Source organism: Argopecten irradians, chromosome 6, assembly GCF_041381155.1.
Source record: "Argopecten irradians isolate NY chromosome 6, Ai_NY, whole genome shotgun sequence".
NCBI classification, from domain to species: Eukaryota; Metazoa; Mollusca; class Bivalvia; order Pectinida; family Pectinidae; genus Argopecten; species Argopecten irradians.
In genome coordinates, this window is record NC_091139.1 from 2,269,146 (window position 1) to 2,505,559 (window position 236,414).

Here is a 236,414-nt window from a genome sequence, read left to right on the forward strand (position 1 = left end):
GAGGTAAATCCTTTAAATCGCTACTAGTCATAGAGTTCTGAATGGAATGTAACCAAATTTGGCCACAACCATCCTTAGGGGAAGGGGAACAGAACTTGTATAAATTTTGGCTCTGACCCTCCGGGGGCAGGAGGAGGGGGGCCCAATAGGGGAAATGGAGGCAAATTCTATATATCGCTACTTGTCCTAGAGTTCTGCATGGATTGTAACCAAATTTGGCCACAACCATCCTTGGGGGAAGGGGAACAGAACTTGTATAAATTTTGGCTCTGACACCCCAGGGGCAGGAGAGGTGGGGCCCAATAGAGGAAATAGAGGTAAATCCTTTAAATCGCTACTAGTCATAGAGTTCTGCATGGAATGTAACCAAATTTGGCCACAAACATCCTTTTTGGAAGGGGAACAGAATTTGTATAAATTTTGGCTCTGGCCCCCCAGGGGCAGGACAGATGGGGCCCAATAGAGGATTTAGAGGTTAATATTAAAATTCCTTCAGAAAAGAAACAATGAACCTGTATTCAGAACATCACTTGGCATTACAAACCAGGTGAGCGATACAGGCCCTCTGGGCCTCTTGTTTTTTATTTTTCATCATTTTTCTAAACTGAACTTCACAAACCAAATATTTACAGGCAAAATCTGCTAAAAATGTTATCTCTTTTCTAATATTTAATTAATTAGGACTTTAACAATGAAAATGTGAATTTTCACCCTTTGACCTCTGAAATTACCATGAGAGCAGAACAAATCGGATATTCTGAATAGCATACAATATGCAGCTGACCCTAATGTATCTTCATGCTAAATATTTTGCTTATCATTGAGTGGCTGTAAAACAGCCCAAAGTGATACCCCTCCTTTCTGTTGGAAAAAATTATACTTCCAATTTTCTACCTGGACAGTACATACTGTGATACTGTATCCCACCTTGCTCAGGTTCCTTGAACGCACAATTCTACTACTTCTTCCTTTTTCGCTTCTTAGTATTTCCTTCTGAAGCATTATAAGCTTTTTCGCCACATCGGGTTTTTGACAAGGAGTGTCTTTACATGTAAATGTCCATATATGTCCTGTCTCTCTACTTCGGATAAAGTATCCCAACCATGTTTTCGTGTCAAAACCTATTATCAGCTTCATCAATTGTCTTGTATTATCCAACGCATGCTAACCGCACCTTGTCATCCTTTGCCTCTTTCAAAGTCATGATGAGCCTTATCCATTTTGAATTCTTCAATTCGTAATGAGAGAGGAAGTTTGGATGTCCTAGCTGCTATAATATAATATGCCTGCTGTAATGAAGCTTGGGGAACCCCAGCCTTCCTCTGAGTTGATGCGCTTTATTTTCTTTGTAGTGAAAATTGTGATCTCGTAGAGTATCAGGAGCCAGACTAGTTAGTAGCTAGCAACCGTGCAGGTCCATCCAAGCATTGGATTTCCTTTTTGTCTGTTTCTGATTCCTTCTTTGAACCACTGTTTTACTCTCACACTAGCTGCAATATTTCAGTTCAGATTACGTCCAGACAGATAATGGTGTCGTCTTACCGGTTGGAAAGCCTAGTAGGCCGGGTATGCATGTTCGTTATATTGGATATGTTATGTAGAATCAAGACAGGAGCAAATAACTACCGCAATACTTTTCAACAAGAGATCCCAGAGGGATCTTGGCGCCCACCAAAGAATGATCTATGTCTGACAATAGAAAGACGGATCTTTTCTCTGCTTTTCAACTTTTTACTACATATGAAATTTGAGAAAGATCCTTTCAGTACTTTCTGAGATATATAACACTGACAAACTTCAATAATCAAAATCAAAGATGTTGTTGACCGATCAGTCCCAATATGCAATATGCAGGTCCTAGGAGTACCTACATATAAAATTTGAGACAGATCACTTCAGTACTTTCTGAGAAATAGGGGTAACAAACTTCAATTATCAAAATTCAAAATGGTGGCCTGTCGGCCATCTTGTTGACCGTTCGGACCCAAAATGTAATAAGGGACCTAAGGGAACCTACATATAAAATTTGAGACAGATCACTTCAGTACTTTCTGAGAAATAGCGGTAACAAACTTAAACTATCAAAATCCAAGATGGCGGCCTGGCGGCCATCTTGTTGACCGATCGGTCCCAAAATGAAATATGCACAACAAGGGCCCTAGGGGAACCTACATGTGAAATTTAGGAGAGATCCCTTCAGTACTTTCTGAGAAATAGCTGTAACAAACTTTAACTATCAAAATCCAAGATGGCAGCTCAAAGGCCATTTTGTCAACCGATCAGTTCAAAAATGAAATATGCACAACTAGGGCCCTAGGGGAACCTTCATGTGAAATTTGAGAGAGATCCCTTCAGTACTTTCTGAGAAATAGCGGTAACAAACTTTAACTATCAAAATCCAAGATGGCAGCCATCTTGTTAACCGATCGGTCCTAAAATGTAATATGCACAACTAGGGCCCTAGGGGAACCTACATGTGAAATTTAAGAGAGATCCCTTCAGTAATTTCTGAGAAATAGTGGTAACAAACTTTAACAATCAAAATCCAAGATGGTGGCCTGGCGGCCATTTTGTTAACCGATCGGTCCTAAAATGCAATATGCACAACTAGGGCCCTAGGGGAACCTACATGTGAAATTTGAGAGAGATCCCTTCAGTACTTTCTGAGAAATAGCAGTAACAAACTTTAACTATCAAAATCCAAGATGGCGGCCTGGCGGCCATCTTGTTAACCGATCTGTCCTAAAATGCAATATGCACAACTAGGGCCCTAGGGGAACCTACATATGAAATTTGAGAAAGATCCCTTCAGCCCTTTCCGAGAAATAGCGGTAACAAGAAATGTTAACGGACGGAAGGACGGACGGACGGACGGACGGAAGGACGGATGGACGGACGGGCGGACGACGGACCACGGACAAAAAGTGATTTGTGGCTAAAAAAACGTTAACATCTGGTTGTAAATAAGGGTCAAAGTTAAAAATGCATTTTTTCGAAAAGATCATTAAAAATCTTCTCAAGTTCTAGAAGACCCAGAGACCTAATATTAAGTCTGTAGCATGCCGACATAAATGACTACTACATTTGTGTATATGAAAGACCTTGACCTTCAATCAACTTCAAATGAGCTTAAAATCCTAAAATCTTCAAATGACTTCTGAAATTCTAGAAGGTCTAGAGACCTAGTATTAGGCATGAAGTATGCTGACATAAAAGGCTACCAAATTTGTTAATACCATTGACCTTGACCTACATGTATATTCAAGGTCACAGGAGCAAAAATTCTAAATTCTTGAAACTACTTCTTGTCAAGTTCTGAAAGGCCTAGACACCTGAATTGGACATGTTGAGAGAAAAAAAACTAAGAAATCCACTCAACAAGCATTATTCAATAAAAAGCTTTATTCTTTTATTATGATACAAAAGCCTTCTGGATTAAAAATGACAGCATTATATGATCCATCAAAGTGATTTCTCCACTACAGATGTATTAAACAAATCTCTTTGTTAAATCTCTCGCACATTATAACTCTCACATGCTAAAACAAGAGGCCCAGAGGGCCTGTATCGCTCACCTGGTTTGTAATGCCAAGTAATGTTCTGAATACATTTTCATTGTTTCTTTTCTGAAGGAATTTTAATATTAACCTCTAAATCCCCTATTGGGCCCCACCCCTCCCGCCCCCAGGGGGTCAGAGCCAAAATTTATACAAGTTCTGTTCCCCTTCTTCCAAGGATGTTTATGGCCAAATTTGGTCACAATCCAAACAAAACTCTAGGACAAGAAGTGATTTATAGGATTTACCTCTATTTCCCCTATTGGGCCCCACCCGTCCTGCCCTCGGGGGCCAGAGTCAAAATTTATACAAGTTCTGTTCCCCTTCCCCCAAGGATGTTTGTGGCCAAATTTGGTTACAATCCATGCAGAACTCTATGACTAGTAGCGATTTAAAGGATTTACCTCTATTTCCCCTATTGGGCCCCGCCCCTCCTGCCCCCGGGGGGTCAGAGCCAAAATTTATACAAGTTCTGTTCCCCTTCCCCAAAGGATGTTTGTGGCCAAATTTGGTTAAATTCCATTCAGAACTCTATGACAAGTAGTGATTTAAAGGATTTACCTCTATTTCCCCTATTGGGCCCGCCCCTCCAGCCCCTGGGGGATCAGAGCCAAAATTTATACAAGTTCTGTTCCCCTTCCCCCAAGGATGTTTGTGGCCAAATTTGGTTACAATTCATGTAGAGCTCTAGGACAAGTAGAGATTTAAAGGATTTACCTCTATTTCCCCTATTGGGCTCCGCCCCTCCTGCCCCGGGGGGTCAGAGCCAAAATTTATACAAGTTCTGTTCCCCTTCCCCCAAGGATGTTTGTGGCCAAATTTTAGTTACATTCCATTCAGAACTCTATGACTAGTAGCGATTTAAAGGATTTACCTCTATTTCCCCTATTGGGCCCCGCCCCTCCTGCCCCCAAGGGACCAGAGTCAAAATTTATACAAGTTCTGTTCCCCTTCCCCAAGGATGTTTGTGGCCGAATTTGGTTACAATTCATGTAGAACTCTATGACTAGAAGCGATTTAAATGATTTACCTCTATTTCCCCTATTGGGCCCCGCCCCTCCTGCCCCCTGGGGACCAGAGCCAAAATTTATACAAGTTCTGTTCCCCTTCCCCAAAGGATGTTTGTGGCCAAATTTGGTTACATTCCATTCAGAGCTCTATGACAAGTAGCGATTTAAAGGATTTACCTCTATTACCCCTATTGGGCCCCGCCCCTCCTGCCCCTGGGGGTCAGAGTCAAAATTTATACATGTTCTGTTCCCCTTCCCCCAGGGATGTTTGTGGCAAAATTTGGTTACATTCCATTCAGAACTCTATGACTTGTAGCGATTTAAAGGATTTACCTCTATTTCCCCTATTGGGCTCCGCCCCTCCTACCCCCGGGGGATCAGAGCCAAAATTTATACAAGGTCTGTTCCCCTTCCCCCAAGGATGTTTGTGGCTAATTTTGGTTACAATCCATGCAGAACTCTAGGACAAGTAGCGATTTAAAGGATTTACCTCTATTACCCCTATTGGGCCCCGCCCCTCCTGCCCCTGGGGGACCAGAGCCAAAATTTATACAAGTTCTGTTCCCCCTCCCCCAAGGATGTTTGTGGCCAAATTTGGTTACAATCCATGCAGAACTCTATGACTAGTAGCGATTTAAAGGAAATGTTGACGGACGGACGGACGGACGGACGACGACGGACGGACGGACGGAACACGGACGGACGACGGACGCCGCGCCATGACATAAGCTCACCGCCCTTCGGGCCAGGTGAGCTAAAAAACAACCAGATTAGAATTGTTTTATATTGATGAAAAATGTTGAACAATACAATCACTATTATCAAAAATGACCAAAAAAAAAAAACCCCAAAGTAATAAATAATCTTATAAAATTCATACTTGCATATAACTCAGGTGCAGAAAAACCTTATTCCCCCTTTTTGTGTTGTGCTTCAGTGCTAATTGTGAAAATAATCTTTATACATCAGGCATTCTGCTACAAATAAATCCCACAAGTTTCTGCTTTAAAGTTTTGTGGACTTTTTATAGTAGTATTCAAACTTCTTGTTCATATTTTTTTTCTATTTGTCAACAAAAACTTAAAATATGTTTTAAAACTGAAATATTTTTGTTGTCCTTAATCACCTTGCCATATTAGGCAGTTGAAAGAATCTCTTGACAGATTTTCTATAGTTTGTGGGTTGTAAAAACACAGTCGCCTGTCATGGGATGAATCTAATGTCCCCGAACTCCCATAAAAAAAACAAAACAAAAAAAATTAACGACATGCTTTTGCGCAAAGAGAAAAGAGAAAATACTGTAAAAATAGTATGATGTTTGATTTTTAGTATCTATTCACTTAACTGATAACTCAAGAGGGTCATTTAGTAAAGAGTATAATGTCTCTGTAGAACTGCATTGAGTTTAATATATCGATAATGTCAGATTCTTTTCATAAAGACAACCTGTGAAAAAACCCACCTCAAAACACTTAAACTGTCAATTCAACATGAACATGCACCTGGTAGGTACATATCTGAACATACACCTGGTAGGTACATATCTGAACATGCACCTGGTAGGTACGTATCTGAACATGCACCTGGTAGGTACGTATCTGAACATGCACCTGGTAGGTACGTATCTGAACATGCACCTGGTAGGTACGTATCTGAACATGCACCTGGTAGGTACGTATCTGAACATGCACCTGGTAGGTACGTATCTGAACATGCACCTGGTAGGTACGTATCTGAACATGCACCTGGTAGGTACGTATCTGAACATGCACCTGGTAGGTACGTATCTGAACATGCACCTGGTAGGTACGTATCTGAACATGCACCTGGTAGGTACGTATCTGAACATGCACCTGGTAGGTACGTATCTGAACATGCACCTGGTAGGTACGTATCTGAACATGCACCTGGTAGGTACATATCTGAACATGCACCTGGTAGGTACATATCTAAGTTGATTCAGGGATGTTTATCTCAATACCATTTACTGTTATTATTAATGTTATAAATATATGACATTTCATCATAATGCAAAGCTTGCTCCCTCTTTTTTTTGGTATTTTTTTAATTAGAAAAAAAAAAAAAAAAAATTAACCAATTTATCTATAAGGTTATGAAGTTCATCAAATTCTTAGTACAGTATTACATGGACAAAATTTTTACAAATTGCAAATGAATGCTGGATCACTCCATGGAGTTTGGAAAATTAAAGTCAACCTGTTTAAAGAGCTAATTAAAAGTGTTAATGAGTGAGAAAGAAAATCGGGGAAATAAAATCTCTCACCAAACATGATCCTTCCCTCAAAAGATTAACGAGTTACTTAATATTCCTAAAAGTAATCATTTCCAGAATAGATCTAAAGAAGTGATAAGTATTATGGCCTTATTTTAGCATCTTAAGTAAATTAAAACTACCCTTACTAAAGTTCAACAGTTCATATATGATTCATTCATTTCCAACATTTTTCACCCCAATCCCCTTTCCCTTTCCCTAGCACAAGGAGTTGACAAACTATAAACATTTCTGGATTTAAAAGAAAATCATCCTTTCACAATCATAAAACAAAGTGGCTAGAATTCATGCAAGAGCTTCTAAATCATCAAAATTAATCCGCACCATAATTATGACTATATATATATTTACATAAAACAGAAAATCATTATTAAAATAGACTAGATCTACCAAATCAGACACTGAATTGGTCAAATAAAGCTGTAGTTAAATTAGGTTTCTTCTGAAGAAATTTTTGATTTGAAAACTACCATCTAGATATAAAAGTAATGTAAATATTAAATACAAAATAATATGCATGTAAAGAAACTATTCAATGTACAGGTATGATAAGACCCTATATCAGTCTCAATTTTTGTGAATTTCTCTGACAATCAGCACAGCAAAAATTACAAAGTTATGAGACATTCGGTTATTGGTCTTTTACTTAGTTATTTTTTTTTATGAAATCATTAGGCCGTTATCTCAGACGATCCAAAACTTTTCTTTAATGGGTGATAAAGTGAATTTTTATGGCAACGAAAATGCTCATTATAAGCAAAATTGAATTATATCCCTATGGTGATTATTTTTATCCCTGTGGTGATTATTTATATCCCTGTGGTGATTATTTATATCCCTATGGTGATTATTTATATACCTGTGTTGATTATCTACATCCCAATGGTGATTATTTATATCCTTATGCTGATTATTGATATCCCTGTTGTGATTATTTATATCCCAATGGTGATTATTTATATCCATATAGTGATTATTTATATCCCTGTGGTGATTATTTATATCTATATGGTGATTATTTATATCCCAATGGTGATTATCTATATCCATATAGTGATTATTTATATCCCTGTGGTGATTATTTATATCTATATGGTGATTATTTATATCCATGTGGTGATTATTTATATCCCTGTGTTGATTTTTTATATCCCAATGGTGATTATTTATATTCATATGGTGATTATTTATATCCATGTGGTGATTATTTATATCCCTGTGTCGATTTTTTATATCCCAATGGTGATTATTTATATTCATATGGTGATTATTTAATTCCCTGTGGTGATTATTTATATCCCTGTGATGATTATTTATATCCCAATGGTGATTATTAGCTCACCTGGTCCGAAGGACCGAGGTGAGCTTATGGGATACCGCAGCGTCCGGCGTCCGTCTTCATTGTCCGTTGTCCGGCGTCCGTCAACAATCGACTTCTTCTCCATAACCGCTGGTCGGATTTCAACAAAATTTGACTGGTAGCATCCTTATGGGCTACTAACTGAAAATTGTACAAATGATGGGGCTGATCCCCCGGGGGCCTGAGGGGTGGGGCCAAAACGGGTCAATTTGGCTATTTCCATATAAACGACTTCTTCTCTGAAACCAAGCATAGGATAGCACCCATAATGCAATGGTAGCATCCTTATAGGGTGGGGATTCAAAATTGTACAAATGATGGGGCTGAACCCCTGGGGGCTTGAGGGGCGGGGTCAAATGGGGTCAATTTGGCTATTTCCATAAAAACGACTTCTTCTCTGAAACTAAGCAAGAGATAGCACTCATAATGCAATGGTAGTATCGTTATAGGGTGGGGATTCAAAATTGTACAAATGATGGGGCTGACCCCCGGGGGGCCTGAGGGGCGGGGTCAAAAGGGGTCAATTTGGCTATTTCCATATAAACGACTTCTTCTCTGAAACCAAGCATGGGATAGCACCCACAATGCAATGGTAGCATCCTTATAGGGTGGGAATTCAAAATTGTACAAATGATGGGGCTGACCTCCCGGGGGCCTGAGGGGCGGGGTCAAAAGGGGCCAATTTGGCTATTTCCATATAAACGACTTCTTCTCTGAAACTAAGCATGGTATAGCACCCACAATGCAATGGTAGCATCCTTATAGGGTGTGGGATTCAAAATTGTGCAAATGATAGGGCTGACCCCCCGGGGGCTTGAGGGGCGGGGTCAAAAGGGGTCAATTTGGCTTTTTCCATATAAATGACTTCTTCTCTGCAATTAAGCGTGGTATAGCACCCATAATACAATGGTAGCATCCTTATAGTGTGGGGATTCCAAATTGTGCAAATGATAGGGCTGACCCCCCGGGGGCCTGAGGGGCGGGGTCAAAAGGGGTCAATTTGGCTATTTCCATATAAATGACTTCTTCTCTGCAACTAAGCATGGTATAGCACCCATAATGCAATGGTAGCATCCTTATAGGGTGGGGATTCCAAATTGTGCAAATGATAGGGCTGACCCCCGGGGGCCTGAGGGGCGGGGTCAAAAGTGGTCAATTTCCATATAAATGACTTTTTCTCTGCAAATTAACATGGGATTACGCTCATAATGCAATGGTTACATCCTTATAGGGTTTGGATTCAAAATTTTGCAAATGATGGGGCTGACCCCCCGGGGGCCTGAAGGGTGGGGTCAAAAGGGGTTGATTTAGCTATTTCCATATAAACGACTTCTTCTCTGCAACCAAGAATGGAAGAGCACTTATAATGCAATGGTAACATATTTATAGGGTTGGGATTTGAAATGATAGGGCTGACCCCCAGGGCCTTAGACGGCAATAGATGCGAGGTCAAAAAGGTCAATTAGGCTACTACTTTCATATAAATTACTTTGTCTCTGAACCTATGTATTGGATAGCATATTTGTATAGTATCAATAGCATCATTGTATGGTTGTGATTCAAAATTAAACTTTGGGAGTCAATTTTGCTTATTTTTCTAATTGTCAGAGTCTTGTGATAATTACTAACAAAAAACCAGGTGAGCGATACATGCCCTCTGGGCCTCTTGTTTATATCCCTATGGTGATTATCTATATCCCTATGGTGATTATTTATATCCCTGTGGTGATTATTTATATCCCTATGGTGATTATTCATATCCTTGGTGAAATCCCTATGGTGATTATTTATACCCCTGTGGTGATTATTTATATCCCTATGGTGATTGTTTATATCCCTATGGTGATTATTTATATCCCTATGGTGATTATTTATATCCCTATGGTGATTATCTATATCCCTATGGTGATTATTTATATCCCTGTGGTGATTATCTATATCCCTATGGTGATTATTCATATCCCTATGGTGAAATCCCTATGGTGATTATTTATACCCCTGTGGTGATTATTTATATCCCTATGGTGATTGTTTATATCCTATGGTGATTATTTATATCCCTATGGTGATTTTTTATATCCCTATGGTGATTATTTATATCCCTATAGTGAAATCCCTATGGTGATTATTTATACCCCTGTGGTGATTATTTATATCCCTATGGTGATTGTTTATATCCCTATGGTGATTATTTATATCCCTATGGTGATTATTTATATCCCTATGGTGATTATTTATATCCCTATGGTGATTATTTATATCCCTATAGTGAAATCCCTATGGTGATTATTTATATCCCTATGGTGATTATTTATATCCCTATGGTGATTATTTATATCCCTATGGTGATTATTTATATCCCTATGGTGATGACAAGGTGATTACTGTTAGTTTTTCATACCTGTACATTTACATAAGTACGTTACTGCCTATTGGATTTTGGTAGATGGGAAACAATGTAACAAGCCCTAGAAAGAAAATTAATTTGTCAAACACAGATCTCCACTGGGCTGTTTGATGTTCTACATGTGTCTATAAATAAATCTGATTTTACATTAAGATGTATATAATGGTTTTACGACTATGAAGATAATACAAAATCTATATCTTTTCTGAATAAAATAGTAAAAAAGTATTTGTCAGACAAAAATAACGAATGATTTAACATGTGAAAATAACATTGAAACAGCTAATATGTCGCTGTATATATCAAAACTTCCTCGTTATCTCCCAGAATTCTGTTTTGTCATTTGTTTGTCTCACAGGAGGTTGTATTGTGCTTCCACTTTTTTATAAAGAAACATCTCAAATAAAACTTCTCAACAAAAATATGTCATGAATAAAACTGAGTAAAGATAAATAAAATCAAATTTTCTCACAGACATAAACATCTAAAGCAATCATAAAAAAATATCTACATGTAATTGTAAAAGTTTTAAAAAGACAACAACCTATCAGAATCCAAGCTGTTGAAAATCAAAATAATTTTCCTTAATCAAATTAGTTAATCAACCTTAATCAACATCATCATTACAATACTATTTACAAACAAAAATAAAACTTGTTGTATCCGTTATTATCTCCCTTTAATCATAGTTATAACCTTCCCTAAGTAGCAATGACAACCTTATCATAGCTATAGTGATAACCTCCCTTAAGTGAAAAAGATAATCTCCCCATATGAACAGTATTAGCACTCCCTTATTAGTAAACTCCTCTAAGTAATAGTAATAATCACTCCTTATAAAAAGTGATAAACTCGCCTTAGTAAAATAGTTATCTCCCCTTAGTTACAGTGATAGCCTCCCTTTAGTATAGAAATTATCTCCCCTTAGTTACAGTGATAATCTCCCCTTAGTAAAGTAATTTTCTCCCCTTAGTTAGTGATAACCTCCCCTTAGTAAAATAATTATCTCCTCTTAGTTACAGTAATAGCCTCCCCTTAGTAATAGTTATTATCTCCCCCTAGTTACAGTGATAACCTACTCTTAGTAATAGTGATTATCTCCCCTTAGTTACAGTGATAACTTTCCCTTAGTAACAGTGATAACCTCCCCCTTATAACAGAAATAATCTCCTCTTAGTAATTGTAATTATCTCCCCTTAGTTACAGTAATAATCTCCCCTTAGTATAGTAATTATCTCCCCTTAGTTACAGTGATAATCTCCCCTTAGTATAGTAATTATCTCCCCTTAGTTACAGTGATAATCTCCCCTTAGTGTAATTACATCCCTTAGTTGAGATAAGTAGAGACATTTCAACACAAAACTTGAGGATTATTCCTATAGGTGGTGTTCAAATTCATAATGATTGTGGCCCAAAACATTTGAAGAAAATCTGATCCAGTTTAACCTGTCAAATCTGGCCCCTGTATAATCCAGAACACTGTCTATTCTGTTGTAACTGTATGACACTTTCCTTTGTAATTTATTGTAATTTAACCCTGTATAATTCAGAACATGTCTTTACCAGCCAAATAGGTTGGTCCCAGTGATCTCTGCTGTAGACAAGTTACACAAGATACAGAAATACATGTACCAATGGCATATATGTATTGAAATAATCATATGGAGTGAACTTTTACCCTTCTTTCATAAATTGGTTCAATAATTATCAATGAAATACAGCTTTATGTAAGATAATTATCAATGAAATACAGCTTTATGTAAGATGAAAAAGATAGAAAAGCAAGCACATCAAAGCATTAACAGTGCATTTGCAATGGGAAGATAAAAATTCTTCTATGCATGGAAGATGTATGATCTACATACAATGACATCAAACAATATACTGTCCAATTAAACACATATTTCTAATGCTAATTTTCAACACTTTTAAAAAATATACTATCAATAAAAGAATATCACTTGAATTTAGAAATTATAAAACAACTCATTTATGTAAATGTACATTTGAATATATATTGTTGAGAAAATTCATAGCACAACCTAAATTCTCTAGGCCTACCTTTGTAAATAGTTTCTAATCTATGGCTGATATATTACTTTCTTATTGATAAATATATAAATATGTATATATTTATAAAAGTCTGGCATAGATATAGAAAATGATCACAACATTGATGAATTAACATATCCGTATAAAAATTAAAACTTCATTGACAGATTACCTCCCTTAGATATATGTATTTTTTTTAATTTCAAACCTCAGAATCAACATTATTGCATGATTTTAGTAAGAAGGAACCAGTCTGTAGTTTCTAAAGTGGTTACTTTTACATACTTTTATTATCAATGAACTATTATATAGTATTATCCTTGAAAAAATCTTGTGAACTTTTATATATATATATATAATGATATCTTATTCTGAAATCGTCACATTAAACCACATTTTGAACAATATCTTGTCTATCTCCATAGTCTATGGTAATAAGTACTTGAAATTATGCTTGTGATGAGCATCTTGATAGAACAACTCTTCTTTGCAACTGAACATAAATATTGTGTGTCACTATTCAGATACTAGCACCACCTACCAACCCTCATCAACTAAGGGAGGTAATCAACTCAATTGAAATAACAAACCATATACAGCAGTATAATGATATATATGTAAGATTAAACAACTTGTCATCTTGAGCTGAGATTATATATTACAACGGATTTCATGTGGAATCCATACACCAATACACAAACAAATACAGGGGTTTGGTTTAGGGGTTTAGGGATAGAAAAATGACGTCCTTCGGGTATGACTAGCCCTCTGTTCCACTGGTTGTGTCGTCTTATTATGGTAGGACTGTATGACGTAACAAACATCGGTAGAGGGACTTACTGTCCTCAAATGTCATTTCGCTATCTAAAAACCATCACATCACAGACAACAGATAATATACCATATAGCCGGATATATTCGTGGGTATGATTTTTTTTCAATATCACAGGACATTGCTATGATTGAAAATTTGATCTGCCAAAAATTGAGAAATTATTGAACGATATATAACCTTCAATCTACATCACGAAAAACCGGTAAAATCTGATTTTCTTGTTTTAAGATCAAATTACGAAAAATTTTGATCCGCAAAAATAACGGGCTATACAGGATAACATGAAAACATCTTAAAGAAACATGTTTTAAAACAACTATTGGAACTTTAAAATACTCCATTGTAATCTGTATTGTATCACATTGGTCTCACTAACATCAACAGGGGAATGGATAGACAAAAACAGAAACAGAAAAACAGAAAGTAAACAATGGACGAAAAGTAAACAATGGAACAGAAAAATAACCCAATGGAACAGAAAGTAAACAATGGAATGTAAAGTAAATAAATCCTCACAAACATAAGAACTCACAAAGATACATTGTAAAATAATGAAAAGAACAAAACAAACATAATATCTATGCTTTCCTGTACATACCATAAACAAACAATAACAAAAATCAACAAAAGTACAAAAGGGCAGTTTGATTGTGAAATAAACAAATGTCCTGGAATGCTTTTAATTTTTTTGGGGAACATGCAAAACATTCCTTTTTGCAAAGGTGCAAATAAATGTATTTGTAAAATAACTTTTTATCTATTATGCTATTGATCAAATTGTCCTGATAAATAGGACAATTTTCTCTTTTTCTTTATTTTATAGTCATAGCCATGTATGTTTTTGAATATATAGAGAATACATCACCGGGGTCTTAAAACATAAGCTGTATTTTGGTGAGAGTTAAGAAAGCTACTTTTTCCTTTCTAACTGGAGTCAAAAATACTGCTAATATTTTGAAACACTGACGCTATTATTTTTTATCCTGCAGCATTCATAAAAAACAAACATATTTTAGCTGAAAGATGTCAACAATGTTGGAAATCTATTAATCTTTCAAATAATGTTTCATATCAGAAGTAGATCAGTGAAATCGGCACACATGCGGAAATTCTAAAATACATCTGTTTTTCGATCAATGGTGAATATAGCAAAAATTTATGTGGTAGGTATATTCTGACAGCATCAATGCTGGTTATAGGATAAAAAATATTCTCTAAGCTTTTCCAACACAATGACAATAGAATAATAACTTAATCAGCAACAAAGAAACAAACCAAAACAAAAGAATGATAACGGAGGACAAACTCTGTACATTTAAGTCGACTAGAGTTATCCCATCTTTTCTTGATGAGGTGTTAAATTATTGCTGAATAATTATCACATTTAGAATCGTCGCGTCCAGCAGCTACAGTATTTCAGACATGTTTCCTGCTAACACCACAGGCTTGTTAGTGTTACACCAGGGTACTAACGGACATCTGTATCTCTCCATTTCCTGTCTGTAAAACGATAAAATGGATGTAAGAAACACAGCAACAGCGTTTATGGTAACGCACTCCAGCTTTTCTAGAAAAAGTCGCAATTTATATTACAGAAAATACGATATTTCTCCAGTTCTGAAGTATTTCTTTATGACAATGTTCAATAAAAGTATGATATTTCTTTGTAATAACATATAACTTATGTGCATAAACATTAAAATAAATGAAATTTGAAATACTGAGCACTCCAGCTATTCGCAATATTCGTTTTTTTGCGTAAAATTCTGTGGTCCTGATTTTTTACTTCTTTATCTTTGTATATCAACTTAGTGTATTTCAATCAATTTTTACATGACTTCCAGTTATTTGAATAAAAAATCTTTGATTCTATAATAAAACTATATTTTAATGTATTTTTGTCGAAAATTGCTGATATGCGTTTCAATGTACTTCATTTTTCCTAAAAATCAACATGATGACACTTTAAAGTTATCGTGTATCCCATAACAAAAAGATAGAACAAGATAGAGTAAGATATTGCAGCAAAAAAAACCCATTAATTTGAAAATTAAACTTACCCATCTGCGTGACAGAGATGCTGACAGTTTGCGGACCATGGGTGTAAAAGGAGGTCTTTTGTCTGGGACCGAGTTCCAACACTGTTCAATACACTGAGACCTGTCAAAATACATAACATATCATAGAGATGACAAATGGTATTTTTTCTCTATTTAACAAAAAGAAAAGAAGAATTAGTAGTTTTCTTCAGGTATAAATATACTTACTTTACACCATTACCACCAAGGAAAGTATCTAATTTTACTTCAAATTAAGAATATTAAAAACAATTAACAGTATCCCAAAACAACAGATCCCAGAAGAGAAATCTTGGTGCCCACCAAAGATTGATCTATGTCTGACAAATGAAAGAGGAATCTTTTCTCTTCTTTTCAATTAAACTTCTTTTTTCTGCTTTTCAAACTAAAACTATCAAAATCCAAGGCGATTTTCATAGCCCACCGTCAGATGATGGTGGGCTAAAAATTTCGTGGCACTTTATCCAATACGGAATGAAGTACTAATTGCACTTGAACCAAAAGTAAAATAAATGATTTTATATCATATTTTGTTTTAATTTGACATGCACAATTAAACACCAATTATAGTTCAAATGATGAGTATCGGTTATGCTCTGTCGGCAGTGGAGCATCTTTAACACATGGAAAATAAGTGGAATTAAAAACTGATCACAACAAGCTAAAGTCCTGTACCGTAAATACCTGTGTCATGAGATTAGTTTCTCTTTCTCAGTGGATATTTATACCATATATGTATGATCCTTAATGGCTGACTTACTGGATCATACTGGTGAAGGAAAGCTAAAGTTTATAGAGAAAACCCACCAATTTACAACTAGTGCTGTCGCTAGAGTGGCAGACTAATACCACCCGCTTGTGCTAATTAGGCCTTTTAATTAGTAATAACTCCATTAATAGGGGACATTGGAGAACTCTATGTAGTTTACTCAAATCCTCTTGATGTTCTGTGTACCAAATTTCATCAAAGTCTGTCAAGTAGTTTAGGAGGAGTTCACTGGACATAAATTGTGTCTACAGACAGACGGACAGAAGGACAACCTGATTCAGTATACCCCCTTAACTTTGTTGCGGGGGGTATAATGTCAAGTAATCACAGACTTTGAATCACAATCAGAGATGTACAAATATAATTCTGATCAATTCAATATTTGGGGCCACCATAGATACATTCTAACAATTATATAAAAGTTTTATCAAAGTCCTGTACAATTTATAAACACCAAGTTGATATATCCAGTACAATGAAAGTTTTGAGAAACTCACAGGAACCTGTCACAGTTGAGTGGAATAGTGAGGTAGGCGTGCGCGGCCAACCTGGTCTGTGTAGTAGAGATTCTGTGAGCTTCAGCAGTGCTTGGTCCAGGGCTTCTGTCATAATGAGGACTTGTTCCTGAGGGTGCTGGACGATCTTGAAGACTTGAATTCTCTTTATTAGGACTTTCTCTGGTATCTTGATGACTTGCCCCATGGGTTTTATTGGGACTTGCTCCCTTGGTTCTGTGATGCTGAGGATTTGATCCAGATGCTGAGTGATCTTGTGGAATTGCTCCAGGGGCTGGATGTGCCTGTGGACTTGCCCCAGGGGCTGGTTGCCCATGTGGACTTGCCCCTTTGGTTTTATGATTATTAGGACCTGTCCCTGGGGTTGAGAGGTAACTAGGATTATGTGCCTGACTGACTCGTTGCTCTGTTGTATCATGTAGATTTGTGCTGCTGCCCAGAGTAACAATTTCCCATAGCAACACACCAATACCCCACCTATAAGATAAAGGTTCAACACATCAAGCTTGGTATTATGTGCACAACAAGAGGCCAATGGGCCTTTACGGTCATCTAACTATTGGCACAATATAACATAGTCATTTAAAGAATTTAGCCTATTTGACCCCTGTGACCTTGATTGAACAGACTTGTTAGCCTTTCATCCCAGCATGCTACAGGCCAAATATCAGTGCCCTGGGCCTTTCGGTTATTGAGAAGAAGTTGTTTGTATGAATAGTTTACGCATATAGTAGATGGCAGACGGCGGACAGCGGGCAATGACGGACGGTGCATGATGACAATAGGTCATCCTGACACTTTGGGTCAGATGACCTAAAATAGGCATTTAATATTTAATCTATTTTAAACTTTTACAATTATATTAATATAAGCATAAAACATTAACAAGCCTAGGAATTTGTTTAGCATGAAACAGCTTACAAATCATTCAGTTCATGTCAGTCAGAAGTCAAGTGTAATGTACATACATATCAGTGTTATTGGAGTAGACATCATCTGCTCGAGCTTCTGGTGGCATCCACGCTAGAAATCTTTGTGGTAACTGAAACAAAGCAATAACATACATACTAGAAATCTTTGTGGTAACTGAAACAAAGCAATAACATACATACTACAAATCTTTGTGGTAACTGAAACACAAAAATTATATCCATGAAACAGGAATTTGTTGTTACTGAAACATAGCAATAATATCCATGTACAATTATTAGTAGCCCAGGGTTCTCACTAAGTTTTTTAATAGATGGTTGAAAATTAATAATATGTGGCTGGGGGCAGCAGGCCCTTATGCAATGGGGACAACCTACGTCATCGGAAGTGATATCGGGCACACAAAAACAATGAAAAAACGTCCGCTTCAAGATGAAAATCGGCTGAAATTATGACATAAAAGCAATGCATCTTCTAAACCTATCGTGCGTCAAAGACAGTGTATTGTTAGAGACTCTGTGAAACTAAAAGATATCGCCAAACTAGCTCAGATAATGCAAACACCTCGACACAATATCTTTCGACAGCAGGGACATCGGTCACATTTTATTCAATAAAACGTAACAAGTTGTAAAAAATAAATTTTGCTGCCACTAAACCATCCCGTTTACTAATATGTAATATATGACGATTGAAAGAAAATATTTCATTCATTATATCTTCTAGTGGAGAAACATAGACGGTGCTTAATTAGAAATTATGAAAGTGATATCGGTCACACTTAGAACTTTAGGGGTAACGGTCACATCCAAAGTTACGAAAACTGAATATTACAGCATTGTACATGTAGTCGTTATTTACGCATTCATGCAACTCCAGTGGAAAAGCGCCAATACACTTTTATTGAATTTATCTGATCTTGAAAGATGACTTTTTAACCGATTATCAGCAAATGGTTGGCGAGCTACAAAAATGTATAAAAAACCTTTCCCCCATGTCATCCATCCGTCTTTTGTTTCTGTTATTTCTCTGAAAGTCCTGGAGGGGTTTCATATGTAGATCCAGTTATGTATAAAATATTTCGGGATCAATCAGAAATCGAGATGGGAAACAAGAAAACATCATTTGGTTCGATACAAATACATGTATTTGTCAGAGAGTATTAAGGATCTATTTAAATTTCATGTTTAGAAAGTCATCTTTCTTGATTCTAATAGTTGAACTTGCTGCTATGGTTCAAATTCCACATGTGAGCATAGTTATGCATATTTCATTTTGGGACCGATCCATGGACACAATGACCAACTTGTAGTCATCTTTGGTTTTCATATAGGAGTTATTACCCATATTTATGTACTTAATGGACCTTTCTGGAATTTTTTAAGTACTACCTCTCTCTTTACCATTGTTGTGCATAATGCACCAATTAAAGCGTGGTAGTCGACAACTTGAAGTTTGTTGCCATGTAGACATACAATTATCAAATATCATGTTTGATATAGATATTTTGATATTCATTTATGTCATAGGGTTGTATTTATTAATGCTCATTTTTGGGACAGATAATATTACAAAATAATGAATATTTGGCTATCTTGGATATTTTTGACTACCACGGTGCTTAATAGCATCCATATACATGTAGATATATTTACTTTTTCACAGCAACCCCACTATTTATACTTACCAAGTGCATTTGACATTCAGGGGTGAATGATCTGCTATCCGCCTATTTTCATGTAACGTCATAATTTGTGTGCCATCGATCACATAAACTATAGTTGTTTCATCCTTGACGATATTGCTTTTTTCCTTAGATATGCAAATATCTTTAAATGTTATCATACAATAGTTATCAAATGAAAATGCGTCCAGTTGAAAATTAGGGGAGCATGAATGCCAACTGGACATCGGCTAATTCAACATGAAGCGCTGAAGATATTGGACCCACATATCAAATTGACTTATTTGCAAATCCAATGGTAGACGTCACGATATTTCCTGGGCCTCTTGTTATCGACTGATTTGCTTTTATAATTTGTTTGCGTATGATCATTTGTGATATTGTTGTTAAGATATATTCTATTTACCTTTTCAATCATTATTGTGTGTTTATTTGTATAAAGCAAATTATTGAGTTGAAAATCTTTGGAGAAACTATCAGTGAACTGTCATGAAGAACTGTACAAACCCTATCAGCTAAAAACCCTCAGTGATTCTGGCTATCATGTATTCACGTATCTCTGTTGCTTATAGATCAGTGTGGTTTTCCTTTTGTTTACATCGGATGCCTTTACATCTTTAAGTTTTATGTAGTTTCTTATATATTGTCACTGCGAAGTTTTTAAATTATAATTACTTTAACACAGAAACGTACTTCAAAATAGTACAATGGTACTACATGGAGATGTAATTTGTCTTGGTAAGGGTTGCCCCAGTTCTACTTTGCTTCAGCAAGCATTCCACGCAAAAGCAATGCAAGAACAAATGGGTATGTACAAATACATGTATAGACAAAAACAAAACAATATACAGTGTACGAATAACCAAAGTATTCAGCAAAAAAACAGTTACGATAATAGTTAATGATGTTTCATGTATCTCGGTAGTATTTCCTCTTGAATGATTAGATAAGGAAAACAAAGCTGCAATATTTCAGCAATCTTTACGAAGCGACAAACCCTTTCAAAAACTTTGGATTTGACCGTTACCATGTGAACAACATTCTTTTCAAAAACAACAAAACGCCAATTATACAGGTACGTCACTTTTGAAGCGGATAAAATGAACTATAGTTACTACTTGAAATATAAGGTAATTTATATCAGTAAATAACAATAAAGTTACGAAATTTACACTTGACATATTTTCAGTGAATAAATTGTGACCGATAGCCACGCTGTCGAAACAAAAAACGGACAGATGACGAGCAATGGACGAAAGGCGATTTCAATAGCTCGCCAACCATTTGCTGATAGTGGGTTAAAAGTCGTCTTTCAAGATCAGATAAATTCAATAAAGGTATTTTTGCGGCGTATCCATTGGAGTAGCATGCTGCTTAAATAACGACTACATGTACAATGCTGTTATATTCAGTTTTAGTTACTTTGGATGTGACCGTTACCCCTAAAGGTCTAAGTGTGACCAATATCCCTTTTATAATTTCTAATAAAGCACCGTCTATGTTTCTCCACTAGAAGATATAACGAATGAAATATTTTCTTTCAACATTCATATATTACACTTTAGTAAACGGGACAGTTTTGTGACAGCAAAACTTGTTTATTTACAACTTATAACGTGTTTGTGAAAAAATGTGACCGATATCCCTGCTGTCGAAAAATATTGTGTCGAGGTGTTTGCATTATTTGAGCTAGTTTGACGATTTCTAATAGTTTCACAGAGTCTCTAACAACACACTGTCTTTGACGCACGATAGATTTAGAAGATGCATTGCTTTTATGTGATAATTTCAGCCGCTTTTCATCTTGAAGCGGGTGTTTTTTCATTGTTTTTGTGTGCCCGATATCACTTCCGATGACGTAGGTTGTCCCCATTGTTATGGTGGCTAATACTTATTTCTGACAAAAATAGCCGGTTGTAAACAAAGAAATAGACGGCTGTTTTTGCCGGCAACCGGCTTTTAACCAGAACCCTGTAGCCTGTAATATTTTTACTCAGGAGACCATAAAAATGACTGATCCCCACCAAGCAGTATGTAGCCTTGCCTTGTACTCGCACGTGTACCAATTCAATGTCATAGCATAGGATGCACGATACAAAGTGCAAAATGATGTGTGGTACCTTGACTATTTGATTGACAGTTGGTGCTAGCTCTCACATCAACAATAATCTGTGGGGAAAGAATCAAAGATTATAAATACTGTAGTTACCTTTCTGGCACGTACTGCTCCATTTACTTTATCAGCATCTCTGTACTTGACGGCGAAGTGGAAGTTGGCCAGTTTGGCTGTGTAGTCGTTGTCAAGGTATACACTCTGAGAACCAACCAGTCGGTGTATAATCTAAAATAAAAAAATCAACAATAACACTTTGCTATAACAAATTACATTTGACCATGAGAAACATTTCGCTATCGAGTTTCGAATTCTGAAAGTATAAGTTAAAAGTCATTGACTGATTTCATCCTCTACTCTAGGTAGAGTAAGTCATAAGCATAAAATCAAAAGACATTCACATGTTACCATAGAGATGCATACTTTAGTTTCTTCTGATACTTTATAAAGCAATCTGTAATTTTGACCTGATTTTTAAACAGGAAATGTGTTATATTGAATCATTAAGGAAAAGCCAGGTTTAGATGGTGGTGGAAATCCGGAGTACCCGGTGAAAAAACATTGACCAGTGGTAAGTACCTTGTAACTGCCGCACATGCGTTTCCATCATTTATCAAGATAACCAATGATTCTACTCTGGAGTCAGGTGGAGCAGATGAAGGCTCTGTCTTTTGTTTTCAAGTGTCATAATATTATTTATCATCCTCATATACTGTTAAAAATGCAAAATAGGATACTTTCCTTTACTTCTGAAAAAAATATTCCTTGAAAGATTTTTTTAAGTTTCCAGTAAAATTAAAATTTACCTTATTGTTGTGTAGAAATATCAGGGCATTGAGAATGTCTACCACAAATCTGATGAGTTCTATGTAACAAAGCTGGACAGTATTGGTGGCTGGGTCACTAGACGACAACTTCAGATTAGTCAGGTACTTCTTTAGATCACCGTAGACACAAGCTTCAAATACACTATGTATAAACCCTGAAACAGCCAAATTTTCTCCTTAATATAGTACAGATCTCTGATAACGATGCAAAAAAAGAAAGAAAATTACACAGCATTAATAATTTTCCATTTTTTATTTCATCATTCTTATTATTTCAAGGGTTACTATCACTGTTGATATGTCCACCCCTGGACTATGTTATAGCAGAACTGAAGGTTCTGTGTGTGACAACTTGTGTATACGATGTGGCAGGGTATTTTGGTCATTTGATGCACATCATAAGTTATCAGTTGATACAATAATGGTACACTAGTTGGCCAATGTTTTGATGTAATCTTCAAATTCTCCTAACATGCTGTGACATAGTACAGGGGTGGATATAACTACAGTGATAGTAACCACTGGAGTATAAAGGATGGTAGTTTCCTAACATGATATCTTAATGGTACATCTAGTTAAATAAATGATTTTATTATGTAATAAGTAAAAGATCAATTTATAACCATGACATATCATCAACTGATATGTACTTACTTTCATTTTCACAAAGCCCTATATAGGAGAGGATGTTCCTGTGGAGATTTAGGTTACGTGTAACCTCAACATCCTGGAGAAAGTCTGCCTGAACTCTCCTTTGTGTAGCTGTAACAGATGAAAACATGAAGTAGAGGTCAAGTCTTTGAATTTCAATACAATGTTAAAGTCACAGAATCAAGCTTGTCGCAAGAGGGATTGAAATAAGAAGTTCTAAGGTGGATAAACTTGATCAATACCTTACTAAATTGTAAACTTGATTGGTATTTAGGAAGTGTGATATTTGATTAAAAACCTTGCAAAATGTAGAAGAAAATTTTAATAAAATTTTCACTATTACTATTTTTTTACTTTACTACTTTTACTATTTTACAATTGACCTTGACCTCTACTTGACCTAAACTGACCTTTACAGAGCAGTTTCACCATTACTGTCGACCTTGACTGTGTGTGTTGCAGACTACCAATTTTGACCATATAAAACAATCCTTTCATCTCGGTCGTCTCAAGCTGGAGGTCAGCAGGGTCAATGGTCAGACTGCCCGCTCTGGCCAAAGGTGGACTGGATATCATGGCTATGGGCTGGTCACTTCCATCTCCGGACGTCTTTCTTACTGAGTTCTGTACACCACAAGACTTGTATTAAATGATTCACAAACAGCTGTTGTGTGTAAGCAATTACATGACCAGAATACGACTATAATTATATGACTTATGTAGACAGTAAATCAGTTACTGAAAACCTCACACTATGGTTAAAGATGCTCCACTGCTGACAAATGGTGGTTTTTCTCTATCAAAAACCGGAACAGATGAATTCATATTTTTTTCACTAACAAAAATTACTTTCTTACCACCATTACCATTACTGAAAAGTTTGGGACCTCTTATTTTACTTCAAGAAAAAAATATTAAAAACGATTAATTGCATCCTGAAAAAAATCTATGGCACTATGGACTATATAGGATGAAGTAGTGATTGGGCATGTACCAAAAGCAAAATATATTATTTCATATGCATTTTTTTGTTAATAAGACATATATACACGATTAAACATCAATTATTGTAATAAGTATCATGGTTGAAAGTAAGTTTTTGAACACTGATGATAGATAATTTAAGGTCATTTGGCAGAATCAATATTGTCTATACTACAATGTATTACCATATAGCCATTTATTTTCGTGGGGATAATATTTTCGCAATTACACAGCACATTGCTATAATCTTGAAAATTCGATCTGCGTAATAATGAGAAATGGGGTCAGAGCCAAAATTTACACAAACTCTGTTTCCCTTCCCCCAAGGATGTTTCTGGCAAAATTTGGTAATATTCCATGCAGAACTCAAGTAGCAATTTAAAGGATTTACCTCTAATTCCCCTATTGGGCCCCACTCTTTCTGCTGCAGGGGGTCAGAGCCAAAATTTATACAAATTCTATTTCCCTTCCCTCAAGGATGTTTCTGGTCAAATGTGGTTACAATCCATAGCAGCCTGTTACTCTTCCCTCAAGGATGTTTCTGACTAAATGTTGTTACAATCCATAGCAGCTTGTTACCCTTCCCTCAAGGATGTTTCTGACTAAATGTGGTTACAATCCATAGCAGCCTGTTACCCTTCCCTCAAGGATGTTTCTGACTAAATGTGGTTACAATCCACAGCAGCCTTTTACCCTTCCTTCAAGGATATGTTTCTGGCTCTTTATACCACTATATATGTAACCCTGGTCAATACTAGCCGCAATATATCGCTCGGGTAGAGAGAACTTCTCTTTAGCTCGATCGGTTGAGCGTCAGACTAGTAATCCAGAGGTCCCGAGTTCGATCCCCGGCAGAGGCAGGTATTAAAATTATTGTAAATTTTGCACCCTGTTACATTGGCGCCCATGTAGGGACCTCTGGATCGAACTCGGGACCTAGGGAGAACTTCTCTTTAGCTCAATCCGTTGAGCGTCAGACTAGTAATCCAGAGGTCCCGAGTTCGATCCCTGGCAGAGGCAGGTATTAAATTTATTGTAAACCCTGCACCCTGTTACATTGGCGCCCATGTAGGGACTCGGGAATGATACTTCATGATACCTGCGAAGGAATTGTTGTGACCCCTGGAAACTCGAGGACGAGTTGATTCCTGGAGGGGGAATATGTAACCCTGGTCAATACTAGCCGCAATATATCACTCGGCTAGAGAGAACTTCTCTTTAGCTCGATCGGTTGAGCGTCAGACTAGTAATCCAGAGGTCCCGAGTTTGATCCCCGGCAGAGGCAATTAAAATTATTGTAAATCCTGCACCCTGTTACATATACTAATTTTCATTGAAATTAGAAACCTAAATATGAAAATAGGAAGTTGGTTAAGCGGCCATCTTTGAATACCAAAATATTTGAATGTTGTTTGCCATCCCTTAAAACCTCTATAGACCAATTTTCATTGAGATCGGAGAGCGAACCTGAAAACAGGAAGTGGGCCAGTGGCCATCTTTGAATCCAATAATCTTTAAGAAAATGTTTGCACGTTGTTCGCCATCCCTTAAAACCCTTATATACCAATTTTCATTGAGACCGGAGACCGAAACCTGAAAACAGGAAGTGGGCTCAGCAGCCATCTTGGAATACCAAAATCTTTACGAAAATGTTTGCACTTTGTTGCCATCCCTTAAAACCCCTATAGACCAATTTTCATTGAGATCAGTGACTGAAACCTGAAAACAGGAAGTGGGCCAGCGACCATCTTGGAATACAAAAAATCTTTACCAAAATGTTTTCATGTTGTTCGCCATCCCTTAAAACCCCTATAGACCAATTTTCATTGAGGTCGGAGACCGAAACCTGAAATCAGGATATGGGCCCTGGCAGCCATTTTGGACTTCCGGTAGTGAAAAAAACCCTTTATACACCACCCCATACCCTATGGAGTATGTCTACTAAGTTTTATGATAATCAGCCCAGCAGTTTCTGAGAAAAGTGTCGGAAACCATACCGGCAGAAGAAAGTGGAAGAAAAACCTGAGCAAAAAAAATATGTCCCCCTACTTCGTTCCAATCCATGCAGAACTCTATGACTAGTAGCGATTTACTGTTGTGTCAGTCTAACCGTTGACAAAATAAATGATGTAATACCTCGATATGTTTAGCCACAGTATTATCAACTGGTCGAGTGGTTCTGTCAATTGTCTGGAGGGGTGGAGTTTAGATAGCCTACCCGACGTCAGGCGATAGAACGAGTGGGCGGAGTTTTTTTGACAATGTTCTAGAGTTTGAAAGGCAATATGGCTGCGCCTGATAAGAAAAATGTGTGTGGAAGATCTTATGCTAACGGGATACTGACGGACGGTAAACTTCTTAAATACTTTATCTTCATTATAAACGAAAGGATTATCTTTTTTCATAAGATTAGTAAAATAACTGATGTTACGAGAGAGGTTGTCACAAGATTATATAGAATGTGACTGCATGGGGGATATTTGACCCAGTCGTCTGTTCATTGGAACACAAGCAAAATTTCCAACAAAGTCTTAAGTTTATAGAATAAACAGTCATAAAATAATGACCAGTTTATCGGAGAGGAATGTCCGTACGCCGCAAATGGTTCCATCGGCGATTTTAGAGTTTAGAGGAAATTTGTTGCATTTCCACGTAGAAGTCCTAACGATAACAACGTTAGATCGACGAGCGTACGATGTTTGTCCTTGAATGTTTGAAAAAACGACACATTCTGTAAGAAATCCATTAACAGCCGATAAATCTAGAGTGAATTAAAAGTACTTTAGACGGTATTAATATTTAAGAAGTTGATTGATAAAGAAACAAACAGAGGTAAACTTACTGCGAGGCGGGCCTCACAGCAGCCATTACGTTGTTCTCGAAGTAACGTTTGTGACGCACATTTCCTACCGTGAATTACGCTAGCGATGATGCGAAAAGTTATCCAGTCTATCCCGGCTGAAAAACGGACAGCAGCTCATGAAAACCACATTATCGCATGTAATGCCAGAGCTTTCTTTAAAGAAACGTCTGTTGTAAAAACTGCGGGTAATAGAAAGTATGGACACATCCTGCAGTTCTTATGAATACGGTAATACCCGATGAGTTCAGGATAGATCTATCACACGTGGGTCACACATATCACACGATGTAAGCCACGCCCACCAACCAATCAACTCGCAATTAGCATTATATTATAACCCAGTATGCAATAGGTATTGCGCAAGTTGCGCGGCGAGTACATCACAGTCATCATCAACGGTTAGACCGACACGACAGTAAAGGAAATGCTGACGAACAGACAGACAGACAACGCACCATGATATAAGCTCAACGGCCCTTTAGGTCAGGTGAGCTAATAAGCAGGAACGTCTTAGTTTAGTCTTCAGGACGACCAGCTGTCAATGAAGGATATGCAAATTAATGTGATTTCCTTTTTAGCTGCATTTCCAGATATATGACGTCAGTCCAGTCACACTTATTTGAAGGTAACTTTCAATATTGTAAAACACTAGTTAATTACAAAGGAGCCTGGAAATTTTAACAAGATTTTTCATAATTTTGTGTAGATTTTACCAGGTAATACCTGAAAGTTCGGAGGGCCATTAGGAAGGCCGTTTTCACTCTTCTTTTTTAGGGCACAGGCTCCGGGACATTTACCACGTCTGTGACACACAGCTCCAACCACGATGACTATGACGGTGAGAACTACGCCCACAGTCGCACTAGTAGATATAGCGATAGTACTTCTCTCACTGTCTGGTTCCTGTGTGTAGTGTACAATCCTTAATGACTCTGCAATATTGGCATAAATTGTTAACACAAAAGAATATTTAATGTAAAGGAAATACAATGAAATACACCAGGGAAATTCTAGGTATACATGCAGATTCTTTATAACAATTATGGTAAATCAATTATATTTCATATGCGATTAACACTAAGGATATTAGAAAACTTTATTGTAAATTGCAAAAGCCAAAATATGTAAAACTGTTGAAATGCATTCTATTGTATTTCTAAAATAAGAACATTGTTGAACACATATCAAGCCAGTTGTCTATAATAAATTTCTGTAGCCAGACAAACTTACATATACAGCGATCTATTTATCATTAATATTGCAATATATCAATAATATTATTGCGCCTGCCAGTATTTATACACACTGAACTGTCCTGTTATTAATACATACTGCGCTGACAGTTGTAATTGGTCCAGCCATCCAAACAGCCCAGTAGACAGGTTCCATTGATAACATCGCATTGTGTGTTGTCTTTACAGTTACTACAAGACTTCTTACAGTCAGGGCCGAACCATCCAGGAGGACAATCTACAACATCAACATTTAATGTAAAGGGATATAAGTATCTTACAGTCAGGTCCAAACTGTCCAGGAGGACAATCTACAACACCAACATCTAATATAAAGGGATATAAGTATCTTACAGTCAGGGCCAAACTGTCCAGGAGGATAATCTACAACACCAACATTTAATATAAAGGGATATAAGTATCTTACAGTCAGGTCCAAACTGTCCTGGAGGACAATCTACAACATCAACATCTAATATAAAGGGATATAAGTATCTTACAGTCAGGTCCAAACTGTCCAGGAGGACAATCTACACCACCAACATTTAATATAAAGGGATAAAAGTATCTTACAGTCAGGTCCAAACTGTCCAGGAGGACAATCTACAACACCAACATTTAATGTAAAGGGATATAAGTATCTTACAGTCAGGTCCAAACTGTCCTGGAGGACAATCTACAACACCAACATTTAATATAAAGGGATATAAGTATCTTACAGTCAGGTCCAAACTGTCCAGGAGGACAATCTACAACACTAACATTTAATGTAAAGGGATATAAGTATCTTACAGTCAGGGCCAAACTGTCCTGGAGGACAATCTACAACATCAACATCTAATATAAAGGGATATAAGTATCTTACAGCCAGGTCCAAACTGTCCAGGAGGACAATATACAACACTAACATTTAATATAAAGGGATATAAGTATCTTACAGTCAGGGCCAAACTGTCCTGGAGGACAATCTACAACACCAACATCTAATATAAAGGGATATAAGTATCTTACAGTCAGGTCCAAACTGTCCAGGAGGACAATCTACAACACTAACATTTAATATAAAGGGATATAAGTATCTTACAGTCAGGGCCAAACTGTCCTGGAGGATAATCTACAACACCAACATTTAATGTAAAGGGATATAAGTATCTTACAGTCAGGTCCAAACTGTCCTGGAGGACAATCTACAACACCAACATTTAATATAAAGGGATATAAGTATCTTACAGTCAGGTCCAAACTGTCCAGGAGGACAATCTACAACACCAACATTTAATATAAAGGGATATAAGTATCTTACAGTCAGGTCCAAACTGTCCAGGAGGACAATCTACAACACCAACATTTAATGTAAAGGGATATAAGTATCTTACAGTCAGGTCCAAACTGTCCAGGAGGATAATCTACAACACCAACATTTAATATAAAGGGATATAAGTATCTTACAGTCAGGTCCAAACTGTCCAGGAGGACAATCTACAACACCAACATTTAATATAAAGGGATATAAGTATCTTACAGTCAGGTCCAAACTGTCCTGGAGGACAATCTACAACACCAACATTTAATATAAAGGGATATAAGTATCTTACAGTCAGGTCCAAACTGTCCTGGAGGACAATCTACAACACCAACATTTAATGTAAAGGGATATAAGTATCTTACAGTCAGGTCCAAACTGTCCAGGAGGATAATCTACAACACCAACATTTAATGTAAAGGGATATAAGTATCTTACAGTCAGGTCCAAACTGTCCTGGAGGACAATCTACAACACCAACATTTAATATAAAGGGATATAAGTATCTTACAGTCAGGTCCAAACTGTCCAGGAGGACAATCTACAACACCAACATTTAATATAAAGGGATATAAGTATCTTACAGTCAGGTCCAAACTGTCCTGGAGGACAATCTACAACACCAACATTTAATATAAAGGGATATAAGTATCTTACAGTCAGGTCCAAACTGTCCTGGAGGACAATCTACAACACCAACATTTAATATAAAGGGATATAAGTATCTTACAGTCAGGTCCAAACTGTCCAGGAGGACAATCTACAACACCAACATTTAATATAAAGGGATATAAGTATCTTACAGTCAGGTCCAAACTGTCCTGGAGGACAATCTACAACACAACATTTAATATAAAGGGATATAAGTATCTTACAGTCAGGTCCAAACTGTCCAGGAGGACAATCTACAACACCAACATTTAATATAAAGGGATATAAGTATCTTACAGTCAGGGCCAAACTGTCCTGGAGGACAATCTACAACACCAACATTTAATGTAAAGGGATATAAGTATCTTACAGTCAGGTCCAAACTGTCCAGGAGGACAATCTACAACACACAACATTTAATGTAAAGGGATATAAGTATCTTACAGTCAGGTCCAAACTGTCCCGGAGGACAATCTACAACACCAACATTTAATGTAAAGGGATATAAGTATCTTACAGTCAGGGCCAAACTGTCCAGGAGGACAATCTACAACACCAACATTTAATATAAAGGGATATAAGTATCTTACAGTCAGGTCCAAACTGTCCAGGAGGACAATCTACAACACCAACATTTAATATAAAGGGATATAAGTATCTTACAGTCAGGTCCAAACTGTCCTGGAGGACAATCTACAACACCAACATTTAATGTAAAGGGATATAAGTATCTTACAGTCAGGTCCAAACTGTCCAGGAGGACAATCTACAACACCAACATTTAATATAAAGGGATATAAGTATCTTACAGTCAGGTCCAAACTGTCCAGGAGGACAATCTACAACACCAACATTTAATATAAAGGGATATAAGTATCTTACAGTCAGGTCCAAACTGTCCAGGAGGACAATCTACAACACCAACATTTAATGTAAAGGGATATAAGTATCTTACAGTCAGGTCCAAACTGTCCAGGAGGACAATCTACAACACCAACATTTAATATAAAGGGATATAAGTATCTTACAGTCAGGTCCAAACTGTCCAGGAGGACAATCTACAACACCAACATTTAATATAAAGGGATATAAGTATCTTACAGTCAGGTCCAAACTGTCCAGGAGGACAATCTACAACACCAACATTTAATATAAAGGGATATAAGTATCTTACAGTCAGGTCCAAACTGTCCAGGAGGACAATCTACAACACCAACATTTAATGTAAAGGGATATAAGTATCTTACAGTCAGGTCCAAACTGTCCAGGAGGACAATCTACAACACCAACATTTAATATAAAGGGATATAAGTATCTTACAGTCAGGTCCAAACTGTCCAGGAGGACAATCTACAACACCAACATTTAATATAAAGGGATATAAGTATCTTACAGTCAGGTCCAAACTGTCCAGGAGGATAATCTACAACACCAACATTTAATATAAAGGGATATAAGTATCTTACAGTCAGGTCCAAACTGTCCAGGAGGATAATCAACAACATCAACATTTAATATAAAGGGATATAAGTATCTTACAGTCAGGTCCAAACTGTCCAGGAGGACAATCTACAACACCAACATTTAATATAAAGGGATATAAGTATCTTACAGTCAGGTCCAAACTGTCCAGGAGGATAATCTACAACACCAACATTTAATATAAAGGGATATAAGTATCTTACAGTCAGGTCCAAACTGTCCAGGAGGACAATCTACAACACCAACATTTAATATAAAGGGATATAAGTATCTTACAGTCAGGTCCAAACTGTCCAGGAGGACAATCTACAACACCAACATTTAATATAAAGGGATATAAGTATCTTACAGTCAGGTCCAAACTGTCCAGGAGGACAATCTACAACACAACATTTAATATAAAGGGATATAAGTATCTTACAGTCAGGTCCAAACTGTCCAGGAGGACAATCTACAACACCAACATTTAATATAAAGGGATATAAGTATCTTACAGTCAGGTCCAAACTGTCCAGGAGGACAATCTACAACACCAACATTTAATATAAAGGGATATAAGTATCTTACAGTCAGGTCCAAACTGTCAACGGAGGACAATCTACAACACCAACATTTAATATAAAGGGATATAAGTATCTTACAGTCAGGTCCAAACTGTCCAGGAGGACAATCTACAACACCAACATTTAATATAAAGGGATATAAGTATCTTACAGTCAGGTCCAAACTGTCCAGGAGGACAATCAACAACAACACCAACATTTAATATAAAGGGATATAAGTATCTTACAGTCAGGTCCAAACTGTCCCTGGAGGACAATCTACAACACCAACATTTAATATAAAGGGATATAAGTATCTTACAGTCAGGTCCAAACTGTCCAGGAGGACAATCTACAACACCAACATTTAATATAAAGGGATATAAGTATCTTACAGTCAGGTCCAAACTGTCCAGGAGGACAATCTACAACACCAACATTTAATATAAAGGGATATAAGTATCTTACAGTCAGGTCCAAACTGTCCAGGAGGACAATCTACAACACCAACATTTAATATAAAGGGATATAAGTATCTTACAGTCAGGTCCAAACTGTCCAGGAGGACAATCTACAACACCAACATTTAATATAAAGGGATATAAGTATCTTACAGTCAGGTCCAAACTGTCGAGGAGGACAATCTACAACACCAACATTTAATATAAAGGGATATAAGTATCTTACAGTCAGGTCCAAACTGTCCAGGAGGACAATCTACAACACCAACATTTAATATAAAGGGATATAAGTATCTTACAGTCAGGTCCAAACTGTCCAGGAGGACAATCTACAACACCAACATTTAATATAAAGGGATATAAGTATCTTACAGTCAGGTCCAAACTGTCCAGGAGGACAATCTACAACACCAACATTTAATGTAAAGGGATATAAGTATCTTACAGTCAGGTCCAAACTGTCCAGGAGGACAATCTACAACACCAACATTTAATGTAAAGGGATATAAGTATCTTACAGTCAGGTCCAAACTGTCCAGGAGGACAATCTACAACACCAACATTTAATGTAAAGGGATATAAGTATCTTACAGTCAGGTCCAAACTGTCCAGGAGGACAATCTACAACACCAACATTTAATATAAAGGGATATAAGTATCTTACAGTCAGGTCCAAACTGTCCAGGAGGACAATCTACAACACAACATTTAATATAAAGGGATATAAGTATCTTACAGTCAGGTCCAAACTGTCCAGGAGGACAATCTACAACACCAACATTTAATATAAAGGGATATAAGTATCTTACAGTCAGGTCCAAACTGTCCAGGAGGACAATCTACAACACCAACATTTAATATAAAGGGATATAAGTATCTTACAGTCAGGTCCAAACTGTCCAGGAGGACAATCTACAACACCAACATTTAATATAAAGGGATATAAGTATCTTACAGTCAGGGCCAAACTGTCCAGGAGGACAATCTACAACACCAACATTTAATGTAAAGGGATATAAGTATCTTACAGTCAGGTCCAAACTGTCCAGGAGGACAATCTACAACACCAACATTTAATGTAAAGGGATATAAGTATCTTACAGTCAGGTCCAAACTGTCCAGGAGGACAATCTACAACACCAACATTTAATATAAAGGGATATAAGTATCTTACAGTCAGGTCCAAACTGTCCAGGAGGACAATCTACAACACCAACATTTAATATAAAGGGATATAAGTATCTTACAGTCAGGTCCAAACTGTCCGGAGGACAATCTACAACACCAACATTTAATTAAAGGGATATAAGTATCTTACAGTCAGGTCCAAACTGTCCAGGAGGACAATCTACAACACAACATTTAATATAAAGGGATATAAGTATCTTACAGTCAGGTCCAAACTGTCCAGGAGGACAATCTACAACACCAACATTTAATGTAAAGGGATATAAGTATCTTACAGTCAGGTCCAAACTGTCCTGGAGGACAATCTACAATATCAACATTTAATATAAAGGGATATAAGTATCTTACAGTCAGGTCCAAACTGTCCAGGAGGACAATCTACAACACCAACATTTAATATAAAGGGATATAAGTATCTTACAGTCAGGTCCAAACTGTCCAGGAGGACAATCTACAACACCAACATTTAATATAAAGGGATATAAGTATCTTACAGTCAGGTCCAAACTGTCCAGGAGGACAATCTACAACACCAACATTTAATATAAAGGGATATAAGTATCTTACAGTCAGGTCCAAACTGTCCAGGAGGACAATCTACAACACTAACATTTAATGTAAAGGGATATAAGTATCTTACAGTCAGGTCCAAACTGTCCTGGAGGACAATCTACAACACCAACATTTAATATAAAGGGATATAAGTATCTTACAGTCAGGTCCAAACTGTCCAGGAGGACAATCTACAACACCAACATTTAATGTAAAGGGATATAAGTATCTTACAGTCAGGTCCAAACTGTCCTGGAGGACAATCTACAACACCAACATCTAATATAAAGGGATATAAGTATCTTACAGTCAGGTCCAAACTGTCCTGGAGGACAATCTACAACACCAACATTTAATATAAAGGGATATAAGTATCTTACAGTCAGGTCCAAACTGTCCAGGAGGACAATCTACAACACCAACATTTAATGTAAAGGGATATAAGTATCTTACAGTCAGGTCCAAACTGTCCAGGAGGACAATCTACAACACCAACATCTAATATAAAGGGATATAAGTATCTTACAGTCAGGTCCAAACTGTCCAGGAGGACAATCTACAACACCAACATTTAATATAAAGGGATATAAGTATCTTACAGTCAGGTCCAAACTGTCCTGGAGGACAATCTACAACATCAACATCTAATATAAAGGGATATAAGTATCTTACAGTCAGGTCCAAACTGTCCAGGAGGACAATCTACAACACCAACATTTAATGTAAAGGGATATAAGTATCTTACAGTCAGGTCCAAACTGTCCAGGAGGACAATCTACAACACCAACATTTAATATAAAGGGATATAAGTATCTTACAGTCAGGTCCAAACTGTCCAGGAGGACAATCTACAACACCAACATTTAATATAAAGGGATATAAGTATCTTACAGTCAGGTCCAAACTGTCCAGGAGGACAATCTACAACACCAACATTTAATATAAAGGGATATAAGTATCTTACAGTCAGGTCCAAACTGTCCAGGAGGACAATCTACAACACCAACATTTAATATAAAGGGATATAAGTATCTTACAGTCAGGTCCAAACTGTCCAGGAGGACAATCTACAACACCAACATTTAATATAAAGGGATATAAGTATCTTACAGTCAGGTCCAAACTGTCCAGGAGGACAATCTACAACACCAACATTTAATATAAAGGGATATAAGTATCTTACAGTCAGGTCCAAACTGTCCTGGAGGACAATCTACAACAACACCAACATTTAATATAAAGGGATATAAGTATCTTACAGTCAGGTCCAAACTGTCCAGGAGGACAATCTACAACACCAACAATTTAATATAAAGGGATATAAGTATCTTACAGTCAGGTCCAAACTGTCCAGGAGGACAATCTACAACACTAACATTTAATGTAAAGGGATATAAGTATCTTACAGTCAGGTCCAAACTGTCCAGGAGGACAATCTACAACACCAACATTTAATGTAAAGGGATATAAGTATCTTACAGTCAGGTCCAAACTGTCCAGGAGGACAATCTACAACACCAACATTTAATGTAAAGGGATATAAGTATCTTACAGTCAGGTCCAAACTGTCCAGGAGGACAATCTACAACACCAACATTTAATATAAAGGGATATAAGTATCTTACAGTCAGGTCCAAACTGTCCAGGAGGACAATCTACAACACCAACATTTAATATAAAGGGATATAAGTATCTTACAGTCAGGTCCAAACTGTCCAGGAGGACAATCTACAACAACACCAACATTTAATATAAAGGGATATAAGTATCTTACAGTCAGGTCCAAACTGTCCTGGAGGACAATCTACAACACCAACATTTAATATAAAGGGATATAAGTATCTTACAGTCAGGTCCAAACTGTCCTGGAGGACAATCTACAACACCAACATTTAATGTAAAGGGATATAAGTATCTTACAGTCAGGTCCAAACTGTCCAGGAGGACAATCTACAACACCAACATTTAATATAAAGGGATATAAGTATCTTACAGTCAGGTCCAAACTGTCATGGAGGACAATCTACAACACCAACAACATTTAAATATAAAGGGATATAAGTATCTTACAGTCAGGTCCAAACTGTCCAGGAGGACAATCTACAACACCAACATTTAATATAAAGGGATATAAGTATCTTACAGTCAGGTCCAAACTGTCCAGGAGGACAATCTACAACACCAACATTTAATATAAAGGGATATAAGTATCTTACAGTCAGGTCCAAACTGTCCTGGAGGACAATCTACAACACCAACATTTAATATAAAGGGATATAAGTATCTTACAGTCAGGTCCAAACTGTCCAGGAGGACAATCTACAACACCAACATTTAATATAAAGGGATATAAGTATCTTACAGTCAGGTCCAAACTGTCCTGGAGGACAATCTACAACACCAACATTTAATATAAAGGGATATAAGTATCTTACAGTCAGGTCCAAACTGTCCAGGAGGACAATCTACAACACCAACATTTAATATAAAGGGATATAAGTATCTTACAGTCAGGTCCAAACTGTCCAGGAGGACAATCTACAACACCAACATTTAATATAAAGGGATATAAGTATCTTACAGTCAGGTCCAAACTGTCCAGGAGGACAATCTACAACACCAACATTTAATATAAAGGGATATAAGTATCTTACAGTCAGGTCCAAACTGTCCAGGAGGACAATCTACAACACCAACATTTAATATAAAGGGATATAAGTATCTTACAGTCAGGTCCAAACTGTCCAGGAGGACAATCTACAACACCAACATTTAATATAAAGGGATATAAGTATCTTACAGTCAGGTCCAAACTGTCCAGGAGGACAATCTACAACACCAACATTTAATATAAAGGGATATAAGTATCTTACAGTCAGGTCCAAACTGTCCAGGAGGACAATCTACAACACCAACATTTAATATAAAGGGATATAAGTATCTTACAGTCAGGTCCAAACTGTCCTGGAGGACAATCTACAACACCAACATTTAATATAAAGGGATATAAGTATCTTACAGTCAGGTCCAAACTGTCCAGGAGGACAATCTACTACAACACCAACATTTAATATAAAGGGATATAAGTATCTTACAGTCAGGTCCAAACTGTCCTGGAGGACAATCTACAACACCAACATTTAATATAAAGGGATATAAGTATCTTACAGTCAGGTCCAAACTGTCCTGGAGGACAATCTACAACACCAACATTTAATGTAAAGGGATATAAGTATCTTACAGTCAGGTCCAAACTGTCCAGGAGGACAATCTACAACACCAACATTTAATGTAAAGGGATATAAGTATCTTACAGTCAGGTCCAAACTGTCCAGGAGGACAATCTACAACACCAACATTTAATGTAAAGGGATATAAGTATCTTACAGTCAGGTCCAAACTGTCCAGGAGGACAATCAACAACATCAACATTAATGTAAAGGGATATAAGTATCTTACAGTCAGGTCCAAACTGTCCAGGAGGATAATCTACAACACTGACATTTAATATAAAGGGATATAAGTATCTTACAGTCAGGTCCAAACTGTCCAGGAGGACAATCTACAACACCAACATTTAATATAAAGGAATATAAGTATCTTACAGTCAGGTCCAAACTGTCCAGGAGGACAATTTACAACACCAACATTTAATGTAAAGGGATATAAGTATCTTACAGTCAGGTCCAAACTGTCCTGGAGGACAATCTACAACACCAACATTTAATATAAAGGGATATAAGTATCTTACAGTCAGGTCCAAACTGTCCTGGAGGACAATCTACAACACCAACATTTAATGTAAAGGGATATAAGTATCTTACAGTCAGGGCCAAACTGTCCTGGAGGATAATCTACAACACCAACATTTAATGTAAAGGGATATAAGTATCTTACAGTCAGGTCCAAACTGTCCTGGAGGATAATCTACAACACCAACATTTAATGTAAAGGGATATAAGTATCTTACAGCCAGGTCCAAACTGTCCTGGAGGATAATCTACAACACCAACATTTAATGTAAAGGGATATAAGTATCTTACAGTCAGGGCCAAACTGTCCTGGAGGACAATCTACAACACTAACATCTAATATAAAGGGATATAAGTATCTTACAGTCAGGTCCAAACTGTCCTGGAGGATAATCTACAACACCAACATTTAATATAAAGGGATATAAGTATCTTACAGTCAGGTCCAAACTGTCCTGGAGGACAATCTACAACACCAACATTTAATATAAAGGGATATAAGTATCTTACAGTCAGGGCCAAACTGTCCAGGAGGATAATCTACAACACTAACATTTAATATAAAGGGATATAAGTATCTTACAGTCAGGTCCAAACTGTCATGGAGGACAATCTACAACACCAACATTTAATATAAAGGGATATAAGTATCTTACAGTCAGGTCCAAACTGTCCAGGAGGACAATCTACAACACCAACATCTAATATAAAGGGATATAAGTATCTTACAGTCAGGTCCAAACTGTCCTGGAGGATAATCTACAACACCAACATCTAATATAAAGGGATATAAGTATCTTACAGTCAGGTCCAAACTGTCCAGGAGGACAATCTACAACACCAACATTTAATATAAAGGGATATAAGTATCTTACAGTCAGGTCCAAACTGTCCTGGAGGATAATCTACAACACCAACATTTAATATAAAGGGATATAAGTATCTTACAGTCAGGTCCAAACTGTCCAGGAGGACAATCTACAACACCAACATTTAATATAAAGGGATATAAGTATCTTACAGTCAGGTCCAAACTTTTTAAGGATTTGTGCAGCCCCAATTTTTTTTTTTTTTTTTGTAATACGTCAGGATATTGCTTTGGATGAATGAAAAATTAAGTCCCACCCAACGAATCGCCTATCTTTTAGCGCTATCCGTTGGTTTTGGTCGTGATTCACGGGTAGTGTCTACTACGGTTCAGAGACAATTGTAATGAGCTAGGTGGTCACGTGGTCTTGTGATGTCAGAGTAGTCCGCGGCTACACAAGGTAAGCCTAGTACTATACATGTATACAGCATATATCACTTAAAAAATTCAGACAAGCATATATCTAACTTTAGATTAGATAATCAGTCCAGTTTGATAGCGATATCAAAATGATGTTCGGATCAGTCTGGACTGAGACAAAATTTAGCATGAATATATCTAGAATCCGTGTTTTTATTTCAAACTTCTTCTATAACGATGCAAACACGGCACAGTTTTTGAGTAAAAATAAAATGTGGACGGTTATCAGTTATGTGATATTGGAGTAACAGTACCGAACTTATACCGAAAATAATATGTATATCTATATTGTTGCCTTTGAAACTTTATCCATAACGCTTACTAAAAAGCAGAAATATATCAATGGTATTTCTGATATATGTTCCTAAATCACAGTTTAAGTGTAGATTTAAATTCATTATTTCAAAATTAAACTAAATCCTTAAAATAGTATATTCATTGTCGACCGTTTTGTATATCATACCATGATTTAATAGTATGGTATATGAACATTTATTGTATAATCCAAAAAGTAACCACATAAAGTGTTCAAATGAAAATTGAAATTACTTGTATACAGGCATTATAAATAGATATAATATCTTGTACCTTTTTAAAAATATACTAAGTGATATTTAAATAAGCATATTTAGTGTGATAATGTTGTAACCTTTCTTGTATGACTATACATGTACATTTAGATTCGAAACGGTGAAAAAACATGCTTAGAATTTTTACTAATACCTTAGAAATTACGGAAGATTGCTTTATACCACGATTCCGTAATTACAGTTCTAGACTGGAATGATTTTTAAGGTTAAACCTTTAGTTGAAATAGTTCTTAGAACCATTTTTGTTTCTGAATAAGTCACCTTCTATTTTTGTTTTACCTGTGTACGACATATATATATGTGTATGTAATATATACGCCTAGGTATGATCTGGTATATTTTACTTCCATTTGCTTTTACATCTTCATTTTAAAAATGGAGGTGACAATAAAAAACCTAGAGCATATAGATGTACGGGGTTTCCATAATTGAAATCACAATCCAATTAACTGATGTCCTAACCAGATTGACAGTAAGACAATAGCAAATACCCGATATAGTCCACTGAATAGCAAATTGCCAGATAATTACAGGTAAGTTCGATGAATGGCGTTGTGTACAGGTAAACAACATCCTGGTCAAGGTATTACATAACCATCAAACCAAAGGCATGGCTAATTATATATCTATAATATCGGTGATTCTACTCGTATATCGATTAAAAATTGAAAGCGACCGCACGGTCTGAAAAAATAGTTTGTTTTGCTTAATATCTCGATTATTTGATTTTTTATAATATCAAAAGTATATCAATACAATGTTTGTAATGATCAATCATCGGTGTGTACGTATGTCAAGCATCATATCATTGATGCTTTAATCAAGGATTTCTTATATTGTTACGTAAAATTTCATTTTACTGTCACAAACTTTGCAATTCACAATGTATCAAAGATACAGACTACAGGAAAATATTATCTAAATAAAGCCTATTCGTTGCTGAACTCCTCGACAAAAAAATCTGAAACTTTTATTTCTGTGTGGATTTTCTTTCATAATTACACGAAGATACTTGCTATTAGAGCATAAATTAGAGTATTTGAAACATCGAATTTCACTTATTTAGTTACAAAAATTCGAGCCAAAGTTATTGTACGATTAACTTCACTCAAAAGTAATCATTAAAAAATCTTTGATCGGCTTTTCCTGTGACCGTCGATGTAAGTTATAGCACATCAGTTGTAGTACAGCTATAAGCCACGGACTATTGTGACGTCACACGGTTTAGAGCTAGAAAATATGCATAATCGGGTGGTCAGAAAATTTGACCTCGATATCGGCGGTTTACAGGTTATTCCGGTCGCGCGCGGCACGGAGAGGTTTCTACATGGTCTATTAAAGCCATTTCCAGCATAAACTGAAATTATCATTTTTGACTGCACAAATCCTTTAATGTAAAGAGTCATGGGTTATGCTACATTGATCATGACTGATAAGGAATATTTGGTCATCAGCTGGATATTAAATCAGTTAATTATGAGAATGTATATGTTTATTCAAATCTGCTGTGGGGTCAAGGCCATTTTGACCTATACTGACATGAAAACTTTGTGTTACCGTTACTTACTATTGGCACACATATGTCCTGTGTGTCCCGCTTCACAGCCGTATGTACACAAGCCAGTGTCCTGTTGGCAGGTGTCATTGTAACAGTACTGGCATGGATGTTCACATCTGTCACCATAGAAACCATCCTTACAGCCCAGACAGAATCCCAAGCCTCGCTTGCAGCTCTTCAGGCAATTCGGACTACACACAACATCACATTGGTTGCCATAGTAACCAGAATCACATCCACGGCTGCAGTACCCTGTCACTAGATTGCAAACCTTGTCCAAACAGTTTGTGCTGCAAACCTTCTCACATTTACTTCCATAGAAACCGTTCTCACATCCAGATGAACAAATAGCTTGGTCATTGCATACTTTGTAGAGACAGGATTTACTACACTCTTCTGTGCAGTATTCACCATAGAATCCCGCCCGGCATGGCACAGCGCATTTACCATCTTCCTGGTGGCAGTTATCACAATTCTCTGAACAACGCTTATTGCAATATGGACCATAATACTTAATTTTACATCCATAAGTACAGTTCCCGGTAAGGTCACACAGGTCAGCGTAACAGTTATCATGACAGGTTACGTTACAAAAGTCTCCTTGGTAGCTCGATATGCATCCATCAGAACACCTTCCTGACTCTTTCTCACAATAAAGGAAGTTATTGAAGGAATTTCTTTTGCAAAATTGGCTACATTTAAGTTCACATCGTGGTCCATACCATCCTGCTTCACACGCACCACATGTGTTGTTTTTGAAATCAATACAACTACGACAATGTATTGGACAGGTGGACGTACACCAGGTGCCGTACCATCCATCATCACATCCTTGTAGACAGTAACCATTGGTATCATTACATGGAACGTTCGCACAGTGGCCACAGGTATAACCACACTGTTCACCATAGTAACCAGGCTTACAAGCACCAATACAGTGTCCATTTGTAATATTGCAGCCAAAAATACAGTTAGCTGGACATGGAAGACAACTTGAACTTTTGGAATTCCAGTAAAATCCATTTTCACAGGCCTCGCAGTAAATATGATTCCAGTTCACTTCCTCACATTTCCTACAGTCTGAAATGTTGCATTGTTTGTTACATCTGTCCCCATACCATCCCAACACACACCCAGCCAAACACCTCCCAGTACGTCCGTCACACATACTACCATCCATTGTATCAGCGCATGTTTCACTACATTTCTGACAAATTCCATTCCCAGTAAAGAAACCGTCCTCACATATCTTGCATTCCATGACTTTCCTTGTTCCATGGAACACTTCCGAGCACAGGGTACAGTTATCTACCGGGCAGAATTTGTCACACAGATAACCAAACCACCTTGGCTCACAGCCCTGGTTACATACCCCATTGGACGAATTACAAGCAAGTTGTCCTCCTACACAATGGTCGCTACAATTGGAACATTTATTGACATACGGGTTCCAGTATTTCCCTGGTACACATTCAGAACAATAAGACTCATATATTGTGTAGGCACAAGACAGACAGTCAGCAAATGTACACTTCTGATTTTCACAACTTAAACCATGATGGTTATCTTTACATCCAAACACGCATCGTCCATTCTGGTCACATTTTTTGTTTTTACATGTATCACTGCACTGTTGTAAACAGTCTTTACCATAATGTCCATCTTTGCATCTTGTACAGATTTCTCTTGAATTGTTGTAGACACAGGCCTTACAATAGATAATGGAACATACTTGGCCACACGCATCCCCGAGATAGCCATCATTACAACCGTACAAACAATGAGATGTTTCTTCTCGGCAAAATTCAGGTCCATAGCGACAATTTTCACTGCACATTGAATCTGAAAACAAATCATGAGTAACAATTACAGAGCAAGTTTAAGTTTAAACTTTTGGTAACGGCTCTAAATTAGATTTCATGTAATTTTCACTGTAACAAACTGTTGTAAACCATACAATGTGTTAACAGGGATGAATATACTGTATACCAGCTTCTTTCACAGCTATTAAATTTCGCGATTTGCAAAGATAAATATTTGCGAACTTTAAGAATTTGTTCATAAATTCCTTTAATCAATGATGTAAATTTTACATTCACAGGAATAAACTTTAGCAAATTTGCTTGGATCACAAAATTCGCGAAAGTAAATCACACACATCAACATACCATTCAGATAGCTTGAACTGTACACGAGAAAAAAAAAATACAAAATGTACATGTAAATATTGAATTATTCGATAACTTTGTGAAAACAGTAGAAAATTATTTAAAACAGAGAGGCAGAGAAAAATGTGTAGAACATTTCAATCATTTTCTATCAAGAAATGGAGCAAGTCATGGACCATACAACTTTAAATACCAGTGTTACATATATACAGGTACAATTTTAAACCACAGGTATCAATATATATCCCTATCAATAGGGTTTAAACTTCAGTTCATCATTGTTCAAGTTGAATGGTCTGTTACTGTACCATTGAGCTAAAGGAAAAAATTCCATGTAGTGCAAAACTAGAAGGTGACCAATATATTGACATATATCACTATGCAGTACATATACACCAATTGGTTTTACAGTAGTGTGTACTTATGCAGTAAAGGTTTCACTACCCTGTCATGTGTGTAGCTAACAGTAAAGGTTTCACTACCCTGTCATGTGTGTAGCTAACAGTAAAGGTTTCACTACCCTGTCATGTGTGTAGCTAACAGTAAAGGTATAACTACCCTGTCATGTGTGTGTAGCTAACAGTAAAGGTTTCACTACCCTGTCATGTGTGTAGCTAACAGTAAAGGTATAACTACCCTGTCATGTGTGTGTAGCTAACAGTAAAGGTATAACTACCCTGTCATGTGTGTGTAGCTAACAGTAAAGGTTTCACTACCCTGTCATGTGTGTAGCTAACAGTAAAGGTATAACTACCCTGTCATGTGTGTGTAGCTAACAGTAAAGGTATAACTACCCTGTCATGTGTGTAGCTAACAGTAAAGGTTTCACTACCCTGTCATGTGTGTGTAGCTAACAGTAAAGGTTTAACTACCCTGTCATGTGTGTAGCTAACAGTAAAGGTTTCACTACCCTGTCATGTGTGTGTAGCTAACAGTAAAGGTTTCACTACCCTGTCATGTGTGTAGCTAACAGTAAAGGTTTCACTACCCTGTCATGTGTGTAGCTAACAGTAAAGGTTTCACTACCCGTCATGGTGTGTAGCTAACAGTAAAGGTTTCACTACCCTGTCATGTGTGTGTAGCTAACAGTAAAGGTTTCACTACCCTGTCATGTGTGTAGCTAACAGTAAAGGTTTCACTACCCTGTCATGTGTGTAGCTAACAGTAAAGGTTTCACTACCCTGTCATGTGTGTAGCTAACAGTAAAGGTTTCACTACCCTGTCATGTGTGTGTAGCTAACAGTAAAGGTTTCACTACCCTGTCATGTGTGTAGCTAACAGTAAAGGTTTCACTACCCTGTCATGTGTGTAGCTAACAGTAAAGGTTTCACTACCCTGTCATGTGTGTGTAGCTAACAGTAAAGGTTTCACTACCCTGTCATGTGTGTAGCTAACAGTAAAGGTTTCACTACCCTGTCATGTGTGTAGCTAACAGTAAAGGTTTCACTACCCTGTCATGTGTGTGTAGCTAACAGTAAAGGTTTCACTACCCTGTCATGTGTGTGTAGCTAACAGTAAAGGTTTCACTACCCTGTCATGTGTGTAGCTAACAGTAAAGGTTTCACTACCCTGTCATGTGTGTGTAGCTAACAGTAAAGGTTTCACTACCCTGTCATGTGTGTAGCTAACAGTAAAGGTTTCACTACCCTGTCATGTGTGTGTAGCTAACAGTAAAGGTTTCACTACCCTGTCATGTGTGTGTAGCTAACAGTAAAGGTTTCACTACCCTGTCATGTGTGTGTAGCTAACAGTAAAGGTTTCACTACCCTGTCATGTGTGTGTAGCTAACAGTAAAGGTTTCACTACCCTGTCATGTGTGTGTAGCTAACAGTAAAGGTTTCACTACCCTGTCATGTGTGTAGCTAACAGTAAAGGTTTCACTACCCTGTCATGTGTGTAGCTAACAGTAAAGGTTTCACTACCCTGTCATGTGTGTAGCTAACAGTAAAGGTTTCACTACCCTGTCATGTGTGTAGCTAACAGTAAAGGTTTCACTACCCTGTCATGTGTGTAGCTAACAGTAAAGGTTTCACTACCCTGTCATGTGTGTAGCTAACAGTAAAGGTTTCACTACCCTGTCATGTGTGTGTAGCTAACAGTAAAGGTTTCACTACCCTGTCATGTGTGTAGCTAACAGTAAAGGTTTCACTACCCTGTCATGTGTGTAGCTAACAGTAAAGGTTTCACTACCCTGTCATGTGTGTAGCTAACAGTAAAGGTTTCACTACCCTGTCATGTGTGTAGCTAACAGTAAAGGTTTCACTACCCTGTCATGTGTGTAGCTAACAGTAAAGGTTTCACTACCCTGTCATGTGTGTGTAGCTAACAGTAAAGGTTTCACTGCCCTGTCATGTGTGTGTAGCTAACAGTAAAGGTTTCACTACCCTGTCATGTGTGTGTAGCTAACAGTAAAGGTTTCACTACCCTGTCATGTGTGTAGCTAACAGTAAAGGTTTCACTACCCTGTCATGTGTGTAGCTAACAGTAAAGGTTTCACTACCCTGTCATGTGTGTAGCTAACAGTAAAGGTTTCACTACCCTGTCATGTGTGTAGCTAACAGTAAAGGTTTCACTAAAGTTTCACTACCCTGTCATGTGTGTAGCTAACAGTTTAAAGGTTTCACTACCCTGTCATGTGTGTGTAGCTAACAGTAAAGGTTTCACTACCCTGTCATGTGTGTAGCTAACAGTAAAGGTTTCACTACCCTGTCATGTGTGTAGCTAACAGTAAAGGTTTCACTACCCTGTCATGTGTGTAGAACGTGTGTGTGTGTAGCTAACAGTAAGGTTTCACTTCACTACCCTGTCATGTGTGTGTAGCTAACAGTAAAGGTTTCACTACCCTGTCATGTGTGTGTAGCTAACAGTAAAGGTTTCACTACCCTGTCATGTGTGTGTAGCTAACAGTAAAGGTTTCACTACCCTGTCATGTGTGTGTAGCTAACAGTAAAGGTTTCACTACCCTGTCATGTGTGTGTAGCTAACAGTAAAGGTTTCACTACCCTGTCATGTGTGTAGCTAACAGTAAAGGTTTCACTACCCTGTCATGTGTGTAGCTAACAGTAAAGGTTTCACTACCCTGTTGTGTAGCTAACAGTAAAGGTTTCACTACCCTGTCATGTGTGTGTAGCTAACAGTAAAGGTTTCACTACCCTGTCATGTGTGTGTAGCTAACAGTAAAGGTTTCACTACCCTGTCATGTGTGTGTAGCTAACAGTAAAGGTTTCACTACCCTGTCATGTGTGTGTAGCTAACAGTAAAGGTTTCACTACCCTGTCATGTGTGTGTAGCTAACAGTAAAGGTTTCACTACCCTGTCATGTGTGTGTAGCTAACAGTAAAGGTTTCACTACCCTGTCATGTGTGTGTAGCTAACAGTAAAGGTTTCACTACCCTGTCATGTGTGTAGCTAACAGTAAAGGTTTCACTACCCTGTCATGTGTGTAGCTAACAGTAAAGGTTTCACTACCCTGTCATGTGTGTGTAGCTAACAGTAAAGGTTTCACTACCCTGTCATGTGTGTAGCTAACAGTAAAAGTTCACTACCCTGTCATGTGTGTAGCTAACAGTAAAGGTTTACACTACCCTGTCATGTGTGTGTAGCTAACAGTAAAGGTTTCACTACCCTGTCATGTGTGTAGCTAACAGTAAAGGTTTCACTACCCTGTCATGTGTGTGTAGCTAACAGTAAAGGTTTCACTACCCTGTCATGTGTGTAGCTAACAGTAAAGGTTTCACTACCCTGTCATGTGTGTAGCTAGCTAACAGTAAAGGTTTCACTACCCTGTCATTGTGTGTAGCTAACAGTAAAGGTTTCACTACCCTGTCATGTGTGTAGCTAACAGTAAAGGTTTCACTACCCTGTCATGTGTGTAGCTAACAGTAAAGGTTTCACTACCCTGTCATGTGTGTAGCTAACAGTAAAGGTTTCACTACCCTGTCATGTGTGTAGCTAACAGTAAAGGTTTCACTACCCTGTCATGTGTGTAGCTAACAGTAAAGGTTTCACTACCCTGTCATGTGTGTAGCTAACAGTAAAGGTTTCACTCCCTGTCATGTGTGTAGCTAACAGTAAAGGTTTCACTACCCTGTCATGTGTGTAGCTAACAGTAAAGGTTTCACTACCCTGTCATGTGTGTAGCTAACAGTAAAGGTTTCACACTACCCTGTCATGTTGTGTAGCTAACAGTAAAGGTTTCACTACCCTGTCATGTGTGTAGCTAACAGTAAAGGTTTCACTACCCTGTCATGTGTGTAGCTAACAGTAAAGGTTTCACTACCCTGTCATGTGTGTAGCTAACAGTAAAGGTTTCACTACCCTGTCATGTGTGTAGCTAACAGTAAAGGTTTCACTACCCTGTCATGTGTGTAGCTAACAGTAAAGGTTTCACTACCCTGTCATGTGTGTAGCTAACAGTAAAGGTTTCACTACCCTGTCATGTGTGTAGCTAACAGTAAAGGTTTCACTACCCTGTCATGTGTGTAGCTAACAGTAAAGGTTTCACTACCCTGTCATACCCTGTGTGTGTGTAGCTAACAGTTCACTACCCTGTCATGTGTGTGTAGCTAACAGTAAAGGTTTCACTACCCTGTCATGTGTGTAGCTTACATTTTAATAACAAAACAAACACACATTTGTATAAGTATTTCTAGTTAGGTTTATGTGAAACTAAGGCCTACTGGGACCCAACCAGTAGTTGTGATGGAACAGTAGTCTTGATTGTGTGCATATTCTACTGAGCGTCCAGATTTCCAAATGTCTAAATCCGCTGACAAATACTTCATGATGATGTTGTTTTGTTTTTGTGGAAATAATGTATTTCATGAGATGCAAACAATATTTTTTTCGCAAATTATGATTGCTGTTCCTTCATGACTAATGTACTGCTAGGATCCCAGTACACAACCAGGTCTTCACTGTTGAAGGAATATGAAGCAGAAGTGACATGTGTATATGTTCTTTGTACATTGAAAGTCATTTCCATATCTAAAGACGACGTCTAAAACATCTTGCAGAACGCAGTATCTGTTTACAGTGCATAATAAAGCTGTAGATATCTGTTGTAAGACTACAGAACTCTACTGTACTGTATTGCAATAAATAAAGTAATAGGCAGTTGATTGACATACCCGACACACATTGATCAACTGACAGTGTCCGGGTGTAATGGTTCATACTTACCAATGCCAATTATATTCAATAAAAATATCAACAATAACAATAAAAACAGCTCTGGTGAAGCATAGGACCGTCCTTGATGAACTTTCATCATGTCAAAGGCCTTCACTGTTCCTCCCAACTGGTGTCATTTTTTCAACCGGAAGTCCACTACAGTTTTCTAATTTTGAAAGCGGAAGTTGACCGGCAATGACGGAGAGTTAGTGCTAGGTAAGCCATTGGGTTTTTATCACTCTTTTTAGTATGTTTGATTGACATTGGCAAATTTCATGTAATGTTTAATATTGTTAAATTATCTAACCTCTTCTGTTACTATACGAAATCAGTGGACGGCCGTTATTCAGATTATGTTGTACGAGTTCAGATTTTCAGATAAGCGTTACACTGAGCCTATTACCGTACTGTACTGTAGGCCTAACAGTTACTGGGCCTATTACCGTACTGTAACCGTTACTGGGCCTATTACCGTACTGTAACCGTTACTGGGCCTATTACCGTAACCGTTACTGGGCCTATTACCGTACTGTAACCGTTACTCTGGGCCTATTACCGTACTGTAACCGTTACTGGGCCTATTACCGTACTGTAACCGTTACTGGGCCTATTACCGTACTGTAACCGTTACTTGGCCTATTACCGTACTGTAACCGTTACTGGGCCTATTACCATACTGTAACCGTTACTGGGCCTATTACCGTAACCGTTACTGGGCCTATTACCGTACTGTAACAGTTACTCTGGGCCTATTACCATACTGTAACCGTTACTTGGCCTATTACCGTACTGTAACCGTTACTGGGCCTATTACCATACTGTAACCGTTACTTGGCCTATTACCGTACTGTAACCGTTACTGGGCCTATTACCATACTGTAACCGTTACTTGGCCTATTACCGTACTGTAACCGTTACTGGGCCTATTACCGTACTGTAACCGTTGCTTGGCCTATTACCGTACTGTAACCGTTACTGGGCCTATTACCGTACTGTAACCGTTACTGGGCCTATTACCGTACTGTAACTGTTACTGGGCCTATTACCGTACTGTAGGCCTAACAGTTACTGGGCCTATTACCGTACTGTAACTTGGCCTATTACCATAACCGTTACTGGACGTTACAGTTGCTGTTGATAAATCCTACTAATGTTAAGTAATAAAAATTATAGGCCTAAAGATCTTGTTGTCAAAATGATATTGAGAAAGCAGTGTTCGATGTAGACATGGTATATATTTCCCACATAAATTTGTTAGTAGTTTTGTAATGTTGTTGAGATCCTGTTGTTTGTGATGTCATTGAGATCCTGTTGTTTGTACATGTGATGTCATTGAGATCCTGTTGTTTGTGTAATGTTGTTGAGATCCTGTTATTTGTGTAATGTTGTTGAGATCCTGTTGTGTGTGATGTTATTGAGATCCTGTTTGTGCAATGTTGTTGAAATCATGTTTTTTGTGATGTCATTGAGATCCTGTTGTTTGTGTAATGTCGTTGAGATCCTGTTGTTTGTGTAATGTTGTTGAGGTCCTGTTGTTTGTGTAATGTTGTTGAGATCATGTTTTTTATGATGTCATTGAGATCCTGTTGTTTGTGTAATGTTGTTGAGATCCTGTTGTTTGTGTCATGTCATTAAGATCCTGTTATTTTTATCATGTCTTTGAGATCCTGTTGTTTGTGTAATGTCTTTGAGATCCTATTGTAGCTGTTTTTATAAGCTCATCTGGCCTAAAGAAGAGTAAAAATTCTCACATGGCATAATTTCTGTATTGATTGTAATTTGACCACTAAAGCACTGGTCAACTATCCGTTGGGGAAGGGGAACAGAGATTGTATAAATATTGGCTCTAACCCTCCTTGGACAGGATGGATAGGCCTGCAAAAGGGAAAATTGGTTGAGGTAATAGCTTTAAACGTTACTTGTCAAAGTTTTGAATATATTTATTATTTTAACTGAATTTGGCTAGAAACATCATTTGGAGAAGAGCAACAGAGTGGTATAATTTGTGGCTAAGACCTGCCTGAGGAATGAGGAACATGGCCTAATAGGGAAAATTATGGGTGATTCTTTTATTCCTTGATGAAATAAACACTGAACTTATACTCATAACATTGCTGTCAAGAGAACGATACAGGCCGTAGGGGCCTTTTTCAATTTTTTTCTTCTTTCAAAATGTGAGATCCTGACATAGGAATATTGTGCATGTTTGAGTAATGTTGAGATCCTGACACAAGAACATTGTGCATGTTTGAGTAATGTTGAGATACGACATGAGAACTTTGTGCATGTTTGAGTAATGTTGAGATCCTGACGCAAGAACATTGTGCATGTTTGAGTAATGTTGAGATCCTGACGCGAGAACATTGTGCATGTTTGAGTAATGTTGAGATCCGACATGAGAACTTTGTGCATGTTTGAGTAATGTTCCTGACACGAGAACATTGTGCATGTTTGAGTAATGTTGAGATCCTGATGAGAGAACATTGTGCAAGTTTGAGTAATGTTGAGATTCGACATGAGAACATTGTGCATGTTTGAGTAATGTTCCTGATGCGAGAACATTGTGCATGTTTGAGTAATGTTGAGATCCTGATGCGAGAACATTGTGCATGTTTGAGTAATGTTGAGATTCGACATGAGAACATTGTGCATGTTTCAGTAATGTTGAGATCCGACATGAGAACATTGTGCATGTTTGAGTAATGTTGAGATTCGACATGAGAACATTGTGCATGTTTGAGTAATGTTGAGATTCGACATGAGAACATTGTGCATGTTTGAGTAATGTTGAGATTCGACATGAGAACATTGTGCATGTTTGAGTAATGTTGAGATCCTGATGCGAGAACATTGTGCATGTTTGAGTAATGTTGAGATCCTGATACAAGAACATTGTGCATGTTTGAGTAATGTTGAGATACTACATGAGAACATTTTGCATGTTTGAGTAATGTTGAGATCCTGCTGCGAGAACATTGTGCATGTTTGAGTAATGTTTAGATACGACATGAGAACATTGTGCATGTTTGAGTAATGTTGAGATCCGACATGAGAACATTTTGCATGTTTGAGTAATGTTGAGATCCTGACACAAGAACATTGTGCATGTTTGAGTAATGTTGAGATCCTGATGAGAGAACATTGTGCAAGTTTGAGTAATGTTGAGATTCGACATGAGAACATTGTGCATGTTTGAGTAATGTTCCTGATGCGAGAACATTGTGCATGTTTGAGTAATGTTGAGATACTACATGAGAACATTTTGCATGTTTGAGTAATGTTGAGATCCTGACACAAGAACATTGTGCATGTTTGAGTAATGTTGAGATCCTGATGAGAGAACATTGTGCAAGTTTGAGTAATGTTGAGATTCGACATGAGAACATTATGCATGTTTGAGTAATGTTCCTGATGCGAGAACATTGTGCATGTTTGAGTAATGTTGAGATCCTAATGCGAGAACATTGTGCATGTTTGAGTAATATTGAGATTCGACATGAGAACATTGTGCATGTTTCAGTAATGTTGTGATCCGACATGAGAACATTGTGCATGTTTGAGTAATGTTCCTGACGCGAGAACACTGTGCATGTTTGGGTAATGTTGAGATTCGACATGAGAACATTTTGCATGTTTGAGTAATGTTGAGATCCGACATGAGAACATTATGCATGTTTGAGTAATGTTGAGATCCTGATGCGAGGATATTGTGCATGTTTGAGTAATGTTGAGATCCTGATGCGAGGATATTGTGCATGTTTGAGCAATGTTTAGATCCTGATACAAGAACATTGTGCATGTTTGAGTAATGTTGAGATACTACATGAGAACATTTTGCATGTTTGAGTAATGTTGAGATCCTGCTGTGAGAACATTGTGCATGTTTGAGTAATGTTGAGATTCGACATGAGAACATTGTGCATGTTTGAGTAATGTTGAGATCCGACATGAGAACATTTTGCATGTTTGAGTAATGTTGAGATCCTGATGCGAGGATATTGTGCATATTTGAGTAATGTTGAGATTCTGATGCGAGGATATTGTGCATGTTTGATTAATGTTAAGATCCTGATACAAGAACATTTTGCATGTTTGAGTAATGTTGAGATACTACATGAGAACATTTTGCATGTTTGAGTAATGTTGAGATCCTGCTGCGAGAACATTGTGCATGTTTGAGTAATGTTGAGATCCGACATGAGAACATTGTGCATGTTTGAGTAATGTTCCTGACGCGAGAACATTGTGCATGTTTGAGTAATGTTGAGATTCGACTTGAGAACATTGTGCATGTTTGAGTAATGTTGAGATCCGACATGAGAACATTGTGCATGTTTGAGTAATGTTCCTGACGCGAGAACATTTTGCATGTTTGAGTAATGTTGAGATCCGACATGAGAACATTTTGCATGTTTGAGTAATGTTCCTGACGCGAGAACATTGTGCATGTTTGAGTAATATTGAGATCCTGATGCGAGAACATTGTGCATGTTTGAGTAATGTTGAGATTCGACATGAGAACATTGTGCATGTTTGAGTAATGTTGAGATACGACATGAGAACATTGTGCATGTTTGAGTAATGTTCCTGACGCGAGAACATTGTGCATGTTTGAGTAATGTTGAGATTCGACATGAGAACATTGTGCATGTTTGAGTAATGTTGAAATCCTGATGCGAGAACATTGTGCATGTTTGAGTAATGTTGAGATTCGACATGAGAACATTGTGCATGTTTGAGTAATATTGAGATTCGACATGAGAACATTTTGCATGTTTGAGTAATGTTGAGATCCTGATGCGAGAACATTGTGCATGTTTGAGTAATGTTGAGATTTGACATGAGAACATTGTGCATGTTTGGGTAATGTTGAGATTCGACATGGGAACATTGTGCATGTTTGAGTAATGTTGAGATCCTGATGCGAGAACATTGTGCATGTTTGAGTAATGTTGAGATTCGACATGAGAACATTGTGCATGTTTGAGTAATATTGAGATTCGACATGAGAACATTTTGCATGTTTGAGTAATGTTGAGATCCTGATGCGAGAACATTGTGCATGTTTGAGTAATGTTGAGATTTGACATGAGAACATTGTGCATGTTTGAGTAATGTTGAGATTCGACATGAGAACATTTTGCATGTTTGAGTAATGTTCCTGACGCGAGAACATTGTGCATGTTTGAGTAATATTGAGATCCTGATGCGAGGACATTGTGCATGTTTGAGTAATGTTGAGATCCGACATGAGAACATTTTGCAAGTTTGAGTAATGTTGAGATCCTGATGTGAGAACATTGTGCATGTTTGAGTAATGTTCCTGACGCGAGAACATTGTGCATGTTTGAGTAATATTGAGATCCTGACGCGAGAACATTGTGCATGTTTGAGTAATGTTGAGATTCGACATGAGAACATTGTGCATGTTTGAGTAATGTTGCGATCCTAATGCGAGGACATTGTGCATATTTGAGTAAAGTTGAGATCCTGATGCGAGAACATTGTGCATGTTTGAGTAATGTTGAGATTCGACATGAGAACATTGTGCATGTTTGAGTAATGTTGAGATCCTGATGCGAGGACATTGTGCATATTTGAGTAAAGTTGAGATCCTGATGCGAGAACATTGTGCATGTTTGAGTAATGTTGAGATTCGACATGAGAACATTGTGCATGTTTGAGTAATGTTGAGATTCGACCTGAGAACATTGTGCATGTTTGAGTAATGTTCAGATTCGACATGAGAACATTGTGAATGTTTGAGTAATGTTGAGATTCGACACGAGAACATTGTGCATGTTTGAGTAATGTTGAGATCCGACATGAGAACATTGTGCATGTTTGAGTAATGTTCCTGACGTGAGAACATTGTGCATGTTTGAGTAATATTGAGATCCTGATGCGAGGTCATTGTGCATATTTGAGTTAAGTTGAGATCCTGATGCGAGAACATTGTGCATGTTTGAGTAATGTTGAGATTCGACATGAGAACATTGTGCATGTTTGAGTAATGTTGAGATCCTGATGCGAGAACATTGTGCATGTTTGAGTAATGTTGAGATTCGACATGAGAACATTGTGCATGTTTGAGTAATGTTGAGATTCGACATGAGAACATTGTGCATGTTTGAGTAATGTTGAGATTCGACGCGAGAACATTGTGCATGTTTGAGTAATGTTGAGATTTGACATGAGAACATTGTGCATGTTTGAGTAATGTTGAGATTCGACATGAGAACATTGTGCATGTTTGAGTAATGTTGAGATCCTGATGCGAGAACATTGTGCATGTTTGAGTAATGTTGAGATTCGACATGAGAACATTGTGCATGTTTGAGTAATGTTGAGATTCGACACGAGAACATTGTGCATGTTTGAGTAATGTTGAGATACTACATGAGAACATTTTGCATGTTTGAGTAATGTTGAGATCCTGCTGCGAGAACATTGTGCATGTTTGAGTAATGTTGAGATCCGACATGAGAACATTTTGCAAGTTTGAGTAATGTTGAGATCCTGATGTGAGAACATTGTGCATGTTTGAGTAATGTTCCTGACGCGAGAACATTGTGCATGTTTGAGTAATATTGAGATCCTGACGCGAGAACATTGTGCATGTTTGAGTAATGTTGAGATCCGACATGAGAACATTTTGCAAGTTTGAGTAATGTTGAGATCCTGATGTGAGAACATTGTGCATGTTTGAGTAATGTTCCTGACGCGAGAACATTGTGCATGTTTGAGTAATATTGAGATCCTGACGCGAGAACATTGTGCATGTTTGAGTAATGTTGAGATTCGACATGAGAACATTGTGCATGTTTGAGTAATGTTGCGATCCTAATGCGAGGACATTGTGCATATTTGAGTAAAGTTGAGATCCTGATGCGAGAACATTGTGCATGTTTGAGTAATGTTGAGATTCGACATGAGAACATTGTGCATGTTTGAGTAATGTTGAGATCCTGATGCGAGAACATTGTGCATGTTTGAGTAATGTTGAGATCCTGATGCGAGAACATTGTGCATGTTTGAGTACATTCGACATGAGAACATTGTGCATGTTTGAGTAATGTTGAGATTCGACATGAGAACATTGTGCATGTTTGAGTAATGTTCAGATTCGACATGAGAACATTGTGAATGTTTGAGTAATGTTGAGATTCGACACGAGAACATTGTGCATGTTTGAGTAATGTTGAGATCCGACATGAGAACATTGTGCATGTTTGAGTAATGTTCCTGACGTGAGAACATTGTGCATGTTTGAGTAATATTGAGATCCTGATGCGAGGTCATTGTGCATATTTGAGTTAAGTTGAGATCCTGATGCGAGAACATTGTGCATGTTTGAGTAATGTTGAGATTCGACATGAGAACATTGTGCATGTTTGAGTAATGTTGAGATCCTGATGCGAGAACATTGTGCATGTTTGAGTAATGTTGAGATTCGACATGAGAACATTGTGCATGTTTGAGTAATATTGAGATTCGACATGAGAACATTTTGCATGTTTGAGTAATGTTGAGATCCTGATGCGAGAACATTGTGCATGTTTGAGTAATGTTGAGATTTGACATGAGAACATTGTGCATGTTTGAGTAATGTTGAGATTCGACATGAGAACATTGTGCATGTTTGAGTAATGTTGAGATCCTGATGCGAGAACATTGTGCATGTTTGAGTAATGTTGAGATTCGACATGAGAACATTGTGCATGTTTGAGTAATGTTGAGATTCGACATGAGAACATTGTGCATGTTTGAGTAATGTTGAGATACTACATGAGAACATTTTGCATGTTTGAGTAATGTTGAGATCCTGCTGCGAGAACATTGTGCATGTTTGAGTAATGTTGAGATCCGACATGAGAACATTGTGCATGTTTGAGTAATGTTCCTGACGCGAGAACATTGTGCATGTTTGAGTAATGTTGAGATTCGACTTGAGAACATTGTGCATGTTTGAGTAATGTTGAGATCCGACATGAGAACATTGTGCATGTTTGAGTAATGTTCCTGACGCGAGAACATTTTGCATGTTTGAGTAATGTTGAGATCCGACATGAGAACATTTTGCATGTTTGAGTAATGTTCCTGACGCGAGAACATTGTGCATGTTTGAGTAATATTGAGATCCTGATGCGAGAACATTGTGCATGTTTGAGTAATGTTGAGATTTGACATGAGAACATTGTGCATGTTTGAGTAATGTTGAGATTCGACATGAGAACATTTTGCATGTTTGAGTAATGTTCCTGACGCGAGAACATTGTGCATGTTTGAGTAATATTGAGATCCTGATGCGAGGACATTGTGCATGTTTGAGTAATGTTGAGATCCGACATGAGAACATTGTGCAAGTTTGAGTAATGTTGAGATCCTGATGTGAGAACATTGTGCATGTTTGAGTAATGTTCCTGACGCGAGAACATTGTGCATGTTTGAGTAATATTGAGATCCTGACGCGAGAACATTGTGCATGTTTGAGTAATGTTGAGATTCGACATGAGAACATTGTGCATGTTTGAGTAATGTTGCGATCCTAATGCGAGGACATTGTGCATATTTGAGTAAAGTTGAGATCCTGATGCGAGAACATTGTGCATGTTTGAGTAATGTTGAGATTCGACATGAGAACATTGTGCATGTTTGAGTAATGTTGAGATCCTGATGCGAGGACATTGTGCATATTTGAGTAAAGTTGAGATCCTGATGCGAGAACATTGTGCATGTTTGAGTAATGTTGAGATTTGACATGAGAACATTGTGCATGTTTGAGTAATGTTGAGATTCGACATGAGAACATTGTGCATGTTTGAGTAATGTTCAGATTCGACATGAGAACATTGTGAATGTTTGAGTAATGTTGAGATTCGACACGAGAACATTGTGCATGTTTGAGTAATGTTGAGATCCGACATGAGAACATTGTGCATGTTTGAGTAATGTTCCTGACATGAGAACATTGTGCATGTTTGAGTAATATTGAGATCCTGATGCGAGGTCATTGTGCATATTTGAGTTAAGTTGAGATCCTGACATGAGAACATTGTGCATGTTTGAGTAATGTTGAGATTCGACATGAGAACATTGTGCATGTTTGAGTAATGTTGAGATCCTGATGCGAGAACATTGTGCATGTTTGAGTAATGTTGAGATTCGACATGAGAACATTGTGCATGTTTGAGTAATGTTGAGATTCGACATGAGAACATTGTGCATGTTTGAGTAATGTTGAGATTCGACATGAGAACATTGTGCATGTTTGAGTAATGTTGAGATCCTGATGCGAGAACATTGTGCATGTTTGAGTAATGTTGAGATCCGACATGAGAACATTGTGCATGTTTGAGTAATGTTCCTGACGCGAGAACATTGTGCATGTTTGAGTAATATTGAGATCCTGATGCGAGAACATTGTGCATGTTTGAGTAATGTTGAGATCCGACATGAGAACATTGTGCAAGTTTGAGTAATGTTGAGATCCTGATGTGAGAACATTGTGCATGTTTGAGTAATGTTCCTGACGCGAGAACATTGTGCATGTTTGAGTAATATTGAGATCCTGACGCGAGAACATTGTGCATGTTTGAGTAATGTTGAGATTCGACATGAGAACATTGTGCATGTTTGAGTAATGTTGCGATCCTAATGCGAGGACATTGTGCATATTTGAGTAAAGTTGAGATCCTGATGCGAGAACATTGTGCATGTTTGAGTAATGTTGAGATTCGACATGAGAACATTGTGCATGTTTGAGTAATGTTGAGATCCTGATGCGAGGACATTGTGCATATTTGAGTAAAGTTGAGATCCTGATGCGAGAACATTGTGCATGTTTGAGTAATGTTGAGATCCTGATGCGAGAACATTGTGCATGTTTGAGTAATGTTGAGATTCGACATGAGAACATTGTGCATGTTTGAGTAATGTTGAGATCCTGATGCGAGAACATTGTGCATGTTTGAGTAATGTTGAGATTCGACATGAGAACATTGTGCATGTTTGAGTAATGTTGAGATTCGACATGAGAACATTGTGCATGTTTGAGTAATGTTCAGATTCGACATGAGAACATTGTGAATGTTTGAGTAATGTTGAGATTCGACATGAGAACATTGTGCATGTTTGAGTAATGTTCCTGACGTGAGAACATTGTGCATGTTTGAGTAATATTGAGATCCTGATGCGAGGTCATTGTGCATATTTGAGTTAAGTTGAGATCCTGATGCGAGAACATTGTGCATGTTTGAGTAATGTTGAGATTCGACATGAGAACATTGTGCATGTTTGAGTAATGTTGAGATTCGACATGAGAACATTGTGCATGTTTGAGTAATGTTGAGATTCGACATGAGAACATTGTGCATGTTTGAGTAATGTTGAGATTCGACATGAGAACATTGTGCATGTTTGAGTAATGTTGAGATTCGACATGAGAACATTTTGCATGTTTGAGTAATGTTCCTGACGCAAGAACATTGTGCATGAATGAGTAATGTTGAGATCCAACACGAGACATTTTGCATGTTTGAGTAATGTTGAGATTCGACATGAGAACTTTGTGCATGTTTGAGTAATGTTGAGATCCAACACGAGAACATTTTGCATGTTTGAGTAATGTTGAGATCCAACACAAGAACATTGTGCATGTTTGAGTAATGTTGAGATCCAACATGAGAACTTTGTGCATGTTTGAATAATGTTGAGATCCTAATGTGAGAATATTGTGCATGTTTGAGTAATGTTGAGATTCGACATGAGAACATTGTGCATGTTTGAGTAATGTTGAGATTCGACATGAGAACATTGTGCATGTTTGAGTAATGTTCCTGACGTGAGAACATTTTGCATGTTTGAGTAATGTTGAGATCCAACACGAGAACATTGTGCATGTTTGAGTAATGTTGAGATCCAACATGAGAACATTGTGCATGTTTGAGTAATGTTGAGATCCTAATGTGAGAAAATTGTGTATGTTTGAATAATGTTGAGATCCTAATGTGAGAATATTGTGTATGTTTGAGTAATGTTGAGATCCTAATGTGATAATATTGTGAATGTTTGAGTAATGTTGAGATCCTAATGTGAGAATATTGTGTATGTTTGAGTAATGTTGAGATCCAACATGAGAACATTGTGCATGTTTGAGTAATGTTGAGATTCGACATGAGAATATTGTGTATGTTTGAGTAATGTTGAGATCCAACACGAGAACATTTTGCATGTTTGAGTAATGTTGAGATCCTAATGTGAGAATATTGTGTATGTTTGAGTGATGTTGAGATCCTAATGTGAGAATATTGTGTATGTTTGAGTAATGTTGAGATCCTAATGTGAGAATATTGTGTATGTTTGAGTAATGTTGAGATCCTAATGTGAGAATATTGTGTATGTTTGAGTAATGTTGAGATCCTAATGTGAGAATATTGTGTATGTTTGAGGAATGTTGAGATCCTAATGTGAGAATATTGTGTATGTTTGAGTAATGTTGAGATCCTAATGTGAGAACATTTTGCATGTTTGAGTAATGTTGAGATCCTAATGTGAGAATATTGTGTATGTTTGAGTAATGTTGAGATCCTGATGTGAGAATATTGTGAATGTTTGAGTAATGTTGAGATCCTAATGTGAGAATATTGTGTATGTTTGAGTAATGTTGAGATCCTAATGTGAGAATATTGTGTATGTTTGAGTAATGTTGAGATCCTAATGTGAGAATATTGTGTATGTTTGAGTAATGTTGAGATCCTGATGTGAGAATATTGTGTATGTTTGAGTAATGTTGAGATCCTAATGTGAGAATATTGTGTATGTTTGAGTAATGTTGAGATCCTAATGTGAGAATATTGTGTATGTTTGAGTAATGTTGAGATCCTGATGTGAGAATATTGTGTATGTTTGAGTAATGTTGAGATCCTAATGTGAGAACATTGTGCATGTTTGAGTAATGTTGAGATCCAACATGAGAACATTTTGCATGTTTGAGTAATGTTGAGATCCTGATGTGAGAATATTGTGTATGTTTGAGTAATGTTGAGATCCTAATGTGAGAATATTGTGTATGTTTGAGTAATGTTGAGATCCTATTTTTCAGGGTTTAGGATGACAGGATGAAGCCGTTGGTGGCAGTGTGTTGCTGCCTGATAATACTCGTGTTGTTTGAAGTGACGACTGAGGCTGGAGGAGTGATTTATAACTATAAACGCTACACTTACAAGAAAAAGAGAGATGTAAGTCTGTGTTGTCTTTTGTCATTACCACCGGTGTATCTAGTGGTGTCGCTAGAAAATCGTTGTTTGGGGGGTCAGGGGGGGGGGGGGTTCCCCCTGGAAAAACCCCTGGAAAAAATATGATTTAAAATGACAGAGATGAGTTTTACGATGTATTTTCATGATTTTATAGCGTTTTTTTTTGTTGTTGGTTTTTTTTTTTCATTTTTTTTCTCAAAATATACACAACACAACATGTACAGATGATACATGAAAAACAAGTACAATAGAAGTTGCATTTGTAGAATTATTTCAAATTGCATATTTCAACGTGTATTACTGTTATTATCCTTTGAGCTTTTAGTTCAAATTTAATATGATTTTTAGACTGTTTAAATTGAGTTCTTTTTCTAGACATTTGCAGTTGTAAATGTATTGTTTTACTAAAAGCAGTGTCAAATTTTCATTATGAAAATTATCAAATTTTCATCATGAAAATTAGTTTTTGTACTATCTTGTTTGCTGAAAATAAAATCCTGTTTTTCAAATTTAATACTTAAATTATTAGTAATTATAGAAATTCTTAATTGTTCAATCAAATTTGATACATTTTCACAGTCCCAAAATATATGAGTGATTGTTTCTGGATGTGTTTTACAAAATGTACATAGATTGTTGTTTGATTTACCAATTCTTAATAGAAATGATTTTATAGTTAGTAGTTAGTAGGGGCTAGTAGTATCATTAGAAGGGTGTTTATAAATATTTCCTCATCCATCTTGATCAATTTCAAAATTTTGATTCAATTTATTTTGAGCAGAAGGTATAACTTCATTTTTAGCTCACCTGGTCTGAAAGTTATGAAGCTTATGTCATACCGTGGCGTCAGGCGTCTGTCGTCCGTCTGTCCGTCAACAATCTTAACGTAGTAATTTTGCGAAGAAAAAATAACGCTGAAACGGAAAGACATATTGCAGATTGAAAATTACCTATATTTAGAAATTTTAATTGTAAATGTTGACGAAAGGCGCAAACATTTTTGTGTTTTGGGGGGTCCCAAGTCGAACAGTTTTTTTTTTTTTTTTGATAATTGATTGATGTGCACACAGTTGCGTTTTTGCGTCAACGGTAGCTACGTCACTGGTATCATTGTATGTAAAAGTTATGGTAATCGGACTCGCATTTAAAGTTCACCATATTAAAGGGCCACTACCTTTCCGAAACGGTTTTTATTTTTTTTAAATAGGAATGTAAAACGAATCAATAATTTTGTAGAGTCGCAGAAGTTATTAACTATACGTATACTAGCACACTTATCATCACCTCCAGAACTGTTTAGTTAGAATAAATAAAATGTTAATTTTCATAACGCGGGTCGTTTTATGTTTCCCGCTGTCGTCCTAAATGCCGCGCGGTAGTTGACTATCACTGCGCCAGACGGCAAAACAGCGAAATGAATCTCCATTGTTATCGTACATTAGATAGGAAATCTTGCATATGTTTGGTGTTGTAACCTCATCTTAAGCCATTGATATATATTTTCTTTTGTTATTAATGTTTTTAAGAAACCTTTAAATTTTGCTTTGGAAAGGTAGTGGGCCTTTAAGGCTAACGAATATATATTATAATAATTCCATTTTGCTTGTAACAAGAATTTTCATTGGCTTAAAAGTTTACCTTATTAGCCCATAAAAGAAAAAAATGGTGTTGTTGTTTGTAACCTCACTTCAGATTGGCCAAGATTATGATTTCACAGAAAAAAAAGAGTCGCAAAAAGAATTTTGAATTTTGAAGAAATAATCTTTAGTAAATTGAATTATAATGATTAACTTGAATAGATTTTTTATGTTATGAAGATATAACACAAAAATCTGAGTGTACTCTCATCATAAACCACTTCGCGGTTTATTTAGAATACACTCAGATTTTTGTGTTATATCTCCATAACATAAAAAATTTATGCAAGTTAGTCCTTTACTACAGTACATAGTTTAAAATATTCAGTACCAGTACTATACATCACTGGCTTTTGAAAGAGTTGTGTTGATTTTCACATTTTGATTACAGGACAAGAAATACCGCAATGCTAAGACTGTGTGTGAGGTGAAATCTGAGTGTCTGAGACAACAGGGAGTGGACCAGACAGCGTGTGTGAGACAGTGTATATCTAAATTCTGTTATGAGGAACTGTATGGTAGTGATGCAGTAAGTAATTTACTTCCTGTTCTTGTTTACACAGTAAAACATACTAACTTCTTTGACATCCTGTTTCCTGTTGTCCAATATAGATCTGGTTCAGTAACTTACCTGGCTTTGTTCTAGTAAAACTAACTCCTTTGACTCCTGTGTTTCCTGGCAGTTTGGTAAATGTTACTGTACACATACTTATTTTAGTCTTTGAAGTGCTAATTACTGTAATGTACAGCGCTAAATTTTGTAAAATGGTATATCCGGTATTGATCCACCGAATGGCACTAATGAAATTACTATACTTGTGTTAAAATTTGTCTGCACTAAAAGATGTATGTTTAGAGTACATTGAACTAATAGTCATTTGAAGATATATCAGAAGATCTTAACCACTGTGACTTTGATAGAATATTGATGGTATTAAGAATAGAGAGGAACATTGAGAACCATTTGCCCATCATCCACATATTTTTAGATCACCTGAGACAAAGTCTCAAGTGACCTATTCTAATCGCCTTTTGTCCGTCGTCGTCCGTCGTATGTCCGTAAACAACTTACATTTTCGACTTCTTCTCCAAAACTGCAGAAGCAATTTCAATGAAATTTTGCACAAACCTTCTTAGGCATAAGGCCAATCAAAATTGTGAATTATATGGTCCCCACCCCCCAGGGGGCTGTGGGAGGGGCCAAAAGGGGTAAAATTGAGTAAAATTTCAAAAATCTTCTTCTCTACTCGCAGATGAGGTAGGATCAAATACTCTTCATAGATAGAAAGGTCTTAAGGTCCTTTACAAAAATTGTGAATTATATGACCCTGGGGTCTCTAGTTTCCCCCTGGGTCCCCCTGGGGAGGAGGTTAAGTTTACTATAGTTTATATTGGGAAAACACATTTTTGAGCATTATTTGGTCATTTGTAATAGGAAATGAGTCAAATGTTGTCCGAATTATCAGTATGAGATGGCCATTTAATCCTTTTAACAAATTTTCTATGACTGATCCCCAGGGGCCTTAGGGGCGGGGTCAAAAGGGGTCAAATAGGCTAAAACTTCAAAAATCTTCTTCTGAAATTCTGGAAATGGTAGAATCAAATACTTTTCATAAATAGAAAGGTCATAAGGTCCTTTACAAAAATTGTGAATTATGTGACCCTGGGGTCTCACGTTTCCCCCTGGGGAGGGGGTCAAGTTTACTATGGTTTATATAGGGAAAACACATTTATGAGCATTTTTTGCTCAATTTTCATTGGAAACGAGTCAAACTTGGTTAGAATTATTAGCCTTAAATAGCATTTTAATATCATATCCATATTGGTCAGAGGGGCCGGGCTAAAAATGGTCAAATAGGCTAAAACTTCAAAAATATTCTTCTAAAATTCTGGAAATCGTAGAATCAAATACACTTTATATATGAAAAGGTCTTAAAGTTTGTTTTATAAAAATTGTAAATTATATGACCCTGGTGTCTCATGTTTCCCCTTTGGGAGGGGGTCAAGTTTACTATAGTTTATATAGGTAAACACATTAATGAGCATTTTTTGCTCAATTTTCATAGGAAATGAGTCAAACTTGGTTAGAATTATTAGCCTGAGATAGCATTTTAGTATCATGTCCACATTGGTCCTGGCCGACCCCCTGGGGGCAGAGGGGCGGGGCTAAAAAAGGGTCAAATAGGCTAAAACTTCAAAAATCTTCTAAAATTCTGGAAATAGTAGAATCAAATAATTATAGATAGAAAGGTCTAAAGGTGTTTTATAAAAATTGTGAATTATATGACCTTGGGGTCTCACGTTACCCCCTGGGGAGGGGTCAAGTTTACTTTAGTTTATATAGGAAAAACATATTTGTGAACATTATTTACCCAATTTTCAAGGAAATTAGTCAAACTTGATTAGAATTATTAGCCGAAGATATAGCATTTTAACATCCATATCCGTCCTCTATGACCACCTGGGGGACCAGAGGGGAAGGACCAAACAGGGTCAAAATGATTAAAATTTCAAAAAATACCTCTAAGTTCACAGGTTTGATGGAAGCAAATACTCATCATAGTCTAAAAAGTCAAATTTATAAATCACTGACCAACTTCAAGGCCCAGCATATAGTGTTTATATGTCTTTAATTTGTTTCATTATTTGTTTTATTATATATTCTAACTCAGGTGACCGTTAAGGCCCATGGGCCTCTTGTTAATCCTCTACCATGAACTAGTGTTATATTCCCTTCATAATACATAACAGTTTAGGGTTAAATTAGATTAATGTCCTATTAACAGCCAGGGTCATGGAAGGACATGCCAGGTTTGTGGGTGAAGGAAAGCCGGAGTACCTGGAAAAAACCCACCAACCAGCAGTCAGTATCTGACAACTGCCACACATGTGGTTCGAACGCATGACTCACGGGTGGAGGTCTTGTAGTAATATGTCGAGACATCTTAACTACTTTGGCCCCAAATGCATAAGGGGACAGTGACATTGATATTGTTTAATGGACATTTCTAGTTTTTTTTCTGCCAGCAATTTTATTCTGATAATTTACCTAAAACTTGTAATTTTGATCTTTGCAGCTTGAAGAAGGAGAGATAGATGTGCGCCTGAATTCATTTAAAGGATGTCTTGCCCAGGAGAAGCGAACGTCTATTTATGAAGAATCTCTGAATAATCAGCTCAACTGAATCAAACCAGCAAAATTTCAATTTCTCTTTGTTCCTGCAATTTAGTTATGATTTATTTGTGTAATATCGGACTTTCCCTGATTACTGGTGCTTAGTGGCAGCCAAGAAAGTGATAGGAAGATATACAGTATATGAAATGGGTGAGTGTATGCACCCACCATATTTTTATTAAGTATTTGAGCAAAGGTAATCTTATCACATGTTGACTTTTTGTGGGACTATAAACCCACTAAGCAGTTATTCTCATAGCCTAGGCACAACTTGACAATGAGTTAAAAGTGAAAAAGTAAGTGTAGATGAGGTGAAAAGCAGTGAAAAAGATTTTTGTCAATGAATCAGTTAAGAGTGTCATTGTGATGAAATTTTGTAGTTTTTTAGAAATAAAGAGTTAAAATTGGATTGAAGTGAGTGGGGTTTCTTTTGTCATAGGTTCACTTTATTTCAAAGAAAACAGGTTTTATTGGTGGAGAAAAGTTAGAGTACCTTGAGAAAAAAACCACCAGCCAGCAGTCAGTGGAGAATACAACAATGCCCAATGTACTGCAATTATTCATCTTCTACCAAGACAGTTAGGATCGTATAGGAGACACCACATACATGACCACTGTAATGCTGAATGGAATTTAAAGTCATAAATCTAAACTCATGTTTCCAGTATGTTGTATGGTTCGGAAACAATATTACAGGAACTGTAAACCAACTTTCTCTAACATGCAGTTTACTTTTTCAAATTTCGCCATCAGAGTAGATTTGGGAAGGTTAATTGTCACTTAAAACCCAGCTAGTAAAGTTTCCTTTGTTGTATATGACCATTATATTACATAATGGACACCTAGGAGTCCATTATGTAACTCACTGTCCATTATTATAGGGCCCCTGTCCATTATTCCCCAAAATAATGGACAGTCTATTTTGAACAAAGGAAAAAAAACCGCTGCTGTATGGAAAACTAAACATGTTTATTTGACTATCCAAAATTTTACATTTAAGTTCACTCCTCCATCGAAATTATTACTTCCCCTTCCTAGCTGTTACTGTTCTGAAAATAAAAAAAACATAATTAGATTCTTGCATTATTATTTGTTACATCTTTTTAAAACTTGTAACTGACGAGGAATAGGAACTCTAGATTCTTGACTGAGGTGGGATAATATGCAGTCTTTTAGATCAGATATCTCACAACCCTTATAACATATAATCTGATGATTATGGTTAAACATAATATACTTAAGAGCGAAACCTGTCTAATCTGACACCTGCTTTCCCTACATCCTATCTGTAACTGTTCCGTATTCAACAATAGCAACAATAGTATACAACAGTATCTGACTTTCCTACACCCTGAATAATCTGACCAAACACCCACGTGGTGTCGGATTAGACAGGTTTCATTGTATTCCAGTGCAATGCTATCATAGCAATCAGATATGTTTTTTTATCATATCTATAACATGCGTATGGTCGATTTTTTTAGGAAAAACAGTTATGTTTAAATTGTAGCGAAAACTCACCTTGCTTGTATGTATTTGATGTAAAGTTAGACAATACACCTGTCCTTGTGCGAATAAATAGGTCACTTCAAACAGGCAAACAATCTGAATCACAGCTGCGTACATCCCTACATGTAAATGATGGCCAAGTAAGGAAAATATCACTATCCGACATGTTCAAAAACACTGTTGTACCTCCAAAGGTGTAAAACTAAATGACTGTGCATGCATCTCAACATTGTTAGTCCATTATTTGTCACAGGTGAGTGAACACCTGTGCAATTCCTGAAATGGGATGTCCCATTTCTCAAACAGGGTACGCAAGGTAGTGAGTAGTGGTATGATGGGTTTTAAGTAGGATAAATTCCTCAAACTGTCCATTATTAGAGAGAATGGATTGATCAGAGTAGATTTGGGAAGGTTAATCGTGAATAAATACATACAACAAAGCATACAACATCCCACAGAATCTGAAATGCAAATCCAACGATGTCATCTACCTCCTCTTGTGTAGGAAATTCTCAATTCAATACGCTTGGGAAACTGGCGGTCCACTCAACTTCAGAATTAACAATCATCCCTTGTCTATCAAACAGAACAAACCTAACTATCCGGCTGCCAGACATTTCAACATATTGTTGTTGTTCTGAAGAACATCATAGCTACATTTTGGTAGATCTTGCCCCGATTTCTCGAAACAAAAGTGCAGACTTAAGTCAAAACTTTAGTTTTTCTCCTTATGTAACTTATGAAAATTTATGACTTAAGTCAGTTTTTAACTTAAGTTTGTTTCGAGAAATTGGAGCCTGGCCTTCGGCTGCCACTTGCTGAAAGGTTAATTTGTTTACTTTCATTGTCCCATATTACTGTTCGTATCATATAATGTAATTGTGTGTCTTGATATAGGGGCAGGTCGCCTCGAATATTTGACAAAAATTTTTTGTCCACACGGTTGGAATTACTTCTTTGTCCCATATTTACCATTTGAAGTAATTCGCATACTAGACTTCCGTTTGATGGGATCCTGTGTCATCTGGAAAACTTCTTTGAACCTTATTCAAAATATATACGATATATAATGAAAGAAATTTCTATCCAATTTTTACTGTAGGTCTTCTGACCAAGTTCAGGATGACCTATTGTCATCATGTTTTGTCCGTCAATGTGCGCCGTGCGTAGGACTATTAATACAAAAGCCTACCTCTCCTTCACCCTTGTGTGAATTACATCCATATTTGGTGTGAAACATCATTGGGGAAGGACAATCATATTTTATATAAATGATAGGTCCGACCCCTAGGGGCAAAGGGGCGGGGCCCCAAAATGGGAAATTTTCTTAATTTAAGATTTAAACTCGTACTCCTCCTTCAGCCTTGGATGGATTTCATCCATATTTGATTTGAATCATGGTTGGGAAAGGCCAATCATAGTTCATATAAATGAGCCTGGTCTGACACCTAGGGTCTGAGTGGTGGGGCTCCAAAAGTGGAAATTTTCTTAATTTTAGCTTTAAAATCCTACTCTTTCATCCATGGATGGTTGGCAACCAAATTTGGTTTGCAACATGGTTGGGAAAGGGCAATCATATTGTAATAGGGAGGGTTTTCCACAAGAGACCCGGAGGGGCGATCCGACTGTAGCTCCCGTTATATGTTTAAGTCCTAAATCGTGATCGTATAGTATTTTTAGTATACAACAGAGTCCACAGTCGTCACAAATCCTCTCCGGATCCCGTTTCCTCCACAGGTTACAGGCCTGTATCACAACAGGTTCAATCTCTAGGATGTAGCGGAAGCACAGATACTAATCAAATAACTCAACTAGGTAAATACAGGTACAAACAACTATTTATTATATAAAGACAAGTAATACAGAATTGATAAAGAATATATTTACAATATTATAGTGCCGGATGTAGACAACTTACAGTAAGAGAAACAAGTATACAATTATCCTATATGAAGCGAAACCCTAATTAAACAAGACCACGTGTTCCCAAACACAGTCCAACAACACCTAATGGGAGATAACCGACCTACCAAATGTTCTTAACTCTAAAAGACATAACCAACCGTGTAAATAGGTTTCCTATGGATGTCTAAGCCCTAAGCCCCTGACGATCCCCTACTACACTGTGCGAACTAGGTTTCCTATGGATGTCTAAGCCCTAAGCCCCTGACAATCCCCTAGAACGACACAAACCCTTGTTAGTCATAGCTCTAAGTATAAACCCAAATGGTAGTTCAGAGACCCCGCAAGTGTTGCACTGTTGACAGTGCACGGCGTGGTTCTGTCCCTAACCCATTCTCCCTAGTCAAGACCCAAAGCTTCCTTAGAAGCAGCCCCTTTTATAACGACATATCAACCCAGTACCCCAAAGTGACCACTGATTGGTCAAAGTCTGGAACGAGCACCATATTTAGGTTAAACCGTTGCTACAACAACCCACCTTCACACTAAATATAACTTCCACTTAAATACAGACAAGGCTCAACTGACTGATAAACACCTCCCACGTGTACCACACGTGTACTCCGGCCAGCGGTCAGCATCGGGGTGATCATGAGGACAACTAGGTTGATGAATGTGACTGCTAAACAGCAAACACACCATAGATAAGACCTGTTCTCACGGTGTTCCCCTGAATTTGGGTCATAGATGACTTAGAAGAGTGCAATAACAAATATACATACTGTACAAATAAATGTAACAATGATAGAAACCCGTTCTATCACTATTTTTATGTTATCTGATCATGACCTGAAGGGTCAAGATGACCTATTGTCATCATGTATCGTCCGTGGACATGTACCGTGCGTAAACTTTTCATTCAAACGACTTCTTATTAATAACCGAAAGGCCCAGAATACTGATATTTGGCCTGTAGCAATCTGAGATGAAGGACTACCAAGTTGGTTCAAATGAATGACCTCGATCTTCATTCAAGGTCACAGGGGTCAAAAAGGCTAAAATCTTTAAACAACTTCTTGTGAATAACTAAGAGACCTGTCATTAGGTCTGTGGCATGCTAGAATGAATGGCTAAAAGTGTGTTCAAATGAATGACCTTGATCTTCATTCAAGGTCAAAGGAAACAAATTGGCTAAAATCTTTTAACGACTTCTAATAATTAATAACTAAGAGGCCTTGAGACTAGAGGACATTGGATTTGTAACATGGTAGGAATCAAGGGATCTTCATTCATGGTCTAATTCATCAAATATATAAGAACCTAAACTTCTTCTAATAAGAGTTCTTTTGTATTGCCTTAATTGTTTGCCACTACTATATTCTTTGATGTGTATATTGTACCAATAGTCAGATGACCGTTAAGGTCCAAGGGCCTCTTGTTAAATCTGTGAACTTGTTTTGAAATTTAGTAGCTGCACAGTTGGTTTACAGTATAGCGAAAGACATGTTTGAAACATCATTTGACTCCTGTCGCCTTCAGTAGAGGTCAAGGTCATTTATTTTAGCAAATTAGATAGCATAGCGGATTCTCACAAAATTTCTTCCATACCACGATAATATTGTTATACTATAATTACTTTCCAGACTCTTTGATAAAATAAAAAACATTTAAATGTAACAAGAGATCCCAGAGGGATCTTGGCGCCCACCAAAGTATGTTCTATGTCTGACAATGGAAAGAGGGATCTTTTCCCTGCTTTTCAAACTTTTCCAAACATACAACATATGAAATTTAAGACAGATAGCTTCATTACTTTCTGAGAAACATGCACAACTAAGTAACAAGGGGAACCTACCCATGGAATATGAGAAACATCACTTTAATAGTAATTTCTGACAAATAGCGATAATTATCAAAATTCAAGATAGCAGCCGGTTGGCCATCTTGTTGACCAGCTGGTCCCAAAATGCAATAAGCACAACTAGAGCCCTAGCGGTAACAAACTTTATTTATCAAAATCCAAGATGGCTGCCTGGCGGCCATTTAGTTCACCTATCGGTCTCAAAATCCAATATGCATAACTAAGGGCCTAGGGGTACCTACATATAAAATTTCAGAAAGATCCTTTCAGTTCTTTCTGAGAAATAGTGGTAACAAACTTAAACTATCAAAATCCAAAATGGTCGCCTGGCGGCCATCTTGTTCACCAATCTGTCCCAAAATGCAATATGCACAACAAGGGCACTAGGGAAAGCTACATATAAAATTTGAGAAAGATCCCTTCAGTACTTTCTGAGAAATAGCGGTAACAAACTTTAACTATTAAAATCCAAAATGGTCGCCTGACCGCGATCTTGTTGACTGATCGGTCCAAAAATGCAATATACACATCTAGGGTCCTAGGGGAATTTACATATGATTTTTGAAAAAGATCTCTTCAGTACTTTCTGAGAAATAGCGGTAACAATCATTAACTATCAAAATCAAGATGGCCGCCGGTCGGCCATCTTGTTGACCGATCTGTCCCAAAATCCAACATGCATAACTAGGGTCCTATGGGTACCGACATATAAAATTTCAGAAAGATCCCTTCAGTTCTTTCTGAAAAATAGCGGTAACAAGAATTGTTAACGGACGGATGGACGGACGGAAGGAAGGACGACGGACCACAGACGAAAGGCGATTTGAATAGCCCACCATCTGATGGTGGTGGGATAAAAATCCATTATTTTCCAAGGGATTATTTTTCGAAATCATTACGCAATGTCTCTATTGTAATGTCATGATAATATCATGTTTTCGTGCCATTCTCAATTTTTTTCTTCATAGTGGTAAATAAGAAAAGAATAGGCCAATTAGAAAGCCAGATTTAGTATGAAAAGAATTAATTATTTAAAATTTAAAAAAGAACAATAACTAATACAGATTTGTTTTATGATTTATTGCATCAATGTGTATTTTATGTATGCCATTATTATGTTTATAAGTAAATTGAGAAACATTCAAAAGTTATCCCCTGGTAAGAAATGAATTGATGGTACATGCAAGTACAATGTATTTTTAAATAAAAGACTTGATATAAAATCATCATAATCTCATTGTTCTAGTTTATGAAAGATTTTCATGGTCCAGTTTCAGGAACATTCCTTAAATGTAAGGAATCCCTTCACTTAAAATCTCAATAGGAAAGCATCACAGATCTTAAGGAAGGCTCCTTGACTACATTTTTTTCCCTAAACTTCTGTAATGCATTTCTATGGAGAAATTTAAGTTAGGGAATATCTTAAGATTAATAAATTTTGATGAAACTGGGTCCAGAAAGATTCTAGAAAGGTTCAGTTTTCACATTAAAGGGTTTGTGACACAAAAAGTGATAAGTTGGCTATAGATTGGGCCCCCTTAAAGTTCACAGAAACAGCCCACTCCATGGGGATGGCATATACACACACCGAGATACCAGGATAGACATAGGACCATCTGGGCAGCTGACCAATACGCAAAAATTTCTTGCAATTACAATGCTGTCGGCCAGCATGCCGTCACTGGTTCACCGACTGGCTGCCGGGATGTTTACATGATTTAACTTTTATTTCCTGTGGACTTTTCCAGTATACATTAGCAACTACATTTTACCACAAAACACAGGATGGGTTTGTCACATAAATACCATATTCGACCTAATAAGCGCCCCTTACCCTTTTTGAGGCCTCGATTTCAATTGCTCAGGCATGAATTAACTAAACAAAAATGTATAGATTTGCAATACAATTTCGTTTTATTAGCACCTTTTAATTCTTTTCAATTTGTATACGCCCTGGGCGCTTGTTGGGTCGAATACGGTACCCCCTGAAATGTATACTCATGCATATCTGTGTCAAAGCTGTCAAAAATCTCTCAGACTTGTTATAAATTTGAGGTCACCACATAGGCTAGTGATTAGTATAGGTTTGACATAGTTTAAGATGTTCCAAGAAACCTTAACTTTATCACTTGAGTCTTGTTACATAAGCAACCCCCAAGAGAGCCAAAATATATGTGGGGTAATTATTTAAATGTTGTAATTTGTAGTTTAGTTTATTTAAGTGAAGGGTGTGAGGTATGGGTTTAAGTAGTGTTTGAGGTATGAAAGTGGTGTGAAAAGTGCAGGGACATATATATTATGTGTTATAATTAGTTAGAGTAGTTTAATCTAAATACAGTTTTTGTTGTGTATAAACAGCACAGTAAATTGACACTAAGCCGACACCCACAAGATAACTACGTAGTTACTACCAGTAATAAACTTATAGTACTTACACTATATCATATAATTGAAAATAAATGTACTACAATTCATCCTCGATAGTAACCCCTGGAGTATCAAGGATGACTACCATTATGATTAATTCCATGATACCCGATACCTTTTGTGGAGGACTATTGTATCTATTGGTGATTGAATGGCGTCAAAAGATGATATCCTGCGCTAACGTCATTTCAGCGGGAGAATTACAAAGAGTACTGTTTCATCACCACTGGAGATACTAGCCTAACACAAACGTTATCGGGTATCACGTGGTAAATGAATTAATTCTATTCAACAAGAACATTTCTAAATGTTCATTAATTTGTGATGTGTCGATAATCCTATTAGAATTATAAGTAAATTACCCAATGAACTCTAAAACAAACACGTATTATATAATTAGTACACCACAACAAAAAGGTTTAAGAGTAACATCCAATAAACAGTACATGTACCTATGTATGACAGGTAACTATAATGAGTCGTTGTATTCTCTGTGTCAATTTTTATACAACAGGAAAAATGAAGTAAAAGAAGAAAGTGAAAGAAAAGAAAAATAAGAAAATGATATAATGAATGAAACAGTACTTTATGAATTGATATAGATGTTGAATTTTGATGACAACTGTATATAAAAATTTGTGCGAAATGATATTAAAATGGTCATTGTTGTGTTGTACCGGTTCTACCATGATCTATCATAATCTTACATAATATTCAATAATAATCATTTTCAAATACCAAATAGCCAGTTATTTTCGCAATTTGATCAAAAACCAGAAAATCCTAATTTAGCAGTTTTTAATTTTCGCTATATGAATTTAAGTGTACATATCATTCAACCATTTCTCAATATTTTGCTGACCGAATTTTAGCAATCATAGAAATTTGAAAATATCATACCTGCAAAAATATCTGGCTATATAAGGTAAAATGATTTTTATGGCATTTCATTCCAGTAAACATAGGTGAATTGTCTAAGGGCCATATGAAATAAAATAAATATTCAGTGATATAACAAAATGTTTTTTACAGCTTTCTATCTGGTGTTAATATAAACAATACATCCACATGATGATAGTGGTGGCTAAGAATTTGAGTTGTGATCCCTCAATTTACACTGTATGACTAGTCATGTTGCTCAGTTCGTGATTTCTCCAAGTCGCGCTCGTTTGGAAGCCTGCTGTTTTTTCTTGTTAGCCATTTTTTCGTTTTCCTTGTTGGAGATAACAGAACTTGAAGAGGAACCAGATCGAGAGTGCTGTACATATCGTGTTACCGTGGAAACTCCATCTACAAACCTTGTCTTGTATAACACATTGGCATTGTTGAACATTCCGTCCTTCAAAGATACCACTATGAACTGGAAAAAACACAAAACAAAACGAAAATAGTAAAAAGACAAATTACCAAACATATTCCATCATACCAAACTCCTAAATCAGGAGGTTTGCTGACAAACTTTTTAAGATTCAGAAATGCCGGGATAGAGATCAACTTTTAACTTTGTGCTGCTTGCTGCTGGCCATTATCTTTTTGTGCTGCTTGCTGCTGGCCATTATCTTTTAAAAAGAATTATGATTTCTTTTTTTTCTCTTCTTGTCTTCAACTAAAGTATAATGAAAACCTACACTAGGTGGACTTTGCTTTATCGTGTTCCACACACATGTACTCTTATATCGATCAAAAATCTAGCAAAAAGTCACATATATGTTGATAAAATACCGTAATTTTTTGCTTTCTATACCTCACAAAAATAATTTAACTGTTATGACAAAACACTATGAAAGTTGTGTTTGTATTGTTTTTTACACAATGAAAATAGTGTGTTATTAATTAACAAGAGGCCCAGAGGGCCTGTATTGCAAACCTGTTTTTCCTTTTTACTAATTATTCAAAAAACTCTTATAATCAGAAATAGCAAAACTGACCCGACAATTAGTTTAATTTTGAATCCCAACCACAAAATGATGCTATCAATATCATATGACTATATCATATGTGTGTTAGTCAATGCTAAGTTTCAAAGAAGAAGTTTTATATATAACAGTCCCCATATTGATCCATTTTGGCCCTGCCCTCAGGCCCTAGGGGGTTAACCCTATCATTTGTACAATTATGAACCCCCATATTATAAGGATGCTACCATTGTATTATGAGTGCTATCCCATGCTTAGTTTCAGAGAAGGTGATTATATGAAAATAGCATATTTGACACTTTTGGCCCTGCCCCTCAGGCCTATTGGGGTCAGCCCAACCATTTGTACAATTTTCAGTAAGAATGCTACCAGTCAAATTTTGTTAAATTCCGGCCAGCAGTTATGAAGAAGAAGTTGATTGTTGATGGACGGACACACAGATGCCGGACGCTGCGGTATCGCATAAGCTCACCTTGGTCCTTCAGACCAGGTGAGCTAGTGAGCTAAAGATGAATTACATTGTTTTTCTGTCCTGTTACAGCTTTTGTATCAATGACAGATTATAAGCATTTAGTATTATGGAATTATTGTGGGTCATATGTAAAATTAGGACCTGTTATTGTTTAAAGCAGACATGTGTTATTGGATATATTTTTTCTTTGCATAAGTGAGAGTAATGTAGTATTTTTGTGTGTGTTGGAGACTATTTATATGCAGCAATTTTATTCATCTGAGAAGTAGGCAATAGTGTTTTGAGTTAAGTTGATATGAGGTGTATTGTTCCGTATTTTAAAGATCTAAAGTATGTCATGGCTTGTATCCGTAAGAGTTCACTGTACCTGTAAATGTTTGACTCCGTATTTTCGAGATCTATAGTGTGCCATGGTTTGTATCCGTAAGAGTTCACTGTACCTGTGAATGTTTGAAGTGAGAGCGGATCATCTGACCAATGTTCTGTGTATGTGAGATCTATAGTGTGCCATGGTTTGTATCCGTAAGAGTTCACTGTACCTGTGAATGTTTGAAGTGAGAGCGGATCATCTGACCAATGTTCTGTGTATGTGAGATCTATAGTGTGCCATGGTTTGTATCCGTAAGAGTTCACTGTACCTGTGAATGTTTGAAGTGAGGGATCATCTGACCAATGTTCTGTGTATGTGAGATCTTAGTGTGCCATGGTTTGTATCGTAAGAGTTCACTGACCTGTGAATGTTTGAAGTGAGAGCGATCATCTGACCATGTTGTGTATGTGAGATCTATAGTGTGCCATGGTTTTATCCGTAAGAGTTCAGCTGTGAATGTTTGAAGTGAGAGCGGATCATCTGACCAATGTTCTGTGTATGTGAGATGTCCAATGCAGCGTCCACTTCATCCAGGATATAAATAGGTGCTGGTTTGAACAGCAACATGGCAAGGATCAGGGAAAGGGCAATCAGTGACCTAAAATAATAATAATGTATAATCTATGAAATAGGAAAGGAAAAGCATTCTGAGACATATATACATTTGGGGATACTGTTTGTGTCTTATCATGCAGAAGGGATGAAAAATAGATATTATCAAAAGTCTTTACTAGTATATTGAATATCAACATTTGATCTAAAATCAAAGGCAAAGGATTGACATATTCGGAAATAGAAGATCTAACATTAGTGGCTATGTGATATGAAATTTATCAAACAAGTTCAATAATTTGATAAATTTCATATTACATAGTCATGAGTGTAAGATTCTATTATCACACAACTTTTATTAATAGAAATATGAGTGAAACTTTAAATTTTGTTTCTTTATATAAAACAGTAGAAATTCGGCTCAAAACTCGGCCAATACTACTTGTGACATGTTATTAGACGTGTCTGACAATATTTATGACCTGGCCATATGACATGGCTGGAAGGGCCAGTTATGTGATAAACTGAGTTTTTAGACGGACAAATAACAAGGAAATGGCACTATAAATCTACTGTAGGTGACATGTTGAGATGAGAGACCATTACCTTTGTCCACCACTGAGTTCGCCAAGAGATTCCTTCCAAACATCTCCAAATCCCACCTTGACTTCTAGTCCATCCAAGACGGTTTGACCTTCTGGTGGCATCAGTTTAGCACAGGCACCAGGTAACAGGGTGGAGAAAATAGAACCAAAGTCCTACAACAATATTTAAATTGTTTTACATTTATCACATAATACTGCAATATTTTGCTTATTTAATAGCATTTATTTGATTAGTTTAGTGTCCTATTAACAGCCAGGGTCAATAAGGACATGCCAGCTAATAAAATAGTGGTGAAAAACCAGAATAAACAGAGAAAAATCAGACTAGCAGCCAGTACCTGGCAATTGCCCTCAAGATGATGTGATTAGAAATTCAATGTGAAGCTAAAAACGTCTGCATGACAAGCTCTGTCTCTATATACCGGGAAATATCAAAGTGGGACAGGAGAGGCGTGACACTGTCTGTGACACAGCGTACTATAGTTGTCTTTGTTAAATCATGTTACAAAAAAAAGTACAGTAATATGTATGTTGTATCTAATAAAAAACTATTAAAAAAATGAAATTGACTATTCTAAGTTTGATTGGACAGAGAAGACGGCAAAATGTTTATGCCAGTAGGAGATTTAATAATGTACATTAATTTTATGTGTTCAACCACATGTGAGAAGAGACTAAATGTGCAATTGAATGAAAATAAAGTTAATAATTACCGTATTCACCGTGACTAGCATTCAGGGCACTTAAATAATTCTGACAAAGAGGGCGCTTATTAATGAACCAAAATGTAAGTTGTGGACAAAAATAGTAAGTTATATCTTAAATCATTCTCTACTCCTGGTATATTAATCTGTCACAGTAAACATGCATTTGCCTTTTAGCCTTTGAGACACATTATCATGTCATGATTCACATGTAAAAGTCTCACAAGTTCATGGTATATGGGATTCAATGCTGATGTTAGAAGTATCACATGTTGTAAAACATTGTTAAATTTTTGGGATTGGGTGTTTATACAACTTCAACTCTTCTCCAGAAAAAGGGAAGGGGTGCTTTTATGAGGAAGGGTGCTAATTACAGGGAATACAGTATTACCCGGTTTATCCTTCTTACCTTGTTGACCTGTTCCCACGCCTTTTCCAGTGCCTCATTCTTCTTCTGATCTAGCTCCGCTATGACAGCAGCAATCATAGCTTTATCGTTCAGTACAATCTTTCGTTTCTTCACCAGATCAGCATACTGAAACGCAATGATACCCAGGTATATGTCAGATTGTTTATCTCAATGCTATGTTCAATTCCTTTATTAATTCAATTCATCTCTTTCTTAAAGTACACTCTATGTTTATTTAAAATAAATATTGAAAATCATGTCATTAAAACTGATGAAAAATTTCTTTGACTTAATTATGGTATATTCCTTTTTTATTCTAAGTAACCCTCACATAAGAAAAGAAATTAACATAATCAAAATTTGGATGAAGTTTAATTTTTCAGAGTTATAAATCAGTGGAAACATGATCTAGATCTATGAGCTTTCATATAAAAATGTTCAATATTTTGTACACAATGAATATAATATTTAGATACCCCAGTACATATATAGAAACAGGAGCAGAAGAGTTCATATTTTTCTTCAGTTATAAAAATTACTTACTTTATATCATTACCATCATTGAAGTATTTCAGCTTCTAATTTTATTTCAAGATCAAAATATTTCAAAAATTAATTACATCCCGGAAAATTTCAAGGCATTATGCTCTATATGGAATGAAATAGTACAAACCTATCAAGTAACACCTTCCTTTATGAAAGCTAAGTTATTACAAGAAGATTTTCACATAAACACTGCATGTATATGTATGGAAACAATTTATATTACAAATTCCTACAGTGTTATTGAACTTCCCCTTTGATAACATAATAACAGGAAATCCAAGACAGTTTTATCTTGAATTATCACACTGAAACAAAACATCTATATTTAGTAAAAGTGACCTTTGACATTTGAAAGGAAAACTTGTATGAACAAATAACTTAATCTCATCAACAGAACAATAGCAAATGTTCTGTTTTTAGTACAGTTCAACTTCCCTAAACAGACTATTTGGCCAGGTTAGAGAGTTTCTGAAAGTGATTATTTTTGACAGGTTGTGGTTCAGTACGATATGAGGATAAATGATTGGATGGTGCATTTGTTGGTATCGGCCGTGACCTATCAACTGATGTCGTGGCTCAGTTGCTAACGTGATAGATGAGCGAGCAGATACAGCAATTAGACAATTGAAGTATGTAATCTCAGCTATGATTGGCTGGGATAGCTCCTTGGGCATGGCTACAATACAGAGAACAATCTTTCACCAGAGATTTAATTTAGAAAATAGCAACAACATACAACACTGCCACATTTTTTTAATTGGTATTATATATATAATTATCAAACATATCTATATAAGTCTCAGTCACAACAGTCTTTTTCACAGTAAATAAATTCACACATATCTAAGTAACCCTCACATAAGAAAAGAAATTAACATAATCAAAATTTGGATGAAGTTTAATTTTTCAGAGTAATAAATCAGTGGAAACATGATCTAGATCTATGAGCTTTCATATAAAAATGTTCAATATTTTGTACACAATGAATATAATATTTAGATACCCCAGTACATATATAGAAACAGGAGCAGAAGAGTTCATATTTTTCTTCAGTTATAAAAATTACTTACTTTATATCATTACCATCATTGAAGCATTTCAGCTTCTAATTTTATTTCAAGATCAAAATATTTCAAAAATTAATTACATCCCGGAAAATTTCAAGGCAATTATGCTCTATATGGAATGAAATAGTACAAACCTATCAAGTAACACCTTCCTTTATGAAAGCTAAGTTATTACAAGAAGATTTTCACATAAACACTGCATGTATATGTATGGAAACAATTTATATTACAAATTCCTACAGTGTTATTGAACTTCCCCTTTGATAACATAATAACAGGAAATCCAAGACAGTTTTATCTTGAATTATCACACTGAAACAAAACATCTATATTTAGTAAAAGTGACCTTTGACATTTGAAAGGAAAACTTGTATGAACAAAGAACTTAATCTCATCAACAGAACAATAGCAAATGTTCTGTTTTTAGTACAGTTCAACTTCCCTAAACAGACTATTTGGCCAGGTTAGAGAGTTTCTGAAAGTGATTATTTTTGACAGGTTGTGGTTCAGTACGATATGAGGATAAATGATTGGATGGTGCATTTGTTGGTATCGGCCGTGACCTATCAACTGATGTCGTGGCTCAGTTGCTAACGTGATAGATGAGCGAGCAGATACAGCAATTAGACAATTGAAGTATGTAATCTCAGCTATGATTGGCTGGGATAGCTCCTTGGGCATGGCTACAATACAGAGAACAATCTTTCACCAGAGATTTAATTTAGAAAATAGCAACAACATACAACACTGCCACATTTTTTTAATTGGTATTATATATATAATTATCAAACATATCTATATAAGTCTCAGTCACAACAGTCTTTTTCACAGTAAATAAATTCACACATATCCACATTTCTCCCAACAGATTAAGAAGAAATGAAAAGAAGTTGTAACTGCATTATTCAGTCAAGTCTTATGTTAGCCTTGAGTGTTTCTGTAGATCGTGTCTCAAGAGTCGAAATATATATTCCGCTACATTAAATCTGGAGACTGATATTTATATAACACCTGGCTGCAACAACATAGCTCTGAAGGATGAATGGAGGATTTCTGAAAGATGGTCACTGTCAGAGCTATGATTCTGTCCCATTGACCTTAGTGTTGCAAAACATCCAGCGGTGAAAATTATACAATTCACGTGTGTGTTATATAAGTTTGCAATTAAATGCAACAATATCAAATATTTCTAAAACAAGAGGCCCATGGGCCTTAACGGTCATCTGACTCATGGCACAAAACAACAAAGTCACAGTATAAAGTAGTGGTTAATAATTAATCAATATAAGCAATACAAGGAACTCCTTTGTTGAATATGTAAGTTTCTGAAATAGGTAAAGGTCATTTGTTGAACAAGCTTGGTAGCCCTTCATCCATTTATAGTTGTAACCCATTCAAGGATTAAGGCGGAGTAAGATTTTAAAGCCAAATTTCAGCAAAGCTCCCATTTTGGACCCCCCATGTTTGCATGCTGTTTGCCATCCCTTGAAACCCCTATAGATCAATTTTCGTTGAGATCAGAGACCGAAACCTGAAAACATGAAGTGGGCCAGTGGCCAACTTGGATAACCAAAATCTTTATATAAAATATGATTGTCCTTCCCTAATGATGTTTTACACCAAATATGAAAAAAAGCCACTCAAGAGTTAAGGAGGAGTAGGATTTGAAAGATAAATTTCATTGAAGTTCCCCCTTCTGAGCCCCACCCCTCTGTCCCCAGGGGTCAGACCTAACTCGTTCATATAAAATATGATTGTCCTTCCCAAATGATGTTTCACACCAAATATGGATGAAATCCATCAAGGATGAAGGAGGAGCAACATTTTAAAGCTTAAATTAAGAAAATTTGCCCTTTTGGGGCCCCGCACCTCTGCCCCTAGGGTCGTACATATCTCATTTACATAAAAAAAATGATTGTCTTTCCCCAATGATGTATCATACCAAATATGGATGAAATCCATCCAAGGATGAAGGAGGAGTAGGATTTTAAACTTAAAATAAGAAAATCTGCCCTTTGGTGCCCACCCAGCCCTAGGGGTCGACCAGGTTTAAACAAAATATGATTGTCCTTCCAATGAATCATACCAAATATGGATGAAATCCATCCAAGGATGAAGAGGAGAGGATTTTAAAGCTTAAAATAAGAAAATTTGCCCTTTTGGGGCCCCACCCCTCAGCCCCTAGGGGTCGGACCAGGCTCATTTATATAAAATATGATTGTCCTTCCCCAATGATGTTTCACACCAAATATGGATGTAATCCACTCAAGAGTTAAGGAGGAGTAGGCTTTTGTATAAATAGTCTTATGCACGACGCACGGCGGACGGCGCACGACGACGGACAAAACATGATGACAATAGGTCATCCTGACCTTCGGTCAGATGACCTAATAAAACTGATAAACTTTTTACCCACCTTCATGTCTGAGTTATGTTTGTAAGCACATTTCGACTCCCATCTCTGACAGGGTTCACTTGGCCGCCATGAGGATTCTCATTAGCCTACTTTACCATATTTGGAATAACCTTATTTACTTGCACACAGTTTTTTTAATACGAAAGATTATTTCACAGATTTTTTAACTCGAGTTTGAAAAATCATTTTGAGTAAAATCCAAATGATACTGGTGTTTCACAATGTTAATTCTGAGTTTGTTCACCTTTTTTAACTTCCAAACTTTTTACCTGTTGATTGATTGTTTCATTTCGTCATGGTTTCCGGTAAATCAAACATGGGGGTGTATTTGAAAAAAATTGTGTATTGTCCTTTGATTTTGCCTCTTATAGTTGACGAAAATATTATAATCAGCAGATCTTTTATTTGAAAATTGATCATAGTTGTATAGGGTTGACTATTGCTGCAATACTATTGCTATCGAGAGAAACACTATTGTGATAGTTTAACTATTGCAGATTACAATTGCAATAGTATTGTGATAGTATTGCACTCTGAATTGGTTTACAATCCGGTCAATGAATTGGCCGCCATGACGTACATCTAGTGCAGTATTGGTTTAGAGTTACTTCCCTTTACCTGCTAGTGTCAGTATCAACTCAAACACATGGAAAAGTGACATTTTATCGCAACTGTTAGTCTGTTACTGTATGAATCCTCTGTAAGTATATGATTTTAGTCCAAGTTACAGAAAAATATCTGACTATTGAAACTATCGATAGTTTGGCGTACTATCGGCGATTGCTATCAACTTTTTGAAATTGCCATCGACTGATCAAGTTAAGAGGCTAAAATCGCAATATATCGATAGTCCGATGTATTGTTACACCCCTATAGTTGTAAGCCAACGAGAGGCCCTGTTACTTATGGTGCTGGGTACCTCACAGCATCATCCACCTGTATGCTGTGTGACCTACTGTCCCAGCGAGCAAGCTATGACATCAGCGACACCCCTAACACATAATTGATTAAACTGTTTTATTTTGTCATAATGATATCATTTTTACTAATTAATGCTAATTGGCACCGATAAAGCCTTGTGCTAAATGAAATGGTGCTGGGTTTTGAAAAAGGGCAAAGAAAACAACCATCAAAGGGGCAATGCATATCCACTAATACCAATACAAGGGAAAATCCTTTAAAACTGTTCCTGTTTTGTTTATGTAATTTTCAGGTTTCAAACATAATTACCAAATACATTGCGAGAGTAAACTTATCTTAAGTAAGCTGAAGTAATATTCAGGAACCATTCTATTTAATCATAACTGAAGTTGAACAAAATGATTTTGAAATAGTTATAACTGCTGATCAAAAAAGATCATGGACTAGAATTGATTACAGCAAGGAAAGATCTAAATATCATTATATATAACATTAAAAGGGTATTTGGAAAAAAGCAAAATGTCTATACCTTTATTTCAATCCAAATTACCGTTAATTTTTAATATTCATCACATTATTGAGATATAAAAAATACATGTATTGAATTGCATAAGATACTCAAACACTTATCAAATATAATGGATAACCAAGCATTAAATTAAGAAAATACAGATAATTAGATAAGTATTTCCAAATATTTTAATTTAATCTGATAGAGAAAAAAAATTCTTTTTAATTTGATTTATTTTAATTACTTTTGCTATTAAAAATTTTATTATTATTAATATCTTTTCTCTAAAAATAAATTCACATCGAAATTCTAAAAAAAAAAATTATACCGTTTTCATTTTTAAAAACGTGTACATATTAGTAAAAATCCTGAAATTCAATACCTCCGGATCTACTTTTACAATACACCCAAAATGGCGGCCATTACGATTGCAAATTTTGTGACATCCATCAGATATAGATAGGCCTATTTAACATTAAAAAAACGTGAGTAAATAATTTACAGTTGTAAAGCAGTATTTGTTTTTGAAGTAATGCTCACAATCTGTAGTCCATAAAACTTATTGAAAGGGGCAGCTGATTGTTTTCTATGGCTGATCGGACTTTCAGACAATCAGCTTAGGTAATACACAGACCTGAAAGGCTAGCCCGTAATACGGGCTGTTTACTATAATTATCAACCACTGCCAGTTATATGGTAGTTTAGTAAAAGTGTAACTGGGGAACAAACGGGTCAAGGGCATGGCGTCCGGTCAAAAAGGGGCACGGCGCGGCTCCATTCGGAGGCAGTGGGACACACTATGATGCTACACTTGTATTCCAGGACACTACAATTATTTAACAGGACTAATTCATGTACCATGTAATACCCGATGTTTGTGCGGGACTAGTGGGACTGGTATCTCCAGTGGTGATGGAATGTAACTATTTGTAATCTTCCTGCAGAAATGACGTTAGCACAGGATATCATCTTTTGACGTCATTCCATCACCAATAGAAACAATAATTCCCCACAAATGTTATAAGGTATAAAGTGGCACATGAATTATTCCCATAGCAAAATAAAACATTTTTACAAACAAAAGTAAAACTTACATTTAATTTCAAATATTGACCAGTTCCTGCTGACCTAACTAAATTGTTAATTGATTAATCTACTGTTAAGCTAACATGGCCTGATCTACATTGCTATGTACCTGTTCCTCAGCCTTTCCTAACATGTTCATAGCCCGCATGTTGACACTCTTCGATAGCTTGTCCTTTGTTTCCTGTAGTTTCAATATCCTCTTCTCTGCCTCCTTAGGATCATTAGCCTTGAAGTCATAGGAACCGTTTGGCTGTCCAAAATACTTCTTCTCATCCATTATCCAGTGGTGAGATTGGAGCAATCTCTCAACCTTATAACAAAATTTATTTACCCATGAGCATAATATATTTTTTGGGCGCTGGGCGTGGGTAATTGGCTGAGGGGGTACCATTATTTGAGACAATTTTTAGATGTTTTTTTTTTCTTAAACAGACTATAGTCATCTTGGTTTTATTTTTGTATTTTTCTGAAACTTACTATAACCAACTTGCGTTTTTAAGTGAAATAAGTATTGGAATTACATAATTATGAAGAAATGTATGCACCAGAAGTATCTAATATTGATTAAGTCTGTTTCACAGCATTTTGGCACTTCATGCTAGCCTGTTTGTTTACCATGCATACACAAAATGGCTACTTCTTGTTTGGAAGATCAGAAATAAGGACAAGAGCATACAATAAAACGCTTGGAAATGATAACATTCATGTTATTTAGGAACCTTTATCATAGATATACAGTAAGTATTCATAAAACCTGTATAGACATCACTAAAATATTTAAGAGGAGGAGCTCTTAATAGGGAAAATATGGTATCTCAATTTACGGTATTCTGTCCCATCATTAATCAGGGAAAGATTTGACCTTTGATCTTGGTATTAGACCTGGTCAGCTGAATCCTTTCACCCAAAGTGACATTGATCAGCTGACATGATGACCTCAAAATATTTTTCCAAATAAAGAAAAACCCTTTAAAACACATGTTGATAAGGATGCAATGTAGTGTTTTCTCCATTGACAAGGTACAGGACCCTGATATTATTGTGTTAGAAAATCACTGATACCTGTGTGGCAGCGCTCTGTGAGTCACTCTTGAATTTGGAAACCTTGTGTTCCAGTTCCTGAATCTTGAGTTCAGCAGCATGGTGTTCCTTTGTGAGAGTGTGCTGTTCCTCTACTTTCTGGTTTATGTCTGTATTACAGGCCTTCAGTAACTCCTTCTGTTTGTTCAGCTCTGTCTGAGCCTCCTTAACCTCTGCCTACAAACATCAATGTACAGCTGTTACGTATTCTGAATTTTCACATTACAGAGTTATCTGCTCTTGTGGGTAGATATTGATTGTGACATCATGTGTGTGCAAACGCAACATCATACTTTTTGGAGAAACGATGTGAATTGAGCTCACAAAATAATGACATAACAATCAATACCTACCTGCAAGGTAATCAACTCTGTAATATGCAACAAAAGGAATACAAAATGAGGACTGCACTCACAAATATGTACAAATATATAAATTAATATGAGGCAATACTTTAGAATTTCTCTTTGTTAAATACTGAACAAGAGTGTTTCTATTTTATGATCTAAGTTGTTTAAACCCACTATCTGTTATGTGATAAAGAGATACCTTAATCTTCCTTAGGTCTTCTATCAGAATGTTTAATTCAACTTGTTGGTGTTTAAAAAATTCCAGACCTAGATAGTGGGGAAAAAAGGGAGTATCCGGAAGTTATACATCGTCCTATGATCAACTGCCCTACAGGATTCAAACTCGTGAACTAGAGGTTAGGGCCATTTATGTCAGCTCCTATGAGTCCAATACTGCCTAATCGTCTCGGCCACTTTATCTAACAGTGACACTTACAACACATACCTTGCTTTCCTTGGCCTTTTCTGTCAGTTTCTCTAACATACAACACATATCATGCTTTCCTTGGCCTTTTCTGTCAGTTTCTCTAACATATACAACACATATCTTGCTTTCCTTGGCCTTTTCTGTCAATTCCTCTAACATGTACAACACACATCTTGCTTTCCTTGGCCTTTTCTGTCAGTTTCCCTAACATATACATCACATAATTTGCTTTGCTTTGCCCTTTTCTATCAGTTTCTCTAACATATACAACACATATCTTGCTTTCCTTGGCCTTTTCTGTCAGTTTCTCTAACATATACAACACATACCTTGCTTTCCTTGGCCTTTTCTGTCAGTTTCTCTAACATATACAACACATACCTTGCTTTCCTTGGCCTTTTCTGTCAGTTTCTCTAACATATACAACACATACCTTGCTTTCCTTGGCCTTTTCTGTCAGTTTCTCTAACATATACAACACATACCTTGCTTTCCTTGGCCTTTTCTGTCAGTTTCTCTAACATATACAACACATACTTTGCTTTCCTTGGCCTTTTCTGTCAGTTTCTCTAACATATACAACACATACCTTGCTTTCCTTGGCCTTTTCTGTCAGTTTCTCTAACATATACAACACATACCTTGCTTTCCTTGGCCTTTTCTGTCAGTTTCTCTAACATATACAACACATACTTTGCTTTCCTTGGCCTTTTCTGTCAGTTTCTCTAACATATACAACACATACTTTGCTTTCCTTGGCCTTTTCTGTCAGTTTCTCTAACATATACAACACATACCTTGCTTTCCTTGGCCTTTTCTGTCAGTTTCTCTAACATATACAACACATACCTTGCTTTCCTTGGCCTTTTCTGTCAGTTTCTCTAACATATACAACACATACCTTGCTTTCCTTGGCCTTTTCTGTCAGTTTCTCTAACATATACAACACATACCTTGCTTTCCTTGGCCTTTTCTGTCAGTTTCTCTAACATATACAACACATACCTTGCTTTCCTTAGCCTTTTCCATCAGCTCCTCTAACTGTGCCTCATACTGTCCAATGGTCTCAGCCACTGTAGCTAGTTGTTCCTCATACCCCTTGATTCCTTTGTTCAGCTCCTCTATTTCCAACTTCAGACTGTCTACCTCCTAGGATTAACAGCAATGGTAAATAATATTGTTTATTTTTTGTATAGCCTCCAATTATCTTATAACCAGAGCAAGGTGATTTGGCTTTTCAAATTGAGATAAAATAATTTTCTAGTAAAATAAATTTTACAAAATTCTTAAGAACTTCATTCTTTATCTGCTTGCTGACTTCAGTGAAGATATAATCACAAATTTTGCAGTAAATGAAAAATGAGAAATTTCACTAATCATATGATTAAGCTAATCATCCTTTGAACAACCGGGTCCCGACATTCAGGATACACATCTATATTTCAGTACAAAAATTTTAATTTCTTTCTCTGTGACTATTTTATAAATGGCCCTGACGTGGTATTTTTCATCATGAATTTACTAGATTCCTTTTTCATGAACAGTGATTTAGACTATCCACAACCCTAACTGAACCAGACCTGGTATTTCTCCTTCATCAGTTTACTAGACTCCTCCATCTTTTTCTTGGCCTTTGTGACAGCTGCTTGTGCCTCCTTCAGCTCCTGCTCTCTCACAGCTTTGGCATTCTTTATCTTATTTTCCAAGTCCTTTACTTTCTTAGAGGCCTTATCCTGTGTCTCCTTCGCTTTCTTTAACAGCTCCTCTTGTTCCTCTGAACACATTGGTGTAACAAGTTGTAAAAAGCATTATTACACAGCCAGTATGATTTGGCCTGCAATGTGTGGCCATATCATTTATTTTCCTTAGCACCTCAGTCAAAGGCCAAACGGTCATCTGACTTAAAAATGTTGAGATTCCCTGACTAACTTGTTTTATTATCAATCAGTGGATGCTACTATCACATCAGTAGGTGGGTTTTTTTTTGTAAAATATTTGGTTTTTTTTTTGTAAAATATTTTATTCACATTCTATTTGGTAAAAGGTTTCTACTAAAACTATTTTTTTGTAATTCATATCAACATCTAGCTATAGGACCATTTTAGACCAAACTATTTATGCAAAATCAAAGAGATAAAGAGCAAGAGAAGACAACTCTGTGTAAGTATTGATCATTGGCCCTTTGGTATACCTACCTATGGAGACCTGTAGAGAATTGATTTCCTCCAACTGTTGGTGATGGGAACTCTGCTCCAACCTTGCTTTCACTAATTCTGCTTCATGCACTTTCAGGTCATATTTTTGTTTCAGACTTGTAAATCTGAAACAAGCAGTATTTTTCATTAACTTAAAAGTGAAATAATCTTTGTAGAGGTAAAGGTTAGAATCGTTGAAGTCATGGTAAGGTTCCAGGATCATAAAGGATTTTGGACTACAGGTTCGACTATGCCAATGATAAATGCTGAAATGTTTTGTACTGTCATCTTTGATAGGCTAAGTCTAAAATGAAGACAGTTTTGGACTTGAAGTCTGTTTTCATGGCCAGATAAGGGAAAATTGATATCAGTCCCAACATCAAAAGGTCACATTTAACTCTTTCAATACTTTGTATCCTTTCCAGATTCCATACTGGAAGTAGTTATTAGTCTCGACCCCGGATGTTTTTGAGAAAATGCCGTACAAAATCTCCAGTTGTTATGTACTAATTCATTTAAGGTTAAGGTTAGTGCAATCAATTATTATTCATGTCAACTTAGAAATAATCATATGAATTATTTAGAGCCTGCCACAAGATTATTCTGATATTGTAATCTGAAGTGCGGGGTGCAATAAACCACCATGTTTTAATGATAATTCTCTTTGATTTTTCTTGTTTCTCTGTCTGACAGTAAGACGATAACAAGAGGCCCATGAGTCTTAACGGTCATCAGTCAGGGTTCTCGTTAAAAGCCGGTTGCCAGCAAAAACAGCCATCTATTTCCTTGTTTACAACCGACTATTTTTGTCAGAAATAAATATTGGCCAACACTGGGGCCTGTAGCCCCCAACCACCCATAAGTAATTTTTAACCATCTATTAAGAAACTTAGGGAGAACCCTGCCTGTTATTTGATACAAGTTTTATGTCATTTATTATGTCATGTACTAGCCAATGGATGTCTTCTGTTTACGAATCACAAACACAGATCTAATAGGTCTACATACAGATTCATTAAGCGTGGTTTATATTTACTAAAGTTATCGCATTCACAAAGTCAAATATAATTATTAGTACAAAGGGCAATAACTCCTTAATTACTGTCGAATCAGGCTAATTTTCAAACTCGTCTGAGATATTTCCAATGTTAGTCTGCATACAAAGTTTCATTAATAAGCTCGGTTAATATTTAATCAAGTTATCACGTTCACAAGGTCCAATAATAACTATTATTGCAAAGGCCAATAATTCCATAAATTACTGTTGAATCGAGCTGATTTTCTAAGTCGTCCGAGATATTTCCAATGTTAGTCTACATACAAAGTTTCATTAAGCATGGCTTATATTTACTTAAGTTATCGCGTTTACAGGGTTCGATAATAGTTTTAAGTGCAAAGGGTAATAACTCTGTAAATTACAGTCGAATCAAGCTGATTTTCGAACGGAGGGTAAAATCCTGTCAACTATAGTCAACAACAGGGAAGAGTGAGGGAAAATTCCTGTCAACTATAGTCGATAACAGGAAAGAGTGAGGGTAAAATCCTGTCAACTTAGTCGATAACAGGTAAGAGTGAGGGTAAAATCCTGTCAACTATAGTCGATAACAGGGAAGAGTGAGGGAAAATCCTGTCAATATACCATAACAGGAAGAGTGTGAGGGTAAAAATCTGTCAACTATAGTCGATAACAGGGAAAGAGTGAGGGAAGAGTGAGGGTAAAATCCTGTCAACTATAGTCGATAACAGGGAAGAGTGAGGGTAAAATCCTGTCAACTATAGTCGATAACAGGGAAGAGTGAGGGTAAAATCCTGTCAACTATAGTCGATAACAGGGAAGAGTGAGGGTAAAATCCTGTCAACTATAGTCGATAACAGGGAAGAGTGAGGGTAAAATCCTGTCAACTATAGTCGATAACAGGGAAGAGTGAGGGTAAAATCCTGTCAACTATAGTCGATAACAGGGAAGAGTGAGGGTAAAATCCTGTCAACTATAGTCGATAACAGGGAAGAGTGAGGGTAAAATCCTGTCAACTATAGTCGATAACAGGGAAGAGTGAGGGTAAAATCCTGTCAACTATAGTCAATAACAGGGAAGAGTGAGGGTAAAATCCTGTCAACTATAGTCGATAACAGGGAAGAGTGAGGGTAAAATCCTGTCAACTATAGTCGATAACAGGGAAGAGTGAGGGTAAAATCCTGTCAACTATAGTCCATAACAGGGAAGAGTGAGGGTAAAATCCTGTCAACTATAATTGATAACAGGGAAGAGTGAGGGTAAAATCCTGTCAACTATAGTCGATAACAGGGAAGAGTGAGGGTAAAATCCTGTCAACTATAGTCGATAACAGGGAAGAGTGAGGGTAAAATCCTGTCAACTATAGTTGATAACAGGGAAGTGTGAGGGTAAAATCCTGTCAACTATAGTTGATAACAGGAAAGAGTGAGGGTAAAATCCTGTCAACTATAGTCGATAACAGGGAAGAGTGAGGGTAAAATCCTGTCAACTATAGTTGATAACAGGAAAGAGTGAGGGTAAAATCCTGTCAACTATAGTCGATAACAGGGAAGAGTGAGGGTAAAATCCTGTCAACTATAGTCGATAACAGGGAAGAGTGAGGGTAAAATCCTGTCAACTATAGTCCATAACAGGGAAGAGTGAGGGTAAAATCCTGTCAACTATAGTCGATAACAGGGAAGAGTGAGGGTAAAATCCTGTCAACTATAGTCCATAACAGGGAAGAGTGAGGGTAAAATCCTGTCAACTATAGTCGATAACAGGGAAGAGTGAGGGTAAAATCCTGTCAACTATAGTCAATAACAGGGAAGAGTGAGGGTAAAATCCTGTCAACTATAGTCGATAACAGGGAAGAGTGAGGGTAAAATCCTGTCAACTATAGTCGATAACAGGGAAGAGTGAGGGTAAAATCCTGTCAACTATAGTCGATAACAGGGAAGAGTGAGGGTAAAATCCTGTCAACTATAGTCGATAACAGGGAAGTGTGAGGGTAAAATCCTGTCAACTATAGTCGATAACAGGGAAGTGTGAGGGTAAAATCCTGTCAACTATAGTCGATAACAGGGAAAGAGTGAGGGTAAAATCCTGTCAACTATAGTCGATAACAGGGAAGAGTGAGGGTAAAATCCTGTCAACTATAGTCGATAACAGGGAAGAGTGAGGGTAAAATCCTTGTCAACTATAGTTGATAACAGGGAAGAGTGAGGGTAAAATCCTGTCAACTATAGTCGATAACAGGGAAGAGTGAGGGTAAAATCCTGTCAACTATAGTCCATAACAGGGAAGAGTGAGGGTAAAATCCTGTCAACTATAGTCGATAACAGGGAAGAGTGAGGGTAAAATCCTGTCAACTATAGTCGATAACAGGGAAGAGTGAGGGTAAAATCCTGTCAACTATAGTCGATAACAGGGAAGAGTGAGGGTAAAATCCTGTCAACTATAGTTGATAACAGGAAAGAGTGAGGGTAAAATCCTGTCAACTATAGTCGATAACAGGGAAGAGTGAGGGTAAAATCCTGTCAACTATAGTCGATAACAGGGAAGAGTGAGGGTAAAATCCTGTCAACTATAGTCGATAACAGGGAAGAGTGAGGGTAAAATCCTGTCAACTATAGTCGATAACAGGAAAGAGTGAGGGTAAAATCCTGTCAACTTAAATCGATAACAGGGAAGTGTGAGGGTAAAATCCTGTCAACTATAGTTGATAACAGGAAAGAGTGAGGGTAAAATCCTGTCAACTATAGTGATAACAGGGAAGAGTGAGGGTAAAATCCTGTCAACTATAGTCAATAACAGGGAAGAGTGAGGGTAAAATCCTGTCAACTATAGTGATAACAGGAAAGAGTGAGGGTAAAATCCTGTCAACTATAGTCGATAACAGGTAAGAGTGAGGGTAAAATCCTGTCAACTATAGTCGATAACAGGGAAGTGTGAGGGTAAAATCCTGTCAGCTATAGTCGATAACAGGGAAGAGTGAGGGTAAAATCCTGTCAACTATAGTTGATAACAGGAAAGAGTGAGGGTAAAACCCTGTCAACTATAGTCGATAACAGGAAGAGTGAGGGTAAAATCCTGTCAACTATAGTCATAACAGGGAAGGTGAGGGTAAAATCCTGTCAACTCTAGTCAATAACAGGGAAGAGTGAGGGTAAAATCCTGTCAACTTAGTCAATAACAGGGAAGAGTGAGGGTAAAATCCGTCAACTCTAGTCAATAACAGGGAAGAGTGAGGGTAAAATCCTGTCAACTCTAGTCAATAACAGGGAAGAGTGAGGGTAAAATCCTGTCAACTATAGTCAATAACAGGGAAGAGTGAGGGTTAAATCCTGTCAACTATAATTGATAACAGGGAAGAGTGAGGGTAAAACCCTGTCAACTATAGTCCATAACAGGGAAGTGTGAGGGTAAAATCCTGTCAACTATAGTCAATAACAGGGAAGAGTGAGGGTAAAATCCTGTCAACTATAGTCCATAACAGGGAAGAGTGAGGGTAAAATCCTGTCAACTATAGTCCATAACAGGGAAGTGTGAGGGTAAAATCCTGTCAACTATAGTCAATAACAGGGAAGAGTGAGGGTAAAATCCTGTCAACTATAGTCAATAACAGGGAAGAGTGAGGGTTAAATCCTGTCAACTATAGTCCATAACAGGGAAGAGTGAGGGTAAAATCCTGTCAACTATAGTCCATAACAGGGAAGTGTGAGGGTAAAATCCTGTCAACTATAGTCAATAACAGGGAAGAGTGAGGGTTAAATCCTGTCAACTATAGTCCATAACAGGGAAGAGTGAGGGTAAAAACCCTGTCAACTATAGTCAATAACAGGGAAGTGTGAGGGTAAAATCCTGTCAACTATAATTGATAACAGGGAAGAGTGAGGGTAAAACCCTGTCAACTATAGTCCATAACAGGGAAGTGTGAGGGTAAAATCCTGTCAACTATAGTCCATAACAGGGAAGAGTGAGGGTAAAACCCTGTCAACTATAGTTGATAACAGGAAAGAGTGAGGGTAAAATCCTGTCAGCTATAGTCGATAACAGGTAAGAGTGAGGGTAAAATCCTGTCAACTATAGTCGATAACAGGGAAGTGTGAGGGTAAAATCCTGTCAGCTATAGTCGATAACAGGGAAGAGTGAGGGTAAAATCCTGTCAACTATAGTTGATAACAGGAAAGAGTGAGGGTAAAACCCTGTCAACTATAGTCGATAACAGAGAAGTGTGAGGGTAAAATCCTGTCAACTCTAGTCAATAACAGGGAAGAGTGAGGGTAAAACCCTGTCAACTATAGTCAATAACAAGGAAGAGTGAGGGTTAAATCCTGTCAACTATATTGATAACAGGGAAGAGTGAGGGTAAAACCCTGTCAACTATAGTCCATAACAGGGAAGTGTGAGGGTAAAATCCTGTCAACTATATTGATAACAGGGAAGAGTGAGGGTAAAATCCTGTCAACTATAGTCAATAACAGGGAAGTGTGAGGGTAAAATCCTGTCAACTATAGTGATAACAGGAAGGTGAGGTAAATCCTGTCAACTATAGTAAACAGAAGAGGGTAAAATCCTGTCAACTATAGTCGATAACAGGGAAGAGTGAGGGTAAAATCCTGTCAACTATAGTCGATAACAGGGAAGAGTGAGGGTAAAATCCTGTCAACTATAGTTGATAACAGGAAAGAGTGAGGGTAAAATCCTGTCAACTATAGTCGATAACAGGGAAGAGTGAGGGTAAAATCCTGTCAACTATAGTCGATAACAGGGAAGAGTGAGGGTAAAATCCTGTCAACTATAGTCCATAACAGGGAAGAGTGAGGGTAAAATCCTGTCAACTATAGTGAAAAGGAAAGTGAGGTAAAATCCTGTCAACTATAGTCGATAACAGGGAAGAGTGAGGGTAAAATCCTGTCAACTATAGTTGATAACAGGAAAGAGTGAGGGTAAAACCCTGTCAACTATAGTCGATAACAGGGAAGAGTGAGGGTAAAATCCTGTCAACTATAGTCGATAACAGGGAAGTGTGAGGGTAAAATCCTGTCAACTATAGTCGATAACAGGGAAGAGTGAGGGTAAAATCCTGTCAACTATAGTCGATAACAGGGAAGAGTGAGGGTAAAATCCTGTCAACTATAGTCGATAACAAGGAAGAGTGAGGGTTAAATCCTGTCGACTATAGTCAATAGCAGGGAAGAGAGAGGATAAAATCCTGTCGATTATATTCGACACCAGTACAGAAAGAGTTGAATAAATACACTTACTTCTCAGCAGTTTTGGTCAAAGTGCTAAGTTCTCTCTCCACCTCTGACAGTCGCTTTTGTTTGGAGTGTAACTCTCCCTGAATATCCTGAAACTCTTGTAATTTCTCCAGGACTGAGCTAGTCTGAGCCCGGGCACCTACATAACATCAAGAGTAAATCTTACAAACCTTTATAATCAGTGCTTGTTGTCAAGGTTTTTATCATTGTTACTTCAAATAAAGGTACACAATATTGGAACAACGTTCTTTTTATCTCAATGAACTCTGCTGAAAATGAATTATAAAACATTTCCGATATATATACTGTAAATCAATTTTCAGGTGGGATTTTTTCCCCGCAAATTTCACGATCAAGGTAAATTTGCAAAAGTTTATTTTTGCAAATTGATATGTTCCACAATTTTTGCATAATTAAATTAAAATGTATTTCCATTCAATTTTAAATATGCAAAAAATGTTTTGAAACAGAAATTGTGAAATTTAATAGCTGCGAAAGAAACTTGGTTTTCTTAAAGATGCTCCATCGCCGACAGAGCATAAATGACACTCATCATTTTTACAATAATTAGTGTTTAACCGTATATATATATGTCTAATTAATACAAAAGTAATATAAAATGATTGAATTTGCTTTTGGTGCATGCGCAATAAGTACTTCATTCCATATAGGACATAGTGCAAAGAAATTTTTTTGAGATGCAATTAATTGATTTTAATATATTTATCTTGAAGTATAATTAGAAGCTCAAACTTTTCAATGGTGGTAATGGTGTAAAGTAAGTAACTTTTGTAACTGAAGAAAAATACTAAATTGTCTGCTCCTGGTTTTGATAAAGAAAAAATACCATTTGTCAGCGGTGGAGCATCTTTAATGTTGCATAAGGTCAAAGCTATAAAGTATGATTATCACTGTTTCAGATATATAAATCAATGTGTATTCACCTCCAGACAGTGTACCAGCAGGATCAAACGAGTCACCTCCTAACGTTACAGATTTCTTCATAACCCTCTCGTCAAACGTTACTTTCTTAGCAGTGTCCATGTCTTTACAGACAAATGCTGAGCCAAATACAAACTCCATGGCAGCTTGGAGATCCTTCTCAAACCCAATTAAAGACAGAGCTGTGTTAACGTTCTCCTTTCCCACCTAGACAATTAAAATGGTAACATCTGTATCAAACTGTTGTCCTTTCCCACCTAGACAATTAAAATTAAAATGGTAACATCTGTATCAAACTATTGTCCTTTCCCACCTAGACAATTAAAATTAAAATGGTAACATCTGTATCAAACTATTGTCCTTTCAGACCTAGACAATTAAAATGGTAACATCTGTATCAAACTATTTTCAGTGAAAATGACATCTTTGTTATCATTATATTTACCAAATATAAATGAAGAAATAGCATGGTAGTTCTTTCTCTTAGCATGGCCATACAATCAGGTTACTTTCTTCAAATTGACACAAATATCTAAATTCCATATTTGTATATTACAGAGTTAGCTCCCTTGCTGGTAGGTATCTATTGTGACGTCATTATTTTGTGTACTGGACACAATTCATGTCATTTTCTCCGTAAGTACTTCTCTGAAATATGATGTTACGCTTGCGGTACTTTTTAAAATTGGTATATATATATATATATATATATAAATAAAAAAGAACAATGTCCATGTGATGGTTTCCATATACATAAACAAGAGGCCCAGAGGGCCTGTATCGCTCACCTGGTTTTTTGTTAGTAATTATCACAAGACTCAGACAATTAGAAAAATAAGCAAAATTGACTCCCAAAGTTTAATTTTGAATCACAACCATACAATGATGCTATTGATACCATACAAATATGCTATCCAATACATAGGTTCAGAGACAAAGTAATTTATATGAAAATAGTAGCCTAATTGACCTTTTGACCTCGCATCTATTGCCGTCTAAGGCCCCGGGGGTCAGCCCTATCATTTGTACAATTTCAAATCCCAACCCTATAAGGATGCTACCATTGCATTATAAGTGCTCTTCCATTCTTAGTTGCAGAGAAGAAGTCGTTTATATGGAAATAGCTAAATTGACCCCTTTTGACCCCACCCTTCAGGCCCCCGGGGGGTCAGCCCCATCATTTGCAAAATTTTGAATACAAACCCTATAAGGATGTAACCATTGCATTATGAGCGTAATCCCATGTTAAGTTGCAGAGAAAAAGTTATTTATATGGAAATTGACCACTTTTGACCCCGCCCCTCAGGCCCCCGGGGGGTCAGCCCTATCATTTGCACAATTTTGAATTCCCACACTATAAGGATACTACCATGGTATTATGGGTGCTATATCGTGCTTAGTTTCAGAGAAGAAGTCGTTTATATGGAAATAGCCAAATTGGCCCCTTTTGACCCCGCCCCTCAGGCCCCCTGGGGGTCAGCCCCATCATTTGTACAATTTTGAATCCCCAACCTATAAAGATACTACCATTGCATTATGAGTGCTATCTCATGCTTGGTTTCAGAGAAGAAGTCGTTTATATGGAAATAGCCAAATTGACTTTTTGACCCCGCCCCTCAGGCCCCCGGGGGTCAGCCACATCATTTGTACGGATTTGAATCCCCACCCTATAAGGATGCTACCATTGCATTATGGGTGCTATCCCATGCATATTTGGTTTCAGAGAAGAAGTCGTTTATATGGTTATAAATAGCCAAATTGAACCCTTTTGACCCCGCCCCTCAGGCCCCCGGGGGGTCAGCCACATCATTTGTACAATTTTTAATCCCTACCCTATAACGATACTACCATTGCATTATGAGTGCTATCTCATGCTTAGTTTCAGAGAAGAAGTCGTTTATATGGAAATAGCCAAATTGAACCCTTTTGACCCCGCCCCTCAGGCCCCCGGGGGGTCAGCCACATCATTTGTACAATTTTTAATCCCCACCCTATAACGATACTACCATTGCATTATGAGTGCTATCTCATGCTTAGTTTCAGAGAAGAAGTCGTTTATATGGAAATAGCCAAATTGACCCCATTTGACCCCGCCCCTCAGGCCCCCGGGGGGTCAGCCCCATCATTTGTACAATTTTGAATCCCCACCCTATAAGGATGCTACCATTGCATTACGGGTGCTATCCCATGCTTGGTTTCAGAGAAGAAGTCGTTTATATGGAAATAGCCAAATGGACCCCATTTGACCCCGCCCCTCAGGCCCCCGGGGGGTCAGCCCCATCATTTGTACAATTTTGAATCCCCACCCTATAAGGATGCTACCATTGTATTATGGGTGCTATCCCATGCTTGGTTTCAGAGAAGAAGTCGTTTATATGGAAATAGCCAAATTGACCCCTTTTGGCCCCGCCCCTCAGGCCCCTGGGGGGTCAGCCCCATCATTTGTACAATTTTCAGTTAGTAGCCCATAAGGATGCTACCAGCCAAATTTTGTTGAAATCCGACCGACGGTTATGGACAAGAAGTCGATTGTTGACGGACGGACGGACGGACGGACGGACGGACGGACGACGGACGCCACGGTATGGCATAAGCTCACCTTGGTCCTTCGGACCAGGTGAGCTAAAAAACACACAACTATAAAACAGTTTTTTCTCCCTAGCGCGTATATATATATGTACTGGTATTTTTTAAAGATGAGTAATGATGCTATATTAGTATCGGGCTTCACTATCCAACCCTAGTCACAATAGATTCAATTCATTTCTCAAAAGTTTAAACCAAATGAAAAAGTTAAGTACCAGTTGTTCAGCACGTTTGACAGTCTCAGCATTGATACTGCGTGCAGAGATTTTGTTGAGGGGAATTATGGTGTATCTACGCTTCAACTCTCCTTTCTGTAGCAACTTTTTACCAGTCATCTCTGTATCTACTACGACGTTGTACAGCTGAAGATCAGACAAAAAAACATAACCATTTTGTGTTTACATTATCAGAAACTATAACCATTCTATCAAAAAGAGCAAAACTCTGAAAACTTTGTAAATGCCAGTTCCATCAAATCTTTTTCAAAAACATATAAAATATCTCTAATAGTAATACTGAAGATCTCTGAAGATAATGCATCTATCAACTTCATCATCTTTGTTCTGATTAAATGTTTGTATAAAAGTAACAGCAGGTGCAATAAAATACTAGCAAAGCTTCTCCGGGGCCGTTTCCATTATATGGTTTGACTGGTTGGACCAAGTTGTTTGTTTATGAATTAAAGATGGATCTGGTGATTTTATATTGTTTTCAGGCATTCCTTGACAATGCTCTTAGATGCCTTTAGGCCTAAAAAAAAATATGTATGTTTCAGGTACCCCTACCTACCCTAGTTTTTACTCCCGACCCTAGCTATTTTATCACACTTTTTCAAAACAAAAATGTTGTGTATGAAGTTTTCAACTTAAATTTTTACGCATGCTTTAAGTTTATCCAGATAAAGATCAATTACGAATATAGTAATGACAAATAAAAGACTTCTAGCCAGCCTAAAGCCTGAAAGACAACTTACATGTATAATCAAATTACTTTTTAATGTAGTTATAAAGCCACTTGACCCCTCCCTCACCCCTCCTAAAAAATAAAATTAAAAAATAAAATAAAAAAAAATCCCGACCAACCTACCCTATTTTTTTTCAGTCATGTAACCTGAAACATGCATATAATTGTTTTTGGCCTTATTAAAAACTGCAGGTCCGTCAGGATTTATACTTAAAATAATGACTTCAACAAATGGTCGACCAGTTGTTCCGAATAAACGAAAACAGCCTTGGTAATTTTAATACCACCAAAGTTTGTTTTGGTGATTTATTGGGGAAAATATAAGGAAAGGCATTTGTAGTTTTTTTTCTAAACATTATGTTTGAAAACTTTATGAAACGGAAATTATAATTTATCAGACAATGACTTACTTTTCCTCCTGCAGACACTTCCAATGCTGTGGCAGTTTTGACATCTTTTACTTTAATCAGCTTACATACAAGTCCATGGACTTTACTCCTGTCAAAGTTCTTCTCAGGATCTCTGTACTCAAAATGCAACTGTGGAAATCTGAAACCCGTGAAGTAATTATCTGTAAACCAACTTTCTTTCCAGGCTACTAAATTTTGTGATTTCCATTTCAAGACAAGTTTGCGAAGAAGATACCCATTCTCAGATTTAACAATTTAATGCTAATTCCTTTCAATATAGAAGATGTAGGGCATTCGCAGAGATAAACTGTCACGAAATTACTTGTATCACAAAATACATGAAAGTAAATCGCGAATCAAGTTTACAGTATATTAGGAGGTTTTTTTTTCTTCTAAAACCAATTCAATGTGTAAAATCAGTGAAAACTGTGTTCACATTTACAAAATATCCTTGGAGTCTGAATGTAGTGCACTGCATTTATATATTTGCCCTTGCAGGTAGGTATCAATTTCTATGTCACGTTTTTGTGAGTAAAACATAATATATTGTTTTATAGAGAGAACAAGGACATAGTCATTCAGATCCCCCGCCAATGGAGATATCAAAGCTGAAGTAAGTTTGATTGTGGAGACTTATGTGTATGAAAAAAAACAGGAAAAAGGAAGTTGAGCTAAAGAAAGATAGAGTATAATTCAAGTAGAGCGGGGCTGCAATTGTTGAATCAGGTATACAGCCTTGACATTTATATTAGACTATATACACAAAGATGGGTGGAGTTTTGCAAAGTAACATTTACCATTTACCATGATATTTTCAGCAATGTTTCCATGGTTACGGAAAAAGTGCAAAAAATGAACACCTAAAAATAGCAAAAGGCACTACAAGACCATAAGAACAATGTGTCTATGAATTTCATGGAAATATCTCTGCTGGTTTTAGAGTTGTGCTCCGGAAACGATTCTTACACAAAAATCTGCCATTTTCAGCAATGTTTCCATGGTTACAGAAAAAAGTACAAAAAGTGAAAACCTTAAAATAGCAAAAGGCACTACTAGACCATAAGACCAATGTGTCTATGAAGTTTCGTGGAAATATCTCTTCTAGTTTTAGAGTTACGCTCCGGAAACGAACCTGGTACAAAAATATGATATTTTCAGCAATGTTTCTTTCCATGGTTACGGAAAAAATGCAAAAAATGAAAACCTAAAAATAGCAAAAGGCACTACTAGACCATAAGACCAATGTGTGTATGAAGTTTCGTGGAAATATCTCTACTGGTTTTAGAGTTATGCTCCTGAAACCATTTGTACGGACGGACGGACAGATGGACGGAAGGAACCCATTTGTATATCCCCCGCCAACTTCGTTGGGCGGGGGATAAAAAACATCATTTGTCAGCGGTGGAGTATCTTTTTAATTGCAGACACTATCACTAAGGTACAATCTCCATCTTACCTTGCCTCCGGTGTCTCCAGCTTCTCTTGTACTCCATCTTACCTTGCCTCCAGTGTCTCCAGCTTCTCTTGTACTCCATCTTACCTCGCCTCCATTGTTTCCAGCTTCTCTTGTACTCCATCTTACCTCGCCTCCATTGTTTCCAGCTTCTCTTGTACTCCATCTTACCTTGCCTCCGGTGTCTCCAGCTTCTCTTGTACTCCATCTTACCTTGCCTCCAGTGTCTCCAGCTTCTCTTGTACTCCATCTTACCTCGCCTCCAGTGTCTCCAGCTTCTCTTGTACTCCATCTTACCTCGCCTCCAGTGTCTCCAGCTTCTCTTGTACTCCATCTTACCTCGCCTCCATTGTTTCCAGCTTCTCTTGTACTCCATCTTACCTTGCCTCCAGTGTCTCCAGCTTCTCTTGTACTCCATCTTACCTCGCCTCCAGTGTCTCCAGCTTCTCTTGTACTCCATCTTACCTCGCCTCCATTGTTTCCAGCTTCTCTTGTACTCCATCTTACCTTGCCTCCAGTGTCTCCAGCTTCTCTTGTACTCCATCTTACCTTGCCTCCAGTGTCTCCAGCTTCTCTTGTACTCCATCTTACCTCGCCTCCAGTGTCTCCAGCTTCTCTTGTACTCCATCTTACCTCGCCTCCATTGTTTCCAGCTTCTCTTGTACTCCATCTTACCTCGCCTCCATTGTTTCCAGCTTCTCTTGTACTCCATCTTACCTCGCCTCCATTGTTTCCAGCTTCTCTTGTACTCCATCTTACCTTGCCTCCAGTGTCTCCAGCTTCTCTTGTACTCCATCTTACCTTGCCTCCAGTGTCTCCAGCTTCTCTTGTACTCCATCTTACCTTGCCTCCAGTGTCTCCAGCTTCTCTTGTACTCCATCTTACCTTGCCTCCAGTGTCTCCAGCTTCTCTTGTACTCCATCTTACCTCGCCTCCAGTGTCTCCAGCTTCTCTTGTACTCCATCTTACCTCGCCTCCATTGTTTCCAGCTTCTCTTGTACTCCATCTTACCTCGCCTCCATTGTTTCCAGCTTCTCTTGTACTCCATCTTACCTCGCCTCCAGTGTCTCCAGCTTCTCTTGTACTCCATCTTACCTCGCCTCCGTGTTTCCAGCTTCTCTTGTACTCCATCTTACCTCGCCTCCATTGTTTCCAGCTTCTCTTGTACTCCATCTTACCTCGCCTCCATTGTCTCCAGCTTCTCTTGTACTCCACCATCTTACCTTGCCTCCAGTGTCTCCAGCTTCTCTTGTACTCCATCTTACCTTGCCTCCAGTGTCTCCAGCTTCTCTTGTAGTTTCTGGACTTGCTGACTGAGAGTTCTTCTCTCAGTTTCTAACTTATCATCTTTTCCTTCTTCAAAGCCTAACTTCTTCATCTCCGCCTACAAAATAAAGTTCTATTTCAATCTCAAGTTGCAACAACCTGACTTTGTCATCTTTGCCTTCAAAACAAATTTCTGTTTTGATCTATAGTTTTAACCTAAAAAACCTTTTAATCAAAGCCAGAAATACATGATATAAATTTTCTTTTATCACAAAATCCGCCTGATATCCAGTGATTTCGCCCGTATAATATTTTTGCGCATGTCACTAGTGTGTAATATGACCTGGAGCCATTTTCATTGGCTGGAAATTCATTCTGACGTCAGACAGAAACAATAAATTAAAATGACGTCAGGAAAAACGAGGTGACATCAGGATCACCAGGACTGCGGGACAAAATGGCAACTTGTGCTAGATTTTCGGAATACATTTTGATGTGAAATTCTTTGTTATGCAGGTATTTGTAGTTATGTGATAAAAAGTATCCTAAATTTGTGTTCATTTCATATTTCACCAAGGCTCGCAAAAATAAAAACTTCTTAAAACTTGTTTCATAAAATCTCACATGAAATGAACACTCATGTAAGATCCTATATGTTTCCATCTCGACATAAGGATTTTCCATCTATCTGGGTCTGTTTATTACTTCTTAAAACTTGTTTCATAAAATCTCACATGAAATGAACACTCATGTAAGATCCTATATTTTCCATCTATCTGGGTCTGTTTATTAATACGATTATGATTTATATAACCTGATGTTATGGTGGGGACATAATAAAGTCACCCTAACAAGAGGTCCATGGGCCTTAACTGTCACCTGAGTTCGAATATAGAATGAAACAAAGACATATAAACACTACATACTGGCCCTTGAAATCGGTCAATGATTTTATAGATTTGACTTTTTTATCTATGAAGAGTATTTGCTTCCATCGAACCTGAAATTTTTTAAAATTTTTGTAAAAAACCTTAAGACCTTTCCATCTAAAAACAAGGGCCCAATGGGCCCGAATCGCTCACCTGCAATCTGGTAATCATGGATGGTTCATACTTAACAAAAAGAGTAAATAAGAATTTATATCATCCCTAAGCACATTAGAGGCCTCTTTGCCTCTTGGTTATCAAAAAGAAGTCTTTTAAAGATTTTAGCCTTTTTGACCCCTGTGACCTTGAATGAAGGTCAAGGTCATTCATTTGAACAAACTTGGTAGCCCTGTATCCCAGCATGCCACATGCCCAATATCAGGTCTCTAGCTCTCTTGGTTATTAAGGAGAAGTCGTTTAAATATTTCAGCCTATTTGACCCCTGTGACCTTGAATGAAAGTCAAAGTCATTCATTTGAACAAACTTGGTAGCCTTCTATCCCAGCATGTCACAGGCCCAATATCAGGTCCCTAGGCCTCTTGGTTATTAGGTAGAAGTTGTTTAAAGATTTTAACCTCTTTGACCTCTGTGACCTTGAATGAAGGTCAAGGTCATTCATTTGAACAAACTTGGTAGCCCTTGATCCCAGCATGTCACAGGCCCAATATCAGGTCCCAAAGCCTCTTGGTTATTAAGAAGAAGTTGTTTAAAGATTTTTGCCTATATGACCCCTGTGACCTTGAATGAAGGTCAAGGTCATTCATTTGAACAAAGTTGGTAGCCCTTGATCCCAGCATGCCACAGTTTGACCCCTGTGACCTTGAATGAAGTTCAAGGTCATTCATTTGAACAAACTTGGTAGCCCTCTATCCCAGCATGCCATAGGCCCAATATCAGGTCCCTAGACTGTTTGGGTATTAAGAAGAAGTCTTTTAAAGATTTAAGCCTTTTTGACCTACGTGACCTTGAATGAAGGTCAAGGTCATGCATTTGAACAAATTTGGTAGCCCTTGATCCCAGCATGCCACTGGTTCAATATCAGGTCCCCAGGCTCTTTGGTTATTAAGAAGAAGTCGTATAAAGATTTTAGCCTATTTGACCCCTGTGACCTTGAATGAAGGTCAAGGTCATTCATTTGAACAAGCTTGGTAGTCCTTCATCCCAGCATGTTACATGCCAAGTATCGGGTCTCTAGGCCTCTTGATTATGAAGCAGAAGTCTTAACAAGATATTTCAGGCTATTTGACCCCTGTGACCTTGAATAAAGGTCAAGGTCATTCATTTGAACAAACTTGGTAGCCCTTCATTCCAGCATGTCACAGGCCCAATTTCAGGTCTCTAGGCCTCTTGGTTATTTAGAAGAAGTCTGTTAAAGATTTTCACCTATTTGGCCCCTGTGACCTTGAATGATGGTCAAGATCATTCATTTGAACAAACTTGGTAGCCCTTCATCCCAGCATGCTATTAGTCAAATTTCAGGATTCTAGGTCTCCAAGTTTTGGAGAAGAAGTTGTTTAAATGGAAAAGTTGACGCCGAACGGACGGCCGGCCGGCCGGACGACGGATGCTGCACCATAGCATAAGCTCACTTGCCCTTCGGGCAGGTGAGCTAAAAAGGATTTGATTCTACCATTTCCAGAATTTTAGAAGAAGGTGTTTTAAGTTTAGCCTATTTAACCCCTTTTTGGCCCTGCCATCTGTTCCCAGGGGATCGGCCAGGACCACTATGAATATGATTTTAAAATACTATCTCAGGTAATAATTCTAACCAAGTTTGACTCATTTCCTATGAAAATTAAGCAAATAATATTCATAAGTAACCTTGACCCCTCCCCAGACCTTTCCATCTATGAAAAGGATTTGATTCTACCATTTCCAGAATTTTAGAAGAAGTGTTTTGAAGTTTTAGCCTATTTGACCCCGCCCCTTAGGCCTCTGGGGGTCAGTCATGGAAAATTTGTTTATAGGATTCCATGGCCATCTCAAACTGATAGTTCTGACAACATTTGACTCATTTCCTATTACAAATGACCAAATGATGCTCAAAAATGTGTGTCCTATATAAACTATAGTAAACTTAACCCCTCCCAGTGTTCTCCCCAGGCCCTTTCCGCATAACGGTCCCGTTACATGGAAATTTTGAGCCGTTGCACGGGAATTTCTTCCGTAGCGCACTTTCGGCCTCCCGTTGCACATCAATAAATCAGACCCCCGTTTTCTCTAAGTAGGTCTACTGAATATAAACCTCATAATAAATCCCTCCTGCTACCTAACAAGTAGTATTCTTATAAATTTACGGTGTCTGTCATGCCACTATGCCATGCGATTGGGTTCATTTTTACGAATGTGACAGTGTTGATTACTTGTGCTAGAGAGAGGAGAAAACACTGATCAAATCCCTTTCAATCATGTGAGCTACAGCGACGTAACTGAAGTACAGCACATCGGCAGTTTAGGAAACAAACTGACACCTTTTCAACAGATGTTTTGATTATAGCTAGTGAGCATCATCCCAAAAACAAACACTGCATGCAATTGTAAATGATGTACTCACGTTTTTAATGTCATATACTGCTGAAAGATACCACAAACTTTGCAACCGAAATGGTCGCCATTAGGTAATTGTAATAATAGAGCCAGATGGGTATCAGAAATCCGGATTTGAAAAAATTTCCAAAAATTGTAATTTGTAAATTTTAAGCATAATTGGATGATAATAAACATGTCATACAAGTGTACAAAAGACTTAAATTTTAACAATAATTTTTTTATCTCTTTCAAAAGTTACATTTACAGTACCATACAGTAACTACAGTCTGTTTTAAATATTTTAGATACACAAACAGTGATGGGTGCATAATCCCATAATAATCTAGAATTGTGAAACACATTAAAATAATTTTAATTTAAAAATTTAAATAAATCTAATAATTTTTAAATGCAATTAATCTGGATTCAGTAAATGATACAGTGAGATCAAAATGTTATTATTTTTTTATTATTTTTATTTTGATTATAACACTAGGTCATTATAATTAAATTGTGGCACAAAAAAGATTATTTGCGCTGCGCCGCGTAGTTTGCAACGGGAAAAAATTACCATAGCGCAGTGAAAAAATCCTTGGGAGAACACTGCCCTCCCCAGGGGAAAACAAATTATTCACAATTTTTGGGACCTTTAGACCTTTAGACCTTTCAATCTATGAAGAGTATTTGATTCTACTACATCTGTAAGTGGAGAAGAAGATTTGTGAAATTTTAGTCATGTTTTACCCCCTTTGGCCCTTCCTACAGCCCCATGGGGGGTGGGGACCATATAATTCAAAATTTTGATTGGCCTTATACCTTAGAAGCTTTGTGCAAAATTTCATTGAATTTGCTTCAGCAGTTTTGGAGAAGTAAAAAATGTAAATTGTTTACGGACACACGACGGACGACGCATACAAAATGTGATTAGAATAGGTCATTTGAGACTTTGTCTCAGGTGACCTAATAAAACTTGAGGGAACATAAGCATATTATAAATTAAGTGTCCCGTCCAGCCAGGTCATACAGCCATGTCATAAATATCATAAGACACATGTTTAATAACATTATTAGGACGGCACATGTAGCATTGATGTCATAATCTATATATGACATCATATGATTGTCTCAGTATAAGGAAACATAACATCTGAGCCAGATTTCAAAGGAAATTGAAAGTTTTACTTGTATTTTCTATTATTAGAACTTCTGAGATAAATAGAATTCTACACCTATGTGATATGAAATTCATCAAACTCGTAAAATAATGTGATATGCTACTTGCCTAAATGCTTGTGGCATATCAAATTATTGATCTTGTTTGATACATTTCCTATTACATAGTCACTCATGTAAAATGCTCTATATATATGTGATTTAAACATGATATCAAACATAATACATTGACAAAGTAAATGTTCAGAGATGATTTGAGAAACTTACCTCCAGACCAGCCATATTTTTAGTGATAGCCTCATAAGCAGTCTGATCCTTTTTGTATCCTTGTTCTGTTTTCTTCAGATCTCCTTGTTTCTTTTTGATCTCCTGTTGGGCATGTTTTAGTCTATTCCAGACACAACAAAAATATTTCAAGTATCATCAACTCAAACCTATTAATTTCATCATTTCTTACCAGTAAGTGGTAAAGCCTGAGATACTTTTTCCAAGAAGCTTAAAACTAAATAAATTCATTGGTACTTAATTAAATAGTTTCTGTCATTCTCAAAATTAGAATCTATTGATACATTGTATTTATCTTAAGACATCAACTACAGTGGAACCCAGTTGTATTGAAGTTTTTGGGGAATGGAAAATCTCTTCAAATGAACAGGGATTATATTTCAATTCATTTCAAATCAAGCAATACTTCAATATAACCAATTTCAAATTAAGTGGGTCCCACTGTAATTTATTTATTTATAATGGCATACATTATTGATAAAAAAAAAAAATGTGAATAAATTTTTAATAGGTAAGTATGCCTATCAACAGAACTAAACATCAACTTTGAGATAGACACATCCAGGATCATATATGCGATTAAATATTTCAAGTATTCCATCTTCGCATATTACAGAGTTACCTCCCTTGCCGGTCGGTATCCCATTGTGACGTCATATTATTTTGTAAGTGAAACTCACGTCGTTCTCTTAAAAGTATGATTTTACCCTCACAAATAGCTGACGTCACAATTAATACCTACCTGCGAGGGTGGATAACTCTGTAATATCTGAAACAGAATAGCTTTCTTCTCATAAATTAGGATATGAGCAGTACACAATCTATTTGTTTATAATCTATGGCACATATAAGTTTTACCTCATTTGAGCCTGCTTTGTTTCGGTCTCTGCTGTACTGATGTCATTTTTAGCAGCTAAAAAATAACAATAAAATAACATTGAATGTTTATTATAATTCAATGCAAATGAGTATTATTGTTTAAAGATGCTCCATCACCAACAGATCTAGAGCATAGAGCATAAATGATATTCATTGTTTGAACAATAATTGGTGTTTAATCGTGTGTATATATATATATATATATATATATATGACTAATTACCACAAAAAATAATATAAGATAATTTACATTGCTTTTAGTGCATGTGCTATCAGTACTTCTTTCCATATAGGACATAGTGTCACAGAATTTTTCGGGATACAATTAATTATTTTTAATATTTTTATCTTGAAGTAGAAGCTCAAACTTTTCAATGGTGGTAATGGTGTAAATTGAGTAACTTTTGTAACAAGAAAATTCCTAATTTGTCTGCTCCTGTTTTTGATAGAGAAAAAAATACCATTTGTAAGCGGTGGAGCATCTTTAAGGTATTTCATTATATATAAAACAGTCAATGTCAACTACTGCCTGCGAAACAATAGAACATATCATTTGTAAAATAATTTGACTTTTTTTTAAAGTGTGTTAATTGCCATAGTTTGTTCGAAGATTCCCTACTTACTCATGAGCTGGTCATTCAGAGAAGCATCTTCGCCGTCAGTGTTTTTTGACAGACCAGATGTGGCAGCCTGATAATCTTTCTGGGCAGCCACATGGGCCTCCTGGTCACTCTTACTCTGCTCCTGTAATTTCTCTAGGGTACTGTCCACCTTACTGCACTCCTTCTCTTTGGACTGAAGCGTCTTTTTGTCCTGTAGCAAAATCATTGCGTAAGGAGATTTTTTATGAATCAATATCATTTTCTAGATTTAAGAAATGAAAAAGAAGTACATAGATGTTATTTATACTCAATTGTAAAATTAGAATGGCTATTTGGCATGACAGATAATAAGTTTAAGACTCTTTATTTATGATATACTGTCAACATGTAAATTTACGCGAGGGGAAATTAACACTAGTCACACACAGTTTGCTCGATTTCCCCCACGCGTAATGCTTTGTAAAATTTATATTAAATTTTAATCATGAAAGCGGATTAGTAACACCTTCTGATTTATTTCATTTTTAATCAAGCACTTAACTAATGACAGATATGAACAAATTTTAACTTGGAAAGAACTTTGTTTTATAAAGCGATTGCTTTTGTAATAAGATTTATACGATGATTTGCACAGACAAACAAACATATGTATGGAAAATGGTCAAACAGGAATCAGGGGAGGAAACTAACAGTTTTCTATAATTTACGTGAATATCATTAGATCGCGAAACTAACCCGCACGTGTATAGTTTACTGAAGGAAATCATGAAATTAACCACCCGCAAAATGTCCATGTTTACAGTATATCACAACTTTCTTATAGTTTTTCTACAAATTCACTTCATATTATAGCAAGAAACAGGATTAACATTGTAAATAGATTTCTACTTTGATTCAAATTAAACTGTATATCAAATATCCCAGTTTAAATTTAAATTAACTGGGTCTAACTCTACAAAGAATCTTTGACAAAGGTCCTATTCATTTAACCTACATCCTCTAAGTGTTTGGAGAGCTCTTTTTGCTTTTTTCGCTCTGCTTTCAGACCCTCCTTTTTGATGTCAATAGCACTCTGTGCTAAAGTCTCTGCTTTTTTCTTTTCATTTAGGCTTTCCTCTAATTTCTGCATCACACTCCCTGATTCCTCATCTCTCTTACGCTGTAAAGTTTCAATGACTCCATCCAACTCTTTCACTTTACCATCAATCTGAGGAAATTCATATATATAGCATATATAGGAGGTTGTCTCTATAAAGGGTTAAAACATGAATATTTATATCAGAATGTTTAAATCCATGAGCTTAAAATATAAGGTTAAGAGCACCATACTGTCCTTATTCAAATTCTTATACTAGGATTATGTCAGTATAACATGGAAAGTCTCTGCAACAACAAATTTTGATTGCTTCATCTTAAAAACAATTTATCCTTCAGATCAGATGTTACTACGAACCATGTGTGTTGAACACCTCGCTCAAGCATGTGCCTTAATTTCAGAAAGTGTACTGTACAACAAATCTACTTCCAGCAACCAAAACTAGGTCATCGTCTGAAGCCATTTACTGACCAGGAAACATGCTAATAATACATATATTTATCAATTTCAATCATTTTTCATGAAATACCAATCCCAAACATTGCCTATCTGCAATGTCATATACATATAGATACTCCAGCAATGAGTCAAAGGGAGATAAGACCTGGTCCTGTGTGATATAAATCTTAGCTAGTAATCACCTCCACCATTCTCTCCTTGAGCGTCTGAATGCTTTCCTGCATCTGTAGAAGATCTTCTGCTGATTTCTTTCTTCTTTCCTGAAAAATTAAACAAACATGAACAATGTTGCATCATTGTAAGATGATGAAAAACTCCATTTCAATGAATTCAGATTATATCAATTCTTTCTTGATATATATAAACTAGTTTTTATTGTTTGATTAATTAAATAAAACTGCCGTTATTTTTTCCCCAACTGGCAATCAGTAACATCTTTTTGTTTCATAAAGGAATTTTTCCAGTTTATTCAAAATCATGTCAAAATGTTCAAACACCATTTAATAAATTAAGAATTATATCATTACGTACATGGGATCACAAAAATGATTAATCTTGCTAGAAATTGATGAAGAAAACAAAATTATGAATAGATGCATTGATATGAATTTAGATAGAATGAAGAATTCCAAGTTTTAAAAAATTTCTATAGCATTTAAAAACACTTGACACATTACTATGAATGTTTTGTTTGTTTGATTAATTAACATCCTATTAAAAGCCAGGATCATGTAAGGATGGCCTCCCATGTATGTGGTGTGTTGCATGTATGAATTGCAGGTGTGTTTTGGGAGACTGTTGTGCCTTCTAGTATAGTGAAACTCTTGCCCTTTTTATTGTGCTATATCACTGAAGCAGGCCGACGAATGATTTGTTAAGATGACCACATATAATATAACCTATAGCATACATTCCATCTTTATTTATTTTGTGGAGAAAAACAGACACCACTGATGTAAAAGAGGAAAACTTGATTTACCTCTGCACAGACAAACTGGTAAGCTACGTAGAGCTTATTAAGGTGTTCCAGTTCCCGTATAATCTTCTGATATTCTAAATACGACGACCTCTCCTCCTTCAGCTTAGTAAGAGTTGGTGCAATGTCTTCCTTTAAAACCTGAATAAACATTAATTCTAAAATTTCAAACAAAATGATTCATCATGCTCATACCCAAAAATAATTTAAGGGGAGATAATTAAGACCATGGTCAGTCCTGTCCAGATGACAGCTGATTTGATAAGGGGAGATAATTACACTCTGGAAAAAGTAAGAACTTCTAATGTAGTATTCAACATTGAGTATGAACAGATCTAATTCATTATTTATAACAGATCTAATAGTAATAGTGAATTTTTTTTTTATAAATATCATGTTTTATATTTTTGCTGATTTAACTAATTGTCAGAGAGACTCAGAGTTAACATTCAAAACTATCTTTAGATTAACTTTTAAAACTAATCAAATTCCATACATAACTTTTCTATCACAATGATTACACAGGTATCTTTATTTTTCTTAACACTAGCCACTTAAGCACAAGCATGCTATTGAACAAAACTGTGTAAATTGGTATTTAATTTAATGTAAAGGTATCTATGATTTTCTAGCAATACAACAATTATCTTGAATAGAACAAGAAAAACATTAAAATGTACCGCATCAATTTCTCTGAGTTTCGCATCTTTTTTCTCAATCGTTCTCTGTGCTGCCTCTTTTTTACTTTCATACAATCTTGTTCCAGCTGCCTCCTCAATCATGGACAAAATCTGTAACAATATCAATTGGATGAATATCATAGACATAAAGGCAAAGACCCCAAACTAATTGTCAAACTGGTTATCATCCCATTCCTTCTTGATTCAAACTTATAGTGATTATACGGAAATATAGAAGGTGTGTTTTAGTTTTACATCCCATTAAAGTGATCGAAGAGTCAGCCAAAAGATGGCTAACTTCACTAAAAAATGGTGTCTAAGATATCCAGTATAATTTCCTATGAAATAGAAAAGGAAAATTTCACATCAAAATTGCTCTGCATATGAAGAATTCAATTCATATTATAGGAATCCTAAAACATCCTCCTGGCTGGTTATGTCCATGTTGAAATTTCCATGTAGCCTCTCTTTCAAAGAAATGGGCAAATTTATTTTTACAACTGTGCTAAATTTACATGGGGCTTTTCCATAATTTCAATGGTCAGAACTGGATAACGTAACTAATGCAAAACTTGGCCATCATTTAAATTTTGATATGTAAGGACTTTTGGAAGGCCAATGCCCAATGGATGCTTTTAGACTGGTTTTCTGTGCCCGACTATTCACTTCAGCTATGGTCATTTAAATAAAGAAGAACTGAATCTTTAATTCAAAAACAAAAAACTTAAACATTTTTTAATATTCTGTAGTATTTCATATATGTAATAATTTTCTCTATTTATTTTTTGCATAACAGATGGCACAATATCAATTTCTTTACCTCCGGAGGTTTCATGTTGAGGACTTTTGTAATCCGACCTTGCATGATGAGAAAGTGTGGGTTGTTCACATTTAGTTGGACGGATCTAAACAAGTCCTGGACACGTGTGTTGTTAGCATTGCTGCCATTGATGAGATATTTATTTCTGCCGCCAATTACAACCTGTTGAAAGGAAAACATATTTTAGAGATGAGAAAGTATTGCTGAAATGATTATCCTAAAATTCTTTAACATATTTTCTAAATTAAATTGTGAAATGCTTTAAATAGACTCTGACTGTTGTTTGATATGGAATATCAAGTTAAGGTGTAGAAACCTTTAGAATTATTGAATAATTGATAATGCATGTCAAATTGCTCCATATTTTCATTCAGTCATTTCATTTAAATTTTATATACGCTAGTGACTACTGTATAAGCATTAGGAATTGGCACTGTTGTTTTCTAATACGTTGCACATAAAAGCCTACCTGTCTTGTAACTGTGAACTCATTGAATTGTTCATATCCAAGAGGACTTTGATTCTTGTCCATGTTGTCAAATGTAATGCTGACAGTTGCCTTTGTGATACCAGCTTGACCATTCTTGTACACAAGTTCTTGCAAATTTGTTGCACGTACCTGAAAATCAACATATCCTCGATTATTCTAAATGTTCCTATGATTATAGCTTATATTAACTAATTCTATGATCCTTAATGGCCTCTTTGGTCCCTATACACAGGGTTCAATAAAACGAAGAAAGGATCAATGTTACTAATGAAATATATACAAGATAAGTATACTGAATACATGCTTTGATCTGTTATTTAAATAAAAAATAACCAATTTAATAACAATGTTGTACTTCGGTATGTAGATCTTGTTATTTTACAGTAATTTACTAAATATTGATTTGTTGCTGTAATTAACGTATGAATATAAGTAACACTCATGAGTTTATCAAAAGATCGATATGGTGTGTAATACCAATATAAATAAACAAAACACATCCGTCAGAAAGAATTAGACAGGAAAACTCACATGTGACAAATTTGTGATGCCAAGAAGAAAACAAATTGAATCCAAAATGTTCGACTTTCCACTTCCATTCAAACCTGTAATAGCATTGAACAGGGGATCGAAACCACTAACTTCAGTCCTTTGTGCATAGGACTTAAAGCCGTCGATCACGACCGACTTGATGTGCATGCTGATTGAAAAAGTTAATTCAAATTAAAAACACTGCATCCGATGAAGTATTGTGGTGTATTTTTAACACCAGTCCTCAAATCTGGCGCTCATTTATTTATAAACTTTTGCGCATGCGTGACATCATTTGAACCGGAGGTCATGTAGAGATTTTAAAACTAAAAATGATAAAGGGATTATCAAACATGTTGATAATTGAACAATCTTTGTGATTATCTATTTTTTAGAAATAAAAACAATAAATTGTATCTTATTCGAAAATATAAATAATAATCGACGCTTTTATTTAACATCGTAGAAATAATGATTGCATCTAGTATGTATCCGGATATTTACCGAGTATTTTTCATTGGTTTCCTGTTTAGTTATTACCAGCAGTGTTGACTGACTATGGCGGACAGTAGCAGCACTCAGGGGTTTGTTTACATAGGGATATACATTTAATTCAATTGTTTGGGGGTTTCAACACTTGTTGGGATAAATTACAACTTAAAACAAATAATAACAAAGTGATTGAACTTATATGTTCGTGTTTTGTTGGAACAGGAGAAAAAATAATTTGTGATTCGGGTGTTGCTAACCACGCGATCATATCTTGTACCTGTCAACCACATTGTCTTTTAGAATATTGGAATAGGTTTCTGGACGTTACAAGACTTGACAATCGCTCCTTCAAGAACAGGTAAATGAAATCCACACTTATTTCCTAAGAAACGCTTGCGTTGTCACAAAAAAAAAAAAACCTAGTTGTAATGAATTTATATTTATTTTCAAAATCGAAAAAAAACAGTGTTTTAAAAAATATTGAATTAGATCTAACAATTGTGAATAGTACTATTTCTAGCCTACTGATAAAATATGATTATTTTAAACTAGTCAGATCTTATTAAATGAAGTTTGTTATTTTTAAATAAACCAAGTGTATACTGTTGTGGTTTTGATGAAAGAGGCAATAAAATAAAAAGTTTAAAGAAAAAAAAATTACAGCCAGAAGGGAAAAAAAAAAGAAAAAAAAAAGAAAGAAAAAAGAGAAGCAGCAAAATTTTGATAGCTTTATTTCTTTGCTTGATACATGAAGGATTCAATTATTTTTCACACTTTGATGTATCATTGAAAATATATGGCTTAGATATATATAGGTAATGTTAATCTTTAACCTGTAGGAAGGTCGATTAATCTTATTTTAAATAGAAAGCTTTTCACTAGAGTACAGTCACATAATCCGACTATCAGATTTATACATGTTTGTTGACTTATAACACACTGTATATATGGCACCTCAGCCTATCACTTTCAAACTCTCTTCATTATATGGGTGGTCTACCTAGGATATATGGCTGTGAAGATTGATAATGATTGTGCATTTTAAAGTTAGCTATCTAGATCCTAGTAAAGGAGGTATACACTGTAATATACATACTGATAAATCCCCTTCTTGTAGCACTCGATTTGAATGGCAATGCAAACATAATACATGTATGATGACACTTAGTAAATATTTATTTCATTTTTCTGTTAGTTCAGAAGGCGAATGGTAAAATACAATATACATGAAACGCTTTTTATGCTCTGAATCCTTTAAAAGAAAAAAATCTTGATAATTTGTTAAAGATGATTATAAGTCAATAATTATTCATTAATATTCATCACAGCATCCCGTAGCAATAACATCAACACACAATTTAACTTTGGTAATGTAATCAATATCTTTATCTGATTTGATTTTATCCCATAGGTTACATTTGAAAAAAAAATGCTTTAAGTATCATGAGGTTCAGATGATAATTTCATAGTATATATCGGTGTATAATGTTTTTTTCTTTAGTCTAATGTCCTATTAACAGCCAGGGTCAATAATTAATATATTTTGTAGTGTATACATTTACATAATTAAAATTTAAGATGTTCCTCTTTTGCTAATCCAGTTCAGCAAAGTTGATGATACAGTGTTTGATAGAGAGTTTGTATTTTTCAGTAATATTTAGTCACCATGTCGTCAGCCATGGTAGGAAACGGTTATCCACCAAACTACAACACATATAACAGTCAGCCGTCTCCAAGTCATGGACAAAATCTGGTAAGATGTTGTCTTTTATTTTCATTTCCTTATGAATTTCAGAGTCGACACTGAAAAATGGTTTAGTTGTTTTATTTCTAAACATAATTCTTCTTAACCTAATTACATTGGAGCCCTGCCAGTAAATATATCATTTTACTGTAGTTATATACTTGTAAGAATGTTCTAATGCTTTATTTAGAGCTAGATGTCAGGAAAATATGTAAAAAAAAATATTATTTTTCTTTCATTGAGAGTTATAAGTGTCAAAAATCCACTATGTCTTAAATGTTTTGTATCTATAAATATCCAGGTATTCATGATTTTTTTCCCTATTGCATGCTGCTGTTTAGTAATGGTTAAAGAATACACCTTTGTATTCTTGGCAAGACTTCAAACTGCCCAAGGCTAAATTTTCCATTCCAGTCCTATACTTGTATGTGTATACACAAATAGTATGTACAAAAAAAAAAAAAATAGAATTATATTCTATCATCATGAACTCCATTTGTTTTGAAAACTCTTTAAGGCGTACACGTCTCTAAAATTTCTATGGTGGTTTAAAGATGCTCCACAACTGACAGAGCATAAACAATACTCATCATTTGAATAATAAATGGTGTTTAATCATGCATATATATATATATCTAATTAACACAAAAATTGTATAAAATAATTAATTTCATAGTTGGTGCATGCACATTCAGTGTTTCATTCCATAGTGCCACAGAATTTTTTCAAGACACAAATGACCCAATTAATTATTTCTGATATCTTTTATCTTGAAGTAAAATTAGAAGCTCAAATTTTTCAATGATGGTATTAAATATTGTAAAGTCAGTTACTTTCGTAACTGAAGAAAAATACAAATTTGTCTGCTCCTGTTTTTGGCAGAGAAAAATTACCATTTTTCAGCGATGGATCATTCTTTTATGGGTTGAAGATGTTTTTAATCATTTAAAAAAAAACAACAACACAGGAACATTCAAAGATGAAATCTATTTACACACAACATTCAATTATAATGCATGTAAAATACATGTACTCTTCTCTAAAAAAGGTATTGATTTTTTACAAAATGGATTAGAGTTTACTTTTAGATGCACTATATATATTTTGTAAATACATGTACCAGGGTAACTATTATCAACTATTAAAAGTACTTATAGGCCCTTTCTGAAACAGCTTTTGGTTTTTAAAATGGGAATGTAAAACAAGATTAATAATTTTATAGAGCCGCAAAAGTTATTAACTTAAGGTTAATACTACACTTGTTCTCAATTCCTAAACAATTGAATTAAAATAGAGGAAATGTTCATTTTCCTACCGCGGGTCATATTTTGATTCTCGCCTTCGTCCTAAATACCGCTCGTTAGCTGATTATCACTGTGCCAGACGACAAAACAGCGAAAGGACTCTTCCCTGTAAACATAGATTACGCAGGAAATCTTGCATTTGTTTGATGTTGTAACCTTATCTTAGGCCATCAATTTAAATTTTCTTTTGTTTTTGTTGTTTTTAAGAAACTTTTATTATTTGTTTTGAAAAGGTAGTAGGCTTTTAAGGTAATAATGGTTGCATGCAGCAGCCAATTGATCTACCATAAATATACAATTGTTCTGATAATTACCTTGTTTACCGGTATATTGTAGCATTAAAATAATCCTACGTAGTTATAGGACAAATAAAAACAATTCTTTTGCTTAAATTGACATTTTTAAACTTACATTTATATTAAAAAAAATGAGATATATAGTCTGCATTGTTATCATTAGTTTCCTCTTATTAGTTGTTGGTTTACTAGTTATTCAGCAGTGCTCCAGATAATTATTTGAAGGATAGGTAATTTTACCTGCCATTTGAAAGAGAGGGGTAAAACTCTGACTTCTGTCTGAACCCAAAAGATAACAGAGATATTTTGATAAAAGTTATGTGTGTATATAGTGTAATGTAATTGATGATAAGGTAGCAATTGTGAAAATATCTATCCGAATCAAGGGCACAGTTGATGCAGACTCTTAAAAATAACTGGAATTAATATGATTTTACTAAATTTCTTCTGATTTTATTACTGGATGTAAGCGCTACTACTTGGGGTTAGTAAGTATTCTAGGGGTTATTTGTAAACATTCATACAATGTTAGGAGTAACTGACAGGTATTTTACCTGTGTACGCATCTTAACTGGAACACTGTCATTCATTTACAATTATCAACATATACCTAAATATCCTATTCAACCTATGAGATCAAGTGAAAGCTGTATACAAAATTTTTTGAATACATCTTATTTATTGTGTAAATTTTTTATAAATATTTGTCAGACGTTATTTCCCACAGTCATTTTTTTTTCATAGCAATGGAATATTTTGAGTAGCTAAAGGTCTACCATTAATGTTGCCCTCAGTGTTTTTAACTTATTCACGTTTAATCATTCTACATACGAGTTTGTGGTACAAACAATTATATACTGCCAACTATCTGTTGAATCTCGGATATGTAGGCATACTCCGGTTGATGTTAAAGATAGGTTTTAAATTAAAATGCCATAGTCTTTTGGCCTGTATTGTTTTACACCGCATTTTGCTGTATATAGCGTTGAGATGAGTCGATCTTTAAAGAACTTGAGACCCAACGGAACATTAATTTATACCTATACAGTAGATAACGCTGTTCACAGCCTGTGGGTGTATAGAATTAAAAAAACAGTTAGGGTACGTAATAGATTTAATAGGGGTCTTTGTAGAACAGGTCTTGAAATATGATAGATCTTGCCGATTTACCGTCAGTAAATGATTACGGTGACAGCCAATATACGATACTACAAGGCTAAAGCGTCACATGGTCTTGTGTGTTGGCCCAGGACAACCATTAACACTGGGTTATATGTAACATTGAGATGGAGGTTTAAATCTCACACCTGCTCATAGATTTGTAAGGAGCTTGCTGGCTCGTTCATATGACCAGATTTGTTGTCATTGACAACAAGAAGAACCACGTACTTCAATGACAGAGGGGCTATCAGTACCGTCATCAATCAAGCATGCATGAAAAATCAGTCGATTTGTTGTGTATATTCATAGATAAAATGTTAAGGCATATTTGTCATTTATTCAGTTTTATATTCATCCGGTAAATGGAGGTCTGCTGAAGAATTGTTTGTACTATTAAGAAATTATGTGGTGTTGGAATTTCCTTTGTCTACAATAAATGCTTATTATTAAAAAGTGAAAAAAATTATTAGTAAAACCAAATCATAGCTCTCTATTCATAGCAGTACAGTCTAAACACAACAGCCAGACTGTATTCATGTATTTAGGGCCTTCCAGAGATTTTTTTCCTTGTTATATTACAGGTAAAACCCTAGTTGATCCAATGCTCAGTGTTTATCTATTGTTATCTTTTATTTCATCAATTATTTTGTGAACATTATAATTTAATAATGCACTTAAAAGCTGGAGAATTCGGGCATGGTAGAGCTTTAAGTGTCTGATCCCTCATTCAATTCCACCCTTTAATCTCCTGTTAATTTTGTTTCTCCAATGATCTTTCAATGCGTTCAAACACAAAGCAGATTGGAATGTACTGTCATTAGAAAGAATTAAATGCAAGTTGATTGTGAGATGTGCATGATTAATATTTATTGAAACATTCACTTTGATACAAGTTTTTTTGTGACTTTGTTTATATTATTACAAACTGGTGTGACATCATCAGTTTCTGGGTATTCATGTTGTTAAACTGGTGTGACATCATCTGTTTCTGGCAATTTACATTGTTACACATTAGTATGACATCATCAGTTTCTGGGTATTTACATTATCATAGACTTGTGTGACATCATCAGTATTGATGATGAATGTGGATTTGATTACAGATAACTACAGGTGTATTGAGCTATAGTGATGAACGCCATCAACAATTACAGGACATGCTAGGCAGTCAACGTCAGAAGGAATATAATCAGTATTTACAAAAGGTTAATCATAAAATAGCTTTAGAATCTTAGACTTTTAATGATTACCTATTCAGTTACTTTTATTTCTTAGAATTAAGTCAGAATCAATTTACATTATGGCTTTTGGCTTCAAACCTTTTTTTCACTTTCATTCTTTTTATAAATTATAATTGATAACACTTGGGCATAATTTAGGTTTTTTCTTTGCTTTTATTCCTAATTGGTGTCATGGTAAACATTATAGTTCTAAGACTAATCAGGTATAATCACTTGCATTAATAAATTGTTCCTGTTATCTCCTATTTTATAATAATATTACAGGGAATGCCATAAGTTTCATTAAAGTTCCTTAATATTTAGGAAATTTCTTACCACATGAGGAAGCATTACAACATTTAATTTCTGTAATACTTTTCCTGTATAACAACTTTAAGTTAAGAAAACTCTGTAGGCTATGGAACTTTGATGAAGCTACATGGACATAGATATCCCCAGATATGATCTCCATCTACAAAAATAATTTCCTTCATTAAAGTCCGAAGTACATATAAGTGTGATTCAATTTAAAGACTTTTTGTCCCAAGAATTCTCCTTTATCTACAGTGTATTTTGATCAGTACATTTTATCACCAATGTCTGTGTACATTCAATAATGTATGTCTGTTATTATATCTACACACATCTATGTTTGAAATAAAAATTTATTTCCTCTTTTTTTTTTTTTTTTTTACCGCCATTATCAATTTTGGATTTATAAATGTGTGCATTTCTATTATTACATTTTGTCATTGTACATGTATATCATTTTAATTGCACAATCTTTAACCCCAGCCTCATACAAAGGGAGAGATCAAAAAGGGAGGGATCAAAGGAGATATCTGTTTTAGGATAATTTCAAATTTCTCTCAGACACTACAATTAAGACTGATTAAGTTTTACTGATATTTGTGCTTTGCTTCATGTCCAGGTATAACAGCAGCAGCCATTAGTGTAATTGTGTAGATTATGTTTACTACATTAGCAGCCTTGTAGCTGTATTGTTACACAAATCACACTGGCAAGTTACAGGTTTAATCCAGAGTGGATGCATACCTTGTACAAGATATCTACTACATATGATACAGCGTTTTTGTGCATAACACAGTATTTGGTAGACCCTGTAGCAAATATGTAGCACTCCAATTAAAAAAGTGTTCCAAGATAAAATGTATGCTTCTTTTCATGAACATTATACCCTTTAAATGGTTTTGATATATATATATTTGTTATATTATTATGTCTGATTTAGATTCATTTTAAACCATGAACATTTTTATGCTGAAGGTCTGAGATGTCTTAGTTGATTAGTAACTTATTTACAAGATTGTTAGTAACCTCTAACCCCTCTTACCATGTAGTACTAGGGTGTTAGTAACCTCTAACCCCTCTTACCATGTAGTACTAGGGTGTTAGTAACCTCTAACCCCTCTTACCCTGCAGTACTAGGGTGTTAGTAACCCCTGACCCCTCTTACCCTGTAGTACTAGGGTGTTAGTAACCTCTAACCCCTCTTACCATGTAGTACTAGGGTGTTAGTAACCTCTAACCCCTCTTACCATGTAGTACTAGGGTGTTAGTAACCTCTAACCCCTCTTACCATGTAGTACTAGGGTGTTAGTAACCCCTGACCCCTCTTACCCTGCAGTACTAGGGTGTTAGTAACCCCTGACCCCTCTTACCCTGCATTACTAGGGTGTTAGTAACCTCTAACCCCTCTTACCCTGTAGTACTAGGGTGTTAGTAACCCCTGACCCCTCTTACCCTGTAGTACTAGGGTGTTAGTAACCCCTGACCCCTCTTACCCTGCAGTACTAGGGTGTTAGTAACCTCTGACCCCTCTTACCCTGTAGTACTAGGGTGTTAGTAACCCCTGACCCCTCTTACCCTGCATTACTAGGGTGTTAGTAACCCCTGACCCCTCTTACCCTGTAGTACTAGGGTGTTAGTAACCCCTGACCCCTCTTACCCTGCAGTACTAGGGTGTTAGTAACCCCTGACCCCTCTTACCCTGTAGTACTAGGGTGTTAGTAACCCCTGACCCCTCTTACCCTGCAGTACTAGGGTGTTAGTAACCCCTGACCCCTCTTACCCTGCATTACTAGGGTGTTAGTAACCCCTGACCCCTCTTACCCTGCATTACTAGGGTGTTAGTAACCCCTGACCCCTCTTACCCTGCATTACTAGGGTGTTAGTAACCCCTGACCCCTCTTACCCTGCAGTACTAGGGTGTTAGTAACCCCTGACCCCTCTTACCCTGCATTACTAGGGTGTTAGTAACCCTGACCCCTCTTACCCTGCAGTACTAGGGTGTTAGTAACCCCTGACCCCTCTTACCCTGCATACTAGGGTGTTAGTAACCTCCTGACCCCTTTACCCTGCATTACTAGGGTGTTAGTAACCCCTGACCCCTCTTACCCTGCAGTACTAGGGTGTTAGTAACCCCTGACCCCTCTTACCCTGCATTACTAGTGTGTTAGTAACCCTGACCCCTCTTACCCTGCAGTACTAGGGTGTTAGTAACCCCTGACCCCTCTTACCCTACATTACTAGGGTGTTAGTAACCCCTGACCCCTCTTACCCTGCAGTACTAGGGTGTTAGTAACCCCTGACCCCTCTTACCCTGCATTACTAGGGTGTTAGTAACCCCTGACCCCTCTTACCCTGCAGTACTAGGGTGTTAGTAACCCCTGACCCCTCTTACCCTGCAGTACTAGGGTGTTAGTAACCCCTGACCCCTCTTACCCTGCATACTAGGGTGTTAGTAACCCCTGACCCCTCTTACCCTGCAGTACTAGGGTGTTAGTAACCCCTGACCCCTCTTACCCTGCATTACTAGGGTGTTAGTAACCCCTGACCCCTCTTACCCTGCAGTACTAGGGTGTTAGTAACCCCTGACCCCTCTTACCCTGCAGTACTAGGGTGTTAGTAAACCCTGACCCCTCTTACCCTGCAGTACTAGGGTGTTAGTAACCCCTGACCCCTCTTACCCTGCATTACTAGGGTGTTAGTAACCCCTGACCCCTCTTACCCTGCAGTACTAGGGTGTTAGTAACCCCTGACCCCTCTTACCCTGCAGATACTAGGGTGTTAGTAACCCCTGACCCCTCTTACCCTGCAGTACTAGGGTGTTAGTAACCCCTGACCCCTCTTACCCTGCAGTACTAGGGTGTTAGTAACCCCTGACCCCTCTTACCCTGCAGTACTAGGGTGTTAGTAACCCCTGACCCCTCTTACCCTGCAGTACTAGGGTGTTAGTAACCCTGACCCCTCTTACCCTGAGTACTAGGGTGTTAGTAACCCTGACCCCTCTTACCCTGCAGTACTAGGGTGTTAGTAACCCTGACCCCTCTTACCCTGCAGTACTAGGGTGTTAGTAACCCTGACCCCTCTTACCCTGCAGTACTAGGGTTTAGTAACCCTGACCCCTCTTACCCTGCAGTACTAGGGTGTTAGTAACCCCTGACCCCTCTTACCCTGCAGTACTAGGGTGTTAGTAACCCCTGACCCCTCTTACCCTGCAGTACTAGGGTGTTAGTAACCCCTGACCCCTCTTACCCTGCAGTACTAGGGTGTTAGTAACCCCTGACCCCTCTTACCCTGCAGTACTAGGGTGTTAGTAACCCTGACCCCTCTTACCCTGCAGTACTAGGGTGTTAGTAACTCCTGACCCCTCTTACCCTGCAGTACTAGGGTGTTAGTAACCCTGACCCCTCTTACCCTGCAGTACTAGGGTGTTAGTAACCCCTGACCCCTCTTACCCTGCAGTACTAGGGTGTTTAGTAACTCCTGACCCTCTCTTACCCTGCAGTACTAGGGTGTTAGTAACCCTGACCCCTCTTACCCTGCAGTACTAGGGTGTTAGTAACCCTGACCCCTCTTACCCTGCAGTACTAGGGTGTTAGTAACTCCTGACCCCTCTTACCTGCAGTACTAGGGTGTTAGTAACCCCTGACCCCTCTTACCCTGCAGTACTAGGGTGTTAGTAACCCCTGACCCTCTCTTACCCTGCAGTACTAGGGTGTTAGTAACCCTGACCCCTCTTACCCTGCAGTACTAGGGTGTTAGTAACTCCTGACCCCTCTTACCCTGCAGTACTAGGGTGTTAGTAACTCCTGACCCCTCTTACCCTGCAGTACTAGGGTGTTAGTAACTCCTGACCCCTCTTACCCTGCAGTACTAGGGTGTTAGTAACCCTGACCCCTCTTACCCTGCAGTACTAGGTGTTAGTAACTCCTGACCCCTCTTACCCTGCAGTACTAGGTGTTAGTAACCCTGACCCCTCTTACCCTGCAGTACTAGGGTGTTAGTAACTCCTGACCCCTCTTACCCTGCAGTACTAGGGTGTTAGTAACTCCTGACCCTTCATATCCTGCAGTACTAGGGTGTTAGTAACCCCTGACCCCTCTTACCCTGCAGTACTAGGGTGTTAGTAACCCCTGACCCCTCTTACCCTGCAGTACTAGGGTGTTAGTAACCCCTGACCCCTCTTACCCTACAGTACTAGGGTGTTAGTAACTCCTGACCCCTCTTACCCTGCAGTACTAGGGTGTTAGTAACCCCTGACCCCTCTTACCCTGCAGTACTAGGGTGTTAGTAACCCCTGACCCCTCTTACCCTGTAGTACTAGGGTGTTAGTAACCCCTGACCCCTCTTACCCTGCAGTACTAGGGTGTTAGTAACCCCTGACCCCTCTTACCCTGCAGTACTAGGGTGTTAGTAACCCCTGACCCCTCTTACCCTGCAGTACTAGGGTGTTAGTAACTCCTGACCCCTCTTACCCTGCAGTACTAGGGTGTTAGTAACTCCTGACCCCTCTTACCCTGCAGTACTAGGGTGTTAGTAACTCCTGACCCCTCTTACCCTGCAGTACTAGGGTGTTAGTAACTCCTGACCCCTCTTACCCTGCAGTACTAGGGTGTTAGTAACCTCCTGACCCCTCTTACCCTGCAGTACTAGGGTGTTAGTAACTCCTGACCCCTCTTACCCTGCAGTACTAGGGTGTTAGTAACCCCTGACCCCTCTTACCCTGCAGTACTAGGGTGTTAGTAACCCCTGACCCCTCTTACCCTGCAGTACTAGGGTGTTAGTAACCCACGACCTCTCTTACCCTACAGTACTAGGGTGTTAGTAACTCCTGACCCCTCTTACCCTGCAGTACTAGGGTGTTAGTAACCCCTGACCCCTCTTACCCTGCAGTACTAGGGTGTTAGTAACCCCTGACCTCTCTTACCCTGCAGTACTAGGGTGTTAGTAACTCCTGACCCCTCTTACCCTGCAGTACTAGGGTGTTAGTAACCCCTGACCCCTCTTACCCTGCAGTACTAGGGTGTTAGTAACTCCTGACCCTCTACCCTGCAGTACTAGGGTGTTAGTAACCCCTGACCCCTCTTACCCTGCAGTACTAGGGTGTTAGTAACCCCTGACCCTCTCTTACCCTGCAGTACTAGGGTGTTAGTAACCCCTGACCCCTCTTACCCTGCAGTACTAGGGTGTTAGTAACCCCTGACCCCTCTTACCCTGCAGTACTAGGGTGTTAGTAACCCCTGACCCCTCTTACCCTGCATTACTAGGGTGTTAGTAACCCCTGACCCCTCTTACCCTGCAGTACTAGGGTGTTAGTAACCCCTGACCCCTCTTACCCTACAGTACTAGGGTGTTAGTAACCCCTGACCCCTCTTACCCTGCAGTACTAGGGTGTTAGTAACCCCTGACCCCTCTTACCCTGTATTACTAGGGTGTTAGTAACCCCTGACCCCTCTTACCCTGCATTACTAGGGTGTTAGTAACCCCTGACCCCTCTTACCCTGCATTACTAGGGTGTTAGTAACCCCTGACCCCTCTTACCCTGCATTACTAGGGTGTTAGTAACCCCTGACCCCTCTTACCCTGTATTACTAGGGTGTTAGTAACCCCTGACCCCTCTTACCCTGCATTACTAGGGTGTTAGTAACCCCTGACCCCTCTTACCCTACAGTACTAGGGTGTTAGTAACCCCTGACCCCTCTTACCCTGCATTACTAGGGTGTTAGTAACCTCTGACCTCCCATGTATTACTAGTGTGTTAGTAACCCACGACCTCTCTTACCTTGCATTACTAGGGTGTTAGTAACCCCTGACCCCTCTTACCCTGCAGTACTAGGGTGTTAGTAACCCCTGACCCCTCTTACCCTACAGTACTAGGGTGTTAGTAACCCCTGACCCCTCTTACCCTGCATTACTATGGTGTTAGTAACCCCTGACCCCTCTTACCCTGCATTACTATGGTGTTAGTAACCTCTGACCTCCCTTACCATGTATTACTAGTGTGTTAGTAACCCACGACCTCTCTTACCTTGCATTACTAGGGTGTTAGTAACCCCTTACACCTCTTACCTTGCATTACTAGGGTGTAAGTAACCCCTTACACCTCTTACCCTGTATTACCAGGGTGTTAGCATACTCCCTTATTAAAGTATGCAGGCAATTTATTATTTCTAAATAAGATGTATAATGTCATGTTGAATTGTTTGATAGTACCTTGACAATGCATACTGTATGATGGTATGTGTATGATCTAATTAAGGAAGTATTGTATGAGATCTTGATACATTGTATTGTCTTTCTGTGATTGAGCCAGATATACTTTAATTAAAATGTAGATAAATACAACCAGGATAGTGTTTTGAGACTTGATTTTGTATTTATTATTTTATTGTGCACTAAGTCTACCTCTACGTCTTAGTTCCACTTTGTTGTAGATTTGTTGACACAGTGTGCATAAGCCTGGTTAGAGCTACACATATTCCCCAAGAGTTTGAAATATCTATTTTATTTGTCACATTCTGACGGCCTGCAGATTAAAACTGTTTGTGGAATTCTATGCATTCGAACAGTTTTTTAAAGTTTCCTTTGCCTCAAACCTCCATTAAACATTATTGTAGATATAAACAAAATTACAGTGTATAGTCGGGCAAAGGAAGGTCAAAGGAAGGTCAAAGGAAGGTCAAAGGAAGGTCAAAGTCGGTAAAAATGGTGGTAAGATAATTAGTATAATAAAGCATTGAAGTCACTGTTTTTTAATTTCATTGGGGTATGAAAGTAATTTTGTTTGCAAACTGTGTGAATCCGCTACGCGGATTCTCACAAAAGTTTGCAACAAAATTTCATGCCAAAATTGCTCTGTATGTATAGACATTAATTTATATTATAGGAATCCGAATAAGAATAAGAAACATCATCCTGACTGACTTAGAACTGTGCGAAATTTACATGGGGCTTTTCCAATATTTCAAAATGGTCAAACCGGACAACATCGCCAGAACTTGACCTTTTGGAAGACCAATGAAAGCTTTTTGACTGGTTTTCTGTGCCAGAATTTTCACTTTAAACATGTATCTAAAAATAGTATTGGAACATGAATAAAACTTTTCGGCATGATGTCCTTATGATGGAAATTTTCAAAATGTTTTGAACATCTATAGCACAACATTACTATTAAATAAAGTAGCCCAGTTCCCCCTTTTTAAGTATGAAATTGTAGAGATCTATTTTTGGTAAGGTTTTTTGTCCAGTTGAATAGAGTATAAAATCATATGTGTATACGTCTGTCAACTCAATATTTAGTTTTCAAAACTGTTTTTCCACTAAAAAAATTTTTTATATCAAGTACATGTATTTGGCCAGCACCCTAGAAATCTTTCTGGAAAAAGTAAAAGTTTAATCTGGTTTGACTTTTTCTTTAAAGACTTTACCAAAGATCTTGGTCTTATAAACTTAGCAATGCATTAATACCATGAGATCTTATGGACCCATGTAGTGATTATATTGAGACCTAAGTGTCTGTTACACTCAAGGCATATCCCTTTTATGAGAGCCATAAAGGTTATTCCCAATAGATTCAGAAAGGTTATCTACAATAGATTTAGAAAGGTTATCACCAATAGATTTAGAAAGGTTATTACCAATAGATTCAGAAAGGTTATCACCAATGGATTCAGAAAGGTTATCAACAATAGATTCAGAAAGGTTATTCCCAATAGATTCAGAAAGGTTATCACCAATAGATTCAGAAAGGTTATGCCCAATAAATTCAGAAAGGTTATTCCCAATAGATTCAAAAAGGTTATCACCAATAGATTCAGAAAGGTTATCAACAATAGATTCAGGAAGGTTATCACCAATAGATTCAGAAAGGTTATGCCCAATAAATTCAGAAAGGTTATTCCCAATAGATTCAGAAAGGTTATCACCAATAGATTCAGAAAGGTGATCAACAATAGATTCAGAAAGGTTTTCAGCAATAGATTCAGAAAGGTTTTCAGCAATAGATTCAGGAAGGTTATGCCCAATAAATTCAGAAAGGTTATCACCAATAGATTCAGAAAGGTTATCGCCAATAGATTCAGAAAGGTGATCAACAATAGATTCAGAAAGGTTATCACCAATAGATTCAGAAAGGTTATCACCAATAGATTCAGAAAAGTGATCAACAATAGATTCAGAAAGGTTATCACCAATAGATTCAGAAAGGTGATCAACAATAGATTCAGAAAGGTTTTCAGCAATAGATTCAGAAAGGTTTTCATCAATAGATTCAGGAAGGTTATGCCCAATAAATTCAGAAAGGTTATCACCAATAGATTCAGAAAGGTTATCGCCAATAGATTCAGAAAGGTGATCAACAATAGATTCAGAAAGGTTATCACCAATAGATTCAGAAAGGTTATCACCAATAAATTCAGAAAGGTTATTCCCAATAGATTCAGAAAAGTGATCAACAATAGATTCAGAAAGGTTATCACCAATAGTTTCAGAAAGGTTATCAACAATAGATTCAGGAAGGTTATCACCAATAGATTCAGAAAGGTGATCAACAATAGATTCAGAAAGGTGATCAACAATAGATTCAGAAAGGTTATCAACAATAGATTCAGAAAGGTTATCAACAATAGATTCAGAAAGGTTATCACCAATAGATTCAGAAAGGTTATCACCAATAGATTCAGAAAGGTTATCAGCAATAGATTCAGAAAGGTGATCGCCAATAGATTCAGAAAGGTGATCCCCAATATATTCAGAAAGGTGATCAACAATAGATTCAGAAAGGTTATCACCAATAGATTCAGAAAGATTATCACCAATAGATTCAGAAAGGTTATCCTTAATAGATTTACAAAAAGTTATATTTAAGTTCAATCATCAATGAACTATCCTGACTTTGAAAGATTATTACAGCTGTACTAAAATTAAAAAAAAAAAAAAAAAAAAAAAACATTCCTTTAGCTTATGCTCTTTATGTCAGTCCATGATGTCCACAGGTCCATGTCTGTTAGTGCCTGGGACATAAAACAGCTTCAGACACAATGTCTGTTAGTGCCTGGGACATAAAACAGCTTCAGACACAATACTGTTAGTGCCTGGGACATAAAACAGCTTCAGACACAATACTGTTACAAGGATTCATGTCTTCTTTCCATGTGAATATTGATTAATTTTTGTTGTTACAAATGAAGTGAAAAACATACGGTGTTTGTCTGTAAGATGGGCAATTACCAATTTAAAGCCCTTTAAAAAATCATTTTCACTTTACATTTAAAACTTGACCACAATTTTAACAATTCTTGTGTTTTTGTTACACAAACAGCAGGAAGGCTATTATGATCCCCATCCGTCATCACGACCACCAGCCAATGAACAACAACATTACAGATCATCCCCATCACAGCCACACAGTGTTCAGGTAGAACAACCAATCAAATTCCTTGTTTCATCTTCTCTGCTTGTGTTTTTAATCTTCAGTTCTAATTTTCCTGTGCTATTTTTTTCACAGTTTTTGGAACTTATCCTTTAACAAAAATGGTTTGAATTTGAAAACTAATTGATGATCAGATAGATTAGATAAAAAATAATGGACTTGTGTCTGGTTTGGAATTAATACTAGAACATCATATAGAATTCATTTATTCTAAATTAAAAACTTCTTTAGACAAAAAATAACTAAAAAAAAGAAAAGAATGGAAGCTTTCAGTTATGACTCATGAAAGGCATTTATAAAGAGTATACTGATGTTACTGCGGAGGTTTGATGGCGTCAATTCTTACAGTCCTTTTCACATTCCATCCTTTCCATTCTGATAAACAATTTTTTGATGCTGTTTCACACCCGCCTGTCCTGATACCTACCTAAATCCTAAAATCCTATCACACCCGCCTGTCCTGATACCTACCTAAATCCTAAAATCCTATCACACCCGCCTGTCCTGATACCTACCTAAATCCTAAAATCCTATTCACACCCGCCTGTCCTGATACCTACCTAAATCCTAAAATCCTATCACACCCGCCTGTCCTGATACCTACCTATTGCACCTATACTCTGATCACATGCGACATAATGGTTGTGTTATTTTCCCTATATATTATTACTACCTTCTTTCTACTTTCCTTTTCTATTATGTTTACCTTACAATCTTTCCACAGTACATTATACCACCCTGTTGTTCTCCATAACATTCTCTGTGTCTTGTAACATAGGTTTGATTTCATCTCCTTCTGTTATATTTACATCACTCCTTACTGTATAACAGTGTCTTTTTCTTATTTCAATAAATTGTTTCAGAAATATTTTTTTAAACTGCAAATACCAAGTTTACTTAAAGTGTTGTTCTTGTATGACCATTCAGATTTAATTATATATATTTTCATCTTCAGTATTCCAGGAGATACACTTTACATATTAAATTCCAATGAAGTATCACAGGATATTTAAAATTTGCTTTTTGGTGACTTGAATTTTTATTTGAGACATATTTCCAAGAACTTCATATGGACCTCATAAGGCCCAAAAAAATATGTCTGTTTAGGGTTACCCGACCGACCTTAATTTTTTTACCCCTGACCCTAATTTATTTCCCCACTTTTCTACGAAAAAAATTAAAAGTTGGGATTTTGATCTCAAAATCCGGTTCCGGTCATTATTGTAGAGTGAAAGACACTACTTAAAAAAAAATAAAAGAAAACATCCCGACCTACCGACCCTATTATTTTTTGCCAATGTTACCCTAAACAGACATATATTTTTTTTTTGGCCTAATACAATACAAAATGGTAGTCACCTGATGATACAAACCATGCATAATGTTGTATGTACAACAATGAAACAAAAGTTCTCTGTTTTTATAGATATTATATTTGTTTTTGTGATTTAATCTTAAGGTCATTAACTTATTGATTGACATTGTATTCCTATGGGGTGATCTATTTTGTCGATTTAGTTGCAAAAATGTCACAGTTGAATGCAGAGCTGCATTAATAATTCAGTATATTGTTATAAACTCAAACAAGGTAGCTTACAATAATGACTTAGCGTTAGGATGCTAAATGTTTTGTTTATATACAACCCTCGGAGACTTGGATTCACCTAGTGACAATGTCTATATGATATTATAGTCATACGGTATTTATAGACAAACAAATGATACAGTATCTATATAGATACAGCGAGGATACAGTATCTATATAGATACAACGAGGATACAGTATTTAAATAGATACAGCGAGGATACAGTATCTATATAGATACAGCGAGGATACAGTATCTATATAGATACAGCGAGGATACAGTATCTATATAGATACAGAGAGGATACAGTATCTATATAGATACAGCGAGGATACATTATCTATATAGATAAAGCGAAAGATACATTATCTAGAAGATACAGGTGTAACAGGTATGTACCCAGTGCTATAGTTACATTATCTATGAGATGTATCAAGTGATTTGATTAGCAACACAATTTCCATTAACTACATGACTCATGACTGCTGCACTTGTCCTGCTGGGTTTAACCTTAGTTTTATGGAATATTCTTTGATCCAGGAAAATACAATTGACCAATTCTTACGATATTCAACCTAGTGAGCAAAAACGTCAATGTATTTATTACAGATGGGCTTTAAAGAATTTTGTCAAATAAAATGACTGATCAAACATTATATCTGGTCATGAATACCATAATGTATTCCAATTTATGAAACTTCAATTGTCAAAATGTGGTCCCTGTACATGGATAGCAACATTTTAAAATTGTCTTTTCCAGCTTTAATATTGAAATTTTCTTCACATGCAGATAATATAAAGTAGATAAATTTGATAAAAGAATTTTTAGAAGTTTAAAAAAAAAACACAATGAGACAAATTCAAATAGATGCACATAAAATATGGCGAACTCAAATGGACATGTGTTCCCATGATAAAATTACGGAGATGCCAATATTTTAGGATTTAAGGATTTTAGTTGTTTTTTACCCTTGACCTTTAACCTATAATTTGAGGGCCAACATATTTTTCAGGTTCATATGGAGCAGCACCTGTTCTGCATGACTAATTAATATCTACACAATCATGGAGTTCTTATTATCGTTAACATTTTGTTGACCGACGTTATCTTGTTTACTGTAGACGACACCAAGACGTGGGGTGTTCTATCGCTTGGTGAGCCCTGATGGGGGCCTGCCTTTGGGGCAGTATGAAGAACAGAGAAAATATCTAGATGAACAGAGACAAAGGGACTATTTGAAGATGATGTCCCAGGTACTGTCTATATTACTGACGAGAGCGAGCGGTGATGGTGTGTTGGTGTTGGGCTGGGGGCACATGTATGCTAGTTGGGTGTGGGTGCATAGCTTGATTTCCCTACTGTGAGTTAACTCCCTTTGCTGTCACTTTTAAAATTTTATTTTTATATCGTTGATTAACAAATTAAATAAGCCATATATATTTTTAATTTCTTACACAATCTTATTGCAACCCTTTCCAAGTCACCAAAGAATAATGGCTATGCTTTGTATGTGAACATGTCATACTTATTACAAATAATAATTTCATTTGCTCTGATATTATATTATAGTCTTATATCATATTGCAGTTCTATGGTGCTTTGATCAATGAAAATAATACTCAATCTTTATTTTTTATTTGATACGGATCTAGTCATCTATACACTAATAACATACTGCAGTCTCCCAAAACACGCACCTTGCACTTCACACATGCTACACACTGCATACATGGGAGGCCGTCCTTACATGACCCTGGCTGTTAATAGGACGTTAAAATAATCAAACAAACAAACTATACATTAATAACTCACAGATATAGTTATCAGTAAACATTTCGACATTCAAAATGGTTTAATTACAATAGAGAGGTTCTAATAAACTTTTATTTTTTACAGTATATAAACCTATATACATAACACCTTTTATCTTCAGCATATCATTCTGAAGGAAATTGCTTTGAGTTACTGCCAGGAGTTGAAAAGTCAATAGATTTTCTTCAGCCTTTTAAGTAGAAAGTTAAAGCCCAACTCTAGCCTACTTTGCTAAACACAAAATAATCAATTTCCATGAATGAATGATATTGAACTTGTTGGCTTTAGCCTGCCCAGTTCGTGTTAACTCAAGTGAAATACGTTTCTTGATTTTGTGTTCTCCCCTTCTGAAATAGTCAATAGTCAGTTAGTGCCTAATAGTAAGGTGTTTAAAATGGTCTACCGGAGTTCTTATCTTTATAAATAAATGTGATTTGGTGCATAACAACTGAATTAATCTCGACGCAATGCAATAGCATTGTTAGAAAATGTTAAACTTTTTAAAAAAATTGTAGTTTACAAGATAATATTCCAGATGAAGTCAAAATGAAGTCATGTGCTGATAGCTTTCATTGATTGCTGTTGTGAAAATAGGCCAACAGTATACAGCATTATACAGCTAGCTTGTTTGCTAATTCGGTCATGTAAAATTATGGTAATTCTACCAATATGTTGAAGAGCTCTCATAAAAGTCATTTAATCTTCATAACAAATAAATGTTTAGGTTTTACTTGTGCTATTTTGATGGTGTAATATTTCATACTGTAACCTATCATTATGAGCTTTGCTATATGGAACCACCATTCAAGGGTCCATAGTTATGATATAATGATATGTTGATGAAAACCCTTAGTAACCAAACATATGTATACAAAAATAGTCATGAACTTATTCTTCCTAAACACATACATTATGTATCTTATGTAAAATTTCAATAGATAAATAAATAGTTACTGGTGCTCAGAGATGAAATGCTGTATGAATTCATAGCTAAAGAATACATATTGATATCTTTAAAGAAATAAAGAAATTTCTTTAACATGACATGACTTATTATAATAAATAGATTTGAGATATGGACATATATTAATGAAAGTACACTTAGCTAGCTACCTTGATATTATAATCAAAGAGATATATCTTTCTAAAACAATATGAAAAGTAATATAATCTTGGAAATAAAACAATGTACCACACACGAAATAAAACAATGTACCACACACGAAATAAAACAATGTACCACACACGAAATAAAACAATGTACCACACACGAAATAAAACAATGTACCACACACGAAATAAAACAATGTACCACACACGAAATAAAACCATGTACCACACACGAAATAAAACCATGTACCACACACGAAATAAAACAATGTACCACACACGAAATAAAACCATGTACCACACACGAAATAAAACAATGTACCACACACGAAATAAAACAATGTACCACACACGAAATAAAACAATGTACCACACACGAAATAAAACAATGTACCACACACGAAATAAAACAATGTACCACACACGAAATAAAACAATGTACCACACACGAAATAAAACAATGTACCACACACGAAATAAAACAATGTACCACACACGAAATAAAACAATGTACCACACACGAAATAAAACAATGTACCACACACGAAATAAAACAATGTACCACACACGAAATAAAACAATGTACCACACACGAAATAAAACAATGTACCACACACGAAATAAAACAATGTACCACACACGAAATAAAACATGTACCACACACGAAATAAAACAATGTACCACACACGAAATAAAACTGTACCACACACGAAATAAAACAATGTACCACACACGAAATAAAACCATGTACCACACACGAAATAAAACCATGTACCACACACGAAATAAAACATGTACCACACACGAAATAAAACCATGTACCACACACGAAATAAAACAATGTACCACACACGAAATAAAACAATGTACCACACACGAAATAAAACAATGTACCACACACGAAATAAAACAATGTACCACACACGAAATAAAACAATGTACCACACACGAAATAAAACAATGTACCACACACGAAATAAAACAATGTACCACACACAATAAACATGTACCACACACGAAATAAAACAATGTACCACACACGAAATAAAACAATGTACCACACACGAAATAAAACAATGTACCAACACGAAATAAAACCATGTACCACACACGAAATAAAACCATGTACCACACACGAAATAAAACCATGTACCACACACGAAATAAAACCATGTACCACACACGAAATAAAACATGTACCACACACGAAATAAAACAATGTACCACACACGAAATAAAACAATGTAACACACACATACACACACGAAATAAAACAATGTACCACACACACGAAATAAAACCATGTACCACACACGAAATAAAACAATGTACCACACCATGTACCACACACGAAATAAAACCATGTACCACACACGAAATAAAACAATGTACCACACACGAAATAAAACAATGTACCACACACGAAATAAAACAATGTACCACACACGAAATAAAACAATGTACACCACACACGAAATAAAACAATGTACCACACACGAAATAAAACCATGTACCACACACGAAATAAAACAATGTACCACACACGAAATAAAACAATGTACCACACACGAAATAAAACAATGTACCACACACGAAATAAAACAATGTACCACACACGAAATAAAACCATGTACCACACACGAAATAAAACAATGTACCACACACGAAATAAAACAATGTACCACACACGAAATAAAACAATGTACCACACACGAAATAAAACAATGTACCACACACGAAATAAAACAATGCACCACACACGAAATAAAACAATGTACCACACACGAAATAAAACAATTTACCACACACGAAATAAAACAATGTACCACACATTTACATCGTTCTTTATAGTTTCTTTCCCTAAGTCTAGTCTAAGAGATTGTGTACTTAACGAGAACACAGGTCATTATCATAGTTTCATAAAGTATTTCAACAGGTTTATGTTTATTTCAAGTAAGACTGTGTATTATTCTCTTTGATTAAACATTTTTGATTTGACTTTATATCAACAGACAACTATATACAAAATAACCATGCATCCACCCATCCTTCAAATTTAATTAGAACAGAGCAAGCATTCACAGTTTAATGATTCTAAAATAATTTGACCAATATTTCTGTAAGATGATCTGGAAATTTCACAGTAGTTGACCTCAGTAAAGAATGACTACCTTTTGAAACCTTCCTCGTTTCAATATCATACCTGTATTGCCATTTGAGGTTCTATATCTCATATTTCTATCACCCACAACTGTATAGACTATTGACCTGGCATAACATGGCACATAGCTAAACACACCCATTGTGTTTTGCTATAAAGAATTTTAAACGTCTATTCTTAAATGAACAGTTTTTAGTAAGTTGACAAATGGCTTAGCATTGCTTATCATTTTACTGGAGAGCGTTGTTGACCCTGCTATCCTTCGCTTAGTGTCTGATTAAAAATACTTCAAATTCTTACAATATTGTTTTATTCTATTAAATAAATATATATAAGCAAATACCAATAGCTTTGATTAAAATTCAATATGGCCACCTTGACAACCATGATAAAACAAGTATGTTATGTTTGCCATGAGTTTACTGCCATACATGTTATGTTTTCTTAACCAACGGCATTTTTAAACTGTTAAATGTGTCCTGTATTTAAACTGTCACCATAATGAAAGAGGAATCTGTTCTTCAGACAAAAAGGTCAAAGGTTAAATATACAGAAATAACTGAAGATGTTTGAACAATTCTGTACATGTACATACAATACACACAGATATTTTGTAAATCCTTAAATTTGTGACCCTTCTTTAAAGATTTGATAATTACTGTTATGAAGTTTTAAAACTACATTAAGAATGGTAGATGTAAAGAACCTCCATACTTGCCAGTAGTTACATTGATTTTTACCTTCGTTCTTATCTTAGCAATAACAAAGCTAGAATTTCTTATTAATTATTAACATTTGTAAGTAGTTTTAGAAAATTTAGAATAGAAAGCATCATATATTTAAGCAGGTGTGATATAATGTAATAAATGCTCGTTAATTTGAATATTTTACCATAGTATACAAACTTTATAGCTAATTACTCCCTAGAATAATATTCCATAGCTATAGGCATTTTAATGTATAACTTAGTGAAACCATGCATAGTTAAAGTGCGCTATGACAGCTTTGCAATAGACATTAGTCAAACTATTATTATAATTAGTTGTACCTTTTTAGATTTAAATAAAATAGCAAGCTAGAAATGGTTGTGTGTGTATGGGTGGTAATTTATTCATAAACTATCAAATTATATTACTTTTAATTAAATGGAACATACAGGTCATTACATATGTATATATATGTGTATGTTTCAAATTCAAAAGCGCTTTTTAAAGGTAGAAATAAAAACAAATGTATATGACATCTTATATGTTAAAAGATAATTATCTTTTCAATAATTTATATGGTTAATTGAATTTAGACATGAGAGCACATGTGACATTTTTAAGAAGAAAACATTTGAAATTTAGTACTATAATTTTCACAGAGTTTATAATTTGATTGAAAAGAAGCAACTTATATCTGAGAAATGTTGTTTTTAATTCACGGTGTAAAGAAGGAAAAACAGGAGTACCAGAAAAGAGAGGAGGAAAAGGTACAAAAGCAAGTTCGGGATCAGAAGGCACAAATGCAAAAACAGGAACAGGAAAAAAAGTTATATAATTACAACAAAGTTCAGAAACAATTTCAGGAGGAGCGACGCAAGGACTATGAAGAGTTTGTGGTATGATTTGCCTTCCTTTCTGTAGATTAGCTAGATACCAATATATTTCTTAGGATAGTATTGGTGATTTAGTTGAAAAGGAAAACTAGCAAGTACTATTTTTACAATTCAATTATCAATTTGTTACTTTTTCACTAAAATGATTCCTTTAAGTTCAGGATAATTACTGTAATCTTTGTTGGGTTTAAATAATAGGGATTCTTATTGATTTCATTTGTTGATGCAATGATTCAAATAAACTGATTATCATTACTTTTTGTTTTTTGGGACCTCTGACTTTATTTCCTGTTTCTGACTTGACTCGGTGTTCGAGAAACACTTATTCTGATTGGTTGTCTGGTCAATGTTTGATGTGCCAGATTAATTTCAATTAGCTGAATATTGATGGAATTTCAGCTTGTCAATGTACTAAGCACTTGGTTCATATGATCAGATAAGGAATTTCATAAGAAAATGTCCAGAGGGAAACTTCATTGCACTTTTAACTCCTTTGTTCATAATCAAATGAGATACGATATGAAAAGCCATTCATGAGACATGTCATCTAGTTTACTTTCTTTTACACCTTTGGCAGTCACGTTACACCTCATTTTGAAATACAGCACGCACCTTGTAATTATAGAATGATATCACAGTCTAAGGATACACTAGATTTGTTGGTGTATTAAGAGAATCGTATTGTGTCGTCTGCTCTTATTGCTCTCATCTAATACAGATATCAGATATAATATTCCTCTAATGAGAAGTATAGATTCACACAATCCTTTCACATTTCATCTAAATGGTATTCATTGAATAGACTTTATTTGAAATTTTTTAACCTGTCATCGCATTTACTTCATTCATCATTCTTGGGATGTCCTTTTTAGTTCTTTCAATACCGAAGTGAATCAATGATTGTCATATGGGCGACGATTGTAGATGACAGTTCATCTATTCTGAAGTTGTAAGTAAGATAGAACTCCCTTAGTTATAGATTATGCCCAACCTTCAGGTGACCATGTTAATTCTGTAGTGTAATCTGAGACGGCCTTTAGAGCGGATTCATCCTAATAATCAATCTGATTCACCTGTTAATTAGTGTACAGGTAGATACTATAATTAGTTCCCTTATTAATAATAACACCTGAACTACTGGCAGTCAGTGAAAACTTAATTAAGTGATAGGACCAAAATCTGACAAATCTGTCTTCATGTTTCTCTGTGTTCTCACCTTCAAATCAATAGCATTGCTTTGTGCTGATTACCATATTACAGTTATGGCCCTTTCCTGATTTTTTTCCCCTGAAGAAAATATGCTAAGGAATGGCACACTATAGCAATAACCCATGTTATAAGGTTATTGTATAGTATTCTCTACCTTATTTCAGTCTAAATATTAATCATATAAGTATATTGTATAGTAACATATGCCTTATTCTAGTCTAAACATGAACCATAATAGGATATTGTATAGTAACATATGCCTCCTTCTAGTCTAAACATGAACCATATTAGGATATTGTATAGTAACATATGCCTCCTTCTAGTCTAAACATGAACCATATGCCTCCTTCTAGTCTAAACATGAACCATAATAGGATATTGTATAGTAACATATGCCTCCTTCTAGTCTAAACATGAACCATAATAGGATATTGTATAGTAACATATGCCTCCTTCTAGTCTAAACATGAACCATAATAGGATATTGTATAGTAACATATGCCTCCTTCTAGTCTAAACATGAACCATAATAGGATATTGTATAGTAACATATGCTTCTTTCTAGTCTAAACATGAACCATAATAGGATATTGTACAGTAACATATGTACTAGTAACATATGCCTTATTCTAGTCTAAACATGAACCATATTAGGATATTGTATAGTAACATATGCCTTATTCTAGTCTAAACATGAACCATATTAGGATATTGTATAGTATAACATATGCCTTTTCTAGTCTAAACATGAACCATATATAGGATATTGTATAGTAACATATGCCTCCTTCTAGTCTAAACATGAACCATAATAGGATATTGTATAGTAACATATGCCTTATTCTAGTCTAAACATGAACCATAATAGGATATTGTATAGTAACATATGCCTTATTCTAGTCTAAACATGAACCATATAAGGATATTGTATAGTAACATATGCCTTATTCTAGTCTAAACATGAACCATATAGGATATTGTATAGTAACATATGCCTTTCTAGTCTAAACATGAACCATAATAGGATATTGTATAGTAACATATGCCTCCTTTCTAGTCTAAACATGAACCATAATAGGATATTGTATAGTAACATATGCCTCCTTCTAGTCTAAACATGAACCATAATAGGATATTGTATAGTAACATATGCCTTATTCTAGTCTAAACATGAACCATATAAGGATATTGTATAGTAACATATGCCTCCTTCTAGTCTAAACATGAACCATAATAGGATATTGTATAGTAACATATGCCTTATTCTAGTCTAAACATGAACCATAATAGGATATTGTATAGTAACATATGCCTTATTCTAGTCTAAACATGAACCATAATAGGATATTGTATAGTAACATATGCCTCCTTCTAGTCTAAACATGAACCATAATAGGATATTGTATAGTAACATATGCTTCTTTCTAGTCTAAACATGAACCATAATAGGATATTGTATAGTAACATATGCCTCCTTCTAGTCTAAACATGAACCATAATAGGATATTGTATAGTAACATATGCCTTCTAGTCACATTCTAGTCTAAACATGACCTAGTTAAACATGAACCATATAGGATATTGTATAGTAACATATGCCTCTTCTAGTCTAAACATGAACCATAATAGGATATTGTATAGTAACATATGCCTTCCTTCTAGTCTAAACATGAACCATAATAGGATATTGTATAGTAACATATGCCTCCTTCTAGTCTAAACATGAACCATAATAGGATATTGTATAGTAACATATGCCTCCTTCTAGTCTAAACATGAACCATAATAGGATATTGTATAGTAACATATGCCTTTCTAGTCTAAACATGAACCATATAGGATATTGTATAGTAACATATGCCTCTATCTAGTCTAAACATGAACCATTAGGATATTGTATAGTAACATATGCCTTTCTAGTCTAAACATGAACCATAATAGGATATTGTATAGTAACATATGCCTATTCTAGTCTAAACATGAACCATATAGGATATTGTATAGTAACATATGCCTTTCTAGTCTAAACATGAACCATAATAGGATATTGTATAGTAACATATGCCTTTCTAGTCTAAAATGAACCATAATAGGATATTGTATAGTAACATATGCCTTCTAGTCTAAACATGAACCATAATAGGATATTGTATAGTAACATATGCCTCCTTCTAGTCTAAACATGAACCATAATAGGATATTGTATAGTAACATATGCCTCCTTCTAGTCTAAACATGAACCATTATAGGATATTGTATAGTAACATATGCCTTATTCTAGTCTAAACATGAACCATATAATAGGATATTGTATAGTAACATATGCCTCCTTCTAGTCTAAACATGAACCATAATAGGATATTGTATAGTAACATATGCCTTATTCTAGTCTAAACATGAACCATATTAGGATATTGTATAGTAACATATGCCTTATTCTAGTCTAAACATGAACCATAATAGGATATTGTATAGTAACATATGCCTCCTTCTAGTCTAAACATGAACCATAATAGGATATTGTATAGTAACATATGCCTCCTTCTAGTCTAAACATGAACCATATTAGGATATTGTATAGTAACATATGCCTCCTTCTAGTCTAAACATGAACCATAATAGGATATTGTATAGTAACATATGCCTCCTTCTAGTCTAAACATGAACCATATTAGGATATTGTATAGTAACATATGCCTCCTTCTAGTCTAAACATGAACCATAATAGGATATTGTATAGTAACATATGCCTCCTTCTAGTCTAAACATGAACCATATTAGGATATTGTATAGTAACATATGCCTCCTTCTAGTCTAAACATGAACCATATAAGGATATTGTATAGTAACATATGCCTTATTCTAGTCTAAACATGAACCATAATAGGATATTGTATAGTAACATATGCCTCCTTCTAGTCTAAACATGAACCATATTAGGATATTGTATAGTAACATATGCCTCCTTCTAGTCTAAACATGAACCATATTAGGATATTGTATAGTAACATATGCCTCCTTCTAGTCTAAACATGAACCATAATAGGATATTGTATAGTAACATATGCCTCCTTCTAGTCTAAACATGAACCATAATAGGATATTGTATAGTAACATATGCCTTATTCTAGTCTAAACATGAACCATAATAGGATATTGTATAGTAACATATGCCTCCTTCTAGTCTAAACATGAACCATAATAGGATATTGTATAGTAACATATGCCTTATTCTAGTCTAAACATGAACCATATAAGGATATTGTATAGTAACATATGCCTCCTTCTAGTCTAAACATGAACCATAATAGGATATTGTATAGTAACATATGCCTCCTTCTAGTCTAAACATGAACCATAATAGGATATTGTATAGTAACATATGCCTCCTTCTAGTCTAAACATGAACCATAATAGGATATTGTATAGTAACATATGCCTCCTTCTAGTCTAAACATGAACCATAATAGGATATTGTATAGTAACATATGCCTCCTTCTAGTCTAAACATGAACCATAATAGGATATTGTATAGTAACATATGCCTTATTCTAGTCTAAACATGAACCATAATAGGATATTGTATAGTAACATATGCCTCCTTCTAGTCTAAACATGAACCATAATAGGATATTGTATAGTAACATATGCCTTATTCTAGTCTAAACATGAACCATAATAGGATATTGTATAGTAACATATGCCTCCTTCTAGTCTAAACATGAACCATAATAGGATATTGTATAGTAACATATGCCTCCTTCTAGTCTAAACATGAACCATATTAGGATATTGTATAGTAACATATGCCTCCTTCTAGTCTAAACATGAACCATATTAGGATATTGTATAGTAACATATGCCTCCTTCTAGTCTAAACATGAACCATAATAGGATATTGTATAGTAACATATGCCTTATTCTAGTCTAAACATGAACCATAATAGGATATTGTATAGTAACATATGCCTTATTCTAGTCTAGATATGAACCATATTAGGATGTTTTATACCGTAGTATTTTATACCTTATTCTAGTTTGAACATGAACCATATATGGATGTTTTATAGAAATCTATACCTTATTCCAGCCTATGGGTGGCATACCCCGCCGAGGGAAGTATTTTCCTGCATTAGAAAGTCTGACATTGGCGGAAAAGAAATATAGAGAATACCTACGGGTAATGATGCACTGCGATGTTTGTGAACGTTTGCAATTATAGCTTTTGTATAGCTGCAGATCATTGCTCATTTACCGAGGGGGAACTCTTTTGCAATTCATCATTTATTCATTATAGAATAAATGCATTCTCGAAGACGGGGAGATAACTAGAGAATTTGTGATCTCCTTAATTTTGGTTTTAATTGGGAAGGGGAAACACATATACCAAAATGGTAATTAGGTGAACTTAATTCAGGGCTGCTTTTTTTTTTTTTTTTTAATTAGTTTCAAATTCAGTCCAGATAACATGATTCTTTACAAGTTTGTATAAAGAAGAGAGAAAAAAACCTACGGAGAACTGCTGATAATGATATGTAATTCTATGTCAATATCAGTTAATCATCATTACATGCATTGTCTATAGTTAAGCTTAAGTTAGAACGGTTTGTTTGTGTTAAACACTGTAACAATATTAAATATCTTAATATCATTAAAGTAGATAGCAGAGTCATGTAATATTGGAGTTCATTGTTTTGCCTGTAACGGGATGGGCTGCCTTTTAGCTGTAGAAGATGTGGAGTTTTTAGTTAGAACTAATTTTGATGTATTTTGGTACAATTGTGACTGTAACCAGCGGGCGTTTTGGGGATATCCATTTGGTGACGAGTATTAAATATCATTTATTCATTATAGACACTATTTCATGTTTATTAAATATCCTATGTTGAGGGTATATATGACTTCAGTCTGAAGAAATATAATTATGTATGTGTTTGTAAAATTGTTTGGGTTTTTATGTTGTGTTCTATGTTCAAAATTTTCTCTATTCAAGATTTTTTCCATATTTATTTTTACAAATAGATTATATAGATTATCTATGTTTCATCCTATAATTTTTATAACAGTTTATGTTATCAATCATTTCATCAATAGACATTTTCCCAATTAATTGCAATAAAATTTATGTCATTTCACATTTTCCTTTTTGTCCCAACACTTTCTCATTACTGTGATTGACATGACGTCACCAAATTGTTTGTTTGTTGGTTGATACAGCTTATCGTCATGGTAACAGCTAAGGTAAGGATGGCCTCCATGTCATTTAATTATGGCCTCTAGGTCATTTAAGTATGGCCTCAAGGTCATTTAAGTATGGCCTCAAGGTCATTTAAGCCTCAAGGTCATTTAAGTATGGCCTGAAGGTCATTTAAGCCTCAGGGTCATTTAAGTATGACCTCAAGGTCATTTAAGGATAGCCTCAAGGTCATTTAAGCCTTAAGGTCATTAAGTATGACCTCAAGGTTATTTAAGGATAACTTCAAGGTCATTCAAGGATGGTCTCCTTGTATGCAATGTGTTATATGTGTGCACTTGGTGTGTAATATGAATTTAGAGGCTGTGATATGTAAGTAGTGGAACAAGTGCCCTTTTTATACTGTTATCATGCAGTCAAAGACATTGAACAGCACACCCTGCCTAGTCACATTATCCTGACAACAGGCAAATCCTCCGACCTCTTTATACTGAGCAATAAACTGGAGAAAAACTACCATTTTTATAAACTATGGTGTGTCTTGGCCAAAGGACAGAACCCTGAGCCTTCCTCACAGGGACAATTCAAGGCCAAAAGTGAGGCAGTGTTAAGGGAGATGTAATGGAAGGAAAGTTGTTAGAAGAAAATATACTAATGTCCTAACTACAAGGCATAAGGAAATATGAATATTAAAAAAAGAATGTATTATTATTGAAAACATGTTCCAGCTGGATGACCTTGATAATGTGGTTATTTGAAATGTTTGCATGCGTACTTGTATGATAACACAAAGTGTTTAATACAATGGCTCTAGTCAGACTGTTTACATTTTTTGTCCCAATATACAAAAGGCCACAACACTAAAGCTAGGTTCTCCGTCTTTTCATTTCTTGGATCATTCATTGACTATAATTTATACCTTCCCTTCAGTTTCAATCGTATTTCAAATCATTTTTCATTCAGTTGATTTTTTTGTATTAATCATCATACCAGGTTGAGGTGATATTCAATACCCCTGACTTCAATCTTCACTAATGGAGTCAGTTGCTATGTAGGGTAAGCTGTGTTTATACATTTTGTATACCTCTTAAAAAAAGCTTAAAATTAAAGGATCTACATTTCTACAAATCAAGATTTTTGAGGTCATCTTTTGATTGCAATTTTAAGAATCAACAGACCGATGAAGAAAGTGATTCTAGCGCTGAATTGGATATAAACGATCATTCCAATCGTCGTAAAAGTCGACGTTCCAAGGATAGTGATTCTGAAGAGGATAAGCCTCGTACTCCGTTACCTTGGGACAGTACTCTTTTTGAGGGAAAGCATACTGATGAATTCCTGGTAGGACCAATTGTTTTCCGAAATGCATGGCATATAGATTCAATCATAAGCTTTTCTTTCCCTTCAGTCATCTTTCATCATAAAACTAGACCTTAAAGAAATAAATTTTGTAAAATTATGGAACAAAAATATTCAACCTATTATTTAATTCATTGGTATTTAAATTTTAGACTGATGTTCTTTTTTTGTTTTTGTTTTTGTAAAGTCTAGTAAAACTGCGTAGGCGATTTGTATCAAATTTTGAATGTTTCTTTATACAGTACTGTACAAATATTCCGCAAAAAAGGAAAAAAAAAAAAATCTATCACAGATGTCATTATTTAGTATTTAAGATGATAAAAACATTGTTTAAAATATGACAAAGTTAAAATAAATCATCTCGTGATGGACACTTTGAATTTTAAAAGAAGTTTTGATTTCTGTTTGTGTGTACAAACAACGCTTTAGGCACGAGGCGGAATTCCGAGACGAAGGAAACAAAAATACACTCGCAAATCAGGCAGGGCCAAGGAAAGGCAAAATGAATATATGGCTTTTCTTCAATCGGTAACCATGACAACACATTTATTTCATGTCATGTGCTTATTTTTCCTGTAATATTAGACTACCTAGATTGGCCGTGCCTTAGTTAGTCTGTGACGAGTCCACTAATATAAATGTGAGATTGAATTGGAAAGCTATGTTGTTATTTTAGAACAGAATTAATACGTTTGTTTGTAGTTAGTGATTTATAATATTTATGTGGCTTGATTTGTTTTCAAAATGAATTAAATGGTGGTTGGTTGACCTTTTGAATGTGGAGCCATTTTGGATTGGGATATAACTATTCAAATGTTCTACAGATAGTCAATCATCCGTGAGGTCCAAACGAAAATGGCATACGTTTCTCGGTTCAAGATGATGAATAAATTTGTAAAGTTATTAAGATTCTACTTTTTTAAAAAATAAATTTCTTTGTTGACCATTCATGTAATTAAAACTTTTATTTTTGCACTTAATTTATTTCTATAGCAACCAAGCATGTTTGTTTAATTTTAATCTAGACTTGCATCTCTTTTTTACAACAACCTCCCAGTTTTCTGTACAACTCTTCCATCTATCCATCTTCACACCCTATCTACCCCTGTGATACTTCGACCACCCAATACCCTACTTATAGTTTCCATTTACCAGTAATATGTACATGAGAATAAAACATTTCATCTTCTCGTGTATTTCCATGTCGTCATGGTGACTTATGAATCGGGTTACAAAACACCTGTTGATGCATTACATTTCCGTGATTGCTTTGAGACTTTATGTTGTGTAGTTGCAGATTTACCAATACAACTGCTTTGTATGTAATTTTCTATAGCTGTTATTGCTACAGCAGTATTAGTTCAAGTTTAACCGATATTTTATCTCTGGCGCACTCGGTTAATGTGTATCCGTCGCTGTGATCTCGGTGGAAAGCTGGATTTATTATTCTCAGATTATTATTCTTTGGTTCATTGCCTGTGTATACAGGGAATCAATAGGGGATTTATGCACTGTTAATCTCACCACAAATTGTTACAAGAAACAATTAGCTTTATGGTACATGTATTTGTTTTGTTCTGTCATCTTGGTTGAATTTGCCTTCGGTAGACTTAGTTTCTACATTTCATTTCCTACGTACAAACATTAACACTTACTTTCATTTGATTGAGTTTGTCTCTTTCATGTTCCCTTTGAAGATCATTGATTTTAATCATTTTATGCTTTTTAACAGCAATATTTTCACATTCCTTTTTTATACCATGTAATTTTCACCCAAGAGCACAAATTATATTTGTACTGATTTACTACGGACTTGGATATCTTTCAGTGCTTTTTGTATGTTGTTCAACTTTTACATGTAGGTACGAATATTCTCACAAAAATATGTGAATAATGAGATACCAATACAAATGATTTATTTTTACGCATAATGTTCAGGTCCTAAGAAGTACAGTTTACTGTGAAGAGCCAGGATATAAATATCATACTATGTAGAAACTTGAATTCTGTTTGTGTTATTGATATCAGTATCGTGTTAAATAATGATGAATACACAATTGATTTTCAGTTACAGTACTAGATTACTTTTAATGGAAAAACATTTTCCAAATCTTTTTGGTATGTTTTTATAAGACAAAAGGCATTACTGTAAATTGAAAATTCATTATCATGTTTCTCAATTGATGACAATATTTTTAAACTGGATGCCATCTCTTTCCTACTTTAAAGAAATTGCAGGAGATTCAAAACCAGATCAAGTTACAAATGGAAAAATCAGGAGAGGAGCGTGAAATTACAACAGAGAAGCATGAAAAGAATGAAGAAATACAGTATACACAATCTAACAGGACCAAAAAGCTTTCAAAGCGTCAGAATGAAGCACCAAGAAAGCTTCTGGTTTACCAGAGAGGGTTACAGACTCCACCATGGGCAGAACATTACGAAGTAGAGGATATCACAACTACAGAAAAAATAGGTCACGAGGATGGCAAGGGTAAAGACTTATCCAATGGGAAGGGCCTTGACGAACAACCCTGGTATCAAAATCATCAAAAAAGTCTAAAAGTTCCTCTTTTAGAAAAGGAGTCAAATAGAAATGGTAAGGAAACTTATGAACCTAGCATCCTCGGTCATTCTGATCAAGTTCCTTCAAGACACAGCAATACGGGAAATGCTGGAGCTGGTAGGGATAGACAAGACGATAACCAAACAGATGAGGCAAAATTAAATAAGTACGAGGAGAGAAACACACAGGGAAATGACTATGGATATAACCAAAAGCTTTCAAATCCAGCACAGAAAGGTCAACAGAATGGCTCATTTTCTGGAAATGAGAGGCACCATCACAGCTCTCATATAGAAGGTCAACGAATAAATACTCAAAATAGTGAAAACCATCTATGGAACAATACTAGGAAATTAGAATATGACAAAAACTTTCCCGGGAAAAAACAAAGTCAGGACCTATTATCAGAGGATTTAGAATCGTGGACCAGTCATCAAGGTCGTTACGGGGAAGGTCATCGCAGACAACAAGGTGATCAGAGTAGAGGAGGTCATGTAGACAAAGGTCAAGGGGTTGAAGGTCAGCATGCCAGAAAACTAGAGACTAGGCACAATACAGGTCAAATGGCAGAAAGCCAATATCACAGAAACAAAGAGGAAAGGAGACTTAGTAGAGGTCAAAAGGTCGAAGATCAACAGTCTATACATCAAAATGAAAGTAGGCACGGTCAAAGTCTCACCAGAAATAGTCAAAGTCCTGACGATCAGCACAATGATTTACGGGCAAATGGTATTGATCAGCAGCAAAAGAAGTATGAGAGCCCATCTGGCAGAGGTCATTGGGACAAAAGTCATTGGGATGAAGGTCAACTGAGTAAAGGTCAACAAGAAATAGGTCAGAACAATGAAAATCCAAAAGGAAACCAGAAAGAAGATACCGAAGGAAAAACATTCAATGATTTTATGGTAGGAACTGCACAAAACCGTTATTTTTCTAGACCAATTCATTTTTTCCTTATATTTAGTTTGAAAAGTTGTGAGAAGATAAAAGAAATATCTTACAATGATGCATCATTTTGCTAAGGAGTTAATCATAATTTTGAGAACAAAATGTCTTAAACTTTGTTATTGTTGTTCATGTATTACATGACTATCTAGCAAGGAGGAAATATGTCCATGATCTGCTATTCCAAAGCCAATCAGCAGAGAGACAAGTAATGGTGATAAGATCATACTTATGCAATATGACAAAAAAAATATTATTGACCAGAAACATTTGATGGATGAAGGTAATGATGATTACCGACCATTCTGATATTACCTTATACTTTCTGTGATACAGCCGTTTGGGGGTATGTTGAGGAGAAGGAAAATTGATCCAGCAGTTTTAAAAGCTGAATTCTTGAAGGAAACTCAAAAGAACCTCAACGAATGGACTCTGGTAACCTCAGCACACGGCATGATTATTGTGGTCACAGTGACCTATTTTTTAGCGTAGAGCTTTGTATGTTGTAAATCTGTGTATTTTGTTGTTATTTTTTGTTGTGTCTTTGACATTTTACACAACTGAAGTTAGATGTTTTTGCATAAATGATTACAGTACTAAGATACATTTTTAAATTGCTTTCATGCATGCAGATGTAATATTTCATTTGAAAATGTTGTGATGTATATTTTTTCAAAGCTAGCATGTCTGCATGTACAACATGTATCACACGAAGCATGTGATTATAGTCTCACAACTATTTTGTAACAGGTATATTACTGTATATGGAATTGGCTTTTTTAATACAAAGTTAACTGATGACCACAGATGTATTTGTTTAAATCCACAATTTTTCCTGTTTGGTGAAACAAGTTTGGTACAATGTAGTTTGACAACTGTGTTACAATTAGCCATATATTTAAACAGCTGATTATCTACAGAACAGGTATATAATTGTTCCTCCTGTGTATTTAGGGTAATCAAAATCCCTGTCAAATATTGACTCATTACAACTCTATTGTTATACAGACATTCAACTGATTATTACACTTTTTTTTTCAAGAATTATGAAGAATTTTTTTTGTTTCATGAAATGTATGTCTTTCTTAAGGTGTGATGAAGGCATATTATTAGTACTGAATAGATGAATTGCAGCCATTTTACTTTTTTTTTTAAATGACCTATTCTTAAAATATAAATAGTCATTTACTTGACTGAAAATTATACTCCTATTATTTTACTACCTGTGTTACAGACCTACTTGAATGTTTACCTGAGGGTAATAGTAACCATACACATTTGATAAAAATTGAAGATTCAGACAGGTATGATTAAATGTCTGACGTCTAGAATTCACATGTCAGGTTACTGTAAATGAATTATTGTTTACCTGAATATATTAAGTATACAGGTACGCGTAATGGGATTATAGGTAAACTCTCTCATTTAGAGTCAGTTAGTCTCAGTATAATATATATCATCCAAGATCTGTATGGCGTTCTCAATCAGTATTCATCATACAAACAAACTCTTAGCTTTATTTTCCCATTCTTACTGTGGTTGTGGATATAGGGCAATATATATATACTCCTAACTGTGTAGACAAAATAGATTGTCAAATCTTTAAAGTGGCCCGCCTCGAATTTCATCGGAATCTCCTTTTTATCAAGACAAACATAGATGGTCACATGATATAGAATTGAAAATAGAAAAATACAAGAAATACAAAGAAAACAAATGTTTAAAGGCATTTAGATGTTTTATGAACTGAAGCCGAAGGCAGATGAACATATATACCCAACGTTTCAGATGTAAGAAATCTTAGCAAGACTAGATCAAGGTATACGTAATGATAATTGTATGTGTGAAAGTAAATGGTGAAGTGTTATTACAAAATCACATTTAATGTTACCCAGTAACCACAAATTAAGAGAAAAGTTACCAATATTTCACACAATTTAAAACTAAATGCTTTTGAAATATGAGAAATTTTCCTTGTTACTCATGAAAAATTTGAGTAGTGGCACATAACTCATGAATTACAGGAAAGCTCTCTCAATCTTGAAAATAGAATTCTCACAAAAATGAGAGATAGTTTTCCTTTCTCAGGTCATATGACATCATGTTACCTATATAGGTCGAGATCTGTAAAATTTCAAATTCACAGATTTCATTTGTGCAGGTTATAATACATGTACCAATGTATTTGGACATTGACGGGTCTAAGTGAGGACATTAACATGGATCCTTGAATTTTCTTTCTCTGCAGATCTGATTATATTATGTAAATGGACTCTGAGATTGTTCTCATAGAACTATTATAAAACCTGATCTCAGGTGTTTCATTATTCCTTTAGTTGTATTATTACTATAACTATCATATACTGGAATCTTGTGAAAAGGAATCTGTTCCTACTGTGGTGTTTGTACATGTCACAGAATGGTGCGAGTGATTCAGACACTTCTCTGGGACTTAACACTTTCTCTGTATTTCTTAGTTGTCAGTTTTGGAGTTGAGAATCATTGCATCTTCAGAAAATGTAGCGTTAATCAACTTGTACTTTTAAGTTTATGTCTGAGTAGTCTGTTGTTGATGATATATGTGGAGATAATTGCGCATGAAAGAATGTGAAATATAAACTAATATTTTATATACAAATGTACAACAGAAAATGAAAGAAGAACAAGCAAAATATAAACAACCCCCGACTCCCCCTGGTGGTCTGAATGTTGGTCATTACGAATTGTACCGTAAACGTCTCAAGGAAGATTTGGTGAATGAATATCAAGCTTCGTTAAAACAGGTAAAAATTGCCTAATAAGCTATCTGAAAGTAGACGTTCTTTCATCCCATTCTTCCTTCCATAGATTTTGACCTTTCATCTATATCCTGATTGAAACTTGTAATAACATCAGAGCTTCCCCATAACTCTCACTAGTTTTCTCACTGGTTTCTTGTTTCTGTGGTATTTCCACCCTTTCACAAGGATTTAAACCATGACTCAAATGTTTCTAAATGTCACATACAAGGTAAGGGTCAAAGTTACTTTAAGTTCAAGGTCAATTCTAATTTTGGATCTGCATGATGCTTATGTTGGGGAAAAATTTTCTATTTTTTTTTTTTAATTTTATAATATGTAGATTTAAAATATGTTAATTTACAAAATATATACTAATGACCTTTATTACTTAACAAATGAAAATCTATATTTAGAAAAGGAACATATACATAATAAATGTACTACTGTGGTAAAAATTTCAGTTCAACTTCAGTGTGGTATAAGTGATTTAGGTCTTGTAACTTTCTCCATTTTCAATTTACCTGTCAGTTTCTCACCTGTAATTACTTTAATATCTGTTAATTGGTTATTAAGTAACTTACCGTGAATTTAGTGGAATTGGTGTATTGAGTTTTAAATCGATTTGGAAATTCTCGACTTATTTTTAGGGTGGAAATTATATCAATTGTGTGAAGATGTATTGCTGTCTTTTTGGTGTTAAATTTCATGACATGTGTAAATGAATTAATTGATAGTAGAAATTTAAAGTACCTGTTCAGAGTAGGCAGCATTCCTTTAAATATAAAAGTGCTATTAGAAAGGATCTATTTCTATTTGCTCTGAACATTTTTATTTCCTTTTTTTCTGTTTCATGATGAATTTCTTTGCTGTTTTTGGAATGTTGGTCATATTTCCATTTTAAAAAACTTTGAAGCAAGTTGAAGTGGATTTCCTATTGCAGGCTAGTCGCTGATTCTATGATTAAAACTACCATTAAGCTTCATTTTTTTTTATCTTATCAGAAAATATTGAGTATAATGCAATCTTTTGCATTGTATAATGCTGTGTTTTTCTTCTCTGAATCAGCAACAAAAAGAGAAAATACAGTTACAATTAGCTAAAGCTCAACAAGAATATTCATCCAACTTGGCCATGAAGCCTCCAGCTTCACCTCTACCTGTTAAACAAGTCGACCTCTTCGATCCTGAAAAGACAAGACAAGTATTACGAGATGATCGACACAAAGATTATAATGACTTTCTGCTGGAGGTATTCATTGACTATCATTCAAGTTTATCAATTGTACATGTGTAAACTTGAATATTAAATATTTCTTAATGTGTCGATACAATATATCTTCAATGCTTTTTTTCTCTGCCACTTTCTCTGAAGTCTAGACCTGAATTAACCACCTTAAAGATTTTCATCTGTTTCTGCGAACTCTGGGAAGCCATATATATAGTAGAGTGCTAGTGTCCTCAAGTCTTGGACAAGTTGTAAGGTTCCTGTAGCTGTAGAAAAAGCAATACAATTGCTTTGTATTGTTCATAGTCTTGGGTCTTAGACAAGTTGTGGTCTGCATTTGTAAGTTCCTTGTAGCTGTAGACTAGACCAGTAATGCTGGCCTTATATCTCACATAGTCTTCAGTCTTCGACAAGTTTTGGCCTAGAAAGTCGGACTGCCAGAAAGTTAACTTCGTTGACAACATTTATATAACATGATGTACCTTGAAGTTTTAAGTTTTAGCCTTACATTATCAGTTAACTGGGGAATATGGCAGCTATTGCTGATTCTTCATTTTGAATAAAATGTAGAATATACAATCTTCATTCACGATTCATCTGATTTCTCAGCTGAACAAAATGTTTTTATTGCATTAGATTAAGGCTATTCCGTATTTGTATCTTACAGAGTTATCTGCCCTTGCTGGTAGATGTTGATTGTGACATCATTCTGAGCGTAACGTCATACTTTTCAGAGAAAATGATGCGAGTTTGTGCTCACACAAAGATGACGCCACAATGGATCCCTACCAAAAAAGGGAGGTTACTCTGTAATATGCAAAGAAGGAATAAGTTGTTTAAGATGTTTAAGTTAACCATGCACACAGTATTTTAAGAAAACTGGATAAAAGGAATTCAAAACAAATCATAAAAATTGGGAACTTACTTAATCAACTCACTTCAAAATACCGAGAGGTTCTTGAAATATTCCATATGATTTTAATGTAGTATTTCTCTTTTAGAAGTGCATAAATTTTGTTATCTTTATTCTAGAGGTGGAAGTTCACATGTTAACACTTATCACCACATCAATCAAAAGAGATTGGCCAGCAATGTATTAGCAATGACACTTTATTCTGCTTTAGCATATTACAGTTATCTGCCTTTGAGGGTTGATATTTATTGTTAAGTCATGTTTTAATGAGCGTTTCAGGGAAAATGATGTAATTTTGGTTCATAAAATGACAAGTTACGACAACGTCACAATCGAAACCTACCTGCAAGGGCAGATAACTATGTTATATACAAAGACTGAATATGAGTTTGGTGGAGAGTTTAGTATTTAGCAGCACAGAGATAGCATTACCATATAGCATTTTTCGGTAATTCATCCTCTTTTATATTATAAAGCTGGCAGATTTTGCTATGTCTTTTTCAAGACAATTGATTTGGTATGAAATGAAAATAATAAAGATGATTACAACTGATTTCATTCTTCTGTCTTCTGTCATTATGGTATAATTAACATTTGTATGATTTTGAGGTAAGTATTTCCAATGCACACTTTTAATAAATATGTGTGTTTGTGTTTGTTGTTTCAACTAAAATCTAATAATCTAATGCTGTTTGTTAATGTTGTGTAATGACCAATTGTGATTTCTTGTTTTGGTTCAGTTCAGATTTTTGAGAGCATGGGTGGAATATTTGATAACAATATTTTTTCTTTTCTAATTTCTTTATATATTTTTGATATGTTGTTTAATGTAATTTGGAAAAAAGAATGATTTTAAACTTTGACATTGCCATAATTTTTTGGAAAGAATAATTAAAGTTGCTCCACCACTGACACAGCAGAACTGACACTCATCACTTGAACAATAATTGGTTTTTAATCGTGTATATATATGTCTAATTTACACAAAAATTAATATAAGATAATTTATTTTGCTTTCGGTGCATGCACAATCATTCCTTCATTTCATGTAGGATATAGTAGCACGGAATTTGTTAGGGATGCAATTAATTATTTTCAATATTTTTATCTTGAAGTAAAATGAGAAGCTCAAATGTTTCAATGGTGGTAAGGGTGTAAAGTAACTTTTGTAACTGAGGAAAAATACTAAATCATCTTTTCCTGTTTTTAATAGTGAAAAAATACTTTTTGTAAACATAGGAGCATCTTTAAGAAAGACTTTTTTTCAAAATTTCTCCCAACTCTCACAAACTGACAAACAAACTGAAATTATTTTGACTGTAGCATGTATTAGATAACTACACATTACTATCAGAGATCTAAATAATGTAGTTAGTGTTGCACTATATTGATCTTTACTATATTACCTAGATTAGGTTTTTCACTTAAAAATTTCCACAAGGGAGACAACTCAGTCCAAAGTTTTCAGTTCAGCTGATTTGGAAATTGGGCAATGTTTTTCAAATTTTCAGAATATTTACCAATATAATCAAGCTGAGGAAAAATTATTTAGGTGAAAATAAAATTATTTTGAGTTCCAGACTACAGCAGATTTTTATATACAATGTATTAGATATGCTTGTATTATTTTAATCTCTGAGGGAAAAATGGCTGAGCATGTAATTATAGTTTATAAATATAGTTTTAATGCATGGGATAGTGGAACTGCATGGGGTATTTAGATGTATTCAATGTTCATTGTGAAGTACTTTCCCTGATTGTCCATGTTCATCTTCTTTAAACAGTTTAACATCTCTTTGAAAAGTTTTGCAGAAAATATAAAGAAAATGCAGAACTTCAGAAAATTGCCTTAGTAATAATTGCTAAAGTGATGTTTAATTTTAACACTGACTGAAATTATTTGAAAAAAGATGTTAAAGATGCTTTTGTGAATAATTATCTTCAATTATAAATAATTGTCTTCAGGTACAAATAATTGAAATTCTTCATTACTGGTCTTCACAATTATTATTTTCAGACAATAGCATACTATTTATGAATTGTGTAATTTTATCTTTCATAGTGTTGGTATTTACCTTTGTTTTATTTATACAGAAGGAAAACAATCCGTCTCCACGGCGAGCCCCAACCCCTCCCAATGGACTAGATATCGTGACCCAGGACGAGAGGACCAGGATGGCGAGAGAGAAACAGAGGCAGTATGGACAGGAACTACAGAGGGTAAGCTAGGAATCTGTAGTTACATAGGAACTATCTATACAGTACAAAGTGAGAGGTAGACTTGCACAAGCCCTTGACTGTCTTTGAATACAATTTTTTATTGATATGGATATTTTATTACCTTACGGCTTAATGATTTTTCATAATTCAAAAGACACTAAACTGAACTTTAATTTTGTATTTTCATTTCGTTGATGCCAAGGCTAATGAAGACCAAACCTTCAGGAAAATTGTAAAAATGATCATTTTGTCTTGATCATTTTGCTATTTCAAAGGGCAGGATGTGGAGGCCAATTTACTTTTGTTCTAAATGATTTCATATCAACAGTAATATGTATTTGAAGCGGCAGAGTGAGGCTATTTGTGTAAATCTGCTGTCCAATATACTCTTGAAAGGTTCTTTGTTCTTTAGCACTTCTCTTCTGAAATAACCATGGAAACAGATTTTCTCATTTCTTTATGTTATTATTAATTATTTTATACTAAATTTTCCTCTTTCTTGTGAAAATATTATAGGACACCTATTCAATAACATTTGTGCCCAGAACTATTTAAAAAATGAAAAATGTAAATGTTAGTGTAAAAAGTAAGACATAAATATGTCAATTTTAGGGCATTCAATGTTGAAAAACATTTTCATTATGAGTACATTTTTTTAATGTAAAAATGTATCCAAAGGTTTCTGTTTCTGGACTGTTGTTCACTGAAATGTTTAATTGGCAGGTATTAAGTACTAAGATGGAGTTTTTGAAACTTGACCTCTGTATTTGAGGAAAAGTTATTCAGCTTTGGAAAGATATCTTTTCCCTTTGACTTAGATATTTGAGGTAACACATGACTGCATTCAGGATCATATCAATGTTTTAGAGTATTAGTCATGGTCTTAGAAATTTCCCTGCTTTGGATTGGCTTTCTGTATTATTTTTATTTTATTTTTTGTTTCTTTTTTTAGGCAATTTTGTTCTGTATATATATGAGCATCGTCTTATTTCAATCATTTTCAGCAAACTCAAGAACAAATGCTCCAGAAAATCCATAATAATATCCCAGTCATTGATAGAACTGGCCAACAGCCGGCTGGTCCGAACCAATACAATCACTTCCCACCACAGCAACATATGATGGCTCCTCCACCCCAATACCGAGCTTCACCCCCTCCCAGTAATGTACCATCACACCCTCCCCATCAGAGCATGTCCCCACCCCAACAACACTCACAGCAACATCAAATGCAGGGTTCCCATAGAAACCATAACCATGGTACCCCCGCCGGATCTCAATCCCCTCCCCCGAGGCATAGGAGCCATGCAACCCCTCAAAGAACAGAACATGGTGGCTACTTCCCAGAGTTTAATGGCAAACAACAGAGTCCACTAGAATCAAGAGATGGTCACCGCCCTCCTCCCCACCCCAGGAGGTACGCCACGCCCGACAGACCAGACTGGGCCCGGGGGCCCCAGAGACAGAACGGAACTCCCACAGCCAGATCTTCTCACAGGGTAATTAATATATGTATATATCCCAAATACATGTATTTCACCATGACGACTGCATGCTTGTATGGTTTGGATATCATAAAGATCAACGTGGTGTCCTTCAAATTTTGGAAGTTAGAAGAAGAAAAAAATATTGGTTTATTTTCATAATGCATGAATTTTCATTTGCTTCACTCAATATTGTTCACATCTTTTCACGCTTTCAAAAGTTACAGCAAAACATGTTTATTATCATAACAAAAAAATCGAAAGGTTTCATTCCTTGGGAATGTTTTGGGAATTGTAAATAGATATCTTTAAACTTTATTACATATTATAAGCATGTTTTATTGTAAGTTTTCACAGGCACATCCTTTTTCAATCTCCTTCTTTCTTGTTGTAAAAAAAATCTTTGCAAAGAAACGTTTGCTTCAGAAAATAAGAATGAATTTTAATCTTTTAGCATGAATCTTCTGCTTGTTGGAAATATATATGGAATGGTTTTGTTTGATTTATCAAATCTTTAGACTTAATGTCCTAATTTCAGGATGAATTTAGATGGTGATGGCTAATATACATTATATACAGATCAAATTTTGAAGGCGTATAGTTATCTTTGTGTGAAAGATGAGATTTTCTCTCAAAAAAAAGAAAGAAATTGGCTTTAATCTTCCTTGATAAATGAATACTTCGGAATGTATACATGTGTTTCATCTTACTTCCTATAACAGCTAGGTACTAGGATAAGAAAGAAATAAAATCTTGTCACAACAGATTCAAATAAACTTTTTTTACAGTAAAAAATGCTTCAAATATTAGGTTTATTTGTAACACCATATTTTAAGAGACTAAAAATATATTTGTTTGGAACTTTATTTATAAAACAGATTTGTAAGGAATACTTTTATTAGAAAGGTTTGTTTGGAATACTGTTTATTAGAAAAGTTTGTTTGGAATACTGTTTATTAGAAAGGTTTGTTTGGAATACTGTTTATTAGAAAAGTTTGTTTGGAATACTGTTTATTAGAAAAGTTTGTTTGGAATACTGTTTATTAGAAAAGTTTGTTTGGAGTACTGTTTATTAGAAAGGTTTGTTTGGAATACTGTTTATTAGAAAAGTTTGTTTGGAATACTGTTTATTAGAAAAAGTTGTTTGGAATACTGTTTATTAGAAAAGTTTGTTTGGAATACTGTTTATTAGAAAAGTTTGTTTGGAATACTGTTTATTAGAAAAAGTTTGTTTGGAATACTGTTTATTAGAAAAGTTTGTTTGGAATACTGTTTATTAGAAAAGTTTGTTTGGAATACTGTTTATTAGAAAGGTTTGTTTGGAATACTGTTTATTAGAAAGTTTGTTTGGAATACTGTTTATTAGAAAGGTTTGTTTGGAATACTGTTTATTAGAAAGGTTTGTTTGGAATACTGTTTATTAGAAAAGTTTGTTTGGAATACTGTTTATTAGAAAGGTTTGTTTGGAATACTGTTTATTAGAAAAGTTTGTTTGGAATACTGTTTATTAGAAAAAGTTGTTTGGAATACTGTTTATTAGAAAAGTTTGTTTGGAATACTGTTTATTAGAAAAGTTTGTTTGGAATACTGTTTATTAGAAAAAGTTTGTTTGGAATACTGTTTATTAAAAAGTTTGTTTGGAATACTGTTTATTAGAAAGATTTGTTTGGAATACTGTTTATTAGAAAGTTTGTTTGGAATACTGTTTATTAGAAAGGTTTGTTTGGAATACTGTTTATTAGAAAGGTTTGTTTGGAATACTGTTTATTAGAAAGTTTGTTTGGAATACTGTTTATTAGAAAAGTTTGTTTGGAATACTGTTTATTAGAAAGGTTTGTTTGGAATACTGTTTCATTAGAAAGGTTTGTTTGGAATACTGTTTATTAGAAAAGTTTGTTTGGAGTACCTGTTTTATTAGAAAGGTTTCTTGGAATACTGTTTATTATAAAAGTTGTTTGGAATACTGTTTATTAGAAAAGTTTGTTTGGAATACTGTTTATTAGAAAAGTTTGTTTGGAATACTGTTTATTAGAAAAGTTTGTTTGGAATACTGTTTATTAGAAAAGTTTGTTTGGAATACTGTTTATTAGAAAGGTTTGTTTGGAATACTGTTTATTAGAAAGGTTTGTTTGGAATACTGTTTATTAGAAAAGTTTGTTTGGAATACTGTTTATTAGAAAAGTTTGTTTGGAATACTGTTTATTAGAAAAGTTTGTTTGGAATACTGTTTATTAGAAAAAGTTTGTTTGGAATACTGTTTATTAGAAAAGTTTGTTTGGAATACTGTTTATTAGAAAAGTTTGTTTGGAATACTGTTTATTAGAAAAGTTTGTTTGGAATACTGTTTATTAGAAAGTTTGTTTGGAATACTGTTTATTAGAAAAGTTGTTTGGAATACTGTTTATTAGAAAGTTTGTTTGGAATACTGTTTATTAGAAAATTTGTTTGGAATACTGTTTATTAGAAAAGTTTGTTTGGAATACTGTTTATTAGAAAAAGTTTGTTTGGAATACTGTTTATTAGAAAAGTTTGTTTGGAATACTGTTTATTAGAAAGTTTGTTTGGAATACTGTTTATTAGAAAGTTTGTTTGGAATACTGTTTATTAGAAAAGTTTGTTTGGAATACTGTTTATTAGAAAGTTTGTTTGGAATACTGTTTATTAGAAAAGTTTGTTTGGAATACTGTTTATTAGAAAAGTTTGTTTGGAATACTGTTTATTAGAAAAGTTTGTTTGGAATACTGTTTATTAGAAAAGTTTGTTTGGAATACTGTTTATTAGAAAAGTTTGTTTGGAATACTGTTTATTAGAAAAGTTTGTTTGGAATACTGTTTATTAGAAAAGTTTGTTTGGAATACTGTTTATTAGAAAAGTTTGTTTGGAATACTGTTTATTAGAAAAGTTTGTTTGGAATACTGTTTATTAGAAAAGTTTGTTTGGAATACTGTTTATTAGAAAGGTTTGTTTGGAATACTGTTTATTAGAAAAGTTTGTTTGGAATACTGTTTATTAGAAAGTTGTTTGGATACTGTTTTGGAATACTGTTTATATTAGAAAAGTTTGTTTGGAATACTGTTTATTAGAAAAGTTTGTTTGGAATACTGTTTATTAGAAAAGTTTGTTTGGAATACTGTTTATTAGAAAAGTTTGTTTGGAATACTGTTTATTAGAAAAGTTTGTTTGGAATACTGTTTATTAGAAAAGTTTGTTTGGAATACTGTTTATTAGAAAAGTTTGTTTGGAATACTGTTTATTATGTTATTAAAAGTTTGTTTGGAATACTGTTTATTAGAAAGTTTGTTTGGAATACTGTTTATTAGAAAGGTTTGTTTGGAATACTGTTTATTAGAAAAGTTTGTTTGGAATACTGTTTATTAGAAAGGTTTGTTTGGAATACTGTTTATTAGAAAAGTTTGTTTGGAATACTGTTTATTAGAAAAGTTTGTTTGGAATACTGTTTATTAGAAAAGTTTGTTTGGAATACTGTTTATTAGAAAAGTTTGTTTGGAATACTGTTTATTAGAAAAGTTTGTTTGGAATACTGTTTATTAGAAAAGTTTGTTTGGAATACTGTTTATTAGAAAAGTTTGTTTGGAATACTGTTTATTAGAAAAGTTTGTTTGGAATACTGTTTATTAGAAAAGTTTGTTTGGAATACTGTTTATTAGAAAGGTTTGTTTGGAATACTGTTTATTAGAAAGGTTTGTTTGGAATACTGTTTATTAGAAAGGTTTGTTTGGAATACTGTTTATTAGAAAGGTTTGTTTGGAATACTGTTTATTAGAAAAGTTTGTTTGGAATACTGTTTATTAGAAAAGTTTGTTTGGAATACTGTTTATTAGAAAGGTTTGTTTGGAATACTGTTTATTAGAAAAGTTTGTTTGGAATACTGTTTATTAGAAAAGTTTGTTTGGAATACTGTTGTTTATTAGAAAAGTTTGTTTTGAATACTGTTTATGAGAAAAGTTTGTTTGGAATACTGTTTATTAGAAAGGTTTGTTTGGAACACTATTTTTGAAATAAGGTTATTGGAAACACAATAAATTATAGGCTAAGTATGTTTAGACCTCAATTTGTTGTGATATTTGCATGATCCATCCTGTGATTTTCTGATATATCTATTTTTGTTGTTGCTTTCTATCCTAAACACAACTCAGGAAAACTGATCTGTCAAAGCATACTGAAGATACAGTGTACTTCATACATATCATTGTATAAGCTGAAGCTCTAGCTAGTATATAGATGGTAGAGACGAAATCAAATATCAATATGTAGGCCATGTTGCTTAGATTTTCATTTTGTTTTCATTTCAAATTCAAATAATTTAAAAATTCAAAAACCCTTAGTGTAAATAAGCTAGCTTATAAAGATAAAACATAACTAAATTTTTATGAAAAAACTGAAACATTTTGAAAATGTGCACATTTTTTGTTTATTTTGTTTTTTATTTTGAAATGTTAAGTTTAAAAAAAGTGAATGAAGTTGTCCATTTTGTTAGCATTAAAACTTTGCATTCAACCTCTAACTTATTCACTCCACTGACACAAATCCTACCAATTCTATATATGGCTAGCGTGACGATCGACAGACGCCTAGTTACTGGAATGCCGGAGTCCCCGTCAAGTCTCCAGCGACCACACCCAGTACTCGTGCGCCCAGCACACAACAATCTAATAGGACCCTCACCCCTAAAGACTCCCAGGTACCCGTTCACTGGCTGGTCTCTATCATGTCGTTAGTTTGATGTTGGGGACATGCTGGTGCCTTACATTAGCTAGTGTTGTGCTTGCTTGATTTGTTTTCAGCTTTTGCTTTGCTTGAATGTCGGGTGCTATGAACCCGTTGTACCACTGGAAGTGGGAAGCTGTCCTTAATGTTTTGTGTTCAGCACAACTGTAAACTTCATTGCCTCGAGGAACATTTTTTTACATTTTTTTTATTTTTATTTTGTGCACATTTTCACATAATTCCTTACCTGATACTAACTTACACCTCAGGTCACATTTAGTATTTTACATCTTTGTTTGAAATGCGCCTAAAATTTGGTGACAGATGAATCTATGTCTTGATGATTTTTTTCACCATTTGTCCAAATTAAAAATTCTTTTCTAAAGTGCATATCAATGCCAGACAATGGCACATTGTTTCACCTGGTTTATACATACCGTTTTTGACCAGGTTTCAGATTGATAAACAGTCTTTGCATCCTGTATTTTTTTCACTGAAAATTTCTATAAAAAATTGCAGAAAGACGAAAACCCTTTCTTCAATTTTCTAGAATTTTTTCGAATTTTAGGAAGTATTCTTCATGATGGAATATTACTGAAACTTATGCTTAGACAAAATAGCCTTCAGGATGACCAGTAATGTGTCCTGTTTGCCAGTGTTTGAAGTGGAGACATTTTAAAGACATTACCTCAATGCATCCTGGGCAAATGATGTTTAACATGTCTCCTCCATGTTAGAGTGTAGTTAGTTATACAGTGCTATATTTGTGTTGTATTAATGTAGAATTAGAAATCTTAGATGTTAGTTTATGCTTCACTCATTAATTTTGTTTATTTGTTAATATCAGCACAATTAATTTTATGAGAAAAAAACCCAACAAAACCAATGTAAGAGATTAATTCAAGCTTTCACAAGCAGCTTCAGCAATCAAGGAAGACAATCATATTTAGCAAAATAAAATATCTAATTGTAAGTTTAGCCTGTCTAAACAAACGGTGTAGGTGATTCAACACAGAAGATAAATCTTGATAATGGAAATATTAGAGCAAAAATCGTCATTGCTAAATGTTTCTTTTTGGCAAAATCAACTATGTGGCCATTATAAAATGTGAACTCCCTTGTCACAGATTGCATTATTAAAATTCAATATCAGCCTAATAGCATATCATGTTGGCTATTGCTGCTGGCATTTGTACAATTTTAAAAGAAAATCCTACGACGTATATCTAGTAATGTACGGACATCCTTCAAGTCTTCTTTTGCAGTTTGAACTTTAGATAGGTTTAAAAACTACTGCAATATTCATTTTAGACAGGTTTTCAAACAGTTGTAATGTTCATTTTAGACAGGTTTTCAAACTGCTCCATTGTTCATTTCAGACAGGTTTTAATACTATAGTTGTTTTTAATCTACATTGATTACTCAATCCTAATGCAATGCTTAACAGTGTAATAAATAGATGCCATTAGCCGAGAACTAAAAAACGCTGTAGTGCATGTGGCACAAAACTCACTGAAAACGATGTTATTGTTTATCATGTGTAATCCTGAAAAGAGATGTACATCTCCCAAACAGAACACAATAAACTCTATCAAATAATGTTGTGGATTTTATTTTACATTTCCTTAATTTTTATTTTATGATTTTTGACTTAAAGTTATCATTTTATAATGATCTTATCAATGAATTTTACTGGTTTCTTTTTTTCACTTAAGAATATGTTAGTTTAGAAAAAAGTTTATGTATCTTTAATATGGTGTATTTCTTCCTTTTTATGACCATATACGAGAAATACTCTTTTTTTTTTGAAAGTTGAAAAAAAAACACTGAAAAAACGTTTTAAGATCATGTTAATGACATCTTAAAATGTCAAAGAAATCACATTTTTACTTCAACTTGAAGCTCTTTAAGTATGTTATATCAAAACATCCTTTATCTCTGGTTTTATATAGTCTGTAACATGACCTATGACCTGATGTTAGACAGTCCGTAACATGAACTATAACCTTTGCAGGACATGATACCCGATTTACATTTGGAATCCTTCCGTAAAGACCCCATGTTAGACCGGCGCAAAGAGGAGAGGAACCGAGAGTACAACAAGTTCCTGGATGAGGTGAGCTCAATTTATTATTTTGAACCTAAATTTAAAACTACCCACATAAAAGTGAAAAACTGAGAGAGAAGGTTATGGTTGGTACATACCTGTTTTTTTGTATCATTCCAGCAGGAGAATGCGTCTTTGTCCACAGATCACTAAAGATGCTCCACTGCCGACAGAGCATATATGATATTTATCATTTGATCAATAATTGGTGTTAAATCGTGTATATATATGCCTAATTAACACAAAAATGATATAAAATGATTTATTTCGCCTTTAGTGCATGCGCAATCAGTACTTGATTCAATATAGGATATAGTGCCACATATTTTTTTCTGATGCAATTAATTATTTTTCATATTTTTAACTTGAAGTAAAATTAGAAGTTCAAACTTTTCAATGGTGGTAATGGTGTAAAGTAGGTAACTTTTGCAACTGAAGAAAAATACTTAATCGTCGTCTTCTGTTTTTGATAGTGAAAAATACCATTTGTCAGCGGTGGAGCATCTTTAACCATCCACCTGTTTGGCCTTATCTCACTGTCAGACTCTCTTCCGATTCGGATTTTTAAAAAAAAAAAGTTCTTCAAGCACACATTGGTCAAATAGCAATGCCATGACTAGGTGACTGTGTAGTCGGAACAGATTTCTGAAAAGTGGGATTGAGTCAATTTAAAGTTCCCTAGCAGTATAGTTTTTAGATACTGCAGTGAATTTTATTGGCAAAAGAAATTAAATGTGTCAAGCGGAACATCAGTACACAACAATTTTGATCCAAACATTTCAGTCGACTCATACCTCTAACCAGGTAGTAACCCGGTAATAACAATACAACTCGGGAGATAAATCTTTTCAAGCCGTGTGGATAAACGAGGCAAAGGTAAATGAAATACGTAGTATGACTAGAAATACCCCATAATGATCATCATCGTATAACATTTGATAACATGTAAGGTGAAATGATGGTTTGTCAGCGAGTGATATCACAAGGATACTTTAGTGAGAGAAAAAAAACGGAATGTTTTTGTGTTCTTTTCCTGTCAATTTATAAGTTTATATACATGGGAATTTCGGAAAAGTTACTACTTAATGGATTATATGATGACATGGGAATTCAGCGAAGGTATAAAATAAGAGTCCGAATTAGTGAAATTAGTAGTAAGAAAGAAAAATAGGTCAGGATGTATCAAAAGTGAGGAAATAAAGTGAAGACAAATGACATGTTCAGAGCTGTTATGCGAGCATGTTCCGTTAGAGCATCACTCGTTTTATACACGATTCTATGCCTGTAGGAGCACAATAGGGAACAGCAGAGGAGGGAGAAGTTAGAGAACTTGAGGAAACAGCCAGCAGTACAGCCCAAGTACGATAATTACTCCAACTCCGATAACCATGAACGTCACCGTCATAATCTGGAGTCGGAACGACGTGGGGAGTACCAGTCCTTCCTATCTAAGGTATTACTGCATGGTCGTCATAGTAACAATGCCATCACTGACAAATACGTAACACACCCAGCCAATCGATTTATCACTACGTCAAATAACATTACATTATGATGAATACATAATATAAGAATTGTTCAATGCCTTTCTGATTTGCGTTTTGATTTATCCTAACAATTAGCTAAAAACATTGTTTTCCTTCATTTATCTTCATTTGATAAAGTTTTATGAATAACTCAAGATCAGATGCAAAAACGTTTAATAGACCGATAGTATACAAGAAAAACGTTCACAAAATTACCTTTAATTCCCATTTTCTCAGTTTTCACACTGTTTCAGATTTTCATCATTTTAAAAAGATGACCATAACTTAATGTATATAACCATCAAATAATGACAAAGTATATCGAGTGAAATTCTAACGGCTTACCTCTGATCATTGCATGACTAAAATTTTATTTTACATGCTATTGATTTCTTTTGTTGTTGTGCATATCTTGAACATTTTTGTAGCCATAATAACTGTATTACCTATCTTATTTTGATATCATGACAGATATTTTGAAATAATCTGTTTCACATATTTCACATATTGTTTTTTTTCTCAAATGTTTCCGTTTGTCATTAAATGTCGTTTGCTTCGTTGTTCTTTATATTGTCGTAAATGTATATCTTTTATTTTCAAAATATTCGAAAAGGAACCTCATTAGTCGTAATTGGGTAATGGCACGGTATTCAGAAGATATATTTTTCTTTTCTCAATGACTTCGTAGTATTTATTCAACAGCATGAAAAGTCATTTTTTCGTTATAACAATCAAACTTTAATGATAAATTATTGTTCTTAATTTCTTAATTTCAGGTTAGGTAATTAACATATTAATTAATATAAGACATATTAATAAGGTTTCACTGAAGTATTTTGAACATTTTTATGTTGTCGTAGAATTTTCTGTATAGTATGTAATTTTGATGTGTGCGTGGTTAGAATGGCGAGCCGGTGTATCCCTATGCTAGGAACCCGAGCTCTGATTTAGCCCTGAGTAGGCTCTCGGGAGGTCTGGTGGGTGGCATATTTGGTGATGTACAGCACGAAACGGACCGCCGACGAGCCATGATCAATCAGCGAAACAAAGAATATAACGAGCTAAAGAAACAGGTACATTTACCCGCTGGAGTGTGCTCCCCGAGATGTTGCTGCAGTGACTGAATGCTTGGCTAAAACCACATCATATACATTAATGCTACCCATATTTTTGTGAAATATTCAAGGAGCAAACGGCTAGCTATTAAATTCATTACAAGTGTACTTTGATGTAAAAGTGGATTTATACAATGTGGACTTTTTCATTTTCAATAAATCTCTGCGAATATATGCACACCTGAACATATCAATAACTTCTTTCTTTGGCATCCAAATAAATTTAGACGAAAATCGTCACATCGTTAACAGATCTAAAACTGATTTAGCGAAAATATCCACTCGCCAATATATCCACGTTTACAGTATTTAACCAAGTTGTCAAAGCAATCATTATCAAATCATTTTTTTATTAATTTTCGTCACATTGCTTACCAAATGAAAGATTGCAGCCTTTCTTTACCCACATTTATTTTTAGAATTATGAAGACAACCAAAACGTTAGAGAAACCTAGTGAAAGAAGGCGGATACAATAATTCATAAAATCAGTTTAAGTATGATTTTCGAGAAAGGACAAATCCAGCTAGATTTTATACATAGTTCAAAAATACAGTTTTATAACTTCATTTTCAAAGCTACCTTACTGTGTTTTCAGGCTTACGTATGACTGTGTATTATTATTCAGATTGATTGCTTTTCTTACCTGTTAATTCGTACGATTTTTACATAAATCCAGTATACAAACGTATTCTAAAGAGTTATATCCAAAATTTGTAACACTGATAAAAGAATAAAGAATAGTATCGCTTAGTGGGGAATTTATACTGTTTCTTGAGTTCGGAAAGGTAAATTATCTTATGTTATTATCTTATAATACGTTTGGTAATCGTCATTTTCATGGCATAGTATTTTAAGAAAAAAAATTGTTTAAAATATAAATTTCTGCGTTTAGAAGATTTATTTCTTTGACTTATTTTCAAGTCTACTTTGAAATCGCTCAATTGTACAAAAACAACATCTTTTACTAGAATACTGGATTGCAGAAACTGATTTTCATTAAATCTTGCAACGTCCCAAATACAAAAAAATGATATGTTAGAACTATATCTGCTAACACTGGTGTAAAGACTAACTGTAGTTACTGACCAGAAGTGTTTGTGTGTGTCTATAATCAGATGTAGTGAAAAGAAACAATCTTTAACGTATAATGTATACAAAATTGTGAAGGCACATATCATTAACAAAGTAGTGGAGAAATCAGTCCTTTTTAACAAGAAACTGAATTTTTATTCATTCAAACTTACATACCGATATTAATGATATATCATTAGTCCCAACATAGCACCAGTTGATAATGTGAATGAATGCCGCAAAATTATGAGTATAGTATGAATGTATCACGGTTAAAACTGTACCCTCGCAACGAAGTTAAGGGGTATACTAGAATCGGGTGTCCATCCGTCCGTCTGTCTGTAGACACAACTTTGTCCGTCGAACTACAGCGTCGGAAGATAAAAATTTAATCTTTTGGATAAAATGACAAAAATAATGTTAGACGAAGAAACTTGGATAAATAATTCAGCGAATCTGAAAAATAACAGCAACATGCCTATATGAACCAATAATATGAATACAACATTGATGTATTCATGTTGCAGTTTTAACGGTGATGCAATCTACACAATGTATAGTTATCCTTATCTAAAGAGGAAACTTGTCGTGTGTTGTAAGGATTCGGCGTACAACGCGAGTTTTGTAAACGAAACTTTGGTGAAATACTCAGTCATTTCATTTTTCGTAATTTAAAGCATTATCTATTAAGAGCGTTTTTGAAGCCTATAAATGAATATATAAAATGTCGTTTGGATGGTACTTAGTAAGTGAATATGTAAAATATCCTTGTGATGATTGTCAAGTTTTCCCCATAATACTTGTGTATTGTAGTATCACATGTGAACTTTAGTTTGTCTCTTGTCAATGTAGACAGTGTTTGTGAAGTTTGTGTACCAAACGTCAGCTGACCACTCATGTAGGGAGGTATCATAGCAACCAAACTGACGATGCCAAACCCGGGCAGTAGTGTACACAGTTATGATACATGCTGTATTTCATGGTAATCACACATAGGGAAGTTGTATTCACTGTAATATACATACGCTGTAGTTGTACAACAATCTAAAGCATATAAGTTGTGTTTCATTGTAATACATATTTTACAGTGTATAACTCTTCGCAGTAACGCGTAGTAGTAATGCGTTCCTAAAAGCTTTGAGTTGTATTTGCATTGTAAGTAGGGGTACTAATATTAGCACAAGACAGACTTTATGGTTTGATGAAAAGTAGAAAGGGCAAAGTATCATAGGGTGCCTTTTTCATTTAGAATGCTGATATTGTTGTTGTGGGGTTTGCTGCATTTTGACACCTCAAACGAAAAGCTTTATCCCATCTCTGCTGGATTAAGTTAATTTTGCATAGATTTTTATACATGTGAATTATCTTCACGATAACAAATACATTCTGCTTAAACATGTCAAATCAAATTATTAACAGTTGAATAAGATCATGATCATGTCATCAAGCATTTTAATCGGATTTTTTCACCAGTTGTGGCTTACTATGGGTCAGTGAATTAAACTTCCATCCTACTTATATTAAATAGAGTAAAACAAAGGAACCGTCGCACAGAACACCGGCTGAATTCGGTTTACCACTTGATAACGAGATGTCTAATGAAATACGTCGACAACAAGAAAAAATTCGAAATCGGGAATATAGGAATATGTTAGAAAAACAGGTATGAATAAGCTTCTAAATAAATTAGAGCTTAATTGCATATCTTGAAGTGTTTTGATTTCTGACGAAGAATTCAGAATTGAAATACATAATATTTGTAATATTATACTTATGATACTTGGTTCTTATCTGACTACACATGTACATGTACTGTAAAACATTAAATATTTTGTGTACAATTTCTTTCATGATCCGCGTCCATTTGATTTTTTTCATACGAGAAGAGACGTTAGTGGTTGTAATGTCTACACTTTTACAAAAATCAAGATCCGTTGTATTTACACACAAAGAACATTCGATGTTATACAGTACATATTTTATGTATATTTTTATATTGATTTATGTTGAAATATAATCAAGTTATCTGTGAGTAATAATAATGTTTAGATATATACCTGCATGAGTGTGGTAGTTAATGAGATGTCACTCATTTACTATACTTTTTGATTGGATGTGAGTGTACGGTAATTTTAAGGTTATTGCATGGAGTGTGTGGAACGTTGTTAGGTTACCATAGTATAATCTAATATAGACTTAAAGATCTATCCTACATGTGTTCTATAGAATCAATCTTCTCGAGAACCTTCACAAGAGGTCTTCAGAAGAGCTCCAGAATTCGGCTTGCCCCTTGATAATAGAAAGTCAAATGAACTGCGTCGACAGCAAGAAAAAGATCGTAATCAAGATTATAGAAAATTTTTAGAAGGACAGGTATGAATAAACTTTCAGATAAAGTTTGAATTCAAGTAGGTCATCGATACAAAAAATTCTATTTAAAAAAAAACCATCTTCCATCGACGGTGGAGCCATTATGATCATTATTAATGAGAATATTGATACAAGAAAAAAAAAGAGTACACTTGAAGTTAGATAAATCGGGATTAGATTAAATCTAGTGAAGTTGTGAACACTGTAGGGATACCTTTATATATGATCACCAATCTCATGAATTATTTTAGAAACAATCACCACGGAGATACCATCCACCCACCCCAGAGGAAAAACAAGGGCTTCCATTAACGCAAAAACCCTATGATGATAAGAAGGCAGTCAATGAAAAGCAGAGAAACATGGAATATAACCAGTATTTGGCCAAGGTATAACCTCGATTCCTGCCTGACTCTATCCATTCTAATAGTTTGGAGTTCTAGATCAATCTGGATCTTAATGTTTTCGTAACAGGAGTTGAGCGCTAAAAATCACAGCACTATGTATTTTGAAATAGTTGTCACTCTTTTCGCACTACCTGTACTTATACTTTTCTGGCACATAACAAAGTGTTTGTTTCTTGATTTGATTGTGGACTGCCATATATATCCTGTTGTAGTGATTTCTTTTTACTCTCACTCTCTAATATCTTACTTTCCTTTGAAGTGGGGATTCTGAATGTCAAACTTTATGGTTTGTAAACTGTAAGGTCTCGGGTTAAAATTTCTTCTTTTACAAAAACAAGAGGAACATGCTTGCTTCCTTTTCGTATTTTGATCATTCAGAATTCTGTCGTCAAAGGTCATCATATGACCTATATAGGACCTCTTTTTCGACAGTTACAGTGGCATGTCCTGTTTGAATTAGTGTGGATGTTTTACACACATATATTCTGCGGTGATGGCCTAATTAACTTCTGCATTATCTATCTACAATTGGCTTCTGAAAGTAACTTCTTGCCTACGCCAATACCTTCTCTTTTGCTTCCTCTGAAGTGGATAACATTGTGGTTTCTTTGAGTTTTATTTTTCTGAATTGCATCACTCACTGGAATAAAAAAAAATAAACGAAGCAAATTTCCGTATTTGATGTATTTTCCTTTAAAACAGAATAATAATCTTGGATTTCCTTTATTGCATATATAAGTGAAAAAAGGTAACAGGTTCTTTTTCTCTTGTATCCAATCTTTTCATTTTTGAAGTTTCCCCTCTTCTCTTATATCTTCTGCAATATCTAAATATTTCTAAGTTTGATGAATATTATTTTGATGAAATACATATTTTATGACAGAATAATAGTTATATTAACTATATAAATAATTCAAAAGAGATTAATTAAGACAATTGTTATGGCGATTATGTCCATGTAGAGCGGACTTCCTTATGATAAGATGAGTTTAAAAGGGAGTGCGCAACAATCATCTAGACAAGCAAACGGCCACCATTCTGGAATGGAGCCTCGTCCCCCTATGAAAAGGCACCCAAGCAAGAAACACGATCGAGAGGTCGCCCAAAGACTTGAGGAAGAGAAGGTAAAATGGCTACCAGATGCAGCCATTGCTACCAGCTTGTTGTCTGTCGTGGCATAGCATGCCACGTGTTTTGCTCGCTTCCTTAGTAACGAGGCAGGATTGTGAAGTAGAGGTTGTGTCGCCTAGTGTAGTTGTATGAATGGGTAGAAATATCGCTAACGCTAGACATGTAAATTATTTCTTTTCAGAATCATACCAAATACTGGAATATGTTGAATGAGGTAACGTGAATTAAACTTTTATATTCCTAGGAGTGAACTTTTCACGATATCTTCTTTCCTCTCACGGCTCCTAATGAGGCATATACATGTATATCTGACGAATATGTAACTTCCAAACTTTCCAATTATTAACAATCACTTGGGTGATTTTGTTTTCACTTTATCTGACTACACTCCCTGTATATATCTAAGATCTTCTTTACTATACTATCACTAACTTGGAATCTTATAAAAAATTCTAAATCAGTTGGTTGAAAACTATCTTCAGAAAAAATTGGTATTTGTCTACAGTTGTCTTTGACTCACTAATATGTATTGGATGTAAATATCATAGTTATGCGACAGAAAGGATTGTGCGGTAGTGGAGTGGTGAGAATGAGACATAATGTTTTATACTAACATGTATGAACAAAATTTGTTGAAATTTTGATAATCTTGTTCTATTACAAATAACTTTTACGAATTTTAACCGGGTTGATAAGGTACACCTTGCTTCAAAGAATTTATATGAAACAAAACCTTGCTTCAAAGAACTGATTTTCTAAGGTATTGTTTTTGTGGTTATCGTAATTTACATGAACTTTGGTTACAGAATAGTCAGTGGCAAAGATTGTAATAGAAAACGATTCCTTTACACTTATGCTCTATGTTATCAGATTTTGTATTTCAGGCATTTACATAAGAACATTGTACAATTGCATATGTTTCATCAAAATGATACATTTAATTTGCATTATGATGTGTAAGTAGAGATGTTTATGTATAAAAAATAATGAAAAATAAAAGTTAGGATGGAGTACACATTTGGTATGTAGTTGTGTTTATGTTTTTTGTTTATGCTCAAATAGACTAAAAGCAATTCAGTATTTGAAGTGCACGGATTTGATGATAAATACCTTATATATTAATAATGACTATGTTTAGCTATTTTGGTTGACGATATTGACATATTCGATCGATGTACACAAATTTTAACTATTGTAGTTCCTAAGGGACTCTGATAGTGCCGATACGACACGGTTTAGAACGCCTGCTTGCCCTAGGTCTAGGTTTACCACCATAACCTTTTAATATTCATTATACATCACGCATGCTTTTTTCAATAATTTATGATAGATATTAGCTTTGATAACAGGTCTGGCGAATAAGTGCATGAAGTGAACATAGTTACCATAGCATGGTTTGTGGTTGTGTTGTCAAATTAGTATCCTACTTACAATGTAGATATTAAATAGTTTTTGGAGTGAAAACTAATTTCATCGCGGGTTCTTTTCGGTGATTTCCGTTCTCGGTTGTTGTACAGTGATGCCTCTTATGCCACCCAATGTGAATCCAACAGAACGGCTCTGACGTATTCTAGCGTTCATATACCAACCATCGTGATTCTGACAGAAATATAACCGAAGTCAATAGCTCTATATGGGTAGGTTTCTATGCCAGCAATCGTGATTCTGACAGAAATATAACCGTAGTCAATAGCGCTATATGGGTAGGTTTCTATGGCGCTTCATGGTATATGGGTAGGTTTCTATGCTACCCATCGTGATTCTGACAGAAATATAACCGTAGTCAATAGCGCTATATGGGTAGGTTTCTATGCTACCCATCGTGATTCTGACAGAATTATAACCGTCGTCAATAGCGCTATATGGGTAGGTTTGGTTTCTATGCTACCCATCGTTCTCCCTTCCAGAAAGACTCCCATAGATTTAATGTGGACAGTTTCATCTATCTGAGTGGTCAGTGGTCTGTATATTGTATTGTTCTAAACTGTTCAGTGTTGTATGTTTTGGATGCTTAGACAATGGCTGTATATAGTAGTTTACTATTTCCAAATCTAAGCTGCCACAAAAAACCGTCAGACATATACCAAGTGGGGGAAGTAGGAAGGAGGTGGACTTTGAGAATCAGAAGGCATTTCCGATGGGGAACGACTACGCTGAGAAACAGAAGAAACTGAGAGAAGAATGGAGAAAGAGCTATGAGATACAAATGGAGAAGGTTGGTCACTCCACGGTGTGTATTGGTTTTGTTTTCATATCTTACTCCATATATCGGTAAGAACACTACCCAGCATCACTTCATGTAAACTGTTTGTGGGTTTATACTGAACAGCTGACACTAGTGCTGTTACTGTTGTTTAATCTATATTGATGTGTACATTTTCACCGACGATAAAAACATAGTTATAACTTAATTAGGATTTTCTGTCTATTCCTATATTGTCTCATCGATGCCCAATTTCATTACTGCTTAATCTTAATTTAACCCGAAAATAAATTTTGATCATAAGCTGGTACAGTAACATTCATAACAGTTTTGTTACGGATCTGAAGCTACTGTCACCGAAATGATGTTTTTCATGATTTCTTCAGTACAAAAAGAAATCATACACGCCACAAGTGCAAATACAGGTATGCGTCCAAAACGGACGCGTTCGTTTATTTTGATGTTGTAGGCTTTTGCTTATTAATTTGTTATCAGGGTTACTTTTTATATTACTACCGTATAGTCGGTGTTTTTCGAGGGTCAAAATCTACGCGATTCCTCTTCATTTTTTTTTTTTTTTTTTTTTCAACAATTTGAATTTTCGCGATTATAAATTTCTCAAATAGTGGTGGGACTTCGATTCATTGTCCAGCAAGAATCCCTGCGAATTTAACCGGCTATACGGTACACGGCTTTAATTTCATTTATGTTAAACCACGTGTCATCTGTTTATTTAACTCCACTGATGATTGTCTAACGACATTTTGTATGGAAATGGCTTTGGTTTGGTGTGGAAGAGGGCCGAGTGTTAAAGTTTGGTCATTTTTTTATGAAACTCTTAGTTTGAAAACACACTTTTTTGCAATTGATTTGATTTGCAAAGACTCATTTCTCCAAACTATTTTCCAAGACAGATTAAATCAGTTCGGGTAACTTGACTAACTTTTTTTTTATAAAATCTATTTCTTAATAAAAAAAATGTTGATAGTAAATCATGAAGAATTGTCTGGTTAATAATAGATATCGAAAGAGGAAGGTGCACGAAGCCAAAGAGATGATAGTTTTCGCCAGTCCTGGGAGCGTAGTATGGAGACCCCTCCGATAGTACCCGCGGGTATCTACGATCAGAAACGGCTACAGATCAACGCTAAAATGCAGGCTGACTACCAAGTCTATCTGGCCTCGGTACATATGATTTAGCTGGCTTGTTGATGACTGCAGTCTATTGTTGGTAGCGTTATATTGCATGCTACGTGTTTTAATAAGACCTTTTATGACTTAATTATCTCGAGTTTAAAGAAAACTAATACCACCAATGCACATGGTCGAATATTAAAGCATTATTGAAACATTATCAAAATGGAATACTGTAAATCATAAGAAGACCTAATGCATTTTTAAATGGTACAATTGATCATCAAGAAATAGAAAAGTTATGTAATTACAACATAATTCTCAAACACTTTCGACTTATTTTAATGTATGATTAAATATATATATATATATAATTATGTAGGAGGAATTATTCGGGTTTGCTTACTTTAATTAAGTAATTTCCCAGTGTATACAAAAATGAGAAAAAAAAACGTCATTTTTAAGGAGAAAACTGGCCAATTACTTTTAACTTTTGCTCTTGTTTCACTGCTATTTGTGTCTTTGGGTAAGGCTAATATAGTGTAGCAAACATATGAATAATACAATATAATGATTCTAAAAAAAAGAATTATTATTGTATTGATTGATTGGGCTCAAAGTCTTTTTTTCGGTTCTAACCGTTCCTAAAGCACCTATATTTGTGTTGATTGCCGTCAAGGTGAATTTAAAAAAAATAGATAACTAGATAAATAACAACATTAAATAGCTTTTTGAGAATGGGATGTGAGAGGTGTGGATTTTTTGACATTTTTATAACGTTTTTATAAACATAATCCGTTTGTTTTGTTATCGTATTCGGGATTTTAACTAATTTGTTTCTTTGGCGTTTGTTTTGTTTTCATTAAAACTATTTTTGGTTTAAAACTTTTATTTAAGTTTATTTTTTACGTAAATCAATTACCTTTAAAAGTTTTAATCGGTTTTTTTTTCATTATTATCTTAATGATTTTTGTGGTAACATTACAACAATTTATTTTTTAGTAAAACATATTACGACCTATCGACACTTTGCTTTGAATCGCAACTGATTAAATATTTTAATTAATGAAACTTGAAATCTTTTGGCATTTTATTATGTCCATGTCCATTATACACATTTAAAGTGTTGAGTTCGTTTTAGCAGTATGGTTGTCCTTTATTTATCAGTTTGTATTGGTATAATCTATTATTAGCAACAACCAGTAAACCGAAGTAAGGAATTCTGGGGTACTAATGATAATCCCAGGATTTACCCAACTTCCGGTGAATACAAGAAACGGGGAGAGAAAATGAAAGAGGAATTGCGAGAGGAGTTTCACAGCTTCATGGATAAGGTAGTAGCTATATAAATGGATTGAGAGAAAAAAAATAAACTAAAAAACGCGCAAGAATGTTAAAAAAGATGCGTAACAGTTTAAAACAGTATAACATATGATAGCATCGCTTTGAATTTTGCGCATTTACTCGAAAGCTTCATTTAACTATTCGTTAGGTCCTTAATTCGTCGCTTTAAAGACTGTGTATGTTTTCATTAAATTTATTTGAGAATTCGTACTGACCAGTTACCAATCTACTATACACAAACATTTTTTGGATATAGCAAGAACCACCAAAGGAAAGGAAGAAGGTATTTGGCGACCAAGGTAGTGTGCTTTTTGTCTCAAAATACCCGGATACAAAGAAACACATGAATGCAGAAAGAAGAAAAGAGATGATCGATTATCTAGAGGTATCGAGTGGTCTCCCCGTATAACCGTGTGGCGGAGTGGCGGCGTTGAAATTGTGTTTTTACAACATACTTATTTTCATACATATTTTTTGGTCTTTTGTTCTTGTTGCAGATTTGTTTTCAGCCACAAATGTTAGATTTTAAGATTTCTTTGAAGCAAGGTTTTACGGTGTTTGGATTGTTCATTCTATCGTTCATTGATTATTGTTGATCATATTATAATGCTTTTGACATTTCCCGATGAAACTAAAATGACCCATGTTTATACTAAATATTTATCGATTTGCTTGCAAGTGAAGCTGCATGTTTGACTATTGTTCAATTAACATATATTAATCTACGTTGTATTATTAACATAAAAGTATTGTATATCTGTATGCATTTTTGGTCTTAATTAAAAGTGCCTATTGCATGATCCATTTCAAACTGTTAATATAATAACGTCCGTATCAAAGTTCTATTTAACATTTAGCTGGTTCGTGGAAAACTAACTTACTGGTTGAAATCGTTACATAGCACTTGATGTATGGAGTAACACAGGTTTGGAATGTTAATCTATGTGTGAAATTATTCATATATAGATGATGTCATGCAATCTTTATATAAAATACAAATGATATTGGGTTTTTTGCTAATTATTCTCCAACTGTTTCTGCTTACATTTTCATTGTCTGTGTGAGGTGTACATGGTTTACTTTTCAGTTGTATTTCAGAATGGACTATTATTGACATTACTAATAAGTTTTGCCAATAGATTTTAGAATTAGATTTTATATTCGACATCAATTGATTTAAGGATAAAACGTATCGTAATTTAACTAACATACATAGCTTTGATGTACGATATGATGCAATTGCTAATATTCTTACACACGCATTAGGATGCACGATATTGGAAATTAATAATTAATTTTAGGATAAAACATGTAAAAAATGACTTACGATGTAATCAATAACTAATTCATAAAGTTGTATAAGGATAAAATTTGACTTGGTATAAAGTTTTCCATTTAGAGATGAAGTATATGCATTTTGTAAGCACAGTGCTTCTCGCATACAGTTCGGTCAGCTTGGCTGAAACTTTGTGATATACTTGTTTGACGGAAAGTGTGCAACATACGTAGGGCGGTATGCACATAAAGTAATTGAATTACAAAACAAAAAAGGACAAGAAACATAGAAGGAGAAATATGAGGTTTTACGTTACCCAGTGTGCAACATACGTAGGGCGGTATGCACATAAAGTAATTGAATTACAAAACAAAAATGACAAGGGACATAGGAGGAGAACTATGAGGTTTTTATGTTACCCTATTGATGTGCCTTACAGAAAAAGAATGGCGAGGTACCGAGAAGGCAAGGCGATCCTTCCGTTGACGAGAAGAACATGTTTTCTGACATGGGTAAAGCACAAGAGGCTCATTCACGGAGAATGCAAGAGAACGCTCGACAGGATTACAAGAATTATGTTGATCATGTTAGTATGTTATAGCCATTAATTCTTATTTTCATATTGATCATGTCATCTTGTTATGACCAAATGTGTTTATTACGTTGAGGTTCCATTTCATTATTGATTAATATTGAAGCTACATATCAAGATTATCTTTTTACTCCCAATATTGTCAATGGTGTATATCAGTTACTGGCTTTAAATTTGAAAAAAAGATCCATGAAGTTATGAACTACATTTGTATGTATATTGTTTCATTTTTATGCTGAGAATGCATTATTGTGTAGTTGGTTGCGTGGGAGAGACTATTTATCTATATATATATAACTGTGTGGTGATGTTCAGCTAGATTCTTGATTTCTGCTTTGCTATGAGTCCAGCACATATATTCGCTTTCTTCTACATAGCTAGGCAGATTGCTATTGATTGCATGCACATCACCTGATCTTCTTTTACTTAGCTCTCTGCTGTAACAAAAACATCTTAGTAAAATGTCATGATTGTAGCCAGACACAATTGCTCGGAATCTTTTCCAGATTTTCCAAAATCAATTTTCTGAAGAATATATATGTTTTTTTCGCGGAATTTTCTCCAGAGAAACATTCAGTCGTTACCTAAAAGTCGACTGCTATTATTTGTGGACAAGGTGGCGGAAAAAATCAATAAAATATATCATGATGGTTGTCAGGCAAAATTGACTCTGGATTCCTTTCCGGATTTCGAAAAAAAGACAATATCAATTTTCTGAATAATAATATATGCCTTATTTCGCGAAATTTACTCTCAAGTCGACAACTGCTATTTATGGAGAAGGTGATAGGTGGTTTTGTGTACGTCGTAAGACTAAAGCTTCGTAGTACTCAGTGTACATCTTATTACAGGCCTTCCCTGAAGGTCTCAATAGAGGCCAGCCATCGTTTGCTGCTGGGAAACAACCACCTGTAAGTTATAGACAAAGGGCAACAACTCTTTCTATAATATAGACTGTGAATTCTTAATTTTCAGACGGCAAATTTTAAAAGCGTTAACCTTCCTAAATACAGATAATGCGCTTTAAATGTAAAACACTTCATAAGTCCGAACTAAGAATGAAACACTTAGAAAAGAAAAGAATATGAAGTATAATAGGAAAGAAAGGAATTTATAAACTTTATTTGTATGCATTTGTTCGTGCACTTAACTATTGCACGTGTGCGCATATATCTGGAGTGTGCTAACTTTTGCACGGGCGTGGTTTGCTATATTCTCTCACTGCTCTCAGTCTGTATTTTGTATAGCGTTGTTTATATGTAGAAATACGTCCATTTTTATTTGTCTGAAATTCCCAACTTTTTTACAACAATACAGGATAGCTGGTACAGTGCCCAGCCGCCAACTCACAGATACTCACCACCTCGGGATTTGGGGTAAGACTTTTTCAAAATAAAGAATGTTCAACGAAAAATGCATATCTAAAATATAAAACCTGGGTTGTATTGTTTGACTTGTTTTTCTTAAGGCTATGTAAAACAAATTCTACGGCATTATTACCACATCTAAATAATGAAGTAAATAAAATGTTTTTATATTATGATTTTTTCATTCAAAGAGATATACCCCAAATGATCTAAAACCAAACAATTTGAAAAAAAAAACTAGCATGTAACTTACTGGAAATGCTTTATATTCATATATTTTTTGAAGACCGGAGCAAAATGGCCAAAAGAGTAATGACCCTTACACTGAGCGTCTACAACAAGCACGAGCGAACGAGGCTATGTACAGGTAGGAAAGTCATTTATATTTTGTTCATATTTAAGTCTTAGCTCATGTACTATATGTATGTAACTTAGAACATGGAAAAACCATTTGAAAGTCTTAATCTCTTTCAATTGATTAGTCATGGTTGTTGGGGTTCTTATTGTTAATATCAATACTGACTTTCTGACTTTAATTTTAGGAGACACGACCATGAGATGAATGGTCAAAGTCAGAGAGCCCCTCCACCGAGACAAGAGGCCCCTTATGCATTACACTGAGAAGGTAAATCAATTCCTTTTATTGTTGACTTGGCGTCGCGTATACCTAAGAAACTGAGTTCATGTAACATTGTATGTATACCGTTAATTTGATATTTATTGTTACACATAGCGTCTCAAATACATTAGACTAATGTATATTGTTTTATTCACGAAACTATCACATAAATGAAAAAAAATCGATTTTGCTCAATTTCAATTTTTATATCATCTACAGGCTTTATCAATTGACGTAGACAGATTTCAGCATTCCTAGATTGGCGTGGAATTATTCACTAAGGCAGAGAAATTGGACGACGAGAGCAATGCAAATCGATAAGTGCTTCTTGAAGTTAAAGATTCGGAATGATTAGTTTTTGTTTGAAGTCTGCCACAGGTGTTAACAATTCATGTTAATAGTGCTTGTTCTGATATTGAACAATCTTAATGTATACGGACATAAATATTTGAAAACATATATAAAACTTAAAATGTTGTTCTGTTAAAATAGTGTTTTTTTTCTTAAGTCGCAAAGTGTTGTTAAATATTTATATTGTTTTGATAAAGATATGTTATAAAAGCATGGGACGAAATGTACTCGTATATGTAAATATTTCATTATTAGCAGCTACATATCAACACTGTGTATTGTAAATAATTTAGACAGATAACAGATTTTTGTTTTTAAGAACATGATATATATGTACAGCTCATATTTATTTTGTACTGTTTGACATCTGTTGTATATTATGGAAAAACTAAACTGCCCATATAACATCATATCCTAGATCAACGTCACCCGAGCATCAAGCGATGGGTGAAGATCATATATGTTGATACTTTTTCTTTATATTTTTAATATCTTTCTTCGTTTAAAATTGACATTTCTGATTTCGAACTTTCGAGGAAATGACAATTCTAGATTCAAAGATAACAGATCATTATCTTAATTTTTTTTCCATATACATTGAAATGAATATACAACGGTGGAAATACGATAGAATATGAATAAATATCTATGAAAGTATGTAAGAGTGAGAGTAGCTTAGATCTGGAGTGTTTTATTGAATACGGACGATGATAAATAATGCTGTGTTCATTTTCCGAGTGTAAATGTGACTTGATTTGTAGGATAGCTTTTCCCTGTTCTGTCCTGGACATTTTTGACGCAAAACTACTAAACAGTAAATCCTCACAGACTTACCTATTGATAATTGTTCTAATAATTAAACGTAATGAATATCATATTTTACTCCTATCCCTCCTATTGTGATACTGTGTATCTATTAAACGTCATTATGATTCTTAATATATTACACATTTACCCCGTATATGATACCTATCTCGATGAATATTTCACTTATAATGGTATATATGTATATATATAAGAAATAAAAACAATAACGACTGACTAGTGAGCGCTTTCGCCCCATTCAAGGGAGCTCTTCAGACATCCCTTGAATGGGGCGAAAGCGCTCCCTAGTCAGTCGTTATTGTTTTTATTTCTTATAGATTTCGTCCGTAAGGATTTTTCTTTAAATTTATTATATATATATATATATATATATCTTACTGTGATAAATGTCTTACCAATTGTGATATGTATCCTGACTATTGTGATAATATCTTTGATATACATCTGTAAACAATTTGTCTTCTGTATTGTGCGACATTTATATGTTCTGTTATGTTATGTTATAAAGCATTACATTACACTATTTATAAATACTGTGATATGTGTTTTAGGTTAATTTCCGTCCGCTAAAGATTTAGTTTATATTTCCATATAGATTACATGTTTAAATCACAAGTCCTAAATACATAAACACTTTTAACAAACAAAATATTTCGCTAGTCTATGTTTTAAGTAACGTTTGTGGTAATTATGTTGTTAGTAATACATAATGATTTTAACAGATACTCTCAAATTTGGTTATATATATTGTAATTTTTTTTTAAATAATATTTTACCTGGGTAAATGATAAAGAATGACTAGAGTAGATATACAAAGGTATGATAGGGTATTGTAGAGATTGAAAAAAAAATTACCTTTATTTATCAACATTATATTTATATTTCCTAATCACGGTGAACAAATGTATAATAAATATGTTACGTTAGAAATGTCCCAGCTTTTCACTTAAAAATGTTTTAATTTTAGCTTTCAAAACGTCATAAATTATTAATTTTATTTATTGTAAGGTATGGTGTAGAACTATAATTTGTTCACCTTGCCGATTGGTTGTTTTAAGAATATGACTTCATTTTATAAATTATAGCTATAGGGAGACCACGATTGTTTATTTTCTGTTTAGTGCTGGGAAAGGGAACCTGTTGAGGGATATTGATATGTTATATATATCTTCTTATTTTGTATTATAAAGACTATAATCTCACATACGTGGTATATTTGATCTTTTTTAGAAGCTTGTATTTCTCCAAAAATAAATAGGCTCTTAAGCTTATTATATTGTTGTTTTCTTTTTATGGAATCTATTTGATACCAAACTTTCTCATCCTCGATACTATAGGGGTTGCTTTCACTGTCGTTATATCCGCTCCTGGACAATGTCACGGTATAAAACCGGACCAATCAGTGTCCTACTATATCTTCCTTTGAAGATTACGAACAGAGCGACGCCCAACTTAAAAGTCACATAATATACCATATCTAGATTCTTTGGGTGAACATTTAAGGACCAAACTACCTGATCATTCGTTGATGCACACAGAACCTTCAGTATTTCAAAAGTGGATATAACTACAGTAATTATAACCACTGGAATATCGAGGATGAACTTATTTTATTATTTTTTTTAATATAAAATACACCAACAACTCCTTACAAAAGATATGTAGTTAAGTAATATGGGAGTTTCGAGATCTCAAATAGACGTGGGTAAAGTATTTACCGTCGATTAGTCCAACCGGTGATTATGACGTCATAATCAAATCAGTTTTGCGTGCGATTAAATTTCACGTATTTCCTGGGCGATAATGAGTTGCCCCTATTTTTATTCAAATATAAATACAATATATAGTCTTTTAACTGTATATCGCTAAATTTAATCTCGGTGAAGAATTGATCTTTTGATTTTACAGATCTCGAATGTAATGGTCTAGATATAAGATTACATCAAACTTTTTCTTACCATGTTCATCGATTCCTTCTTTAGATTACCTCCCTTCATATACTCAAAGTCTCTCAACAAAAAACTACTCACCGTTAGTTTTCGGCCTTCACCTAGTTGCTGACATATTCCGACAACTCTGACACCGATGAAACCTATATATACCGGGTTTATGGAGGCTGAGAATGCGAAATTAATAATGAAAACAGTTTGTTTTTTCTATATTTTTATTTCAAAATAAAATACTGATGTTCATATAGGAGAGTCCGAACATTCTAGTGATGACGGCATTTTTTGATGGAAGATTAAATGATATAGATCTAAGCGATTTTGGGAAAGTTGAATTTAGTACATTGTAATGTAATGTGGACGTACATATGTACAACCTTTTATCGGGTTGATAACGTCTTCCGATGTACATATATTGTCTAGATACTGTTGTAGTTTCCCTAAGTTAGGTGATGATAGTATATCATTGGTTTCATGTGTTTCTCTCAATGATAATGATGGTTTTAGGTGCTTCGTGGATGTTCTACCGTGTAAAATACTTTTTCCACTTAATCACCCGTCCATTACCTACCATTGTTCTTTCGTAGTTTTAATATCCAGTCGTCTTGTTTTGAGAGAGCTGTATTACTTGTAAAACAGTATGACCATAGTTATGCTGTTTTTTTTTTGTGCTGGTAGGCTTTAGGTCCCATGAGTTGAAAACAAGCACAAATGCTTGTTCAGGAATTAAGAGACATGTGGAAACAGTGAGAGTAATGTAGGGCAAACCAACATGCCATTTATTCAAAGAGCAATGTCGATCCTTAATTTCAATGCATGTATATATATAAGATATCTTGATTGCCGATATAAGATATCTCATATTGAATATGCAATATCTCATATACGGTAATACATAAGATATCTTATATAATGTATGAGATATCTTAAAGGAAATTTTTAATTAATCCTATTTAAGATATATGATATCTCATTTAAGTAAAGTATATAAGATATGTTATACAATACATAAGATATCTTATGTAATACATAAGATATCTTATGTAATACATAAGATATCTTATGTAATTGAAATCTCGTTGCTATATAAGATATCTTATATATGAACGCGATTTCAACAAAGGCCCAGAAATGAAGTCTCCCTACCCGGAAGTCTACATAGAGAGCTGTACAGTATACTACTATACTCGTTCAACAAGACTCTTGTTGGCTTCATAGGCTCCGCCAGTATCCAGCGTTTGGTTGAATGAGACAGAAGGATGCATGTATAGATAGGTCACCATTACAGCCAATAAATTTATTGCCACCATGTCCGAACCGACAACTAGAGTAATGTATGGTGGCTGATTACGGCCATCTCGTGTTGTTGTGTTGTCGCCTTGTCGAGTTGTCGCCTTGTCGAGTTGTCGCGGTCTCACACTACGACAACCCGAGATTTAACAGTTAAAATGTCGACTTGTCGCGTTTTCGAACCGCGACAAGTCGACAAGACGACAACACGACAAGTCGACATTTCAAGCACGCTATTTAGCGCGTACAGAATCTCGTGTTGTCGTGGTAAAATGTCGACTTGTCGTGTTGTCGAGTTGTCGTGTTGTCGACTTGTCGTGTTGTCGAGTTGTCGACTTGTCGCCTTCCTGTTACACATGCGCAAACAATGGATAACACTCGCCATATTGGATTGCTATGGTGGCATATTTCTGCCATCGAGTTGCCGACTTACGACTTAATGATGTCGACATAATAAAGGCATTAAGTCGACATTATATCGGAAGATGTCGACATAAACAGAAGAATATGTCGACTTACCACATGTACCTGCCCACATAATAATGATTCCAAGATAATTATGTAGAAAGTCGGTAACTCGGCGATTAATCGTGTAAACTTATGCTCGGGTGTGACACCGACTTGTCAGTTATTGATGTCGACATCTAAACTAAAAGATGTCGACATCTGGTCTTGAAAGTGGAAATCAAAGGCCACCCTTTCATAGAGCACTGTGTATATGCAGCAAAAGCCATACAGCAGAGATCGACGTTGATTTTGTTAATTCAAGTTTTTATTTATTTGATTTCAAAATAAAAAAAATTGTGATCCTGCACATCCCGGCCATGAAACTGTAGCCTGCGTGTATGTACACATTGTAACTGTTAGTCCGAGCTGAGGAAGTTAGAGTGCAAAAGGACTCTGCTTTGTACAACGAATTTCCATCCTCTCGGCCATAATCATTTATTAAATATAACCGTGGGTTGAAAATTCGTTTAAAAGCTGTGTGTGTGCTTTGTGGATTAGCATTCGTACCAAGTCCATGTGGTACATACCGTACTATACTATATTTCAATGATTTTTTCAAGATTTCAATTTTTGCGAATCACGAAAAATACCAGTTACGTAATTTAAAAGCCAAAAAGGTCATAGTACAGATACACAATACCCATTGATTTTGAAACCAGCTTTACTTGTTAGCTTGCCCTGTCCATATATATACATAAATATTTACATCCCTCGATACACTTAAATACTGTAAAGGCACAACGATTTTTTGTTACGGTCTTAATGGCCAGATTCAACCTTTGGGCTAAAAATCCTCCCGCGGGACGTGGTTTAAGCTCCAAACTCGGGATATATATCTGCATCTATTTTTTGTAGTAAAAACGTAGTAAAATAAGTCACGTGCTTATACCTCATTCATGCCATTGGCCGGAATATACAATTGTATTATGGGTAACTAGTGATCACGTGATTGTGTGTTTACTTCCAAATATGGTCATAGTTTGCTTGCCATTTCTTCGGAGAAATTGATTTACTTGAAAATATTTAGACTCCAAAATGTTATTAATATTCTATGCATATCATTTTGACTTGCACATATGTATTATTTTACTATAAATAATGAACTGAAATGAGTTGTAAAACTGTCATTTCCACGTTTTGTAAATAAATGATATAATGCGAAATGACCAATTCAATAGGTCTAACCGTCTAATCTAGGATCAGCGAAGATCGGCTACTCCCGGCTAAATTCGTAGAATTCTAAATTTATATTTATATATATTATTACCTGCTTTAGGGTTCAGAACATATACATATAACACAGAGAAAATAAGGCCAAATTATGTAAAAATACCAGGTCAGAGAAATCACTCTATTTGGAAGTAAACACACACTCATGTGATCACTAGTTACCCACTAATACAATTCCATATTTATTTCGGCCAATGGCATGAATGAGGTATAATCACGTGACTTGTTTTACTACGTTTTACTACAAAGAACGCGTGTTTTGTACCATTATGGGGGAAATCCTCCGCGGATCGTGGTTTCATTTCCACCATTTGAAATTGTTAGCAATACTATCATATCATAGTTTATTTTCCATATTATTTCCAAACAAATAGTTATAAGCTTCCGCATAGCCCACTTAGCTTTTTGGGAATCTAATACATACATGTATGTACACATATACTAAGAAACACGGGCTTATGTGCTTACATGGCAACTTTTACGGTGATATATCAATATCATTAGCTGCATCTCTTACTGAATTAATGACGAACAATTAACATACAATAAGTCACACAGAAATGTCACATGGTCAATTATCTAGTTACTGTAATTTATTTTTATACCGGCTGTTATATAAATTAACGTGTACTATGCGTTTGCACGAAATATTTGAAGTCATAGCGATTGACAAACATTTATTGTGTGTCATAGTACAGACACGGGGTTATCAAGTACAGGCTTTTGACTATTGATATACGGACGGCCTCTATATGTGTACCCACTATTACACGTACACAATGTATAGAAGTGTCCGTTTGCTAATTCTATAGAGTCGAAAGCCTGTGTACTAATAGTGACAGTGCATGGCCGGTAACAATTACTGATATATCTTATTTATTTGGTTTAAATACTTACATTTCCAAAGGTGAAATCGATTATAATTATATCAACATTTATTGTTCGAAGTATCAATTAATTTTATTATTTAATGACTTACCTGGGATTAAAAGAAATAATTGAACATACAACACGTGCTTTTCGCATAGTAAATACATAGTAAAGGAGATCATGTGACCACAAGTCATTTACTCGATTGGACGAGTTACGCAATGCATTATGGATAAGTAGAGAGTGACGTAAAGTTTTGTTTATGTCCTTATAGTGATCGACCGGACCTGTTTTAAATTACGTAACTGGTATTTTTCGGGATTCACAAGAAAATACAACATAAAAAAAATCTTTTTTTTTATTGTTTTTTTTTATTTATTTTTTTTCATTCATTCTTTTAATATAGTATAGTACGGTATGTACTACATGGACTTGGTACGAATGCCAATCAACAAAACACACACACAGCTTTGAAACGAATTTTCAACCCACGGTTACATATATTAATAATTCGTTGTACACTTCCTTAGCTCGGGCTAACAGCTACATTGTACGTACACGCAGGCTACAGTTTCATGGCCGGGATGTGCAGGATCACAATTTTTTTTATTTTGAAATCAAATAAATAAAAACTTGAATTAACAAAATCAACGTCGATCACTGCTGTATGGCTTTTGCTGCATATACACAGTGCTCTATGAAAGGGTGGCCTTTGATTTCCACTTTCAAGACCAGATGTCGACATCTTTTAGTTTAGATGTCGACATCAATAACTGACAAGTCGGTGTCACACCCGAGCATAAACACATTAATCGCCGAGTTACCGACTGTCTACATAAATATCTTGGAATCATTATGTGGGCATGTACATGTGGTAAGTCGACATATTCTTCTGTTTATGTCGACATCTTCCGATATGATGTCGACTTAATGCCTTAACGATGTCGACATTATTAAGTCGTAAGTCGGCAAATCGATGGCAGACATATGCCACCATAGATTGCTAATGAAAATAATTGTGTGCATGTGTTTGTTATGGTGGCTATGCTGATTACGGCCATCTCGTGTTGTTGTGTTGTCGCCTTGTCGTGTTGTCGCCTTGTCGAGTTGTCGCGGTCTCAAACTGCGACAACCCGAGATTTAACAGTTAAAATATCGACTTGTCGCGTTTTCGAACCGCGACAAGTCGACAACACGACAAGACGACAAGTCGACAACACGACAAGTCGACATTTCAAACACGCTAATTAGCGCGTACAGAATCTCGTGTTGTCGCGGTAAAATGTCGACTTGTCGTGTTGTCGAGTTGTCGACTTGTCGTGTTGTCGCCTTGTCGTGTTGTCGAGTTGTCGACTTGTCGCCTTCCTGTTACACATGCGCAAATCATATGAAATAACCACTATCTTTGAATATAGAAAACTGAAGTCAGTGCTTGTGAATATTTGGTGTGTTTGTAAGATATTCGATGTTCAAAATTGTTAAAAAATTATATTTTTCCCCATTGTTAACTCTTTTGAAATGTATTATACTTAATGGAAATCATAATATTAAATTAATTGAATATTAACAAAACAAAGGATATTGTCAGAACACAGAACAAAAATGTTTGTACAATGAACAGGAACAGAGAGGACAAATGTACATGTATATCAACTTAATATTGTAAAATCTCCTTTACAAAATATTGTGTTATTAATCGGTTAAAACTTATTATTCAATTTGAAGAATTGAAGAGAACACGGATGATAAGACGAAATATTATCTATTATTACTAATTACTGTAATAGGTTTATGTGTGCAGTACATCAATCAATAACCTTAATTTAAGATCTAATAAAGAATTTGATTTAAAACGATAAGAAAAAATCATTAAAACTTTCATTTAGTCCAAAGCGTTATAGAACAGATAAGGTGTTGTGCCCCATCTTTCTGGTAATTAGTTCATCTATTTTGATCATCTGCATGCATCACAACGTATATAATGTTAATATTCTTATTTATAAAATTTGTTTATTGTAATACAGCAAGATTTAACCCTCGAAAGTTTGATTGTGCATTTTGACTACAGTAATTCATACAATAGTAATCAAATGCTGTAGCATAGATACTTCCAGTAGACATTTAATATAATGGAACTCTTGCAAAAGAAAAGTACACAATTAGTATTTCTGGGTATAGAAATTCCTAATACATAAAACATGTGTTCATTTTACGAAATGAATATCATAATTATATAATAATCTTTCTCAAAGCGATTAATTTGTGGTTAAGAGAGGCTTGGCTAATTATGATACATCCAAGTATAATTGACCTGTGTTAATATGGTCCGAGTGCAAAGTCAATAAAAGCAACTCAAGTTACATTACGCAAACATTGAGTTCTTCAGGGTGGGGTCCTATGGTCGATGTTTTTTCTTGTAAGTAACATGCACATTAGAGAATGCTTTGATACTTGCCAAAGAAAATAATATCTAGTATAAAAAATAAGGACCTCAGTTTCGGTTCAAATTTAAAATAATGACCTCGGGCTACGGTCTGGGTTATTATTTATTCTACCAGGGCGGGACAACAACATATATACATCCTTATGCATGTATATCTGCAGTGCTTTTATCTTTATATTCGGTAAGTCCTGTGTTATATTCGATATATTTACCATTATGCTCCGTCGTTATATCGAGATATAAGATGCCTTTTCCTTTATATTATGTAGCTAAAATTAAACTTTATATTCGGTACAAATTTCTTTAAATTCTGTACACACTTCTTTATATGATGTGCAACCTTCTTTATATAATGTGCAAACATTTATATAATGAAGATCAAATCCGGCTTATAATATTTGCATAATTTTTCGGCTGATTTCGTCTTAGTGACAGCACTTTGTATAGTTGTGTAGGATTTTGAAAAGGAAATTATTGCTCTTACCAACGGTAGTAACCGTTTTTGTGAAGACTTACTATAAATATGATTTTAACCGCTAAAACTTCATATAGGTGGACTACGTTTTGTTTGTCTCGGGATCTATCCATCCTTCTCAATATATATATCACCATGTAGATTACGATTTTACCGATTTTTGTATTTAAACTCATAAAACGTCCAAAATAGTCTATGCATGACACTCTGGTGGGTCCAAATTATTGGGTCGCCATCTACATGTAGACAATTAATCCTGTGTCTATATTGGATCACTGGCCCTGCAGGTAGGGCGTTAGAATTGTACCTGCTGCCCCTATTGCATGATCGTAAAAGGCGACTAAATTTAGGATCTTATCTTTTCTCTTCTTCCTAACTGACTTTATCTTTCCTAATGCCTCCCTTGGCACCGCCTCACTTTTGGCCTTGAGTTGAGCGTTCGCCCCTGTGAGGAAGGCTCTGGGACACACCGGGGTCTATAAAAGTGGTAGTTTCTGCTCCTGCTTAGCGTTCAGCATACAGGGAGTGGGACGACTGGTTCGCCCGTTGTCAGTATAATGTGACCGGGTGGGGTGTGTTGCTTGGTGTCTTCGGCGGCATGCTTCAGTGATATAGCACTATAAAAAGGGCAACAGTTCCACTATACAAGAAGACACAACATGAACATACCGCAGTCTCCCAGTACACTCACCTCGCACAACATACACGCAACACACCGCATACATGGGAGGCCGTCCTTACATGACCATAGCTGTTAATAGGACGTTAATAAATCAAACAAACAAACAAACAAATATTGGATCACCAATATAAGAAAAAAAATTGATTTTGTTTTTAATTTTAGATGTGCTACTTTTTTGTTAATTCATATCATGAAAATAAAAAACAATTAAGAAGCAAACGCTAATTCAATTCTTCGTTTCGGAAAGGTAGTTGGTCTTAAAAGCTGTATATATGTGCCGTAATTTTCATACTCACGAATCAAGAGCTTTTGGATATTTTATTCACCATCAACCTTTCGAAAATTACATTTACAAGTATGAATAAGAACTGAAAATGATTTTGACAGTACATATGCGGTCAGGCTATGAAGCCAAGATGTGGTCTACAATTTCATTTAACATTTTTATAAAGTAATAAGAAATTATAAAGTGATTACTGCAGGTATGCATTTATCTTAACATACATAAGACATAAATTCTGACTTGTAAATAATGTTTACAAGGCATCGTACATGGTTTTCTGACCATTTGAATGATTATCACACCTTAAAAGAACCTGATGGTTTTCAATAGTTTCTTGAAGAAAAAAATGCATGCCTAGTTACGACACATATAACTTAATTAATCAACACATAAAATCGGGTAATTAATAAAACAAAATGTTCCCAGCCGTCATACATCATCTATGATATAGGTACATGTATATATTATCCGAATAGCGTATATTGAACTTTGATTCCTAGGCGTGGCAACATTATAAGATTTTTCAAATATGTAGATCTGTTACCCTGTTGAGATCAGCCGCTTGATTTTTACACTTCAACTTATCCTAAACATGTTCCCTAACAGGCTTAGTTGAATTCGGACCAGTTGAGAAGGTGATCGAATTGTTATGTTTAATGGTGATAGACGACAAATAAAAGTGATGTCGATAGGTCACCTGCCTGGGTGACCACCTTATCCTTAATAGTCCGAAGGCCTGTTAATCTGAACGTCCGTTAGTCCGAACGACCGTTAGTCCTAAGGCCAATAAGTCGGAAAGTCTGATAGTCCGATAACCGATATAAATGTACAGACTTAATTACAAGACTCAGTAGTAAACTTGCTAAGATATGTGTAACTCTAGATTGACATCATCTCTATGTGACCCACGGATGATTGCACTGCACTACGCTACAATTATCACAAATGTAACGTAGGGTCACCGACAAAAAACGAAATGAAATTGTGAAAAAAACATAATCTTGCAATACATGTACGTAAACGTATCCGATATGAAAGAGTGTATATTTACACTGCAATCCTGGTTATTAGTTTCCCAGAAATTACCATTATGCGAACCATTTTCATCATTGAAAAAGGAGAGAATAAACAAGTAAAAGGAAGCAGGAAACACAAAAATACATATTTCAAACATGTAGGCAGGTTAGAATTGGTGATATATATCATCCATTCATGCAGCCATGTTATCCCTAATGCAATCAAATTGCAGTACACATAAGCTTTACATTAGGCGTATGTTTGTAAGATAATTCATAAAATGTATATTTATGTGACATCTTATAAAATGTAAGATATTTTCTATCTCTTTATGATTTTTTTTTATTTATAATTTTGATTTATTTTTTATCATGCAATGCTCATTGAAGAAATCACAACTTGCCGTCCATAGAAGTTTGCAGTTAAATAATTTTAAAGAATTCCCGAAAAATGTATTTATCACAATTTATTGAAAACATGTCAAACTATAAATTTACATGAAGTAAAACAACTACATAAATTGCAATATTTTCTAATTTTCGGATTAACGGGCCTTCGAACTATTAGGCCTTAGCGGTTCAAGTGACCTTAAAATTAACAGATGACGATTACTGCTTACTAATCAGACGGCACGACCAGACCATTATTACACGATTATCATAAAATAAACAAATTATTGAAATTCATAGTTCAGAGAAAAAATACATTGACAACTCTCGGTAAAGAAATTGCTAACAAATATCTTCATCTAGCTACAAACACATGCACACAATTATTTTCATTAGCAATCTAATATGGCGAGTGTTATCCATTGTTTGCGCATGTGTAACAGGAAGGCGACAAGTCGACAACACGACAAGGCGACAACACGACAAGTCGACAACTCGACAACACGACAAGTCGACATTTTACCGCGACAACACGAGATTCTGTACGCGCTAATTAGCGTGTTTGAAATGTCGACTTGTCGTGTTGTCAACTTGTCGTGTTGTCAACTTGTCGTGTTGTCGTGTTGTCGACTTGTCGCGGTTCGAAAACGCGACAAGTCGACATTTTAACTGTTAAATCTCGGGTTGTCGCAGTTTGAGACCGCGACAACTCGACAAGGCGACAACACAACAACACGAGATGGCCGTAATCAGCCACCATAGTATGTAGCTAGATGATATGGTGGCATATTTCTGCCATCGTGTTATTTTAGATCGAGTTATGTAACGTAAGTTAACCGAGATAATTATGTCGACCTGTCGAGTTATATCATGACTTGTTGAGATATTTATGTCGGCAAGTCGACTTACATCACGGAAAGTCGACTTACATCCTGGAAAATTGACTAACCTTATGTAACGGTCGCGTGACCGACTATGCCTGTTGCTACTCTGTGCTGCAACTACAACTGTAATACGGTCCGTTACCAAGTTCTATCTTGGACCCAGGCACTGTTAAACACAACAAACTAAATACTGCCAACAATATATACAAATAAATGGCTAGTCTACTTGACTCATAATCACATGTTAACAACCATGATCCGATTCATTTACACCTGGTAAATACAACAACTGAATCACCTTGAGCACCCTGTATCTTCAATACCACAGGTCTAAGTAAAGAGGCTGCTTCACTATGACAGTCAGTTCCTCGTGTACAAAGTACACATTATCACGACACCAATACCGAGACACCTGTGACTACAATACCGAGTCACCCTTTTACCGCGGCACCGAGTGCTTTGGCAAACCTTGTCTCATTGTTCAAGTAACACGTCGCCCTGTGTTGCTGAACACCTGGTATCGAACTGACACCCCGTTACCCTGTACTCGTCAGTACGTCGCCCTATACTGCAGTACCCTGTAACGTATACCCAATAGTGAAAGCAACAGTGGAACCCCAACTTACTCAGCTGGGCCCAAATTTATTCAGCTTGGTCACTGACAGAACCTTGCCGAAGCAGAGATTCGCCTCTTACATCGTGCTCCCCATTGACAATCATTCTGAGCTACTTAACTTAGAATCAGTAAATTATTCCTGGTATACAGAATTTCAATAATTAAATACTTAATAATTTCAACTGTAATCAACTTTTAATTTGCTAATATATCTTTCCTACGTGTAACTGTAAAATTTGAAACTATTTACAATATTCCAGACCTGCACATTGATTAGTCATTAATCAATTAAAGAATAATTTTAAACTTCCGAAAATCAAGGGGAATAACTCTAATCAAAATATCTTACATTACAATCATTCGCTTCACTTATAACGACGAGATCCACGATAGTCAGTCGCGATAGTGTAACTCGACTTTCCAATATGAATATTTGGACTTGTCGTGTTAAAACTCATCTTATCGATATAAATATCTCAACAAGTCATGTTATAACTCGACTGGTCAACATAACTATATCAAAAAGTCATGTTATAACTCGACTTGCCGACATAACTGTCTAGTCAAAGTTGAGTTACCCTAAGTCGACCTAAACTACAATGTAACTCGATGGCAGAAATATGCCACCTATGGTGGCATATTTCTGCCATCGAGTTGCCGACATCATATCGGAAGATGTCGACATAAACAGAAGAATATGTCGACTTACCACATGTACCTGCCCACATAATGATTCCAAGATAATTATGTAGAAAGTCGGTAACTCGGCGATTAATCGTGTTTATGCTCGGGTGTGACACCGACTTGTCAGTTATCGATGTCGACATCTAAACTTAAAGATGTCGACATCTGGTATTGAAAGTAGAATTCAAAGGCCACCCTTTCATAGGGCACTGTGTATATGCAGCAAGGCACCATACAGCAGAGTTCGACGTTGATTTTGTTAATTCAGAAAAAGTTCAGAATTCAGAAAAGTTTTTATTTATTTGATTTCAAAATTAAAAATTGTGATCCTGCACATCCCGGCCATGCAGCTGTAGCCTGCGTATATGTACACATTGTAACTGTTAGTCCGAGCTGAGGAAGTTAGAGTGCAAAAGGACTCTGCTTTGTACAACGAATTTCCATCCTCTTGGCCATAATCATTTATTAACATATATAACCGTGGGTTGAAAATTCGTTTAAAAGCTGTGTGTGTGTGCTTTGTGGATTAGCATTCGTACCAAGTCCATGTGGTACATACCGTACTATACTATATTACAGTGATTTTTTCAAGATTTCATTTTTTTTTGCAAATCACGAAAAATACCAGCCGTTACGTAATTTATACACAATACCCATTTGGAAACCAGCTTTACTTGTTAGCTTGCCCTGTCCATATATATACATAAATATTTACATCCCTCGATACACTTAAATAAAGGCACAACGATTTTTTGTTACGGTCTTAATGGCCAGATTCAATCTTTGGGCTACAAAACCTCCCGCGGGACGCGGTTTTAGCTCCAAACTCGGGATTTATCTGCATCTATTTTTTGTAGTAAAAACGTAGTAAAAAAAGTCACGTGCTTATACCTCATTCATGCCATTGGCCGGAATATACAATTGCATTATGGGTAACTAGTGATCACATGATTGTGTGTTTACTTCCAAATATGGTGATAGTTTGCTTGCCATTTCTTCGGAGAAATTGATTTATTTGAAAATATTTAGACTCCAAAATGTTATTAATATTGCATGCATATCATTTTGACTTGCACATATGTATTATTTTACTATAAATAATGAACTGAAATGAGTTATAAAACTGTCATTTCCACGTTTTGTAAATAAATGATATAATGCGAATTGACCAATTCAATAGGTCTAAACGTCTAATCTAAGATCAGCGAAGATCGGCTACTCCCGGCTAAATTCGTAGAATTCTAAATTTATATTTATATATATTATTACCTGCTTTAGGGTTCAGAACATATACATATAACACAGAGAAAATAAGATCTTCTTCAAAAGGCCTAATTATGTATAAATACCAGGTCAGAGAAATCACTCTATTTGGAAGTAAACACACACTCATGTGATCACTAGTTACCCATAATACAATTCCATATTTATTTCGGCCAATGGCATGAATGAGGTAAAATCACGTGACTTGTTTTACTACGTTTGACTACAAAGAACGCGTGTTTTGTACCATTAATATTGGGAAAATCCCCCACGGATCGTGATTTCATTTCCACCATTTGAAACAGAAGGCTTAGAGTAGACTTTGATTGTGAAACATTGATAAATTGAAGATTTTACATGTTGTGCCATGGCAGATGTCAAAGTTCATGTATATATACTCGACAATTACTTGAAACATCATCTAATTCATTTGTGTTGAAATTATAATTGATGTTGACCAGGAAATGTACCAGGCTAAATTTGGTTGAATAATGCATGGGAAGTGAATTAATCTTAACTTTTCCACTTTGTGGAAAATCCTTCAAAACGGATTTATCTCCCTTGATTAAAATGACAAACCATGTACCTTTGCTATGATATAATTTTTTTTTCATTTTTTTTTAAATTCAATAATGAATGCAGATCAAATATATTAATCAAATATGTGTATTAATTTAATTTGAAACATGTTTGTTTTGCTGAAAATTTGCAAAAAAAAATGATATCAATACAAAATATTCATGATTGTTATTTGATTGTTGTTGTTTGTACTTGCTGTAAAATGAGAAAAACCGTGTTGTGGAGAAGAAGTTTGTTAAAATTTGAATTGTTTACAAATGGATGAGAGTTGAGAATGAGCAGAAGGCAATAAGGATATATAAGTCTGACAGTCACCTAAATTCCGATATGCACAGTTATAAATAATGTTTTGCTTTTAAACAAACAAATAAATATGTCTCAGCCCTGTGACTTGGCACATAGGTCAAGATCATTGATTTGAACAAACTTTGTATCCCTTCATCCCAGCATGCTATGGCCCAATAACATGTCCATGTATGAGGTTCTTGGTTATTAAGAAGATTGTAAATTGTTTACCACAGACACTGGATGATGCCGGCCAAAAGACAATTGCAATAGGTCACTCAGGAGGAGATTACACACAACCACAACACAACCATAATACTTTATATACTTTTTCTCATAAATCATTACATATAATCCTTGTACACATCCATATCAATGGCGACGCTAACAGGAAATTAATGAATATGCAAAATGGCGTGCGAGCGTCGAAGAGTCGATATTTTGGTGTTTGGAGGTCCGGGGTCTCTCCCGGAAAAAAAATATTACGATTTAGAATGGCTGAGATAATTTTTACGATGTATTTTGATGATTTTGCGAACGCCGAATGCGCGAGACATTGGTGTTTTGAGGGTCCGGGGATCTCCCCCGGAAAAAAATACGATTTTGATGATTTTGCGAGCGCCGAATGCGCGAGACTTTGGTGTTCTGGGGGTCCGGGGGTCTCCCCCGCGAAAAATATTACGATTTGGAATGGCCAAGATGAGTTTTACGGTGTATTTTGAGGATTTTAATGCGTTCTTAACGTGGTAAGTTTTCGATTTACATTTACCTGCATTTAGAAATTATAATTGTGAATGTCGTCATATCATTATCAATCTGATTAAAATCATATCTTCGATTACGCTCTGATACTCTACGCTCCAGTATCAGAGCGTAATCGAAGATATGATTTTAATCAGATTGTATCATTATGCAACCCTGCTCGATCTCAACATACGACTTCACACCATCAGCACATTGTTGTTTAACTAAAAAAAATGAATTGATTTAATTGTCTTGCTTAGACATATAAACAATTTAATATTTTAAGAAACATTTTTGAAATAGTAGAATCCCTTGATGGACATTTTTAGTCTAGTTCATGTGTATTGAATTTTTATTATTAAAGGTTTGAACATTACGTGCTTGAACTTTTAGGAAATACGCCGCAAAGCGGCAAAATTTTCTAAAATGAAGTACAAAAAATGTGCAGGAGGACCCTTTCCTTCCTACGCCCCTGCAGTTGCACATTTAAAAAGTTTAATGAACTTGGTACCCACTACTGACTGATGTAAATCATGCCAATTAAAGATGGATCTTTTCTCTATTTCTGTAATTTTTTTACCTTTTTCTTTCCTGTTTTCTGTTTTATAACATGGGAAAACTAAAAATGAAGTCTATATAGCAGGAATAACAAAACACATAGCCACCTGTCAGCCATGCATGTTTTTTTTCTGATTGGTCACCAAAGTTCGGATACAGAATGAAACAAATACATACACTGTATATAAGCACCATATATTGGCCTGTCAGGCCCATGAAATCAGCCAGTGATGATATCCATTTAACCTTTTAATATATGAAGAGTATTTGATTCCATTACATCTGTTTCCTATGAAAATTGAGCAAATAATGCTCATAAATGTGTTTCCCTATATAAACTATGGTAAATAACCTATCCCCTGGGGAAAATTCCCGAGACCCCAGGGCCATGAAATTCACAATATTGGTAGTGGGCCTTGAGACCTTTCAATCTATGAAGAAACAAAATGATACATTTTCGTACGGAACCTACCGAAGCATAATGAGTTAGGTCCTAGGTCCCAATTTACCAGGCGGGAAGCATAAGCCCGTGTTTCATAGTATATGTGTACATACATGTATGTATTAGATTCCCAAAAAGCTAAGTGGGCTATGCGGAAACTTATAACTATTTGTTTGGAAATAATATGGAAAATAAACTATGATATGATAGTATTGCTAACAATTTCAAATGGTGGAAATGAAACCACGATCCGCGGAGGATTTCCCCATAATGGTACAAAGCACGCGTTCTTTGTAGTAAAACGTAGTAAAACAAGTCACGTGATTATACCTCATTCATGCCATTGGCCGAAATAAATATGGAATTGTTTTAGTGGGTAACTAGTGATCACATGAGTGTGTGTTTACTTCCAAAATAGAGTGATTTCTCTGACCTGGTATTTATACATAATTTGGCCTTATTTTCTCTGTGTTATATATATATATGTTCTGAACCCCAAAGTAGGTAATAAAATATATAAATATAGATTTAGAATTCTACGAATTTAGCCGGGAGTAGCCGATCTTCGCTAATCCTAGATTAGACGGTTAGACCTATTGAATGGGTCAATTCGTATTATATCATTTATATATAAAACGTGGAAATGTCAGTTTTATAACTCATTTCAGTTCATTATTTTTAGTAAAACAGTACATATGTGCAAGTCAAAATGATATGCATGCAATATTAAAGACATTTTGGAGTCTAAATATTTTCAAATAAATCAATTTCTCCGAAGAAATGGCAAGCAAACTATCACCATATTTGGAAGTAAACACAAAATCACGTGATCACTAGTTACCCATAACACAATTGTATATTCCGGCCAATGGCATGAATGAGGTATAAGCACGTGACTTTTTTTTTACTACGTTTGACTACAAAGAACGCATGTTTTTACTACGAAAAATAGATGCAGATGTATCGCGAGTTGAGAGTTTAAAACCGCGTCCCTGGAGGATTTTTAGCCCAAAGGTTGAATCTGACCATTAAGACCGTAACAAAAATTCGTTGTGCCTTTATATAAGTGCATCGAGGGATGTAAATATTTATGTATATATACATTTTATTGTATATGGACAGGCCAAGCTAACAAGTATAGCTGGTTTCCCAATGTGTATTGTGTACCTGTACTGTGACCTTTATGGCTTTTAAATTACGTAACTGGTATTTTTCGGGATTCACAAGAAAATACAACATAAAAAAATCTTGTTTTATTTTATTTTTTTCCATTCATTCTTTTAATATAGTATATTACGGTATGTACTACATGGACTTGGTACGAATGCCAATCAATAAAACACACACACAGCTTTGAAACGAATTTTCAACCCACGGTTATATATATTAATAATTCGTTGTACACTTCCTTGGCTCGGGCTAACAGCTACAGTGTACGTACACGCAGACTACAGTTTCATGGCCGGGATGTGCAGGATCACAATTTTTTTTATTTTGAAATCAAATAAATAAAAACTTGAATTAACAAAATCAACGTCGATCTCTGCTGTATGGCTTTTGCTGCATATACACAGTGGTCTATGAAAGGGTGGCCTTTGATTTCCACATTCAAGACCAGATGTCGACATCTTTTAGTTTAGATGTCGACATCAATAACTGACAAGTCGGTGTCACACCCGAGCATAAACACATTAATCGCCGAGTTACCGACTGTCTACATAAATAGCTTGGAATCATTATGTGGGCATGTACATGTGGTAAGTCGACATATTCTTCTGTTTATGTCGACATCTTCCGATATGATGTCGACTTAATGCTTTAACGATGTCGACATTATTAAGTCGTAAGTCGGCAAATCGATGGCAGACATATGCCACCATAATATATGGTACAAGCACTGACTTCAGTTTCCTATATTCAAAGATAGTGGCTATTTCATATGATTTGCGCATGTGTAACAGGAAGGCGACAAGTCGACAACACGACAAGTCGACATTTTACCGCGACAACACGAGATTCTGTACTCGCTAATTAGCGTGTTTGAAATGTCGACTTGTCGTGTTGTCGTGTTGTCGTGTTGTCGACTTGTCGCGGTTCGAAAACGCGACAAGTCAACATTTTTAACTGTTAAATCTCGGGTTGTCGCAGTGTGAGACCGCGACAACTCGACAAGGCGACAACACGACAAGGCGACAACACAACAACACGAGATGGCCGTAATCAGCCACCATAGTAATGGGATTTAACTGCTTTTACGTTTTCAATGCATCGTTGAATGTAACCAAACATCGCTTGATTCTTCCTTTCAGCGTCATCTCCGCCATTGCGAACGATTCTGCGATGTTCTCCGAATGATGCTCGAAGAAGAAATTAATTTCATATACGATATAAGATATCTTATAAAAGAATCTTTTTTTAGATATCTAATATACTATATGAGATATCTTATATACATAAATCAGATAACATATCTCATATAAATGATATATCTCATATATATATATATATATATATATATATATGAGATATGTTATATAATTATATAAGATTAAATTAAATTTCGATTAAATTCGATTAAATACTGGATAGACCTTGCTTTCTTCTTTTTAGATCAATTTTTGAGAAAATTATATATAACCGAGATAGATATGAATGCCTTTAGTTATTTAAGAGAAATTTTTATTTATTGTCTAAATTTCTTTTGTCATCCGCGTATTCCTCCTCCTCGCCCCCTTTCCGCTACCTCCCTCCTCTTCCTTCTCCTCATACCATCATCCTTTCATCCTCTACCAATCCTCCCCCCTTATCACCCCTCTCTCCACGCCTCCTCTACTGCTTCCCTTTTCTTCCTTCTCTCTCCTCCTCTTTTTCCTCCTTTACCATCCTCCCCCCTATCACCCCTCTCTCCACGCCTCCTCCACTGCCTCCCACTTCTACCTTCTCTCTCCTCCTCTTTTTCCTCCTCTACCATCCTCCTCCTCATCACTCCTCTCTCCACGCCTCCTCCACTACCTCACTCTTCTTCCTTCTCTCTCCTCCTCCTTTACCCCTCCTGCACCTCTTCCAATTCCTCTCCCCACTCCTCCTCGCTCCCTCTCTCCACGCCTCCTCCACTGCCTCCCTCTTCTTCCTTCTCTCTCCTCCTCCTTTACCCCTCCTGCACCTCTTCCAATTCCTCTCCCCACTCCTCCTCGCTCCCTCTCTCCACGCCTCCTCCACTGCCTCCCACTTCTACCTCTCTCTCTCCTCTTCTTTTTCCTCCTCTATCATCCTCCTCCTCATCACTCCTCTCTCCACGCCTCCTTCACTGCCTCCCTCTTCTTCCTTCTCCTCTAACCCTCCTTTTCCTTTACCCCCTCTCCCAATGTCACCTCCTTAATTACTCCCTATCCTTGGAGTCTCCTTAGCATTACGTCAATATTGTTCATTCGTTCTATATACATCTCCACTTTTATTTTCAAAACCTTCCCATATAACCTGGTTGCTAGAAAGGCTTATAAGACAAAAGAGAAAAATGCACGCACGAAATACATATGTCAGTATCCTCTGACTCTATATAAGCCTGCGTAGGAATGATGTATTGTGATTTTGTAATTTTTCTTTTCATCAACACAACATTTTTCTCCCATTTGACAAAAAAATATTGTTTTGTACATCATTTATCACATACCAACACCTATTAAATATTGACTTATTTCAAAAGTCTTCGAGGACGGGACAAGCTATCTGTCAACTATCCCTTCGGCGCCATGAAGTCATCCCGAGTGAATGAAGACGTCATATGAGCCATATTTGGCAATCTAATGTCTCTGATTTGATGTGCTATCACTGATATGTTTACAGTAGAGATGGAATGAGACAGATATGTAATATATAATAAATATGTATCAATGTAAAAGAGAATGAAAATAGCCTTACCATTGTCTGTCCGTAATGTGATTGCAAGGAAAAATGAAAAGAATAGATAAAACACTTTTTAGTTTCGAAAGCTAGAAATACTTTCTGAAAAAGCATATTTTACATTAATTCGGATTTGTGAAGTATTTGTACCCTCGTAAGGTATCTATCTCAGCTTCAAAGAAGATAATAATGATAAAAGCCACTTGATTTCTGAATGTTTCATTACTTACTATAACAGTATAATATGTATGGACAATTGTTGCGTACTTTCTCGCCAGAGTGTTGTCTTCGATGCCGATGAGCTGATGAGCTGATGTGACATTACATTACCGGTTTACAACCGTAACTTGTCAACCGTCCAGAGTTAGCATCAGGAACATCGGCTCAGGGATCTGGGTGTTCATCCTGTTTCCAACATAGTGATTCACATATCGTATATGATGTTCCAGGCTTTAAGACATGATGGAAAAGACACCGGATACACATTTTTCGAAGGGATGAGTCGGTTCTCCTTAATTCGAATGCAGCTCAATTCCTCATTCTTGTGAACCCTCATCGACCATAGATGGTACAGGTGAATTCTTTGAGGTCATAAATGAGATCTTCAGTGAAATTCCACTCTTTGCCAAGTTTGGAAGCACTGAAGAGAACTTTTTTGAGAGTTTTCAATGGAGTCTCCACGCATACAACATATGAGACACAACTAGCACCTTCAAGTGAGTGGGATAGGTCAGACCAGTGAAGACTCTCAACAAAACTCAATAGTTCGCTGAAAGTGCTTTCCAGGCTTGGCGAAGAGTAAAACATTTAACATTTAAGGCCTCGAGGATATCACCTGTGCCATCTATGGTCGCACGAGTGTTCACAGGGTTGATGAATGATGCTTCATACGAATTATGGAGTTATATGTTCTAAAGAAAACCAATTCCAACATTCGAAGAATGTGGATCTGGTGTAACGTCCGTTATGCCGGAGAAGTCTGAAACAGCCTATACGATATGTTAGAATCTGGAAGAGCTCCCACATCCCTGAACTCGTTGTTCCTGATATGGAAGTGAACAACACTTGTAATGTACTGTCACATCAGCTAATCGACTCGACATCGAAGACGACGCTCTTGCTTTCGAGAATTGGATACTGATATCTCGATTACTCTGATTAGGACTGCATGTGCAAGCTACAAGACATGCCGAGTCACTTCAGTGGATAGATCATTGAGAATCATTGAAAGAAATATGTGACACTGTAGTAACATCTGATATTTTGCTTATGGTATTCATAGGAAATAAACAATGGATGTGCTCAAACAAACAATGGATGTGCTCAAACAATGGATGTGCTCAAACAATGGGTGTGCTCAAACAATGGATGTGCTCAAACAATGGATGTGCTCAAACAAACAATGGATGTGCTCAAACAAACAATGGATGTGCTCAAACAATGGATGTGCTCAAACAATGGATGTGCTCATTTTGATAGACATAAACTTTTGAAAACTGTTAAGGATATTAACGGAAACTCAGGCTTAGGTTATATTTGTTACGCTATCAGTAGGTGTTGTGCTGGAATGATTATTTTTGAGACGCTGCTAGTCTACAAAATTCAAATAGGAAAATGGATTATGTAAGAAAATTTTAAAGTAAGGAAATCGTGACTTGTCCCTCCTAGACATTCTGTCAATTTTATAATCATTTTTTTTTCTACTTATTAATCGTCAACAGTCAATGTTCTATTTTAGGAAATTATAATACTCCAGGAAAATGTAGTTTAGCGGTTTGGATTTCGAAAAATTATATGCATACGCACCCGGTGATGTTTTGTAAACCAAATGATGGTATAACAATAATTCTCTTTTGCATCTCTATATATTTATATTTTTTTTTTGCTGTTGGAAAACATTTTTGCTGCATCAAGCCAAATATGTAAAATTTGCTAAAAAATATACCATTTTGACCTTCTTTCTTTTTCATTTCCTTCCTACAAATACCTTCATATATTAGATTGTATGGTCCTGGTATGCGTTTGTTGTTCTATTGTTGTCATTTTGATACCTCATGTGCCTAATTCGGTTGAAAAATGACAATGTTATGACAATTTTTTGCTTTTAAGTAAAATTCGAGATAGCGACCATCTTGATGACGTCATAACCGGAAGTTAATCAATATTAACATGGGTTTTTCTGCTGTTGTTGTTTTTACTGATTGATAAAAGGTCAAATAACTGATTTTTTGCTGCGTCAAGTCAAATATGAATAATTGGTTAAAATATTACATTTTTTGAGCTTAAAATTCAATTTTTTCATTTCCTGCGTAGAAACCACTACATCTATTGAATTATTAGGTCCTGATATGTATTTGTTGTACTATCGTGGTCATTTTGATACCTCATTTGTCTAATTAGGTTGAAAAATGTCAATGTTATGACTATTTTTCACTTTTTAGTCAAATTTGATGACGTCATAACCGGAAGTTCATCCCAACCTATGGAATGTTAACATTTAGATTTTTGATCAGTAGATCATAAGGGTTCAGAAAAACATTGGTTTGGAGGTAGGGGGAGGGGTTTGCATGTGGGACCCTCCTAGCCCATGACCTACAACCTTGTTACATTTAGTATCTTTAATTAATGCTGTTAGAATTGCCAACGCGCTAATGATTCTCCCGTGGAATTAGCATCAGGGAGAAAAATTGCAAAATTTTCTCCCACGAAATTAACCAACTATACAGTATATACAACGGCTTGAGTAAATGTATGATTATAAATTAATGAAATATACTCCCCTCCCCTCCATATCTTTTTTAAATTAATTGGCACTAAAATTCAACTTTAACAACCATTGATGTCTCTAATTGATCATACTGTAAACCAAATTTTCTTCGCGGCTACTGAATTTCGCGATGTCCATTTAAAAACAAGCAACATGTATAAAACTGATATGTCTCTAATTGATCGTACTGTAAACCAAATTTTCTTCGCGGCTACTGAATTTCGCGATGTCCATTTAAAAACAAGCTATAAAACTGATATAATAGATAAAAGCAATTAAAAGATTTAATAGTAATTCATATCAATACACTGCTGTATAAATGGTAATACAGTGTATAAATGATAAACGATTTTAATTCGCGGAGATAAACTTTCACGAATTTACATGGATCGCGAAATTCATGAAAGTAAGTCGCTCGCGAAAGTAAGTTGGTTTGCAATATATTGTAAATTTACATGCATGTAAATAATAATTTGTGAGGAAAAAACGTATCTAAGTTGTAATAACTTATGTCTGATCCTCGTCATTATATATGAACAATTAAAAGATGTTTAAACTAAAACCGATAAAATGTGACCGAATAGGCAGATTTATTAACCATGTCGAACGTACTTTTCGAGAAGCTGATATTGTTCGTGGCGACCCACGAGAGAGGATTACTGAGTGTCTGAGACTGTATATCCAACATTGATTTTCTAACCAAACGAATATATCGAGCAACGGAGGAAAAACAAGGTACAGTGACAGAAAGATTAACAAGGACGGGCGAACAATGTTCTTAAAATAGATATATTGTTATTTCGTCATCCAACGACCAAAACATGGGAGGCTATTATAATGGTAACCCATTAGAGTAATGTATCACTTTTAAAACATGATCCACCGCTGAATGGTATTTTTCTCCATAAAAACAGCAGCAGACAAATTCGTATTTTTCTTTAGTTATAAAGGTACTTACTTTACACTAATACCATCGATAGTATTAGATACCAGATATTGTTCAAATAATGGGTATCATTTATGCTCTGTCGGCTACGGAGCATCTTGAATTTAAAACTGTGATGTGGTTTTGATATTATGTCCATATCTCTCGTTATATGTTTTCAAAAATAGGACCAATCTCTCGTTTGTGGTAAATACTGGTTCAGGATAGGTTATGGAAGTAAACTACATCTTTTTAGTTGCGGTTGCCTGCCATATGATTTCTAGTTCAAAGAAATTAAAGTGAACAGTCGGGCAAGGATGGCTAAAGTCGGTAAAAATGGTGTGAATGTATCCAGTATAATTTCTTATGAAATGGAAAAATAAAATCTCTCGTCAAAATCTGTCTGCGTACGAAGAAATTAATTTAAAGTATGGGAATTCTAAAACGTCCTCCCGGCTCACTATGTCCGTGGTTACATTTCCACGCAGCATCGCTTTCAATGCTTTCAACTTTTCTTTACTTTAATGGTCAGAACTGGGAAACTAAGCAGAACTTGACCGTCGTATCAATATGTGAGAACTTTTGGAAGGCCAATGAACGCATTTAGACTGGTTTTCTTTGCCCGACTATTCACTTTAACAACAAATTACAAATCACTTGTACTGTCACGTAGATCTATAGACGAATACTTTTATTCGCTTGTCATAATAACCGTATAAACTAACCAAGTCAAAGTGAAGTCTTTGTGCCTAAAACATGACCATTATGATGTCACTAATGTTGACGTGGTGACGTCAATTGATAAGCGTCAAAATGGCTGTTCCATCTTTTGGAGTATATCGTCGATGATAAACGATTTTCCTGGTCATTCTATTTTTCTGTTTCAGCTGCGTTGTGTTTGCAGTACTTTGAGTACTTTGATATAATATATTACAATAACCATTATATTAAACTTGAAAATGACCACCTTGTGATATCCGTTGCCAATAGCAATGCTATTTCAGCGTCCGTTACCATAAAACAAATACGAGTGATCATGACCTTGGTATTGTTCAGGTGACGACGATGAAAATGTATATTTACTTTCCAGGACGATTTAATATTATCAATTATGGAAATATTCGACAAGAAAGAGTGTATCATAGGGCCGTCCACTAATAAAAAAAAAGTTTTGAAAAACTTTAATTGAAATGTCGACTAAAGTTTTCAAATGAATTCACAATTATCTAGAAACTAGAACAGGAATAAACACAGTCATACTGAACAATACTACAATGTGTTGGATCAACGATCATTATCGATTCTTAGGGAAATGTTGAAGACATTTACACACGATATGACATCATGTTTGCCGCAGACATGAAATTATTCCACAATTTGATGGATACGTTCAGAGCAGATGTTTATGTTGTAGTGATGTCCTGGCGCATATATCATAGGCGCATTCTTTAGAAATCAAACACTGGATTTTAGGAAAACGCCTATTGTAGCCTTGATTTGTTATGAAATCTCTTCGTGTGATCCTTATGACATTATGCAGCACTGAAAAGCCCTTGAAGGAACCACATGCATTGAACAACGTCCTTCAGATTAATTCTTTTTCGTGACCTTGAATTGTGTTTATATAGTACACAGCAACAGCAGCAGGACAAAGGGTATTAACGCTTTATGAATACTAAACGAGAATGGCATACAAATTGTTCTGTTTATTTCATTTCATAGCACAAATACATGTACGAGAATGGCATACAAGCTGTTCTGTTTATTTCATTTCATAGCACAAATACATGCACGAGGATGGCAAACAAATTGTTCGTAGTGAATATGTATCTAGATCTCGGGATTTTTCTACTGCTTTGCGTTCTGATTTATTGCTGACATTAGTTATTGTGTTTACTGCAAAGGAATACATAAATAAAATACTCCTCCGACACCAAATTGATCAGTTCTGTATCATTCACCACTCCTATTGATATTCCTTTCTTTTGAGTTTTGATAAACTATTTAAGATTGAGCCGTAGTAGGTTGCGTCTCAGACAGCGCTGGATAACAACATAGAGGATGTATAATACATAGGCATGATTACAACTCTCCTGCAGATTTTTCGTGAACACCACGTCATGATTTTTGTTTTCGTTTTGTATATCGTCTTATACATCCAGTCTCATATCAACAACAGGTCACAAAAATGTATATACGTTAAGTAACGCATTTACAATGGTGCATATGGTATCAACTGTCATTTTTAAGAACATGAATTTATTATATAAATTTTGCCTCATGTGCTTATTTACTTACATCTAAACACTGTAAACAGAACATTACCCAGTCTTATGTCATGTAATGTCTTTTCATTAATGGCAAAAAATGTTTGTGGTTTGAAAATGGATATGAATGAACAACAAACAAATATACAACAAACATCGCACTAGATGTGGAGATGAGTATAGTACTATAAAGATATAGCTATGGTGTCTTTGTTATTGAAGTTGACGTTGTTGCTGTTTTCTATTAATGGTGTAGGCGTAAACAACAACAAGAAAGGCTGTGCCAAAATGATCTTCACTCTAAATCATATTTTCAATGTCTATAGAATTGAAGAGATGTTAAAATATAGCATACATTTCGCAGACTGATAAGTCGAAAGTCATCATGTACTCAACTAGACATCGCTTTATAGAATCTCCTATGAAATCCACATTCTTATTGTCTTAACCCTCCATTGTTACCATGTTCACCAGGTCCTTATTGTCCGTCTTAAGCACATTCCTACTGTCATCTGCAATCGAGGAGTGATTAATGACAATGATGGTTATATGTGAAATCAATACGTATGTCACATTAAGACTACACATTTCATTTCCTCGTCAAACTAGGTCACTCAATCTCACGCCTCATAGGGGTAGTCGTAATTGGTATATTTATTGAATTACGGACAGCAATCTTGAAATCATTGCCTTGGATGAGATTTATAAACATCTGGTTGGTAAGGCTATTCTTATCCTTCTCGTTGGTGTGGCTAAACAGTAGGCTTTGTAGTAGATTTCGAAATTCGTGAACGGATATAGCAATACATTGTACATTGTATATATGTAATGTGAGTACAATTGCTTTAATCGATAATTGTATCACTGTATCAAATTCCACCCTTATCCTACTAGTTTCTATTTTAGATATAGTTACTACTTTATTGCTTCAATAGACAAATCGATCACGATATTTAATTTCATCCTTTCATACATACTATTGCTTGCTTTCCATTTATTGTAATAATTAAAATAATTATATTTTCTAAAAGGTATCCAATAGTTTAAGAGACAGAGTTTTTCTAGTTTTTATGATCAATTACAGAAATGTGCATTTAATTTTAAACTAGTCTCTAAACCCTAATCATCTATTAAGCCTTGTAAGGTTTTTGAGTCTTTGCGTATGTATAGGTTGTAGGTTTAATTTCGTTGGGTGAAGTGGTATTTATTTAAGTACACTCAAATTAGTGTTAACATTTTGATTGAAATAAAACCTATTGTTTAACTCTGCGTCGATGTCAAGTCGGTTTGATGACTACAACAGACAGTCACTTGGGGACAGTTTAATTGAATTATAAGCGTGGGCTTTTAACTAATTAAATCGACTGCTTTCCTGCTGATTAAAGTAAAACACCTTATTATAATCAGTGTACTGTTGTTATAGCTTCTATGGCTCAGTACACCTGTACTTTTCATATACCGAATGCATCTAATTTCAACAAATTTTATTGCAAATAAGATGCAAATGGATTTGGCATCAGGTAAAGCTTATTAGCCATCTCCAAACAAATCCGGAATTGTACAAGTATCAGTCCCAGTCCCATGAATTTCTTTCGGGATGCAATTGATTAATTCTAATATTTTTATCCTGAAGTATAATTATAAGCTCAAACTTTTCAATGGATTTATAGGCAAATTCTTCCGGAGGGCTGAAGTTGGTTGCGAGTTCCTAGTTCCTAGTTCCGTTTAATAAACGGAACTAGGAACCAGACCCGAGTTCCGTTTAACTTAAACGGAACTAGGAACCAGACCCGAGTTCCGTTTAACAAACATACTGGCCAACGAGCGGAGTTCCGTTTATTAGGATTCCCATCTCTAACTGCATGTTCAATTACCTATTATATACAGGAATCGAACTTAGAGCTTCCATGAATAATACAGCACAGAATAAATCTCCTTAACACAAGTTTCCTTAAACGGATCTGACACCTAGACTCCAGTTCCGTTTAACTTAAACGGAACTAGGAACCAGACCCGAGTTCCGTATAAGCTTAAACGGAACTCGGGTCTGGTTCCTAGTTCCGTTTAAGCTTAAACGGAACTCGGGTCTGGTTCCTGGTTCCGTTTAAGTTAAACGGAACTCGGGTCTGGTTCCTAGTTCCGTTTATTAAACGGAACTAGGAACTAGGAACTCGCAACCAACTTCAGCCCTCCAATTCTTCCTACAGAAAACAAAGCAACAGGAGCATCAAACCTTTTGTAAATGGACTTCGCACAAATATCTGACTTTGTTTAAAAAGACTCCTAAATCCTATTCCGTATTTGCATATTACAGGGATATCTGCCCTTGCGGGTAGATATTGATTGTGACGTCATGTGTTTGTGAGCTTAACGTCATACTTCTCGGAGGAAACGACGTGAATTGCGCTCACAAATAATGACGTAACAATCGGTACCAACTCACCAGGGAGCAAACTTTGTAATAAACAAAGACGGAAAACATCAAATTGATTTTAATTGCACAAAACGGCTGGATATTGTAATTTACGAATCAGAAAGGAATTGGTGTGCCAATCTCAGTATGTCCCGATCAAGGTACATCTATCGTCCTCTTCTCTAAGTAATTCTCTGTAATTTGTGGAAATGATGTTATAACTCATGATATATACAGAGAGGTTTGAACTTTTAGGCACCTGCTTTTGGTACATTACGCTATGAAAAATCAAAATATAGTAACATAACTTTAAAATATTGACACCACGACAACACAAAAACTATAAAGAAACTCATAAATGATCTAGACACACAAAGTTAACAGGTTGTAATTTACAATTATTCTGGTAGAAACTATCATTACCTAAAAGTTTATTTTCTATACAATTTTTATATTTTATAACAACTACTCAATTATGAAAAATGGCGTGAATTTATTGTTTTCCTATGGGATTATGCCAATAATAATGTCGATATTTACTGTTACTTGGGATATACTCCTTTCCCCAATTTGCTCCGTGGCACGTGTCTAGACAGGATGCTATAAAAATCACTGCAGACTGAGTTGGAAATATTGATACACGTAGAAATATGTTGTTGCTCTTATATGGTAGATTGTCTCCTAAATGATAGATCCATAAATGGAACTAAATGAAAAATGCACTCCAAAAATAGGTTGTATAGGTATGAAGAAAGCGCCAGTAAAGCCTTGTTTTCACTGGAGACCTAACTCATTTAGAGCTTGTAACTTGAATTGTCTTCCTGCCATCGCTCTCTGTTAACAGTTTACAGTAAATCAGAGGACGTATGGATATATGAGTTATATTGACATATCGCGTCTGTGAAGAATGGCCTTCCGTGTGTTGTCATTGACTTCATAACCCCAAAAGAAATTGAGAATAACGCTTAAATATTATATCATATCACCTTTAGATATAAACGGGACCACGTAACTGTAGAGAACGGAAGCGTATTAGGCTTACGTAGGAAAATATTTTTCATGATAACGGAAATGTTTTATTTGGCGGACAAATAATTATATGTCGGCAACAAAATGAAATATTTTCGTTCCCCATTTCGTTTTCCTATGTCAACCTAATATGCTTCCGTAATAGACACAGTTTATGTTAGATTCGCTATGTCCAGTCTCAGCGTGGCCTGATAGTGGGTTCCAGAAACGTGTTATCCTGTCTGTTTATGGTCTATCAAAAAATAGGAGCAATAATTAAGGATTGATTTGAATAGAATTTGATGTTATGGAGATAAAACACAAAAATCTGAGTTTACTCTAGACTTAAAAAAAACCGAAGCGGTTTATGATAAAGTGCACTCAGATATTGTATAATATCTCCTGGAAAATGTTTGACCTACAAGTAGAATACCGTTTTAAACTGTAAATCCCGACAATGTTTGTCGTACAAGTAGAATAACGTTTTAATCTGTAAATCACGACAATGTTTGACCTACAAGAAGAAGAACGTTTTAATCTGTAAATCCCGACAATGTTTGACCTACAAGTAGAATAACGTTTTAAACTGTAGATCACGACAATGTTTTACCTACAAGTAGAATAACGTTTTAATCTGTAAATCACGACAATGTTTTACCTACAAGTAGAATAACGTTTTAATCTGTAAATCACGACAATGTTTGAACTACAAGTAGAATAACGTTTTAATCTGTTAATCACGACAATGTTTGACCTACAAGAAGAATAACGTTTTAATCTGTTAATCACGACAATGTTTTACCTACAAGTAGAAAAACGTTTTAATCTGTAAATCACGACAATGTTTGACCTACAAGTAGAATAACGTTTTAATATGTAAATCACGACAATGTTTGACCTACAAGTAGAATAACGTTTTAAACTGTAGATCACGACAATGTTTGACCTACAAGTAGAATAACATTTTAATCTGTAAATCACGACAATGTTTGACCTACAAGAAGAATAACGTTTTAATCTGTTAATCACGACAATGTTTTACCTACAAGTAGAAAAACGTTTTAATCTGTAAATCACGACAATGTTTGACCTACAAGTAGAATAACGTTTTAATATGTAAATCACGACAATGTTTGACCTACAAGTAGAATAACGTTTTAAACTGTAGATCACGACAATGTTTGACCTACAAGTAGAATAACATTTTAATCTGTAAATCACGACAATGTTTGACCTACAAGAAGAATAACGTTTTAATCTGTTAATCACGACAATGTTTGACCTACAAGAAGAAGAATAACGTTTTAATCTGTTAATCACGACAATGTTTGACCTACAAGTAGAATAACGTTTTAAACTGTAAATCACGATAATGTTTGAACTACAAGAAGAAGAACGTTTTAATCTGTAAATCACGACAATGTTTGACCTACAAGAAGAATAACGTTTTAATCTGTAAATCACGACAATGTTTGACCTACAAGAAGAATAACGTTTTAAACTGTAGATCACGACAATGTTTGACCTACAAGTAGAATAACGTTTTAATCTGTAAATCACGACAATGTTTGACCTACAAGAAGAATAACGTTTTAATCTGTAAATCACGACAATGTTTGACCTACAAGTAGAATAACGTTTTAAACTGTAGATCACGACAATGTTTGGCCTACAAGTAGAATAACGTTTTAATCTGTAAATCACGACAATGTTTGACCTACAAGAAGAATAACGTTTTAAACTGTAAATCACGACAATGTTTGACCTACAAGAAGAATAACGTTTTAATCTGTAAATCACGACAATGTTTGGCCTACAAGAAGAATAACGTTTTAATCTGTAAATCACGACAATGTTTGAACTACAAGTAGAATAACGTTTTAATCTGTAAATCACGACAATGTTTGAACTACAAGAAGAATAACGTTTTAATCTGTAAATCACGACAATGTTTGACCTACAAGTAGAATAACGTTTTAATCTGTAAATCACGACAATGTTTGACCTACAAGTAGAATAACGTTTTAATCTGTAAATCACGACAATGTTTGACCTACAAGTAGAATAACGTTTTAAACTGTAGATCATGACAATGTTTGACCTACAAGAAGAATAACGTTTTAATCTGTAAATCACGACAATGTTTGACCTACAAGTAGAATAACGTTTTAATCTGTAAATCACGACAATGTTTGACCTACAAGTAGAATAACGTTTTAATCTGTAAATCACGACAATGTTTGACCTACAAGAAGAATAACGTTTTAAACTGTAAATCACGACAATGTTTGACCTACAAGAAGAATAACGTTTTAAACTGTAAATCACGACAATGTTTTACCTACAAGTAGAATAACGTTTTAATCTGTAGATTACGACATATTTGACCTACAAGTAGAATAACGTTTTAATCTGTAGATCACGACAATGTTTGAACTACAAGTAGAATAACGTTTTAATCTGTAAATCACGACAATGTTTGACCTACAAGAAGAATAACGTTTTAAACTGTAAATCCCGACAACGTTTTACCTACAAGAAAAATAACGTTTTAAACTGTAAATCCCGACAATGTTTGACCTACAAGTAGAATAACGTTTTAAACTGTAAATCACGACAATGTTTGACCTACAAGTAGAATAACGTTTTAAACTGTAGATCACGACAATGTTTGACCTACAAGTAGAATAACGTTTTAATCTGTAAATCACGACAATGTTTGACCTACAAGTAGAATAACGTTTTAATCTGTAAATCACGACAATGTTTGACCTACAAGTAGAATAACGTTTTAATCTGTAAATCACGACAATGTTTGACCTACAAGTAGAATAACGTTTTAATCTGTAAATCACGACAATGTTTGACCTACAAGTAGAATAACGTTTTAATCTGTAAATCACGACAATGTTTGACCTACAAGTAGAATAACGTTTTAATCTGTAAATCACGACAATGTTTGTCGTACAAGTAGAAAAACGTTTTAATCTGTAAATCCCGACAATGTTTGACCTACAAGAAGAAGAACGTTTTAATCTGTAGATTACGACATATTTGACCTACAAGTAGAATAACGTTTTAATCTGTAAATCACGACAATGTTTGACCTACAAGTAGAATAACGTTTTAATCTGTAAATCACGACAATGCTTGACCTACAAGTAGAATAACGTTTTAATCTGTAAATCCCGACAATGTTTGAACTACAAGTAGAATAACGTTTTAATCTGTAGATTACGACATATTTGACCTACAAGTAGAATAACGTTTTAATCTGTAGATCACGACAATGTTTGAACTACAAGTAGAATAACGTTTTAATCTGTAAATCACGACAATGTTTGACCTACAAGAAGAATAACGTTTTAATCTGTAAATCACGACAATGTTTGACCTACAAGAAGAATAACGTTTTAATCTGTAAATCACGACAATGTTTGACCTACAAGAAGAATAACGTTTTAATCCGTAAAGCAAGAAATAAATTGCCGCAAACGAGTCGTTTTGCATGGTAAAACGAAATTATGTCGCGGGAAAAATGGTTTCGAGTGGTGCAAATATCTTTGATACCATTTCACTGTTTTATTTGTATGAATGAGTTTGGAAAATGAATGTAGTAAATTGAATGTAACAAAATGTTAGCAATCGAGTAAAAGAAGTGAAAAAGAGACATCCTGTGAGAGGCCACATGTTGTTAGAGGGATGAACCCATGGTCCCAACCCTGGCATCCCTCTTATTTGCTGGGAAATAAAAATCAATTTGAAACCTTACAAAATTCCAGTATACAAAGTGTACATAACAGATAGCTATTTCATAATTAATTTTATAATAACGAGCTGCCGTGTATGGTATTTCTCTTGCTCTGTTATTAATCGGAAAACCACGAGTGTTGGAGAGAAATTCAAATCACTGGTAATGACAGAGTGACACTTATTTGGTTTGTGAGTTCCGTTGGGGTGTTAGTAAGACTTATGTACTACGGAGCTTTCGGGACAGTAACAAGATCAGGTCTGTTTATTACTACTTAAACGCCATATAACTTTGATCAGCAGTGACTGGGCTTGTCAAGGTCTTTGGTGACAAATAGTTCCTGACACTTCTCATGTTCCTGGGTTTACCCAACAACAACAATAATTTCAGCAGCATCAATAAAAGAAACAAAAGCCACCAGAAGCAAAAGCAACAACATCAAGGACATCGTCACAACAACAGTTTATATAGTTATATTTATTTAAGCATTGGTTGTCAAATTTTTGACATGCATTGGTGTGTGACATGCATTGGTGTGTGACATACATTGGTGTGTGACATACATTGGTGTGTGACATACATTGGTGTGTGACATACATTGGTGTGTGACATACATTGGTGTGTGACATACATTGGTGTGTGACATACATTGGTGTGTGACATGCATTGGTGTGTGACATGCATGGGTGTGACATACATTGGTGTGTGACATACATTGGTGTGTGACATACATTGGTGTGTGACATACATTGGTGTGTGACATACATTGGTGTGTGACATACATTGGTGTGTGACATACATTGGTGTGTGACATACATTGGTGTGTAACATACATTGGTGTGTAACATACATTGGTGTGTAACATACATTGGTGTATAACATACATTGGTGTGTAACATACATTGGTGTGTAACATACATTGGTGTGTAACATACATTGGTGTGTGACATACATTGGTGTGTGACATACATTGGTGTGTGACATACATTGGTGTGTGACATACATTGGTGTGTGACATACATTGGTGTGTGACATACATTGGTGTGTAACATACATTGGTGGTGACATCATTGGGTGACATACATTGTGTGTGTAACATACATTGGTGTGTGACATACATTGGTGTGTAACATACATTGGTGTGTAACATACATTGGTGTGTAACATACATTGGTGTATAACATACATTGGTGTGTAACATACATTGGTGTGTAACATACATTGGTGTGTAACATACATTGGTGTGTGACATACATTGGTGTGTAACATACATTGGTGTGTAACATACATTGGTGTGTAACATACATTGGTGTGTAACATACATTGGTGTGTAACATACATTGGTGTGTAACATACATTGGTGTGTAACATACATTGGTGTGTAACATACATTGGTGTGTAACATACATTGGTGTGTAACATACATTGGTGTGTAACATACATTGGTGTGTGACATACATTGGTGTGTGACATACATTGGTGTGTGACATACATTGGTGTGTGACATACATTGGTGTGTAACATACATTGGTGTGTAACATACATTGGTGTGTAACATACATTGGTGTGTGACATACATTGGTGTGTGACATACATTGGTGTGTGACATACATTGGTGTGTGACATACATTGGTGTGTAACATACATTGGTGTGTAACATACATTGGTGTGTAACATACATTGGTGTGTAACATACATTGGTGTGTGACATACATTGGTGTGTGACATACATTGTGTGTGTGACATACATTGGTGTGTGACATACATTGGTGTGTACATACATTGTGTGTGACATACATTGTGTGTGTGACATACATTGGTGTGTACATACATTGGTGTGTGACATACATTGTGTGTAACATACATTGGTGTGTAACATACATTGGTGTGTAACATACATTGGTGTGTAACATACATTGGTGTGTAACATATTGGTGTCTTGTGTAACATACATTGGTGTGTAACATACATTGGTGTGTAATATACATTGGTGTGTAACATACATTGGTGTGTAATATACATTGGTGTGTAACATACATTGGTGTGTAACATACATTGGTGTGTAACATACATTGGTGTGTAACATACATTGGTGTGTAACATACATTGGTGTGTATACATACATTGGTGTGTAACATACATTGGTGTGTAACATACATTGGTGTGTAACATACATTGGTGTGTATAACATACATTGGTGTGTAACATACATTGGTGTGTAACATACATTGGTGTGTAACATACATTGGTGTGTAACATACATTGGTGTGTAACATACATTGGTGTGTAACATACATTGGTGTGTAACATACATTGGTGTGTAACATACATTGGTGTGTAACATACATTGGTGTGTAATATACATTGGTGTGTAACATACATTGGTGTGTAACATACATTGGTGTGTAACATACATTGGTGTGTAACATACATTGGTGTGTAACATACATTGGTGTGTAACATACATTGGTGTGTAACATACATTGGTGTGTAAACATACATTGGTGTGTAACATACATTGGTGTGTAACATACATTGGTGTGTAACATACATTGGTGTGTAACATACATTGGTGTGTAACATACATTGGTGTGTAACATACATTGGTGTGTAACATACATTGGTGTGTAACATACATTGGTGTGTAACATACATTGGTGTGTAACATACACTGGTGTGTAACATACATTGGTGTGTAACATACATTGGTGTGTAACATACATTGGTGTGTAACATACATTGGTGTGTAACATACATTGGTGTGTAACATACATTGGTGTGTAACATACATTGGTGTGTAACATACATTGGTGTGTAACATACATTGGTGTGTAACATACATTGGTGTGTAACATACATTGGTGTGTAACATACATTGGTGTGTAACATACATTGGTGTGTAACATACATTGGTGTGTAACATACATTGGTGTGTAACATACATTGGTGTGTAACATACATTGGTGTGTGACATACATTGGTGTGTGACATACATTGGTGTGTAACATACATTGGTGTGTACATACATTGGTGTGTGACATACATTGGTGTGTAACATACATTGGTGTGTAACATACATTGTGTGTAACATACATTGGTGTGTAACATACATTGGTGTGTAACATACATTGGTGTGTAACATACATTGGTGTGTAACATACATTGGTGTGTAACATACATTGGTGTGTAACATACATTGGTGTGTAACATACATTGGTGTGTAACATACATTGGTGTGTAACATACATTGGTGTGTAACATACATTGGTGTGTAACATACATTGGTGTGTAACATACATTGGTGTGTGACATACATTGGTGTGTGACATACATTGGTGTGTGACATACATTGGTGTGTGACATACATTGGTGTGTGACATACATTGGTGTGTGACATGCATTGGTGTGTGACATACATTGGTGTGTGACATACATTGGTGTGTGACATACATTGGTGTGTGACATACATTGGTGTGTGACATACATTGGTGTGTGACATGCATTGGTGTGTGACATACATTGGTGTGTGACATGCATTGGTGTGTAACATACATTGGTGTGTGACATACATTGGTGTGTGACATGCATTGGTGTGTGACATACATTGGTGTGTGACATACATTGGTGTGTGACATACAATGGACGTTCTGACATATCCGATGGTGCGCGATTTACAAGGATACATAAACTTGAATCCATTTTAAATATTTTAATCACAATATAATTATTAAGCTGTATCTATCTGATATGAATGTCACACTGACGGGGACCCAGTTTTTCGTGACCTATCTATCTGATATGAATGTCACACTGACGGGGACCCAGTTTTTCGTGACCTATCTATCTGATATGAATGTCACACTGACGGGGACCCAGTTTTTCGTGACCTATCTATCTGATATGAATGTCACACTGACGGGGACCCAGTTTTTCGTGACCTATCTATATCTATCTGATATGAATGTCACACTGACGGGGACCCAGTTTTTCGTGACCTATCTATCTGATATGAATGTCACACTGACGGGGACCCAGTTTTTCGTGACCTATCTATCTGATATGAATGTCACACTGACGGGGACCCAGTTTTTCGTGACCTATCTATCTGATATGAATGTCACACTGACGGGGACCCAGTTTTTCGTGACCTATCTATCTGATATGAATGTCACACTGACGGGGACCCAGTTTTTCGTGACCTATCTATCTGATATGAATGTCACACTGACGGGGACCCAGTTTTTCGTGACCTATCTATCTGATATGAATGTCACACTGACGGGGACACAGTTTTTCGTGACCTTTTGAACTCTGTTGAAGATGTTACTAGGTCAGAGCCTAACTGCCACTGTGAATACTGGAAATTACCATACATTTGAAAGATGTTACCATCATATACATAATATGTTCATTTGTTCGTTGTTTTGATATCACTGCAAGATGTACTGCATTGAGTTGTGTCAATCAACTCTGGTTTTGTTTATTTATTCGTTTGTTCCACAACATTTTTGAAAATGCCATTGGACTGGGAACAAGTCAAACAGAAAAGCAAACATCAATGGAAAAACACTACGCCTTTAGATGTTTTTTTTTTTTTTTTTTTTTTTTGCTCTGACAAGTGATGAATTTGCTCTGATTGTTAACTCTCCTTCGGCAGAAACAATATCCAGACTTAAAAGTAATGTGGAAGTTCTGGTGCTAATAAAGATTGATGCCGACAGGAATAGTCGTAGCTTGTCGATATCTGCACACAGCGTCTAGGAACAAACGAGTTTGTCACTGTAGGAAAACAAATCCCGAATGTATCATTATGTATGTGACCGAGATTGACGCTTTTACTTAACGTTGAAAACGGCTTTTGGGATATTTGCGGTGCCCAAAGCCTTAATGGTTTAGCGATACAATTGTCTAGATGATTGTATAAAACGAGATTCAATTATTTGATTAAGAAAATTGACTGTTTGAAAGTCAAAACAATTAGTAGGTTTCATGTTGTATATATGCGAATAGCTATTTAAATTAGGTCAAATGTAACTAAAATCAAAAGTAATTACAGGCTTGTACAATGATTTGACGTCAGGTTCATCTGTGGAGAAGACTGATTAAAATGGAAATCATCATTGTCATCTCATAATTCTTAATCCATTTTACAATTCATTCAGTTAAATAGGAATGTACAGTAAAGGATGCGTAGTAGACTGAAACATGCCATTCCTTCTAACAAAGGGTCCACAAGTGTTGGCTGGAAATGCTAACTTTTTCTTCAATTAACAAAGGAGATGTCGTTTACGAATCAGCTCATCAACAGACGTAGTTAGTTTCTGATAAATATGACCAAATAGGTCAAGGTTAATCAAGCGAACAAACTCAAAACATCTGTTGAAGTATTTAGATCAGAAACTGACTGTTCGCTCAGGATAAAGGGCCCTGGTTAAGTTTTATTTTTCATGACAATCTTACGAGTGGGGTGTGATAGGGGTCTGTAATGTATTATTTTCTATCTCCTTGTGAAACCGTTACTTATCTTATAGTATTATTTCACTGCATTGAACACTGCAGCAGGAGCAGCCAATGTAACTCTTACGTCGTGCAGTTCTATATGCATCAATGTTTGTCACACCACAGGCGCTTGTAGATACATGTATAATTGCTGTATATCTCTATAACACAACTTGTGTTATAGAGTTAACCTGTAGCCCTATGCTGCTATACCTTTACAGCAACTTTGTATATATCCGCATGTGGACAGATTTGTGAACAATACCATTTATCTATGTTCTGGTGGAAACTATTACAAAAAGTGATAACGAGAGTTGGTTGTTCAGACTATCATTGAGTAAGATTATTCACTACTGTATGTAGATATTTTGTCAAAATGCATTTAATGGTGTCACTTTACAACGTGGTTTGACCGGTGTTTGTTTAATAACAAATTATTATTTCATTTCGGCGAAGTTAATAAACTTTCATTCCTTGCAGATGTCGTGTAATTCCCAAATCACTTGTTTAAATGTTAATTGTTATCATTATAGGTACTTTGTCCGCATTGAATGTAGAAAGGTTTATCATTAGTGAAAATAGTACAATGTCAACATACAGTTACTGTTGATTCCTTAGCTAGTGTTTGTTGTCATTTTTAATTGACAGCATTATATCTATTTATATCAATTACCTAAAATGGATTCCACTCAGTGACCACCCAGCAAAGTATAGCATCAAACATTTTCGATGATCGGAGCAAGTTCATTTGATTACTGACTGACACACTTGCCATCGTTCTGAAACATTTGATGTGCATTCCAAATCGTAACCCATACTTAATATTCCACGTCAATATCACCAATCACGTTTCTGAAACAGGTTCTTCATTTGAATAATGTCCTGATATGCGTCATAAACATCTCTGAGATGTAGAGTTTGTGACCTTATAGTCCATAGGCCGAACATTAATGTATCGTAGGAACGTCTGCTCACCATTATGTTATGTTTGTATTCAATCCTGCTGCTCATGTAAAGCACGTCATCTTTTTGTAGGGAGACAGCAGTAAAGCAGATCAAAACACATACTATAACTTGTCTAAGGTTTGTCTAGGTTATAGGTACATTCAAACAATATAAAATAAAAAAAAATAGGTTAACTCATCTTTTGCTTTATATCTTATTCCTTTTGGTCGATTTTTAATATTTTTCATTAGATCGCTTCTCAACGGTTTTTTTTTTTTTTTTTTTTTTTTTTTTGAAATTTTATGTGAATGCGGCGAAGTTTTGCAGATTATTTAGATAAAAGGATGGGTGTCAATTTGGGCCCTCTGCTGGCCATGACTGATAAGTATTATTTTTTGTTTACAGATTAGGAATTAGGACATCATGTTTTGAGGGAATTAAGGTCTTTTATGAAATATCACAGTAATAAAATAAGTTTCAAAATCACAGCATAAGACTTTATTGAATAATATTACGTATCATTTGGAAGATGAGATTTGTTCGTTGTTTTGATATCATCAAATGTTTTGAACTTGGTTTTTGTTTATTTATTCGGTTCCACAACATGAAAATGCCATTGGACTGGGAACAAGTCAAACAGAAAAGCAAACATCAATGGAAAAAAACTAATGTTTTTTTTTTTTTTTTTTTGCTCTGACAAGTCATTTGCTCCTCTCTTCGGCAGAAACAATATCCAGACTTAAAAGTAATGTGGAAGTTCTGGTGCTAATAAAGATTGATGCCGACAGGAATAGTCGTAGCTTGTCGATATCTGCACACAGCGCCTAGGAACAAACGAGTTTGTCACAGTAGGAAAACAAATCCCGAATATATCATTATTTATGTGACCGAGATTGACGCTTTTACTTAACGTTGAAAACGGCTTTTGGGATATTTGCGGTGCCCAAAGCCTTAATGGTTTAGCGATACAATTGTCTAGATGATTGTATAAAACGAGATTCAATTATTAGATTAAGAAAATTGACTGTTTGAAAGTCAAAACAATTAGTAGGTTTCATGTTGTATATATGCGAATAGCTATTTAAATTAGGTCAAATGTAACTAAAATCAAAAGCAATTACAGGTTGTTCAATGATTTGACGTCAGGTTCATCTGTGGAGAAGACTGATTAAAATGGAAATCATCATTGTCATCTCATAATTCTTAATCCATTTTACAATTCATTCAGTTAAATAGGAATGTACAGTAAAGGATGCGTAGTAGACTGAAACATGCCATTCCTTCTAACAAAGGGTCCACAAGTGTTGGCTGGAAATGCTAACTTTTTCTTCAATTAACAAATGAGATGTCGTTTACGAATCAGCTCATCAACAGACGTAGTTAGTTTCTGATAAATATGACCAAATAGGTCAAGGTTAATCAAGCGAACAAACTCAAAATATCTGTTGAAGTATTTAGATCAGAAACACACTGTTCGCTCAGGATAAAGGGCCCTGGTTAAGTTTTATTTTTCATGACAATCTTACGAGTGGGGTGTGATAGGGGTCTGTAATGTATTATTTTCTATCTCCTTGTGAAACCGTTACTTATCTTATAGTATTATTTCACTGCATTGAACACTGCAGCAGGAGCAGCCAATGTAACTCTTACGTCGTGCAGTTCTATATGCATCAATGTTTGTCACACCACAGGCGCTTGTAGATACATGTATAATTGCTGTATATCTCTATAACACAACTTGTGTTATAGAGTTAACCTGTAGCCCTATGCTGCTATACCTTTACAGCAACTTTGTATATATCCGCATGTGGACAGATTTGTGAACAATACCATTTATCTATGTTCTGGTGGAAACTATTACAAAAAGTGATAACGAGAGTTGGTTGTTCAGACTATCATTGAGTAAGATTATTCACTACTGTATGTAGATATTTTGTCAAAATGCATTTAATGGTGTCACTTTACAACGTGGTTTGACTGGTTTTTGTTTAATAACAAATTATTATTCATTTCGGCGAAGTTAATAAACTTTCATTCCTTGCAGATGTCGTGTAATTCCCAAATCACTTGTTTAAATGTTAATTGTTATCATTATAGGTACTTTGTCCGCATTGAATGTAGAAAGGTTTATCATTAGTGAAAATAGTACAATGTCAACATACAGTTACTGTTGATTCCTTAGCTAGTGTTTGTTGTCATTTTTAATTGACAGCATTATATCTATTTATATCAATTACCTAAAATGGATTCCACTCAGTGACCACCCAGCAAAGTATAGCATTTTCGATGATCGGAGCAAGTTCATTTCATTACTGACTGACACACTTGCCATCGTTCTGAAACATTTGATGTGCATTCCAAATCGTAACCCATACTTAATATTCCACGTCAATATCACCAATCACGTTTCTGAAACAGGTTCTTCATTTGAATAATGTCCTGATATGCGTCATAAACATCTCTGAGATGTAGAGTTTGTGACCTTATAGTCCATAGGCCGAACATTAATGTATCGTAGGAACGTCTGCTCACCATTATGTTATGTTTGTATTCAATCCTGCTGCTCATGTAAAGCACGTCATCTTTTTGTAGGGAGACAGCAGTAAAGCAGATCAAAACACATACTATAACTTGTCTAAGGTTTGTCTAGGTTATAGGTACATTCAAACAATATAAAATAAAAAATAGGTTAACTCATCTTTTGCTTTATATTTTATTCCTTTTGGTCGATTTTTAATATTTTTCATTAGATCGCTTCTCAACGTTTTTTTTTTTTTTTTTTTTTTTGAAATTTTATGTGAATGCGGCGAAGTTTTGCAGATTATTTAGATAAAAGGATGGGTGTCAATTTGGGCCCTCTGCTGGCCATGATTGATAAGTATTATTTTTTGTTTACAGATTATGAATTAGGACATCATGTTTTGAGGGAATTAAGGTCTTTTATGAAATATCACAGTAATAAAATAAATTTCAAAATCACAGCATAAGACTTTATTGAATAATATAACGTATCATGGAGAGATGGAATCAAATTTTGAATTGTGGCCAAATAACGGTAGACAAAACACAAAATCACCCTCTGAAAAGAAAAAAAAGTATTTATATCATCTGTTTATCGTGATTATGTATCAGTTATCTGTTCCCACTTTCAAAAATCTTAAAGTGCATACAAAAACATTTAAACATATTCCGTATACTTTACAGAAAAAGACGTGAACTTCATTCACAAAATTATGACGTCACAACGGATACCTATCCTCAAGCGAGTTAACTCTGTAATACGCAAAAACGGAATGTATCGTCACAATACACGTCACTAGCAGCAACAAAAATTTAAGTAAGATTCAACCCTGATATTGTTACTATTAATAAATATATCTAAATTAAGTTAGTTCAAGAATATTTCTTATGATTTCTAGTAATATTGGTACAGAAGTCGTTGAAACTCTATGCTTGTAAACATGTATTCATTTTAAACTGGTCGCCATAGAAGTTACGAACGTTGCCAACGGAATTTGGAAAGTTCATGACCCTTTCTCGGAAGGGTTTGAAAAGACGTCACGTATTTACGTTAGACAAGTGTTGTGCTCGACAACGATGTTACAATGTTGGTTGTTCATTTAAATTGGTCCCTTTTACGTAGCTTTCAATATTTAGTAGACAGTTTATCAAAAGTTACCGAATCTTTACCGTTCGTCATAACTACAATCTTAATTTGAACTGTATAGCTTACAACAGGATTTTTTTCATAGAATACTTCTACATCATGAAAATATTAGACAGATACGTGTACTGTTGATGAATGGTATTGTTCTCTACCAAAAACAGGACGAATTATTATTTTCTTCAATTATAGAAGTTCCCTATATGACACCATAACCACTATTGAAAAAAATGAGTTTCTTATTCTAATTCAAGATGAAAATGTTAAAAATATTTAATTGTGTCCCGAAAAAAACCCTCCACTATGCACTGATTCACTAAGCACTGATTACGCATGCACCAAAATCAAAATGAATTCTCTTATATGCATATTTTTTCTGTTAATTACACACATATATGGATAATTGAGCATCAGTTATTGCTAAAATGAGGAATTTCATTTATGCTCTGTCGATAGTGAAGCAACTTTAACAAATAAATTTAAAAAATAAAAAAATAAAAACTAAGAAAACCACCCACACACAAACACAGAGAAACGGAAACACAGTTAAACACAGGGAAAACACCCCCACACACAGAGAAACGGAAACACAGTTAAATTTACCCTAAATAAATAATAGCTCTATTGACAGATCATGATAAAAATATTAATGAATTACTGTTTCAGTAAACATTTGGTGCTTCCTTTTCCGTCACTAGTTTCAAACTGTAAAGAGTCAAATATCAACTAGTCGTCTGGGAAAAGTTGGTCGGAAGATTTCAGAAGGATACTTGTTAATGAGAGGGTGTGTGAATGGAAATCATATAATCAGACAGAGGATTTAATATCTGTCTAAATGTCAATATTAAAAGTTTGACCTACAAAAGAAATGTGAAACAAAGATCTTAATGTGAATCTTCGAGTACTCTAATGCAATTATCTCAATTAAAATACAACTTAGTAATGAGAAGTAGTGCTCATCAAGGTCATCTCACAGTCCGATGATGATCGGGAGACATATTAATTCGGACAATTTTACCTCTTTTGTTTCAATAGGGAAAAAATAATGAATTTGGGTTGGATACTAAATTATTTTTATTGAACATCGAAATGATATAACATATTAATAGAAAAAAGATATTTAATTGAAAATAATCGTCCAAGGCCATGTAACATAATTATGCTATATTATCAAAATAACTTATAATTATTGATATACTTCTGGTAAATTAACACTTAAAAGTTTGTACTTGATTTTAAACCGTGATATTTTTTAAATGGTAAATGGTCTATGCCAGATATATAAGCCACTTTATTTTCCCTAGATAAAGTATTCGTTTGATTTTACGAGAGGGCTTGATTGCGAATTCAAATATTTCTCGAATAATTATTATAAAGTAAATTGCGCCAAAATGAACTCAATAAGTCTGTCCTTTATAGACAGGTGTCCTTGATATAGAGGTGTCATTTAGGGTAGGGTTGGCTATATTCGTGTTGAAAAGATGAATACACACAATATTGTATAACTGAAAATGAAGTGCTTTACAGTAAATATTGCTATTCAGTCTTTGCATATTACAGAGTTAGTTGGTAATGGTATCCTTTGTAATGTCATTGATTTGTGTGCGCAATTCACGTCGTTTTCAATAGCTTCCCGCAAGTGCAGATAACTCTGTAATATGAAAATACAGGATATAAGAACACTTTAGAAAATCGTGCAGTCAACATTACTGCCACATCATATTTTAGACAAAATAAGGATAGAGTGACACATTGCTTCAATCAACATTACATACTTTAGTCTCCGTCATCTGTCTCTATTTACAAATGGTGTCATATGTCTACATCATTATTGGAACGTGATGTGCTAATCAAGGTCGTCTGTGTCTGTCTGAGTGTCCATGTCCGTAGTTGGCAAGGTTACTTCTAGGTAGAAGAGTGCATTAAGGCAAAACAAATGTATTTTTATAGGGCAAAAGTGTTCCCAAAATTGAATTTTGTCTACAAAATTGAATTTCAACATAATTTGGCAACTGAAAGATTGTTTGTATAACAAAACTTATTTTTGTAATATGTTAAAATTTTGTAATCTAAACTCATATGTTAAAATTTTGTTAATCTGAACTCATTTTTGTTATAATGAACGCTATATGACTTACTCAATCTATAATGGCCCTTTCCCTCATGAACAGTTCTCCTATAGTGTTGTCTGGCGTGGTATAGTCCCCTTGTCTTAGACTCGGGGACTATACCTCGCCAGGCAACACTAGACTTGTCTTAGAGTTGGGGACTATACCTCGCCAGACAACACTAGACTTGTCTTAGACTTGGGGACTATACCTCGCCAGACAACACTAGACTTGTCTTAGACTCGGGGACTATACCTCGCCAGGCAACACTAGACTTGTCTTAGATTTGGGGACTATACCTCGCCAGACAACACTAGACTTGTCTTAGACTTGGGGACTATACCTCGCCAGACAACACTAGACTTGTCTTAGACTCGGGGACTATACCTCGCCAGGCAACACTTGACTTGTCTTAGATTTGGGGACTATACCTCGCCAGACAACACTAGACTTGTCTTAGACTTGGGAACTATACCTCGCCAGACAACACTAGACTTGTCTTAGATTTGGGGACTATACCTCGCCAGACAACACTAGACTTGTCTTAGATTTGGGGACTATACCTCGCCAGGCAACACTAGACTTTGGGACTATACCTCGCCAGACAACACTAGACTTGTCTTAGATTTGGGGACTATACCTCGCCAGACAACACTAGTCTTGTCTTAGATTTGGGGACTATACCTCGAAAGACAACACTAGACTTGTCTTAGACTTGGCGACTATACCTCGCCAGACAACACTAGACTTGTCTTAGATTTGGGGACTATACCTCGCCAGACAACACTAGACTTGTCTTAGAGTTGGGGACTATACCTCGCCAGACAACACTAGACTTGTCTTAGATTTGGGGACTATACCTCGCCAGACAACACTAGTCTTGTCTTAGATTTGGGGACTATACCTCGCCAGACAACACTAGACTTGTCTTAGACTTGGGAACTATACCTCGCCAGACAACACTAGACTTGTCTAAGACTTGGGAACTATACCTCGCCAGACAACACTAGAGAACAGTTCCCGAGGGAAAGGGTCATAATAGAATAAAAGTACAATATATATACAATACACAGACATCAAAGTTACATATATATACGAATTAAAGCTAATTACTAGATACGTATTTATTTTTGTTGTGGATGTTAAGCTTGTGTTGGGTAAATATCAAAGATATTAAAGATGCTCCACCGCTGACAAACGGTATATATTTTTTATCATAAACAGGAGCAGATGATTTAGTAGTTTTTTCAGCAACAGAAGAAACTATACACCATTACCTTCACTGGAAAGTTTGAGGTTCTAGTTATACGTCAAGATGAAAATATCGTTAATAATTAATTGCATCCCGAAAATAATCCGTGGCACTAGGTCCTATATGGAATGAAGTACTGATTGCGCATGCACCAAAAACAAAATAAATTATTTAATATGTATTTTTGTGCTAGTTAGACATATATATATACACGATTTAATATCAATTATTGTTCAAATGAAGAGTATCGTTTAAGCTCTGTCGGCGGTGGAGCATCTTTAATGTGCGATGTCAATACGACGGCATATATTTCAGCTTGACGTTTTTGTTTTATTTAGAGAATTTTCATGTGATGTCACATAATGCTTGCGGAATTCTTGATTTTTAGTGCTACTTTAATGGATCATACGTTACACGAGACTATATTTTGATGATACACCGAATTTTCTGCAATTAGCAAAGAAACCGCAACAGTACATTCCATTACATAGTAATTATAATAAGCTTAACTGAGTCAGAGGACAGAATCAAATCAATTTTACAGAGGCAACGCTCAAAGCAGCACATAGATACAGAAGTGATCAAAAGGACAAAAGAATTCAAAGACTTGATTCAGGAAAAAGATACAAGACACATCCGATCTAATTAAAATTAGACTTGTAATTCCACTCCACTACGACGCTCTACGTTCCGCTTCAATACAAGCGTAGCGTAGAGTATCGTAGTGGAATTACTAGTCTAATTTTATTTAGATTGAGATACAGCAAAACAGGTAGCATGCTAGATCTGTAATATGGGTATCAAGTACAATTATTATGTCCTATCTGCAATGTGTCATAAAGAAAGTTTCATTCGGAAAAGTCGAAGACGCTAAATTATGATAATGCTACATCAGCTATACCGAAGGTTATGAGTGTGTAAGATATGATTCTCCCGAATCTACGTTATAATGTACACAAATTACATAATCTCCGACGTCTTAAATGTGCTGCAAAATAGAGAAAACTATGAATACTTTCGGACATAGATCACGCAATTCTTAATTTAAAGACGTAACAAGTATGTTGAATGACAATAACAGTCACGTGGATTAATTATAGAACTATCATCAATAGTGAAATTCATCGAGATGACTAGGAAACACAATCAACAATAATGAAATTCATTGAGATGACTAGGAAACACAATCAACAATAGCGAAATTCATCGAGATGACTAGGAAACACAATCAACAATAGTGAAATTCATCGAGATGACTAGGAAACACAATCAACAATAGTGAAATTCATCGAGATGACTAGGAAACACAATCAACAATAGTGAAATTCATCGAGATGACTAGGGAATACAATCAACAATAGTGAAATTCATCGAGATGACTAGGAAACACAATCAACAATAGTGAAATTCATCGAGATGACTAGGAAACACAATCAACAATAGTGAAATTCATCGAGATGACTAGGAAACACAATCAACAATAGTGAAATTCATCGATATGATTAGGAAACACAATCAACAATAGTGAAATTCATCGAGATGACTAGGAAACACAATCAACAATAGTGAAATTCATCGAGATGACTAGGAAACACAATCAACAATAGCGAAATTCATCGAGATGAATTAGAAACACAATCAACAATAGTGAAATTCATCGAGATGACTAGGAAACACAATCAACAATAGTGAAATTCATCGAGATGACTAGGAAACACAATCAACAATAGTGAAATTCATCGAGATGACTAGGAAACACAATCAACAATAGTGAAATTCATCGAGATGACTAGGAAACACAATCAACAATAGTGAAATTCATCGAGATGACTAGGAAACACAATCAACAATAGTGAAATTCATCGATCAGCAGATGACTAGGAAACACAATCAACAATAGTGAAATTCATCGAGATGACTAGGAAACACAATCAACAATAGTGAAATTCATCGAGATGACTAGGAAACACAATCAACAATAGTGAAATTCATCGAGATGACTAGGAAACACAATCAACAATAGTGAAATTCATCGAGATGACTAGGAAACACAATCAACAATAGTGAAATTCATCGAGATGACTAGGAAACACAATCAACAATAGTGAAATTCATCGAGATGACTAGGAAACACAATCAACAATAGTGAAATTCATCGAGATGACTAGGAAACACAATCAACATATAGTGAAATTCATCGAGATGACTAGGAAACACAATCAACAATAGTGAAATTCATCGAGATGACTAGGAAACACAATCAACAATAGTGAAATTCATCGAGATGACTAGGAAACACAATCAACAATAGTGAAATTCATCGAGATGACTAGGAAACACAATCAACAATAGTGAAATTCATCGAGATGACTAGGAAACACAATCAACAATAGTGAAATTCATCGAGATGACTAGGAAACACAATCAACAATAGTGAAATTCATCGAGATGACTAGGAAACACAATCAACAATAGTGAAATTCATCGAGATGACTAGGAAACACAATCAACAATAGTGAAATTCATCGAGATGATAGGAAACAATCAACAATAGTGAAATTCATCGAGATGACTAGGAAACACAATCAACAATAGTGAAATTCATCGAGATGACTAGGAAACACAATCAACAATAGTGAAATTCATCGAGATGAACTATGATAGAAACACAATCAACAATAGTGAAATTCATCGAGATGACTAGGAAACACAATCAACAATAGTGAAATTCATCGAGATGACTAGGAAACACAATCAACAATAGTGAAATTCATCGAGATGACTAGGAAACACAATCAACAATAGTGAAATTCATCGAATGATAGGAACACAATCAAGATAGTGAAATTCATCGAGATGACTAGGAAACACAATCAACAATAGTGAAATTCATCGAATGATAGAAACACAATCAACAATAGTGAAATTTATCGAGATGACTAGGAAACACAATCAACAATAGTGAAATTCATCGAGATGACTAGGAAACACAATCAACAATAGTGAAATTCATCGAGATGACTAGGAAACACAATCAACAATAGTGAAATTCATCGAGATGACTAGGAAACACAATCAACAATAGTGAAATTCATCGAGATGACTAGGAAACACAATCAACAATAGTGAAATTCATCGAGATGACTAGGAAACACAATCAACAATAGTGAAATTCATCGAGATGACTAGGAAACACAATCAACAATAGTGAAATTCATCGAGATGACTAGGAAACACAATCAACAATAGTGAAATTCATCGAGATGACTAGGAAACACAATCAACATATGAATTCTCGGATGACTAGGAACACATCAACATGTGAATTCATCGAGATGACTAGGAAACACAATCAACAATAGTGAAATTCATCGAGATGACTAGGAAACACAATCAACAATAGGAAATTCATCGAGATGACTAGGAAACACAATCAACAATAGTGAAATTCATCGAGATGACTAGGAAACACAATCAACAATAGCGAAATTCATCGAGATGACTAGGAAACACAATCAACAATAGCGAAATTCATCGAGTAGACTAGGAAACACAATCAACAATAGCGAAATTCATCGAGATGACTAGGAAACACAATCAACAATAGCGAAATTCATCGAGATGACTAGGAAACACAATCAACAATAACGAAATTCATCGAGATGACTAGGAAACACAATCAACAATAGTGAAATTCATCGAGATGACTAGGAAACACAGCTGAACATCACTTAATAACGGATCACGTGGAATAATTATAGCACAATCAACAATAGGGAAATTCATCGAGATGACTAGTGAACACAGCTGAACATCATATAATTGCCGTAACACCTAAAGATTGATTGAGCGAGTGTTTTTCATAAACCTGTGATTGCTTAAAATACAATTACATGACTTTTAATCGATAATTTTTCGTCATGAATGGTCACCATGTTGCCACCATGCTCTTAAAAACCATGACGCCATTTAAAATTGAAAAGGGAAAATTGGCTCACATCATAAAATGTTTTCTGTACGAATTGTTTTTAGGTTTCCCCATGCATGTGAAGAGCTGGTGACACAATGCACCATAGTCAGTCAGCCGTATTGTACCATTTGATTAGTCGTGTTGTATTTTACAAGTCTTGAAGAATTTCTGTTTATTTGTTTTATTCTTACGTTTGATGATCGTTAGCTAAATCCTTGAACTTAAGGTGAATGAAATGTACTTCTTCAAGACAGCAGAACTGCGTTTTGTATCAATACAAATGCAATCCAGGAAAGTTTCTGCCATATGCATTGTTAACAGTTTTAACCAAATGTACAAGACATATCTCTAAAAACCTCATACATCTGCTAGCAGTCTCCTAATTAGATACGCTGAAGTTTATATTCAGAGTCTTCCCCGACAACTCTATATCAGGATTGGTTTTTTCTCGTCCTCTCTTTTTCCAAAATAGCAGCAACGTTTCGTGTATATCCCCGGGCTACGGAAGGTATGACTAATCCATTCACTGTAACTTCGGAAAGAAAATTATCGTATACGTTAAACAAGGTAACAAGCCTCCTCGAATTTTTTCCAACCCGCTTTTGACTGTGTTAATACATTATTCTAAAGTTATGTGTGTCATAATTTCCATAATTACGAATCGAGAAGAGAATTTAACATTTTATCAACCATCAATTTTGAGAAATACGAAACTTACAAAGTTTTGATTTTACAAGTACAAGTATGAACTGAAGATTATTTTATTTTATCTCCAGTGTACTGAATGTACTGGCTTTAAATTGTGGTCTACAATTTTACAGTGTTATTAGTAATTATATTGTGATTCATACATCAGCTATAAAACAAGAATTTTACAGTTCATAAATTATGTGTTGTAACTTATGTTCATAAAACATCACACATATTTTTCTGTGGATTTGAATGGTATTCACAGCATAATCTATCAAAAATTCATGAATTTTCAAAAGACCAATGAAGAAAAATAACACTTCAAAACTATTGAAAATTTGAGCGTTTCATTTCAATTCAAGATAAAAATGTAAAAAAAATAATTAATTGCGTCCCAAAAAAATCCTTAATGAATTATTTTATATGCATTTTTGTGTAATCTAGATACACATAAACACGACAATAAATCAGGTATTGTTCAAATGAGTGGTATCGTTTGTACTCTGTCGGTGGTGGAGAATCTTTAATGGTACGTTTTTCTATACTACGTTCGCACGTGTATCACGTGTGATTGACCAGTCTTGGAACCAATTTAACACAAAACCATATAACGATGATTACTTAAACTCCATGAATAAATTGTACTGTCACTTATAAATGAGTAATGATCTTACACAGCTGCCATTCTGAGCACGCAGTTTCTATCGTCCTCAACGTAAGGTTTCGTCCGTTCAGTAAGGTATATTGCGACATCACAGCCACGTTAAACCCAAAAACAAATATGTCAGAAAAAAATGAAAGACTGCACTTCTTGACTTGATTCATCGCCAGTAACCCATGGTTTTAGCTTAGATACGGTTGAGTCAGATAACGACATCCTCAATACTCCAGTATTTTATTTAGTCCTTTGATGTTCAACAAAAGAGCCGTATAAGGGTACACTGTGGTTGACTGTGTGATTTTGAAGTAAATCTTTGCAGACCTGTGATTGGTTCAGATTGTTTCTCTTGAACTGTACTATGAGGTAGTCCAGGGGTGAATATAACGTCAGTGATAGTAACTCCTTGATAACCAGGACGTGTGGAGTACTGACATTGTGGTATCCGAGGACGGACTAAATCATGTTCGTATATTCTACATGCAAGTGATATTATCCTAAAATCAATACATTAAGGAATACCCCTACAAATTGCA

The 236,414-nt window shown here is 35.4% G+C and overlaps 4 protein-coding genes and 1 long non-coding RNA gene across 49 annotated transcripts; 2 read left to right on the top strand and 3 right to left on the bottom strand.

The window, feature by feature from the left end:
• Positions 1 to 9,986: 9,986 nt before the first annotated feature.
• LOC138324703 (multiple epidermal growth factor-like domains protein 11) lies at positions 9,987 to 49,023 on the bottom strand. The gene is made up of 12 exons (XM_069269754.1): positions 48,877 to 49,023; positions 41,537 to 43,369; positions 28,261 to 28,398; positions 27,652 to 27,860; positions 23,492 to 23,705; positions 23,085 to 23,192; positions 22,410 to 22,585; positions 21,700 to 21,831; positions 17,845 to 17,918; positions 16,859 to 17,353; positions 15,575 to 15,674; positions 9,987 to 15,014 (listed from the first exon to the last, which is right to left on the bottom strand). The coding sequence occupies exons 1-12, from the start codon at positions 48,965 to 48,967 to the stop codon at positions 14,970 to 14,972; spliced, it is 3,615 nt and encodes a 1,204-aa protein (XP_069125855.1). The 5' UTR covers positions 48,968 to 49,023; the 3' UTR covers positions 9,987 to 14,969.
• LOC138324704 (uncharacterized) lies at positions 49,002 to 66,345 on the top strand. The gene is made up of 4 exons (XM_069269756.1): positions 49,002 to 49,083; positions 60,971 to 61,106; positions 63,153 to 63,290; positions 65,839 to 66,345. Exons 2-4 carry the CDS (start codon positions 60,987 to 60,989, stop codon positions 65,944 to 65,946), a joined length of 366 nt encoding a protein of 121 aa, XP_069125857.1. The 5' UTR covers positions 49,002 to 49,083; positions 60,971 to 60,986; the 3' UTR covers positions 65,947 to 66,345.
• Positions 66,346 to 66,886: 541 nt separating this feature from the next.
• LOC138324705 (uncharacterized) lies at positions 66,887 to 67,842 on the bottom strand. The gene is made up of 2 exons (XR_011208670.1): positions 67,458 to 67,842; positions 66,887 to 66,985 (listed from the first exon to the last, which is right to left on the bottom strand). It is a non-coding gene; the product is annotated as an uncharacterized lncRNA (long non-coding RNA).
• A 1,423-nt stretch (positions 67,843 to 69,265) lies between these two features.
• On the bottom strand, positions 69,266 to 114,848 carry LOC138324706 (structural maintenance of chromosomes protein 2-like). Its single transcript, XM_069269757.1, has 24 exons — positions 114,591 to 114,848; positions 114,039 to 114,188; positions 113,570 to 113,731; positions 112,750 to 112,860; positions 112,073 to 112,210; positions 111,276 to 111,353; positions 110,533 to 110,745; positions 109,560 to 109,749; positions 108,916 to 108,970; positions 108,040 to 108,160; positions 103,143 to 103,261; positions 100,425 to 100,563; positions 99,267 to 99,413; positions 96,468 to 96,672; positions 95,527 to 95,662; positions 89,263 to 89,387; positions 88,648 to 88,841; positions 88,073 to 88,216; positions 86,273 to 86,467; positions 85,320 to 85,520; positions 78,664 to 78,789; positions 77,552 to 77,703; positions 76,848 to 76,991; positions 69,266 to 74,999 (listed from the first exon to the last, which is right to left on the bottom strand). Exons 1-24 carry the CDS (start codon positions 114,756 to 114,758, stop codon positions 74,774 to 74,776), a joined length of 3,639 nt encoding a protein of 1,212 aa, XP_069125858.1. The 5' UTR covers positions 114,759 to 114,848; the 3' UTR covers positions 69,266 to 74,773.
• A 236-nt stretch (positions 114,849 to 115,084) lies between these two features.
• LOC138324707 (trichohyalin-like) lies at positions 115,085 to 184,145 on the top strand. Of its 45 annotated transcripts, none has more exons than XM_069269760.1 (26): positions 115,090 to 115,174; positions 115,383 to 115,440; positions 116,734 to 116,835; positions 120,691 to 120,792; positions 130,433 to 130,528; positions 133,252 to 133,383; positions 138,649 to 138,816; positions 148,805 to 150,046; positions 150,423 to 150,521; positions 157,098 to 157,223; positions 158,228 to 158,722; positions 163,281 to 163,409; positions 165,450 to 165,551; positions 166,831 to 166,995; positions 167,971 to 168,141; positions 175,220 to 175,393; positions 175,753 to 175,791; positions 176,387 to 176,551; positions 177,694 to 177,834; positions 178,101 to 178,229; positions 179,560 to 179,706; positions 180,564 to 180,623; positions 181,030 to 181,088; positions 181,366 to 181,446; positions 181,622 to 181,704; positions 181,918 to 184,145. In XM_069269760.1, exons 3-25 carry the CDS (start codon positions 116,749 to 116,751, stop codon positions 181,698 to 181,700), a joined length of 4,188 nt encoding a protein of 1,395 aa, XP_069125861.1. In that variant the 5' UTR covers positions 115,090 to 115,174; positions 115,383 to 115,440; positions 116,734 to 116,748; the 3' UTR covers positions 181,701 to 181,704; positions 181,918 to 184,145. The 45 variants fall into 45 exon arrangements, with proteins under 45 accessions (XP_069125899.1, XP_069125902.1, XP_069125888.1 ...); XM_069269804.1 differs by lacking the exons at positions 148,805 to 150,046; positions 150,423 to 150,521 and adding exons at positions 144,113 to 144,202; positions 146,384 to 146,557; positions 147,005 to 147,103 and having other exon boundaries at positions 115,102 to 115,440; XM_069269759.1 differs by having other exon boundaries at positions 115,122 to 115,174; positions 115,305 to 115,440.
• The last annotated feature ends 52,269 nt before the right edge of the window (positions 184,146 to 236,414 follow it).

Excerpts from the sequence above, each read along its gene's own strand:
- LOC138324703 (XM_069269754.1), bottom strand. The coding sequence starts at position 48,967 with ATGATGAAAGTTCATCAAGGACGGTCCTATGCTTCACCAGAGCTGTTT. Across the intron at positions 27,861-28,260 it reads CAATTACAACTGTCAGCGCA|AGTCATTAAGGATTGTACAC; the intron begins GTATGTATTAAT and ends CCAATATTGCAG. Across the intron at positions 23,193-23,491 it reads GGTGAAACTGCTCTGTAAAG|CTACACAAAGGAGAGTTCAG; the intron begins GTCAGTTTAGGT and ends CATCTGTTACAG.
- LOC138324704 (XM_069269756.1), top strand. The coding sequence starts at position 60,987 with ATGAAGCCGTTGGTGGCAGTGTGTTGCTGCCTGATAATACTCGTGTTG. Across the intron at positions 61,107-63,152 it reads CTTACAAGAAAAAGAGAGAT|GACAAGAAATACCGCAATGC; the intron begins GTAAGTCTGTGT and ends TTTTGATTACAG. Across the intron at positions 63,291-65,838 it reads AACTGTATGGTAGTGATGCA|CTTGAAGAAGGAGAGATAGA; the intron begins GTAAGTAATTTA and ends TGATCTTTGCAG.
- LOC138324706 (XM_069269757.1), bottom strand. The coding sequence starts at position 114,758 with ATGCACATCAAGTCGGTCGTGATCGACGGCTTTAAGTCCTATGCACAA. Across the intron at positions 113,732-114,038 it reads AGTTCACAGTTACAAGACAG|GTTGTAATTGGCGGCAGAAA; the intron begins GTAGGCTTTTAT and ends TCCTTTCAACAG. Across the intron at positions 110,746-111,275 it reads TCAAGGAGAGAATGGTGGAG|ATTGATGGTAAAGTGAAAGA; the intron begins GTGATTACTAGC and ends GAATTTCCTCAG.
- LOC138324707 (XM_069269760.1), top strand. The coding sequence starts at position 116,749 with ATGTCGTCAGCCATGGTAGGAAACGGTTATCCACCAAACTACAACACA. Across the intron at positions 158,723-163,280 it reads CAGCCAGATCTTCTCACAGG|CGTGACGATCGACAGACGCC; the intron begins GTAATTAATATA and ends ATATATGGCTAG. Across the intron at positions 168,142-175,219 it reads ATAACGAGCTAAAGAAACAG|CTGCCACAAAAAACCGTCAG; the intron begins GTACATTTACCC and ends TCCAAATCTAAG.